The sequence below is a fragment of the Dryobates pubescens genome, chromosome 4 (genome assembly GCF_014839835.1).
Source record: "Dryobates pubescens isolate bDryPub1 chromosome 4, bDryPub1.pri, whole genome shotgun sequence".
Lineage (NCBI taxonomy): Eukaryota > Metazoa > Chordata > Aves > Piciformes > Picidae > Dryobates > Dryobates pubescens.
In genome coordinates this window covers 44,941,350-45,229,707 of record NC_071615.1, presented here as the reverse complement: position 1 = coordinate 45,229,707, position 288,358 = coordinate 44,941,350, and the positions used below count along the sequence as shown (strand labels likewise).

The 288,358-nt window shown below is 44.4% G+C and overlaps 2 protein-coding genes across 2 annotated transcripts; both read right to left on the bottom strand.

The window, feature by feature from the left end:
- Window positions 1-59,031: 59,031 nt before the first annotated feature.
- On the bottom strand, window positions 59,032-61,416 carry PRR15 (proline rich 15). The gene is made up of 2 exons (XM_054161401.1): window positions 61,318-61,416; window positions 59,032-60,762 (listed from the first exon to the last, which is right to left on the bottom strand). Exon 2 carries the CDS (start codon window positions 60,751-60,753, stop codon window positions 60,391-60,393), a length of 363 nt encoding a protein of 120 aa, XP_054017376.1. The 5' UTR covers window positions 60,754-60,762; window positions 61,318-61,416; the 3' UTR covers window positions 59,032-60,390.
- A 9,716-nt stretch (window positions 61,417-71,132) lies between these two features.
- On the bottom strand, window positions 71,133-275,286 carry CHN2 (chimerin 2). Its single transcript, XM_054161207.1, has 13 exons — window positions 274,822-275,286; window positions 186,368-186,406; window positions 174,393-174,448; window positions 155,841-155,872; window positions 152,248-152,361; window positions 148,868-149,153; window positions 99,131-99,208; window positions 92,516-92,600; window positions 87,684-87,857; window positions 85,474-85,551; window positions 76,223-76,360; window positions 75,554-75,659; window positions 71,133-71,317 (listed from the first exon to the last, which is right to left on the bottom strand). Exons 1-13 carry the CDS (start codon window positions 274,868-274,870, stop codon window positions 71,146-71,148), a joined length of 1,407 nt encoding a protein of 468 aa, XP_054017182.1. The 5' UTR covers window positions 274,871-275,286; the 3' UTR covers window positions 71,133-71,145.
- Between the last annotated feature and the right edge of the window lie 13,072 nt (window positions 275,287-288,358).

The following is a 288,358-nucleotide window of genomic DNA, read 5'->3' as shown; positions in this document are numbered from 1 at the left end:
GGAGACACAGCATCAAATAAGCATCTGCTCAACTTTCATGATCTGGAAAGTACACAATGAGCCTAATTGTGCCCTTACTTGCTGCTCAGGTGGCACACCACTGACAAACAGCTGAAATCACTGCTACAGCCACACCACAGATCTTTTAAAGACAGTGCAACACATGTAGAGACAGAGAAGAGAAAGGACAGAGAAGGGTAGCCATGTGTTGCACAGATAATTCTTTTCTGCTGTCACTACTGCACAAATGAAAATTGCTTGGAAAAAGATTCTGCTTGGGATGATTGTATTTTTAATGTGACAGAATCAAAGCATGCCATGTTAAAGCATCAGATGCTGTATTTCTTTCCACTGTCTCTCAGTGTGACTGTGTTTAGGGAACAGAACGAGGAAGAATCAAGGTAGAGCACATCTGAGTATCTTCATAGTCTTTTTTGCCTCTGCAAAATAACCCTGTCCACAAAACCCCCCTTGACAGTCTCTGCTGCCTTTAAGAGCAGTGCAGAAATGCCAAACTGTTACACTCTTATCTTACAGAACAAAGGCTAACACCTATGTACACCCCTACCTTACTACATCTATTTTAAGACAATCACAGGAATATTCCTACAACTAGGTAAGAAAACTCCAGCCTTCCATCATTTCCTGTCAGAGGGTACCTGGATTGTATGCAGCTTAAGAGAGGAATTCCTAGTTTCAGTCACTATTTAGATCACTGCAACTAAAGGCAGAATCTGACTTTTTCAATTCCATTGAAATGTACAAACCTTGAGCGTTCTTCCCCCATTTACTATCTGATTAAACACTCTTAAGCACTTTGGGTCTGTGGGATTGTCTCAGCACATAACAGTATCCTGCCTTTAAGCCAAGTTCTTCTCATCTTGGACTATTTCCACCCAGTTTGATCCAGCTAAGGGCTCCATCCCTTTTCTGCCTGAAGAAAGACTGCAACTAATTCTGAGGAGCCTGACAACACTGCAACAAACTGTCCGGGGCTGACCTAGCACGGATTACAGGCATTTGAAGACGCCCTGCTTCCATGTGTGCTGTGGGCAGACTTCTGCTGGGCTCCCCATGGTGCTGAGGCTAGAAATGAAAGTGCTGTGTCTCAACAAACCTCCCCTCAGGGGTGAAGCTGCGCAATGACTTCACATCCCTGTACATGACTATTTCAGGGTGTAGCTTCCTCTGCTCCATGGGGATCTGCCATAGAAGACTAATTGCTCTAAGGGAGCAGAGTGAGAGAATTCATTATCCTCTTAAGAGTAAAGAGCAACACATAAGAAATATATTATGCCTACTGTAAGTGTCATTGTTCACCTGAAGTTAAAGAGCCCAAAGACAAATGAGGTAAATTAGAAGCAATTAGGACTTGCACAGACATAACTTTGCAACAGAAACGATGTAGACAAAGGGTTTCCTTTAAACATACCTTAATGTCCCCGCACAGACAGACACTGCCAGAGACCTAAACAATGGGGAATTTGATATACTCATTAGCAAAGTTAATCATCAGCCTAAGCTAAATAAAGTGCTGCTCGGGGGAAGTTCAAGGTCACTGCCACATTCTGAAGACAGCTGTTTCTTCATACACTCCTCAGGAGTTTTACTGTGAACAGCACTTGAGCTCTCCATGTTTCCAGGTTAGCACTTGCAAGGTTTGTGGTCTCTGCAGAGAAGTAAATTGCATGTTTCCACATAATTGTTATTGATATATTTCTTTACAGTTATTCCTATATTTACTGTAATTCATATTATGTTTGAAAAGCATAACCTGTACACAGAATGATTTCCACCAAATAAATTCCCTTAACAGATGAAAGCTTTGCTTTCCAGGTAAGTAGCTAGTGTTCCACTGTGCTACATACACTGTTCAACAAATGTCTGTTCTCACAGGCATTTGCAAATGTGGCTATGAGAAGGCCACAGGACTTTCACCACTCATGTCTCAGCTCTAACATTTTCACTTTTAGCCAGATGATGTTTCATCAGAGATCCAATTTTTGTGGCCTTCCATCTTGAAAACATGAATTTATAGAAACCTGTCTGCCTGTCATGTAGGGCTGATACCTACCAGCTTAAGAAACATGGCCTAATACTGGTAGTAGAAGGGAAATAAATCTGGTAACTCAGTGTGAGCCATTCTTCCCTACAATAGAGTATCAGCATCATGCCCCAGCATGGGCTGTGGTCACCCTATGCTGTAAGGAGAATTGTCTTTCACAAGGGATGTAAAATGTGATGATCTGCTCACCTGCAAAAATAAGTTACTAGGGAAATCATAAAATCACAGAACATTAGAAGCTGGAAGGGACCCCTCCAGAGATCATCAAGTCCAGCCCCCTTGCCAAAGCAGGATCACCTAGGGCAGTCAATCTTCACCTCAAAGAATAGGAATCATAGAATGATCTGGGCTGGAAGGGACCTCCAAAGGTCATCCAGTCTGACCTCCCCACAGTCAGCAGGCACATTCCCAACTAGATCAGGTTGCCCAAGGCCTCACCTTGAATATCTCCAGGGGAGAGGCCTCAACCACCTCCCTAGGCAACCTGTTCCAGTGATCCACTACCCTCATAGTAAAGAGCTTCTTCCTAACATCCAATCTAAATCTGCTCTTCTCTAGTTTGAAGCCATTGCCCCTAGTCCTGTCACTGCAGGCCTTTACAATCAGTCTCTCTCCATCATTCCTGTAGGCCCCCTTCAGGTACTGGAAGGCTGCTGCTGGGTCTCCCAGGCACCTCCTCCAAGAAGCTATGATCCTGATTTTCAGTAAAGTTGTGACTACCCATTTGCCTTCCAAATCTATTTCCAATGGTAAAAAAAGCTATCCCCAAGGTCCTAGCAAATTAAACAACAACTTCTGAATGTGCTTAAGTACTACATTCATGCTCTTAACTGTCAATGCTGCTGAAATTACACTGCACATTGTACAAAAGTAGATAACTCTGCATGATGATACTAGAGGTTCAGCACAGGTTCCTAGTACTGAGGAAAACAGCAGATTCATAGAACCTGTTTGGTTGGAAAAGACCTAAGCAATGCAGAACTAGGCTCATCTGGCTCCAAAAAAAACAACCCCACAATGTGATTCTAGGAAGTATAAGCAGATATATCCTGACTACAGCTTGCAAGGAGTGGTCTGAAGAGCATTATCTGTCATCAGGAATTGGGACCCCTGTACCCCAAAGACTTGGACTGATATTCAGGCTACCATCTTAGCATGACTTTTGCAGCCTACTCCATAATAAGTTACTGGCTAAATTACTGAGCCTGTACAATGGAGTGCAGTCTCCATGGATTTACAGGTGCAGGCCCCATGGGAAGAGACCTGCCTGGTACCAATGGTCTGTACCTGCCAAGTATGATGGACAATTCCACTGTCCATGATTATTGCTTTGGAACGAGGGAATATAACTTCTGCCACAAGAGACTGACACCCTGGTGTAGCTAAGGGAACCATGAACCTTAGTGAACTCTGCTCGTTATAATGTCATTATAATATGAAAATACACCTCCTGGCCTAAGGCTACCTGCCTCTAAGGCAGACCACACCTTGGGCACGCCTCCTTGGGCCTAGACCACACCTTGGCCACTCTTCCTCAGGCACGCATGGGAGCCTTGCTCATGGGTGGCATGAGGGGCAGAGAGAGTTAGAGTTTGGACATCAGTGGGTGTGAAATTGATTACAAAAGATGTCTCCCTAGCACTGGGACAAGTAACAAAAAGCAGGTGAGAAAGTAACGTGACAAAGAAGACTTTGAAGGAAAGCTTTCCCCATAAGGATCAAGAAAAGATCAGAAGGAACAGCAGGACTGGACCTTGGACGAGAGAGATGTCTTTGGACCCTCACATCAGTAGCTGTAGACCTCTTTCTCTTTTACCTTTTCATTCCACTTTATTTTACTTTTCACCTTTCTCCTCTGACTTTTCTTTACCTCTTATGATGAACAGAAAATTCTCATTAACAGAATAACCAAGTAGATAAGAATTTTCCTCGTTAGCTGAATGCTGGAATGCAGGGAGGGGGAGAGGAGTTGGCAGACAGCCTCTGCATAGATAAGGAATAGCAGGATTTTTTTGTGATTTACTTCTGTTAGTCCTAGACAAGATGGTTTTTGTATTAGATAATGGACACCTGGATGATATGTATACTTCTGCTGTTTTTAGATAGATACCCTTTGTATAGGTAGGAAGCATCTGGACTTCTCTGCAAAATATTGACAGACCTCTGTCATGACAAATAGATAACTTTTTGTATAAAGGTTTGCCCAAAACTGTCTGAAGACACACAGGCCTTTTGAAATGATTCTACCTGTGTCCGGCGCTGAAATAGAAGCATAATACAAGAAACTTGCTGAGTCTCTTGTGTACCTTTCTCTAAGTCATTATGGGCAAACAATAAAGTTCTACTGCTGACTGAAGTGAACCCCCTGGTGCATGCACTTTGAGATCGCACTAACAAACCATCAGGAGTGCACTGTTTGGACTGTGACACAGAAGGTATTAGAGCCAACGTGCAAAGCCTCACCTGATGGACTGCATAAAAGATTGAAATACTGAAGAAAAACACCTAGGTAAAACAAGTCTGGGCTGAGGAAAGCAGCAAAGCAACCACAGTGTACACACGCTGCAGCTACAGTAGGCCTTTGCAGCTCCTGGAACAGCCTGTTCAGAGCAAGCTGAAGTATCCCCACATGGCACTGCGTCATTCATCCTACAGTTAAGTCAATGTAAACTCATGATTACTTGAGCCAATATATTTTGTACAATCGGCTTTTGCATAATTTCCTTGCTCAACAGTCATTTCAAGGCTAAAAAAAGGCTTTCATTCTGCATTAAATACCCTGTCGGGCCCTACATCTGTCATTCACACACCACACTTCACTGATAATTCTCCACTCTCTCTGTCAATTTATCAATTTAGGGACTGATCCATATTATTTCATTTTAATGCTAAATTTTCCTTGAGCAGAAGTGAGGTCACCTCTTTAGGGCTTAAGTCTGAAAATACCCAAGCAAATCACATCTGCAGAAACACAAGTAACACCACTGACGTGTTTAGTTGTTTACGCTCGCACAAATGGACAATTAAGGCAACTTTCTGTTCGAATCCTGGGCAGAATTTGACAAGATATTTTTGCAGGGATTCATGCACCCCAAGAGGAGAAAATATCCCTACTGAAAATAAGTTGCTAAAAACAACACCAGTCTGTTTTCCTTCTGTGCAAGCCTAGCGTGCTTTCTCTGCACCTCATGATTTTGTGTCTACTCAACTAGCACAGCAGATCTATGGATTTGGTACGGATAAAGTGTTGCTTCTTTTCTCCTATAGCACACAACAAAAGTGTAACTGACTTGGACAGAAGCCCAAAACCTGCCAGGACCATTTTATATGCAGTCAGCAGACTGGTGCATGTAAATTTTTCACCGCACAAATTATGCCAGTTAGGAAAGCCAGTAACATAATACCTTTCAAGCAAGAGGATAAAAAGGAGGAACAAAAGATCCCAAGACCTCCCTTGTGATCCAGTACCATATTCTGCCTCCTTTTCCCCCTTTTTTTGTTGTTAGTGTTGCTTTTAATGAATAGTAAAACATGATACAGTAACTAGAAAATGTGTAATGGTGCAGCAGTCTTACACACCTGCGTATAGATTGCATAAGGGGCCAGCACAAAGGGATTACTATCCCTAGACCATTCATTCACTTGGTCCATCTAGAAGGAAGCATTTGACTCCTATCTTGTGTCTCAGGCAGAAGCACTGTAATTTCTAGCCAACACTTTAATTTATCCAGGCAGACATTGCAGTTGCCAACAGTGTAAATGAAGGACACAGCATATCCATTACATGGAAGCTGCAGAGCAGACACAGGAGGTACTTTTCTCAGATGTGTTTAAGAGCAGTGTCAAGATTGAGCAAGTACTTTTATGGAGAATTTTCTGTTCTTCTGTTCAGTGAAATTTAGGCACAAGCCCTGTGAAGAGAGGCTGAGGGAGCTGGGGATGTTTAGCCTGGAGAAGAGGAGGCTCAGGGCAGACCTTACTGCTGTCTACAACTACCTGAAAGGAGGTTGTAGAAAGGTGGGGGTTGGTCTCTTCTCCCAGACAACCAGCACCAGAACAAGAGGACACAGTCTCAAGGTGCACCAGGGGAAGTTTAAGCTCAAGGTGAGGAGAAAGTTCTTCACAGAAGGAGTAATTGGCCATTGGAATGTGCTGCCCAGGGAGGTGGTGGAGTCACCATCCCTGGCAGTGTTCAAAAAAGGATTGGATGTGGCACTTGAAGCCATGGTTTAGTTAGTCATGAGGTGTTAGGTAATAAGTTGGACTTGATCTCTGAGAATAGAATAGAATAGACCAGACCAGGATGGAAAAGACCTTCAAGATCATCGCGTCCAACCCACCAACCAATCCAACACCACCTAAACAACTAACCCATGACACCCAGCACCCCATCAAGTCTCCTCCTGAACACCTCCAATGATGGTGACTCCACCACCTCCCCAGGCAGCCCATTCCAATGGCCAATCACTCTCTCTGTATAGAACTTCTTCCTAACATCCAACCTAAACCTCCCCTGGCGCAGCCTGAGACTGTGTCTTCTTGTTCTGTTACTGGCTGCCTGGGAGAAGAGACCAACATCCATCTGTCTACAACCTCCCTTCAGGTAGTTGTAGAGAGCAATAAGGTCACCCCTGAGTCGTCTCTTCTCCAACCTTTTCCAACCTTACTGATCCTATGATTTATCTCGTAGGGACCCTTGGTCCAATCGCCCTCTGCCTTTTACTTTGTAGTATCACTTATGCTGTAGCTACAGTATAGCTGTTACATTGCTCACCCCTGCCTGGGCTGGCTACAAAATGATACTGTTCTCACCACAAAGGGATATACAACTGCGTCTAATAGTGGTGAAAGATGACACAGGGTCAGTGCAAAGACTCAGGCTCCCCATGCATGATCTTACTTGAGAGAGAGATATTTCTGGTAGTCTAAAGGAAAACCATTTCAGCTGTTGTCTGTATTACCAAGGCATGAACACACGCCTTTCACACCTTATGAAGATTCTTTAGCTGCTTCACATACTTCCAAAGCAATCCAAAGGCAACTTTACAGCTGTCATGTATGTAATACTGCAAGAGTTTATTCAGTGATACTCAGAAATTAAGGTGGGCATGCTAAAAAAAAGGAAAACCCAATTTTGTCTAAAAACACACTCTTTTTCTCTCTAATTTGGAAACTCCATGGATGACTTTTTTTCCCCTATTTGCAAACATAGCATTGCTTACATCACTCTTCATTCTGGCTGCGATGAAGCCACTGGACAATCCTGATGCAGAATGACCACAAATGAAAAAGTAACTATGAAGTCCCATTAAGGTTTTGCTATTATAAGTCAATTTTCAGAAAGCTTCATTTCTTTTCCCCCAAAGAGAGTAAGTACTCTGGGTGAGAGCACAGACTATAAGAATATTGGCAAAGAAGGCATTTTTACCCTCCCCCCCCCAAAAGCTGTATCTCAAAACTGCAGAGTAACTTGTTTTGAGTATTGAAGACTTTTAGATAAAATAATTTATTTGCTACACTATTTGATTATTACCTTTATTTAGCTACTAATTTCACATATATTCTGAAGAAGCCTTGAATCTTTACTCTGGCACAACAGATCTGACTACCATTAAAGCAATCATCTGCTTTAGCTTTTCATCTGTGATCTCATTTATTAGACCTTAAAACGAATGGCATAAAATACCCACATAATAATGCAGCAGCCAGATCAGGAACTTACATAAGCCAAGGTTAGGAGAGCTGTGCTGTGCTAGTGCAGTCTCATCTCCTTCACAGAAGCAGCTGCTTCTGAAAAATCATGTAATTCTCATAAGTGAGTTATGACTAACAAACACACAAAGAAATGTGACACCAATCCTGTGGCTGCTCTGCATCTCTTTAGAGCTAGACTATTTTTAGATAGTGATATTAAACAATTTAATATCAGTTAATAATTTTAAGTGTAATAAAAAATGGTAAATGGTCTTACTCAACTTTGAAGCTTCTAACATTTGCCTTAAAATGTGCAAGCAGTTTTCTCTTTGTTGTGACTATGGTATTATTTTCAGTTCAAGGTCTTCTTTTCAGAGGACAACGAGCTTCCCAAAACACTGACCTCCTCAACCATTGAAGCCAAGTCTTTGTAAGTATAAAGAGTGTCTATTAGGATCCATGCTATGTTCTGTGAAGGACATTCAACAAACACTTCTGACTTTTATGGTGTGATAACTGAGATGTGACACTGCTGTGTTTGTTTTACTGAATTATGTCTGATTTACCTAAGCACTTCCTGCAAATTCAGATTTAGCAGTCGTTATGTACACAATCCTAGCATGGTCCTTCCTAATGTACTGCAGTAAGAGAAATTAAGATGTTACATGATCTTTATTTGCATTTCCTTTCAGAGCTGCCAACAGAGATAAAAATAATATGAGGAAGTTGCTTTGTATTACACTATTTGATTTGGTAAATACAGTCATGTGTTGCTCTTTCCAGTGCAGTACAATCACAGAATCAGAATCTCAAGTGCATCTCAAATCAGAAACAGATTCAAACCAGCAATGACCTGAGCACTGTAGCTAATGAATTAAGCTTTGCATCTGCCCCTAAGCAACCAAAGTCTGTATGCAAAGCTGATCAAACTATTTGTATACACCGGCCTGCACAGAAGGATGTGTATCCTTGACTGATTTTTTCAAACTGCAAACTGGTACTGGCACTTGCCCTTCTGTGTAACTTTGCACACCACTTAGCCTTACTGGGCCCTCAATCTCAATACAGTGATGTAGAAAACACTTTAAAATGTTTAATAACAACCTCACTGGAACATTGAGAGGCATTGAAGGATGGCCACTAAGCCCCATTCCTTGACCAGGATCTTCAAAAGTAAAACAACTGCCTCCCACAGAATTTCCTTGGATGCATGTTGTCATCACCTACAGCAAAGCACCCAAAGCATTCTATGGGAGAAACAAAACGCTTCATGCAATCCTCTTTAAGGGCCCAAGCTGAGCTTCTTGTATGGTATCTTGTACAGGAAGCTGGTAATGTCAAAGCAGACTCACTCCTTCCACCTCACGCTGGGCAATGTCCCTTACGAGCCGTGGGTGGCAGCAGCGTCTGCAGCGCTTGCACATTCCACAGCGGGGGCACCGTTTTGGGTCACAGGTTCACGCGGTGAATGGGAACCATCCTCACCCACACATACCTAACAAGTATCCCTGCTCCTACTGCCATCGTGGAATAAAGTTGTACTCATTTTCTTCATCATCTTCCTTGACCCACGTCTTTCAGTACAAAGGATGCAAACTGACAACATTAACACTGATTATACAAACACAAGGTGTTAAATGTACAGGAGTTTGTGCTGGATGAACAGATGGAGACACTGAACACAAGACTGTATCAGGAAGCAGTTCAACAATTGGATCCATGCAGCATGCACAGTAACAGGTATCACTGTTATCACAATTTCAGTAATGTCTCACTGTCTGAATCAGGAGAAGCACTTATAAATTCTAGCCCATAAACACAGACCGTCCCAAGACCGTTCTGTGTTGAAATCACCAACCTTTGTCTCACATCTTTGTCTTCTCTCCTAAATTAGACTTATTTCGCTACCCTTCAGAAATCTTGCTTAGTAACATTCCACTTTCAGTAATGAACACAGACACACACACAAAGGTATGCTGGCCTAATGTGCCCTTCCTATTCCTAGAACTCCTGAACTTCTTGCATGACACAAAGACACCATCCTCCACTCCTCCCCACACGGGCTGTGACATAACCCTCAGCTGCAGTGCCTTTGCAACTCCAAGCATACCCTCAGAATCATGACAACAAACTCCCTTGCTACCTTTCACCAACACATTCCCTCCCGCTCTGTATCAGTGCAGACAGGCTGATGCATGTGACAAGATTTCGGTCTCATTTTTACCCATGCTAATTATCATTAAAGCTGTTAGTGCTTCTTTCCAGCGCTTCTCCAGCATTCCTCTTGCAATAGGCACACAGGCATTCGATACATGGTAGCTTTGGCTGTTACTCATCCCCCCTTTACTCAGCTGACCTAGTCCAGTACATCTATTTCAAGGCTAAAAGCTAGGAGGGAAAAAGTTCATCCTATGCACCAGCGCCTGAAAACAGCCTGTTTTCCTTCACTTGGAAGAACAGAAGAGCAGCACCCCGCGAAGCCCGTATCTAACATGCAGCCAACGCTTACTCCACGGCGGTGAGTACCCACACCTCAGAGGCTTGGCTATCCCCGGCACCCTCCTGCCCTCCTGGGCCCAAAGACCGGACGCTGACCGGGAGGGCAGGGCCCTGCCGGTGAGGAGCGGGTGAGCGGGGCGGCGGCGGCCGGCCGCGGCAGCAAGTTTATCGGCAGAGTTGCCTCAGCCCCGGCCGCAGCCGCGGGAGCTCCGTCCCGCTTCTCCCACCGCGACCCCCGGCCCCAGCGGCGGGAGGAAGCGCGCCCACCACCCCGGCGCCTCCGGCTGACTGGGGCGGCGAGACAGGACAGAGGCACCGGGCACCTCCCAACCCCAGCCGCCGCGCCCCGTCCGTGCCCACCTGCTCGGCGGCCGGTGTCGGTGTCGCTGGGGCCGGGGCGGCGCTGCGCGCTCCTCCCCGGGCAGAGGGCGCCAGGTACGGCGGCCGCCCGCCTCCCCTCAGGGGAGTTAGCTGGGGGGGCGGGGGGAAGCAGCGGGGACAGGGGGAGGATCTTAAGATCTTGAGGGGGAAAAAGGCCGTCCCGGTCCTCGGGGAAAACAACCATTTGTTTATTTATTTATGTTTCAGTAGTAATTTAACACACGCCGCCCCGAGCAAGAGACGAACTGAAGAGGGAGCGCGGCGGCAGGTGACCGCTGGCCGGGTCCGGGCGGCTCTGGCAGCAGCAGCCCCACAGCGCCTGGTTCTGGCGCCTGCCTTGGCGAGCCTCGGCGGGAAGCGTGCCGCGGGCGTTCAGCTGGGGGCCCTGTTTCCCATCCCTGCCCGTGAAGTGCGGCAGCTTTCGGGAGGGTGAAGCTCAGCAGCAGTTCGCACTCTCTCACCCCTAGATGCCTTCCCTGTGGAAGCCAAGATGCTGCTCCGCGTCACAGAGAAAAAGATAACCACTGTACTGTCCACCTGCCAAAAGCTATCCACCTGCGACATTGCCTCGGTCTAGCCGGCTCATCAGGACCTCCACTTGGAGCCAGCTGGGTGTCCTCGTTTGTTGTGCCCCAGATTGTGCTAGTGTGGTTTGCCGATGGAAACATTATGGCCTCACCCTAGTGAGCCTTCCATGTCGCTGTCAGGGTGAGGAAGTTGCTGCTGGCCTCTGAGGCACCCCACTTACATCATACAGTGAACACCTCAGGAATGAGGATGCTGCTACTTCAAAATGGTAGCGGGTTCTTGTCTGCCCAGTGGCCTTTGGATCGTGCATGCAGGAGACCAAGAGGGTAGGTTCAGCTCTGAATTTTCCTGGAAAACCTGTTGTATTGTAGAAATGTAAAATGGAGGTTTTCATTGCCCTGACTCATTATGAAGAAGTCTGGCGAAGTCAGTATCACTGGGATTCTGACAACACCAGCCTCTGAGACTGGTGGAAAGTCATTGGTGGACTGTGGTACCTCTGCTTGTCCTGGCAGGGGCACAAAAATCCATACTCTAGATACCTCTGTCCTTTTGGTCTAGAAGTGTAAATTATTTTGAAATTATCACACAATCACAGAAAACATCTGGTTGGAAGAGACCTCAAATGTCATCCAGTCCAACCTTCAACCAGCACTGAAGGGTCAACACTAAACCATGTCCCTAAGCACCAGGTCCACACGCTGCCTCAATACCTCCAGGGACAATGACTCCACCACTGCCCTGGAGAGACCATTCTGATGTTTGATAACCCTCTCTGTGAAGAAGTATTTCTTAGCATCCAGTCTGAATCTCCCATGGTGCAGCTTTTGAAGTATTTTCCTCTGGTCCTGTGGCTTGACACCAAGGAGAAGAGGCTGGCCCTCTTCTCACTCCTGGTTGCTTGTCAGACTAAATAATTCTTAGTCCTAAGTATCTGCCCTGATTGCTTCCACAGTGGTTAGGGAGCTCTAAACCTATCTCCAGCTGGTCACTAGTTTGATCTTCAAAGCACAAAACAAAGCCAAGAGTGCCATAGGTAGTGTCCTAGAAAAAGAAACATGCAAGCATTTACTTAAAAAATCCCAAACCAAACCACCAACAAAAAGCCATATATATATATATATAACACCACACCTGGAAACAGCATTCAGTATTCATGCAAATTAATCTCAGCTGAGATTTGATTTTAGGTTGCTAACCCTGACTTAGTCCACCTTTTAGATCAAAAAAGAGGTTCAGAGGAACAAACTGCAAACATGCAGGGGGAAAAAAGTGCTCCCTTTCCACTGTTGAGCTGGAACAAAGGCATTTCTGGAGCACACAGTGGAAGAGGCTAAAGACTTCTGTACAAACTGCAAGGAGCTTTGTGAAGGCTAATGCACTGAAATCTTTATTTTTTGAATGGTTACCCACATTAAATCCTCCTCCTCACAGCAGCATCCAAGATCACAGAAAGGGCAATGCAACAGGGACAAAAGTGACCTCAGATAATTATATAGGATCTGCTTTCTCTGGGGTTTATTAGCTACCAGTTTAAAGTTATTTGAAGAACCTCAAACAGAAAACTTGCCTCAAACATATTTGTAGCTAACACTCTCATGTTTTACAAAACATAGCCATAAACACAAGTTTATTTTCCATCCATCCCATCTGTGTAACTAAAAAATTATGTTGTCTACTGAAAATTTATTTTACTTGGCAAATGCATTTAAACAGGACTCAAACAATGTGCCTGGTTCTCAGTATATCCCATGTTTCCAGAAAAGGAGAACCCAGAATCAGGCTACTGGTGCGACATTCTCCCTAGTTCCTTGGTACCATGTTGCAAGCGACTGCAAGGCTTATGTTGGCTTTTGCCACAGGTTGGGAACATGTCTCAACATGCTGATCTGGGCAGTACTTTCTGGATGGCTGTGCTGAACAGCATAACAGGCCCAGTCTGCCTTATTTTGGCACACACAGCTGCTCTACCTGGTGCTTTTCTCCTACGTTTCCTTGCCTTGCTGTGTCTTGCACAGCTGAACTCCAGCTCATACCTTCAGCCTTGACAGCTTAAACGTGAAATTTTACACCCTTCCATTTCTGGTTCTAGCCCTTCTGTAGAAAGCTCAATTCACTACAAGCCTAAAATGTCTAAGAGATTGTAAGTGTGTAGTTTCACGAGAGTGCAAGTGAATGGCAGGATCAATATAACCTAAACTAGGAAGAAGCAGTACCTCGGTCCTCTATACCAAGAAGCCATAACCATTAAAGACAGGAGAGGTGTGAATGGCCTATGGTGACCTGCTATAGTATGTAGTGGTTAAGTGTGCATTGTAGCAAAAGAAATTTCATTCTGATTGATTTGGTTTTGCTATAAACAAATTTAAATTAAAACAAATTTTAAAATTCAGTTAAGATTCCTCCCATTCATAACTTAGAATCATAGAATTGTTAGGGTTGGAAGGGGCCTCAAGGAGCATCTAGTTCCAACTCCCCTGCCATGGACAGGGATACTTAACACTGCATCAGGTTGCTCAGAGCCATATCCAGCCTGGTCTTAAAAACCTCCAGGGATGAGGCTTCCACCACCTCCCTGGGCAACCTGTTCCAGTGTCTAACCACCCTGATGGGGAAGAACACCTTCCTAACATCCAATCTGCCCATTTCTAGTTTTCATAGAATCATAGAATCAGCCAGGTTGGAAAAGACCTCAGAGATCACCAAGTCCAATCTATTACCTAATACCTCATGACAACTAAACCATGGTTTCAAGTGCCACATCCAATCTTTTTTTGAACACCTCCAGGGATGGGGACTCCACCACCTCCCTGGGCAGCACATTCCAATGGCCAGTATGTCCCATTCCCCCTAGTTCTAGCATTACCTGCACCCTAAAAAGTTCCTCAGCAGCTTTCATGTAGGCCCCCTTCAGATACTGGAAGGCCACAATTAGGTCTCCGAGGAGCCTTCTTTTCTCTGGACTGAACAGCCCCAACTCTCTCAGTCTGTCTCCATAGGAGAGGTGCTCCAGCCTTCTAACCATCCTCATGGCCCTTCTCTGGACACACTCTAGCATGTCCAGATCCTTCCTGTAACAGGAGCTCCAGAACTGGGCACAGTACTCCAGGTAGGGTCTCACCAGAGCAGAATAGAGAGGGAGAATCACCTTGTTCAATACTAAATTACAATTATCCTTAGCAAATACGTTGCCGACCATTTCTTCTTTTAAGAAGGTTGATGCTGTTCTCTTCAAGACTCCTCAAAATCCCACACAAGAAAATGAAAAATACCAGACATAAAAAAAAATTAAAAATTAAGAAGAGTTAAAGGGTGTCTGAAACAGAGGAAGCAGTACTGGATCTCCCATTTGGTGTACTATTACTGATTTGGAGTAGAAAGATCTGGGATGATTCACTGTCATGTGTCAACATAAGTGCTTGCCAAAGAAAGCACTCCTCATAAGTATTGGTACTTTTATTCCTTCCAGCAAATCTAATATAAAGGTGAAAATCTTCAGTCCCTTACATAATTTTTACCTTTGTATTTTGAATAAGAGGCTCATGTAAAGCTCTCCAATCACTACTGCACAAAAGCAAAAAATACTGAAGTTTAAAGTAAGAAAATGCTTTAAACTTTGGTCAGGGCTTAATGCATCTCTCAGAAAATATGGATTGGTTTATATTTGTCACTATTTATGCAGGTAGTTTTGAGGCATATCAAAAATGCCTACAGGTTGGGTCATTTGTGCATAATGTGAAAATTAGGTTTTGCATTGAAATGCAGGGAGCTTAGCAGGTAAGAGCAGAAAGAAATTAAGTTTCTTGCTGTTAGCATGCCATTTGTTTACACTTCTGAACAGCTTTCAGCCCTGGAAAATTCTGTCACAATAGTCTCAGCCATTGTTTGGTGACTTTGTTAGTTCTAATTCCACAATGAAAAGAGATGTTCCTATGTATGAAGAGAAATATTCCTGTGTGTTTGGATTGATCTTTTCCTTGTTAATAGTAACTCAAAACTAATTTTGCTCTAATGCATTTCAGTAAGAAATTCATTACAGTGACTGGGTTGCTTGTTGCAGAGCAGTGATGTTTACAAATGCAATCTAGAGTGCAATGCAGAGGAAAGCTGTAGACAAATAATTAGCAGAGATGATTTCCCTAGTGGGGAATATTAGTGTTTACTTTTTTCCTGTGTTTTTAATCCAAATCCTAAACCCTTACTCCTGATCTTATCGAGCAAGCTGTTTGCAGAGTTCGTTGGAAACAATGTCTAAGCATGTTCATGCTCATTGCAAATAATTAGTACCTAATGTCAATTCATTCCACTAATTCTATTTCTTTTGCTTCTGTCTGTTTTTGTTGTGAGTTGTCTTAAAAAGCTCTCCTAGCTGAAAAAAGCTTGGGATTTTCTTCAGTGCTTGGTTCTGACAACCATTTTCTGCATGACCTCTGTGAAAGTACTTAATCGCTCTTAATAGCATGAGTGGAACAAGAAAGCATTCATTAATATCTGTGAGGGTGCCAGACAGTATGCTGTTGCAGGCATTTACAGTACCTTAAAAAAATTATAATTGCAGTACCCAGCTGGTTAATGTTTATCCAGTTACTGAACAGCTAAACAAAAAAGCAGAGAGGCAGACCTACTGTTTGCTCTCCAATGGTATTGAATTCAAAAGGAATTTTTCCATGTTAAAGCCATAGAATTAGGCAGTTGACGAAATACCATTAGCAGGCCTCTGCAGAGAATAATGAGCTGAAAGCATGCCCAGTGCTGGCCTGCAATTAGGGTGAAAAGTTAAATATGGCAGGAATCAGAGCACCATTTCTGAATCTTGCATTTCAGAGTAAAATCTTTTCATCCCCACCAGGGGGAGTGTACTTGAAGATGTTAATTAGTAGGCACGAATAGTCTGTCTAAAGAGGATGGTTTCCTGTGCCATTTTCCTGAAATAGAAAGGGACTTTGTGATCTTTACTAGCAATTTTCTTCCCCCCCCCTCAGAAATTACTTTGGCTTCAGCTATCACATTACGGCAAAGAAGCAGCAGGAATGTTTTTCTGCATCCTGGGCTTTAAACAGATTTTGAACATTTCTTTTTTTAAGCATTGATGTTGGGTAAAAGATTTAGCTCTGAGTTTACCCTGAACAAGATGCTAAATGGCAAATGAAAGTCTCCTACGTCGTGGTGTACATAGCTATTAATGTTGCACATGGTATTAATTTAGTCAAAGTGAGGTACAAGGCTCTGTCTGTTCATCTTGGGTACAAGTGCCCACACAGACCCTACAGTTCCTGACTGTAACTCAGGCATCTCTGACTGTTCTCAGCACATTGTTGTACTTCCTTTATACTCTGCCTCTGGACTGCACCTCTTCTTCACCTAGGTCACCACCAGTCAAACCTGAAATACTGTTCAACTCTGCAGTCCTTGAAATCAAGTTCACATAGTGGGACCAGTCTGTGTTGGACAGGAGGAGATGGACAGGCAGCAGGTCTCATGGTTTGCTTGCATAAGCAAATTTGCAGCTTTGGCATGTGGATATATTACTGAGAGTCCTTCAGATTGTCTTGGAAGTAATCATTCGGCCTTTTGTATCTAAGGAAGGATGTAATCTCATTTGAAACCTAGTTTAAACATACTGTTGGTAAATACCTATTCAGCTTTTGAGCGCTTAACCAAACCTGAAGTAGTTCACAGATAAGTCCTGTTGGAACAATTAGACTCACTCATATTCTTTAAAAGTGGTGCTATCAACATTTTAAAAAGGTGTTTAAAGGCAATTTTCCTCTTTGAAATATGGTTGATACCTCTCCCAGCCCACAAGAGTGCTTAATGTACTTTAGACTTATTGTAGGGATCTGAAGAAGCGAATGCCCTCTGCTGCGCTATGTGCAGACCGGAGCTTAATCCACTTGCTGAAGGGGAAAGATTACATTTGAAAGACTATCATCAAATTCACCATCAATATTCTCAGCAGCACTTACTGATAATATCACTGTCTGGTTTTGTCCAAAGTGACATTATTACTTTCAGTCATTCAATAAGACAAAATTCAATAATAATTTATTATCATGGGCTACTTTTAAGTGGAGAATTTCTTCTCTCTCCATATGAAACAAATGATACAGGTTATGGTGTGACATTCAGGTATTATTACTAGTCACAATAGGGCAGGGCTGAAAAAGATTATAATGAATAATTTCAGGAGTAGTGGCTGGCAAGGGGGAAATAAATGAGAATCACTGAGAATAGAACAGATATCTTGTAAGCAGAAAAATGGTAGTCACAAACCAGAAGCAAGAGGGAGTTTTATAGCTAGGAATACAGCATCAGGAAGCTGTTGCCTCTGGCTTGGGCAGCTCATCAGGAAGGCACTTCCTCTGGGGAAGGGAGTGTGTTGCAGTGGTGAAGAAAGGCAGAAATACAAGCCTGCTGAGTGCCAGAGTGCAGAAATGCTGTTGGACTGGAGTCTCAAAGGGCTAGAACATCTCTAGATATTCCTGGGAAGAAGATGAGTGGTTTCCGTTGTGTTTATGTGGTTGGTGAAGGCACTAGGCTGGAGGCAGCTGTTGTGAGGAAGTCAGCTAAGCAGATAGAAAGAACAGCTTGTGTTTGTGATATTCATTGTTTCCTTTTCTTGCTCTGTAGTTGTATCCCTTTCAGACCAGACTGTCAAAGTACAGAGCAGAAAAATGGAAGCAGAGTGAATATCTATCAACAAAGGCATTTCTCTGCCGCACCAATCGTGAACTTCCTTGGACTGTAGAAAGTGCAGGAAGTGGGGAGACCACTATAGAATAGTGCACTGCAAGTTTGGGTCTTTTTCCAGTAAAACCCTTTAGAAAGTTTTCAGAAAAGGTGCTAAAGGCCTCAAATGTGTGGCAGAAGCAACATAAATTTTACTGAGGTTTTTAACTCACTGTTTGGTTTTTTTTTCTTGACAACATATTGGCAATAAGCATCAAAAGGAGAGGACTGGATTCTCCTCTTTTTCCCTTGGTCTTTTTTTCCTTTCCTTTCTATCTCTCTCTCTGTCTTTTTATTTTTTTTTTTTTAATTTGAATCTTGTGTTTTCTATTTATGGCAAACTGACACGGTAATTTCTGGGAGTTGGTGGTGTTCCCATAGAAACAGCCTTGATTTGATGATATCACTGCAGATTGCTGTTACTCTGCTGGGTTCTAATTAGAATAAAATCTTCCTAGATACCCTGCATTTGAATCTTGAGGCATTTTTCTAAGTAATTTTACTCATATAATCTCCATTTTTCTTTTGACTGTGTCTGTGCAGGGGCCAAAAGACTTAACGGTGATCAAGACACAATCCTTTTCAAAGCCATTTTTTTGTCTCAGTTCTCCAGCGTTCATAAAACCCAAGTGGGCTTTTATAGCTAATAATAGTAGTTATAAGTGGCTTTAAGTGATTTGTGGAATAAGAGCTGTAACTATTACGTGCCACTGAGGAGCTGGTTCTCTTGCTCAGTGTTTGATACTTTGCAATAACAACTGTTTTTGTTTCAGGATCTCAATGCACTTTCCGCTTGTAATAACTTAAAGCGCTAATGAAATCTGCATTAAAAGCCAGATGTTTAGGTATCTGGGGTAAAACTCTCCAGAGAAGGCATTCAATTACCTTGTGGTAGCTCTCTTGGAGGTGTAAAAGGCAGCATGTGTCAAAAACACTCTTTTCATCTTCTTGTTTGCATCCACTTCCCCTGTAGGACACAGAAAAGGCTTAATTGCCAGCTCTTCTTTTCTAAATACTGAGATGAAAATAAAATTGTGGGTTTCATCTAGTTGTGAAGTAAATGACTTTTAAGGATGGAAGGGAAAGCAGAATGCGATTACTGAAGCAGCAGGATTGCTTTGAGTTTGTGTGAGTTTGAGAGAACTCCAGTACAGTTCTTACTGATGCAGACAAAGATGCCTCGCCTTCATTGGCAAGCAAAAACTGCTGTTGTGAGATTTGCTGCTGCCCTGTGTAAGGAGAAAAAAAACCACAAAGCAAATAACCCAGCTCTTACCCTCTGATTTCTCCACCTGTGCTAACCCAGCCCACATGACCACAAGCATTAATAATTCTCACAGAATCACAGAATTAACCAGGTTGGAAAAGTCCAACCTATCACCCAGCACCATCTGATCAACTAAACCATGGCACTAAGTGCCTCATCCAGTCTCTTCTTAAACACCTCCAGTGATGGTGACTCCACCACCTCCCTGGGCAGCACATTCCAATGGCCAATCACTCTTTCTGTGAAGAATTTCTTCCTAACATCCAGCCCAAGCCTTCCCTGGTGCAGCTTGAGACTTTTGCAGAGGAGGTGATTATTTATAAAGATACCAAAGTCCCAGGTAGAAAATGTATGAATAGATTTCGGGACAAGATCTTTTCCCCCACTTTCTCTGTTATAAAACTTCCCATCACATTCTTTTTCATTTAGTGCTATTATTGTGCTTTGTCATTTGGTTTTGATCATATATTTATCAAGTCACTATGTTCATCCTCAGATATACTCTTATAAATAAAGAAAGTTTACCTGAACATGAGGTAAATGGGACAAAGCTGAACATATTCTCAGAAAATACTGGTAGATTAAATGTATCAAGGCAGAGATCTCCTTCTTATTCTGAGGCTGGAGTGTGCTTTACATAAGCCAATGGCATCCTGGCTTGTATTAGAAACACGGTGGCCAGCAGGAACAGGGAGATGATTATCCCCCTGTACTCAGCACCAGTGAGCCCACACACTCACAAGAGTACTGTGTTCAGTTCTGGGCCCCTGACTGCAAGAGGGACATTGAGGTGCTGGAACATGTTCAAAGAAGAGCAAGGAGGATGGTGAGGGGCCTGGAGCACATGGCCTATGAGAAGTGCCTGAGGGAGCTGGGAATGTTCAGTTCTGGGCCCCTAACTGCAAGAGGGACATTGAGGTGCTGGAACCTGTTCAAATAAGAGCAAGGAGGCTGGTGAGGGGCCTGGAGCACATGGCTTATGAGAAGCGTCTGAGGGAGCTGGGAATGTTCAGTTCTGGGCCCCTAACTGCAAGAGGGACATTGAGGTGCTGGAACCTGTTCAAATAAGAGCAAGGAGGCTGGTGAGGGGCCTGGAGCACATGGCTTATGAGAAGCGTCTGAGGGAGCTGGGGTTGTTCAGTCTGGAGAAGAGGAAGCTGAGGGAAGACTTCGTTGCTCTCTACAACTACCTGAAGGGAGGTTGGAGTGAGGAGGGGGCAGCCTCTTCTCCTTGGTGTCAAGCAACAGGACTAGAGGAAATGATTTCAAGCTTCAGCAGGGGAGGTTCAGGCTGGATGCTAGGAAATATTTCTTCCCAGAGAGGGCTATCAAACACTGGAATGATCTGCCCAGGGCAGTGATGGAACCAGTGTCCCTGCAGGTGTTCAAGCAGTGTGTGGACCCAGTGCTGGTCAAAGGTTAGACTGGATGATCTTTGATGTCTCTTCCAACCAGATGTTGTCTGTGATTATGTTAGGATCAGAGAAGGATGCTGAGGAGTGTAGATATTGCAACAGTAGAAAAAATATAAGAATAGTTGTTCCTTTAAAAAGTGTTGCAGTATCCAGAACTGCCCAGCCAGATCATCCTGTAAGCATGGTGTGCACTTTAGCCCAAAAGCTAAATGAATAAGCAAATCCAGATCAGATGAAATACTTTCTAATTGAGTTTCCAAGGTTAGCAAAGACGCTGTGCAGAGGAGCAACTCCATGCTAAGCAGGCTGATTATTCCAGTGTTTAGCACGAGAGGGCTAAGCAGGATAGTCTTCCCCTGAAGCTACCTGTGCAGCCTGTACTTCCCTTTCCCTCTAGAAAACTCTGCAGCAGGGCAGGTGCCAAACTCTGTGGGTGCTCTGCAGCAGCAAACCTCCTGCAGCACGTTTCACCAGGCTGATCAGTCTTGATACAAAAGGCAGAGTGACCCCACAGAAAACATGCTGCTGGTGCATTGCTAGCAATCAGCCAACACCTCTAGGTTGCACTGGGCTGCCAAGCCTACCCCAGCCAGCTGAAAAGTCACTAACAAAACACACTTCAAATGTTTCCAGGCAACGAGGTCACCATGTATTCACCAGTTATGCCATTTGCTTTTTACCCAGCAGGAAACTGTTTTCTCTTAGCTAATTTCTGCCTTTTCTTTGCCTTCTAGTACTCTCCAGCTTGTGAATACCATCCTCTTCTCCCCTTTGTGGGACAGTTTTGGAGTACCCACTAAAAAACAAGAGGGATTTTGGTGCAGAATTTGCTGAAGTTGGAGGTTTCACACCAAGTGGATTCTGCCACATCTTCTGCTTTTCATGTAGTTAGTTTTCTGTCTTTCACAGACAGTTGTTTCTACTCATCTCTGAGGCCATCTATGTCTCTTTTCATTCTGACTTACAATAGGTTGCACTTTCCCTTCTTTCTAAGATTTCTGAGGGTTTAGCTTGGTACTTGAAACAAAAACAGTAAAAAACCAAATCCCTTCAGTTTAACTAAAAATCTTCAATTTTTAAATGTACACTTTATAGTTATCCTATGAATGAAACAAACTTATTTTCCTTTTTGGAGGGTGATACATTTCTTTGTAAGCTGTGAGAAAAGTACATACAGTTTGGAATGAAATTAGACTTGTCAGACAACAGTGTCATGCTCATACCAGATTCAGCTTAAAGCATCTCAGCAGCATCAGCAAAACTGAGTCTTGCTGCCTGGAGAAGGTGTCTGGGTTTTTCCTAGCAGAGGAAGAGAGGAAGGGAGAGAGCTATGATGAGGATCTGAGAGGACAGTTCAGGAGAGCCAGAATTGCTGCTGCCAGAGGATGACAACTGCTGATTTTGAAATGGCTGATTCCCTGTTTAAGCAACAGCCCTTAAAGGCCTTTAAAGGTCTCTTCCAACTCAACTCATTCTGTGAGTCACACCAAAATACCCTTTTCTCCAGCCTGCTTTTCACCCAGTTCAGCACACAAATGGAATTGGCTTTACAGGTTTTACATTATTTAACTACAATGTGCAAGGTTAAGGTGTTGCAGATTTGAACTGAAGCTACAAAAGGGAGCATTTTTCTCTCTGTTTCTGAATCAAATTCAGTTTTCTTTTCCTCATGTTTAAAGTTCTGCATGTTTTTATGTAACTCAGCAAATCTGCTCTAGGGTTGTATTTCTGCAGCCGTAGGGCTCAAGCACAATTGATGTGAAGAAGGTACTTAAGAAGGTACTGCACATCAGCTAAGCCATGGCAACTGTCCTGTGTCCAGGCTCAGCCCACAGCAAATATGACATAATGTGAGTTATCTTAAGCCTGTTTCATGATGGACTTCACTCTCTCTACTTTCCTGGGAGTCTGCTGAGTGTTGTCATTCCAGTTGCACTGATTTGTCTGTTTGGACTCTCTATGCCCCTATCCTGTAAGGAATTAAATCACCTCCTGCTATGCATTTCACAGTATCACAGTATCACAGTATCACTAAGGGTGGAAGAGACCTCAAAGATCATCGAGTCCAAACTATCACCACAGACCTCACGACTAGACCATGGCACCAAGTGCCACGTCCAATCCTCTCTTGAACACCTCCAGGGACGGTGACTCCACCACCTCCCTGGGCAGCACATTCCAATGATGAATGACTCTCTTGGTGAAGAACTTTCTCCTAACCTCCAGCCTAAACTTCCCCTGGCACAGCTTGAGACTGTGTCCTCTTGTTCTGGTGCTGGTTGCCTGGGAGAAGAGACCAACCCCTTCCTGGCTACAACCACCTTTCAGGTAGAGAGCAATGAGGTCACCCCTGAGCCTCCTCTTCTCCAGGCTAAACAATCCCAGCTCCCTCAGCCTCTCCTCACAGGGCTGTGCTCAAGGCCTCTCCCCAGCCTTGTTGCCCTTCTCTGGACACGTTCAAGTGTCTCGATGTCCTTCTTAAACTGAGGGGCCCAGAACTGGACACAGCACTCAAGGTGCGTCCTAACCAATGCAGAGTACAGGGGCACAATGTTTTCCCTGCTCCTGCTGGCCATTTATACCTTATCATACTTTGCTCTTTCATGGAAGCCTGTACTAAACATTACAGGCTGGCTAGAGGCAGGTTTTCAGTACAAAGGAAAGCAAGAGCAAGAGTAGATGCAAACAAGTCTGTACACAAAGGCAGCGAACCCTTTCCCAAACAAACGCCTGCTGTATACCAGACCTCTCATCTTACCTGACTGCTGAGGCATGAGACTCCACAGGTCTGGTCAGAAGTGATGGATGAAGAGAGAAGTATAATGGGTGTACCCAAGAGCATGAGGCTGCCTGACAGATGCAAGATTGGGGTGCGTGGCTGCTGCTTGGGGGTGACCTTGGTGCAGTTCTTTGGTTACGGTGCAAGCGTTGGAGGCCCTGCTGGGGCTGCAGGCCACATCAGGTACATTTGTATTGCAAATGCTAGAGATGCAGACTCTGCAGTGAGACACAGGTTAATGCAATGCAAAAAAGGCCTGGAAAACAGCAAGTCTAATTATTGCAGTTCTGCAACTGAAGTAAAGAGGAGAGTCTGACTGCTGAGGGCTCGGATACCAGAAAAATGAGCAGAATGCCCGTAGTCCACCCAGGAACTAAGAATGATCTACAAAAGATACCTGTAGTATTGCATCTGCAAACCAGAACCTGTAGTATTACATCTGCTAAACCATAACCTGTACTATTGCATCTGCAAACCAGATCAGTGTTAAAAGAAACATAGCCTGACCTGAGTACCCATCATGACTGAGGCCTGTTGCTTGTGTGCCTCTTCAAGGCTTAAGTGTGTAACCATTTAGAAAGGGTGTGATAAAAGATAATGCCCAACAATATGCTACAAGTTATAAGAAGATAAATAAATGTATAGAAAAGAGGCTTGCAGCTTAAGGGTTGTGGAATTCAGGTAGCTGGACAACTGACCACTGCTTGATTGACAGCAAGCAACTGATGTTTGTTATCCTGCCTTAATAAAATAAGGCTAATGATAAATCTAGTGTCAGGTTGAGGTCTGTGGCTGAGCAAGTCTGTGAGTGAATTTGGTTCTTGGAAAAATAGGATTTGAAATCAATTTATTACCAGCCAGTTGTGGCTTAGCAGTTGCACAGCATCAGGAGTGGGATCTAGAGTGAGGTGTCCCTGCCCATGGCAGGGGGGTTGGAACTAGATGATCCTTGTGGTCCCTTCCAACCCTGACTGATACTATGATACTATGATACCTTGGGGGTGCAGCCAATAGAGGGGGGCAGCTCTGGGAAGTATTGGGTTGAGAGCACTTTGTTCTCATGGCATGAAACACAGCATGTCTGAAACAAATGAACAGAACTGGTTTTGAACAAATGTTTTCCTGTCCACGTTTTCAGCCTCTGGGGGCTTGTCTTACCCTGCAAACACACCAAGATGGAACTAAAGCAATCCTGAAATCCAAGTCTCACTAGAGTCCAAACTCAGCCTTCTTTCTGAAAATGAACTAAATATGGGCTGAATGTGGAGTGAATTTTTGCACCCCAGGGTCTTTCCCATAGTTGATAACTCTAGGAGTATTCTTCTTTCATCTCATTTGTGTAATGAAGTGAAGCAGTCATGTAGGTGACCACCATGAAATGAAGAATGTGACCACCTGTTGGTGGCTGGTGGAGCTGGGTGCAGCAATATCATCCTGCCAAGGCACCAGGAGGCTGCCACACATTCAGAGTAGATTAGTGTGACCATGGGACACCTAGAAAATCTGCCCTGAATGTCTGCAGTGGAGTGATTAGTTTCTGTAAGAGTTTTTATCTTTTTGACAGATTGTTCACTGTGATGTTGGGTCTGTGAAGAAAAGACAGTAGGCCTACTGCAGTAGTTCCTAACTTTCACTTGAATGAAATGGTATAAGCACATCATAGTCAAGGGAATTGCACAGATCAAATGGAGACAACCAAACATTGCCTTAGACCCCTGAGCAGATCTTTCTATTCTGAGACAGTTGCCAAAATTGTGACCACTTTCATCATCCTCTTCTACACAGAGAAATAAAATCTGCATGAGCCATATTACCATTTGTGTATAGGAGTATCTAAAAAGAAACAAGGGGTTGGCTTGCCATAAATGTGACTAATTTCTGCAGTGAGGTATGCACCCACCCAAGCACAAGAGGGTTCTGGTAAAGAAAGCTGGTCCCTGTTTTCTGCTTCAATCTCTCCCAGCGTGGCTTAAGCTGACCAACGTATTAATAACCTTGTCACATCACACAGGTTGCAAGTCACAGGCTGACACTGTAGCAGCAACTGGAAATGAGAATAAAGGCAAAGAGACTGAGAGACCATTCTGATAGCATGATTAATTCATTAAAAGAGCAGGAGCTTAAACACACCAGTTCATTGTTCAATCCCCTGGCCAAATTTCACCTGGCTTGTGGTAGCCAGATGCATCTGAACTGAAGTGCAAACCCCTTGTGGCATATGATACAGATCCCATCTGTGCTGATTCACAGCAGCACTTTACAGCTCACAGCTACACTGCTGTTAACTCTTCATCTCAAACTGCAGCAGCACATAGATCCTAGAGATTTTGGGTTTTTTCTCCCAAGGTCCATGGTTCATTTATCAATGTATCAGTAAAGGCAGCAGACTGCATGTGAACTTCAGTTGCAAAAACAAAAAAATGGCTTATGAGACCTTGGTATGATTGAGAAGATAGCCTAGGAAATATGATTGGACAACACCACAACATCAGCTGCTTTTGGTGTATAGAATCATAGAATTGTCAGGGTTGGAAGGGACCTCAAGGATCATCCAGTTCCAACCCCACTGCCATGGGCAGGGACACCTCACACTACTGCAGGTTGCTCAGAGACACATCCAGCCTGGCCTTAAAAGCCTCCAGGAATGAGGCTTCCATCACCTCCCTGGGCAACCTGTGCAAGTGTCTCACCACCCTCATAGGGAAGAACTTCTTCCTAACATCCAATCTGAATCTACCCATTTCTAGTTTGTTTTTAACATTCCCCCTAGTCCTATCACTCCCTGACACCCTAAAAAGTCTGTCCCCAGCTTTCTTGTAGGCCCCCTTCAGATACTGAAAAGCCACAAGAAGGTTTCTTCAGAGCCTTCTCTTCTCCAGGCTGAACAGCCACAGCTCCCTCAGTCTGTCCTCATAGGAGGGGTGCTCCAGCCCTCTGATCATCATGAGTTTTTCATGTCATGGACTGGGGCATTAAATTTGAATGGTGCCTTCACCAAGTCAAGCTTTACACCAATCAAGGAGTTGCAATTGTTTGATTAATTTGGAAGCATAATTATTAAAAGGTGCACAAATCAGGGAATGTAGTCCAGCAGCAGCTACATGAGTAGAGGACAGATACTGATGCACTGGTATTGAGGTGCTTTGCATCTTTATTCCCTAATGCTGCCCAATTTAACTCTAGGTTTTGTACTGTTTACACCATAGCAGCTTAAACCCCAATACAATTAACATTCTACCCATCATCCTGCTAAAGCAAGATGACTTAGTTCATTGAATTTAGAATTTGTTCCAAATTTGTCCATGTGCACCAAGGCCACTGTCATAATCTAATACAATCCTCACAGTTGGTGTGCACCCATGAGCAGTGGAGCCTTACATCTCCCACACTCTTCAGGAATACATCCTGCCCACTACAGAACAAATTTCAACTACACCCTGTTCCTTTAAGCAACAGGAAGCAGGAAAATACAGCTCTGGCATTCCTCCCAGGTCTTAAACAAACACATGCCTGGCTGCATGGTTTTATGAACATGTTGTGACTATGAGTGATGTTTGTATAACTACATGCATGACAAAGCACTGGGAATGTCAGTACTGTCACGTATCTTCAGGTGTCTTCAGGACACAAACTGTACAGCAGGACAGTGACCATGACAGGAATAGTGACCACAACCTGAGCAGTCTGCTCTGGTACCCATGGGGTGACTGGATCTGGAGTTTGCTTTCAGGTTTGACTTCCAGCACAGCTGCCAGAAGCTGGACTTAACCTGCAGTCTGTCTTGAAAGATAAAGCTGTTTTACAGGGCAGCAATCCTTATGTAACATTTTCTTTGGATCCACTCCTCAGAGGCACTGGGTCCTGTTGGTATCAGCAGTTTGGAGAATGACCTTTACTGAAACACAAGCCAGGGTTCCCAAGCCGGGACTGTCTGTGTGGGATCACTGGCTCAAAACAGGGTACAACATAGCTGCATGAGGCTCTTTGTTCCAGAGAACGAGGAGAAACTGATCTTGTGTAGGTGTGGGGTTTGCCATCCATGGAGCTGATTGCATCAGGTGAGGTCTGTGATTGGTTATATCACAATGAATTGCTATCACGAAGATCTCATGATGATAAGATTCATGGATCACTGGCAACATAAAAGACTTTCTTTGTCTAAGTGCCCAGGAAAAAGTTGCTGGTTGGCATTTTAATTTTTGTTGAATAAATCATGTGAAACTAGAGACTTGTCCCCCACATTGTGAGTGAAATTTACCGGGGATAAGCAAGTGAGCACTGCATTTCACAAGGGGCAGGATCCCTAGTACCCTTGCTTTTGGTAGGTGGCAGATCATAGCCTGCAGAATTTGTGGATGCCATGACTTCTCCTGAATTCAAGGCACATGGGGAGGATACCCTGTGTGTGTAGTGTAGTGATGGTGGGTTCTGTAGCTGCACCTAGACACAGATTGTTCTTGCTGCACAGTTGGCTTCTCTGAACAATAAGTAATGTGAAATCAGATGATGTGCCTTGTGTTTGCAGACCCCTCCAATGGTGCTTGTGGAACACAGGAGCAAACTGGTCTGAAAAGATGACTTTGTTTTAAAGGCATCTCTGGTTGCACTAAGAGAATCTAAAAATGCCAGAGAAGTGCATTAGTTTTACTGAAGAATCAGTGATGCTGAATCTGTGTGGGTTTCTGACTTCTGTCACAGAATATGGAAGATATTTTTGAAATGGCAAGCAAATAAGAATGGGTAAAGTGATTGCAAAGTCATCCCGAGTGGACTGAGCACATATGGAGTTCCTGTTCTCCAGCTTACAGCACTTTCAAGCTGACACTTTACTTTTGTAAATCAAGAACTTCACTTGTCAGCAGCAGCTTTTGGTAAGTTTGGGCTGGGAACTGGAAACAAAGCAGATGAGTACCCTACCACAGAATCACAGAACACCTGAGGCTCAAAGGCATTCCTGCAGGCCAGCTGGTCCAACCCTTCTGCTCAAGCAGGATCACCTACACCTGGTTACCTAGGACCATGCCCCAGCTGATTCTGAGTGTCTCCAAGGATGGAGACTCCACAGCCTCCCTGGGCAACCCTTACCAATGCTTGGTCAACATCACAATGATGTCTGGCCTAGATGATCTTTAAAGGCCCATTCCAACCCAAACCATTCTCTGACTCTATAGAAGTGTTCAGAGTCAAGTTTGCCAGGGCTTTGAGCAACCTTGCCTAGTGAAAGTTGTCCCTACCTATGGGAATGTTTGAGCTAGATGATCTTTAAAGGTTCCCTCCAAAACAAATCATTCTATGATACAACAAAAGGTGTTTCTTGATGTTCACAGAATCACAGATGTTAGCAGCTGGAAGGGACCTCGGAAGATCATCCAGTCCAACCTTCTGCCAGAGCAGGATCACTAAGAGCAGATCACACAGGAACACATCCAGGCAGGTCCAGAGAGGGAGACTCCACAACCCCCCTGGGCAGCCTGTTCCAGTGTTCCATCAGAGCCTGACTCCATTCTTGGCACTCACCCTTTACATCTTTATAAGCATGAATGAGGTTACCTCTCAGGCTCCTCCTCTCCCAGCTAGAGAGCCCCAACTCCTTCAGTTTCTCCTCCTAAGGAAGATGTTCCACTTCTTTAATCATCTTTGTGTCTGAGGGCTGGACTCTCTCTAGTCACTCCCTGTCCCTCTTGAGCTGAGGGACATCCAAGTAGATCCTCTTGTGCTTTGTTTTATGCCTGTTGGCCTGTCACTGAAAACAACTCCATCTTCTGTATACCCTCCATTCAGATACCTGTGTATGTTGATGACAACCACCCCCTGAGCCTTCTCTTCTGGGCTGAGCAGTGCCAGCCCTCTCAGCCTTTCCTTATATGTGAGATGCTCCGGCCCAGGATCCTGGGGAATTCTCTCTGCAAGGGCATGCTGCTGCCTTACGTCCGAGCTGCTTTCTAGGACCTCCCTACAAGTAATTCTGTTTCCACTGCAATTACACAGCTTACAAGGAACATTTCTTAGTTCAGACAAATTGTAACTAAATAATAGCAAGCTAATCTTTTAAAGAGAATTAGCTGCTTGAAACCCAGACAGCAAAGAAGCAGAGGTATTACTGCAATCACTTCCATTGAGTTTTCTGAATGATGACAAGTCATAGCTGTGCACTCCAGGTGGTCCTTGTCTTCATGATAACCATTGCCAGTAGTTCAAATAATAACTCACCCATTTAGGGCTCTGTCTTTTACAGCAGAGCATGGTAGTGAAAGCTGTGCCATCTACATTTCAAATAGAATCAGAATTGTTAGGGTTGGAAGGGACCTCAAGGATCATCCAGTTCCAACCCCCTCTGCCATGGGCAGGGACACCTCACACTACATCAGGTTGCTCAGAGCCACATCCAGCCTGGCTTTAAAAACCTCCAGGGATGAGGCTTCCACCACCTCCCTGGGCAACCTGTTCCAGTGTCTCACCACCCTCATGGGGAAGTTCTTCCTAACATCCAATCTGAATCTACCCATTGCTCCATTCCCCCTAGTCCTATCACTACCTGACACCCTAAAAAGTCCCTCAGCTGCTTTCTTGTAGCTCCCTTCAGCTACAATCAGGTCTCCTCAGAGCCTTCTCCTCTCCAGACTGAACAGCCCCACTCCCTCAGTCTGACCTCACAGGAGAAGAGCTCCAGCCCTCTGATCATCCTCGTGGTCCTTCTCTGGATGTGTTCCAAACAGTTTACCACTACCCTAAAAAAAAAAGAAAGAAAGAAAAGAAGGCTTGATTGCACGATCCTGAATACAGAATTAACCAGGTTGGAAAAGACCTTCGAGATCATCAGGTTCAACCTAATGTTTGTTTGAATGTGTTATGAGGGCGGTGTTTTACCTGCAGCGTCCTTGCTCGGCACCTCGCTGCTGCCTGCAGCCGCTCAGCACCGGCACTGATTCTCCTGTGCCACCGGGGGGCGATCGCTTAACAGTTATGGAAGCTCAAAGCAGCTTCTCATTCCGGTATAACCAAAGCAAAACTGAGTGATAAGACTTCAATTCTTCTGAACAGCAGTAGTCAAGTCAGTCTAAAGGAAAACAATATCCCTCAGTCTGCTTTCTAGGCGTGAGGCATCTCAGCAGATCAGACTACGCTGATAAAAAATGCCATCATTTTGTGTCACCTGTGCCAAAGCGTTCGAATACTGCAGGGTTTGTTGTGACTTCTCGGTAGCAGCAAAGGGCTTCCTGCACAGACAAATGTAACTCTCAGCTTTGGAGAAATCTTTTGGGTGGAAATCCTCTCTGACTGACATGCATTTTGAAGTGAATCGTAGCTGCTTTGCAATCACTGGCTCAGAGTTTGTTGATCTGGACACATTTGAACATCAGCAAACTTTCCTGCTTACAGCTTTAAGGGACTTTGTCACGTCAGTAAGCCCCAAATGTGTACCTATTTAGTATAAGAACTATTAAAGGTGACACCTAAATGAAATCAAGCTCTCTAGGACTGCAATGGCACATTAGATAATTTGTCTTTCCTTTTAAAGGGTTTCTTATAATATTGAGAGGCATTTCTGACTATTCTCTCACAACACAGTGCTGCTTCCTAAAGTCAAAGCCCTTTGGATTTTCACCATGCTTTCAATACATGTAATGTCACTGTGCTTGTCATTTGCCATCCTTCTCTACATTTGACAGAGTGGATTAGCTGCTTCAAATATATTTCCCCTGATTCTTTGGTTACTGTCCAGATTAGGAGCCAAGGGTGGTGGCATACCAAGTGCAGTTCTGCATCTGCACTCGTTCCTTTGTCATGCCCTCAGATATGAAAGTAGAGGAGACAATGTGAGCAGCCAGGTGGACAAAGGTAGTGATTTCTTTCTCAAGAAACCTAGCAAGTAAGGTTCTGAATATCCCAAGTGCATGTATGGTCCACTCATTTCTCAGTGAGTTCATAACATAGCTGTAAAATGCCACTGTCTGTACAGGAGCATCAACGAGTACTTCAAGATCTCTTCTTTTTCAAATGAGAGTTAGGTGTAGGTTAGGCACAAAACTGGCAGCCAGTCTTGCAAAACTCTCCCCGGTTGGAGAAGGCTTACAGAAGTGATACCTGGTAGATGAGTGGATTAGTGTACTGCATCCATTTGAAAAGGTACTTGAAGATTAAGGATAACTCTGACTAATGTTTGAGGAAGTCTTTTTTATATAGCTATACTTCTTTTTTCAACTGCTGTTTAAAAACTCCAGTGCTAATGGGCTCCACATTTGGCCTCAATGACACCACAGCTTTGCAGAAAGAACCTTAGATTTAGTATAAGGTGACCACTATCTTTCCCCAGCCCAATCAGGAGCTACAGGACATGCCCATTTCCTTCTCACAACAATTAAAAACAGAGATATGGTTTTCAGTGAATAAGATAAGTAAGTTGGGCCTGGACCCTGCCAACTGCAAACAAAAGCACATGAGCAAAGGTTGGCACCACACCCAGCTACCCTTAGCTCTTTTATTTTCATTTAGTCAGCTTAGTTCAGCTCAAGAGCTTGTGATATGGCTTCTTGCAGTCACATGGCATGCTGCAGAAGTCCACAAGACCAAATCGACAGGTCTTTGGATCTCCACAGTCTTTCATCTGTTGCTTATCCTAATGAGATAAGAAAGTAAGTGCTGTAATTTTTGGAATTCATCAGTGTTCAAAGTATGAAACAATAAAAATGCTGTTAAGGGACAAAAAAGTCCTTCACTTAGCTACAAGCCCAGTGGAGCATGACTCCTCTACCACAGAACTGTTTGTCCATATGTAACAAGCTATAGTAGTTACTCCTCACAGAATTAATTCTTCCTTGCTGGCTTTGGGGTTTCATCAGGAGACTTAACCCTCTGGATGCTGTGGAAATGCATAATCTCCCTTCTGAGCCATCACTTGGCTTGCAGCCAAGACATTCTTGCCTTTGCTGAGCATAACGAGAGGAATTATGACCACAATAAAGCATTCGGCTTGCTAATTGCTATTTAATTGCTGATCAGCATTTCCAATGCATTAGCTGGCAATGAGAGTGTTACATAAACACTTGAAAGCACCAGCCCAATCCTTAGGATGCAGGACAAAGCACAGTGTGTCTTGAATGTCTGTGTGTGTGTTCATGTGCATCTCTGAAGGCACTAGACATGAAAAGGCTTCTCTTCTCCACTCTCTACCACATCTAGCCATGAAGCATATGGATGTCCCCACTACAGGAATAGCCATTGAGTTACACAGAGTCACAGAATCAGCCAGGTTGGAAGAGACCTCCAAGAGACCTCCAAGATCATCAAGTCCAACCAATCACCCAACCCTAACTAATCAACTGAGTGCCTCATCCAGTCTCTTAAACACCTCCAGGGACATTGACCCCACCACTTCCCTGGGCAGCCCATTCCAAAGGCCAATCACTCTTTCTGTGAAGAACTTCTTTCTAAGGTCAAGCCTAAACTTCCCCCTCCACAGCTTGAGACTGTGTCCTGTTGTTCTGGTGCTGGGTGCCTGGGAGAAGAGACCAACCCCCACCTGGCTACAACCTCCCTTCAGGTAGTTGTAGAGAGCAATAAGGTCAGCCCTGAGCCTCCTCTTCTCCAGGCTAAGCAACTCCAGCTCCCTCAGCCTCTCCTCACAGGGCTGTGCTCCAGACCCCTCACCAGCTTTGTTGTCCCTCTCTGGACACGTTCCAGCATCTCAACATCTTTCTTGAACTGAGGGGCCCAGAACAGGACACAGGACTCAAGGTGTGGCCTAACCAGTGCTGAGTCCAGGGGCAGAATGACCTCCCTGCTGCTGCTGGCCACACTATTCCTGATACAGGGCAGGATGGGTGATTCTTCCTATGCAGTTAATGTCCCCAGAGGATGCATATACATTCCAATAGCAGCTGTAAAAGAGCTCTCAGACAATAGGCCTCCATTTTTCAAGTGAAATGCCTGGATTTTTGCTTCCTCTCCCATCCAGGAGCACTCAAACTGCTGTGATTCATTAGGAATGCAGTCGGAAAGTGCAGGATGAAAAAAGAGAATTAAAATGAAGGCAGAGAAAAATAATTTCCTCTTTTTCTGTAAATGGGGAGAAGAAGGAAGACAGGGAATAAATTTAAACCTAAAGTGATTCAATATTTTTAGCAGTAGCTGTCAACAAAAAACAGTTCCCCTTCAGTTCTTGAAGTATGCTCAGTTCTCCAAGAAAAATCCTTCCCATCACAGTACCACTGCCTGCCTGCCTTGTGCAGGGCTGCTCTGTGCCAGGCTGTCCACATGCACAGGACAAACCTGGAGCAGTTATAATCTCAGGATGAGTTAAAGTCACTTGCAAAGGTAATCCATAGTTTAGGAATGCATCCATTGTGCTGTGCTAGGGGCAAGTTGGTGCGAGCTCTTCCTGTGCACCCAGCCTCACTGCCCCATCCCATTGCACAGCTGATTAGCTCAGGGAGCAACACAGGCACAGGAAAATGGACAGAAACTAATGGCATTAGGAACACAGGGCACCCTGCACTATGCAATCATAGAATCATAGAATGGTCCAGGCCGGAAGGGACCTCCAAGAGTCATCCAGTCCGACCTCCCCGCAGTCATCAGGGACATACCCAGCTGGATCAGGCTGCTCAGGACCTTATCGAGCCTCACCTTGGGGAAGGGGCCTCAACCACCCCCCTGGGCAACCTGTTCCAGTGTTCCACCACCCTCATAGCAAAGATCTTGTTCCTGATATCCAACTTAAATCTGCCCTTCTCTAGTTTGAAGCCAGCCAGTAGCTGGGTACAAGTTTCTGATACAATGGCTTCCCACAAGCAAAGTGTGGTTGCATCCTTAGTGAGCTGAGACATAGCTGTTGGGCTTCATTTCAGATGCTTTCAGAGCAGTAACAGTCCTGAAAGCCTTCTCAGCTGTGCCCACATCAGGAACATGGACCTGCATTTGCCATGCACCCCCCTCTGTATCTCTGACACATGCAGGTTAACAGCTCGTTCACACTGTGTGATTCTTACTTCATTGCCCTCTGCAGGGCCTAATGAAAAGCGTGAACACCAATCCAGAAATCCCATCCATAGCATCCCTTCACCAACCACCAGTATGCCTTCCCTATGAACTCTGTGCATATCAATTGTCCTCATGCCTTTCCTTCTGCACTCCTCCATCATCATTTTGCAGCGCAAGGGGTGAGCCAGCAGCATGTGGGCACTGCAAAGACCTTAGGAAGGGCTATAAGTACACTCTGCAAGAACATAACATTGGCAGATGTTGGTTGAGACAGCACTAAGGACTATGTAAACTCAAATCCATCTGCTGCCACAAGCTTCCTGCCAGACTGTGGTCAAATTACTTAATGTGCAAAATAAGGCATGAAATAATTTCTTGTAGAACCCCTTTGGGGCAGAGACTTCTTGCTTGGAGATAGCTGTGCAGTATTGGCTACGAAGAAATGTGGATTTTATTGAGAGCCTCATAACATACTTGCAAATAAGCAAATAAGAATGGGTAAAGTGATTGCAAAGTCATCCCGAGTGGACTGAGCACATATGGAGTTCCTGTTCTCCAGCTTACAGCACTTTCAAGCTGACAGTTTACTTTTGTAAATCAAGAACTTCACTTGTCAGCAGCAGCTTTTGGTAAGCTTGGGCTGGGAACTGGAAACAAAGCAGATGACTACCCTACCACAAAATCACAGAACACCTGAGGCTCAAAGGCATTCCTGCAGGCCAGCTGGTCCAACCCTTCTGCTCAAGCAGGATCACCTACACTTGGTTACCTAGGACCATGCCCCAGCTGATTCTGAGTGTCTCCAAGGATGGAGACTCCACAGCCTCCCTGGGCAACCCTTACCAATGCTTGGTCAACATCACAAAGATGTCTGGCCTAGATGATCTTTAAAGGCCCATTCCAACCCAAACCATTCTCTGACTCTATAGAAGTGTTCAGAGTCAAGTTTGCCAGGGCTTTGAGCAACCTTGCCTAGTGAAAGTTGTCCCTACCTATGGGAATGTTTGAGCTAGATGATCTTTAAAGGTTCCTTCCAAAACAAATCATTCTATGATACAACAAAAGGTGTTAGAAAGGGCTTTGAGCAACCTTGCCTATCCTTCTTCTAGCACAAGCTTCCTGTCTGATTGTTGGTTAAATTACTTAATTTGTAAAATAAGACATAAAATAATATCTTTTAGAACCCCTTTGGGGCAGAGACTTTCTTGCTCAGAGATAGCTGTGTAGTATTGGCTGCAAAGAAATGTGGATTTTATTGAGAGTCTTGTGACATCCTTGTAACATTTAACAACATAATAATGTGGTAGATGTGGGAATTTTTCTTAGTGACCCCTAGTTTATGTGTCAAGGGATTTATTTTGGTTATCCAATCTGACTTTGTATGTACCATGAACAGTTTCTTGCTTGAACTAGAGCTTCTTCTCTACAAATAGTTCTATTACCAGTTTAAAATGGCAACAAGTCAATAAAAAATTAGATCTTATTTATAATCCAGCTTTGCTGCCAGCCCATGCCAGATCTTGTTATATCTTCGCCTGCTAGATCAAGGAGCCTGAGATCAAAGTTTTGTCATGCTGTGGCTCCTCTGTTGAGCTAAACAGATTGAAATCCTCTTGTCTTACACTGTGAGGTATTTTTTCCAGTGCTTTAATCATTCCTGTATGATCAGTCTTCTCTCTAATCATTCCCAAATAAATGAACTTGATGTTCTTTAAGAAATGGCTACACCAGTGGAATGATGGTGGCCATACTGCACTCATCCTTACCACTCTCCTGCTCACACAGCAAGGTTGGTAAGAGATATTTTGGCCACTGGAGGCTTGAAAAGAAGGCTTCATGGTCTGGCTGCCCTAGGATCTCTGTAAGAATTAATTTTTGTTACTACATATTGCTTGATGTGACCAAAAGACCCAGACTGGTCTCTCTCCATGACACATTGTCTTTGGTCTGTATCCACTAACTCCAGTCTCTCTCAGCTCAAGCTTTCAGTAACTGTTGAGGCTGGGAATTATATTTTATTCTCTGTCACTGCTGGAAAAAAAATTAAATGACATGAAAATAAGAGGCAAATTGATGTGAGATTTTACTGGCAACACAACCATGCTGATTTCCCACTGACAGTGAGGTTTTGTGTCTGTCAAGTTGTAACTATTAGAAATATGTTTAACATAATTTTCTAGTCTTTTGACTTACTAAAAAACTAGTCTCTTTCCATTAATAGTCCTGTGCATAAGGGCTTCTACTTTATAGTCAAGGTATTTAAGCTTTCCCCCCACCAGCCTCTGCAGTTTCTCCATATGGTGTTTAAAACTGAAATCCAAACCCCTTTGGAAGGGAAAGAATACCCTCAGTGTCCCATCTCCATTGCTGTGTGTAGAGACAGAGGGGAGTGAGGCAGGTTTATAGCTCAGCAAGCACCAGGACAATGGCCAAATCTTTCTGTTTAGGAGGAAAGCTAGGCCAGCTCCACATCAAAAACAGAGGAGCAGCTGGAAGCAGGCCTTTTTTGCAGAACCTGTGCTCCTAAAGGAGCACCCATCCATGCTTAAATCTCCCTGCCTCAGGGATGTGCTCCTCTGCAGTCTCCCTTCTGCTTGACAGTTTTGGCCTGCTCTTGGACTGGCACTGGTACTGCAGCTAGATCCTCTCCTTCACTTCTGGAAGTCTTACTTGAAGATGCTGGTATTTTGGTATTTGAACAGCATACAGGTGTACCCAGACAACTTTGTATCACAATACATTAGAGGTTGGAAGGGACCTCCAGGGATCATTGAGTCCAACCCCCCTGCCCAAGCAGGAGCACCCAGGGTAGTCTGCACAGGAATGCACCCAGAGGGGTTTTGAATGTGTCCAGAGAAGGAGACTCCACAAGCTCTCTGGGCAGCCTGTTCCAGTGCTCCATCACCCTCACTGTAAAGAAGTTTCTCCTCATGTTGAGGTGAAACCTTCTATGTTCAAGTTTGAACCTGTTGTTGCTTGGCTTATTACTGCACACCACTGAAAAGAGCTTGGCCCCCTCCACTTGACACCCAGCCCTCATATTTACAGATATTGATCAGATCTCCTCTCAGTCTTCTCAAGACTAAACAGCCCCAGGTCTCTCAGACTCTCTTCATAAGGGAGGTGCTTAAGCTCTCTAATCATCCTTGTAACCTGCTCTCCTTTTTCCCCTCATAAAGTGAGAAGTCTGTGAAACCAGTTTACAAGTGAGCAGTGAGAGCCTCTCCTCTTGCTGTGAGGAGACCCAGAGACACATTAGGTGAACAGAGGAACCTCCTGCTGAACTGAATGGGCGGCCAGCAAATGGTAGTTCCCGCTCCGTACTCTCAACCTTCTCAGCCAAAGTCTTTAGCTGCTATTTAATAATTGAAATTTTATTGCTAATTGCTAATCTGAGTTGGCAGATTGACTGCTCCAAGGCTGTGCTTGCTGCTGACAGATGTGATTGTGAATGTTTGCTGTCTCCTTGGATTTGTGCCGCTCCAGGGTGGGCACTGTGATGCCTGCCGAGCTGAGGCATTCCCTCGCGCCGATTCACGTCTGGTTTAAGGTTCTTTAGCTGCAGACCAAACTCCCTGAAAAGCGTTTTTGTTTGGTTGGAAAATGATTAGCTTCAGCTCAGACTGGGAAAGGTAAATGCTTGTGGGCACACTAGGAGAAGTGGTGGTAAAGCACACAGGCTGGTGTGAAATGTGGAATCCTCCCCTTCTGGTTTGCTCTGGAGCCTGGAAACACCTGCCCTCTCTGCTTTGTAGGGAGGTTTTATCTACAGCTTCTTTATCTGAGCTAGTAATTCCTTTTAGCATGCACTTTGCAGAAGTCATTTATGGCTTCAGCTTCCCCAAGGCCAGATGGCTGCTCTCCTCAGAGTCATTCTGGAAAGGGCTGCATTTGGCAGCTACGACCCCCTACAAATCTTACTGCTGAGAAAGATGCTCCATAATTCTCAGTAAAGGGCTTTCCTTGCTGTTCCTCTGCCTTCCCAGGTATTGTGAAGGTGGTTATGCTCTTTGCTGGTGTCAAAATTATCTCAGGTCCATACAGGGACTGCAACCATTCAGCATGTTTCCCAGGGCTAAACAAATGTTCTCAGCAAGATCAGACTAGAATAAATTTTGTTTCCTCAGTGGGACTGCTCCTCCTGTGTCCATAAAACAGCAGAGACAGCCAGCCATTATTTCTCCCTTTACAGCCAACTGCTTGGAAGGCTGGAAGGAATCTGAAGCAATCGCTGGCTCCAGCCTCGTGCCCCAAGGCAGCGTCAGCCATATTTCAGAGAGGCCCTTATTTTAAAGCCATGTATGGCAAAGGCTCAGCCTTCCAAGTTTTGCTTTTTTCAAATGTCAAATCCAGGCTTCCTCTCCCTAGTTGAGACCCATTACTCCTTGCATTCGCTACCAAGGACACAGGCAGCAGATTCTTCTCTTTTTGCAGCAATTTTATAGGTGTTCTGAGACCATTATGTCCCCTGATCTTTCTTTTCACATCTAGATTAAAACCCTCTAATTTCTTCAGTCTGTCCTCATATATCATGCTTTCTGGATGTCTGTTCATGCATATTAAGTATCTCCAGTAGCCTTTCTTTCCCTCTTTCTTAATGCTTGAAGGATGCAAATCTGGATGCCTGCTCCAATTGTAATGTCATCAATGCAGGAGAGACTCGAAGCCTTGCTTCCCAAGCCACACTACTCTTGAATTAGTACCTTTTCTGCAACAGTGTAATAGCCATGTTGATGGGTAAAACCCAAGAGACTCCAAGTGTGGCATTCCTGGTCACAAGGGTCAGAACACAACTTCAGGAAGAAAAAGACTCAAAGGCCTGGACACATAAGATTGAATCATTCATTTTCCACAAGTTTGTTGTTGTTGCTGTTTCGCTTTCAAAGAGACTTCCTGCTGTTTCTGCTATAAACCAGAGAACAGCACATCAAATGCATTGCCAGTAAAATTACAGGGTTCTTATGTTTATTAAGGATGTAGCCTCTTTGGTAAATTACTGTCATTCCTCACTTTCATTGAGTTACTTCTGTGGTGTAGTTCATCCAGACTGCAGCCATTCTCGCTGCCCAAGTTGTTCTGCTACCACAGTCTGCCGTTTTGCATGCAGTCTCTGCACTACTCTCCTGCACTAAGGCAAAGTTCTTCCTATCTACATATTCCCATGGTTCTGAATGGTGATTTCCTTCTAAATCAATGACTATCCTCCTCCCTGTCTTCCTTCAGTTCCTTAAAAAGCAGCAGGCTGCTTCATCTCAGGGGTGACCTTATTGCTCTCTACAACTACCTGAAGGGGGGTTGTAGTGAGGCAGAGGTTGGTCTCTTCTCCCAGGCAACCAGTACCAGAACAAGAGGACACAGTCTCAGGCTGCGTCAGGGGAGGTTTAGGCTGGAGGTTAGGAGGAAGTTTTACACAGAGAGAGTGATTGCCCATTGGAATGGGCTGCCTGAGGAGGTGGTGGGGTCGCCGTCGCTGGGGGTGTTCAGGGCGAGGCTTGACAGGATGCTTGGTTGCATGGTTTAGTTGATTGGGTGGTGTTGGATGATAGGTTGGACACGATGATCTCGAAGATCTCTTCCAACCTGGTTTATTCTATTCTATTCTATCTGAGGTCAGCTGGAGGGGTTAGGAACCTGGAAGGGAAATGTCAGGAATGGCTGGGGGAATTTCATGCTCCTCTTCCCCCTGGCAGGCAGCAGAAGTTGTGTGCATAACACCTACTGAAAACTTTAAAACTTAACTACATAACAATTTTGCAAAGCTCAGTGGTGAAGCACCCTTGGGCCTCTGGATTATGTAAAAAGTTTCAAGGTAAGTGGTAGGATGTTGGAAGATTTGTAGTCCTGCAGGGTGCTGTTTGCAACTCCCTGAAAATGATTCATTTCTGAGAGTTTTATATACCTGTGTGAGTAACTCCATGTTTCATTTTACAGAGAGCATAAAGCAGCCACACTGTGATAAGAGAAGGATTTTCATAGTATTGTCAGGGTTGGAAGGGACTTCAAGGATCACCTAGTTCCAACCCCCTGGAACCCATGGCAGGTACAACTCACACTGGCTCAGGTTGCTCAGAGCCACATCCAACCTGGCCTTAAAAACCTCCAGGGATGAGGCTTCTACCACCTGTCTGGGCAACCTGTTCCAGTGTCTCACCACCCTCATGGGGAAGAACTTCTTCCTAACATCCAATCTGAATCTACCCATTTCTAGTTTTGCTCCATTCCCCCCAGTCCTATCACTACCTGACATCCTCAAAAGCATAGCTAAGGATGGCAGCAGACACCAGCTTTGCTCTGTTTGAATTGCCTGCTTCCAGCTTCCCCCAAATGACTTCTTCCTCTCCTCTTTCAAAAAGGGCATGTAGGTTGATCAGTGAATCATGGCTTTGCTATTGCAAGTATGTGGAATTAACCCACAAGGAATATTCCAGAGAAAGGAGTGATTTCTAAAGTAGTGCTGATGATTTCAGAAGGTGAGTCATGAGCTTGTTGGAAATTCAATAGCAGAAATGGGGTTTGCCAACAAAAACTGGATTGTAAAGAATGAAGTTCAGCTGACCTCAACCACAACTGAAAAAAGGTGGAGTTTTCCATCAAAATACAGCATTCTGCTGGACCATCAGATAGCCCTTTAATAAATACTTGGTCTTTTCTTGATTCAAAGTGCAACATATAATTCATGAAAGGCAGGTTTTGCTTGACCAACTTGATCTTCTCCTATGACCAGGAGACCTGCTTAGTGGATGAGGGAAAGCCTGTGGATGTTGTCTACCTGGGGCTTTAGTAAAGCCTTTGATGCTGTCTGCCACTGGATTCTGCTAGAGAAGCTGTCAGCTCATGGCTTAGACAGATGTACTCTTAGCTGGGTTAAATACTGGCTGGATGCTGGCTGAGCCCAGAGAGCTGTGGTGAGCAGAGTTAAATCCAGCTGGTGGCCAGCCATGAGTGGTGGTCCTTGGGATTCAGTTTTGGAGTCAGTCTTGTTTAATATCTTTATCGATGATCTGGAAGTGGGACTTGAGTAAGCTTCCAGATGACACTAAACTGGGGGGAGAGGTGATCTGTTCAAAGGTAGGAAGGCTCTGCAGAGGGATCTGGATAGTCTGAATCAATGGGGTGACATCAATTGCGTGAGGTTTAAGAAGGTTGAATGCAGTGTCCTGCACTAAGGTCACAACAACCCCAAGCAATGCTACAGGCTTGGGGAAGAGTGGCTGGAAAGCTGCCCAGGAGAAAAGGATCTGGGAGGGACATGATCCAGCAGCGTGTTTAGGTGGCCAAGAAGGCCAATGGCATCCTGGCCTGTATCAAAACCAGTGTGTCCAGCAGGAGCAGGGAAGTGATTTGCCCTGCACTCAGCCCTGGTGAAGCCACAGCTTGAGTACTGGGTCCAGTTCTGGGTGCCACAGTATAGGAAAGACATTGAGGTCCTGGAGCATGTCCAGAGAAGGACAACAAACCTGGTGAGGGCTCTGGAGAGCAAGTCTTATAAGGAGCAGCTGAGGGAGCTTGGATTGTTCAGTCTGGAGAAGAGAAAGCTGAAGGGAGACCTTATTGCTCTCTACAACTGCCTGTAAGGAGGTAGTAGTGAGGTGGGTGTGGGTCTCTTCTTCCAAGTAACTAATGATGGGATGAGAAGAGCTGACCTCAAGTTGTTCCAGGGGAGGCTTAGATTGGATATTAGGGAAAATTTCTTTACTGAAAGAGTGGTCAGTCATTGGAACAGGTTGCCCAGGGAAATGGTGGAGTCACCATTCCTGGAGGTGTTCAAACAATATGTAGACATGGCACTTCAGTTTGGTGGCCATGTAGTGATGGATTGATGGTTGGACTTGATCTTAGGGTCTTGTAACTTTAATGACTCTATGATATTGAAATTGTGTGCAAATGTACTACAGTGGAGACACAGATAGAAGGGAAAGCTGTCTTCACAAAATTCACTCTTTTTTTGGGTGCCTTTTGCCAGGGGAAGTGACTTAAACTATGTGAATTATCTGCAGTGAAGTCTTCTCAGTATGAAAAAGAGATTGCTGTAATGTCTGCCTACTTCATAGCCCCTAGCTAATTCATATTTGTAAAGCACAGCTAGCTCTCCAGCTAATGAGTGGTACTACATGAATGGGAGAATGTGGTTGAACTCAATTAGAGATAAACCACTGCTTAGTCTGGATCTCTATAACCATGGGGAGAAAGGAACAACTCCATGCACCAGTATAGGCTGGGGACAGACCTGCTGGAGAGCAGTGAAGGCAAAAGGGACCTGGGGGTCCTGGTGGGTGGAAGAATGACCATGAGCCAGCACTGTGCTCTTGTGGCCCAGAAGGCCAATGGCATTCTGGGGTGGATTAGAAGGGCTGTGACCCAGTAGGTCAAGAGAGGTTCTCCTCTCCCTCTACTCTGCCCTGGTGAGGCTGCATCTGGAACGTTGTGTCCAGTTCTGGGCCCCTCAGTTCAAGAAAGACAGTGAGCTGCTTGAAAGAGTCCAGTGCAGAGCCATGAGGATGATTACAGGCTTGGCCTAGAAAGAGGGGCAACAGCTAAAGAAGCATTGGATGTAATAGTTGCTCTGTTGGAAGAGCATGGACAAGGTGGAAATTACTATGAGGATGGGAGTTCATGCCATACATTCCAAAGTGCATTTTTGATTGTGGACAGAAACGAAGCCTGGGTACTGGAGACTTCTGGAAAGTACTGGGCAGCAGAAAAAATCACTGGTCAGTTTATCATTCACAGCAAACCTCTTACAACCTCTTTGTAGATGAGGCACAAAAGCAGAGATTTGTTGAATGCTGAGAGCGGACTCAAGGGGCCTCCAGGTAACAAGAGTGTGATTAGCATAATATCATCTGACCAAACAGCTCCTGCTCCACCACCAGCATTTTTGTACCCATCCCAGAGCCAGGGGCAAGACCCTCAACCAGCCAAGATACCACCCAGAGGAGCTCAGCTCCAGTAAGGAGCCCCAGCCAGCACCCGTGGAGGATATTGGAGTGGTCATCAGTTGTCTTCCTAGCTAACCGGGGGGCCACCAGGCCCCCCGGCCTTTGTTGTCACCACCACCATCACCCAGTGTGCACCAGGGGCACTCACCAGAGATGAGAGGAGGACCCTCCAGCCCAGATGGGCTCAGCTTGGGGCTTCTGCCTCTCCTGGGGGGGTTTAAAAAGGGGAGTGGGCGGGGAGGGCCAAGTGGCCACACCTGGGGTGGGAGGAGACTCCAACAGAGCCCAGGTGCTCTGGGTTTGAGGGGCAAATGGGGCAGGTGAGGGACTTTGAGGGTGCCAGGTAGTGATAGGACTAGGGGGAATGACAAAAAAAAGAAATGGGTAGATTCAGTTTGGATGTTAGGAAGAAATTCTTCCCCATGGGGGTAGTGAGATGCTGGCACAGGTTGCCCAGGGAGGTGGTAGAAGCCTCATCCCTGGGAGTTTTGAAGGCCAGGCTGGATGTGGTTCTGAGCAACCTGCTGTAGTGTGAGGTGTCCCTGCCCATGGCAGGGGGGTTGGAACTGGGTGATCCTTGAGGTCCCTTCCAACCTTGACAATTTTATGATTCTAAACCAATTTTGCAGTTTAAGCTGGATGTTAGGAAGAAATTCTTCACAGAGAGAGTGATGGGCCATTGGAGTGGGCTGCCCAGGGAGGTGGTGGAGTCACCATCACTGGAGGTGTTTAAGATAAGACTGGATGAGGCACTTAGTGCCATGGTTTAGTTGATTAGATGGTGTTGGGTGATAGGTTGGGCTTGATGATCTCAAAGGTCTTTCCCAACCTGGTTAATTCTGTGATTCTGTGATGAAGGGCATGGAACATCTTCTGTATGAGGAGAGACTGAGGGAGCTCAGGCTCTTTAGCTTGGAGAAGAGGAGACTGAGAGGTGACCTCATCAATGTTTATAAAGATGTAAAGGGTGAGTCCTGAGAGGATGGAGCCAGGCTCTGCTCAGTGATGCCCAATGACAGCACAAGGGCAATGGGTGGAAGTTGAGGACTAGGAAGTTTCACATAAATATGAGGAAATTTTTTTTCCCTGTGAGGAACAGGAACAGGGAGGGTGACAGAGCACTGGAGCAGGCTGCCCAGGGAGGTTGTGGAGTCTCTCTCTCTGGAGATATTCAAAGCCTGCCTGGACGTGTTCCTGTGTGATCTGGTGTAGGTGCTCCTGCTCTGGCAGGGGGGGTTGGACTGGATGAGCTTTCGAGGTCCCTTCCAGCCGCTGAAATTCTGTGGTTCTGTGAAACAAACAGAATCCTTCTCTGCCCTCTACAAAGCATGGGCACGGAAGATTCGTTCAGGTTTGCACTGTTTTGTCAGCTCTTAGTTCTTTAAAGTCACGTTTGGTTTGCAGAGATTCATCCTGAGCTGTGAACTCCGATGCATCTCAGACCTGCAGTTTAGGCACATCCCGACTGACCGCCTGGGAGCAGGACCTTGAGCTCAGAGTAACCTTTTGACTCGAACGGAGGAATGCCCTTTTCAACTATCAGAAGCCCTGGCGCCAAGATTCTGCCATGACCTGTGTTATGAAAATAATATAATCTGTGGCAATATAACAGTGCTGAGTTAGTTCCAGCAGTCTGATAGAGCCCAGATAAGGAGCACATCAGGACAGTTTATTATAGCTCCCTGCAATGGATTTGCAAGAGAAGGGTGGGTTGCTTGTATGCGGTTTATAGGGCTCTCATAAGAGAGTGTGTGTCTTCTCCAGCACTATCTGATGCATGAACTTCATTTCAGTGTATTTGCATGTCAAGCAAGCAGATTTATGGTGCCCAAGCCCAGGCATACTGGATCTGAGCAAAGGTCTGCCCAGGCCAGTAGCCAGCTTCTGCAGCAGTCAGTAGCAGATGTTTAGGAAGGGAGTGCAGGAATAAAGTGAATGCAAAATTGCACCTCCTGCAGTGTATCTTCACATACTCTAACAGCCTGCCTGAGACAGATTAAATCCAAACCTTTGTATTTCATATTTTTTTGATGGAATTTTCTTTTTTCATCTGCAAATTTATTCTCAACAATTTTTTTCAACCTGCTTGCACTTGCTGTCTCCACAACACCTTGTGGTGAGGAGTTTCCCAGTTTAATTCACTGGCTGTGAAGAGTACTTCCTGATCACTTTAAACTAGCTGCTCACACTTTTGCATAGAGGGAGAAAACACTACTAATACCCTGCTCACCTTTCTTTGCTGCTTGTGATTTTGTATAGCTGTGTTATGCCTTGCACTTTTTCCCCCCAAGCAAATCTGTCTAATCTCATTTTGAACAAAAACCTTTCTGAACCTGTAATCATCTTTTCACCTTTCTCTATACTCTTTCTAGCCTTACCATAAGTTTGTGGATGACACCAAGCTGGGGGCAGGAGTTGATCTGCTGGAGGATAGAGAGGCTCTGCAGAGGGACCTCGACAGGCTGGGCAGATGGGCAGAGTCCAAGGGCAGGAGATTGAACACATCCAAGTGCCAGGTTCTGCACATTGGCCACAGCAACCCCATGAAGAGCTACAGGCTGGGGTCAGAGTGGCTGGAGAGCTGCCAGGCAGAGAGGGACCTGGGGGTGCTGGTTGATGGTAGGCTGAACATGAGCCTGCAGTGTGCCCAGGCAGCCAAGAGGGCCAAAGGCATCCTGGCCTGGATCAAGAACAGTGTGGCCAGCAGGAGCAGGGAGGTCATTCTGCCCCTGTACACTGCACTGGTTAGGCCACACCTTGAGTACTGTGTCCAGTTCTGGGCCCCTCAGTTTAGGAAGGAGGACTTGCTGGAATGAGTCCAGAGAAGGGCAACAAAGTTGGTGAGGGGTTTGGAACACAAGCCCTGTGAGGAGAGGCTGAGGGAGCTGGGGTTGCTTAGCCTGGAGAGGAGGAAACTCAGGGGTGACCTTATTGCTCTCTACAACTACCTGAAGGAAGGTTGTAGACAGGCAGATGTTGGTCTCTTCTCCCAGGCAGCCAGCACCAGAACAAGAGGACATAGTCTCAGGCTGCACCAGGGGAGGTTTAGGTTGGATGTTAGGAAGAAGTTCTTCACTGAGAGAGTGATTGCCCATTGGAATGGGCTGCCTGGGGAGGTGGTGGAGTCACCATCATTGGAGGTGTTCAGGAGGAGACTTGATGGGGTGCTTGGTGCCATGGGTTAGTTGATTAGGTGGGTTGGATTGGTTGGTGGGTTGGATGCAATGATCTTGAAGGTCTCTTCCAACCTATTCTACTCTATTCTATTCTATTCTATTCTATTCTATTCTATTCTATTCTATTCTATTCTATTCTGAATAGACACTTCCTTTAACAGGCAAACTGTGAAGGTTCCAGTTCTGCTTTCTGTTTCCCTACTGATAAATGTCAACATTTTATTTACCTTTCTGGACTGCCATGGAGTACTGAGCTGACATCCTTGGTGAACTAGCCAGCACAGCAGTTTCATAGCCTTTACCAAACAGTAATAACTTCTATAGATTTTATGAGTGTAAGGATTGTTTTCCCTGTCATGCTTCTGAGTTTGATCTGCCGTTTTATTTGCCAAGTCTTGAGATTGTAGTTTAAACTCTGACTCTTCTGAACAATCTCTAGTCTTGTCACCTCACTCTCTGCTGCCTGTTCACTGATAGCTGCTTCCTGTAATCAGAAAATTGATCACTTATTACCTTTTGGATGTTTGTTTGTTTCTTCATTCACAGAGAATGGGAATCAATTAACAGCAGTTATTGTCAGCACCCCTCTAATAAAGCTCATAAACTGCCTGTGTTCAAAATACCTGAGGGGTGGGTGCCAAGTGGAGGGGGCCAAGCTCTTTTCGGTGCTGCACAGTAGTAAGACAAGGAAGAACAGGTACAAGCTTGCACACAGAAGGTTTCAGCTCAAAATGAGGAGAAACTTCTTTACAGTGAGGGTGATGGAGGACTGGAACAGGCTGCCCAGAGAGGTTGTGGAGTCTCCTTCTCTGGAGGCATTCAAAACCCACCTGGACGCATTCCTGTGCAGACTACTCTAGGTGATCCTGCTTGGGCAGGGGGGTTGGACTTGATGATCTCTGAAGGTCCCTTCCAACCTCTAAGGTATTATGCTACTAGATGGTGAGGAAAAAAACACTTGTGTGAGCAGTAGGTTGAGCCTGGGATTTACAATGAATGCAAAGTGAAATCTCAGTAATTACCAAAAAAAGGGGGACTTTTGATTAGATTAGATGACATTAGGTTAGCTTTCTTATTGATTAGGTGGTGTTGGATGATAGGTTGGACACGATGATCTTGAAGGTCTCTTCCAACCTGGTTTATCCTAACGACATTATACAGAGCAGTGAGCTTTTGACCTCCTTGCCTGGGGCTGGTCATGCAAATTGCAGCACCCCCTGTTCCAGAGGAACCTGTAGTTGCCTTAAAAAAAAACCATCCTTGGGTTATTGATTTTTTTTAACTGATACTGAAGTACCTATAACAAAAGAAACATTTTACATTATGGTTCCTGGGGCTTATTCCAGTGGTGTAAAAGAAATCCTGCCTCTGGGAGACAGAGGCTGTTGCTGGAGAACACAATTTTTAAGAAGCCACTATATGCCAGTTCAGGAAAGAATCAATGTAAAGCAATTTTCTGTATACATAGAGGGACTCTGCAATACTCAGCCTTACACAGCTGAAGTATAGGTAACATTCTCACTCTTGCAGATTAAACTTTTATGAGGGCTGTCTAGACCATCTTAAGGTTATGCCATAACTGGTGTAACAATAATTCTCCTGGTAGCTAAGCTTAGAGTTTGGAGAGTCCCTAGAAAGAGCATGGAGTGCACAACCTGTTCTTTACAACAAAAAGAAAGCCCCTGGAGCTAGTGGACTCGGGTGTCTCCATTGGGAAGGAGGCTGAGGCTGTGAGCTCCTCCCAAAGGATGTGGGTGAAAAGCTTTTCACATCAGCCCCTCCCTAGAGCAGTTGTCTATTGCTGTATGATTGTGACTAGTTTATTGTTTGAACGTTGGACAGTTAAACTGCTATAAAATCCAGCATGTCATGTTACCCTGCATGCATCTGGGGCTGTGTTTTGTTTGTGGCTTGGGTTTTGTTTGTTTTAATTAAATGTTGACTATGACAAGGCATTTTAAAGAGATTTCCTGTTCTAGTGGAGGCATAGGAACTCCTGCCAAGTCCTCGTTCACCCCTAGGAGCAGAAAGACATCCTTTCTGCTCAAGCAGCTCCCATGCATTTATCAGTTATTATCTCCCTAGAAATTAGTACACGATGTGCAGAAGTACAGTCAGACTTAGATAAAACACAGCAAAGATAGAGCTTGTGGTAGAGGCAGCAAAAGGGGCCTGCTAGGTCTGAACCACAGAGAAATCAGCACTGACAAAAGCAGCCCCTACTGTTCTGTTGTGTGAAGGGTCCTTGCCCTGGTGCAAATACAGTGCATGACTTTTGGCCTGCTAGCAAAGTCCAAGTTTGCTGTGAAACTTTGGATTTTGGACTCCATTCTAGGCTGGGACTCCTCAGGTGTTGGGCTCAGGTGAAAATCCTGGAGCCAGGCACAATTTTTTTGTGTCTTCTCTTTGCACTGGGACATGCTTTCAGCAAGGCAAGCTCCAGAGCTCAGGATCCTCTGGAGCTCAAGTGCCAGCACCATTTCTTCCACAGAGCTGCACAGGGCTTGCTTTTATTTATCTTTTTATAATGAGAGAGACAGAATTTTACCAGGTCAGACCAAGTGTCTGTCTAGTCCAGCACCATCTGACAGTATCTGATAGTAAATATTCCCTTGCCTCATCTCCTGCAAGGAATGACCATGGGAAAACTGCTCTGCTCTGCTTTCTCACTTTCCCACTTACCATGAGATCAAAGCTTTTCTGTTTGAGAAATCCCCATCATGAGGCTATAACCCCAGCTTTGTGTTAATAGCTCTCCATGGACTCTTCTCACTGGAATTTACCTAATAGTTTTTGAGCCCCATCAACAGTACCAGATACCTAGTCTGACATTTAAAGCACTTCCTGATGAAGGTGGCTACCTCAACTGTGTTTCACTGACACCCGAGGGGACTCAAACCTACATCTGTCAGGAGAATTACCTGAGGCTGCAAATCTTCCTAGTCTGTTGGATGGGCAGGTTTCTCTGACTGCCTGTTAGAGCAGGGCATCTTCCCCCTCAGGCAGATTTTTAATAGCCTCTGGGCAGATTTAGAGTGGAGATTAGCAGCTGAGAGTAAGCAGCTGTCCAAAGCAGAGAGCAAGCAGCTGGCCCAGTGAGCAAACACAAACAAGACTCACCAAAATGGCACAGTGATGATACCTTGACAGCATAAAATAGGACTGTCAGATGTGCCTTTCTTAAGGCAATTAGGTGAGTGAAAAGTCTTCATTTTTCCTACACGTTGGGATCTGATCCATTAGCAAGGATAACAAGCTGCAGGTTTCAAGTCCCTCAGTGCAGGCACCGCTTGTTACTGGAGTGAAAAGGCACCCAGCTTGGTCCCTAAGGCAGCTGCCCCTTCAGATAGGATCCTGCAACTCGCTCACAGGTATTTCATGGGTGTGCTCATACACAGGTATGGACTTTAGGTTAGGCAGGGGGATCCCTCCCCACAAATGTAGCTGTATTTATCAAGTAAAAACAGCTCCTCTCCGAGTTTGTTCTTTAGTCAAGCCTCCAGTCAATCACAGCCCTTCACAAAACCTGTCAAACATATTCAAATTATAATATCACCACACTGCTTAAAGGCAGATGTAAGCAGGGGGGGGCTGTCCCAGCAATAGGTAGCAGCAGCACAGCTCCCTGTCATGGTTGAAGCCCATCCAGCTGGCACTGAACACCACACGGCTGCTTGCTCCTACCCACTCTGGTGGGATGGGGAGGAGAAAATACAACCAAAGGCTAGGGGGGTGTGACAAAGTGTATGAAAGGCTCACTCATCAGTTATGGTCATGAGCAAAAGACAGACTCAGCTTGGGGAAACAAAATGGATTTAGTTTAAACAAAATTACCAACACTTTACCAACTGAATGAGAGTAGGGCAATGATAAACACAGCTGGACCTCAGACCACCTTCCCCCCACCCCTCCCTTCTTCCCAGGCCCAGCTCTGCTCCTCATTCTGAACTTTCTCCCCCATGGCAGCACAGGGGGCAGGGAATGGGAGTTGTGGTCAGTCTTAGTCCATCCCATGCTGTTTCCTCACAGTCCTCTCTTGCTGCAACAAGGAGTTTCCCACAGGAGGCAGACATCTATGAAGCTCTCATAGCAGTGTTCTCCTTTCCATGGGCTGCAACCCTCTCACTGATGGACTGCTCCAGCATGGGCTTCCCTCACAGTCATGGCCTTCTTTGGGAGCAGTCTGCAGCAGTGTCATGTCCCCCAACAGCTGCAGATGAGATTCTGTGCCACTGTGGATCTCCAAGAGCTCAACCTGCTGTCTCACCACGGACTGCAGTGAAACAGCTGCTCTGTCCTGCCTCCCACTCCTCCTCTTCCTCAATGACTTTGGCATCCCCATGGATTTCTCTGTTACATCCCACTCCTCTCCAAACAAAAGAACTCCCAAAACAAAAGAACCAACCCCACAGGGTTTTCCCCTCTTCAATATGTTATCACACATGTGCTGATTGGCTCAGGTCTGCTTGGAGCTGGGGGAGCTTCTCCAAGCTTCTTACAAGGAGCCATGCTAGTAGCCCCCTCCCCAACTATCAAACCCCTGCCAGATACAAACCCAGCCTAAGCTAAAGCACAAGTAGATTTGGAAGTCGATTAAGTAAGGCATCCTTCTCCAGTGTCCCTGTGGAATTAACTCCTCCAGTAGTAGCTTTTGCTCTCCCTTTTTTCTAGTTGAGCAAGCCATTTCACAAGGGCACAGGAAGTTTGGTCATGGGGTTCTGTTGTTTGTTTTCATGGGTTTTTTTTTGTTTCAAGTGGAATGGTACATTATTTCTAACCCCAAAGCCCATTTACTAAACCATCTCTTGACACTGATCCTCTAGTTGGACCAAACCTGCTACCTGCAGTAGATTTGATGGTCCTGCTCTGGCAGGGGGGTTGGACTTGATGATCTCTGGAGGTCCCTTCCAACCCCTCACATCCTGTGATCCATTTTCAGTAGTTCACAGAATCATAGAATTGTTAGGGTTGGAAAGGACCTCAAGGATCATCTGGTTCCAACCTCCCTGCCACAGGCAGAGACTCCTCACACTACATCACAATGCTCATTTTCCCATCCAGCCTGGCCTTAAGAACCTCCAGGGATGAGGCTTCTACCACTTCCCTAGGCAACTTGTTCCAGTGTCTCACCACCTTCATGGTGAAGAATTTCTTCCTCACATCCAGCCTGAATCTACCCATTTCTAGTTTTGCTCCATTCCTCCCAGTCCTATCATTACCTGACACTCTAAAAAGCATAGCAAAGGATGGCAGCAGACACCAGCTTTGCTCTGTTTGAATTGCCTGCTTCCAGCTTCCCCCAAATGACTTCTGCCTCTCCTCTTTCAAAAAGGGCATGTAGGTTGATCAGTGAATCAGTGGCTGTTTCCTCTTGGGGGACTACCAAGGTGCTCTAGGAGAAGTGTGCTGGACTCAGAGCCTTCCCAGGTACAGTGGCACTGAGAAGTCACATGGGGTGAGCAGGGACACTCCAGCTGATCCTACAATCCCCAAGCAAGATGTCAAGGACATCATTTTCAGACTGCTTCCTGCAGGTAATAGCCTGTGTTGATTTGCACAGGTCCACACCTAGACGCCAGTCCTTCACACACACTGGCAGGTGGCATCTTGCATGCAGTCACCAAAGGCTGGGTGTCACATGCAGCCTGGAAATATCCCACTTGCTAGTGCACTCTGGGCATTACCAGTCTCAAGCAGATAACTTTGCACTGCTATTTTTGCCTCCCCAGGTAGCAGACCATTTCCAGAAACCACTGCAGAGCATGTAAATGGCAGGGGGGGTAGGTTATCACCTGTTCTGGGGGTGTGGCATCCTCTCTAAATCTCTTTATGTGGCTTTCTGTGCTGGCAGTTTGGGCTGTTCAGCCTGGAGAAGAGAAGGCTCCAGGGAGACCTTAGAGCAGCCCCTCAGTACCTGAAGGGGGCTACAAGAAAGCTGGGGAGGGACTTTTGACAAGGGGCTGTGGTGATAGGTCGAGAGGGAATGGACTGAAGCTTGAGGAGGGCAGATTGAGACTGGAGATTAGGAAGAAATTCTTGACAGTGAGGGTGGGGAGATGCTGGAACAGATTGCCCAGGGAGGGGTTGTGGATGCCCCCTCCCTGGTGGTGTTCAAGGCCAGGCTGGATGAGGATGAGCAACCTGGGCTAGTGTGAGGTGCCCCTGCTGCATGGCAGGGGGTTGGAACTGGATGATCTTTGAAGTGTATTCCAACCCAACTCATTCTATGACTCTGTGACCAGGGAAGCCTTGGCAAACAACCCTTCCCCAGCCTTGGGAACACACTGTGGATCTTCATGGTGACCCAAAGCCGGGCTAAAATTGTATGGCTACTTACAGGTCTGGATTGCAGGGTTTGGAAAGGTGTCCTATGACTGCTGCTTGACAGGGCCACTTGTTGAAGCAAACATTAAAGAAAAAAAGAACAAAAAGAGCTTGAATAGCTCTTAATTAAACGGGTTTGTATTGTGCTGGGTGAGGGTGTGCCCCATCCTAGCTGGCAAAGCAAAACAGGTAAAGGCCAAAGCCGTAACTGACACCAAAAAGCAGGGAGGGAGAGGGGACTCCGCACACCTTAGGATTTAAAGCTATCTTCAACCTTAGGTCTTGTTCTCAACACAGACAAAAAGCCTGAGAGGAGATGTCATTGAGATTTCTAAAGAAGCCGTTTAGCAGTAAAAGCTGATCTAGAGGTGGAGGACAAAAGAACAATGGCTCCGCAGAAATGCTACACGAGGCCGAGCTGAAACCAACTCACTGAGAGCTTCTGTAAGGAGTAGTTTCAAGTCAAGACTGGAAAAGATCAAATAGCAGTGGGAAAGCAAGAATATAGCAGGGAGGAGGAGGGAGAGGAGCTACACTGCTTCAGCACCAACAGCTGAAAATACGGAGTGAAAAAAATACAGTAGTTATTAGGCAGCTCTTTTGCAGTCTTAATTCTGTTCACCTTGGTAGATAAACCAGAAATGGACCTTTTTAACCTCCTCATCTGACAAGGATTTTGATAGTTTTGTGCAGCTATTCTCCTTCTGCTAAAAGATTTTATTGAAGCTTAGATCCACAAAGGTACTGAGACACCATTGAAGCAAGTGGAATCAGACACCTCAATGCTTTTTTCAGTGTGACCCTTTGACCACACTGGAAATCTGCAGCTGCATGAGGGGAGATCCATACTCACACAACTGTGGCAGGTGAAATGCATGCCTTAGGTTATACCTACATTGTTTTTCCTGTGCATACAAGCTGGATGCCAATGCCACAGATACAACTGTAACTCCACTTCTGCACGTCTCAGTGCTCCTCGTTGAAGTCCCAGACATAGCTCACAATGCAGAGCACCAGTAACTGTCCTGGAGGAAGCTGTGCAATCACACATCAGTGTCAGTGATGTTAAGACTCCTATGCATCCAATGGTTCCTCTTTGCTATCTACAACTTTAGAAAGCCCATCTGAACCTCTTGCCACCACTTACTACAGCTTGGTGTCCTTAGGTGGTTTTGCCATAGCCCAATTTCTAGTCTCCTGTTCTTCATTCTGTTCAGGCATCTTACATTTCCTTTCTCTAAAGCAGGGATGACTTCAGAAAGATGAAAGGATCTCTCTTGAGTGCTGAGTTCACTTCTCCAGAGTTCTGGAGGGCTAGAGGTAGGGCTAGAGTTAGGATTAGGGGTTAGGGTTAGAAGTTAGGTAATGCTAACCATTATGATTAGGGTTAAGTTAGGGTTATGGGTTAGGAGTTAGGCTTAGGGGTTAGTGTTATGGTTAGGAGTTAGTATTATGGTTAGGGGTTAGGGTTATGGTTAGGTTAAGATCAGGGTTAGGTTAGGGTTATGGTTAGAAATTAGGGCTTAGGGTTAATATTAGGTTAAGGTTAGGGTTACAGATAACATTATGGGTTAGTGTAAGTGGCAGGGTTTAGTGTTTAGGGTGTGTTTTCAGGTTTATGTTTGGTTTAGGTTTGGTGTAAGAGTTAGGTTGAGAGGTTAGGGATAAAGCAGGCTGGTTGCATGCCTTTCCTCAGAGAGATGAAATGATTGATCCATAGTGGTGAGCTCACTTCTGCAGAATTCTCCAACAGTGAGCTATTGTTGTGTTAATTTTAGGTTTAGGCATACATTCTAAAGGGCACAAGACCAGCCAAATTTGTTTTCCAGTACAAAAAAGGGAGGAGAAATTCAATAAATAGACCTAAGGAGATAATATATAGTGGATAAGATTATTCCAGCAGAGAAATAAAACCATATGAATTAAGGAAGAATAGCTGTCTGTGACCAAGCCAGGCACTATCTGAACTGCTTTCCAAAGCTTCTATGGTTCCAGTCATGGTCAGTAACATTTGCTGTTCTATTGCAATTCCTCACTTGCTCACTGTTTTTCATTTCAGATGTAATTCAGCAGATGTTAATTAACCTGTGAGCTAGCTAATATATTGCCTAGATGCATTTTCATTTCTAACTATTAGCCAGTTAATAACAGAACCAGAAACAAGCCAGAGCTTCCTAGCCTTGCAGGAAGAATTAAACTACCTTTAAAGGTCTGGTGTCATGTCTAGGGCATGGTCTGTCCTTTTCACAAGAGACTGCCAGTACAAAATGCTCTCCTTGTACATCCAGAATGTCTATTCTCCAGCTGCTTTATGGTCCAGCAAGGGCCATGCATTGGTAAGCACTGCAATGCCAAGAAAAGAACCTGAAAATAGAGGAGCCAGAAAATACTTTGGTTTGTTTTGATTCCTCCTTTTGTTGCAGAGGTCTAAGCTACAGCATTTCTAGGAAGTGCTGGTGGCAGGATTTCTCTTTTAAGGTTAGACCATGCTCCTAGTCTGGAACCCAGTGATTTTAAACAGGACAGGTAAACCACCTCTGATTTTTGGAAACTCCTGTCACTGAAAGTACATGCCAAGATAAACACAAGCCAGGATGTGCAGACTGTGAGGCTCCTGCTGTTTCCCAGGCATTTCCAGCATCAAGACTTAAGGCTCAGCTCTGCTGCTGTCCATAAAACTGGATCTATTATAACTTTTCCTTTGGCCACTGAAGTGTTGCCCACTCTCCTGTCACTGAGCAGTTCTTATGAAATCAGTGAAATCAGTTTGTCTGCTCAAACATCTACAGGCTGAGCATAAAACAAAGACATGTAAAGCAAAACAAACTTAAGTCAGCACTGAAAAGAAAAAGAAAGAACAACAAAACCCACCAACCCTGAGCCACCAAAGTTCAAGAGCTCAGCACCTCTAATGTTTTTCATTCAACAGACATGCATAGGCATGGTTCCTATTGTCAGTAATGCAGAGGGTTGTGCTTTTTCCCTCCTTAGTGTAAAAGGAGCTGCTATGATAAATGGTGACTTTGGATGAGGGGAAAACAAGCAGCAAATTCATGGCACCCACAGGCTTGAGTCTGAGAATCAAACCTACCTCATGCCCAAAACATCTGATGGGCTGGTAACTAATACTCTGGAAAAAAACCCCCCACATTCTAACTCATTTTTATTCACATGAAACGTGACATCTAGATCTGATGAGGATTACTCACCAGAGTAAATTCTTTCATTTAAAATCATGCCTTACAGCTATTGTGGAAAGCTGTTTGCTACACCCCCCCCCCCCCCCATTCCCCCCACAAACACATCTGATCTGCTGTTAAGATTTCTCTATCTGGGTAAAATGGGCAGTAAATCAAATTGGTAAGATGCAGCTGCTAATTGATATGCTTTAGTTGAAGACTACATCCAAATATTGTTTCTTGGGGCTATTTGTGAATTTCAGATGTGTCATTAAGGATAAAAGAGATAAAGAGAAATTGCCTCACTGCTTCTGGTGCCCTATAGAATCAAGCAACTTTATCACTTTTTGGTTTATTTGGAAATGAAAAAGCAAAGCCAGCAGGTCTCCCATCTTACAATAAATCAGTGATGAAGGGGAAAGGTTTGTTTCTTTAAATGTTGCAATTATGTGGTCTCAAATACCATTCCATAACCAACTCTCTCTCTCACCACAGCTTTTAGAAAACAGCTTAGAAAATGCAAGGTTTGGGTTTCTTTTGTCTGCCCTACAAGATAGGATCTCAAAACAGAGCAGAGTGAGGGTCCAGTTTGTACCTGTGCTCGAAATAGCTTTTTCTTCCAATGAGATACCAGGTGATTGAGCTAAATTAAACATGGGTTTTAATATCAAGCATCCAGCTGCACTGCCCAGGCCAAGGCTGCCGTTCTGTCCTTCAGATTTTACACCCTGTATGAGGTTATCTTCCTAATGGACAAATAACTTAGTATTTCAGATATAAAATTGTCATTGGTTGCACTACAGGGAGGACAGAGCTCAAAAAAACCAAAACCCAACAGAACAACCCCCCCAAAATCAGTCAAGACCCCTGTCCTCAAAACAGCAAAGTCCCCTCTTTCAGTTCAGCTTAAGTCATACCCTGACATAACATCTGAAGTTCAAAGTCTTGAGGCTTTCAAGGCATTTATTCCAGTGTTTCCAATTTAGGACATTTTATGCAGGTGCTCCCTTATAATCTTTGCTGAGGTCCAGACTGACCAGCCTGCAATTGCAGGGAATGATTCACCAGGCAGCTACTCAGGGATTTATTTTTAGTTTTGGCAAGAGCAGGAATAAGCAGACATATACTTAGCAAGTTTATTTGAAAAGTTAACTCTATTTACTAAATATTTATTCCCTCCCCCCAACCCCCTCCCAGACTTGTAGTTCTCAGTGGTATCTGGAGTAGTATTAAGAAAACTGCACTGCAACTGAGGCAGCTGAGGTTGAGCCTCATCTGCTTCCTTCCATTTATTTTGTCACTATGTCACTGCTTGCTTTCAAAAACAAACAGCCAACTACCTTCTCAGGAGCTCTACTTCCCAAATGTACTCTCTGATGCATGGTATTTATAGAGGAGCTGAGGAGAAGACCTATCTTAAGAATGCAAACAGCCCTTTAATAATTCAATACACAGAAATGCACTGTTGTTGTAACTGAGCACATATTCTCCCATACAAAAGAAAGGTCAAACTTTCCCCACTTCAGTGGTTAAAACAAATAATTAGCTGCTCCATAAAATGCCATCCTTTTCTCTATCAGCTTAATTCACTTGCTTATGTATAGATGACTTAAAGCTTTTACCTGGTGCTCAGGCTGAGAAACAAGAGAACCGTTTTTGTGCTACAAGTTGTTTATGGCCAAATTCTCGCTCCTCACTGCGGCACCCAGGTCAGAACTAACCTAAAGCTGCTGCTGCAGGGCCCTTGCAGAGAGGGTGGGGAAAGTGAGATGAGGCAGCCAGCCCATTTTCTCATGGATCTAGTTTTTCAGCGGCTGCTATCAAATTCATTGAAGCAAGGATTTGCCTGAACAGGAAGATAGGATTACGTCTCCTTCCCACAGCTCAAGGTCAGGCTAAAGATGGAGGAGGGCTGCAAGCGAGTCGTTTCATCTGCATTTATTGGGAACCCTTAACCAAATTTTCAGGCTGGAAGTACCACACACAAGGATTAAGAGGTGGCTGATACTTAGTCATATATTAACTACTATTGATATTGAATCATGACAGCAGCCATGTGAACAGCATACCAGACTTCTCAAACAAAACCTGAACTGCTAGGTATCTTGTGCCTAGATAAAGAATTTCAACTAATAAACCTGAGACGTGTCCAGAAATCAGAGGTTCACTGTAGAAAGAGGTAGCTTGGAGGTACAGGAGTAAAAAAGCATTTTCACAACAGGATTAAAAGTGCAGAAAAGCATCTGCATGAAATGTGTAAACCAGTAGTCTGCATGCTCAGGCCCAGGGATAGTTCTGGGGATCTGAACCTCACAGAGCTCACACTAAACCAGATGAAGCAGTGAGAGAAGTGCAGTATCTCCTTCCTTCCTTGTTCTTCCATTTTGAATGCAAACACACACACAGAGGCACACACACCAAAAAGGTTCTTTTGGCCCTATAAATATAGCCCTGGCTAACTGCAGATGATGTATAGTTGTTCTTCATCTGTCTCTCCACTCCCAGCTCTTACATTTTCCTCTTTCTCTCTCTCTCTCTCTCACACATCCCTTCATCTGGGGCGAGGTTTCAGATGCCCCCTGACCAAAAAAAGCTAACCAGAAGAAATGCATCTCCAAGGAGAAAGTTCAGAGCTTCCCCCACAACCTTCCAGCTCTTTTCTTGGTCAGCATATAATAGTGAACATAAAATGCAGTCCAAAACCAGTACCTCAGAGTTTTACTAAAGGAAATAAAAAAGCATATGCTTGCACACTGGGTATAAAAAAGCTTTTATGGAAATAGATTTGATGCTACAGTCCCCTTGTCCTTGGGTTTCAGAGTCTGAAGGAGTGGCTGAGAGAAGGGCCAGCCAGTGCCTAAGCCAGCTAGGCTGGCTGAGTTTACCACACAAGAAGTTCATTAGATATTATTATGCACAGTGAACCATGGGGCACTTGCCCAGCATCTGCTGCATCATTTCAGTGACTGGTTTCATCCATATTTTCACCTGGAACTCAGCTCTCAGCTCTTGTTTCCTTTCAGATAATTTCTTTTTGTTTTTCATTTTTAAATTGACCTTAGATGATTATTTACAACCAAACCAAATCATTATGGCGAAATACTGGACTTGAGGAAGTGATTTTTCAGTCCCCCTGACACTACGTAATACCTTATTTCACATTTAGAAAGAGTCTAACCCCATTTTAACAGTACAAAGTATATTGCAAATGCATTTCAAATAAATAAATCAGTTGCTGCTACATCACCTACTATCAAGAAATGTGTTAATTGCTGAGTTTGCTCTGTAAGGCACACCACCAGTACAAATCTGGCTTACAGTTTACTTTGTCCAAAAACCCAGGAGGTGTCAGAAGCAGCAGAGAGCTGCCTGGGTTAGAGCACATTACCTCGCTACCAAACGAAATCCTGCGACTCCCTTAACCTTGCTTCACAAGCCTTAGGCACAGCAAACAGTAAAGAACATTTCCAGTGCTGCCCAAGCCTGTTTCCACATTAGGAGTACAACCCTGTCTGTGCTCTCCAGGGCTGCTTGTCTCTCACAATTTACATTTTATCACACAATTTCTTTGCCAGAGCTTCATTATGCCAGTTACCACCAATTATGCAAAGATCACGGGTGAATCACCTGACAAAATCCAGCCTCCCTCTGTAACAGAGCTATGGGAGACCAGCCTCTGAAAACACCTGCTTGCCATTACACAGTAAGAAGAGGGAGAGAAACAGCATGGTCTTGCCTTTTGCATATTTACAAATGATGATGTGGGGCACGGGTGAATGCAAGCGTCTGCCTCTCACAATATCGCTCTTGTGACCCTTGCAGGGGAAGGAGGATGGGTTCATGCCATGCCTGCTAATGGCAGGACAGCAGCACACACGGCGCTGCTGGAGGTCCTCAGCCCTGAAATTAGATAAGAGCACTTCATTCCATGCTTCCTTCGATAAGGCAGCAAGTGAGATGCAAGCAGCAAAAAGTGCCTTCTGGGCCAGAGAGCTGAGAGGAGCTGGGTCACAGGCCTGAGAAGTCAGCACCTTGGCTCCTGGCAAGGGCTGGGGGGAAACTACAGACCCTAGCATCAGCCCTGGGATAGCACCTGAGTCCACTCATTGCAGTACAGGGATCGGGGTGTTTATTGGTGTTATTTCGGTAAGACAATCACATTGTTCTGGCGCCTAGGGGTTTGGTCTTGGCGGAGTCCATGTAACACTGCACGCTGTCCACCGGGCTGACAGAGGTGCTGGGCTCTCCGCAGGGTCCGCTCAGGGCTGGGCAGGCCGCTGCCACGCATCTCCATGTTGCCCACGGGGCTAAGCAATGCCAGCTCCAGCTGTGGGGTGGCTGCAGACTCCAGCCATCTGTCCTGCCGGTGCTCCGGCCGCCCGTCCAGTGGCGGCTTTTCACCGGACCGCTGCTCCGGGGGCGAAGCCCTCCTGGGCTACTCGGCCCCTTGGGCGGCAGTGCCCACGGCACCGCCTCCGTCGAAGACCTCGGGGCTGTCGGCCAGCAGCGAGGTGCGCACCTTCCGCCTCTCCTTGAAGCGGCCCGAATGGGAGACGCGGAGGCTCCGGCGGTTGCCGCCGCCCGTGCCCGCGGCATCACCGCTGCCCAAGAGGGGCGGCTGCTCCTCTCGGCCGCCGGGGCTAGGCGGGGCGGCGGGGGTCTCGCTGGCGGCAGCGGGTGGCGGGGCGGCCGCCGCTTCCTTGTGCTTCTTGCTGGTCAGCGACTTCCACCAGGGCCCTGCCGAGCTGCCCTTCACGCCGGTACGGGGGGCGGAGGTGGCCGCGGCGCTGTCAGCCATCTCGGGTGCCTGAGGAGGGAGAAAAGACAGCGAGAACGGGCGGGCAGCCGGGCGAGCGGGCGGGCCGCCCTCTGCTCGGGCCGACTCTGGGTGCAGCTGAAGGCGGTGAGGACCTCTCATGCCCTGCTCAGGGGCTGCGGCAGCTCAGCTAGGGGACGTCTGCCCTTCACGCCGCGAGCGGCCAGGCAGGGAGGGACAGCTCGGGACAGGTCTGGCACAAGCGGCCAGGTGGGCGCCGGGGCACAGTACTGCGCTCTGCCCCTGGTCGAGTCGCGCTGACAGGCTTTGAAACGCCGCTCCGCCTTCTCCTGCGCGGCTGACAGAGTTACAGGTAAATACGACCCGGGGCTGGGCGGGATCCGCTCCCTGCACACTCTCCCCCAGCTTCAGAAGTGGGCCCCGAGGCCTGGTACCTCAGGGCTGCCATCCCCCCACGGGACGGGGCCGGGAGCTCGCGTACCTCCTGGGGGTGCCTGCGGCGCTGGGGCGCCGCTCGCTCCCTCCCTCCCTCCCTCCTTCCCCCCGCCGGCTTCCAGAGCAACAGGTACGGGAGGCGGCACTGACCTGCGGGCGCCCACCCGCCCGCTGCGGGAGCGCTCTCCTTCTCCCACGGGGAAGTGCGGCCGCTTCTCCCTTCAGTCGCCCCTACGTCTCCTCGGCTGCAGGGAAGGAAGCAAAAAGGCAGCGAGGACCTGCTGCCAGGCGCGGCGGCAGGTGGCGGCCGGCCCCGCGGCTCGCCCCCGTGGGCGGAGCGCGGCCTGGCCGGCCCCGGGGCCGGGGCGGCTCTTGCTCACCTGCCCGGCTGCCGCCGTGTGGGGTGGCGGAGCGACCTCGGGAGGAGTGTCTGTCTTCCCTCGGGCTGGGAGGGAGGAGACCGTGGGGTGGGGGAAGGCCGGAGTCTCCGTGGAGGGACACTCGGCGTTGAGGAGGCGTGGGGAGGGAGGAGGAGGAGGATGGAAGGAAGGAAGGAGCCTTAGCGCAGGTGAGGCGGCACCCTGACGAAACCGGGGCTTGCCAGCGGTGGCTGCAGTGGGGTCAGTGTACGTGGCTGAAATGGTAACTCCTTTTGTTTGCACACATGATGGATGTGCGTAGGTGAGCGTTTTGTGGCCTCGAAGAAAATGGAATTGTCTCTAATGGTCCATCTTTAAAAAACAAATGTAGCCAAGAGGCAGTACCAGCATATATATGTATGCTCGAATGGCTTAGAATGTCTATCTGAGGACAAATAGATGGCTATACAAGTGTCTTTTTGGATTCATCCCGAAAGGTGAAAAGAGATTTTTGTACCACACTATGTGTTTAAAATGGTGATTTGTGCTTTGGACAGCAATGCTATGTCATATGCGGTTGCTTCCTAACAACCCTCCCATCAGCTACACAATTACTCAGGGATGCCTGTGCTCATGTGAAGGAGCTCCTGAAGGCAGTGGTATTTGAGCCTCATCTTTTGCAGATCAACTCCAGCTACTTGCAGCTTCCCGGAATAGCCCATAAAGATAAGAGGTATGGAAATTGGTGAATGCAGGCCACTGAGGGAGAGGAGCCCAGGGTGAGCACTTATATTACACTGTAGATTGCTCTCTTTGAACTCCAAGGCTTTTGGATAGGGAAGCATGCACGCAGACACACTTGAAGTCACTCTAAACTACCTATCGTACTACATAAAATCAGCAGCAAAAAAAGCCCCCTGTGGAATAAAACAGTAATTTCCATTGAGGAAAAAATGCTCTTTACATTCCCTCCTAACAAGTAAGCAACTAGCGTTTTCTAAGATGCATAGTACCAGGGCACCAGGCTTTGTTGGGCCAAGGAGAGAGACAGATCATAGAGTCAAATTTCCTGTAGTGAATATGACCTAGTGCTTTGCTACTCGTTTGTTTCTGTAGAGAAAGAGAAGATCGGTATCTCTCCTCATCTTGTGTCCCAGGGGTGTGCCTGGGGAGAAAAGAGTTTATGGAGGTATAAAGGTAATTAATATTTTAAAAAGCCCTTTCCCCAAAAATATTACTACTTGACATTTATAGCTTCTGTTCTGCTTATAGCCTTATACAAAACACTTGCCACTGTTTTACTGGGTTATATTATTTTGATTACCGTAGACCTGACCTCTTGGCTCACACGATGCCAAACTTAGGTCGGATCGGTGCATTTTTTTATCATAGTATCAGGCAGGGTTGGAAGGGACCACAAGGATCATCTAGTTCCAACTCCCCTGCCATGGGCAGGGACACCCCACACTAGATCAGGCTGGCCAGAGCCTCATCCAGCCTAGTCTTAAACACCTCCAGGGACGGGGCCTCAACCACCTCCCTGGACAACCCATTTCAGGGCTTCACCACTCTCATGGTGAAGAACTTCCTCCTCAGGTCCAGCCTGAATCTCCCCACCTCCAGCTTCATTCCATTCCCCCTAGTCCGATCACTACCTGATACCCTGAGAAGTCCCTCCCCAGCCTTCTTGTAGCCCCCTTCAGATACTGGAAGGCCACAATTAGGTCACCTTGGAGACTTCTCTTCTCCAGACTGAACAGCCCCAACTCCTTCAGTCTGTCCTCACAGGAGAGGTGCTCCAGCCCTCTGCTCATCCTCGTGGCCCTTCCCTGGACACCTTCCAGCACCTCCATATCCCTCTTGTAATAGGGGCTCCAGAACTGGACACAGTACTCCAGGTGGGGTCTCACCAGAGCTGAGCAGAGGGGGAGAATCACCTCCCTTGACCTGCTGGCCACAATTCTCTTGATGCAGCCCAGGATCTGATTGGTTTTTCGGGCTGCAAGTGCACACTGAGAGCTCCTGTTGAGCTTCTCCTCCACCAGCACCCCCAAGTCTCTCTCCTCAGGGCTGCTTTCCAGCCAGTCACTGCCCAGTGACTGTTAAGCCTGTTCCAAGGAGTCTTACAACAAAAGAGATTCATCCCCTTTTGACAGGTGTACTGAAAGCAGGGTATGCTGAGAAGCAGCGGGCTGGAAAGCTTTGGAAGGGAGGTGTGAGTGGGAGGGTGCTGACTGCAGTATATGCGGTGGGGGCGCAGGACGACAGCTAAACCTGCTCTGCATTTGAAAGCCACTGTTACGGATCAGTCACAACACACTGTTCTACCAGGCTGCCACCGAGGGTAGTGTTTATATAAAAACAGCTCTTGGCAGTGAAAATGTATGTTCTGCCCCTTTCTTCCTGCAACAGTGCTCCTTGCATTCCTTCAGATGCACATATTTAAAGTGCTGATATCAAAACAAAAATAAAATAACCCAGTGACTCTTTCAATTCATGGACCTCAGATACTATATTCATTATAAGACTGCTGCAGTTAAGTTCTGTCTTGTGTTGCAGGAGGACAGGATAAAAGTTAGGGAGTCTTTATAGTCCCAACTAGGTTGGATGCCCAGGATCCATCTCTGGAGAAGGCTCCGAGGCAACCTTATTGTGGCCTTCCAGTAGCTGAAGGGGGGCTACAAGCTAGCTGGTGAAGGACTGTATAGGGTGTCAGGTAGTGACAGGACTAAGGGGAATGGAGCAAAACTAGAAATGGGTAGGTTCAGATTCTTCCCCATGAGGGTGGTGAGACACTGGAACAGGTTGCCCAGGGAGGTGGTGGAAGCCTCATCCCTGGAGGTTTTTGCAGCCAGGCTGGATGTGGCTCTGAGCAACCTGATGTAGTGTGAGCTGTCCCTGCCATGGCAGTGGGGTTGGAACTGGATGATCCTTGAGGTGCCTTCCAACCCTAACAATTCTGATTCTAGCAGATGTTCCAGTACACTGCAGGGCCTTTTCTCTTACCTTGTGACATGTTCCTTTTGTGTAGAATTAAACCATCAGGCCTCTTTGTGATTCTTCAGCCTTTCCAAAATCCAGAAATACCCTGGTATTCTAAAGATTTAGATTCCCAAAGACTAATTTTCATGTCAGTTCTCAAACTAATCTTACTTCCTAATCTGTGAGAAGAAGGGGGGGAAAAAGTGCAAAACCCCCCTTCCCGTTGTCCATTTTCCAAACTTTGCAAATTCTACTGTGTTTGAGTTGTAGCTGGGTTCTGGAATCTTCAGATTACCAAACCATGCTCTCACCTAATTGTGCTGAGGTTCTGTTCTCTCAGGAGAAGAGAGGCAGGTCCACTGCCTTCCTGACTGTGCACGTCCAACTGTGCTTTGGCAACTTTTGCTTTTCAAAACACCTCAGCAACTCTAACTCTGATATTAAATACATTTATAATTATACCAGGGGGATCACGGTCTGGCTCTAGCTGTAGCATCAGCATAATTATGTGCAGAATACCTTACCCTTCAGAGAAAGGTAATGTGAAGTGTGCTGCCCATGTAAGACCTGTTCATGGACTGAATCTGCAAGGCCTAGAGCATTCAGCAATAACCATAATTCACAAGGGTTCAGATTTGCAAATCTTCACCATGATCTTTAATCAAGGAACTGATCTCTACAGCTGAAGAGCACAAAATGTATCAATGCTCTCACTCTTATCTCCAGGAGCCCTATAGTCTCTTCATTCCTTTCAGATAGCTGTAGGGGCTATAGTAATATAATTCTGCATTGAAGATCCAGTTAGATGGCATTCTTCTCCTTGTGTGTTTGGGAATTACCTACCTACCTTCATCAGTTCCTGGTTATTGGCAGAGGGGTCTGCTGGTGCTCAAATCTTCATCCTCCCTTTTCTGCCAGCTTTAGCTCTCTACTTGCCAATAAAGAAATGAGGCAGCCAGAAGGGCTCCTGCAGCTTCTGCCCTTTGAGCAAGGTTTGGGGAGAGTGTAGCATTTGAGGGAAAATGTGGGGGCCTCTTCAATTGCTGCCACTTCAGGGAGCTTGAACAGCTGGAGAAGTGCCCACGTGTAGACCGAGCCTGCCAGCCCCATCTCCTTTTTCTGCTGTCTCCAGCCTCTTCTCAGCAAGGCAGCACCTATCTGGCCATTAGCAGGATCAAGGGGAGCAAGCTGCCTTTGTGTGTGACAGCATGATACTGGCAGCAGCTGAAGGCAGAGCAGAAGAGGCTGTTGGTTGTCTCTGTCACCAAGTGGGAGGGAGCCAGGAGAGAGCATCAGCTTAGCAGCTTTAGGAAAATGCTCTCTTTCTGGGCATGTGAGTCCAGGTAGGGCCCTGTGCAAACACAGTTAATCACTTCACAGTGTCTCATTTGTACAGATCTGCACTGTGCAGTGTTTGAGCTTATCACAAAAGGCATGGTTGCTCCACGTGCTCTGCAAACTGCTCTGAGTACCTACCATCACTTTCACCTCCTTGCAATGTGACTTTAAGTCATCCTTCAGCCCAGCTATTTATTACCCCAGGCAGTCCCAGCACTAGGTCTGAGTGAGATCAGAGTTTTGCCCAGTACTACATTCACAATCCTTCCTTCCTCCTGTATCCTAAATTTGACAGTAATGCAGAGCTCAGAAGAGTTCCCAAACCTGATACATTCTTTCCCAGAGTCTCAGGCCAAGTGCCCCTGCAGCCCTGTCACCTTCATTAAACTCAAATGTTGCGTGAACTTGAAGACTTAACTATAGAGGGAAGTGTAGTCTTATACATCTTGCTTAGAAATAAAATGAGTGTGGTACCAAGTCACCCAGTTTTGTGCTCTGCTAGACCTGTTTTGTAGCTTAAACTGACATCACCTCACAGAGTTGAGAGCTAAGGTCTGGCTCACTTGTAACTTCATTGGAAGAAAGTTTTCCTGAGGAAGCATAACTGCACTTATGCTTTTGGTTTCTCTGTCTTTGCAAATTCTTTATCCTCAGTAAATTCTGCCTCCTTTCTGTCCAATTCCAATTCTATCTGGCAGCAGGAGAGACAATATAATTAAGGTTCACAACAAGTGGTCTCTGGCTAGAGGAGCCTCAAATTGGTGTCATAGTTGAGGGAGCTCTTCAAGAGTTCCCAGCCCAGTCTTGTCTGCCAGGTGCCTTCTCAGTACATGTGTGCTTTAGAGTTAGACACAGCACATGCTGCCTCCCCTCCAGTGTGTTCTCAGGAAACAATTCCTTTGCTCAGTTGCCTCTGCACACTCGAAATTGCTGACAGCAATGAGTCTTGTGAAGAGAGTGAGAGAGAGAGAAAGAAGAGATTTCAACTGTTCCACAGCACTTAGGCAGGTTACTACCTTACAAACCATTAACTTCACATAATGTTTTATTAGTCATGGCTAAGATGCTTCTGCATTGGAGGAAGCAAGAAAATCTCACCCTGGCAGCTCCAGTGACCAGCTGTGAGGGGGTACACAGTTGCAGTCATCACACCAGAAGATGGGGCTAGCTGAATGGGAGATGGGAATCATGGCTGGATGGCAGTAGTAGGGAACTGCTACTCCACACAGCACTCCACCAAAGGCCTTCTCCAGTAGCTGGAGGGGAACAAGGTTCCTGCTGAACATCTGGCTGCAGACGGGCTCCAGTAGTATCTCATCTGCTTTCAGAGGAGCACAGCTGGGTGCCACACAAGATGACGTGACCTAGCAGGGAAGTTACATTGGCTCAAACACAGCCTCCCGGGGCATATTTCAAATGATTCTCACTACTCTAGTAGTAGTGAGATAAGTCTTGCTGAATGCTTTGAAGTAAAGGGAAGAATTTGGTGTCATCCAGTTAGGCTATTTTCTGTTTTTTCTCTGTGTACTGGAATATAGACTTTTTCTTCTGCTTTAGCAGTCAGTAGTAGTGGTTTGAGCTAGTCACTAGCTTAGATACTAGTTGCAGAGAAAAGTCTTCTGCCTTTTTATTTCCATGAATGGTGAACCTGGAATAGAGACTGTGTAGCCCCAGGCATAGCAATAATGGCTGCAGTAAGTCTGACAAGAGAGGAAGTAGCACTAGTAAGGTACTGAGGGGACAGGGTTATTCTACCTCCATGCTCAGTATGCCCTGAGGATGATGGATATTGTTAAGCAGCCAAACAAACAGGAACAATTAACTAGACAGTAGAATTGTATTTCTCCCTCTGTCCAACAGATTAGAAACTTCTGTTCTCCATGGACACTAAGCATGGATATTTCACAGCATTACAGGATCACAGAATGTTAGGGGCTGGAAGGGACCTTGAAAGATCATCCAGTCCAACCCCCCTGCCAGAGCAGGATCACCTAGGCCAGGTCACACAGGAACAGATCCAGGCAGGTTTTGAGTATCTCCAGAGAGGGAGACTCCACAACCTCCCTGGGCAGCCTGGTCCAGTGCTCTGTCACCCTTGCAGTGAAAACGGTTTTCCTCGTGTTTTCATGGAACTTCTTATGCCTTAACTTTCATCCATTGCCCCTTGTGCTGTCACTATAAACACACTGCTTCACACTATCATCAAATCCTTAGGATGGGACACATGTTGAAGACCCCAGACTGTGAGACATGGTGCCATGGGTTAGTTGTTTAGGTGGTGTTGGATTGGTTGCTGGGTTGGACGCGATGATCTTGAAGGTCTCTTCCAACCTGGTTTATTCTATGTATTCTATTCTATGTCAAAGCTACTTGGATACTCATGGTAGAGGGAAAGGGAGAAGCAGAAGCAGAATGCTGCTAATATTCCTACAAAAACTTTGAAAAAAGGGGTACTGTTCCTACCTTAAAAAGATAACTCATGAATGAATGAATGAATGAATGAATGAATGAATGAATGAGACAGTGGCACGGGTTGCCCAGGGAGGTAGTAGAAGCCTCATCCCCGGAGGTTTTTAAGGCCAGGCTGGATGTGTCTCTGAGCAACCTGATCTAGTGTGAGGTGTCCCTGCCCATGGCCACGGCAAGGAGGTTGGAACTAGATGATCCTTGAGGTGCCTTCCAACCCTGACAATTCTATGATTCTGTGAATGGAGCGGAGCGAGTAGAACGGTTGATAGTCAGATGCCTGCTCCAGGCGGCATTGACTCTGGGAGGCTGAGTGCGATCCATTGCTCGCTTGGCATTTTACACAGAGGTGGCTCAGCGCGGTCACCAAAAACCAGCCTGGGCCACCCCAAGTGCCAGCCTGAAACTGCTGACGTGCAGTAAAGCTGTTGTAAGTTCTGCAAGCAGGCAGGTTCCCAGCGGTGGCAGGATGATAATTAGCAATCGATTCTCGTTTGGCAGCTTGCCGTGCGGCCGGAGTGACAGACACCGGAGCTGTTTAACACATTTAATGGGATTTTTTTCCTTCCATTTACACTATCATAAATTACAAAGCATATTTCACTTCACAAAATAAAACCATTTCCAGATCATTTTTTTGTTTTTTTTTATGACAGTATTAAGTAGTACATAACCTACAACAAAGAGTCCTGTACAAGGCAGGAGGGTCTATGGAAGTATTGGGAACTCAAAGACTATTTAGCATTTGCTCTGCAACCTGGGTTAATCTATCTAGCCCTTCGTTATTTCTCTAGAAGACGACAAATTTACAGCCAATCCCCCTCCACCTCCCTTCATGATCATAGTTACACATATTCTTCAATTTGAATAGAAACATGTGCTCCCTGAAATAATTCAGGAAACTGCATCACTGAGTTACCAAGCATATGACACAAACCATCAAGATGAGGGATTATTAGATATTGGGGGTGGGGGCCTTTTTTTGCATGGGAACTTGAGCTTGGTAGTAAAGTCTTGTCGATTTTCTACGCTGGCAGACACATGCCATGCTGAGAAACAGTTTTAACATTAGGAGTGAGTTGCAGTTAGACTATGAACTCCACAGGTCAATGGTTGTGAGTGTTGTAGGGTGCTCCAAAACCCCCTTCCCCCACCTCCCTCAGGGGAGGGTTGGATGGGGGAAGACAAAGGTGTGAAATTCCTTTCCCTTCCCCCTGCAGGCTTCAGTGAGGGGAGAAAAATACTAAAATTTGGTAAGAATTAAATTTACCAAACTCCCACATTTCCTACACTTTTCTTTCTTTTCTTTTCTTTTCCTTTTTTTTTCTTTTTTCTCTTTTCTTAAACAAACCCTCAGGAAACACATTGAAGATAAATACCTACATTTTGCTTTAGCAGATTTACTGTACGTTTATAAATACAGAAACATGACAAAAAACAGAACTCAGTTTTTACAGGAAAAAAAAAAAAAGCAAATCCTTCATAATTAAACACCCCCCCCACCCCTCCCACCCCCAAAAGTGCTAACTTTTCAACAAGGCCAGAAAATATCCAGTGTCCCAGCATCACTTAACTTACATAGTACTGAGGGAGTGGGGGCTATTCAGTCTGGAGAAGAGAAGGCTCCGAGGAGACCTTCTTGTGGCCTTCCAGTATTTGAAGGGGGCTACAAGAAAGCTGGGGAGGGACTTTTTGGTCAGGTGATGATAGGACTAGGGGAAATGGAAAAAACATAGAAATGGGTAGATTCAGATTGGATGTTAGGAAGAAATGAGACACTGGAACAGGCTGCCCAGGGAGGTGGTGGAAGCCTCATCCCTGGAGGTTATTAAGGCCAGGCTGGATGTGGCTCTGAGCAACCTGATCTAGTGTGAGGGATCCCTGCCCATGGCAGAGGGGCTGGAAGTAGATGATCCTTGAGGTCCTTTCCAACCCTAATAATTCTATGATTCTACTGTCATCCAAGAAAAATCTGGCATGTGAAATTGATACTACCACCAGGACTTCTGTAAGATTCTCAATACCTTATTTCACATGGGAGGAAAAAAGAAAACAGGATAAAAAAAGGATATAATACTTTCATATTGGGGGGGGGAAACAGCAAATGGCAAAATGTGTACAATCTGAAGATGCAAAGAAATCTAAGGAAGCTGGAATACACACAAGAAAAGAATTCTTGCAATGAAAGAGGTATGTCAGGCTAATACTGCATTTAGTGGCAACTGGTTGCAATATATCATAGCAAAAACGCAGGGCAAGGATCAGCTGGAGAACAATCAATGCACCGCATTGACTTTATAGTTTGCTAAAATAAAATGCATTCTTTCAGCTAGGTAAAGTAAAAATATCTTTATAATAGAGGTTCTGTTTCACCATTAGCGACATAGAGAATTATGTCTCCCGGGGAGGGCAATGTGGAGGCGCAGACGAGTCACACCCATTCAGTACCTTTTTGCTTCTCTAGCCCTATTAAAATATGTTTTGTGTTCCTTCATAAGTTAACAATACAACTGCTTGAGGCTTCTCAAAACAAATATACATCTGAGACAAGGCAAAAGATACAAGGTAAGAGGATCTTTTCTGACCTTTCTTCCTTCCCTTCTACAAAGAGGCCGATGTCTATGAGACACAGGCTTTCCCTCAACATTTTGGCATCCATCTGCAACGCTGCAGAAATTGAAGTGCAGTCAAGGAACCTTTTCCTTTAGGTTTAAAACAAACAAACAAAAAAAAGTCAAGAAATGTTGTGGTGGGTTTTTTTTTTTTTTATCCTTCAAATGAATGATTTTCAACCAAATGGCTGGAGGATGTGCCCCTCTCTCTCTCTCTCTGGCTAGAAGAGAACATCTTCATTTTCGATTAAAATCTGCACAATTAACTTCTGGTACCGCATGTCATTCAGCGTAGCAAGGGTACTGTCCTCTGGAGGTCTCATTAAAGTGGGCCCAAACACTATTCCCAGGTTTTCAGCGTTCATAAAATTGTCCTTTTCATGCAAGGTAACCCTAGGATAGGAACAAACAAACAAACAAATAACAAAACAAACACAAAGAAACAAGACAAAACCAACCAACCAACCACAGCCGACCAAAAACCCAACCCCAAAGCAACCAACACCAAACACACAAACAAAAAAAAAGAGTAGTTGAGTAATTGCTTATTTCCCACAAGAAAACAGCACACACTTCTTAGTCTGTCATCCTGATGCACATCAAGCACTGGCAGTGACACTTTTCAGTAGCAGTTTTTGCTTTCACTCAATGTCATAACTGTTTCCACACTAAATACAATGCAACTACAGTGGAGCTCTGGTTTCCATGCCTTTAGACATCCCTGATGTGACTCTTAAGTGATTTTTCCACGTGGTTATTCATGAGGGTATAAAGAATTAGTAGCAATTGCTTTTAGGAAAGCATAATGATGATTTAAATGATGATGTGTAAAGCAGTCCACTACGCTACGGTAATTACAGTTCTCTGGCATGTTGTGCTTGGTGTGCATCACACTGGAGGTGTAGGTGTGATTCCCAAATACAAATCCAGATTTTCTCTTGATTACTAATGACCCTCGTGGTACCAGGTATGTTTCCAGCCTGCAGGAACCCACCTCTTCACACATTTCTGCCTTGCTGGCCTCCCCAGGCTAACCAAGAGCCAAGTAATGCTGAGTACTTGTTATACTTTAAGAGTAGGCTGAATCCTGGAGCAGCCTGGAGAGGCAGCTTGATGAAGCTGAGCAGCTACAAATGGCATTGATCCTTGACAGAGAACAGAGACACTGGTAGGAAGGAGACCAGGTTGTGTTGTTTCCTGACATGAGTCATATAGCATAAATACAAGAACAAGCACACTGTGTGTGGCCGGAGCAAAGAAAGACCACCAAGAATTAGGAAGAAGTTCTTCCCCATGAGGGTGGTGAGACACTGGAACAGGTTGCCCAGGGAGGTGGTGGAAGCCTCATCCCTGGAGGTTTTTGCAGCCAGGCTGGATGTGGCTCTGAGCAACCTGATGTAGTGTGAGCTGTCCCTGCCCATGGCAGGGGGGTTGGAACTAGATGATCCTTGAGGTACCTTCCAAGCCTAACAATTCTATGATTCTATGAATTGGTCAAGCTGTAGTCAGCCCTGGCTGAAAAGTCAGTTGGGCCTGCCAGAAAATGCAAGGATCTGCTCAAGTTTTCAAGATGTTCTCCAGGTTGTTACATCAGTGTTGTCCCAGCAAGCCTTTGGCCAAATTTGGACCGGAGAGTGCCATTCACTGCAGTGTAGAGACAGCCATGATCTCTTATCTGTAATGCTCCCTCATGGACCAGACATTTGCTGTTACTAACTACAGCATGGGTGAAATTTCATGTCCATGCACAACTGCCAGGATGAAGCACATCTGGTTTTGAAGCCAGCTCTACTGGCAACAGCTGAGACTACCCTTGGCCATGGTAATTCCAAGCTGGACAGCAGTGGAATTCACTCATGCCATTGGGGAGCACCAAGAGACTGAGACCAGTTGTAATCTGTTTTCCCTTGATTGCAAGGTTACTATACAACTAGGTTTTCCCTCTACTATTTGCTCTCTGCAAAGAGTGGCTATGTTACAGAAAAGCACTGTTCCTCTGCTTTCAGGACAGATGTCCTTTAGTGCCCCTACACACATCCTCATCTTCTAGCACAGATATGCAGCTATGCTTCGCAGGGAATAAAGACAAAGCACAGCTGCCCAGCCCAAGCCACCTCTCTGCAAGTGCATGTGTAAGACTCTGCTTTCCATTCATGGGTGCATGCAGCACAGTTGTTGAACTATGCCATGCTACCCCACACACATCTCTTACTAGCACCTGTGTGCAAGAGTGTAGGCATTGCTGCATGGCCTGGGGTAAAGAGAAGATTCACAGCTTCACTGTGATGTCAGCATGGATGGAGCTGTATGTGTTTCACCGCAGAGGGGACTGCACATGCTACTGTATTGCCTCCATTTTGGAGCAAAATGTTATCAGAAAGGTAACTGAAGAAAGCAATGAATTAAGTGACTGACAGTCCCCTTTTTCACTGCTGACATTGTCCTTTGCTGTTTTTTCTGTGCTTTTAACAGCTCGGTGCAGTTACTTTTTTGTTGATCAATGGCACCGATGTAAAGGCTGTGATCCTCTAGGCACCCCCTTGACACTGCCACGTGTTTTCTTCATGCAGGAAGAGCCTTGTGGAGTTGGAGCTGGGACTTTATGTTTTATCTACAGAACAGCATAGTCTGAACCTAAAGGACCCTTCCCTGATTTGCATTCAGATCTTTCCAACAGATTCTCTATAGGAACTGACATGCAGTCGATTTCCATGCAGATGCTGAAAGCTACAATTTGGGAAGGAAATTAATTGTGTCACTTGCAGGTATTTGAGTGAGAAAGCTTAATCAACTGTTTGGACTATTTTTGTCTCATCAGTTCAGCTCAACAGCTGAACCAAGGGCTGTTCATGAAAGAGAAGGAAGGCAAGTCAATAGTGGTCTATTAAAAATTTGCTGCTGGGACATGAAATTACTGATTCTGTATGCAGGTCACTTGTCTCCAGCCTCCACAGGCCTTCCTAAAAGCCAGCGTGGTTCATCCAGAGTTGTCTGTACACAGGCACTGACAAGGGTGGGTACTTGCACACCTCATTTCTGCAGTCTGAAAACTCCTGCATGCCCACAGACTGTCTCACTGAAAGGAAGAATTACTCAGTTGTAATGGCTTGAGCCAGTTCAAAATGAGGAAGAGTCTCTGCACAATGAGGACCTGATTGAGCATGAAATGAGCTTCTCACAAGCCCTCTGACACAATTTCACATGAGGTAAGGTATTTCCAAGTTGTCATGAATAGTTCAGATCCAGGCCAGGAAACAGTAGAAATTTGCAACTCTGTTGCAAGCAGTAGGACGACCAAGCAGAGATCAGGGAATTGCTATATAAAAGGTGAGTGGTTTGATTCCTCCCTTGTCCCCTTTTCTGGTGTTACCCAACAGCGCCATAAACGTTAACGAGAGACGCGAGACATCTTGGGCAATGCCTCCTTGAATGAAGGCCTGCTTTGAGATGACAGTGCCAGTCTTCAGGCTTTAAAAACTGAACAAAGAAGCTTTCCTCAGGCATGTCAATACCCAAAGCAGCAAAGAGGAGCGAGCACGGGTTTGCGAAAGAGTTTTGCTTGGAATTAGGTGAAGGTGAGGCACCCTCTTTGAAGCATTTCTTAATGTTCCTAGCTACCTACCTACCTACCTGTAATCTTGGAAGACTTGGCAGTACACACCCAAGTCACCTTCAGAAATGAAATTTAGGGACTTTTGAAAATTTTGTAGGTCCTATGAAGCCTTTTGGGTGCCTTATGTGTTCCTAAAGTAACTGAGGCAGAGTGTGTTTAAAAGCAAGAGACATAACTGGTGAGGGCCTGTGTTGCTTTTACTAGCAGTATAAAAATAGGCCCTGCTTGCTTCTTGGCTTAACTGTGCTGTGAGCAAACAACTTGCAGGAGACAGCTCTTTCCTTTTAGGGTTATTGTTCACCAAGACAAATCAGGAGGTAAGAGGAGGCACAAGAGAGAGTGATTGCCCATTGGAATGGGCTGCCTGGGGAGGTGGTGGCGTCACCATCACTGGAGGTGTTCAGGAGGAGACTTGATAGGGTGCTTGGTTGCACGGTTTAGTTGATTAGGTGGTGTCGGATGATAGGTTGGACGTGATGATCTTGAAGGTCTCTTCCAACCTGCTCTATTCTATTCTACTCTACTCTACTTTACTCTACTCTACTCCTATTCTATTCTATTCTATTCTATTCTATTCTATTCTATTCTATTCTATTCTATTCTATTCTATTCTATTCTATTCTATTCTATTCTATTCTATTCTATCTCATCCCATCCCATCCTATCCTATCCTATTTCACAAGCAAAGCCTGATCAATGGGTATACTGCAGCACATCTTGCACATCTCTGAAGCATCTACTGCTCTACTGCTGCAGTATTTTTCAGATATTACCTGTCACAGAGAAACATGACAAATCTCATCTCTGACTCTTCAGATCTGCCAGGAAAAGGATCTACGCTATATATGTGCATAGCTTATATCCATTTATCCAAACAAAGGTTGTCTGCTGAGTTGTGACATTACTGTTTTAGTGGCTGTAATGGAAGCTTTATTGGTAATTTTGGTGATATCTTTCCTTCAAAGCAGAAAATTGTTAAGCTCTTCAAGAACTATCCTGCATGCCAATTAACTCACTTTTTGAGATGAATCATTAGGTATCTAAGTGTCTCGTAGTGAGCAGCAGGGAGTAACATCAGCACCTCGTGTATTGCTTCTAGTCGTTCATCAGGATTGGAGATTTCTGTACAAACACCAAACAAGATTAATGTTAATAGGGCTTGACATTTGTAAACAGCAATAATGCAGAGAGCTCACTTCTTATTATGGTGTCATTCACAAGCCACTGACTGTGCTTGGAGGGATAAATATTAAAGTCACGAACATGGATTGGGTAGATTCCGATTGTCAGGATGTTAGGAGGAAGTTCTTCCCCATGAGGGTGGTGAGACACTGGAAGAGATTGCCCAGGGAGGTGGTAGAAGCCTCATCCCTGGAGGTTTTTAAGGCCAGGCTGGATGTGTCTCTGAGCAACCTGATCTAGAATGAGGGGTCCCTGCCCATGGCAGGGGGGTTGAAACTGGCTGATCCTTGAAGTCCCTTCCAACCCTAGCAATTCTATGATTCCAGCTGATCAGCCATCAGACAAAAGTTTCATGTGAAAGAAGGGTCTGGCAGAGAAATAATGAAGAGAATAGCACCCTTGCTTCCAGTTTATTGTCTGTTATTTCTTTTTCTTTAACATGGACAGCCCTATAGATGGGAAAAGTAATTAAAGGTTGGTGCAGATGACAATGCAATACTTACTTGCTGCCTCTATGAACTTGGAATAGGTGTCATAGGTGATCACGGGGATTGGTAAGTCTCTGAAGTACAGCTTCAGTGCTCCAGCAATGATGTTTATGTCTGGATAAATACTGGCAGAAATATCAGCCTTGTCACCATCTAGAAGAGGAGAAGAAGTTGCTTTGAAACCAGGCTAATTTTGACTTCAGCAAAGCTAGGCTTCTAATTCAGATTCATTGTGTCTGACCTGACAAGAAAAAAACAACCTGAAAACATCTCACAGGCTTAAATGAGAAGATATTGCTAGCAACTTTTCAGTGTATGAAGAATGATAGTTCCTTTATCTTACAGTAAAATAAATTATTTATTTACATCTTTTGGAGAGGCTGTTGAGTACATCAACACCTGCAGTGTACCACCTCACACACAATGTTTTCATGTTGGATTGAAACTCAGTAATATATTTAATGAATTTGGCCTATTTATTCACTGAAAAGAAAGCTATTAACAACTTGTTCTGACCTTGCATTTTGTGACTGCAGATTAATGCACAGCAGTATGAACCATCCTTTTCACTTTCACTTGAGGAAACAGAAGCATAAAGAATTTCTAATGGGTTGGGGCAATCCCAAGCACTGATATAGGCTGGGCAGGGACTGGCTTGAGAGCAGCCCTGATGAAAAGGACTTGGGGGTGCTGGTGGGTAAGGAGCTCAACATGAGCCACCAGTGTGCACTTGCAGCCCAGAAAGCCAACCACATCCTGGGCTGCATCCAGAGAAGCACAGCCAGCAGGGTGAGGGAGGTGATTCTCCCCTTCTACTCTGCTCTGGTGAGACCCTGCCTGGAGTACTGTGTCCAGTTCTGGAGCCCCTGTTACAGGAAGGATCTGGACGTGCTGGAGTGTGTCCAGAGAAGGGCCATGAGCATAATCAGAGGGCTGGAGCTCCTCTGCTATGAGGACAGACTGAGGGAGTTGGGGGCTAGTCAGTCTGGAGAAGAGAAGGCTCTGAGGAGACCTTCTTGTGGCCTTCCAGTAACTGAAGGGGGCCTACAATAAAGCTGGGGACAGACTTTTTAGGGTGCCAGGTAATGATAGGACTAGGGGGAGTGGAAAAAAAAATAGAAATGGGTAGACTGAGATTGGATATTAGGAAGAAGTTCTTCCCCATGAGAGTGGTGAGACACTGGAACAGGTTGCCCAGGGAGGCTGTAGAAGCCTTATCCCTGAAGGTTTTTAAGGCCAGGCTGGATGTGGATCTGAGCAACCTGATCTAGTATGAGGTGTCCCTGCCCATGGCAGTGGGGTTGGAACTGGATGCTCCTTGAGGTGCCTTCCAACCCTAACAATTCTATGATTCTAATGACCCTCAGGAGAGCGGTAAGAAAAATCAGACCAAACATCCAACTTTTGCAAGCCCTGCACCAGCCTCTCTCTAGTGATTAGCTAGTGAAAAAGCTGCCTTATTTTCTGGATGTCCTCTAATGTCTTGAAGATATTTGACTGACTTATTTATAGCAAAGATCTGAATATAAATAGACACGCTGTGGCACTTAGCTGTACAATTTATTCTGAAAGGTGGATTGCAATTTGTCAAATGAATATGGATACCTGTTAATGGTAACTAGCTGAATTATGCAAGGGAAATGACATGCACTTTGTTTGCCACATATTGTAACGCAGTTAGTCAGAACTCAATTACAGAGTGCTCTTAATCACATGGGCTTAACATTTACAAGTGCTGCTCGTAAGCCCTTGACCAAGGCATGGCTTGCGAGGAGTGAAATGACAAGAGGCAGCAGTGGGGCTGGATCACTGTTATTTTCAAGTTGAAATTGCTACATCTGTTTTGTACCACCTAGTACCTTTATACCCACATTTTTCCTCAGACTGAAAAATTATGCTGTTCTCCTCACCTGGGATCTGTCCTTGGCGGCCCACCAGTAGAAACATGGGACACTGGCCAAGCAGAGGCTGAGGCTGTCTGGATTTAACCCCCAGCTCTACCTCAGGCTACTTTGAGATCAGTTGTACCTTGCTGTCCTTTCAGGTGACAATATTAGTGCTTTCCTTGATGGTGGGAGCACCAAACAGTGGAAAAGCACAAAACATGAGCTGGGGTGGTTCAGCCTGGAGAAGAGAAGGCTCTGGGGAGACCTTATTGCAGCCTTTCAGTATTTAAAGGAGGGCCATGAGAAAAGATGGGAACAATCTTTCTAGCAGGACCTGTTGTGACAGGATGGGGGGTAATGGTTTTAAACTGAAAGAGGGTAGATTTAGACCAGATATGAGGAAGAAATGATTTACAATGAGGTGATAAAACACTGGAACAGTTTGCCCACAGAGGTCATAGAAGCACCCTGTAAACATTCAAGGTCAGGTGAAGCAGACAGGGTCCACAAGGTCAGACAGGGCTCTGAGCAACCTGATCTAGCTGAAGATGTCCCTGCTCATTGCAGGGATTTGTCCAGGATGACATTTAAAGGTTCCTCCCAAACCAAAGCATTCTATGACCATATGGTGAGTGGGGTGATGTGAGGTTATGCTTGTATGAACAACAGAGAGGAGTTTGCTTGTATCTGCCAGAAGGTGCAAGCACAAGCTTGGGCTGTTACCACTGAGTCGCTGACATGCTGTAAAGCCATCGCCTTGCTTGTCTCACAATAACCAGCACTTGTAGACATACCCTGATACAGAGGAGTGGCTGTGCTTGATAGATGATGTCTAAGATGGTGATAAAGGCTTTCAAAGCAGAGTAAAAGAGTTTATATCGATTGTAGACATTTCATACAGAGCTATGCCATTAATCTGGAAGGGACACCTCTTGTCCAATGTATGCACATAATTCTCCTTAAGACTAATAGCACTTCACGTTCTCATCAAGAGGAGATTATATGCTTAAGTGTTTAAAACAAGTAGCCTTTCTTGGTGCAGCTGAGCAGTCTGAATACATCCATCAGCATTTAATTTAATACAGCATCAATAAGCCCTAGGAGGATGTTTACACTGCCCCAATCTTTTGTTTAATCCACACATTCCAGGAAGGGTAGCATTAGTCATGTAAAGCTTTGTGTGGAGAGCTCTATTTAATTGATGGACACTGAGCACTCAGAATGCTTCACTGAAAACAGATACCTCCAAGGAGCCAGGAGCTGCATCAGAACAGATAGAGCAAAGCAGAGGCTTCCATCTATTATCCAGGTCAGCAGTACACTAAAGGAAACTGTTATTTATTTAGTACTTTCACAATGCAGCCTAGCATGCTTCCTTAAAGCAATACTTCAGCTAGAGGGGCTTCCAGCTACAGTGCACTACAAATGTACTTCTTAGTCACATCATTGCTTACTGTAGGAAAAATGCTGTGATGCCCGAGTCAAAGATTTTTCTCTTCACTTCAGAGACAAATGTACATCCACTGGAAATGCACTGAAGGCAATTTAAAAGTGAATTTTAACTAGATATGTGTTGTAATGGGCTGTCTAGGGAGGTGGTGGAGTCACCATCATGGGAGGTGTTTAAGAAGAGACTGGATGAGGCGCTTGGTGCCATGGTTTAGTTGATTAGATGGTGTTGGGTGATAGGTTGGACTGGATGATCTCAAAGGTCTTTTCCAACCTGGTTAATTCAATTCAATTCAATTCAATTCAATTCAATTCTATTCTATTCTATTCTATTCTATTCTATTCTATTCTATTCTATTCTATTCCATTCCATTCCATTCCATTCCATTCCATTCCATTCCATTCCATTCCATTCCATTCCATTCCATTCCACTCCACTCCATTCCACTCCACTCCACTCCACTCCACTCCACTCCACTCCACTCCACTCCACTCCACTCCACTCCACTCCACTCCATGCCATTCCATGCCATTCTACACATTTCTGCAGTGGCTGTGTAGGGGAAGGTAGACTTTTATTTTCCTTTGGTAAATTCTGACTTGCCTTTTGTTTCCTTTTTCTTTTCTATTGTTTTATTTTGTCTGTCTTTGCAGTTTCAGCAATTGAAGGCCCGTGGCAGGCTGCAATTATGTCCTATCCTCGCCAGATTCCTGGATTTGTGTTTTTATTTAAACATCCCTTCAAAGCATTAAGAGGGAAAAGTTAATTAACTGTCAGTAAAATCATGATGCACAGTTAAGAGAGAATGCTCTGCAGCAGCAATACTATATGGACTACATCTGTTTTATGTGGTACCTTCTGCATTACCACAATCATTTTCCCCACTCTTCAATACAGTAACTTTCCTCAGGTTATAATTAGTATTTTCAGCATCACTGCAGTGGCCACATGTGAATACAACATTATTTATTTATTTATGTTAGAATTTGGATTGCAAACAAGTAGTTCATTTCAGCTTTGCAAATCTAATCCTACCCAAACCCTGTCATTTCTCTTTCCTCGCTCCTTTGGCTCTCAATGGAGTTTGTTGCATTATGTTGAAGTTCGAATTATCTCAAGACAAAGAGAGTCTTTATTCTGTTCCTTAAAGCTTTCAGCTGACTTTGGGTGCCATAGAAATGTATCAATAGTTGATCAGAGAATGAAATGGAGTAAGTATTGCATTCTTAGGGCCTCAGCTATGCTTTCTGAACACTGAATTAGATTTTTACTTAAGCTCCTTATCCCTTAACGCTTTGTTTTCATTGCATAACCTCTGCCACTCTGACATGTTTCTTTGTGGTTTTGCTTGGGTTTGGCATGTGCCAGGTTTTCAGCTACACTGGCCAAAGAGTGGGTATGAGTTAGGATGCCTCTAAGTACTCATGTAACATTTAACAGCACAATATTTTTTATCAAGTGTATTGTACCAGCCAGCCATACAAACAAGCAGGGGGGGGACAGAATGCGCTGGTGACAATGGCAGCTCTGTGGGTAAAGCGCACAATGAGAGTTCTCTGGATGCCACAACGCCACAGCTCAACAATACTGACAGGGAGCAACTGTCATTCTACAGCACCAACATTCACCAGATTAAATAAATCCACATTATTCCCCTCCTTCTTGTTACAAAGCCCTCTCAAACGGAACATTGTCAGTGCCACAGAAAGCCTAACGCTAATTTACAGTAGGAGTATTTACACTGCTTTGGCTTTGGGAGGGAGCCTTCGTTTAAATCAGATGAGGATCAGCTTCTCCCTGTTTTAAAACCATCTACTGCAGCTTCATTGGACCCAGATAATGTTCTGTGGGATACCATTCTCTTCCTGAGATGTTCACTTTCAAACCTGCCTTTACTTTTCTGTTCTTGCTATAATTCTTTGTTTAAAAAAAAGGCAAGTGAGTGTCCCTTTGGCAAGGCAGAGTTAGTCAGAGGGAGGGCTGGCTTCTCTTCCTTGCACCCCTTCAGCTGCACATGAGATCAGCAGGAGAGGTTTCTCCAGCTGAGCCAGCCCCTGTGCCTCATCCCTGTCTTCTGGCTCCTGTGGCTTGACAGAGAGCTTGGGAAAACAGAAAACCTGATGGCATTTTTTGAAGGCTGCATCCTGTGCATTAAAATCAGAAGACTCTTTGCTTGGTTGTTTTCAAACCCATTTCTTACAAGCTGTGTTTGCAGAGATGCTGAAGCCTTCTGGCGTTCTAGCCAGGTGCCTGGGAACTGACTGGGAAACCATGGGCAGGGAGGGACCTCTGTAACGCCAGAGTGCAGTGCTCTGCTAGCGCACAAACCACGCTCTATAACCCCTATAACCCCTCCACTGCCATTTTAAAACTAGTTAAGGTTTTTACTCCCACTCTTGCCAGAAGCTTATTTCAGAGACTTGCTTTCAGATGTTTAAGAAATAGTCTTTAAATTGTAAAACTCAATTTATTCCTGGTTACTGTACATCCTCTAGGAGTATTGTGCCAAGACTGCCCATTAAAGAGCCCTCTTCTCTGGTTCATACCCTCGCTCCTAGCTTCCTACTTGACAACTAACTCTTTTAAAACACATTAACCTTCTGCTATGCAGTGTGCTGCAGAGATGTCTGTGATAGTGATGTGGCCACAGATATGGCTGTTACTGCTGCAACACTTATCTGTGGAACAGAACTGCTCAGGAATTTTCCATATGTAGTATTTCAGACACGAGTTTTCCTTTTTTGTTGATTTTTGCCTCCCTCTTTTTGCTAGAATGTGGAAGTTACAGCTCTGTACAACTCCCACAGACTTCACTTTCTGGGCTGGAAATGAAATTTGAACAAAAAAACCTTCCAGGCATTGCTGGAGGTAAGACCTGCCATCTGGCTCTCAGTTCCTAGCTCTCCTAGCTCTGTCACCTGGGACAGAGATCTGGGGCATTCCACATCCTTGGGATTGTCCACTGCCTGCTGCTTTGGTTTCTAGGACTAAGCAGGGGTAACCGGACAGCAGATGTTCCTACCTGTGGGGCTGGGATGCAAAGCAAGAGGGTGGGGTCCCCATCTCAGTAAACCTGGCTTTGGCAGGGAAGCAAGCTCTGAGCTGTCATGTTGGAAATGCCTTGCCAATTCAACCTTCTGCCAGCTGACAACCACCTTGTGGCTGCACAGCCCACACGTCAGAACACAACATTTGTTTTGCCTGTGATTCCCTTCCTGCAAAAATCCCCATCTCCTTCTGCTTTTCCATCTCAATTGAGGAAGAAAACACTCAAACCTGCAAAGTTTTCCAAGTTCTTAGTTTCTAGTTTCAGCAGGACTCTAAGCATGCAGCTCTCATAACAAGGTTTTGTTCTGCTGCTTCTAGCATTCCTCACGGCAACACTCCTTTCTTAGCCCTCTTCCCTCATGAGATTGTTAAAAGCAAATGAAGACACAGCTTTTTTATCAATTTATCCTCAAAGTTTTCCTCAAAGCCTTTGTAGGCAAGCACTGTTCTTGCTTTTGCTGCTTCCACATTTATCCATGGGGTTTTGTTTTCTTTTCCTTTGGACATTTGATACTGCCTAGTGACCTTACTCTTCCTGTTCCTAGGTGCTCTTTCTTTGCCAGTACATCACCCTTTCTTACTTGCTGTGTGTCTAATTCAGGTGTGTATTGCCATGAGATTATGCCACAAATATAGACAATAATAAAAGATATGCTGTCTGTAAAACTGAACTGGCTCCTATGGTTCAAAGCATCTGCAAAGGAACTACAACTGCAGCAGTATTGCAGTCATGCACAGACATAAATTTTCATCTGCTTTTATCAAACTCTTCCCTCTTCAGCTTGTGCTTCTTCTGGGCTTCACTCAGGCTAATACACTTAGAGCAGAATTAACACACAGGCCAGATGTACCTGCAGGAAGCACTGGGACCTATGGGGACTGTGGCCCTTTCATCAGTAGTACTTCATGTGGCACATCTGCAGCATGGGTCCTCCTATGACAGTAGGCATGTCACTGTGCATCTCTTTCACCCAGATCATGGCTGATCCATGTATGCATATATTCACAACTGCCACCTCCACCACATTTTAAATGATTTATCATTTTTGAAAGGCTATTTGGTTATACCTTGAAAGCAAATTCCTAGTCAGACTTTCTTTGCCAGTGACATCTGCATGACAAACTATCTCCAAACAGAAAAGTATTCAGGCACAGTAATTGAAACCCACAGACCTTGCAGGCTCTGCCCAGCCTCCCCTGGAGCCCCAACACCTCCTGCCTGTGGGATCCTGTGGCTCTCAGTCCCTGCCTGAAAAACATCATAACTGTATCAAGCTGCATTGTGGCCATGCCTGTGTCTGGCCAGGCACCCTCCTGGTCAGTACCCTGACTTCCAGCCTGACTTTCTGACTTGACCAGGACCTGCCTCAAACCCATGGGCTATTCCCTAATATGGCAGAGGTTAACACCTGAAAAAATGAAGGAAGAAGGAAAACACTGTGGCATAGGAGAAGAACATTTATGTAACTTCTTGAATGTACTTGAGAATGAGGTTTCTGTTGATGAAGGCCACACTCTGCACCCACTTACAGATGTATTTAAAATTATTCCTGTGTGCAAAGACTCTGTGTACAACCAGAACCAAAGTAATCAGCTAAATCAGTTCAGAAGGGCTAGGGGGATGGTAATCAGGCAGCATTTTGGTTTTCCAGTCCGTTATACAACCCATCTCCTCAATGCCCTTCCCATCTGTTGTGCAGATGCAATCACTGGCACAGTTGTGCAGTGTTTTCTACAGGGCTACATGCAGAACAACTTCCCAGTTGGAGTTCCTGGTTTTTAAACTCATAAATAGGTTATTGTATTGTAAAGCACTGAGTCCACTAAAGATAGGACTGAGAACTTTTCTCTGGTGCTATCTAGGCTTGGACTTAAATGAGGAGCCTAGGCTGTGGTGCTAGGCTGAGCAATCATCCACTTAGCCTTCTGTCTACTATTACTGTACAATTATTTCTTCCAACTGTGAAATAGGATTTCTTGTGAAAAGCACAACAGATGAGCAACTCAGAAAACACTGGCTGCTTTCTGCACTTCTGCTTATATGCCAGTTTCATTACCACAGTAATACAAATATAATCACACAGAATCACAGAATCACCAAGGTTGGAAGAGACCTCAAAGATCATCACGTCCCACCCTTCACCACAGACCTCATGACTAAACCATGGCACCAAGTGCCACGTCCAATCCCCTCTTGCACACCTCCAGGGACAGTGACTCCACCACCTCCCTGGGCAGCACATTCCAATGGGCAATCTCACTTTCTCTGAAGAATTTTCTCCTCACCTCCAGCCTAAACTTCCCCTGGTGCAGCTTGAGACTCTGTCCTCTTGTTCTGGTGCTGGTGGCCTGAGAGAAAAGACCACCCTCCCTCCTGGCTACAGCCAGCCTTCAGGTAGTTGTAGACAGCAATAAGGTCTCCCCTGAGCCTCCTCTTCTCCAGGCTGAACAATCCCAGCTCCCTCAGCCTCTCCTCACAGGGCTGTGCTCAAGGCCTCTCCCCAGCCTTGTTGCCCCTCTCTGGACACCTTCAAGTATCTCGATGTCCTTCTTAAACTGTGGGGCCCAGAACTGGACACAGCACTCAAGGTGTGGCCTAACCAATGCAGAGTACAGGGGCACAATGACTTCCCTGCTCCTGCTGGCCACACTGTTCTTGATACAGGCCAGGATGCCATTGGCCTTCTTGGCCACCTGGGCACACTGCTGGCTCATGTTCAGCCAGCTGTCAATCAGCACCCCCAGGTCTCTCTCTGTTTGGCAGCACTCCAGCCACTCTGACCCCAGCCTGTAGCAATACAAACCCAAAAAGAACTGGCAGCTCCTGAACCTGAAAGCTCAGCTAAAAAGAGATTAAGAGTTGAAAAAAAAAACTTGTGTACCTCGATCAAAGGCCATTTTCACATCTTCAATGTGCTCAGTGAAGCCTGACACTCGATAGAGCCCCTCAGACTTTAAACCTGAAAGGAAAAGAAATCCTTGGTTAACTTTGCTTCAGTGACCAACAAATATTTAGGCTTAAAATCCACAAAGCAAGAGCGACAGATCTAGGAAGTGTAGCAAAATATTGCAAGGTGACATTCTGGAGCCTTTGAGGAAGGCTCAAGATAATTGGAAATTGCTTTTTAAAGGATTAAACTATTCTAGCATTTATACTTTCTGATTCTTGTTAGGTTGATTATGTTAGGGGAAACCACTGCAATTTGCTAATGGTGAGGCACGTGATTTTGTAATGATTTACTCATTTTATGTGGGAGATTTCCCTGGATTTGGCTATAATTAATAAAGCTTTAGAGGCCTCCTCTCCTTTTACCAGTTGCTTAATGATAAACAGCAATGCAAGTCAGAGATGGCCTTTCCCTATGAGCACATTTGTTCCCAGTTTTGCTGCCAGCTTTTACTTATACACAGCTGACAGATGTGATGGATGCTGTTCTTCTCCCTGTCAATACATCCCTTCCACAGTTCTTTGGCCACAACTCTCCCCACACTGCTGCACACCAGCATGAAATGTAGGGCAGCCCCAGCAGGCAGAGCTAGCCACACACAGTATTTATTTTAATTCCAGAAATGCTTATTGTGACTATGCACAGTCTAACCTCCTTGTAAGATCCAGTGCACTTTGTTTACTTAAGAATGAAATCAGTGTCTTAAATAGTTCTGTGACAACTAAGGAAAGAAAGATAAAGATGCTGAAAAAATAGAGCAGGCAGCAGATTTTATCTTAATCAATAAATGTACAAGTAAGAAATTGGATCTCAGTTGCAATGTTATCTTCCTGCTATATCATCAGCATAAAGCTCTTCTGTCTCAGGCCAAACTATTCTATCTGTCCCCGAAATGAAGATATAATCCTGGTAGAGCTTTACAGAGCAGTGTGGGGGATTTAGTTGTAAACCTTTGCTTCATTTCAGTAGATGCTACGTGTCTTTGAAATCCCTGCAGCTATAATCAGTGTGTTGCCATGCAGATTACTGGGATGCCATGAATTCAACATGATGAGATTCCTGTGTTGAAGCTATGACTAACAGGGAAATTTGGCTTTTTGGGGTGGTGTGACATACACATTGACTGTCTAATGCAAAAATGATGTGATGGTTACTTTGCTGTGTTGGAGAGGAGACTGTATTTCTTCCACCTGGCATGTGCTTGGGTACCAAAAATTGTCACAAGCTGGAGATCTGGCTGTGACACTCTGCCTGAGCCGTGGTACTCACCAGTCAGTAGCTGACCATCATAGAATCACAGAATCATAGAATCATTGAATGGTCCAGGCTGGAAGGGACCACCAAAGGTCATCCAGTCCAACCTCCCTGCACTCAGCAGGGACATCCCCAACTGGATCAGGCTGCCCAGGGCCTCATCCAGCCTCAACTCGAATATCTCCAGGGAAGGAGCCTCAACCACCTCCCTGGGCAACCTGTTCCAGTGTTCCACCACCCTCATAGTGAAGAACTTGTTCCTAACATCCAATCTAAATCTGCTCTTCTCTAGTTTGAAGCCATTGCCCCTTGTCCTGTCACTGCAGGCCTTTGTTAACAGTCTCTCTCCATCCTTCCTGTAGGCCCCCTTCAGGTACTGGCAGGCTGCTATAAGGTCTCCCTGGAGCCTCCTCTTCTTCAGGCTGAAGCTTGCATGAAAGCTTGTGTAGTTTGTGACCGGCCACAAAACACCACAGCCTGTGACCTCACTTGTCTGAGGCACTTCTGTCTTTTGCCCAAAACGTCCAGAAAGGTTATTTATTTGAGCTGATTGCTCTGAAACTGGAAGTGCCCCTTTGTACATAAAAAGCAAGTAATGAAAGAGACACATAAACATGAACTTACAGCTCACTTTAACGTTCACCCCGTTCACAAGTGTCATGTAATGCAGGCTCTGACATGCTTCCAGAAGGCATTACAGGAAATTGCATTATGAAATGCCATGATTTAATTTCACTAGCTGATGCAAAGCAATGTATCACCTACACTCAAAAAACCCTTCTCTCACCCTGTCTTCCAGGTGCACGAGCATGCCACCCTGTCCTATCTTAGCACGTAATTCAAGTCATCTTGGTTTCTGCTGCGCCTGCCGCTCTCCTAAGCGCACAAACCTCTTGCTTCGATCTCTCGGATGCAGGAGTCTACCACCATCGGCCTCTGGGTGTTGTGGGCTTTCACTAGTGTGGTGAGGTCACAGCAGTAGACTCGCTTTATCCTCTTCAGGTCTGGCTGGCAGTCGTTGGGCACGTATTTGGAGCACTGCTTATGGACGTTCAACCCGCAGTCTGTGAACAAAGTTAGCCAGGTTAAGTATCACAGTGCCACAGTGTCACAGCGCATTAGAGGTTGGAAGGAGCCCCCAGACATCCAGTGAGTCCAACCCCACTGCCAAAGCGGGGTCACCCAGGGTAGTCTGCACAGGAATGCAGCCAGGTGGGTTTTGAATGTGTCCGGAGAAGGAGACTCTACAACTCTCTGGGCAGCCTGTTCCAGTGCTCCGTCACCCTCACTGTAAAGAAGTTTCTCCTCATGTTGAGGTGAAATCTTCTATGTTCAAACTTGTACCTGTTCTTCCTTGGCTTATTACTGCACACCACCAAAAAAAGCTTGGCCCCCTCCACTTGACACCCAGCCCTCAGATATTGATAGACATTGATCAGATCCCCTCAGTCTTCTCCAGACTCAAGTCCCCTAATCATCCTTGTGGCTCTCCATTGGATTCTCTCCAGCAGGTCTCTGTCTCTCTTGAAGTGGGGAGCCCAAAACTGGACACAGTATTTAAGGTGTGGTCCCACCAGGGCAGAGTAGAGGGGGAGAAGAACCTTCCTAGCCCTGCTGGACACACTGTTCTTGATGCACCCCAGGATACCATTATGGTCTAGTCGTGAGGTCTGTTGGGACAGGTTGGACTTGATGATCCTTGGGGTCTCTTCCAACCTTAGTTATACTGTGATACTGTGATACCATTTACCTTCTTGGCCACAAGGGCACACTGCTCACATTGCTGTCCCATGAAGAACTTGCCACCCACTAGGACTCCAAGGTCTTTCTCCATGGAGCTGCCTTCCAGCAGGGCAACCCCTAACCTGGAGTACTTAATACCATTGCCAACAGGTATTTTCTAACAATGTGTTTCCTTGGGCCACATCAAGCAAGGGGTGTAACTTCCTCATCAGTCAGTCAGCAAAGAGGTAGATGAGAAGGATGGATAGAGAAATCTGTAAAAAAGTTTCCAGTGAGCCAAGTGAACTCCAGCAGAACTGTTACAAAGCTATGAAAGCTCTGCAGGGTCCTCACACCCCCCTGATCTGGAGGTGGCCAGTGTTGCAGGCCAGGTCAGTTCACTGCTAGACACATAGCTCTAGGTGTTGCATTTGAATGTGTGGGACTTAGCTTCTGGGTATTTCTGTTCAGCCTGTTATGAATTTAACACAGTAATCACAGAATCACAGTAATGTCTGTCTTCTGCTGGCTGAGCTCATGGATGAAGCACCTAAGATTCAGCTGATCACTCAAACTTGGCCAGGAGTTTGAGCTAGCATGCCTCTTCCCCTTCCACATTCCTGCAGCGTTGCATTTTGGCTTGCTCTGCCACATCAGCAGCCTCCCTGTCCCTGTCTCATCACTTCACTGGTGACTAAAGTATGCTCTTTGTTTAGTCTGTAGGTCAGTTTAGGCACATAAAATGCTGTGAAAGGCATGACATCAAAAAGTGATTCATTTTACAAACAGTTCTTGGTGGCTTACTTCACAGTCAAATCCTAGTACTTGCCTTCACAAGTGGGTTTCTATTAACACTGCTTGATTTCCCCCAAATTGAAGTTTTCTAATAGAGTCAAACATTCAGCCTCAGTAAAGCAAACACTACCATCATGAGTTACATCAGCTCACAGAACTCTGATTCCTGTTTTAATGCCTTCCCAGTAACACCCATCACGGATGGAGATAACATGGCTAATAGCATCACACTGCCAAGTCACTTAGTGCCTTTTTAACCTTGGTTTGCCACCTGAATGTGGCAGCTTCAGGCTGATGCCTAGGAATTTTCCCACAGATCTTGAGTGAAAGTGGTAGAATGTAAACAAATTACCTTTGGATGCAAGAGAAAAATAATCCCCTTGGGCTGAAAACTAACATAAAGTTAGCTGTATAAACTAACTTTTCATCTTTCTCATCTCACTGCTCTAGCAGATACCAGCTGGTAGCTTTTGCTTGGCTGTTGCTGACCTTAGCTGCGTTCTTCTTGTGGCTTAGAACTACCAAGCTACTCTCTGCTTTTCTCTTTTCCCTTGTACAGGGGGGTGGAGAAGGGGAAGCTATTGGTGGCCCCCTGCTTATGTCCAGGGGGGTTCTTGTGTTGTTTATAAATTGTAAATCCATGTAAATATTATCTACTCTGTACATATTCATTGCATTTCCTATTTCTAGGTTGCAGTTGTGCTGGTGAATACAGCTTCATTTGCTTCCAACTGAGCTGGTCTGGCAGTTTTATTTTGAGGGGGTAATCCTCTCAGATTAGTTGGGAGGCAATTTCAACCCACCACACTGGAAGCATATTTTCAGTGTTACTCTCTCTAAAATATTAATCAAGCAAAATCATATAATCAATACAAACACACCTACACATTTAGTGGGGTTGGGTGTTGTGTATTTCTCCACACAGTTATTACTGTATAATGCATTACTGTGCTGCAAAAACAAATGGGAGCAGCTGCAGTTAGGAGCCTCCCTGTATTGTTTTCAGTGCTGTTCTCTGTGCATGTGAAGTTCCATCCCCACTGCATCTGTCTAGAGTGAGATGTTGGTAATTTAATGAGGGAGAAGATTGTGTTTCATACTAAATAAATAAGCCTTTTAATAAGTTGAATATTTTATGCATGTGAACAAGTGCAGCACTATGCATTAGTGAGGTCAGGCTTTGCACACTTGTGTTTAAGATCAAATAGCTTGAAAAGCAAATTCCTGTTCATTTTCCTGGGGTTTTTTAATGTCCTTCTTACATTCTCTGTGCTTCTGTTATTTGTCTACAGGCAGACAAGCTGCAGCAGTAGCTGAAACTGCACTTACACTAAACTGGTGCATTTAGGAAAGGGATTTTCATAGGGATAGGGCTAAGGGGAATGGAGCAAAACTGTCAGTGGGTAGATTCAGATTGGATGTTAGGAAGAAATTCCTCACCATGAGGGTGGTGAGACACTGGCACAGGTTGCCCAGAGAGGTGGTGGAAGCCTCATCCCTGGAGGTTTTTAAGGCCAGGCTGGATGTGGCTCTGAGCAACCTGATATAGTGTGAGGTGTCCCTGCCCATGGCAGGGAGGTTGGAACTGGATGATCCTTGAGGTCCCTTCCAACCCTAACAATTCCACCTCGACATGAGGAGAAACTTCTTTACAGTGAGGATGACAGAGCACTGGAACAGGCTGCCCAGAGAGGTTGTGGAGTCTTCTCTGGAGACATTCAAAACTCACCAGGATGCATTCCTGTGCAGACTACCCTAAGTGATCCTGCTTGGGCAGTGGGATTGGTACTGTGATGATTGAGTCTACAGTGTCACAGTACATTAGAGGTTGGAAGGAACCCCCAGAGATCATTTGCAGTCTAAGTTGTAGGTAACAACCACCTCCTCTATCCCCCTGAAAGGCAGATATCAGGAGGTGGATGTGTTTGGTGCCACTCTAACATGAGGAATGTCTGCAGGTCAGGGCAGGGAGAAGTAAGGCAGAAGCATATTCAGGTGAGACATGGAAAGGACTGTAGAAAGAAGTTATGAAACCCCATTTGCAATGCACAAAACACTCTTCCCCCTGCTGAATCCAAAAGCTCATGGGGTGATGATTATTGCAGCTTTCCAAGATGATTATTTCCCCCAAAAGAACAAACAAATTTACAACAATTAAAGCACTATTCAAATGCTAACACAGTTATGAAGGCACCAGGAAACAAATCCTTCTAGGAAAATGAAGGTCATCTCTTTTGTATTCCCTGGAGCTGGGATCCTTGAGGCTTGCAGCAACACATGCCATTTTTATAAGGAACAGGTGACTGTTTTTGCAGACTAAAAGAACTTCTCAGCAACTGGTGTCAAAAGGATGAGTTATGAAGCCTAGCTGCTGTTTGGCTTTGCCACTTCCAGGGCTTGTTTCTTACGGTGTTCAGGGATAAGTTAACTTAGAGATCAATTCTTACAGTATACACCAAGACACACATGCAACCAAGGTACCGAAAGGACGTCACCCTCAGCAGTGAAGGAAGGGCTGGTTGCTTCATTTCTAAGCTAGCCAGTGGGTAGCAGAGAGAATACAACAATCCTATAACTTCTTGTGGTGGTTTTAGGCTATACCTTTACATTTTTTCCACAGATCTTGAACAAAATGTATTCAACAAATCACTATTGGGTGTAAAAAGGAAAAGATAGATAGTTCTAAACAATCCCATTGGAGAGTTTTCTACCATAAGAATTAGTTTGGTAAATAATCTCTCTCTCTCTCCTCGCTTCCTGGGGCTGGGAGATACTAACTTGCTTCTGCTGGACCTTGGCTGCACTGTTTTGTTGAGACTGGTATTAACTCCCCTGCTTCTGTCTCTTGTCCCTTTTGTACAGGGGTGTAAGGAGGAGGCAGGGAGGGAGAAGCTAGTAGCTTCCCCTGGTCCTTGGCCAGGCAGGTTCTTGTGCTGTTTATTCGTTGTAAATACCTGTAAATATAGTGAATCCTGTGTATTTTGTACATAGTCATTGCATTCCATGGTAGATTGTAGTCTTGCCTGTCGGTACAGCTTTCATTTGCTTCCAGCTGAGCTGGTCTGGCAAATTTAATGTTGGGGGGAGTGTGAAATTTCAACCCACCACATTACAAAATTCTTGTCTTGTTCTGTAAAGTAATCCCTAGAAGTGAGAGAGATGTCAGAGAATTTCAAGAGAAGGAGAGAAAGTGTCAAAGGGCTACCTGAACACCTCACTCCCTGAGCGATGAGACCCCACATGAAGTTGGCGCAGTATTCACACCAGTGTGGACCTCGAAACGTATGAACCTGTAATACACATTGGGGGGGGAGAAAGAAATGGGGTCATTGGGAGGCAGATGGTCTGACAGATGGAACAACTGAAATGCATGAACCACAGAAGACCCAATCTCTAGCACATAGTACCCACATATTTCCAAAGTCTAGACAAAATAAAAGCATGGGGACAGAAATGTGCTTTACCTCTTTACCTTGAAGTTTACCTTTCAGAACAAGTAATTTTTGCTAGCTGACATTTTAGCTAGAGTGGAAGAAACCAGGTTAACTAGTCAAAAAAGTAAAACCAATAATCCATGGAATTGGAGTCAGTGTTTTTATTTGACTAGGTCAACCAAATAGGAGTACTTCTGAGATTCAAATGCTCTTCAACAGATCACACGGAAGCAGGGCAAATGCACTGACAGGAAGTCCCTTCAAATGCATCCCATTTTGGCTCCCCGTGACCGTGTGTGACCCCAGATCTAGCGCAAGACCCATGTTCTATGAGCACCACTCAGGTCTGAAGGCACTACACCTCTGGTGTTATGTTGTGCATTCCTATGTGACACCACTGAACAAAACTCATGGGGACTGCTGTAAATCAAATCATCAGGGATGAGTGATTTGTGCAGGCCCCTCCAGTCAGTGCTAGGGTAATGACTGCATTTTGCCCACTGAATCCATTAGTGAAAGAAGCAAGTGAGACCCTTCACTCCAGTAAGTAAACTGAACTCACAGAGGGGAAAAATGTCACTAGGCTCTTTTTGCAGTAGACCAAACTTCATTTTGCTACAGCTCACATATCACTAAATAAGGAGGAATGAAAATAAAAGATCTGTGTGCTGACAGAGCCCACAGCTCCCTAGCCAGTGTTTTGCAAACCACTTCTTCCTCCATTACTTTTCCAAAGGCTGTGGCAGAAGACCTTACTTATTTAAGGCATATGTTTTGGTAAGGTAAGCATTTCATTTTCATTGAAAAGAAAATTAAATAGTGAGGTCTGTGCCTGTGTGAAGGGAAATGGTATGAGCCAGTTCTGGCCAGAGACTTAATTGTGGTTAAGAAAACATAAATCATGCACTCTCCAGCTACTAATGGTTCCTTTTCCTTCTCTCTACTCATTTACCCCTTGGGTGAATGGCTCAAAGGCCACTTCTACCCCCAGGGACAGGGAAAGCTGCTCTTTGCTTTTCATAAAGTGAAAACCAGTTATTGCCATTTTCAAATACAGCTGGTGATGTTTTAAGCCAAGCATTTGTCTGTAGAATCACACCTAAGCAAGCCTCTACTCTTGAAGCCATTCTCCAGGAAGATGAATTATTGTGATTTCAATATAGACTCTCTGATTTAGTGCTAAAAATTTGAGCCTGACTACAAATGACTCTTGACCAATTACCCCCAGTCAATAACTGCACCAGTAAGCTTAAAGCAATAGCAATTCCACCTCCCTGTTGATGGTAAAAGGTCAAAGCTGGACTATCTGACTGATCAGATTTATTGTTTTGAGATACTGGTTTTCCTCTCAGAAAAAAAGATATGTCTCTGGGAAACAACACTTTGCAATAAAGCTTGAGACAGATAGATGGTACAGATGCACTCTTGTTTCTCATCTCATTTGATCCTGTTTTGCAGGCTTTCTAGCATTAATGTCACACTTGGCTTTCAGTAGGGGGGGTGGAAACGGCAATATCTAGCATCACCTGATGACTTGAGTTTCAGGCCTATGTTCTGTGTGACCTTCAGTGGATTAAGAACTAGGGATGCAAATAATTATGCCTGCATCTTTACCATTTTTAGACATGATAAGCACATAATCAGTTGGTCTGCACCTGCGTTTAATTGTGGGTGAAATCATCTGCTGCAGGAAGATAGCTAACTCTGACTTCTGCTTTGCTGCAGTTTACAGAAGCTAACCTTTGAGAAGTGGCTGTGAAAGCTCATTCAGGATTTCTTTTAAAACACACCATTCTGTGTGTGAAGTCCATCACAGTTTCTAGGCTATTTGGGGCCTGCTTGCTCGCTTTACGTGAAGCTTATTTCAGCTTACCATGCTGTGGTATATTTAGAAGATAGTAGCTGACTATTCCTTGATCTCTCCTGTCATTGATGGCAAAGAGTCAGCCAGGCTGACCAAGGGCTCCATCTGAGAAGTGCTGACTGTGCACCCTTCCCTTGTTCCCTCCAGTTTAGTGGCCCTCAAAGGTTTAGCTCTTTTTATCCATTCACTTCAGTTTTCCATTCAGCTCAAATGGCAAGTTGCCAGTTGAAATGCCCTGAGAAAAGTAAGTTGTGGCAGTTTCTGCTCAAGCTGAAACAAGGAAACTTGCTATCTCTAACTGAAAAAAGGGAGATAGAATAGAATGGACCAGGTTGGAAGAGACCTTCAAGATCATCATGTCCAACCCATCAACCAATCCAACCCACCTAAACAACTAACCCATGGCACCAAGCACCCCATCAAGTCTCCAAAAGTTTTTAGATGAAGGTGGGGCAAGTCTCTTAGGATGAAGTCTGGAACTAACTCTCTTTCTACTTGCCATTAATTCTAAGGAAATAACAAAGGAAGTCTGTCCTTATGACCATAACACCTGAATATAGCCTGAAGCCTGCAAACTTTTGAGCAGTTAAAAGGAATTTTGTTGGCAAGATTTGCCTCAACTGTTTTAAACAAAGAGAGGTAACAGTGGGCCTTAGGTTTCTGAGATGAGCTTTTAGGTTTCTCTCTATCCTTTGTAAGCACACCATTACAAATGGCCTAGGCTTACATTTTTGGAAACATCATCCAGATCTATTTTTCACAGGTCCCTACTGTGTACAGACAGAAGGGATTTGGGCTGCTTGAGCTGCAGTCAACACAGTATTCCAACTTTTAAGAAGAATTTACAGGGAAAGATTTCTTCATATAAGGCAAAATCGTGATGTTTCAGACTATACACCATACTTTGTGTTTCATCTGCTTTCCACACTGTCTTAACTCCTAACTTCTTCACTCTGTTTCCTTTGCAGCTGTTGCAATGAAAAGTTGTTTCTTACATTCATCCTTTCTTCTGTGCTGGACAATCTCATCCTGTACTAGACTGAGTGTTTCTTCTTATCGCCCTCCTGTGCTCTCAGCGTTACCATTCATCCCTCTGGTGCCCTTGCTCCCAAATGGTAGAATTCTCCCTGGGGGTGTGATCTCACACAGTTTTAGTCTGCTGTCCGAGCTGTGTTCACAGAGAAAACTAAGACCAAAGATAAGGAGTGCCAATACAGTGGCAAAACAAAATAATCCCTTAAGCAATATTGCAGAAACAAACTAAAAGCTGCCTTGAGTTGAAGTGTATGGTTTTGATTTGCATTATACAGTGCTGTTTCCCAGAGAGTTTTGTTGTTTATGTGACTGGTCTGAAGACTTCTCTATTTGCATCCAACAAACCCAAGAGATTTTTCAGTCTTTTGCCTGAATACATGCACACTTGTACTCTCCTGTGGACTCCTGCTGAACCTGGGCCATTTTCAGGGCAGAAAAGCTGACTCTGCTCTTTTGTTTGAATACATAATCTTCATGATGTCTATAAAAAATGCTTCCCTCAACCCTTTTGTCTCTCAGAAGCAGTGTTTGTTTGCAGTGATTAACACAAGGGGAAATTTATCCCAGAGCCTCCTTTCTCCCAGCAGATCTTTGGTCCTGTCAGTAACCAGCTGCCTCTACTCCACTAGGTTGCCTGCAAACAGAATTTGCCCATGCTATCGAAGCAAACAGGCACAATATTGTGGTAAATGCACATTACTCAGCTGAATTCACTCACTTTTAAACAGCACAGATGCCCTCTCATGCATTCCCAGTCTAGAACAAAATGCATGGAGCATCCCCAAGCTCCTTGTGCCCTCAGGCATAAGGTGACCTCACCACAGCTGTGACCCCACTGAAGTTGGCAGGTAAAACACATCCCAAAGGGCCTGCTGGATCCTAACTGTAACAAGGTGCAAGAGAACTTTGCAATCCAGTTAGGCTGATGCCCAGATAGTTACAGAAATACCTCTGTGTTTTGCTAAAGAGGGCTTCAGAGATTTATTCTCTTTCCTGAGTTATGGTATGTCTACTCTGGCTTATGCAAAGTCGTGCCGCCAGACAGACGCCAGCTCCACAGCTAAATCCATGTGACTGCATTGTGTGCCTAGGATGAACCCAGCTTAACAAATCAGTTTGGATTCTAAGTCCTTTTTTTTTTTGGTTCATTTGCCTTGAGTGCCTTGAAGTTTGGAAGACAGGCTGCAGGGAGAAAGCACAGATGCTCGGAGTGGTGTTACACAGCACCCTCACTCTCCAAATGGCAGTGCTTCTTTTTGGTTTTTACATTAGCTTGGAAAACGTGCAAAGAGGTCCAGCCTGGCTCTGAATTTCTGCCCTGAGTCTATTTCTTCCTCTTGTTCCTTCTCTCTTCTAGGAGATCAGATCTTTGGTGTAAAAATCTCATCAACCTCCTTAAAAATGTGCCCTTCACTCTCCGTTTGTGAGATTCTTCGTGGCTAAAGAGTGTCTCCTTAGTCAGGAAGAACTGCCCGTGCCAAGATCATGACGGACACTGACACACAACTTTTGTGCCTATGGCCTGAGATGAACGATACAATACGTGCCAGTATTCACCTAAAATGGGGAAGAAAACTCTTGGAATGTCTGCAAAATAGTGTTCTCCTTCAGACAAACCCCACATCACCACAGCATGAGTTGCTGTCAAAAGCCATTTAGATTGTGGCCCTAAAAAGCCTTTCTCTGTCTCTTCAATAACTTACTCATTGTATTATGTAATGGACTATGTGAAAGTTACTGAACTTCCATTCTCTTTGCAATCTAAACATTATACCCTGTCTAGCCACATTTTTTTTGTTCCTCTAGGCATGTTTTAATACACTCCTTTGGAAAGTAACTATACTTGCATACTGGTTGTTCATTAAGTAAATACAACACTTTTGAGTGGCCTTTCTGGACAATTTGCCTTTTAGAGTGTTTCTTCCTTCAGATTGCCTTTACAAGCAGGAAACAGTAACCTTCTGCTGTCAAGCTTTTGAATACACATATATATATATTTATTAATCATGTGATGTTCCAGTCAGACTATGACTCTTGTGAAACAGAAAGGAGCAGAGGCTGTACAACAGCTAGATTGTGCAAACACAAAGTTAACTGGGCACTTGTCCAGTTATAAATCAAAGCTAAAAGCAGGGGAATTTTGAAGAGGAAAGAATGCGTGGGTCAGAGTGGAAGAGACTCTCAGGCATGAGAAAATATTTTCTAGTTAAACTAAAATAGTTTTGATATTAAAAGGATAGCAAAGGTGAAAACCTAGGAAGAATGACACTTGGTTTGCTCAAGAAGAAAGCAGAGGGTAATTCCCCTATGCCCTTTAGTGCTGATCAGCGAGATATATATTGACTCTTGTGTAGACTGGGTCAAGGAGAAGGAATGAGAAGAGTGATGCTATTATTTGCTTTCTTCACCAATATTAAATTATTGATTTACCAACTACAGCAGAAGCACTCCAGATGAGGGCATTGCTCACATGACAGATTACACAGAAAAATAAGAAGTGAAGCTTTTGGGATAAACTAGGACATAATTTTTAATCAGTGCTTCTCCTTTTTTGAAAGGCCTGAGATGAATACCAAACAACTTTCTCCTAATGAGCAGAACTATTCTGATGGTGACCCAGATCAGCATCCTCAAGGAGCAGTAAGTAAACTGCATTTTCAAAGCTGAGACACATTCCTTTCTTGTCTTGTTACTACCTCTTAGTCTCTCTGTATCTATCCTGATAACCATCAAACTGCAATTTGACAGCATTAGGTAGGGTAGCTGGCAGGCACTCTGAAACCAGCACTGGCCTCTTGGCAAAGCAGTTTAGTGCAAGCTGCCTGGAAGGTCTGTTTCCCAAGCTGAGTCACTTCCCTTGTGCTGTCAGGCACAGCACTTGGGTTAAAAACCCCTGAAGAATCTGATTTGGGATGTACAAGACAGCAAAGAGATGACCCATCTGAACATCCCTGTGTGCCAGCTCAGATCCTATAGCTCAGTGGGACTCAGAGAGCATTTCTTTAGCATATGGTGGTGGAACAAAAGCTGGGGCACAATACCACCGCTGTGCTCTGCTTTATTGTTAGGGAGCATCCAAGCTCCTCAAATCCTGAGAGCAGTAGCAGTCCAAAAAGCTTGCTGCTAAAATGCTACTGGAGTTCTGATAATAGATACATTTTGAAAAGGAGCCTTCTTCTCATTTAAAAATGGATCCACTTTAAGACAAAGATAATCAACATGAAGCACTCAGTTTCTGAACAAAACAAAAAAAGAAACCCAACAAACTGAATCTCAGTGAAAAAAAGAGCTAAAATGTCAGTCAAGCAGTGTAGTGAGCAGCAAAACTGTGGTTTGGATTAAGAAAAATGCTATTTTCAACACTTTTCTTGGAGCCAATATAGATGAGGGCATGAAAACCCCATCACAGCAAAAAACAACCAACCAACAGCATGTGAGGCACCGAACCAGAACTTTTTAGCTGAAAACAACAGGAAATTGTGCTTACCTTAAAATTGTGTGCTTTTTCATAGTTGAAGTGGTTGTCATTTTGAGTTAAGGCTGCTCTTCTGACCAAGGAGGTAATCTGTGAATAGGCAAAGAGTTTCAGAGGTTGCCACAGAAGCGCCCCTTTGACTCCCACCTTCACCCCGAGAGCCACGGCCAGGAGCTCCTGGCGCTTCCTTCCTCGCTTCGCCTTGTGAACGACAGCACAGGTTTTCTCATTTTCCAGCCACAGATCCTCCGAAAACATCGCGCTGGGCTCCCAAATCTTTTCCCTGTCTTCCTCGGCGCCCGGGAGCCTGACCGTAGGCAGCACCGTGCAGTTTGTCCAACTGCTTCTGATGTTAGACAGCAGATTTGAAGCAGCTGCAGCCCATTCTGCTGAGACCTCTGGCATGTGACTTGAATGGGCCGTCTTGTGGGACGGAAGGAGCTTCTGCATCTGAATAAGTAACGGCCTGTGCCCTGCGATTTCTTAAGGCAGATGTGTGCCTCAGACAATAGCCCGAATTTATACCACTCAACAACCTTCTCCCCTAGCCCTCCCCAAGTGGTGGTCTCCAGCCAGGTGCTGCCGAAATACCGACTGCAGACACACACACAACGTTACAGCTTCGCACTTAAAGGCTTCTCCAGGGACAGATCCCTTCAGCTCTGCAGTGTGTTAAAAATGAACAAACAAAAAGCCCCAGGGAAGCCCACACAACTGAATCCAGTGCTGCATCCAATTACACTCAGATTCGGAGACTTATCAGCCAGCAGTCTGCATGCCAGCAGATTAAGCCCTTAAAACCACAACGATTAATCTTACAGAGGAAAACCTCTTTCTGTTTTTTTCAGGCTTTTTTTTTTCTCCTCTCCCCCTCCCCATATTCTGTACAAAGGGAAAAAAATACAGCAGCACTCCAAGCATTAATAGCACTTTGCTGCCGTGCTGCTAACTAGAGCACTTTGTCAGTGTGCACTTAGTAGCACAGAACTAGCTCACTGTCAGGGAAAGCTGAAAGCCCAGCCGGGGCAATCCAGATGGGAAGCTGGCAAGCCCTGTGCAGCACATGAGGAAAGGCAGCAGGGAGCTTCACATGGATGTAGGAAAGCCATGCACACAGCTCTGTTTGCAATGCAAAGTCTGCAAGGCAGCAAGAGCAGTCGTCCTTTGCTCTGGTTACATGTGTCTATCGATTTGGGGATTAAGAACTGATTTCTGGTTAGAGCCCAAGGACAGGAGCAATCTGGACCCTGACCAGTCTACAGCTTGCAGGGTTACTCTGGGCACCTGATTCACTTCTTTAGGGGCAGGTCCTATACTTGGACATGAAAGGTGTGTGACACTGGAAACCCTTTTAGTGTTCCCTCCCCACTGACTTCCCTCCCTCCAGCTCCTGTCTCCTGCTCCCTTAGTGAGGATGTCCATTCTCCACCCACAAGAGGAGGACAGGAGCTACCAGCTCGGCAGAGGACTGTGAGATTTAATTCTCTAAGGTGCATCTAATGCTTGAGACACTGCTGCAGAACAAACTGGGGGGTTACCAGCACTACTGGGAAAACTGCCTCCGAACTAGGGACACTACAGACTGTATCAGCCTTTTACATGCTGCACCCACTTCGACTTACCCAGAAAACAGATTAAAGTGTTTAATTCACTTACTGTAACTTGTGAAATTGATCTTCCTTCTGTTTCTTTCAGTCTGCTTTCACCTCAGGCTGAAAAGTCAGAATGCTCATCTAATTTATGTAATAAACCCTCCACCATAGACTGTCTGATCTTAGTAAAAGCAATGCTCTCCTGATTTGAAAGCCCATGGGGACAGATGGTCAGCTGTCAGTAACATCAGGCCATGCCATTTCAGATAGTGCCCTACTTATGGTTTTCAAGAAGTTGTGCAACCTGCAGAATCAGCTTCTCAAAGTGCTGCATTTGTATGCACAGCATACTGGAATACTTTCTTTCCCAGGGAACTCTTTTGACGTGCTCCCATAGTCCAAAGTTTCTGCTCCCTGGTAGGAAGGATTTCCACACAACCCCATGGCTCCCCAAGCAGTTGCTGCCCTCCCAGCCTTTCCCTGGGGCTCAGCACTGTTACCTGGCCACCTGGTGACAACTGTGACGCATGTATGAACATTGATCTGCCTGCAGAAAATCCCTGCTGCTCTTCCATATGTTCTCCCCCTAGTGAGCCCTGATTTCTGCCAGCTCAGGAGCTTTATCTGCTTTCCAGTAGATGAAGACCCTAGCTCGCTCTCAAAGAATTTCCAGGTGAGAAACACTGACTTTAGGGACATCTCTGACACCATCAGTGACAATGGCTTCTCTTTGGGCCACCACAAAGGAAACTTGGCTGGCTTGAAGTTCTTACCACGCCCCAGTTCCTTTCCTCAGTACCATTTTAAATGTATTTACATTTAACAGGAACAAAATACCCAAACTAGGTCAGAGTTGTTAGACACCTCTGAAGCTTCAGCACCTAAAACTCCACATGAACATAAGCTACTGACTCTGACTTCCAGCATAACAGATTCAAAGTCAGAGCGAGGTCAGCTCCCTAATAATGCTCTCATATTCGTATTTATGTCACTAGACTGATAAAAATCCCATTATATAACCAATATATTTGTTACATAACATGGCAGACTGATGCTCAAGCTACAGGCTTATGAGGATACATCTTGAAATGGCTATTTATTAACCTGGGTTTTTTTGGAAGATCAGAGTGTCACCCAGGGACCAGACCTACAGTCCTGTATTTAATGGAAACTCTGAGTGTTCACACAGAAGCGTTGAACTTCATAGACTCAGAGGACAACTCAGTCAAACCAGTTTATATGACTAAGGCAGCTCAGTATTTACTGTTTACCATATATGAAATTTTATTTATCCCTGAGGTTGCCTTTTCTGCCTTGCTGGAGCCCTGTTTAGACAGTTGTTTAACAGGATCCCTTGCAAACACGGGATGTGTACAGAAGGCCAACAGTGACTGCGGCCTCTTAAGAAGCTTAATCATACAAAGCCCTACCAGGTTTGGTGTCTAAAACAGTGCTGTGAGTCTGAGATGAGCTGAACCACACATACAACCTCGTCTCTCTCTAAACAGAACACAAGCAGAAGCAGTTACAAATTCTCAGCAGCAGCCAGTTCCAATGTACTGATACCACTGGCAAATCCCTCTTGGCCTTTATCTTTTATCCCTTTCCCCCACCCCCAACATAAACATTTACTGCACATGGTATCAATTAATTTAAAAAGCATCTCTTGATCAAGTTAGCAACTTCGACTGCAGCTAAGGAGGAGAATGCCAGCAGCTAAAAATATTATTGCTGCTTGTCATCAAACATCTAAGCTCGTGAAGGCTGAAAGGCAAATATGCATTGCCCGTGTTTTCAGGCCAAAGCATTTCTGCATACCACATGATTTTAGTTTAGTAGTCTCTCTGTAAAACACATGTGCTGCAGAGCAACCTGGGCATGTACAGCAAGAGAAGTGTCACTGATCCACAATCAGAAGATTGAAGGGGGGGAGGGGAAAGAGGACGACTCAGCTGTTGTGCCATTTCCAGCACGCCTTTGCAGAGAGTTGAACTACACCATTGTCTCTCCCCTCCAACACTGCCTTCTTGTTTGCTAACAAAGGCCTCAGGGGTAGGAAAGAACAAACTGTGGCACGAAAAGCTTTTGGTTTTGCACATGTGGCACGATTTCTGCCATGTGGGCAGCGCTGAGAACTTGCTGGGAGCAAGTGGCAGAGGAACTTCGCAGGTTGCCTGGCTCCTGTGTCAGCTCCAGCCTGGTGGGAAGAGATGCCGTGTGAGCAATGGCTCCTCTCCCTGAGTCGCCACTGTGCCTGCCTGTGGCTGGCAGGGAGGGGGTATTGAGTGGCAGGTCCTTGGCTTGCTGCTCTGCCTGCCACAGGGCACAGCTATGGCAGGCAGAGGAATGGCACGAGCACGTCTCCTTGGCCAACACAAGCAAAAGGGAGATTGCTCCATGCTGAGGAACTGCGACACATTCATGACTGATTTCTAACTCAATACACTTAACACCACACACAGGCACAGTCATAGGGCAAAGAGGCCTGCCTCCTCGCAGGCACAGCATACTCAGTAATCTGCCAGACAGATTTTGTTTGCTCAATTGCAACCACGTCACGGAGATGACACACGGGGCAGGAATCTTGCAGCTCTTGGGCTTTTTCCTGGTTTTCTCCCACGGACCAATTCCCACAATGTGCTCAGGAGACAAGGCCAGAGAAGTGAGCAAGGTGGTCTAAGTGCACTCTTAGCCAAACACATCACACAGAGGGGAAATGATGGTGAAGGGTAGTCAGCCAAAGGCCTTTCTCATACCACAATGCCACCAGCCTGTGCCTCCCGTTATCATGGCACCAGGAGCTGCCATTAAAAGGCTTCTGTAATGCTGAAAGAGTGGGAGGAAACAAGCTCCAAGCACAAAGTGTAACAAAAACATGAGGATAGGACATGATGCCTGGAAAGTGGTGCTCACCAACCTCATCTTGCAAACCTAAGAATCCCTCCCTCTGGCAGGAAGGCTCTTGCTGTCAGTTAGGTGATAAGAGACCACACAGGTAAGCAGGGCCAGGAAGCTCCACAACACAAAGTCTGGGGTTAGGAGAGGAATCAGGCAGTGGGGCAACACAATATAATTGCTCTCAGGGAATCAAAACCAGACAAAAATAATTAACATTAATTGACTGTCACCCTCCTCTTTTCAACAGAGCTCAGCTGCAGTCGCTGAGAGCTGCCTCGGAACCCATCTGGACTCCTCAAGGCTGCCATCTTGCCCACTGACAACCCAACACTCTTACTCATTTCCAGGGACTTGATGATCTCCTGAGGTCCCTTCCAACCCCTGACATCCTGTGAGCCTGTGATCTATGCAGATTCAGGAGATACCTATCCATAACACACAAAACTTAGGTGGAAAATATGTTACTCTGCAAGGGCCAATGGGTGGAAGTTGAGGCATAGGAAGTAACACAAGGAAAAGGTTTTTCCCTGTGAGGGTGACAGAACACTGGAACAGGCTGCCCAGGGCAGTTGTGGGTTCTCCCTCTCTGGAGATACTCAAAACCTGCCTGGATGCATTCCAGTGTGATCTGGTCTTGGTGATCCTGCTCTGGCCACGGGGGTGGACTGGGTAAACTTTGAGGTCCCTTCCAGCCCCTAACATTCTGTGATTCTGTAATGTGCTAGAAGCATTTATGACACAGATTATCTACACTGCATCCCTACCCTGGAGAACCAGAGTATTTTCCCCATCACCACTAAAGCCACCTACCTTTTCAGGATGTGACACACTTCAGAGCAAAAGGTACTGCTTATTTAGGAGGTCTCCTGCAGTGAATGCTCTTAACTTAAAGTGATTAAAATGGTAGTGATAGGGCTAGGGGGAATGGAATGAAGCTGGAGGTGGGGAGATTCAGGCTGGATGTGAGGAGGAAGTTCTTCACCCTGAGAGTGGTGAAGCCCTGGAATGGATTGTCTAGGGAGGTAAGGTCTCCCCTGAGCCTCCTCAATTACCTGAAGGGAGATTGTGGACAGGCAGAGGTTGGTCTCTTCTCCCAGGCAACCAGCACCAGAACAAGAGGACACAGTCTCAAGCTGCAGCAGGGGAGGTTTGGGCTGGAGGTTAGGAAGAAATTCTACACAGAGAGAGTGATTGCCCCTTGGAGTGTGCTGCCCAGGGAGGTGGTGGAGTCACCATCGTTGGAGGTGTTCAGGAGGAGACTTGATGGGGTGCTTGGTGCCATGGGTTAGTTGATTGGGGGGGTTGGATAATAGATTGGATGCGGTGATCTTGAAGGTCTCTTCCAACCTGGTTCATTCTATTCTATTGTCCCTTCCAAGTTGGTTCATTCTATTCTCTTTCAGGGCTTCTCTCAGCCCACTCTGCACCCAGCCTGGATTTGTGCCACTACCCTTCACCTACCCCACGCAGCTCCTGCTCCTCCCTCACCATCCTCCCCCCTGCCTAAACAGCTTCTGCTCCACCAACACTATTTTTGCACCCATCCCAGAGCCTGGGGCAAGACCCTTCACCACCCAAGACACCACACAAAGAAGCTCAGCCCAAGCAAGGAGACCCAGCCAGCACCTGTGGATGATATTGGAGTGGTCATCAATCACTGCCCTGCCTAACCGGGGGGCCACCAGGCCCCCCGGCCTTTGTTGTCACCACCACCATCACCCAGTGTGCACCAGGGGCACTCACCAGAGATGAGAGGAGGATCCCTCAGCCCAGATGGGCTCAGCTTGGGGCTTCTGCCTTTCCTGAGGGGGATTAAAAAGGGGAGTGGGTGGGGAGGGCCAAGTGGCCACACCTGGGGTGGGAGGGGACTCCAACAGAGCCCAGGTGCTGTGGGCTTTTTAGACTGGCTGTTAGGAAAAAACTAATCACAGAATGTGCTGCCCAGGGAGGTGGTTGAGTCACCCACCCTGGATGTGTTTAAAGGCTGTTTAGACCTAGTGCTTGGGGATATGGTTTAGGGGTGAACCTTGTAGAGGAGGATTATCAGTTGGGCTTGGTGATCCTGAGGCTCTTCTCCAACCTGAATGTTCCTGTGAACTTCCCTAACACTTCTGCAGTTCAGGATCTTGCTGATCTCTCATTTTGCTATCATGATGTGTATTTAAAGGTTGCCTTGGGTTTTGCTCCACCTTTCTCCCAAATTGCTAGTGAAAAACAGACAGTATTTTTGTCAGCTTCTTAGAAGAAAAAAGGTGTGGGGGAAAGTAACTAAAACCACATTTGAGGATTGCCTTTTCCACAACTGAAAACTCAGCTAATTTGGGGCTTTTCATGTGTATTGAAACCTCCATCCCTAGGGGTTTTTAACGCCAGGCTGGATGTGGCTGTGAGCAACCTGCTCTAGTGTGAGGTGTCCCTGCCCATGGCAGGGGGTTGGAACTAGATGATCCTTGAGGTCCCTTCCAGCCCTGACAATTCTATGATTCTGTGGTTGAGGCCCTGTCCCTGGAGGTGTTTAAGACCAGGCTGCATGAGGCTCTGGCCAGCCTGATCTAGTGTGGGGTGTCCCTGCCTATGGCAGGGGGGTTGGAACTAGATGATCCCTGTGGTCCCTTCCAACCCTGACTGATACTATGATACTATGTTAACCTTTACACCTCTCCTAAGCTAAGGTGACAGAGTGTTTATCAGCCCTGCAGTGACCAGTTGTCATTTACATGCACTTCTTTCTGCCAGGATCCTCTCCCCTACAGATGAAAGATACAACTTACCTACAGCAGATGGAAATACCATCACCCTTAAACTTCAGATTCTCTTTCTAAATCCTTCTCAAAAGAGATTTCTCTGTGCACATCGTGTCTCCCACCGATGTAGTGAACCAAACAGTGGCGAAATGATGTAGGCTCTGGAAGGCACTAGCAAGAGCATTATTAAAATAGCAGTTGCTGTAAGCCTCTTACAGAGTATTAATATAATAAACTACTGTCTATTTTGGAACAAAAACTGGAGGCTGCATCAAGTGGTATGCAATTACACTGCCATCTCCAATTGAAGAACAAATGGGTGGACTAAAACCTTCTCTGCTGTCGGGCGATTGTATTGCTTAAATGTTTTAAGCTGTGTATTTTGTGTCTGCTGTTGCATTTAATGGGTTTGAAATAGCATTTGGGGTTCTCATTTTTGGTAAATTGCAGTAAATATGCATTGTATTCCAAACAGTTTGCTGGTGTCAGGGAAGAAATAGTCCAGAAATAAGGGAAGAACTTAGGTACAGGATGAACTAATTCAGCGATTCCCCTGAATAACCCTGCAGAGATTATCATGGTAGCGGCATGTCTAGCCTATTTATTGCCTCCACTTCCTTTCCTCCCACTCTCTCCTTTATCCTTCCCAATCTATCTCCATACTTCTCAAGGTTATTAATGACATTTTCCTGGCCAAGGTCATGAGCCTCTCCTCTGTGCTTAATATTCATGATCCAGAATTGCAGAGGCACGGAAGGGCAGAGCAGTGAGGGCTGAGCAGGGCAGATGGGAGCAGAACTGGACATCTCTGCCATTGATACTGCCATGGAAGAAGAGGAGAACCAGCTCCCCCCGTGGTGAGGCTGGCAGGAGCCACTTCATCTGCAGTTACAGCTTCCTCAGGGAACCTGCATTGAATTTAATTGTATATTGCTTCTCATTCTTTGTATGCATATACCCTGTCTGATCACTTTTGACTGACTGCAGGGGATGTGAATGAGTTCTGCTATCACAGCTATAAAGTGGCCTGTACTCAGATCTGCTATCACATCTGTAACATCTGGCCTGTAGTCAGATCAAAATGCAAAGACAGTACTTATCCTGCTAGCTGTCAGAGATCTGAAGTGATTCTGTGGTTCTCATTGATGTTGATTTTGTTGACAGTGAATAATAATGAGTACCTTTTTAACAGACATTTAAGGATAGGATGGATGGATGGATGGGGTGGATGGATGGATGGGGGGATGGATGGATGGATGGATGGATGGATGGATGGATGGGGGGATGGATGGATGGATGGATGGATGGGGGGATGGATGGATGGATGGGGGGATGGATGGATGGGTGGGGGATGGATGGATGGATGGGGGAATGGATGGATGGATGGATGGATGGATGGGTGGGGGGATGGATGGATGGATGGATGGATGGGGGGATGGATGGATGGATGGGGAGATGGATGGATGGGTGGGGGATGGATGGATGGATGGATGGGGGAATGGATGGATGGATGGATGGATGGGTGGGGGGATGGATGGATGGATGGATGGATGGATGGATGGATGGATGGGGGGATGGGGGAATGGATGGATGGGTGGGGGATGGATGGATGGATGGATGGGGGAATGGATGGATGGATGGATGGATGGATGGGTGGGGGGATGGATGGATGGATGGATGGGGGGATGGGGGAATGGATGGATGGGTGGGGGGATGGATGGATGGATGGATGGATGGATGGATGGATGGCAGGTTTCTAATCCACAACAGTAATCTCTTTCCTCTTTATAACCAAAGGAGAAAAATCTGAAACCTCCAGACAGTGATTCATCCTCTTCTATGACAAACCAAGTTTAAAATGGGCCTTTGCAGCTCATTTGTGGATCTGATAAGGAAATTAGGTGATTCAGGTACAAACAGCTTGCTTTATTAAACATGAGTTAAGATAAATCTCTCTCTGAACTCCTGTCTATTTCTATTTTTCTATTACCTATTCAACTTTAGAATAAATTAAATAAGGAATCATTAATTTTATCAGACTCAATCATATCTATAAGCAATTATAGGATAATAACTCTTCTTCAGTGTAGGTATCAATACTTTAGACCTTGTCTAAGACATCTGTTCTGAAACACTCAGTTTACTGCATGTGCTTCTCTTGGCTTGATGGACTTTGTCAAGAAGTGTAACCATAGAGGAATCAGTCTGTACTCAGTACAGATTTCTGAGGCTGATTATATAGGTAGGCAGTATTTTGACATTTCACCCACAGAGGAAATAGCCTAGCAACATAATGAACTTAATGTGACATACAATGGCCTCTCTGAATTAAGAGGGAAATGACTCATGCTCTCTGCAAGATATGAGACTCTAACTCAGGAGACAGAGATTAAAAAAATATCCTAAACATTATAGTTTTTATCTAGACCCTCGGTGGACACTGGCCCAGCACCATGCAAACTCTCTCTGAGTATGAGCTGTTCAACTTTTTACCTTCTCACTGTGAAGCTCTTGCTTTCAGAACACTGTGTTTGGGAAAGCCAGCCCTGCCACTGATTAAACCTGTCCTGATTAAACCTGTCCTTGCCATGCAAGGAGGCTGCAGAGCTTCAACTAGAGGCACAGCTGATGAGCCACCACAATGAAGTGGAGAAGTGAACACTGCTCACTTCTCGGTCTGGAGAGAGAAAGGAAGGCAAGAACATCCTGCTCTGAGAAAGGTGACGCCTGTGAGCGTGGGGCAGTGCCCTTGAAGGGATGGGTAAGGACTTTGGGACAGTTTAGGCTGGGGGCTTCCTAAACTGAAGCCACAGAGTTACACCTCCAGTGTCCAGCCTATGGGTATTGCTACCCATAAGTCCTGCACCTTTATAAACCTGGTTGCAAAGTCATTCTCTTCCTCTTTCTTCCCTCTCTCTTCCTGTGGGAGATGCTTCCCTATATGGTAACTGTGGGGGAGTATCTCTTTGGCCTGTTTAGGCCTAATGCCAGGATAAGAAGGGATGGGGAAGTGTGTGTGGGGGGTGCTCAGGCCTGGTCAGCCTGAGACCAGCCTAGCAGTGGTGGGGGGAAGGAAGAGCCCTGGAGGTTTTGGGTTCACCCTGAGGTGGGGAGAAGGGAAACGCTGGGCTTCTGGGTGTAGTGTAAGGGAACTCTGTGTGCTTTGGGATATGCTCACCACTGTGCTTTGTCATTGCTTGTAGAATATTAATTGCTTTTCCATTTAAACTTTCCCTCACTATCCAATCCATTTGTGTGAGTGTCATTCTTTTGCTCCTTTTGGGGCACACAGCATCTGTCCTGCTCGAAACTAGGACAGACTTAAAGGCATCACAGCACCCCCAGTCCTACCCATGGACATAAACCGAGTAGCCAGTGTAGGGTAAAAGGAATTATTCACACCTTCTGGGGCACAAAGGAATCAAAATGAGACAATAAGCACACAACAGGTTTGCAGGTTGAAAGAACACTTTTTAAGAAGCCTGAGCCACTGCTCTTTGTTTAAAAAAAGGGGGGAAGGGAAGGAAAAAAAGGGGGAAAAGGGGGAAAAGGGAAAAAGGGAAAAAAGGGGAAAAGGGGGAAAAGGGAAAAAGGGAAAAAAGGGGAAAAGGGGGGAAAGGGGAAAAGGGAAAAAAGGGGAAAAGGGGGGGAAAAGGGGAAAAGGGAAAAAAGGGGAAAAGGGGAAAAGGGAAAAAAGGGGGAAAAGGGGGGAAAAGGGGAAAAGGGAAAAAAGGGGAAAAGGGGGGGAAAAGGGGAAAAGGGAAAAATGGGGAAAAGGGGGGAAAGGGGAAAAGGGAAAAAAGGGGAAAAGGGGAAAAGGGAAAAATGGGGAAAAGGGGGGAAAGGGGAAAAGGGAAAAAAGGGGAAAAGGGGAAAAGGGAAAAATGGGGAAAAGGGGGGAAAGGGGAAAAGGGAAAAAAGGGGAAAAGAGGGGGGAAAGGGGAAAAGGGAAAAAAGGGGAAAAGGGGGAAAAGGGAAAAAAGGGGAAAAGGGGGGAAAAGGGAAAAGGGAAAAAAGGGGAAAAGGGGAAAAGGGAAAAATGGGGAAAAGGGGGGAAAGGGGAAAAGGGAAAAAAGGGGAAAAGGGGAAAAGGGAAAAATGGGGAAAAAGGGGGAAAGGGGAAAAGGGAAAAAAGGGGAAAAGAGGGGGGAAAGGGGAAAAGGGAAAAAAGGGGAAAAGGGGGAAAAGGGAAAAAGGGAAAAAAGGGGAAAAGGGGGGAAAGGGGAAAAGGGAAAAAAGGGGAAAAGGGGGAAAAGGGAAAAAAGGGGAAAAGGGGGGAAAGGGGAAAAGGGAAAAAAGGGGAAAAGGGAAAATGGGGAAAAGGGGGGAAAGGGGAAAAGGGAAAAAAGGGGAAAAGGGGAAAAGGGAAAAATGGGGAAAAAGGGGGAAAGGGGAAAAGGGAAAAAAGGGGAAAAGAGGGGGGAAAGGGGAAAAGGGAAAAAAGGGGAAAAGGGGGAAAAGGGAAAAAGGGAAAAAAGGGGAAAAGGGGGGAAAGGGGAAAAGGGAAAAAAGGGGAAAAGGGGAAAAGGGAAAAAAGGGGGGAAAGGAGGGGAAAAGGGAAAAAAGGGGAAAAGGGGGGAAAAGGGGAAAAGGGAAAAAAGGGGAAAAGGGGGGAAAGGGGAAAAAGGGAAAAAAGGGGGGAAGGGGGAAAAAGGGATAAAAAAGGGGATAAAAAGGGGGAAAAATCAAAATGGTAGTTTTATTAAAATGCTGTGCTTTATGGCTGGGGACTTGGATTTCAGTATTCATTACTCTCATCTCACAGAAAAAGAAATAAACAATTAGGGAACAATTTTCCATGTGCCTAAGGGGAACTGTGGCATGGAGAGGATCACTGGTGGTGGTGCTAGGCCAGCCATGCCTGTCTTCTGTTTCATCTGAGCGAAGCTGTATATCCGTGAATGCCTCCATGTCCCAGGATGTCTCCCTGAGGTGGGAGCACACAGTGTTCACAGATTCCCTGTTTGTGACATCTGTGCTTCTGTCTCATCCAGCTTCGAGGAATGTCATCTTCTTGAGACACAGGGTCAAACCCTGGACTGTCATCCCAAAAGAAGAGGTAAGGCTGTATGACCCCTGGTGTATCTCTGACTAATGGCTCCAAAAATGTATGTTTGCTTTGAAACAGCACAGGGGGCCATGCAGTCAAAAATGATGTGAGATAAGGAAAAGCTACACTCATCTGCAATCACTTATTTCATTATATGCATGAACTTTATCCTGTATTTACATTCCCCCTTGGTGTATAAGAAAGGTTCCTATAGCTTAAACCTGCACCAGCTTGTGTTCTCCCTGTGAACCTGGACAGAGAGAGAATAGCTGGGACATGGCCAGCACCACTTGGTGAAGACCTAGAAAGCCACCTGTGGGGACAAGGAATTTCATTATATGGGGTATGGAGAATCAGAGAATCATAGACTTGTTAGGGCTGGAAGGGGACCTCAAGGAGCATCTAGTTCCAACCCCCTTGCCATGGGCAGGGACACCTCACCTTGCATCAGGTTGCTCAGAGACACATCCAGCCTGGCCTTAAAAACTTCCAGGGATGAGGCTTCTACCACCTCCCTGGGCAACCTGCACTATGTCCTGCTCTGGACACAGTGTCCCCACCCTCATGGGGAAGAACTTCTTCCTAACATCCAATCTGAATCTACCCACTTCTAGTTTTTTTTCCATTCCCCCTAGTCCTATCACTCCCTGACACCCTCAAAAGTCCCTCCCCAGCTTTCTTGTAGCCCCCTTCAGATCCTGGAAGGCCACAATTAGGTCTCCTTGGAGCCTTCTCTTCTGCAGACTGAACAGCCCCAACTCCCTCAGTCTGTCCTCACAGGAGAGGTGCTCCAGCCCTCTGATCATCCTTGTGGCCCTTCTCTGGACACATTCCAAATAGTTTACCTCCTTCAGCTCCCCCTGCAGAAAAAGCAGCTCAGTACATTAACCAGCTTCTTCTGAATGTGGCTTCTGAGCAGCTTTCGGCCCTTGCTCCGCTTCCTTTTTCCCACAAGGCAGCAAGGGAATTAGTCTGCTGCAGACTGCAGATGAGAAGCATGGTTCACTGCCCCTTCACAAGGGCGTGTTACAGGATACCAAACCCACTTGAGATCACACACTTTGAACTTGCATAAAGTACCAGAATGTATCCAAGCTGGTTTATTTCCCCTTCAAAGGAATGGAATTGCCTTGTGTTTGCTTCGCCTGCTCACTGCTTGAAGCTGGTTTCGTTACCGCGTTACTCCACGGGCAAGCAACAGCGAGGCTATCCTTGAAAACACAGATGCATTCCCATGGCCATCAGAGAAAAACTCAGACAAAGACTGACCCCACTTCTCTGCTGGCAAAAGCACGCCTAAAGGCAGTATAATCCTGGCTGTATTGTTCCATACAGGTGTCATTTGACCCTGATATCCTTATAACTCCCTGTGACCTGCAGCCTGCTGCCCTCTGGTATGCAGTAGCGGCTTTTGTTCCCGATGGCACACCATGCACAGCTGCTTCCATCATTATTTGGAGGGGACAGATGGCTGCTCTTAGCACAAAGAGGAGATTAAAAAAAGAACTCGGGGAACTTACTACCTAGCCTGGGATTTAAGTCATGAGACCGTTGGGGCTACCACCAGCATGAACTCAAACTGTGGCTGTCTCTGCTCAGGGAAGGGAAAAGGTTTGTATTTTCTTTTGAAATATGTAGTTGCTATCCCTTTAATGTTTATGTTCTTCCCCAGCTGTTCAGCTAATCTGAACAGATACTCTTCCAGCAGCAGCAGCAGCACTTTCAAAGTGCTCAAAAAGCAAGATTTACACTATATCCTACCCCAGTCCTTGCCCATAATTCAACTGCAGCAACTTTGCTTACAGCTTGTTTATTTTGTTTCACTTCTGCCCAGGAGCTTTTATCAACTGATTGGGGGGAACATGAAATAGAATACATGAGTTTCACCACTAGGACCATTCCTGCTGAGCCATTTTGGAGAGAAAGGATTTCATCCATATCTCAGAGTCCTACTTCTGTCCGTGGAACTAAACAGCACAAAAACTTTAGTTCTGGAAGCAGTCAGCAGTCAGCTTTTTAGCCACTTCAAAAAACTAACAAACAAACCTTGAATTCAGCTCCATATCTATGAAATCACTTTGATTTCTCCTGTTTCTAATCACTGGATATCAAAAGATGGCAGCCACTCTGGTACTCAAGGACAGACCTGACACCTGACACCCTACAAAGTCCCTCAACAGCTTTCTTATAGCCCCACTTCAGATACTGGAAGGCCACAATCAGGTCTCCTTGGAGCTTTCTCTTCTTCAAACTGAACAGTCCCAACTCTCTCAGTCTGTCTTCATAGCAGAGGAGCTCCAGCCCTCTGATCACCCTCAGGGCTCTTCTCTGGACACGTTCCAGCATGTCCAGATCCTTCTTGTAACAGGAGCTCCAGAACTGGACACAGTACTCCAGGTGGGGTCTCACCAGAGCTGAGCAGAGGGGGAGAATCACCTCCCTCGACCTGCTGGCTGTGCTTCTCTTGCTGCAGCCCAGGATGTGGTTGGCTCTCTGGGCTGCAAGTGCACACTGGTGGCTCCTGCTGAGCTTCTCATCCATCACACACCCAAGTCCTTTTCTTCAGGGCTGCTCTCAAGCCAGTCCCTGCCCAGCCTGTATCAGGGCTTGGGATTGCCCCAACCCAGACACAGGACCTTGCACTTGGCCTTGTTGAACCTCATGAGGTTGTCATGGGCCCATCCAACAATCAGCTGTTGTAACACCGTTGACCACACAGGCTAGGATAAGTAATTGACCCTTCCACTAATCCATGTTTCCAGCTATAGAGCTGACATGATACCAGCCTGCCTATGATCCTGGGGCTTCTCTAAACAGTATTCATGAGCTGTAAGGGTGTAGAGGTAAGAGCAAGGAGGCACTCCATGCAGCCTGAGCTGGAGCTGGGACCCATCACCCACGAGGGCCCCATCACAGTTCCTGCTCCAGCCCAGAGAATGGTTTCCCTCTGAAAAGCAGATCAGCATCTGTGGGAGACATCAATGTCTGCTTGTGGTTTTGCCTTAAGAACCAAGCTGAGTCTTTTTCTTCCTGCATCTAACCACACCGGGTAAGGTTCATATTATCCCCTTGGGTACAGCTGTACAAACCAGCTCTATCTCTGAGAGTTCTGGAGCAAACCTGTGGCTTTCATCAGACTTGCACAGCCTTGGCCAGCAGATGAGAGCACAGAAAACCATGCTGATGAGACAAGACACACAGCAGCTCTCATCAAATACATTCTGAGTTTTACTGTCTCAGAAGTGCTGATGGCAGCACCAACATATACTGGAAGGGCTTGAACCTATATCATAGAATCACAGAATTATGGAGGCTGGAAAAGACCTCTGAGGTCATCAAGTCCAACCTATGACTTAACACCACCACATCAGCTAAGCCATGCCACCAAGTGCCAGACCTCCTGTGATGGTGACTCCAACACCTCCCTGGGCAGTCCATCCCAGTGCCTAATCAGCCTTTCTGTGAGGAAGTGCTTCCTAATATCCAACCTAAATCTCCCCGGGCACAGCTTCAGGCCATGCCCTCTTGTCCTGTCACAAGTTGCCTGGGAGAAGAGCCTGGCCCCTCCTGACTACAACTTCCTTTGAGGTAGATGTAGAGAGTGATAAGGTCCCCTCTAAGTCTCTTCCCCAGGCTGAACACCCCCAGCTCCCTCAGCCTTTCCTCATTGGACTTTCCCTCCAGCCCCCTCACCAGTCTGGTTGCTCTCCTCTGGACTCCCTCCAGCACCTCAATATCCTTCCTGAAGTGAGGGGCCCAGAACTGCACACAGCACTCAAGGTGAGGCCTCACCAGTGCTGAGTGCAGGGGCAGAATTCCATCCCTAGTCCTGCTGGCCACACTATTGCTGATACAGGCCAGGATGCCATTGGCCTTCCATGCCCCCTGGGTACACTGCTGGCTCGTGTTCAACCAGCACTGCCAGGTCCCTCTCTGCCTACGCATCTTCCACTGCCACTAGTTCAGACCTGAAGGCATTCAGTGCACCAGGGAGTCGGGTCAGAGGTTATTACAACAAAAGAGGAAATGCTCACTTGCTGAAGCACCCCCATTTTCCCTTTGCTCATCTGAAGAGCAGAAGAGCACGCTGGTAAGGCTGGTTGAACTTGAGGGGGATTTTTCAGAGAAGCACTTTGTGACAGAATTTGTGACTCATCAAACAGGGAACTTTTGCCCAGGGAACTTCTGCTGAAGACCCAAATTCTATTTTTTTCTCTTATTTTTTTTTTAAGTGTGAATTTTAAGTGATTTTCTGTTTCTGGTTTGAAGCACCATTTTTAAAAGAGTTAATAATGAAACAGTAAAAACAGTGGGAACTGTTTCAGACAATCTAACTCGAACGTTCTTCTGCTTTCTATCCTGCTTCCTCAATGCTCAGCCATGAGAAGTTGAATCTTAAACTTTTATCTCCATTCAGAACAAAGTGAAAACCAAAGTGCAGAAATTTCCCATTGCTATTATTGAGAGCAGCCCTGAAGAAAAGGACTTGGGGGTGCTGGTGGGTGAGAAGCTCAACATGAGCCACCAGTGTGCACTTGCAGCCCAGAGAGCCAACCACATCCTGGGCTGCATCCAGAGAAGCACAGCCAGCAGGGCCAGGGAGGTGATTCTACCCCTCTACTCAGCTCTGGTGAGACCCCACCTGGAGCATTGTGTCCAGTTCTGGAGCCCCTATTACAGGAAGGATCTGGACATGCTGGAAGGTGTCCAGAGAAGGGCCACAAGGATGATCAGAGGGCTGGAGCTCCTCTCTTGTGAGGACAGACTGAGGGAGTTGGGGCTGTTCAGTCTGCAGAAGAGAAGGCTCCAAGGAGACCTAATTGTGGCCTTCCAGGATCTGAAGGGGGCTACAAGAAAGCAGCTGAGGGACTTTTGAGGGTGTCAGGGAGTGACAGGACTAGGGGGAATGGAACAAAACTAGAAATGGGTAGATTGAGATTGGATATTAGGAAGAAGTTCTTCCCCATGAGGGTGGTGAGACACTGGAACAGGTTGCCCAGGGAGGGGGTGGAAGCCTCATCCCTGGAGGTTTTTAAGGCCAGGCTGGATGTGTCTCTGAGAAACCTGATGTAGTGTGAGGTGTTCCTGCCCATAGCAGGGGGGTTGGAACTAGATGCTCCTTGAGGTCCCTTCCAACCCTAACAATTCTATGATTATAACCCTCCACTATGGTGCTTTGATAAAATATTAGTCTCAAAGGCAGTCCTCTACCAGTGACTGCCAAGAATGTTGTGTTCTCCTGTATGGGCTCAATACAGCAGCACAAGGGCTTTGCATTCATTTTCTTTCTCCTAATCAGTTGTTCCCCAGGGCTCTTTTAAGCTGCAGTGACAGCCTCAGTCCTGACTAGAATGGCTTTTCTGCTGCTAAAACAAAAAGCACATCCTTAAATACTTTATAATTCCAAGGAGAAAGGATCTTATTCTTCTGGTTGGAGAAAGCAGTAACAAAGGAAGGGCTGATGCCTTAGCAGGCTGATGTGAATCATGGCCACCTTCTGCTTTCATTTCTGCTCTCTCAGGACTTCAATGGAGAGAGTTAATCTGGCCAGCGTGAGAAGCAGGAGCCTCAGCACAGCCATGCCCTTGCAAAGGCCGACTGCCAAGAAGCACCCCTGAAGGAATGTCACAGAAAGGCTCTCAGCCATTTGTAAAGTATCACAGTTCATCCTGGTGGAGGGGACAGCCATGCTTAATATAGGAGGGCATTAATGAAGGATTTGCTCGGCCAGGAGCAGACAATGAAGCATTTTAAAGCTCCTGTTTACACAGACTAGTCAAAGGCTCGCCAGTGCACATGACAAAAGCTAAAATGAGGCCTCACTGCATTTCACACCACACTAATTGCTTCCATTTGTATTGTTAATTTCCCAATGAGACAAAACTTTACTACTTTTTTTTCATTGCATCAACAAAAGCAATGCCTCCTTGGCTCTAACATTGTGAAAACCAGACTGAGCCCTGTACTGCCCATTCAGACAAAGTAAGTTACTTTCTCTCTTCAATGCAATTTTCACTTCATTCTAAAACATCTAATTTGCTTTAAGACGTTTAACAAGCTGGTTTATTATTGCTGCAGTACAGGGAGGTTTCATTAAGTGACCTGCCACCTCCTATCAGCATCATCACAACTACACACTGCCCTTGTTTTGTTTTAATTTATAGGAATGTTTTGCAACTTGCCAACGTGGATTCTTGGTGGTTTAACAGAAGTACCAGACTGGCATGGAAAGCAAGCCACTCACTTCCATTTCCCCTGTGCTCCACATTTCATTTTCACCCCAGTTTGACAGCCTGGTACTTGCAGAGCACCAGATCTTGACACTCTTCTGATGTGCAGCACAAGGCCTTCCCAGCTGGGAGCTTTTGCTTTCCCACAGATCTTAGAATAGAAATACATAGAATAAACCAGGTTGGAAGAGACCTTCAAGATCATCGCGTCCAACCCATCAACCAATCCAACACCGCCCAAGCAACTAACCCACAGCACCAAGTACCCCGTCAAGTCTTCTCCTAAAAACCTCCAGTGATGGCGACTCCACCACCTCCCCAGGCAGCCCATTCCAATGTGCAATCACTCTTTCTGTATAGAACTTTTTTCTAACATCCAGCCTGAATCTCCCCTGGCGCAGCCTGAGACTGTGTCCTCTTGTTCTGGTACTGGCCGCCTGGGAGAAGAGACCAACATCCGTCTGTCTACAACCTCCCTTCAGGTAGTTGTAGAGAGTAATAAGGTCACCCCTGAGTCTCCTCTTCTCCAGGCTAAGCAACCCCAGCTCCCTCAGCCTCTCCTTGTAGGGCTTATGTTCCAAACCCCTCACCAACTTTGTTGCTCTTCTCTGGACTCGTTCCAGCAAGTCAACATCCTTCCTAAACTGAGGGGCCCATCTTCTTCATTAACTTCAGCAGTGGCAAAAGGTTGCAAAAAGAAAGGCTACCTCCACGGACAAGAGTTCACAAATTTTCTTGAACTTTATAGGTCAGACCTCAGCATCCTAAATTTTTTTGCACACTAGCAGGGAAAATGTGCCTCATACCATGTGTACTGCTTGCTCCACAATGCACAAGTCCCTAAAGAGGCTGTTTGTTGCTCTAGCCTTGTTTCCAGCTTGGTGTTTAGGAGCAAGCAGCCAGTAGCAGCAATGGGACAGTTGATGGTAGCAGTGAATGCTTCTGATGAAAATCACAGAATCAGCCAGGTTGAAAGAGGCATCCAAGATCATCAAGTCCAACCAATCACCCAACCCTAACTAATCAACTAGACCATGGCACTAAGTGTTTCATCCAGTCTCTTTTTAAACACCTCCAGGGATGTCAACCCCACCACCTCCCTGGGCAGCCCATTCCAATGGCCAATCTCACTTTCTCTGAAGAACTTCTTTCTAAGATCAAGCCTAAACTTCCCCCTGCACAGTTTGAGACTGTGTCTCTCATTCTGTCACAGGTTTCTTGGGAGAAGAGACCAACCCCCACCTGACTACAACCTCCCTTCAGGTAGTTGTAGACAGCAAAAGGTCTCCCCTGAGCCTCCTCTTCTCCAGGCTAAGCAACCCCAGCTCCCTCAGCCTCTCCTCATAGGGTTTGTGCTCCAGACTCCTCACCAGCTTTGTCCTTCTCTGGACACGTTCCAGAATCTCAACACCTTTCTTGAATGGAGGAGCCAAGAACTGGGCACAGGACTCAAGGTGTGGCCTAACCAGTGCTGAGTACAGGGGCACAATGACTTCCCTAGTCACTGCAATCCCCAGGTAGATGCAGGTTATAAGAAAATGAAAAGGCATCCTTACTAGATACTACTGCTTGTAAATGCCCAAGAGCAGCTGAAGGTGTAGCAATACATCAGCTACAGTAATATGTGCCTAGAGCTCACTCTAAGTGCCAGAGACTTCCACATTGCTGCCTCTAGCCACATGATGCAAATCAGCTGGGTGTTGGAGAGATAAAGCCCTATGCCCCCATGCTCTGCAGGGCAGAGGCAAAGGGGAACATCTGTTCCAGGGAGCTCCTGGGACAAAGAACCAACATCTGGAAATGAACAAGTGGTTCAGCTAACAACAAAGCCCCTAGAAAGCAATTCCAGCTGTTCTTCCAGCTGTTTACACTGACAGTCTGATCAAAGACAGTCTCAGCAGTGTGAACACAGACGTTTACTGATAAGGGGAAGAGTAAGAAACCATCCAGGTACAAGCTCTCCATACCCATCCAAGGAGGGCAAGGTACCAGGTTTGGGTACACTGTGTGCAATGGAAACAGAGACATCAAGTCTTCATAGCAAGTGTTTAGTGAAAATGAGAAGGGCCTTGGAGTTCATTAGCTCCTGTCTCACACAGAACATAGCATCATGGGATGCTTATGCTACATGTGAAAGAGAATGGTGCAAACTGTGGCTGAGTTTTCCCTATCACAAAAACATCAGCTGGGCAACCTGAAAGATCTCCTGAGCAGCCAGAGCAATCTGTCTAAAGCACTCCTCCTCCAAAAGCAGAACATCAAAGATGACTTACAACTGCAGTGCCCTTATTTCTTATTTTTGAGTGATAGAAAAGTTCTGGTTGAGAGGAAGAATTCAGTGAATCTTCAGATGAGACTCTTCTGTTTACCACCAGCTCTAAACCAGGATCTCTGCCATGATATCAGATTTTTACTCTCTATATATTTCACCTTCTGCCTCCTGCCTTTGTGTAATTGCCTGTCTCATGTTAGAAGTCAATCACCCATTCTGCTGAACACATTTTGGCCATGATTTTCAATGCAGTTTTATTTACACTATCAGTGCTATCCATATTTCCATGACTTCCTGCTCACATTCAGTTGAGGTGACTCTGCTTTCATAACCTCATAAAGCATCAAAGGAGGAAAATACTTATTGTGCTAATGCCACTGGTAGAGTTCATTTTTATTCTCTAAGATGTCTGGAATCACTCATACACATTCACTGACTCACAGATACATTCAGGTTAGAAAAGACCACTACCTGAAGGGGGGGTGTAGCCAGGAGGGAGTTGGTCTGTTCTCTCAAGCAACCAGCACCAGAACAAGAGGACACAGTCTCAGGCTGCACCAGGGGAAGTTTAGACTCGACGTGAGGAGAAAGTTCTTCACTGAGAGAGTCGTTAGCCATTGGAATGTGCTGCCCAGGGAGGTGGTGGAGTCACCATCCCTGGAGGGGTTCAAGAGGATGTGGCACTTGGTGCCATGGTCTAGTCATGAGGTCTGTGGTGGCAGGTTGGACTTGATGATCTTTGAGGTCTCTTCCAACCTTGGTGACTGTGAGACTGTGATCACCAAGTCCAACCCAGAACCCTACTCTACAAGGGTCACCCCTAAACCATATCCCCAAGCACCACATCCAAACCACCTTCAAACACATCTAGGGTTGGTGACTCAACCACCTCCCTGGGCAGCACATTCCAATGCCTGACCACTCTTGCCATGAAAAATGTTTCCTAATGTCCAGTCTAAACCTACCCAGTTGCAGCTTGAGGCCATTCCCTCTTGTTCTATCACTAGTTACTTGTGAGAAGAGAACACCAGCAGCCTCTCCACAATGTCCTTTCAGGTAGTTGTAGACAGCAATGAGGTCTCCCTTCAGCCTCCTCTGTTTCACACTAACCATCCCCAGCTCCTTCAGTCGATCTTCATCAGATTTATTCTCCAGGCCCTTCCCCAGCTTCCTCGCCCTCCCCTGCACTGGCTCCAGCACCTCCACATCTCTCTTGTATTGAGGTGCCCAAAACTCAAGGTGTGGCCTCCCCAGAGCTGAGTACCTTAACTCATTGCCTACAGAAACATTGTTTTTTTAAAGAAAAAAAAATGACACGTCCTCTGCAGTGAGCTGTATGGTAATTCATGTCAGGAGCTGAATGATCAGACACTCTAGACCTACACAATTGCTTTGCTGTATGCTTTGGCAGTTCACAGTGATTTACATTTACAGAAATTCCTTAGGATCCAAGGGCTTTTTAAGCAGCAGCCTCACAGAGGAAGAAGAATTTTCTCCTTTGGTAACACTATTTATTGTTAACAAGAAATGTCATCACATTTATCATCAGCAAATCATCCCAAGCCTGCAAAGCATCAGCCAGCTGCATGGCTAATTTATAAAATCCATTACTCTTTGAAATCGTTACTATGTGCCAAAAAAAACCCCCCTCAAACAAACAACAAAGCAAAACACCACAAAGAGCATTGACTCTGACACCTCATTGCCCTCTGCTCATACTTGGGTAACAGTCCAACTGACCAAACAGACTCTCTGGTTTGTCAGTAGTGTTTATTATTTGCCTTGCAACAGTGTACAGGAGCTTGAGCCTTTGACCAGGTCAAGGCAATGGCAGTGCCATACAAACACGGAGTAGGAGATTGTTCCCTGCCCTGAAGAGCTTACAGTCTAGAAAGCTGCCCCACCTTTGTGGCAAGGCAAGGACCTTTGTGGGCTTTTTTCCACACAAGAAAAAAAGATGAAATGGGACATTAACCACAGCAGACACAGACATTTGTTTCTAAGCCTGTGAAGAAGAATTTGCAAGAGTTGGAGCAAAGACTCAACAGCAAATTACCCGAGGTCCTTAAAAGTGCACTATAAATAACACCCCAAAGAGAAAAGCTCCTCTCTGTCCTTTGCTTCACTGCTGAATTACTGAATAACAGGCACACAACGAGGAGGAGGCAAGTAGAAACCCTATTTTAATCTGCAGGTTTTTCTCCTTGCTGTACTATTTTTGCCCAGAGTAACCAGATCCCTTATTTCCTCAGAGAATAAACTGGCACAGGTTCTATAGAGAAATGTGTACAGCAGAGGCCAATCAATTTATTCAGTGTTTACAAAGATCTGGAGCTCTCCTTGAATGTTGTCATGGGTTGCAGGTTATTTTACAGTCTGATACTCCACTCTGCAACTCCGAACAAACACCAGTTTGCCTGAGAAACAACCCTTGCTATCGAAAAGACTGCAGCCCACAACACACACACACAACTAAAATAGTTTTAGAAGGTCTGAAAGAATCACAAGTGGTTTAGCTCAAAATGAGCCTCTCTGAAGAACTTCCATTAAAACAGATCTTTCAAATAACTTCCTTGAGTTTGTAAATAGACTGCAAAGCAAACCACTGGGGAGCCAAGAAAAAGACCGAAGCTAAGAACAATCCGAAGAATTCCAGCACTGCCCTTCTGAGCACAACATGAATCTACCTACTTATGGACCAAACAAAAATCTTTGTCTAATTTTGTGTGTGTATATAAATACACACACACACACATGTGTGTCTATATATATGTGTGTGTGTGTGTGTGTGTATTCACAGACCCTGTTATTCCGTGGACGTAATAGGCAAGGGGCAAATACTAAGCTGAAGGTGCTGTGCATTACTGTGATGATTTATCAACGAGTGTGAGTGGGCTGAAAAGGTTTGTTCTGTGTAAAATCAAATTCCTTGTCTTTTTTTCCCCCCCTCCCCCAAGATTTTCAAGTGGTGGGCATTTGGTGGAAGGGCTTTTCTGGGGAGAATGCCACTGTTTTCAGGCCTGCTGTGTGGAGGGAAGATCTGCCAGCCAGACGGGGGGCCTGCGTTTGGCCTTCCAGCTTAACGGCAGACTGCCTGAGGCCCTGGGATCATTAACTTCCACCATAATTAGCCAGTCTATCAGGCAGATTGCACTAAGGCTGAGGACACCCGAAAAGAAATCCAAGGAAGTGTCAAGGTGCGAGTGCTGAGGCTGCAGGTGTGATGTGTGAGTACATATGGTCACTTGGAACTCAGTAAAATGTGTTGTTGCCTTTTTTTTCCCCTTTTCAGTGAAAGAGTTCAGGCTCAAACATATTTTTCTGGGGAAAAAAAAAAAACACAACAAAAAGAGAAAATCTAGGTGATGCTGGAAAACCTCCAAATACCTCTCTAACCTGGACTCTTTCTGAAGCAGAGAGACTGTGCTTAATGGAAGGACCAGGACTAATTTAATGAGCCGTGGGGGTCTACTTTTTAAGCAACGAAGATAAAAATAAACACAGAGCAGCTGCCTGCTTCACTATGCAGCAGTCACAGGCTTCAATCCATTTGACAGACCACAAATCTGCATGGAAACCAAAGAAAAATGGCAGTATTTGATATTTATGACTATATTGTACTCATATAATATAACACTACACTATCTGCAGATGTACACGTCTGAGAAGCTGGATGTGAGCAGGCAGTGTGAGCTTGCAGCCCAGAAGGCAAATCACATCCTGGGTTGCATCCAAAGCAGCACTGCCAGCAGATCCAGAGAGGTGATTCTGCCATTTTACTCTGCTCTGGTGAGACCTCACCTGGAGTACTGTGTACAGGTCTGGAGCCCTCATGCAGTGTACAGGGGCAGAATGACCTCCCTGCTCCTGCTGGCCACACATTTGTTTAGGATAAAACCTGAAGCACCCACCAGAGGCTCTGCACAACACAGACTGTGGCTGCCAGCCTCCTTTGTGGGGATGGGATGCTCAGAGCACCAAATATCTGTGCCGAGCTCTCTTCAATTTAATTCTCCCCAGTGCTTCTCTGTCAGCCCGCAGTGGTTCTCCCATTTCATTCTAACACAAATTAGGCATGCTTCAAAACATCTACTTGCCTGAGTTTTCCCAGTGGTGAACAGGAAGAAAAAGAGCCAAGAAGACTGATCTGTGAACCTCTTGGGTTTTGGTGGGGTGTTTGTTTAGGTGTAAGTGTGTGTGTGTTTGGTGTTTGTTTTGTTTCCCTTGAAGTATCATTCCAGCTGTAGGCCATGCTTAGATTCTGCTGTGGATCACCTACAGCGTTTCTGCCTTTTGTAAAACAAGAACTGCCATGGCCAGGCAAGCAAGAGAAATCAGTACAGGTAATAGCTAAATAAATACAGCTCAGAGAGATTCATTCTATGCTACTTCAGGCAAACCCTGGTTGATTACAAGTTTCTAGAGAAAGTAATTTGTGTCCTTATCTGTCTACATAAAGTGCCTAGTACACATCAGTGCTTTTATACAAGTAGATACTAATAAGGAAACAAAATATTAATAGATGAGCAGAGACTTGCCTCTGAGTGATGCAAAGCCAGTGACAACTGAGGGAGTGAGCACGGTCCAGGGAGAAAGCCTGCAAAAGCTGTCTGAGTCACTTTCTTTCCTTTTTCTTACAGCATTGTTACTAAAAACGTTGCTTAGACCAACCACAAAGCTGGGAGCCTGCTGCCTTACACAAAGTGGTAAGAAATACTCCTAAAAAGCCCCAAACACATCAAACACTCCCTGTGTCATTTGATTGATTTGTTTCTTCCCATGACTTCACAGAACAAACCCGTGGCTATTTTTCCACCACGCACTCAGGGAACAGCTGATTACTCACTGTCATGCATGTAAATCTTTGAAGTGCAAAGCAAAGCAAAGAATGCCCCTGTTTACTTCTGAAGTTGAATCCCAGCATCCAACAGAATTTGAAACCCGATTTTTCTAGGGCAGCGCGCTTCTTTCATCCTCCCAACACTAAATATTGAAGAGAGATCCCCTTTAATTCAAGCTGAGTTCTGATCCTTGAAGTTTGATGCTGCTGCCTGTGTTTACAGGAGCAAACTATTTTTCTCCAAGACAGTTCACATTATGCACCTTCCTCTCAAACTCTCTTCTGAACCCTGAATGTTAATGTCCCTTCCTCCCCTCCTGGCTCACCAGGCAATCAAGCTGTGTAGTCTGGATGCTGCACAACAATTTCCAGCAAAAGGCCTGCATTAGTCCCATAGTTCCAGCTTGCACTTTCAAAAATAGCATTTAATAGGGTGTATTATTTACTATATTCAGATAACAGATCTCATTAGTTTCACCTGCCTTTACTCAATACTTTTGCAGAGCCTCATTTGTGCAGTCAGTAACCTCATTAGCCTCTGAACGTGTCTGAGCTACTCGCCAGCACGAAATGAGGGCTCTGGGCAGGGATGCAATCCGGTCCATTGTGCAACTTTCAACCAGTTTCACCACTGCAGTAGCCTTTTTTTGTTTCCTTTTTGTCACATGCCTTTCACCACCATAAATAGCAAGGCAAAACTGCTCGCCCACAGCCAGCCGTTCACACACAAACCAGGACTGAAGAGTCATCGCCAAGCGGAAACAGTGGAAATCGCAGTCAGCTACGGCTGTGGCGTTGAGAGCAAGGCAAAACCTGGAAATTCTTGGGTTTAAAACACTTGACTCCAACCTGGGGACCAAAGCTTGTTTAACTACCAAGCTGCTTTAGCTGAGCAAAGTGTTCCTAGAACACTGAGGCATGAGACCAATAGGAATGAAATGCTTAGACTTTGGAATCAGAATTTTTAAGCCCTATAAAGGAGAGTCCTGGGGTACAAACGCCACCCCCTCAGGCACCAGCCTGATCTGGCCTCTTCCACCTCAGGCTCCTTCAGGCTGCCTCAGTTCAAGTGAGTCATTTGTTGTAACCCTAACCCTCCTCCACAAGGAGTTGGCATTTTGTCAACAGACAAAAAAAAATGCTATGGAGAAAAAATTCCCAATTAATTCAATTTGTTGGAATGTTCTACCTGCTGTCAAAGCCTTGTACCTTCCCTCAACCTCATCTCAGCAGTTTTCTGCAGTCAGAGAAGAAAAGCCAGCTTTGCACAATGTGGAAACCTCCCAGCCACATGGCTGAAGCTGAGCAGAAGCAATTTTTTTTGGGGGGGTCTTTTTCAAATGGAGAAAATCAGGCCAAGACAGTAACTCAGTGAGAACAGCCTCATTAAAGAAGCAAAGGAAACTCAACCTCTCTTGCAATCAGAGCAGGCAGAAAAACAGAGAACATGGGAGATACAAACCAAATCAAAGCAGGAGACTACCTGGTGCACGTTTTTGTGAGAGAATTTTTGTGTGTTGCTGGGTGCACATAACCCTGAGCACAATCAGAGGAACTGGATATAACAAACTGGTTCAAAACAGATACAATGTCCACCCAGGTTCATGGACAAGACACTGTCTTGAGGGCACACAGTGTGTGCTCCTCAACCAGAGACCTAACTGCATCACGGAAGGGTGATGCCCCTTGTTCACTATCCAGAGCCCCTGTATTGAGGGATGGAGGTAAAACCAGGGAGTTTTTCAGGGATCTCTGCTCAAAGACAACAAGGTAATAGATGCCTTTCATTTTGTCCTCCCAAGGTAGAGATAAGGGCAATTTGCCGCGTTTAAAGCTGGTATTCTCAGGTGCTGACGACAGCAGCAAGGAAAGAGAAGGCTAGGAAGCTAGATGTCACTCAAGAGAATGTGAGATCTCTTTATTCTCCAGTCCACACAAACCCGCCAGCCACTTTCTGGAGAGCCAGGAGCCACTCACCTTGCAGTTTCAAATGAGCAGGTCTCAAACACTGTCAGTGAGATGCACAGCTCACCCATAGCTACCTCTCCTGGCAGCTGCCAAAGAGGGGAGATTGCTACAGCTGTGACTTTCAGGGAAAGGCAAACTTTGCTTATTTATTTGTTTATTCATTTATTTGTTAGTTAATGTCACCTGAAGCCTGTCAGTGGGATACAGTAAGTTGGCAAATTGCAAGGTACATTGCTAGCTTTCTGTAGAACACCTACAAGCACTCCGTGTGGCAGTGGTGGAAACCAGGCATTTTGCAGAAGAGGGATGCTTTCAAACATGGCAGAGAAGATAAATCCAAGTGGTCTTACCACTTCCTTTACACTTACAGGGAGATAAAAAACATACCTGCAAACTGTACCTATATTGCTTAACCCTAGTATTGAAAAGGTAATGTCAGTCTCGAATGAGCCTGGTTGCCTACAGAAATATAACTGCAATGTATCTCACTTTTTCTTGCCACTTGCCCCTGATTATCTTTTGAACCAGCTGACCAATTGTAGCTGATGCTGATGGAGCAACAGATGTCTTGAGATTAAAGAAATATGGTAGCTGAAACAAAGCAAGAGATGCAGCCTGCGGTCTGAGCTCCTGTGCTCTTTCTTGGCTGTCCTAGCAGCAATGCCTTCTGCCTCTGCGTGTAGTGAAGAGGAAACATCAAGGGGAGCAGAGGGCAGGAGAAGGAAGTTGAGGGGCAAAGGATGGATGTGTGAAAAGTCTAGAGGGATGGCTGGGCTTACTGAAGTGGAAGTAAGATGTGCAGAATAGGAAACCAGGCATCACCAGTTCCAGTGCTCACAAGAAATAAACACAACTATGTAACTGGCTCTGAGTGTTTTGTGGCAACCAGAAGTATCTGGTATTAGAAAGGTGGTGGTGGGTGTTTGGTTTTTTTTGGTTGTCTTTTTTTTTGGTGCATTAATGTATTCATAGATTTTAGTGCTTAAAATTTCAAGGCATTGCATATCTTTGCTATGGGACTTCCTTTAACTCCTTTGCTGCTGGTCCTTCTTGCATCTTCTGTGCTGCGGCAGAAGGTCACTGTTTTCTTTTGCCGTGCCGGTGCTCCATAGGTAGAAACCAGGGTATCTGTGTTGGGGTTTTTGAAGCATAAAGTGGGAAAAAGCCAAAAGAAAGACTTTTTCTTGTCCTGGGAAGGCAAGAGGGGAAACAATAAGGAAAAAATAAAGGTGCCATAGGGTGGTTTTTAGGATGACAGCTTAAATAAAAGTAGTCACTGAAGGAAATCCACAGATGAGGGGGAGACATCCCAGTGCTCCACACCGGAGACGATTCTGATGGCTTCTCAAGTGAGATTTTCACTTAGAAGATCCCTCTTTATAAACATTAAAGAGTGTTCAAGCAAAATCCTCACTGGGCAATGCTTTTGAGAGACAATTATTTTATTTAGCAATTGAATTTGCAACCTTTGCTGCACTTTCTCACAGCTGACTGGGGAAAAAGTTGTCTTCAGTGTGGCTTTCTCAAAGGTTTTTCAGGGGCAACGCTTGAGAACTCCCCAGTGTGGGACCCTGCCTGTGTGACCTGAAATGTTTGGGCTCAACTTATTTGGTTGCTGCCAGTGAATGTGAAGGCTGAGCTAAAAAACCCCACAAAACATCCTTTGATTCCAGTCACGCCAATCTTTTCAGCTCCCAGAGAACTGGTGCATTGATTTTTTATTTGTCATGGAACAGCTCTGAATTGTCTTTTTTTTTTTCCTGCCTGGCTCCCTGCAGTCACCAGTCCTCCTCCTCTCCTTCCAAAAAAACCTGCACACAGAAGAGCATGGAGGCAGCCAGGCACGCCTCCACTGCTTTAAGGAGGGAGAGCCACTAATGTACTGGTGTGAAGAGCTTTTCCTATAGCTTCCCTGGGCATCCTTCTCTCTGGATTCTAAGGAGAGCCCCTATCTCCACTTTGAGGCCTGAGAGAAGGCAGCATGGGCTGAGGAACCTTGGAGAGACTGTCTGTTCTGGTGTTGCTCTGATTACACGTGCTATGGCCAGCACAGTGTGATGTTCATAGCTCCCTTTGCCAACAAGGGAGCACCTGAAATTACAACACACCTGAAATACGACTGTTACCACACTTTGCAAAGCTTGGCACAGCCAGCCTGGATGCCCTTGCTGGGGAAGTTAAAAACCAAAAGGGCAATGATGACTCTTTGTGTACATGAACACACACAACAATATTTAAATGATGTTTTTGCAGGGAAGGAAAAAAAAAAAAAAGAGAAATGTTACATAATTCCTTCAAACTTAGTGTAAGAGGAAAAAAATAATAAGAGTTTACCAGCATACCACAAAAATGATGCCTGTTTTGGGCAGACAGGTGCCACATTAGCCTCCAGGCTGAGGCTAGCTGTTGGAGACCATACAATTTCCACATTCACATCTTAGCACTATTCAGTATTCACACAACAGTTATGGGGGCCCGAACTAATGAAGTTTCATTTCTTCCCAACTTTTGTTCCTTTAAATAATGGCAAGCAGAACATTTATTACCCTTCCCAGGTACTTTAAAAGGGCTGTTCCTGAAAATCAATACCACAACGGGCTGTCACCTATTTATGATATTGTTATGTCATGTTTATTATATTATTATGTACATATCCTTAAGATATGACCATTTTGTTATGAATTTGGAAGACTCCTTTCCACTTGTTGCTGTGCCTTCAATGCCAGTTAAGACTACAGAGAGATAAAAAGGCAATTTCTGTAAATCCCTCAGTACCTCACAACTCTGATCAAGGGTTGTTTAGAAATGCAAGCATGCTGTTTAAATGAGAAGTCAATGGAACTAAGTTCTGCCAATGGGCAGATCTTTATTTCATGTTTCTGATGTATACTTCCTGATGTTCTGTCACTCCTGCAGTGACAGCACAGCATCTGCATTTTCAGAAAGTCAGTGACATGAATCTAAAATGCAGAAAAACAGTGGTCACTGAGGCAGGACATGTACTTGTTTAGACAGACCACACAGTCCTATTTGGCAAATACTTCCTTGATTGGAAGTGTCTGCTTCAGAAGATGTGGGAACTAACCATGTTAGTGTTCTTGGTTTTGATCAGAGGCTGTATTTTAAAACCTCTCTTCTCAGCTTCTGGCTTGGACAGTTTCCTTTGCCAAAACAAGTTCCCTGGACGCCTTCATTACACCATCAAAACTTCTCAAGCTTGATTTTGAGAGATATAGTAAAGCTCTGTATAAGAAAAAAAATAAATTAAGACTGAATGGAAGCATCCAAAGCCAAGGAAGGTAAAGACCAAAGCACCATCACTGGAGATACACCCATGAGGGGTTAGCAAAGCCACAGATGAAAGGTACAAAGTGTTTGATTAGGAAGAGGACACCCTACTTAACAAGTCTCTCCTAAGCACACAATGTGAAATCTTACGAGTTGCAAAGCTGAGGCAGTGGCACCTTGCTCCTTTCAAACCTGGGCTTTGCCCCTATTCCACCTCTAAAGACATCTATGAAAGTGTGATTAAGGCAAAATGATTTGTCTTTGATACTGTGCCGCAGAAGAACGTTCAAGGAAAATGGGTGATGATTGAGACCAGCAAGTCATTTGAAAATGCCTTTTACGCCATTTCTGCTATTGCTTCTGCCTCTCATGGCCCTGTAATCTCTTCACAATAACTGCCTGTTTTGCATTTGCCACTGAGATCAATAAAGCTGTGTAAATTAAAGGAAAAGTCTGCTGGAGGTTCTACTTTGGGGTTAATCTTGGGCCTTGGCTGCAACACCTCACTGACCTTGATTACAGTGCCAAATTAGGCTTAGCCTACTGGACACATGCTAGGGTACAACCCTGACCTTCAGTGTCAGTTCCACTAGCACAAGTGTGCCTCCTTAATCTCCCCACACCAGACTCCCTTCCTTGACACAGTGACTTCAGGGGGCAGTTAAGTATACAAAATACCTTGTGCATCAATGTTACTATTCCAAATAAACCATCATGAGAGCACATTTACAAAACAACCCTAATTACCACAGCCACTCCACTGACACATCATTCTTGAACAAGACAGAGCTCCATTTCTGTTCTAAATTTACTCTTTATGCATCTTCACCTTCCTATCTGTAAGCTGAGGGATAAAATGATCCCTCTGTTTGTGCAACAGCAGCAGAGATAAGGACTTGGTGGAAGCCAGGGGAAGGGACTTCACCAGCTGCTGAGATACAAATGTTAATTCAGCTGGGTACCTACAGTGGTTAATGGCAGATAGTGAATAATTTCCAGTTATTTTGGCTAGCAAATGCCAAACACAACAGGTTTGCACTACACCAGGCAACACGACCACCGATGGACCAGCTGCTCTGGCGTAGAAGCGGCGAGGCAGACAATCAGCTAAACAACTTGGGTTCAACAGAGCACACGCTGCTAATGGAAGGAAAACTGAGAAGGACAAAGAGCAATGATGTGCTTTCCAGGAGAGGGGAAGAAAAAAAACCCCAGGCATCTTCTGATGCACTATGTGACACCTATTTTTCATTAGGTTCCATGAAAGCAAGCCAAAAAAAAAAAACCCCAAAAGGCACCCCAATGAAAATCAAACAGTTTGAGGCTCATTACACTGTGTTTGGCCTGCACCTATGTGTGGGCTGAGGCTCCTCTCTGACAGGTTTCTTGCTTTTAAAATACATCACAAACACTCACACACAGACCAACCATGAGGCACAGATCTGTCAGGCAGACTAATGTCAGCACTTCAGCCTTCTAGATGTCAGGTCTGAGCCCAAATAACCTTTTGTCTTCTTGTTCCAGCTACTAAATTACAGATCAAGTGAAAAATGTAATTACACCCCAAAAGGCCACCAGGAAAGCATCAAACTGTGAGCTGAACAACAACAATAATAAAAAGATAACCTAGGATTACCTGTGGTGCATAGCTAATCCAAAATGCTTCACAGTCCCAGGTGGGTTATTAGAAAACTGTTGCCTGTTTGCTGGTTTCTGGCTTGCAGGGACAAGTACCACAAAGGTAGCCACTAAAGTTTTACAGGAAGAATAAATATCAAAACCCTGAAGGAATATATTTTCCCTCAATCAGCTCCAAGTATGTTGGGTTGGAAGTGCTATCAAATACTGAATTAACATGGGTTTGTTTTGTGGGTTTTTTTCATGTGATGTTTGGAATTTAAAATATCTGAGGACTTCTCCTGGATTCTCCTGGCTGGAAAGCAGCCCTGAGGAGAGAGACTTGGGGGTGCTGGTGGAGGAGAAGCTCACCAGGAGCTCTCAGTGTGCACTTGCAGCCCAGAAAGCCAACCAGATCCTGGGCTGCATCAAGAGAAGTGTGGCCAGCAGGGCAAGGGAGGTGATTCTCCCCCTCTGCTCAGCTCTGGTGAGACCCCACCTGGAGTACTGTGTCCAGTTCTGGAGCCCCTATTACAGGAGGGATATGGAGGTGCTGGAACATGTCCAGAGAAGGGCCACGAGGATGATCAAAGGGCTGGAACACCTCTCCTGTGAGGACAGACTGAGGGAGTTGGGGCTGTTCAGTCTGGAGAAGAGAAGGCTCCGAGGTGACCTAATTGTGGCCTTCCAGTATCTGAAGGACTAGGGGGAATGGAATGAAGCTGGAGCTGGGGAGATTCAGGCTGGACCTGAAGAGGAAGTTCTGCACCATAAGAGTGGTGAAGCCCTGGAATGGGTTGTCCAGGGAGGTGGTTGGGGCCTTGTCCCTGGAGGTGTTTAAGCCCAGGCTGAATGAGGCTCTGGCCAGCCTAATCTAGTGTGTGGTATCCATGCCCATGGCAGGGGGGGTGGAACTAGATGATCCTTGTGGTCCCTTCCAACCCTGACTGATTCTATGATACTATGATTCTTACATAAGTCTACAAAAAAACCAGTTACTCAACATATTAGAGCATTCTAAGCAACACCTGACAAGATAAAATTGCTGGTGGGGTTAAGAGTGCAAACCTCCACAAATGTTAAGCCACTCTACAGACAACCAGAAAGGGTGAGGATGGCTGAAGGTTTTTATCTCCACTTCCTTACTCGTGTCATGATTCTTACCCTTATTGAAGAATTTGAAGGTACATTTTGAAAGGGGAACACTGAACACTCCCAGCTCCCTCAGCCTGTACTCAGTATCACAGTACCACTAAGGTTGGAAGAGACCCCAAGGATCATCAAGTCCAACCTGTCCCAACAGACCTCACAACTAGACCATGGCACCAAGTGCCACGTCCAATCTCCTCTTGAACACCTCCAGGGATGGTGACTCCACCACCTCCCTGGGCAGCACATTCCAATGACAAACGACTCGCTCCGTGAAGAACTTTCTCCTCACTTCGAGTCTAAACCTCCCCTGGCACAGCTTGAGACTGTGTCCCCTTGTTCTGGTGCTGGTTGCCTAGAAGAAGAGACCAACCCCTTCCTGGCTACAACCACCTTTCAGGTAGTTGTAGAGTTGTAGTTGTACTCGTAGCAAAGGGCTCCAGAGGGCTCCAGACCTGCCCACAGTACTCCAGGTGAGGTCTTACTAGAGCAAAGTGGTAGAATCACCTCTACTTGTGCTGACATATTGAACAAGCTATCTGAAATGGCTCTATGAGCTGCCTATGCTGTCCCTGTTCAGTAGACTGGCTTATCACAGCCCCAAGGCACTGGACTCTGTGGGTGCATATCACAACACACTTGTCCACATTTCTAGTTCTGGGCAGCTCTAATGGGACACCTATGTGCCTTGACCCACGGCTATGCAGACTGGCTGTAATTTCAACTGGGGCAGCATTGTGCCTTTGTTATAGAGCAAACACTGTGCTCTGCAAAGGAAGAAAAAGCACCCCAACCACTTTTGCTGTTGCTTGTCTTTTACATTTTAATTTGCAACATAACATTTGATGAGGACTAGGATGAAGGAAATTACAGGAGGTTTTGCATTTTCTCATGAACTTCAGTGGATGGTACAGAGCTTGTACCCCACTCACATGAACAATGAAACTTCAGTCACTGAGCTGCAAGGTTATTAAACCCCCCACCCCCCCACATGGAAAAATTCCCTACAAAGCATCATATGGAAGTTATATAAATTCTGCATTGTAGGCAGCATCTCCATAAGAAGCCAGTTATATCCAATGATGATGATTTAGTTCAATTGGGATTCTGCCAGTCCACAAAGAAACCACAATCCAGCCTTTTTCTCTTCAATCTTAGTCCTTTGAGGTCTACAAGAAACCAAATTATGTGAACAATGTCCTTGAAAATACACTCTCTTTAGTCCAGTCACTGCTGGTGTACTTCATTTTCAGCCATTCTGGAAGTGCCTTAAGCTTTGTCTGCAAATTCACTTGGCCTGACATTGGGCAATGCATGATGGACCAGATGGATTTAGGAAACTGCACTGATTGGATTAATCAAATTAAAGGGAGGGGAAGAAGGAAACAAAAGGAAATTATTTTTTTTCCCTCTGCTTCCAAAAAAACTATAAATAGATATAATTAATTGATTGTAAAGAGTTGTCCAGGTGTCTGTGCCCTTATATTGCAAATCACAGCTTTGTGAATGCAGCCCAGCAGCTGTTAGGGATCCAGCCACTGTGTAGGGGGAATGGAGCAAAACTAGAAGTGGGTAGATTCAGATTGGATGTTAGGAAGAAGATCTTCATCATGAGGTTGGTTAGACACTGGAACAGGTAGCCCAGGGAGGTGGTAGAAGCCTCATCCCTGGAGGTTTTTTCAAGGCCAGGCTGGATGTGGCTCTGAGCAACCTGATGCAGTGCGAGGTGTCCCTGCCCATGGCAGGGGGGTTGGAACTAGATGATCCTTGAGGTCCCTTCCAACCCTGACAATTCTATGATTCTATGAGTCTATACAGGGCAGCAGATCTCAGATGACTATCTGAATTACACACTGGTCTGCTAGTCTTGTCCTGAGAGCTGGGAAAACAACAGATACACAAAAATCGTACAGAATTTTGGCATCAAAAGATACTATTCAAAATCAAAATAGGTATAAATCCAACTCTGTAATATGAACCTGTCCAGACTTTCCTGATGCCAGAGCACAGATGCTTAGGACACATTTTAGATGTCCTAAGGCAGGCTGTAAGATGTTCAGCTTTCGCCCCATCACATTCCCTGGCATCAGATAATGCAACAGCTAGAGCTAGAGCAGAGATTGGGCTAAAGAGAGTGTATTTTCACATACACTCTCACATATGTGTATGTTCACATAATTTTGTGCCTTGTAGGCCTCAAAGCACTAAGAATTAAGAGAAAAAGGCTGGTTGTGTGTGAGGACAGGAAGAAGTAAGCAAAATGGGACTTTATCCCCTTGAAGAAGGCAGGCATGTTTGGGCATTGCCAGTGAAAGGCAAGGGAAGGATGTGGCCCCATGATAACAGCAACAGCCTAATGAGCATGCCCCAGTTCAGGCCTATATATTTAGCTTCCTTTCTGTACAGCCCACTTTGTTTGTAATGGCTTCCACACAACAGCTATAATCAGTTCTGTTGACTCAGAGTTCCATACATGAGTTACAGCAGAGCAGACTGACAGAAGATGGGATTCATCTCAGAAATCTGTCTGGTGGTGGACATGGGTCAGCAACGTACAACTCCCTTCCAGGGAGAGCTGCAACAGACACAGGATCACAGGATGTCAGGGGTTGGAAGAGACCAAAAGAGATCATCGAGTCCAAACCCCCTGCCAGGTCACAGAGGAATGCATCCAGATGGGCCTTGAAAGTCTCCAAAGAAGGAAACCCCACAACCTCTCTGGGGAGCCTGTTCCAGTGGTCTGTGTCCCTTACAGTAAAGAAGTTCCCCTTGTGTTGAGGTGGAACCTCCTGTGCTGCAGCACAGCATGGTACCTGCAGTTTCTCCAAAGTATCTGCCATCTTACCAGATCCTGGATTAAGAATTTCAGAGCAGAAGCACTAAAAACGTTATTTTGTTGGCAGAGGCTAAGTGCCCTGCCCTGGTGATGGCTGTGGCACTGCCTTTTCTGAAGCACACAACATGTGAAAAGCCATAACCTAGGTGCATTCATTCTTTCAGCAACGGAGAAGCGGCGGCACATGGAAAACTGCAGCTTGGCTGACTTAACAGATGTCATACAGAGACAGAACAAAGGCATGTTTTCTGCCTTTGAGTTCCACCACTTGATGCTATTACCTTGGAAAAGCAGCCATGAAATCAAAAGCTGTGCTTTGCCTTCACACAAGCAGAAACATTAGGCCTCCTTCGTTTCACTTGTAAAATGCAGCGCTTCAGACAAAGCACAGTATGCGAATCACACCGCGGTTTTGCAGATCGACCACTCTCCCTGTTTACACATTTCCTCTCAGAGTGGACCTTCTGTGGGACCACTGTCATGTGCACCTCCTGTCCCTTGCTGCATCAAGAGAAGTGTGGCCAGCAGGGCAAGGGAGGTGATTCTCCCCCTCTACTCAGCTCTGGTGAGACCCCACCTGGAGTACTGCATCCAGTTCTGGAGCCCCTATTACAGGAGGGATATGGAGGTGCTGGAAGGTGTCCAGAGAAGGGCCACAAGGATGATCAGAGGGCTGGAGCACCTCTCCTATGAGGACAGACAGAAAGAGTTGGGGCTGTTCAGTCTGAAGAAGGCTCCGAGGTGACCTAATTGTGGCCTTCCAGTATCTGAAGGAGGCCTACAAGAAGGCTGGGGAGGGACTTCTCAGGATCTCAGGTAGTGATAGGACTGGGGGGAATGGAATGAAGCTGGAGCTGGGGAGATTCAGGCTGGACCTGAGAAGGAAGTTCTTCACCGTCAGAGTGGTGAAGCCCTGGAATGGGTTGTCCAGGGAGGTGGTTGGGGCCCCATCCCTGGAGGTGTTTCAGACCAGGCTGGATGAGGCTCTGGCCAGCCTGATCTAGTGTGGGGTGTTCCTACCCATGGCAGAGGGGTTGGAACTAGATGATCCTTGTGGTCCCTTCCAACCCTGACTGATACTATGATACTATTTAGTAATCTGTGTATTGACACAGATGTGACTTTGAAGCTAAAGAGTAACCTTAAGGCTGAAGTAAGCGATGTATCTTTGTGTCAAGTTTGGGTTGTTTTTTCTTTAAGAGCAAGATGAATCCCAGTTCTGAAAAAAAGGCATCAGGTGGTATGTAGCCAAGAAACTAAACTCATCCCACAAGCACAAATGAGTGTCAGCAATGCAAGATGCTCAAATAGAGCACCTAGAAACTCTTACGTGAATATGCCACCTAGTGTTTAATTGGGACAAGTTCATTCATAAATCATCATCCATTCCTTCCAAGCTGTTCCCTGCAAGCCTAGGTGGCACACAGTCTGGCTGAGGTATCTGGAGACTCCTTGTCCACCCTCCTTCCCCCAAAAAACTCTTCCAACCTGGTTTATTCTATGTATTCTATGTATTCTCTCCCTCAGCAGGGACCATTTAGCTCATGATGGACCCTGCCAAATAGGCAAACGACACTCCCAGACCATCTTTCGCATTTGAAGAACCCACACCTCAGACTGCTGTAAGCAATCCAGAAAGCACTGGGAACTGGTCCTGGTGGATCACCCCCACTGTAAAGATCCCAACCAATCCAAATGGATTTCATAAAAGCTGACTTGTACAACCAGCCAGACAGCACATGGCAGGGAGTGAAGGAAGCAGAGCTTTCCACATCTTCCCACCTACAGCAGCCGGGCACAATCATTCCGAGAAGTAGAGGCACTACTCCTGGCTTACAACTTGCCAAATTACCACAGCAATAGTTATTGTTTAGATGGATGGATGAACCAATAGAAAGTCAGAGGAAGAGGCTTTGGAAATATAACAACAACTATTTGTCTGGACAAGCAGCAGAGACATAATTCCTCCTGAGGATATGGCAATGTTCTTCCTTGCCTCTAGCCTCTGGTTAACACTGGCACATCGGACTTAAATGCAGACAAGTCTCTCACTCCCAACAGAAGAGATACTCCAGGTATATGCATGGCTTGGCCCCTTTTCATGTGCTTAACACATGCCAATATTATTTTCTTACATTTTCTAATTGAGATTTTCTTGATGCTTCTGTCACAGACACTCATTATGTTCCCAAGGATTAAATTCCTACACTGAGTCACATCATAGCACAAACCATCCTGAATGTTTGGTAATGTCTTGTTTGCACATTCTCCAGATCCCTAAAAACCTTAAATGAAACTCCTGCCCTGGCAGGAGTTCATCAGCTACCTTTCCTCACATTATCAAGCTGCTGCCTATCTTTGCTCGAAATTCCTTTGGCTACTTTTGGTCCATGTGTGTTCATGTGCCAACCAACTGGAAGTAATGTCAAGAGTATGATTTCAGAAGACATTGCACTACTTTGCTAAAAATCCATTTACTCTGCATAAACTACATCCTTTTCCTGCAGCACTTTTGTAAACCTTTCAAAAAGGCAATCAAGTCTAACTGGCAGTATTCATTCCATATAACCCACACTGATGACTAGGTGCAGCCCCACTGTTCTCCAGGGCTAAGAATACATTACAAGAATGAGTCCATTGCTACACTTGTACATGTCACACCACAATGTCCTCCTTTCCAAATATTAGCAGTTATAAAATTCACAGAATACAGAATTAAACAGGGTTGGAAAAGACCTCTGAGATCACCAAGTCCAACCTATTACCCAGCACCATCTAATCAACCAAACCACGGCACCAAGTGCCTTATCCAGTCCTTTTTTAAACACTTCCAGGGACAGCAGCTCCAAAAATCCAAAATCACTAGTTCCTGACCTTTGCAGTCAAGCCTCAGCTGAGAATGCTGTCCACAGCACATGGCCAGTACTAGCTGTCATCCTGCCCAGGCTACTGCCTTCCTCTGACTGTCAGCTCCAGTGAGCTCTGCTAGCCCTGTAGATGAGAATGCAGCTGACTGATAGCTGCTGATCCCCACACCTGGATTCACACTATTCAAGCTTCATGCCGAGGGTGCTGAGCTGGCTCTTTGTGGCAACAGCCCAGATCAGACAAAGAACATTTGCTTGGGCTCCATACATAACTTGAGTGCCCACCTGTCTTAAAGGTAAGACCTTCTGCACCTTAAGTATGGAAAAAGTAGATATGACATACAGGTTTTATGCTCAGGGAGGATAACATCCAGAGTGTGATGGGACAAGTGCCAGTGAGCATGTAGGGACATAGAAAGAGGCCAGGACATTCCTTGGCAGGAGGTCTTCAAGGCATGCAGGGTATAGAAAAGGAACAACTTAGTGCATCTTGGCTAGCTTTAAGCATTTCATGGAAGCCAGGGACATAAGGATCATAGCTGCAGGTAATTTCTCACTAGTGAAGTGACAACTCAGAATTGAATCATAGAATGGTTGGATGTAATTCCATCCCTCCCCTCCCCCTGACACAGACAGGGACATCTTGGAAGTTGTAGTCAGGTGGGGGTCAGGCTCTTCTCCCAGGCAACTTGCGACAGGACAAGAGGGCACAGCCTGAAGCTGTGCCAGGGGACGTTTAGGTTGGATATTAGGAAGCACTTCCTCACAGAAGGGCTGATTAGGCACTGGGATGGACTGCCCAGGGAGATGGTGGAGCTGCCATCACTGGAGGTCTTTAAGAAAAGATTGGATGTGGCACTTGGTGGCATGGCTTAGCTGATGTGGTGGTGTGAGGTCATAGGCTGGACTTGATGATCTCAGAGGTATTTTCCAGCCTCAATAATTCTGTGATTCTACGATTCCACTAGACCAGGGTGCTCAAAGCCCTGTCCAGCCTGGCATGGAACACTTCCAGTGAGGGGGCACCTCTGGGCTACATGTCCCAGTGCTGCACCACCATTACCATAAAGAATGTTTTCCTAGTACCTGATGTAAATTTACCCTCTTTCAGTTTAAAACCATGATGTCTGTCCTATCACTACAGTTCCTGATAAAGAATCCCTCCTCATCTTTCCTGTAGGCCTCCTTTAAGTAGTGGAAAGCTGCTGTGAGGTCTCACTAGAGCCTTCTTGTCTCTAGCCTGGGATGTACTCTCCTCCCATGCTCCTTAGTTACATTAAGATGTCTTCATCTAAACAGGGTGATTCAGAGTCTAAATAGTATTTCTTTTCAGTCACAGAAAATCATGGAGAAGTAGGAATAGAAGGTACTTCAGGTTTTTTTCTCCTCCAGCCTGCCTCCAGGTATCAGTGCCTTTTCTCCCAGAGCTTTTCTAACATGTTTCTGTGACCTATAATGAGGGAGGTTTTGTCATTCTCTCAGGCACTCAACCCCGTGTTTCACTGTTCCTCCTTTACTAAATCCCTTAACAGCTAACCTGCTCTGTTCATGACTGTGTATTTCAGGCCTATCATCTCTTTTCATGCCCAGTATGAGCACAAAGGACAGGTTATTTTTTCACTTGTAATTAGTCAAGCAAAGGCCTGACCTAGACAAGTACATCACTGAAACCACTTATTTTCTAAGTGAAATCTAAAGGATAAATATTGGCTGCTTTAAACATTTACCTTGTGACAGTAATCCCAAGTCCTTCACTAACAGAAATAACTCTCTGATTCTTCAGAAGATCGAAACATGGCAGTTTAGAGGTGCTTGTAAAAGTTTAGTGCCTATCCCTACACAAGGTCTATTCCTACCTCTATGTGAGATAATCAAGTGCAGATTTCTCTTTTAAAAATGGCTTTTCATTTTCCAGTGACAATAACTTAAATGTTTATGCCCAAGGCTCCATCCCAGTCCCTATGGAACTTTGTTAGTGCTAATTTCATACAATCAAACTATGTAAAGAGTATAAAATCCAAGGCCAGGAAAAATAATAATTAAATATATAAGGCTTTTGTTTTTAATAAATCAAACTAAGCATGGTTATTATGCAACAAACATTTAGCTTTATTAGAGTTATTAATGTGTTCATAACAGGAAATTACCCAAGAGGCAAAGATTAATGTATGTATTCAGCAAAGCCTCGCTGCAGATACAGTCTTGTACCTGAAGAGCCAAGGGGAGTTTGCCTTTGGACTCCTATGAGCACTTCTGGTGTATTTAATCACTTTTAGTACCAATGTGACATTCTCACTTGAGAACATTTCAATCTGCTGTTCTGGTATTCAGGTGTGAAGTTCTTTCATCGCTCACATTTGGCAAGCTTTCTAAAAACCTGGATTGGGAAACATTTTGGTGGTACCAAATCTCATATTCACCTTTGCTCCACATGCTTAGCAGTGCCTTAAATTGCCCCAAGACTCAGTGAAATCTGTGGGGATCCTCCCATAAATTTTAGTAGCATTTGGATCAGATCACAGAATCATAGAATTGTTTGGGTTGGACAAGCCCTCTAAGATCATCAAGTCTAGCCATTGACCTAACATCCCCAAGGCCTTTAAACCATATCCCGGAGTGCCACGTCCACACGTTTCTTCAACACCTCCAGGGACAATGACTCCACCACCTCTCTGGGCAGCCTGTTGCAATACCTGACTACTCTTTCCATAAAGAGATTTTCCCTAATATCCAGTCTAAACCTCCCTGGCACAATTTCAGGCCATTTACTCCCATCCTATCACCTGACACTAGAGAGAAGAGATTGACCCCCATCATATCATATCTGTTGCATGGCATCATCTCTGTAAAACAGCATTGTCTCCAACTTACAAGCTCTCTTCAGGCATAATCATATCACTTATTCTGCTTAAGGCTAAAGTCACGATTCCTAAGCTGATGCTAATAACATAAACCATGAACCTGGAGAGATGTTAACAGCTCAGACAAGCAAGTAAGCAAACACTTTGCAATGGAACCTCTCTTTCTCTTGATACCCTCCATTTGCATTACTGCTAAAATGAATCCAAATGAACTCTCTCAAAAATCCTTGCCTAATCAGGCAAACCATTATGTGTTAGTTAGGAATGCCATGGTCACTCCTGTGTCACAGGATGCCACAAAGCAGCATCCCTTTGCTTGTGCATAAACACAGCCAGCCAGAAGGAAGGAACTGAAAAAGCTGATTTCCATGGTTTTACCTTGGTAGCATTGTTATTTTTCTTTCTTATGGATTGCCTAATTTTATATTTAAACAAACAAACAAAAAAAGAGATGCTGTGAGGAGCCACAGCTGGAAAATACAGAAGAATGCCAACACTGAAAGACAAAAGAAAATGATCAGCCAGCTATATTTGCAGTGAGATGGTGTTTGTCACTCAGAATATAAAACTGCTAAAAATACATACAGTGCATTCATGTAAACCTCTCCTCCCTGTGGTATAATACCAGATAGTACTCTGGATGAAATCACTGCTGAACTGCTAACAGTTACTTCAAGCAGACAACTGGATACGTAGTGAAGTACACATGTCAGGGCACGCTACAATTAAGCACACACCTGATAACCTGTGTGGAGCACACTACTCTTGCAGGACAAGCCTGAGTGACTAAGGAAAGGAATTAATTACTCCCAAAGTAATTTTTGTGTATGAGTTTGTTGCTCCTAGCAGTACCTTTTATCACGGCACGTGCTACTGAAATCTGCAGCTAAAGGCCACTTTGACGTGCAGGCTTTATGTTGCTGTGTCTCAGTGTGGCGTCTGAGCGCCTTGCAGGCAAGATCAGTACTGCCAGGGAGAAGTCTCTCACCAGTTCTGTGGCTGTGCATATAGGAGTATGTGATAGTTTTAGGCTATGCCTTCAACATTTTTCACAGATCTTGAACAGAAAGTAGTAAAACGTAAATAAATCACTGTTGGGTGTAAGAAGGAAAAGAAAGATAATTCTAAACAATGCCACTGGAAGAGATAAGGGACTAAAACTAGTTGTCCCCAAACAACTTCTCTCTTCTCTCATTTCTTTGCTCTGGGAGAGATACTAACTTGCTTCTGCTTGACCTTAGCTGCATTGTTTTGGTTAGTCTAACTTCTACGCTCCTTTCTCTTCTCCTTTTTGTACAGGGGGGGAAGGGGAAGGCAGGGAAGGTGAAGCTAGTAGCTTCCCCTGGTCTTTTAACAGTAAATATCTGTATATATTGTACATACTGTGTATTTTGTACATATTCATTGCATTTCACTGTAGATTGTAGTTTTGCTTGTCAATACAGCTTTCATTTGCTTCCAACTGAGCTGGTCCGGCAAATTTAATGTTGGGGGGGGGGGGGGAAATTTCAACCCACCACAGAGTAAGACTGTAACCCCTAATAAAAGAAGGTGGTGGGTTGTTAATATCCCTGCAGAACAGGGCATTTTAATTTGTTCTGACCAAGCATGCTGCAAAAAAAGCAGGGAGTTGAAGGCAACTTAAAAAACACCACATCAAATGATGAGTACAGTTACAGCCCAGGGTCTCCAGGAACAGATGCTCCTGCTCACTACCTTCTTAACCCAATGGTCTACTGCTGGGACAGCTCAATACCCTACAGGTCTCATGTAGAAGGAAATGCTCAACATCTGGGTAGACATCCCAGCAGAGAGTTAAACACTAGCTGGCAACCTGTAATAGGATCATTAGAGGAGCTGCAGAATGGGAAGAGTAATGAATAAATGAAAGACTGAAAAGATTTCGTTATCGTTAGCTAACAGCAGTACCTGTAGAAAATTCAATGAAGAGACATAAATGGAGGAGTAAGATGAGGCTAGAAGGCCTGCAGGAAGGGTTGTGGTGTGAATAACAATGCAGAAGTGTAAATATGTGAAAAAATAAACCCAAACCAGGCGTGCTCTTAAAATTGCCTGTCCCTTGTGCAGTTTTGATGTGTGGAGAACTGTGCTGCCCCTAACAAATGTAGGTCCATAACCAGATTACATCTCCAATTAAGGGATGCTAGAAAACAGCCTTTTCTGGAAGTCCTGCATTTTCTTCAGTGAGAAACTGTGAGCAGCGTGACTAATGAGGACAGTAACACCAACTACTACTCCTAGCCAAGTTACACTTCCTTTTCTGTCACCTTTGCCTTTACAGGAATAGCTTTCTTATCTGTCTATTATTCGTGGGGGATTTTCTCCTGAGGAAAATCTACAACCTTCCAGACTGCTCTGTAATATGCTTGTCATTTTCAACTCTTTAGTCCGAGCTGCAGCATTAACCACAGGGTCTGTCATTCGCACTTAAATGCTGAATTCTAGCAAAAGAGTGGCTGACATGCCAAGCAGCAGCACAGCTTTTCTGCACTGCCTTGCTGCCTAGTGAAGAGGTCACACACCCCTCGCTCTTGGTTTAGCTCAAACCGCTACAATGTTCTTTACAGACCACCATTGTTTTAAATGCTTCTGGCTGCACCTGGCAGGTACTTGCAACCAGAAAGCAGAACAAGTGCTGCAGCCCAGGCTCCACGCAAACTCGTATTTCATGTGCAACCAGTATGTTTGAACTGACTGAGCCAGATCCTACTTGCAGAGAAACTGATGGGAGCTTTGCCAGGGTCTGAGTAAGCGGAGACCTGGCACTGACAAAACCTTCCTTAATCTTTACTGCGTTTACAAACAGTTTGTCTTCTGTCAGATAGGTTAAGAACATTCTTTTGGTAAATACTTTAAGCTCAACCACTGCCAGAGCTTTTAACTCCAGCCTGCCATTGTCATCATGTCCCCTGTGCTAACATGAATACTTCAGAAGCTATAAGGCAATGCAAACCAAGGAACTGCACCTGCCTAAGGTCAACATAGCAAAGAAACAAGGTGTGGGGCAGAGCCTTTGCCTGACACAGCATCCAGGTCCCATCCAAGGCATGGGACAGCTGTGGCAATGCACAGGGCAAGTCACAGCAGTGAGAATGAAAGTGCAAGAGCAGGGAAGCGGGATGGTTTCTCATCAGCAATCACAACAGCTTTTATCTGACCAGAGCATTCATGAAAATCAAGCTTGGGTTTACTTCCAACAATTCAGGTCTTTGGCTATACTTTCCCAATTGCACTTGTCAATGTAGGACTAGAAACGAAGAAATCTTTCCCCCCCTTGCCTGAGATAGAAGGAGTGCTGATGCAGTAAGCACAGCAGTTGCAGGGTAACATGGGATGTGACAGCAATAAACGTTGCAGAACTACACTGTTTACTGACAGACTACTGCAAATTTTTCACTCCCACAAGTGAAGATTATTTGCTTACAGCAAGTGGCACTTCTCCTACATTCACCAGTAGCATGAATTACTGGTAATTAAGTACAGGACATACCAGTATCAGGTACTTATCTGCCCTACATCTTCTAGTACTTGCCCCAAGTACAACATTCCATAAGCAGAGCAAACACAAAGTAGGTGATGACAAATTGTCCAAGCTTAAATCACAACCTCAAGCAGACAACAAGCAATCTTAATGACAATTGCCTACACTCTGAAGAAAGTATTTGCAGCATGCTGTTCTCCCACAACACTTTGTTCCTAAAAATGACTGCAGTTCTTTGCAGACCAAAGCTCTGTTAAACTATTTGGACTAAAATTTGCAATCTGTGTCTACAAATCTAGCACCTCTTTAAAGTCAGACAGAAATAACTTTCAGATGAAGCACTGGCACTGTCTTAAAGTGCAAACATTTTCTTAGGCCTGCTACAAAAAACCCCCATGGATAAAAAGGCCGGAACAACAACAGCTTAATCCAGCCCATGTATCACACCCCGCTTCTGGAATGGGCACGACTCCGCTAATTATAACCTCAAAGAAATTATCATTATGGGAACAGACAGGTACCCCAGGCAGTACCAAGACATTTCATCTAAATGCAGGCTTCTCCTGCCAGCCCACGCCTTGGTGGCCCCCTTCCATCGACCTACCCCACGGGGAGCAGTGGCGCTGGAGCGACTGAGACACTGAATAATCGCCACTGCCAGTGTGGGAGGTGACAGAATGAGCAGAATCCCCAGATGGTGTTAACAAACCTGCTAAGGAGACAAATGCCTTCAGCTGCACTTTCACACTCTGGAATTGGTTTCAGTCTAAAACAAAAATCTCACTTGTAAAAAGCCTAATCTGTAGGAGTACTGATGCCTAACCTCAGAGCAGTGAATTCCCACCTTCCTCTTGAGAAATAATGGAAGCTTCATCCTGCATGTATGGCTTTCCCTCCATCATTTCTGCAACATTCAAAACACTTTACAATAAAGCAGCTTGGTTACCAAAAAAAGACATTTTACCTGTTCAGTTGGTCAGAGAAAACATACTTCATACAAAACTCTCTGATTTTTCACACATGCAGCAAAGAAATGTCACACTGAATATTCATCCACTTATTTCTAGGGGTCTGGAATGTATTGGAGTAATTGAAGTGGGTGAAGGTTTTAATTTGTGGGCAAACCATGGCCTTTGTCTAAAATGCTGTACAACATATGATAGCCTCAAGCAAAACATCTGATACAACTCACACTGAACTACCACTCCCCCATGTTATTATTACATTTTAGAAGACTTTTAAAGTTGATACAAAACCAGTCACTAAATTGCCTTTACCCTTCTTTGTCTCTGTATGCTCTTTCTGACAAACGTTTGATATTTCACCAGTTTAGGTCAAGGCCCAGGCCATACTTTATCTGAAGTTAGTGTGAGGAATAAATGGGAATCTTGATGCCTGAATCTTTGTCACAGGATCACACAGGATGTTAGAGGTTGGAAGGGACCTCAGGAGATCATTGAGTCCAACCCCCCAGCCAGAGCAGTACCATAGAATCCAGTGCAGGTCACAGAGGAATGCATCCAGATGGGTCTTGAAAGCCTCCAGAGGAGACTCCACAACCTCTCTGGGGAGCCTGTTCCAGTGCTCTGTGACCCTCATAGCAAAGAAGTTCCTCCTTCCTCACAGTGAAGAAGTTCCTCCTCATGCTGAGGTGGAACCTCCTGTGCTGCAGTTTATATCCATTACCCCTTGTCTGTTACCCAGACCTCTCATGAGCTTCCCTTAGAAACATGAATCAAAAGCAAACACGGTAGGCTTCACCATACAGACTTAAGTGATTTTCTTTCCTTGCTGATAATTTACTTGCAATGAACCTTCTTTACATGGATTTGCATGAGATGATGAAAAACTACTGGTACCAGTAGAGAAACCCATATGAGTCCTAACTATCAACAGTGAGGCTTCAGCTGCTACAGCAGATCTTCAGCCTGTGAGCCGATCACTCTGCCTTTTTAGCCTCACTCCCCTTGTAGCTGTGATTGCTCCTACTCCTCCTGGCAAGAAAAATATGGCAGAAACAGCTGCTATTCCTCCTGCTGCTTTCCCTCAGTGGGAAGAAGGCAGAGAGAGTTGCCAACAGTGTAACAGCTTAGCTGAAGCCAGCTATTTTTATACAGCAGTGCAGCCACGCAGCCCCGAAAACTAGATGAGCACCGATCCTCGTAAAGAGCCACAGTACTGCTTTTGGCATCACAAGCTGCCTCAGAGGTAAATAATACTCTGAACACTTTAACTTCATTCAGCCACAATGCAAAAGAAGACCTAACCCAATCACTAAAGAGATTCAGAGGTGTATTTTCACTATTGACAGCAAGGTACATCAAGGTCAAACATTTTCAGGCACCAGTATCTAAGGATGCAGTTCTCCACTCACTCTATGTCAGTATCATCATTTTTTAAGCTGTTGCCAGAAAAAAGACTTGCCCTCTTCTTTGTGTTGTATTTCTACTCATATGAGGTGGATCAGGTAGCAGATCTGACTGAACATTCAAAGGACTTTTCTTCTGGCTGAGTTTTCAGTCTGGAGCTGTTTTCTAGCATCACCTACCATGTAGCTGCATAAAACTGCACATCAGCAAAAAGGGAGCTGTGAAGGAGGGAGGGCAGGGATCCCTGCAGCAACAGTTTGCCTTCTTTGGTTTAAAAGAGGTTTTTTTAACAGTTCTACTCAAAACTGCCCTGGCTGAAAAAGGAGACTCCACCACCTCTGTGGGGAGCCTGTCCTCTCCCCCTTGACACCCAACCCTCAGATATTTATAAACATTTATCAAATTCCTTCTCAGTCTTCTCTTCTCCAGACTAAACAGCCCCAGGGCTCTCAGCCTCTCCTCACAGGGCACATGCTCCAGTCCCTTCATCATCCTCATAGCCCTCCATTGGACTCTTACGAGCAGATCCCTGTCCCTCCTGAACTGGGGAACCCACAACTGGACACAATCCCAGTCCCAGTTACTTGAGCAGTTATTACTACTGAGAAATCCAAACCAGTACATAATCAGACAATGCAGATATGTGAGCTTAACAGATAGCAACTATTCTAGAAATGTCCTGGAGTGATGAGGAATCATCACACAAAAAAGCTGATCTTGTTTCATGCTCAACATTACTATATGGCAGCAAATTCACTCTTTGCTTCCCAAATACAAACCAGCTCTAGCTCCCAACTAGCTGGCCAGCACACTGAACACTAAAGTAAATCACATTGCAGAACTACAATTTCAAGTGGCAGTAAAGTCAATTCAGCACAAACACCAGACTCAAAAATGAGTTGTCTTTAACAGCTCTTACTGCCTAATCACCTCGAAAATGAAAATACCCACATCACTTCTCACAAGGTTGTTTTACATCTAATTTTACATCCCTAGATGGCTACTAACTTACTAATTTATCATCATGGAAATCAGCCATCGTGCATACAATGCTATGGAATATGGGTGCATGAGAGAAGGAGATCAAGGAAAGCCCACTCCGTATGAGAAGTCTGAGAAGAAAGGGAAGCAAGCACATAATATCCCGATTTCAGACCCACAAGAAGAAAGGCAAGAAAACACACAGTATCCCAATTTGAGACCCATCCACCAAAGACTTGGCAGAAAAGAGAAGCTTTTCACAATGGAACAGAAAGGTAACAAACTTGAGCTATGGTGAAGGGTCAGCGGGAACCAGTTTCATAATCCTTCTTTGGAATATGCTTGAATATACGTGGACAAAGAACAGGAACTTGTGAATGATTTTAGATGCAGCTCCTATGTCAGACAGTGTGTGTGTGTGTATATGTCTGCAAGTATGCATTTACACAGCAAAAACATTTGCATTTGGTACTTATTAGAAAGCTTTCATCATAAGCTCCAGTCAGATATTAGTCTGGAACCAAGATCACATATAACAGGATATAAACTTTGCAGTGGGATAGTAATACTTACTGAAGCATAGAAAAATAGAAACAAGCCTTTTGTCAAAACACCACTTTTTTTCCCTCTCAGATTTGATTGAAAGACTGGCATTAATTGCCAAAATTCTAAACTGAGTGCTTACCTTTTCAACTGGAGTATTTTCTTCACTGGTTACACTTGCTTTTCTTGATTCATTTTTTGTTCTGCTCAGCCTCCGTGAGACTTTTTCTCTCAGCAAAGTAGCATATCCAATGTGTTCATAGATGGGGTTTGTTGTCATTTTGGAGATATACTCAGAAGCCTTTGTTTCTATGTACAGTGTTATCAAGCCATCTGTAACCAGGTCGTGGATCGATTCAAATCTTTTCTCCCCAACAAAGTGCTTCCCATCATAGAACAGCCTGTAGTTTAGGGTCTGATTCCCAAATCTGCACACACCAGAACAAAAGGAGGGAGAGAAGAAAGAGAGGGAAGAGTGAAAAGGGAAAATCCATACTGGCACAACACTCAGGAGGTAATTTCTCTGACAAATCTATGGAATACAGACATATATTGGCATTTAACAAATCCAAGTGCCAGGTTTTGTGCTTTGGCCACAACCACATGCAGTGCTACAGGCTGAGGTTGGAGTGGCTGGAGAGCAGCCAGGCAGGAAGGGACCTGGGGGTACTGTACTGGTTGACAGCAGCTGAAGAGGAGCCAGCAGTGAGCCCAGGTGGCCAAGAAGGCCAATGGCATCCTGGCCTGCATCAGAGATAGTGTGGCCAGCAGGAGCAGGGAGGTCATTCTGCCCTGTACTCAGCACTAGTTAGGCCACACCTTGAGTACTGTGTCCAGTTCTGGGCTCCTCAGTTTAAGAAGGACATTGAAACTCTTGAACATGTCCAGAGAAGGGCAACAAGGCTGGGGAGAGGCCTGGAGCACAGCCCTGTGAGGAGAGGCTGAGGGAGCTGGGGTTGTTTAGCCTGGAGAAGAGGAGGCTCAGGGGGAGACCCTTATTACTCTCTACAACTACCTGAAGGGTGGTTGTAGCCAGGAGGGGGTTGGTCTCTTCTTCCAGGCAACCAGCACCAGAACAAGAGGACACAGTCTCAAGGTGTGCCAGGGGAAGTTTAGGCTCAAGGTGAGGAGGAAGTTCTTCACAGAAAGAGTAACTGGCCACTGGAATGTGCTGCCCAGGGAGGTGGTGGAGTCACCATCCCTGGAGGTGTTCAAAAAAGGATTGGATGTGGCACTTGGAGCCATAGTTTAGTTGTTATGAGGTCTTAGGTATTAGGTAATAATTTTGACTTGATGATCTCTGAGGTCTTTTCCAAGCTGGTTGATTCTATGATTCTATGAATATGCATATCTGGCTGCCACCAGATCTCTGTGGATACAACTGGAGTTCAAACCTAAACTTGATGGCGTCTCAGGGACCAAGCTACAGAACTGAGGCAAATTCTCCGTAACAAGCCATGTGACCCAGATGCATGTAATTTAAATTGAAATCCACAGGATCCACTGAGGATCCACTATCACAGGAGAGGTTTGCCATTGACAAGACCTTAAATTGGGAAGCATAATTATGTGGAGAGCTTTTCCATCCCAGGGCATTTCTGAGGTGCAAAAATGGGTTGCTTATATCACCATGAATGTATTTAAGTCAGTGAAGAGAGACAGGCACCTCTACCAGATAATTCAAATCCTAAGGGTCTCAGTCATAGAATCATAGAATTGTCAGGGTTGGAAGGGACCTCAAAGATCATCTAGTTCCAATTCCCCTGCCGTGGCCTCACACTACATCAGGTTGTGCACAGCCACATCCAGCCTGGCCTTCAAAACCTCCAGGGATGAGGCTTCTACCACCCTCCTGGGCAACTTGTGCCAGTTCTCACCACCCTCATGGTGAAGAACTTCTTCCTAACATCCAAACTGAATCTACCCAGTTCAGGTTTTTTTCCATTCCCTGACCCAGCGTTCTTGAGGCCCCCTTCAGATACTGGAAGGCCACAATAAGGTCCCCTCGGAGCCTTCTCTTCTCTACCCTCTGGTAGGAAGCCAGGGAGACTGAGCTCCTAATTCAGGGACCTAAATAAACACCCAAAGTTCTGTAGGATAACTCTGGCCCTGTGAAGCTCTTTGGGGCAGATGGAACCTACAAGGGGTTTTTAAAACAGTTTTTTAAAAGCAAAGTGCTGTAGTAGCACACTGGGTATAGAACACCAGTGCTGGAATCCAATTCTTGAATACAAGACACAAAGCTAATGGGTTGGGTTAACTGGTCCTTGTGTATAGCATCAGAAGTGCAAAACTCTGCATACTTTGTGGGGCATTCAAACCCAGCTGTTTAAACCTTGTTTGTTTTCCTCCCACATTAATATATGAATATCCAATTTGCTCCTGAATTCAGTTTATGATTTTATAAGTAATTGTTCAGACAGATTCAGAAATCATGCTGTTGTGTCAAAACAACAGGCACTTTGCCACAATCCCCATCCTTTGGTAGTTCTTTTGAAATCTTGACAAAACTCTTTAAAATAAAACCCAACAAGAAGGCATTTGTTCTTTTTCAGCTGACAAAAGTTGATTTTAATTTACACCACATTTTGGTTGGCATGACTCACCAGCTTTTCCAGCTCCACCATCTGCACATCAGTACAAATTCTGAGAGTGATTTCAGCACCATATTGTAGCTACATGGGGTAACTCCTTAAAGGATTTTTCTTACTGGCTTACCAAGCAAAAGAGTAAAAATGCAGGCTGTTATTTGGTGCATATCCCACAGAAGTAATACTGCTGTAAACATTGCAAAGTATTTTCAAGGAGCTTGGTTTTGTCAGAATCCAATAGAATACCTGGTCCTCTTGTTGCTGACTCACAGCAGATATCAGACTGTCACATGGGCAAGTTTTGAATGGCACAGTTACACCAGAAAAGCCACCAGTGAGGAGCGGGGAGGTTGTCGATTGTGTTCCCACTGAATTTTGCAGTAAGCAGAGCAGCAGACTCTTACTTCTTTGAGCAGTGGCATCCCATGTTTCACACTGTATTTATACAGCAAGTTTGAATTCCAGTAAGGGAAGAAAACTGAAGTCTGGTATGCTGCCTTTGACAGCTGGTCAGCCACCAGGCTTAATGATTTTCCAGGTTTATCCAGGATTATTTTCTCCCATGGTTGCCAATGTATCTGTGTAACACTTCACTGAGCTCAGAAGACAACCTGGCTGTGTCCTCTGCTGGGACACTCCCATGTTCTGTACTCCCTCACATCTCTTACAGAGTTTTCAAGAAGTTCCATTCTTTGTAACACTCATGTACCAAGAACTTTGAGAACAGGCACAGCTTGCATCAGAAAAGAGCCAACTGCTAAAGGAGTGACAGAATTGTGCAGTACTGTGATTGTCAAGCTGCTGACAAGAGGGTATAACATCACTGTCACCATGAAGTGGACAGAGATTTCACTCAGAAGGGATTGATATATTCTCCTCCTTTAAACACATCTCCATTAGAACTATGAGCCTCTATTAAAACAGCGTTTACCTGAGAGCGAGGGTATAGCAGCCGGGTTGCCTCTGGCTTTCTCTAAGAATATATGCTCCTTCTACACCAGCAAGTATCTCATCTGCTTGCTCTCGTGAAATGATCCCATGAAACCTAAAGGAAGACATCTCAGTGACTTAAAGAACAACCTGAGCAGAAGCACCTACTTCTCCAGCCTAGAAACTGTTTGAAAACTTCTGTACTACACAGTAGCATGGTTTAAGCCATCAGGGCAGTGGCCAAGCATCTAGAAATGGAAAGACAGTCATCTAGCTTGGGAAGTCCAACACAGAGGTAAAACAAAGCTTACACAGGCAAAAGAAAAATGACACCGTAGAACAGAACAGAACAGAACAGAACAGAACAGAATGGAGTAGAGTAGAGTAGAGTAGAGTAGAATAGAATAGAATAGAATAGAATAGAATAGAATAGGACAGGACAGGACCAGGTTGGAAGAGACCTTTGAAATCATTGTGTCCAGCCTAACATCCAACCCACCTAATCAACTAAACCATGCAACCAAGCACTCCTCCTAAACACCTCCAATGATGGTGACTCCATATATGCAGTTTCACTCAGCATAAGGCTCAGCTGCACCCAGTGATTGTTTTTTTCCTGTAAATGTTCCCTTTTTACACAACTTTTCTCCTCTTTTTCATCTCAGGCTATGCCACTCTTCCTTGTTTCTCTTCTAAAGGCCTTACAACAGAATTGAAAACTAGGCACAAAGGCATTACTTTTCCCCCCCCTTTTTTTAATGGAGATGACAAAATTAGAGAGAGATCATTCTTACCATCAGTTCACTTAATTTTTTATGTTAACATTGCTTCCTCAAATGTGCAAGGGAAGCTGGGACAAGAAATGGCAAGAGGATGTAAGAAAAGTACTGCTCTCTTCCTACCAATGAGCTCCATTCAATGTTGGAGAAAAGCAATACTTCTCTGATTCCTTTGTCACTGCTATATGAAGTAAGGAAGAGGCCCTAGACTGCACAATTAACCTTACAATGATCAATATTTAGCAGCGATCTTTCCGTAAGTACCAGCGCAGTCTTTACAGCGGTTTGAGTCTTAACTCCTACACACATTTTGCCAGCTGATAAGACTCTGTGTATCCCCTTAGAGGTTTTGAAAGTTTCTATCTTTGCTGCTGTCTGAAAAAAAAAAAAAAGGAACTAAAATGTACTGGCCTTCAGCATCTTCTCTTTTCTGACAGCACATACAACGCGGCATGTTTCTAACGCTGCCTCTGGCTCAGTAGTGAAAGAGAAGCTAAAAACACATTGGCTGTAAATGCAAGCAACGTTCTGTTCCCTTCATGTTGTCTTCTCACAGCTAGTAGAGGTTGAAAATATTAGGTCTAGGTGATCTTTCAGTTCAAAAATATGTAAAGTGATTCATCTGTACTGGAGGGGGATGCACTTATTTACTGCCACATCCGACCTGAAACAAGCATCTGCTAGATGACGTAATTTAAGTGTGTCTTTACCAGTAAACTCATGACAATTCACAACTCTTGTTAAAAATAATGAGCATAAGCTATTCACCACTGCAAAATCTACATTTAACAGATACCTGATCAATCTGTTTGGTGTTCATTATAAAATACAGCAGGCTTTAGGTTAGATGTTAGGAAAAGAAGCACTCCTGTCTATTCTCAATTTGAGAGGTCACTGCTCAGGGGAGGTGGTGGAGTCACCATCCCTGGAGGTGTTCAAAAGGAGATTGGATGTGGCACTTGGTGCCATGGTCTAGTCATGAGGTCTGTGGTGACAGGTTGGACTCGATGATCCTCGAGGTCTCTTCCAACCTTAGTGACACTGTGATACTGTGACAGGATACTTGGGACGCCTGTGAAATGTCTTTTACCATGAGTGGTAAGCACTGAGTAATCTGAACTTTCCCATGGGCGTTTTTGGTACGTTTTTATAAGGGCATTAAACCAGCTTGTACATGGCACAAGATCTCCTGAACTTGGACACCTGCCTCTGACAGCAGCTGACAAGGAATGCCTACAGAAGGAGTACAGGAAGCAGTGACACATTTCTTTCACTTCACATCACTGCCTATCTATCACGGGCCGAGCTAGAAGATGTGCCTGATCAGCTGTGACCTTACCCTTCATGAATCTGAGAATCTCACTCTTAAACCCTTTAATATCTTTATGCTTTTGGCCTCTGCATGGCAATGAACTTGAGAGGAACACTGTGTATGTTCCCCTCTTGGACACCCAGTGGGGAAGACTTGTCAATTTTCCTCCTATGGTAGGAGCTGCATCTCTTTGCTCAATTATTGCTGCATTTTGCTGCACCTTTCATTTCCTCTGCATCCTTTCTAAATGGGAGGGAGAAGGAAGGGGCAGAGAGGAACCAGGACTATGTGCACTATTTAAAATGCAGTCACATCATAGATTTATATAATAATGTAGTTGTTTCCCCTCTCCCCCCCTTTTCTTTCCCTGGAAATTCCTAATTCACTTTCCAAGCACTACTGAGCACTGAGTCAACTGCTTTTATAGCATTGTCCCAGTGGTTCTGAAATCTTTCTGCATGAGAACTAATGTGATCTTGCCTGGGCAGGTTCCTGAGGTGACTTCTCACAGTTCCTGCCAGCCCTGCTGCTTCACAAACTCTGAGTACGTCAACAGCCAGGCAGGTTTTGGGATAAGAGACCGCAGTAATGGTTTTACAAGTCCTCCTGTAGGAAGTGTGGTGGGTTACTGAGGTAAGTACTGTCTTTAGCTCTGTTGTACTCTAGTGGCTAGATCTGAATTCCCTATTGTCAAAGATAATACTTAAAAATGAAACTTCAGTAATTAGGGGCAAAGCTGCTAGCTCTTGAGGGTTTTGATAGTAGAAAAGGATCATTAAACACAGATGATGTGTCTGGGGTGGAAGGAAAAAATAGAACACAGTATCTAAGTAATTTAGCTAGCAATGAGGGCTAGGGCCTCAGCAGATTACTCTAGTAAAGGTCAAATGCCAGATCTGGGTGGTTGCTGCAGTGGCTATGCCCTTCACCTTCTCCTTCCCAAATCTCTGTGCCAATGCAGGATCCAGCCCAGCAAGAAGACTGCTGAGCACAAAGGAACTATTCTCTAGTGGCCTGTTATCTTCCTCACAGCAAACACACACCTCTTTGGGCACTCCAGACCTCGTAGCTTCATCAGTTACAGTGCAGTGGTATATACACATTATTCCACAGCCATCTATGGTGGTAGAAGTGTAGGAACATACAGTGAAGGAGGCAGCTACTGCTCTCCTCCCACTGCAAGTCCATTGCAGGTCCACTGGGAGGCTTAAGTGACAACCAAAATAAAAGGAATAAGTACTCCACACAATTAAGTTTTTTTCCCCAAATGATCCTGAGAAAAACAAAGTAAGGATGCAGGCTCAGATAGCAGCACGGTCCATGGAATGTGATCAGTGCTGACTGCAACACAAGTAAATTATTAGGCTTTCAACGTATTTCACTCCCAGCTGAAGTGAAAGGTAAAATCAAGTGTTTTATGAGACCTTCACTTTTGTTTTTAAAGTTCAGAACAACAACTTTTGGATGCCCCCAAAAGACACTTAGAAGAGGAAAAATACTTACTCTCGTCCATAATACTTTGGCCTGTTCTCCACCTAAATGTTGAGAGAAACAAAAAGACCCATTAAAAACCTCAGTTTTCAATACATTAAATAAAACTCAATTGTGCATGATTGTCAACAAGGCCTGCTGCACCCATCTAAGTGACAAAAATCAGCAGATTCAAAGTGGTGACTAGCACATGACGATACCAGATGAACAGAAAAATGAAACCACCTCTTCAGGTGATTTTCCTAATGGGTTGTTGAGGAAAAATAACAGGGATCAATGGTGAAAAAAACAGAACCACACAAAAACCATAAAATCTGGTCCAATGCATAAAAAAGAGTTTACTGCAGGTTTGCCCAGCTAGCATTTATACCATAAACCAAGGCTATGGTCTAGCAGGAGATGCCACAGCTTATGACAGGGGGATTAAAACTAGATGATCTTTGAGGTCCCATCAAACTCAAGCCATTCTATGATTCTGTTTTTATTACATACCTTTTAGCTTCTTAAAACCACATTTTGCTTATATATAGCAACTGATTGGAGGTTTTAAAAAAACCAAACCACAATAAAAACAACAACAACATATTGTTGGGGGAAACAAGGTTTCTGGATTTAGGCACAGCCTTCAATGCCTTGAAGTCTCAAGCACTTGCAACCTTGATGCAAAAGTACATCAAAGTCTTGTGGGAGGCCTCCTTGTTACTTCAAAGACCAAGTTTTAGGAATATCACGCTCTTGTCGCGAAACTGGATGCACCTGGTGCTCTGAACCCTTTCCCAAGACTCAGCTTTTCATTACGGGCTCAAAGTGCAGGCCGGCTCGGCAGGGCAGCCGCGGCGCCAGCAGGGGGCGGCGCTGGGCAGGGGCCTTCGCTGTTGCTGGCACGGCCGGCCCCTGCCCAACGGCGGCCAGCAGGCGGCGCCCTGGCCCCAGCTGCGGCGCGGACCGCAACAGGGGTATAGCGGCCCGCGCACACCTCCACCCCACCCCCTATCCCCCCACCCCCCTCTACACACCTCCACGTCTCCACGCACAATCCACACACCCCCACCCACACCTCCACACCTCTCCCCACCACCCCCCACACCTCCACACAGCATCCCCTGTCGCTTGCTTCTGGCTGGCAGCAGGCACTACTGGTTCTTGTTTTGATTGCACCTCATTATTTCCCTCAGAGAAACTTTAATTTCTGAACAGCAAAGGCATAAATGTCACATTTCTGATTCAGTAACCCACACGCCAGGCACTCAAACTGCAGCAGCTGACTTTCTCCCCTGCAGTCACTGAGGCTTCGGCGCAGCGCAAGAGGAAGGAAAGGTTGTACAAGATAATGAGAATCTTCAATGGCAGCCCGATGGGAGTTCAATCAAGTCCTGACTGCACTTCTTCCCCAGCTCGGCACTTCTTTTCTAGCACAGCACTAACAATAGCAGTATCATACCCTTGGAGCTCCTGCCTAGGAATAATCTTAGAATCATAGAATTGTCAGGGTTGGAAGGGACCTCTAGGATCATCCAGTTCCAACCCCCCTGCCATGGGCAGGGACCCCTCACACTAGATCAGGTTGCTCACAGCCACATCCAGCCTGGCCTTCAAAACTTCCCGGGATGAGGCATCTGCCACCTTCCTAGGCAACCTGTGCCAGTGTCTCGCCACCCTCATGGGGAAGAACTTCTTCCTAACATCCAATCTGAATCTACCCATTTCTAGTGGTTTGGTTTTTTGTTCCATTCCCCCTAGTCCTATCACTGCCTCATGCCTTAAAAAGTCCCTCCTCAGCTTTCTTGTAGCCCCTTTCAGATACTAGAAGGCCACAATAAGGTCTCCTTGCAGCTTTCTCTTCTCCAGACTGAACAGCCCCAACTCTCTCAGTTTGTCTCCACAGGGAAGAACCTCCAGCCCTCTAGTCATCCTCATGGCCTTTCTCTGGACACATTCCAGCATGCCCAGATCCTTCCTGTAATAGGGGCTTCAGAACTGGAAGCAGTACTCCAGGTGGGGTCTAATGACTTGATACAAACATTTTTGAGCTCTGAGGGGCAGAAAGGAGAGGCAACAGCAAGCATAGAAGTGAAGGGAACAAAATCAGAGGGACTGCCAAAGTGTAGGTGCTGTTTGCCTGTGTGCAACTCAGAGAAGAAAGTATATCAATTCGATTTTTGTTGAGTTTATATTTTTTTAGGTTAAAAAAATATGAAGAAAAAGCCATATTACCTTAGAAAGGTTGTTCACAGCATCACAGGATGTTAGTGGTTGGAAGGAACCTCCAGAGATCATTGAGTCCAGTGCAGGTCACACAGGAATGCATCCAGATGGGTCTTGGAAGGCTCCAGAGAAGGAGACTCCACAACCTCTCTGGGCAGCCTGTTCCAGTGCTCTGTGACCCTCACAGTGAAGAAGTTCCTCCTCATGTTGAGGTGGAACCTCCTGTGCTGTAGTTTCTATCCCTTGCCCCTTGTCCTGCCACAGGGTGTAAGTGAGCAGAGCCTGTCCCCTCCCTCCTGACACCCAGCCCTCAGAGATTTAGAAACATTTATTACATCCCCTCTCAGTCTTCTCCAGACTGAACAGCCCCAGGGCTCTCAGCCTCTCCTCATAGGGCAGTGCCCCAGTCCCTGTGTTCATCTTTACTAACATCATGTGATGCTGCCTTGCTGTCACCCTTAGGAGCCTTAATGACCCCATAAAACTAATTTTTATATGCAAACTTAAAAAACAGGTATCAGAAGCTGGGTTAGGTAATCTCTTTCATGGAAACAAAGGCCACCGAGTACGCTGAAAACAGTGACAAGGAACTACCAGATAAAGTTTAATTCCCACAGAAAATGAAATAAAAACTTTACACCACAGAATAAAAATCATCAGGATTCAGAATTTGCTTGTTTTCAAAAAACACAGATTTGCCTTGATTGTGTGTTTAAACTGAATAAACCCCAACACTTTCAACCTCTCTCTTCAGGGAAGCCATTGTGCCCCTGCACTCTGCATTGGTTAGGCTGCACCTTGAGTACTGTGTCCAGTTCTGGGCCCCTCAGTTTAAGAAGGACATTGAGACACTTGAACATGTCCAGAGAAGGGCAACAAGGCTGGGGAGAGGCCTTTAGCACAGCCCTGTGAGGAGAGGCTGAGGGAGCTGGGATTGTTTAGCCTGGAGAAGAGGAGGCTCAGGGGTGACCTCATTGCTCTCTACAGCTACCTGAAAGGTGGTTGTTGACAGGAAAGGGTTGGTCTCTTCTCCCAGGCAACCAGCACCAGAACAAGGGGACACAGTCTCAAGCTGCCCCAGGGGAGGTTTAGACTGGAGGTGAGGAGAAAGTTCTTCACTGAGCGAGTCGTTTGCCATTGGAATGTGCTGCCCAGGGAGGTGGTGGAGTCGCCGTCCCTGGAGGTGTTCAAGAGGGGATTGGACGTGGCACTTGGTGCCATGGTTTAGTCATGAGGTCTGTGGTGACAGGTTGGACTCGATGATCTTTGAGGTCTCTTCCAACCTTGGTGATACTGTGGTACTGTGAACCTACCTCAGAAAGATAAAGGAATTAACAGTACTAGCACTCAGCCTCAAACTATATAGAAAGTATAAAACCAATCTGAAAATAACTCCCTGAGCAATTGGAGGCACATTTTGTATCCTTCTCACAAGGATTTATACATACATATTTCTATTTATATATGTATATACATATACACACACACACACATATATATTATATACACATACATATATATCTAAACCCAAACCCAACAAACAAAACAAACCCAAACCAACCAAATTTATCTGTGAAATTTTGATCACTTAAATAGCAACTGACTGAACTGCCCTAGACACAGCAATTTCCATTTCCCCCCCTGCTATTCAGGAGCTCCCTGAGAATCCATACAAAGCCCATCAAATCCTATATTCTTCTTCCCCTTCCACAAAACTGAAACCTTCCCTCCAACACCTTTTAGCAGGCAAGTCTAAAATAGCCTCAACTTCAGCACTTGGCCTTAGGCAAGAAAGATACTGTAATACTTCCTAAAATGAACCTCCAGATCTGCCAGACCATCCAGGTGCCCCAGAATCTAAAAACTCCTCTCATGCTCACTGTAACCTTTAGCCTGAAATAATCATTTCACTCCTAACCAACTTTACCACTAGAACAAACACAAGGAAACAAAGTTTCAGCAAGATAAAAGATCAAAATAACATCAGGGTCTCCAGATCAAAACCAGAATGTTAGAATGAACTTGGAAATAAACCAAAAGCCTGCACAATTGATGGAGCAGAGGCTTGAAAGTATCAAAGGAGCCAGTAGGGCTGTTTTGTGCCCACCACAGACTCTTTACAAACTTCAAGGGAAATTCTATATATCCCAGAAGGCAAAGGTGACTGAAATTCAGTTGGGATTAGCTTTCCCTCTCCTGCTCTAAATGGGCTTGCACACAGACAAAGCCAGGCAGACCTGCCAAAGAGAATTCTTAGTGGTGGAAAGAACAAAAAATCCACAGGTAGAAAAGTGACTGTTTCCTTATGGTAGGAGCCCAGAATAATCAGCTTTATTCTGAGGACACATACACTTAGATTTTTTTCATGGATAATGGCTATGAAGAACTCTCTCATCACTTTCTGTATGGCCCTCACAATTTCCCTATTCAAACCTTTCTCAGCTGACCAGATGTTTTGTCCAGCATCCTGCCCCATCTCCCTAGATGTCAAGGGGAGAGATCAGAGGGTCAGAGTAATTTAGGACTTATAGACAAAACCTAAGTACAAGCCCAAGTAAAATTATGTAAGGCAAATAATAGATTTTCTCTAGCAGAATGATATTTTGCCTTGAAGAGCTCCACTTCTTACTTTTACTACTTTCATACAGAGGATAAATCAAACAGGCCCTCTTTCTCTCCACTAAAAGTAAATGGCAGCTTTCAATTCAAATGTGAGACAGTAATTCTCTGGCTTAGGAAAAGGTATTATTGCCAATATCAAACCAAAACTGTTGTTGCAGAGCAGGCACTTTTAGCTGCTGTTCCAGAAACCATGGGGGAAACACTGACATTTACTATTTAAAATTCACAGTTGTATAAATTATGAATAAGCAGTGAATGGCCAAACTGTTTTAAACTCAAGTTATGTTGACTGGGAAATAAGATGTATGGTAAAACAGCCTCAATCACTACTAACCTAGTACTCTTACGAAGCCAGCAACATGCAGTGGCATCTAATCTTGAAGCATGCTCAGAGAGAAATCAGACTCAGCACAGCTCTCCTGGCATCCTCCAAAGGCCTTTGGAAGTTCATGTCTGAGACACGCTGCCTACTCCAGCCTTGACTCCCAGCCTGCCAAACCTGATTGCCTCTTCCCACCCTAAACCAAAAATAAATAAATCCCTGGCTGGTACACTTAGTCTAGTTTTACAAGTTTGGGTTTTGGGTTGGTTTTCCTTTTCAGTGCTACAGCATATTCTTCAAAGCGTGGAGCTAGTCGTGCCGGGGTTTGAAGCCAATACTGAGAAGGAAGTAAGCCTTAAAAAAATAAATTAAATAAATGCACTAGCTATCAAAGCTAATTCAATATCTTAAGTCTACATAATTTTAATGTTGACTGAATTTTAATGCCCTGGGATTTGTGGCTTCTCTTTTGGCCAGGATGGTTTACCCCTGACACGACACGCTCCTGCTAACGTAACAGATTATTGTGTTAAAATCCCACACCGCCCTGCAAGATAACTCATCACGAAACTGCTGGGAGTCATGGCAGGCAAGAGGTGAGCATCCCCTGATGTGCTGGATTTTCATTGCAAGCACTGACATCAAAGCCACACTGCACTTGAAGATTCAAAGATACCCTGAAGAGTTCTTTCTGCGTAAGTATAGCACAGAAATATGATAACTCTAATTTTCAGGGAAAATTACCTTCTCTTCAGCTTCATTGAACAAGACATATTTCCTTATCCAGTGGCCAAAGCTGAAATCTAAAAATGGTGGGATGAAATTTTAGAAATCCCTCTAGGACAGCAATCTGCCTGTAATTCAGAAGGGCCAACAGAGCTTAATGTTGGATAGCTCCTTATTTCAACCACTGCCTTAATACATCCATGAAAAGAATATAAAAGGGGAAGGGAAACAATAAGGTGGGGAGCTGCACCTAGTGCAGCCCTAGTGATAGGACTAGGGGGAATGGAATGAAGCTGGAGGTGGGGAGATTCAGGCTGGAGGTGAGGAGGAAGTTCTTCACCATGAGAGTGGTGAAGCCCTGGAATGGGTTGTCCAGGGAGGTGGTTGGGGCGCCGTCCCTGGAAGTGTTTAAGACCGGGCTGGATGAGGCTCTGGCCAGGCTGATCTAGTGTGGGGTGTCCCTGCCCATGGCAGGGGGGTTGGAACTAGATGACCCTTGTGGTTCTTTCCAACCCTGACTGATACTATGATACCTGGCTCTCTGTTCTTTTCTCTAGTACATAGGAAAAAAGCAGAGAAACAAGATCCAAGAGCTAACAACATCAGCTCAGGGCAGGCAGTGAGGCATGTTCCCAAAGGAAGTTCAATCTGATATGTTTTCTGTTGGGAAAAGTCCTAATTATATTTCAGCAATTCTAGCTGACTACAAATATGGTTTTTTTTTCAGGTCAGTTAGACATAGAGAAATAGAAGAGTTGGAAGAGAAGCTTTCAAGACAACCTCCCCCTCTCCCCCCCTCCCCAAATTAAACTGTACAGAAAATGAGTTTATTGTCTGAATAGTTCAGCTTCTGGCAGAACTGTCATAAGCCAACAGTACAATCAACAACAGAAAAGGATTAAGGAAGATTGGAAGCTTCTATTAAATGTAACAAGAATAGAAACAAATTCAAGAATGTTGTGTTTCATTACTTCTTGGTGGTTTTTTTTCCCCCTCCAAACTTTGCTTACAGAAATCTCTACTTAGGTCAATTAGTGTGCCTAACTTTATCTCTGAATAGGACAAGTTATTAACAGTACTGACTCTAACAATTTTAACTGGGAGAACATTCTTTTTGAAAGGAAGCATTCCTCTACCTTTTAACCACTTCCTTACTATCACCCCATCAATCTCTCTGGCACCCATATTTTCAGAGAGAAGCAACTCTTAGTTTTGCTTAGTGTATCACGAAGCCCGATGGTAATTTGGCTAGCAGGAGGAGCAGCAACAGAAGATCTATACTCCCTGGCCAAAGACAGGCCAGCTATATACTCTCACTGTGTACACACATAATGAAAAGTGGTCTTCCCCACTAAGATTTTCAGCCAATGGCATTCAGCATGAGTGATGGCACAGGCTTCATCTGACAAACCTATCGAGCACGCATAACATCATGAATATGTTCGTGTACTTTGGCTGTGTGATGAGGGAGGAGCAAAGACAATCCTCAGAGACAAACCAACAATGCACAAGACCCCAGAAGGTATTCCACCTGTGCTGCCCATATTTCAGAGGCTCTCTAGGAAGGTGATGGAAATAGTTTTGGAAGTCTGCATCTCCTTTTGGCATTCGGTCGCAGAGCCATAGGGAAGCTAGCATTATGGCCACTTGATGGATAAACATTCAGGCACGTGACGGTGAGGGACTACAGTGCCTTCTGCAAAGTAGCTGGGAGCAAGATGTCAAAATCATTCCAAATACCAGAAGGTATTAGGCACATCTCTGCAGTAAAGGATCCTGACATTGTTACAGATCATCAAACGAACACGAATCACTGAAGGTGCCTGTTGCAAAAACTGCCAAACCCAGAATGTCACACTGGGTTATAACAACAAGAGCGCAGCCAACAAACACTTCACAGTAATCCTCTACTTGCCATGTCCTCTCTCAAAGTCTCCAGCTGGAATATTCTGAGAGTGTGTTAGGGCAACACATCTCAAGCAAGCCTGGATCAAGTAACTGGAGTGAGCAGGGATTAAGCAACTGTGAAAGACATGAAAAGAGATTGGCCTAAAGAAAATAAGACAGAGAGGGGCTGTAGCAGACAGGTACTTTCCACTTTCAAGAGGAAATAAAAGAACTTGTTCTCTGTATGCTTACTACACATGAAAAGAAATAATAGGCTTAACCTAGCAAAAAATCAGATCCTTAGTGCTTAGGAAAGTGTTTAAAATAATTAAATATGAAATAAATGAGCAGAGGTGGTGATGAAATCTTCAGCTTTGAAAGGCTTTAAGAAGAGGATATGCAAACATCCCCTCCTGACGCAGGGATGACAACCTCTTGAGTTTCTTCTGGCCTCAAGATACAATGGTCCAGTCTGTTCCTCATCTCTGCCTGCACTGCTCTCAGGAGACAGGGATTAACAAGGAGCAGACTGAATAGGTTGCATAAATCACACATAAAACCACAGTAATACTATGTCTCTGCCCACCTCTGTGAGGCCCTCAGACGAGAAGACATCAGGGAGAAGGCAGTGGATTGTGAATTGTTCTAGAGGAGAAAGACCAAGCTTAAGTGATTAAACTGGTCACTGTTTGCTTAACACAACCCAGTTTAAACCTATCAGCACAGCAAAGCGCCAAACTGTATTTGAGATATTCGAACAAAACACTCTGCTGTAAAATTTACAGCACTGGGAAGAAAGCAGGAGTGAAGTTCTTCACTAATGGGAAGAATATAAAGGAAAGACAGAAGTGATGAACATAAAGAATGCTTTTACTAACTGCTGCCCATAGCTGCACAGCTTCTCTGCTCTGCTGTAACGTACATGGAAGGTAAGATGCATAATGCCCCTTTTGCAGAAGGATAATACATTACAAAGAAACACAGGAAGCTCAGCAGCTCTGACAGTTACTGTACCACTTACTGCAGGTTGATTTCCAATCAGTCAAGGTTATTTCTGTAAGTTTTAAGGAAAAGGGGTTTGTGTTTGTTTGTTTGTGGGGGTTTTGTTTGGTTTGGTTTTTAATTTGGTTTGCTTTTTTTGTTTGCTTGCTTGTACCAAACTTTCAAGAGAGCTGCTTTAAAGCACCCTTTATGAGGGCATTTTTAACTCAGGTTTGTTTCCTATCTGTGACCTTGGTCCAGCAGCCAATAATCAATATACCAGATGAGACACTATAAACTTCAGAAGGTAAGAGAAATCTTCCCCAACACAGACAGCTACTATTGTTACCAAAGGAGAATATATTTCTTTATATTTTCAGCTCTAATAGAAAAGAGCAAGATTGAACAAGAAAAGAAAGGGAAATAAAGTATTTTCTCACCTACTAAAGAAAAAAATGTGCTTCTGAACGTAAACCAAAATAAAGCTTAATCAAGAAAGCTGCTGCTAAATAGCCAGAGGACATAGGGTCAGGTTCAAACAGCTTCAATAGCAAAAGCAGGAGTCATTTGGTTTGTTATACAGCTTCCATTCACACAGTAAGGCCTTCATTAAATGTAAAGAGGAATGTCAATGTTATGTTGAAAATGAGACCAAAAAATTGGAGTATAGCATTTAAGCTGTGCTCCTTTTGTTTCAAGCGTGAAGTGTGATTTAAATGGGAGAGAAAACACCCCTGGCAGCAGCAGATAAATGCAGTAAGTCCTATCAAAGGTCTAAATGCTGCTTGGAACTCTGGAACAGCGAGAAGCACTGAAGCATTTCTGTGACACATGCCACAGCAGTTCACAGTACATCTGCACAAACTTATTGGTGTTATGTCACCTGCCCTAATGTATCTTCAAACCCCATGTTTCCTCACCAGCTCAATGGTATTTGATGTAAACATGTAGCCCTTCAGCAAGGTGCCTAGTGAATGAGCTTGCCAAGTGCCAAATGAATCTGCTAGACCAACCAATCTGCTAGGCACTGGTTATAATCTATGGTGCAGGCCGAAGCTGTGGAAGTAAAGTAAACAAACAACCCATTGGAACTGATAGTGAATGGATAGGTAGAAAAGGAGAAGACAAGCTCCTGTGCACCCCTGTGGGATGTGAGAGGCACTGCCACTTCATTACACTGGAAAAACGTCCCTACATGGGAACAAGAGAAGGATGAAAGCAGGAATAAAAATATTAATTCAGTTTATTTCCTCTTGTTGATTTTATGGCACTTCTGCTCTGTACTTGAGAACTCCAGGTGTTTCCTTTGAGTCAGGCTTAAGGAATAAAGGAGCTTGGATAGTGCTAGCCACTTTTCCTGAGTCTGGAAATGGTAGAGATTCTATTAGCTCCTCTGCAAAATACTAAGTCAGAGAATATTTATATGCCAAATGATGAACAACATAGTAACTTACAGATGCTTTCTTTTCAACAAAGCTCAATATTTTGATAACTAATGATGAGACACACACTCTTCATAAAAAGATCTCTATCACATACATGCCCTTACTAATCTGTACAGGGCAGTTAAGATGTCTCACTCATGATGGTATTTCAAACAGATAAGCAAATATTTTGGAAACAAAAGATAAACAGAAACCTACAATGCAAACCTGAATTTTCTTTCTGAATCTTGAAACTCAGAAGTCCCATGTTCATACCTGCTTCTCTTCAGACTTCCAAACAGACCTAACTGGCTGATTTGACCATTCTGTGTGTGTAGCCATATACAGAAACACAGAATACATCTGGTTAGAAGAGACCTCAAAGATCACCCAGTACAACACTGAACCATGTCCCTTACTTAAACATCTGCAGGGGCATTGGCTCCATCACTGCCCTGGGCAGACCATTTCCTAATATCCAGCCTGAACCTCCCCTAGTGCAGCTTGTAATCGTTTCCTCTAGTCCTGCTGCCTGACACCAAGGAGAAGAGGCTGGCCCCCTCTTCGATCCAGCCTCCCTTCAGGTAGTGGTAGAGAGCAATGAGGTCTCCTCTCAGCCTCCTCTTCTGCAGACTGAACAACCCCAGCTCCCTCAGATGCTCCCTGGAGGTCATGTGCTCCAGGCCCTTCATGAGCCTCATGGCCCTTCTCTGGACACACTCCAGCACCTCCATGTCTTATACACATATGTGTACAGGAAGTATGGGAAACAAGACAGGTGGATGTGTAAAGCTTCCGTATTTATTCATACTAGGAAATAAAAGTTCATCAACTACTCAATATCCTGTGTTTCTCATAATTCTTGACTCTTGAAAAAGACATCAGGCCCTTCACAAAATACCAGTGAGACAGCAGAGACAGTAAGGCTCCCTTCTACATATTATTTAACCAGACACAAGGAATAATGGTCTAAGCTGGAAGGGATAGATGATTCTATTTGAGCACAATGTTTTTTCACCCACAGGTAGGATCATTGACAAATTTTATCTAGGTTGAGATAGGAAGCAAGCTTTCATTTATTTTTGTCTTGAAACCCACCAACAGTCAACATCAAGCCCTATGAGGAGAGACTGAGGGAGCTGGGGTTCCTTAGCCTGGAGAGGAGGAGGCTCAGGGGTGACCTTATTGCTCTCTACAACTACCTGAAGGGAGGTTGTAGACAGGCAGAGGTTGGTCTCTTCTCCCAGGCAGCCAGTACCAGAACAAGAGGACACAGTCTCAGGCTGTGCCAGGGGAGGTTTAGGTTGGATGTTAGGAAGAAGTTCTACACAGAGAGAGTGATTGCCCATGGGAATGGGCTGCCCGGGGAGGTGGTGGAGTCACCATCCCTGGAGGTGTTCAGGAGGAGACTTGATGGGGTGCTTGGTGCCATGGTTTAGTTGTTCAGGTGGTGTTGGATTGGTTGATGGGTTGGACGCGATGATCTTGAAGGTCTCTTCCAACCTGGTTTATTCTATTCTATTATGCAAAAAGGAAAAGCACTAGATGAAAAGACTGACAGGTGCACAAGGATCAAAGGAAATAAAACAGTCAAAAGAATAGCAAATTCACAAGCACAGACATGCACACATCACTCACATCCAAGGAAAAATGGACAGGGGGATGAAACTTCCCAAAGAAGCTCTCAAGCAAAGCCAGTGGGATAATGAACAAGTTCACCAGTCCTTAAAGACAGCTACATACAGTTTGTGCTCATTAGTCAGAAGCTGCTGCCTTGCCTTCCAAAAAGAAGGCTTTAACTTTTCAATTTTGCAGTGATCAATAAATGCATCAATTGGTTCATACCATATTCCTCTGGTCAGGATGAACACCACTCTCATTTGAAAATCGTAACCCAGAACATGAGTAAATCAAACCTGACGACATTCAAGTGGAACAGACAAATCTCTTTTGTTTTTTTAACTGTAAGCACCTTACATGAAATATTTACTATCGTGTCTGCAGAAGAATTAGAAAGATTTCTTCATCAGTCATTAGTCAATGGAGTGTCAAAATGAGAATGATGTGGCTTCGTCTCGGTGCTCCACCACCTTACTGCATAAGGGTGAGACTTTGTGGAGTCCAGACAAGATGACATTTCCTATCAGTACTTAAAAGTGCTTTGGAAAAAGCACACTGTCAGTTTTGTCTGGCGTGATGAATACAAGGGAATTGTGGACAAGCAGTATTCCATCCTCCCTTCCTTATTTCCGTCACTGCTGCAAATCACAGGCATTCTATGAGAGAAAATCCACTATGGGGATACCACAGAAATTGGGTATAACCCCATGTGTTAAACATAGCAGGAAATCCTGCATGTGGTCTGTTTAGAGGGATGCTGGATGCAAAAAAAATATTTACATTCCACATGTCCTCTGCATTATTTCAGCCAAGGCCCTTTCTGGCTTTCAACTGTTTTCAGCCCCTTTAATACAGGCAGCCTTTCTACTTTCACTATGGATTTCAGTTTCCTCCTTCTGTTAATATCTATTCAAAATTGCTCTTCAGCTTCATTGGCAACCCACAGGCTACTGCTGTGTCCTCCTTGTTTCTTTTTGTTTCTATCATAAAGACAGGATTATAAAAGCATAATTAAAGCAGCAGCAGCAATATTATAAGAATTTGAAGATATGGGCTCTATTAAGTCTTATATGCACAAACATTTTCATTAATGAAAATAGGTTTCAGAGCAATTCTGTTCATTTTCACTTAATTGCTGGCTAATGGGGTCTCTTGGTGTGTCACCGTGTGTGTTCTGAGGTTTCTTCCTAAGGAAAAGATAATATCATATTCTGAATCAGCTTAGATAAGCTCTGAGGACTGACAGTAAGAGAGACCTCCTCATGGTAGTGTCTGACTTTTTTGCAGTGAGGTGATTTGAACAAGTGCCATGAAAATTCCCATTTACTCCCATTATTTACCACCAATTTTATGGCCAATTTCAGTGCCTATTACAGCTCTCCAGTACTTTACCACAGGACAGACATTGCCCTTAGACAGACGAGGACAGAGGGAAAGAGGAAATATTCAGCTTGCAAAGGTCACTAAGTGATCAGAACAAGGGAATTCATGGAAGACTTATTGCAATGATTAAACACTTATTATCCAGTCAGATCCACTGCACAAACATCTTACTAAGGCTTAATTTTAACAACCTTGCTCAAGCTTACCTAATCACGAGCCTTTTCTTCCATAAAACATTTCTGTACCTGAAAGAAGGGCTAACAAAAGTAGCCAGCATTTTTAAAGTGCTCTTCAATATTGCTGTTGTTTAAATGATACCCTGCTAATTGCATTGTTCTCAGCTCCAGTCGGTGCTTCAGGAGGAACTACAAGGACAAGTGAGTAAAGAATAATTTGCAGTGGTTCAGTTTTGAGGCTGTGCAATTATCCTGTATTCTCTGCTAGCAATGTAAAAGATGGCAATATCATTATTACATGTCTGCTAGTGACCATTTCAACAGCTATGCTCTATGAAATGCCACTATGTGTACACTTGTTTTGATAAATCTGGGTAATGGATACCCACAGGGTCTAAACAGTTCCTGACCCTCTGCTGGCTATAGTGAAAGACTCTCAGTAGCACAGTCTGAATGTGCCAGAATTATTTTAGTCTCTTACAATCACTTAAGCAAAATGAAAAGAGGAGAGATATCTATCTGTACATACTGTTGGGTGTTTTTTTTCCAGAGAAAAATCTCCCTTTTCTAATCATGTTTGCTTTGACTCCAGAAACCATAATTTTTATGCTTTAAAGGCAGAAAAAAAAATACTTTCCATTGCTGCTGACACAACCTATTTGGAATTCAGAACGACAAGGAAGGCAATTAACTGACATTTTTCTACATAATAATATAAGTTAGGGCTCTAAGGCTTTGTCTACACTAGGGAAATTTAGAGGAGTCTCTCATTGTTGCTGACACTGGCTTGGCCAAGGCACTGTTAGGAATATGCAAGGTCTAATGCAGATAAAATCATTAGCCTCCAAAATTGCTGTCAGCAGTTAAGACTTTCTTGGAAGGGGACAGGAATAGCACTCATAGGTATCAATATCTCTACACAAGTAAACTAAAAACTCATGGGTAATCCTCACTGCCTCGTCACAGGAAATTTAGAACAAGCCTATTGATTAACCAAAAAATTACTCTCAAATAATGTCACCCCTTGCCTTCATTCTTTTACTTTGGTAAAGTCCCCCTTTCTATAAAGGATACTTTAACTTTGAATAGCCTACTCCTGAACTATTTCTTGAACTTAAAAAGTCTTTAAAATGCTTTGAATAAGTCCAGGAAGTCGAAAGCTTGAATTGTTTTTGGAGAATTTATGATTTTTTTTTTTTTTAAATCAGCATTTCTGTAGAATAAAGCCCCAAAGATGCTTCCCAACATCGCTTCCTCACCCCACAAATCGGATTCTTTGGTGCCTATCGCCACGCTTGCACAGCACTTAAAAGCTACTCCACCACCTGAATGGCAGTTTTAAAATGAAACTTCTTCTGTTTGAAAAAAAGAATAAATCATTAAAACATGGCTGGGAGGAATATGGTTACAAATGAGGATATTGGCAGAAATCCAATGTTATTGGAAAGGAGAGGATATTCACACTCATCTTGCTGCCAGTGCTGATTAATTAAAAGCAGCCAGATACCTGAAGCCCTAAACCAGTTCATTCAATGTGATTCCCGTCGCAGGAACGACCTGCTTCTGCTGACAAGATATTTTATGCAGGCAAAATAAAAGGGGGAAATGGTGATAGCAAAGCTCAAAGACACAAAGACGTAAATGTTCATGTTTTATTTACAGCCCTGCTTTTAGTCTGGTGGTCAGCAGAGGTGATTTCTGTCTCCACAGCAGAGTTAATCAGGGAATCCGCACAGTCGGACGGTAGAACCGTGGAGACCTGAAGCTAAAAGCGCTTGTGACTAAGGAGTATCAAAGAGGTAATGGAAGAGGACATGAACGTGGAGAATATGAAAGATGGCAATGGAAAAGAGGAAGGAATGATGGAAATGCCAAGAGGTGAGAGAAAAACAAAACTCCAGCCTGTCATGAGTTTATCTGTTGGTGTTACAGATTTCGTTTGTAGCAGATGCTTCGATTTCCTCGCAAAGAGGACAGAGCTTGGCAGTTATGAATGAAAAACATCTTCCCACAAGCGTGAAGGATTTAAAACTCTCTGAATTTTTTTCTTTTGTCTGGAGTAGTTTTCACTTTGAATTATGCAAGAGAAAACACCCTCAACAAAGTACAGTTCCTATGATGTGCACGTGGACAGATAAATCTAACTTGTCAGTCACACACCCTGCTGGCACCTGCTCTCCAGATGTTGGATGAGCATCACATTGCATACTAAGTAACTATCATAGTGCCAATTAATGTAATTCTACACACATAACAGAAAATTAGGTTTTGAGATCCTTCTATGTAGCTGACAGTAATTTAGGATTAATAAGCCACCATCTTCAGTGAAGTAAGCCCATACAATCATCAGATGACACTTAAGTCAAACTAGAATCATGACGAACAACCCCAAAACACCCGCCTTACAGTCTGTGTGCTGAGGAAATGCTGAGAGGTGCTACAGGAACATAGTGCTGAACTTTATCTCTAAAACCAGTATGCAGTTCTACTCTCTATAAAGCTGATAATATGAACCACAAGGAGCAATCAGGACACCCCACTCACAGGATCACAGGATATTAGGGGTTGGAAGGAATCTCCTGAGATCATCAAGTACAACCCCCCTGCCAGAGCAGGACCATAGAATGCACAGGGATGCATCCAGATGGGTCTTCAAAGTCTCCAGAGGAGACAACTCCACAACCTCTCTGGGCAGCCTGTTACAGTGCTCTGTGACCCTCACAGTGAGGAAGTTCCACCTCATGTTGAGGTGGAACCTCCTGTGCTGTAATTTATATCCAGTGTCCCTTGTCCTATCCCAGGGTGCAACTGAGCAGAGCCTGTCCCCTCCCTCTTTACACTCAGCCCTCAGATATTTAGAAACATTTATTAAATCCCCTCTCAGTCTTCTCCAGACTAAACAGCCCCAGGTCTTTCAGCCTCTCCTCATAAGGCATGTGCTCCATGTCCCTTAGTAATCCTCATAACCCTCTGTTGGACTTTCTCCAGTAGATCCCTGTCCCTTTTGAACTGGGGAGCCCGAAACTAGATGCAATATTCCAGGTGAGGTCTCACCAGGGCAAAGTAGAGGGAGAGGAGAACCTGCCTGGATCTGCTGGACACACTCCTCTTACTGCACCCCAGGATCCCACTGTCCGTCTTGGCCACAGGGACACATTGCTGATCCATGGAGAACTTGTTACCCACTCACTCTCCCATCCCCAACTACATGTAAAAATAAAGCACATTATCGATATTGTAGTGGGTTTTTTGGCTCTTGGGTCAAAGAATCTGGTTAACATCATATGGCTTTAGCTTTTTTCCTGCGGGTTTCAGCCCAAATACACACTAAATATTTATGGGCTTTAAACATCAGGCAAAGGGAGCAAAGCATAACTTTAGTTGTACATAACATGCTCCTGAGCCTAAAGAAATATCTTCAGTACAGCACACAGCTAAAGACTTGACAGCTGTACATTTACTCAACTTACTTGTGCTGATAATCTTGCTTTTAGAACAAGAATACAATGGATACTCCACTTTAAAAGAACATTTTACCTTGATTTGGATTTTTACACACAGAGGCAATCTAACAGTGCTTTAACTGCATAAGCTTAATAAATTTTAGATTACATTTATTCAGATGAAGTCACATGTATCCCTATAAAATGAGTTCAAATTGTAGACAAGTGGTCCTAAGCATCCCATGCTTACTAGTCAGATTTTCTCAAGACAAGTTCCTCCTCAGTTTCAGTATGAAATAAATACATAAAATATTAGGTAAACTTTTCTCTCACACAATGTGAAAAAGTCCTCACTGAAAGTAAATAAATTGTTTAACTATTTACAACTCTATTACTACTAGTTTAATACCTGTTATGTGATATTCATTCAGTTAACCCCTTAATGTTCTCTCCTTTTGAGAACACTGGCTACAGAGACTTACCTGTCAATTATTAAAGAATTTTGGAGAGAAGAAGGACTTTCTAAACCCCTTCAGCACACATGCACTGGAGTCCCAAAGGGCTACAGTGTGATCCTTCTCCCCAAGCCTTGTCTTTGACAGGGAAAAAGGATGACACGAGGGCTCACCCACTCTGGTGTTTACTTGATCTTCTTAGCATTCTGCACATATGTCTTGGGATCATCCCAAACTGACAGGGCTTGAAGACTCCCAATCTGAGGCCAAGGCCCTGCTCTCCCTGCCCTGAAAGAACTGGTAGGTGGCACTTGAGAAGAAAATGCAATGGCTTTTTAGTTGTGGCTCTGTGTGGACTCAGAAAAACTGGATTAAATTCCTGGCTTTGCTATGGATATTCTCTACCATGCTGGGCAACTGCTTGTGCCTTAGGACAAAACCTTCTGCCCCACGCAGAACTGTTTTGAGACTGTATCTGTTAACATTTGACAGATGCTGTTCTAGGGCTCTGCTTCAGTGGGTGCACAGTGTGGGAAGCAGGTAGAGATCAGGATGATAGTTTCTGTCTCCTTTGATATCATCTTTTACATCTTGTGCAATCACTTCATGTGTTCAGCACTCCTGTTACTAGTATTACACGTCCAGCTGCACAAAATTTGTCCCTGCCACTGCAGAAAATAAATCTATCACAGTTTTATTGATTGAGCTGAGATATCTACACATTTCCCATTACTATTATGCCATGCAGGTTGAGGAACTGACATATTTAACTTAGTAGAAATGGAGAAATACAGAAAAATAAAACAGGGAGACAAGGTGACACAACCCTGTAGATGGCCAAATACCCTATAATCTTTAAAGTTTCTGTGACAGAGCTAAACTCTCTGGCTATCACTTCAGGATGCTAATTTGAACGTAACACTTCCCAGAATGCATTCAACAAACTGGAGCTACGTGTCTCATGTTGAGACATACCACACAGACATTAATATGCAGATAGAGGAAGAAAATACACCTTCAATTTTGATGAGGGAACACAAAACTTTAGGCAGTATACAGAGAAGCACACTAAACAATGATTAATGAGCATCTGCCTAATGAAGGTGCTTCTGGTGGCGAATGAGGTCTCTGTGCCTAATTAGAAAATATGAATCAGCTTTAATGAATCAATCTTAAGAAAAATTGTTATATAAAACAATTGCTTAGAGAAATTAAAATGAACACTATCCACAGACTGCACAAAAGATATTTTTTGGGGGGTAATCATAGGCTGCTGACAATTCATCAGCTTTAACAAGGTAGAGCGAAAGAAGAACTGACCTCCCGAGGACAGATGATTCTCTTGGGACGCGGTGCCTCTTGTTGCAATTGATACACTGTCAAACACAAAACCCAACAGATCGTTAGAAGATGGCAACACACACAAACTTTCATTCAGCTGAGGCTTCTTAGCCAGAGGCTGCTGAGAAAAATGTAAATGCAAAGAAAAAGACAGCAGCAGTGGAGGTACTTCAGAGTATCTGAATCATTCATATGAAAACTGGCTGTTGATCTGCAAGCTAAGTGAAGTGATGGCTGATTTAACTTCTAGGAGTATCATGTCCTTTTGTACTTGTTGTTACGTTTCTCTACCATGGAAGACCAGCTAGAAAGATTCATTAGGTGTGCCTGGGGATAACAATCTCACTTTTGCATACACAGTGCTGTAGCAACTCAAGGACAGATTGCTCCCAAGTAACATCCACTTTTTGGATAGGCCAAGAAGAAGTTCAGCAGGGGGTGGAAGGGTTCACCACAGTCCCAGAATTTATTTCAGGATTTGCTGGCTGCTCCTGATGAGCAGGCAAACATTGCTTTCAGAACAATTACACTATTCAAATGGCCTTGGATCAATTTTGTGAACCTTCTGAGGGCTGGAGGAGGGGGACCTGAGGCTAGGGGTAGCTGCTGAACCCTGGCCTCCACCCTCTTCACTGAATGTATTTAATGAGATCCTCTCCTTCTTTTCCACTTCGGAGTTGTGAGAAGAAGCTGACATGCCATGACAGTAATCAATTCCAGCGCAGACAGACTGTCTCTCCTTAACTCCAGTAAAAATCCCAGAGGTTTGGACTGCCTCCCTGGAGAAAGGCCTTCTGTCTGCTGACCCTCCAGTATTTGGAAACGTTGTGCCGTGCCTGTGAATTTTTTTCAGAGCTCAAGTTTCCAGACAGGGCTCTTGCTTGGGAAACTCAGAATTATGCCCCACAAGGCAGCACGTCATAGGACGAATGTAAATGCCTGAATGTTTGATAAACACAGAGGCCCTGTTGCAGACAGTGAATTGAAGTGGTAGGTGTTACTTTTCTGCACTTTCTCTTTGCATGGGACTCAGAGAAGTGAAATCAGAGAAGGGAGCACATCCGCAGCTTGCACCCAAGTTTGTCACTCAGTGGTGTGAAAGCTTTGGGGGCAAGGCCTTTGACACCGTCCCCCACAGCAAACTCCTGGCCAAGGTGGCAGCTGGTGGCTTGGACAGCAGCACTCTGTGCTGGGTTAGGAACTGGCTGGAGGGCTGAGCCCAGAGAGTGCTGGTGAATGGTGCCACATCCAGCTGGCGGCCAGTCACTAGTGGTGTGCCCCAGGGATCAGTGCTGGGCCCCATCCTGCTCAATATCTTTATTGACGATCTGGACAAGGGGATTGAGTCCATCGTCAGTAAGTTTGCAGACAACACCAAGCTGGGGGCAGGTGTTGATCTGTTAGTGGGTAGAGGAGCTCTGCAGAGAGACCTTGACAGGCTGGACAGATGGGCAGAGTCCAGTGGCATGAGACTTAACACGTCTAAGTGCCAGGTTCTACACATTGGCCACAGCAACCCCATGCAGTGCTACAGGCTGGGGTCAGAGTGTGCTGGAGAGCAGCCAGGCAGAAAGGGACCTGGGGGTACTGGTTGATAGTAAGCGGAACATGAGCCAGCAGTGTGCCCAGTTGGCCAAGAAGGCCAATGGCATCCTGGCCTGTATCAGGAATAGTCTGGCCAGCAGGAGCAGGGAGGTCATTCTGCCCCTGAACTCAGGAGTGGTTAGGCTACACCTTGAGTATTGTGTCCAGTTCTGGGCCCCTCAGTTTAGGAAAGATGCTGACTTGCTGGAATGTGTCCAGAGAAGGACAACAAAGCTGGTGAGGGGTTTGAGCACAAGCCCTATGAGGGGAGGCTGAGGGAGCTGGGATTGTTTAGCCTGGAGAAGAGGAGGCTCAGGGGAGACCTCATTGCTGTCTACAACTTCCTGAAGGGAGGCTGTAGCCACGTGGGGGTTGGTCTCTTCTCCCAGGCAACCAGCACCAGAACAAGAGGACACAGTCTCAAGCTACGCCAGGGGAGGTTTAGGCTGGATGATAGGAAGAAGTTCTTCATAGAAAGAGTGACTGGCCATTTGGAATGGGCTGCCCAAGGAGGTGGTGGCATCACCATCACTGGAGATGTTTAGGAAGAGACTGGATGGGGTGCTTGGTGCCATGGTTTAGTTGATTAGATGGTGTTGGATGATAGATTGGACTTGGTGATCTCAAAGGTCTTTTCCAACCTGGTTAATTCTATTATATTGTATTCTATTCTGTTCTGTTCTCTGCTCATGTCATGTCACATCCTTTTCCTGATCCAAACTTCAATCCTCTTCCTTGGAGGGCACAGAAATAGAGGTCACGATTTCTTATGTTCCCACTAAGTTTTTACTAAGGTTTTGGATCTAACCTGCATCACTCAGCACTGCCAGATCTCCTGCTACTTTTGCACAAGACTCATGATAACTTGTGATCTTTCTTACCTCTTGCCATCTTGTGACTAAGATCCAAAGCCTTCCTTTCACTGTTTTGTGATCAAAAGATGTGGGTATCCAAAAGTATTGTGAAGCAGAGCATGAAAATTTTACTCCAGAGTTTGTTTTTAAAAAACTCTTATTCTGGAGCCAAATATCACAATTTTAGAGTCCATTTCTGAGTGTCTGAAGTCAGTATAACCACTGATTCAGGAAGTTACAGACGCTTAATACTAAACATATCTAAGAGAAAAATAGCAACTTATTTCCTGATGAATTTCCAGCAGAGAGAAGGAACTCGAAAGGATTCAGAATATCACCAGAATATGATTGCTTCACATTTAAAGGTCTACCTCCCTAATTGATTAATTCAAATTTTAATTGACCAACCATACTTTGTAAAAATCCTGGGTTTCAACAATCAGACTTGTTAAATATTAACTGGCATAGCAAAATAAGTCAGTGGAGCTGTTTCTGAGATAAGCTTGATAGCTGTGGTGCACAACAAGCTGGTCTGACAAGCACATAGGAAGCCTGTCCTGTGATGTGCTGCATTTGTGAGAGATGGGAAAAGCAAAGAAATGAAATGACTGAAAGGATCTCTGAGGCTGATAATGCTGGAGAAATAAGGGTGGGGGAAAAAAGAGTCAGCAGGAAGAAATGATCATCAGGAGAGAGTAAACACATGAAGGACTTGAAGGAAGACACAAACCCGCGGATGCGATAGGATGCAGTGGGGGATTCAGGATGCATGCAAGGAAGACAAATCCTCTTAACTGTATTTTTAATAGGCTGGAAAATGCTGCTGCCAGTCTCAGAGAGGCACAGGTAATTAATCTGCACAGTCATCTGAACTGAGAAAGATATCTTATTTAGAAATACATATTGAAGGAAAATGTAGTAAGATTATTACTATACAAATAAATAATTATTAATACCACCACCACCAAAAATAACAACACCACTATCATTATATGCTGCCTTAAAGGTACAAGATGAGAAAATGGCCCCAAGTAACAAGAGTGATTAAGATCACGAATGGTGGTAATCACAGAAAACATAATGAATGGGAAATGGTTTCCTGGGAAAGATAAAGAATTCAGATTTGGTCATATTAGCTTTAAATGGAAGGATATTAAACTGGCAACTCAGTGGAATGACTGGAGAGGGATTAGAACCATCAGATGAAGGGAGAAAAGATAGATCTGGAAAATAAAGAACGTGTCATCATGGTATGGGATGTCAAGCAATTAAACAGGACACAAAAAACCAGAGGGAAGACAGATGCCAAGGATACTCACAAAAGGCACACAGCAAGGCAAGGACAGAGGAGGTGAAACAATAGTGAAAGTGCAGTTAAGTGAAAAATGAGGTAAAAGCAGTATCTCACAGACTAAGGTATTAAGGAGCAAAGTATGTCCTACCAAAACCTGAGTTCTTTTCTGGGAAGGTTCTCTGCTGTTCCTGCTTCAAATGCTTGCTACGTGGAAGTCTGCAAACGGGCTATGAATATGAGTGCAATATTATGTCTAAGGTGACTTGAGAAAAATGTGCCCTAGAGCTAAGTTCCAATGAGCACAGACACCTCATTAAGTGACCTCATTTTCAGAAGTGCTGAACATCCTACAGCTCTGCCCTACTTCATCACGCACTTCTTTCAAAGCGCTGGGTGCTGATACTCTGCCTTACACTGCTGAGACCCCAGCAGAGTCCAGGGGAAGGTCAGGAGTTCAGAAAACCCATGCCCCTCACTTGCTTGCTCAAATGACAAGCCAGCCCTGCCTTTCTGCTTCATTTTGCTCCCTACACCGCTGAGAATCTTAGAATCCAATATATAAAGATATGGTTAACTGAAATAACAGAAAATCGTTCCCTTTTTTAACACAGTGAAAAGTAATGATTGTCATCTGACCCAGTCTATTGTAGCATTTAGAGCTGACAGGCAGGTTAGAGATATACCCACTGTGATCATAAAAAGGTGACACTTGAACATAATGATGCATTACTATTTTAGACCTGAGAAAATTAACCCTATGAAAAATCAACTGCACTAAAAAAAAAAGAAAGAGTATTATTACTGCTTAGAGAACAGCATCAGACTGGGAGTAGGCCTCTGTTGATCATCAGGTACAGATGAAATGCACAGGAACAATACACACTATGAGGACAGACTGAGTTGAAGCTGTTCAGTCTGGAGAAGAGAAGGCTCCAAGGAAACCTAATTGTGGCTTTCCAGTAGCTGAAGGGGGCTACACGAAAGCTGGGGAGGGACTTTCTAGGGCATGAGGCAGTGATAGGACTAGGGGGAATGGAGCAAAACTAGAAATGGGTAGATTGGATGTTAGGAAGAAGTTCTTCACCATGAGGGTGGTGAGACACTGGAACAGGTTGCCCAGGGAGGTGGTGGAAGCCTCATCCCTGGAGGTTTTTAAGGCCAGGCTGGATGTGGCTCTGAGCAGCCTGATCTAGTGTGAGGTGTCCCGGCCCGTGGCAGGGGGTTTGGAACTAGATGATCCTTGAGGTCCCCTCCAACCCTAACAATTTTATAGTTCAATTAGACCAAAATGCATCACTGCAATAGAAAAATGCAGGAGCTTTTTTTTTTTGGCCTTTGATATCTTCATTGGTTCATAATTCAGATAGTTTGTCAGTATTCCTGGTATCATAATCACTTGGGAGCTTAGAAAGCTAAAAAAACCCATAAATGTATTATTGGATTTCTATGGGAACATTTCTTTGAGATGTGAAGTATCTAGTTAGACTATATCTCCCTCTTTTGTTCCTGCTGGAGGACTAGTCATGTCACACAAGATGAATAAGATGAATATCTACACTATGTTTTATATAGGACTGTCTAATTCCAAAATCTGATCTAAGAATCAAAGGGATGACATGCAGAAATCAGCACTTACTCCTTTTCTGCCAGGGAAGAAGAACTACCATCAATTTCTTCACACTTTTTCATTCTTCAGTGTGTCAGGAGCTGAAGAGTTCTTCTTTAACTCCCCTATGACTAGTGTTCACTGATGCTCCAGCAGAGAAGTTAAAGTTCCTATCACTGTTTTTATAAAGCAGCAAGGAAACACACTGCCTTCTCTCTGAGATGTTTCATAGAGTTCCTTGGGTTTACCTCCTTAGCCTCGTCTCAGTCAGGCATTTATTTACATGCCAAGCTTGAACAATATAAGCTGTCCTATTTCTGCAGGATTACTCCCAGGCTTAATTAGGAACCTAAGTGTTTGGCTGAAATAAAGCCTTAATTTCCAACAAAACTGAGTCTCAGACACTGTGCTTATTATCTGATGGAGAGCAGAAGGTAGGGAAACTTTGGGAGGAGCTGAAGGGAGGCATCAGCTGATGCTCTCCTCCTCACACTGCTTCACACCAGCATAATGATCTGAAGTAATGCAAATAAACTTTGAAGTGACATTGACACTAGGCTTGCTTAGATCAAGCCAATCTCAACAGTGGTGAAAGAAGAAAAAAGTGCCTTTTACAGCTCTTCAAAACTCAAGCATATCTGTGCTGTAGCTGTAAATCAAAAATGACTGTGCTGCTTCAGCAGTCAAATTGCCTACTCATCACACAGAGCAGGTAAGATCATTGGTTCTGCTGTAAGATTTATAGAAAGGTTTGATTTGGAAGGGACTTTAAAGATCATCTGGTTCCAATCCTGCTGCCATGGGCAGGGACACCTTCCACTAGACCAGGCTGCTCAAGGCCTCACCCAACCTGACCTTGAACACCTCCAGGGCAGGGGAATCAATGACCTCCCTGGGCAACCTGTTCCAGTGTCTCACTCTGTAAAGCATTAAGAGGGAAGTGCAGCACTGAAGCAGGTTCCCTATAAAGGTGGCAGAGGCTCCATCCCTGAAGGTTTCCAGGCCTTGGGTAGGTAAAGCCATGGTTGTTATGCTCCAAAGCTGACAATAATCATGCCTCAAGTGAGAAGCAGGATCAGCTGATCTTCAGCATCCCTGCAAATCCACATCTGTGATTCTTATTTTCCCTTCTTTCCTACTTCACTGATGATAAGAAGGCAAAATGCCACTTCATATAGTATTCCTAACACACAGCAGACTACAGAAAGAAATGTGTTATTGGCTATGTATTTGTTGATCTGTAACTTGGATATAAATGCAATCAAATCCTTTGCCTAGAGCCTGCTGGCTGCTGGTAACGTTACAGATTGTTTCTCCCTAAGTCGCTTCCTGGTAGTACAAAATTCTTCTTGCCTTTTTTTTATCCTCTGTGTGCCAGGGCTATTAGAAAAAGTCTGAGAAATCTGGTAATAGGTGAAACCTCTGTACCTTCTAACAACTCTTCATAAGCAAGAGAGGATCTGTATTAGAAGTGTTCTTCTTTCAAATACAGCTGAATCAAGCCTGTACATTATACCAATGAGCAAAGTTTGGATTCTGAAAGTTGTTCCACTTTGATCATCATGCTGTTTATTTGAAGGCTTTGCCCTCATAAACAGGAAAACCTGCCTTTGTTGAGAAGCTAGAAGGATTGAAGCCTGGATGCCAATAAAAGGCAATACACTGAGCCTAAACATATCCAAGACTTAGAAATCATAGAATCATAGAATTGTCAGGGTTGGGAAGGAACTCAAGGATCATCAAGTTCCAACCCCCCTGCCACAGGCAGGGACCCCTCACATAGATCAGGTTGCTCACAACCACATCCAGCCTGGCCTTAAAAACCTCCAGGGATGAGGCATCTGCCACCTCCCTGGGTAACCTGTTCCAGTGTCTCACCACCCTCATGGGGAAGAACTTCTTCCTAACATCCAATCTGAATCTACCCACTTCTAGTTTTGTTCCATTCCCCCTAGTCCTATCACTCCCTGACACCCTAAAAAGTCCCTCCACAGCTTTCCTGTAGTCCCCTTCAGATACTGGAAGGCCACAAGAAGGTCACCTCAGAGCCTTCTCTTCTCCAGACTGAACAGCCCCAACTCCCTCAGTGTGTCTTCATAGGAGAGGAGCTCCAGCCCTCTGATCACCCTCGTGGCCCTTCTCTGGACACCTTCCAGCATGTCCAGATCCTTCTTGTAGTAGAAGCTCAAGAACTGGATGCAGTACTCCAGGTGGGGTCTCACCAGAGCGGAGTAGAGGGGGAGAATCACCTCTCTTGACCTGCTGGCTATGCTTCTCTTGATGCAGCCCAGGATGTGGCTGGCTTTCTGGGCCTCAAGTGCACACTGGTGGCTCATGTTGAGCTTCTCATCCACCAGCAACCCTACGTCCTTTTCTTCAGGGCTGCTCTCAAGCCAGTCCCTGCCCAGCTTATATTGGTGCTTGGGATTGCCCCAACCTAGATGCAGGACCTTGCACTTGGTCTTCTTGAACCTCACAAGGTAGTCATGGGCCCACCTCTCCAGCCTGTCAAGGTCCCTCTGGATGGCCTCCCTTCCCTCCAAAAACTTTATACGATGTATCTTAACAGTACCTGAGCAAGCTTCAGAAGTTACTAGATAAAATACACTGAAAATGATTGTTGAATAGTCAGTAAACACAGACCAGCAAAACTGAAATACACAGACTGATTAAAATTGTGATGAGGCAGGACAGACTATTGCATTGTGGACTAATGCTGTGGGACATCACCTCGGTGATTCATTTACCAGATGGAGATTTTTTAGCCGAGGAAAGAAGCGTACAGTACTTAACGCCGCAATGAAAAACAACTGTCTGTGGCTGAGCAGTCTCAGCAGTAAATGTCTGTAACCTTAAACTATTTTCTGCGTTTTAGAGCTGCAGAACTATTGCCAAGGTCATTCATGCATGGGGCTCAGATGCTGAGGCCACGATTTCGTCTTTACCGCAGCACTGGCGTCGTACATATATCTGAACAGGAAGTTATAGATTCATCCTCTACTAGTTCATTCCTGGGGTTTTTTGTGTTTCTTGGTGGTTTGGAGGTTTTTTGGGGGGTTTATTTTGTTGGGTTTTGGTTGCTTTGTTTAATATTAAAATAAAGTTTCCTTGGACCATGTGCACGCAGAAGCAAGCAAGCATTTTTACGCTGCATGCAGCAATCTGTCTGCTGCACCACCAGGGCAACTCAAGAGAAGATAAGAAAGGCATGTGCTTATTTTCTCTGACTTCTTAATGAAAACTTCCTGCAAAAAAGGAAACATCTGTCATTTCAAATTCTGGTCTCATCAGAGTCAATGGCAGTTTTTCCACTGGTTTTGAGTAAGCCAAGTTCCTCTTCTAAATAAAAAGTAATCCACTCAAGTGCCTGCTTCTTTCCAAGGGCCCAGCAACGTCTGCTGGAATGGTTCATCTCAAATCAGGATACTCCTGCTGACTTCTGAGCAGATTCTTTACTTACACGTTTGAAATACTGCAACAACAACCTGTGTGGTAGTTTTTTTGGCTGATGCCTAGGAAATTTTCCACAGATTTTGAGCAGAAAGTGATAGAAGGTAAATAAATTACCATTGGATGTAAAGGGAAAGTAATTATAAGGTCTAAGTAGAATAGAATAGACCAGGTTGGAGGAGACCTTTGAGATCGAGTCCAACCTATCATCCAACACAATCTAATCAACTAAACCATGGCACCAAGCACCCCATCCAGGCTCTTCCTAAACACCTCCAGTGATGGTGACTCCACCACCTCCCTGGGCAGCACACTCCAATGGCTAATCACTCTTTCTATGAAGAACTTCTTCCTAACATCCAGCCTAAACTTCCCCTGACACAGCTTAAGACTGTGTCCTCTTGTTCTGGTTGCCTGGGAGAAGAGACCAACCCCCACCTGGCTACAATCTCACTTCAGGTAGTTGTAGACAGCAATAAGGTCTCCCCTAAGCCTCCTCTTCTCTAGGCTCAGCAACCCCAGCTCCCTCAGCCTCTCCTCATAGGGTGTTTGTGCTCCAAACCCCTCACTGTTTTTTCTGTCCTTCTCTGGACATGTTCCAGCACGTCAACATCTTTCTTAAACTGAGGGGCCCAGAACTGGACACAGCCCTCAAGGTGTGGCCTAAGCAGTGCTGAGCACAGGGGCAGAATGACCTTCCTTATGCTTATTCCTGAAATTTTTGAAGGCTGTTCTACTCTTTCATGTTCTTGGACTTCCTTAGCTAGATACTATTTTGAAAAAGAAGGGGACTGAAAACCCAAAATCTAAAGGCCCATATGATTCCATTGGTCTGGTAACTAACATAAATTTAGTTGTATAAACTAATCTTTTATCTTCAGAGTATCACAGTATAACTAAGGTTGGAAGAGACCCCAAGGATCATCAAGTCCAACCTGTCCCAACAGACCTCATGACTAGACCATGGCACCAAGTGCCACGTCCAATCTCCCCTTGAACACCTCCAGGGACGGCGACTCCACCACCTCCCTGGGCAGCCCATTCCAGTGACCTGAACTGGCATTCTTGACTGTAATTGTTATATCTGTGGGCTGGGAGATGTTCAGGGCAATTGCTGCTCTATTTCTGGATGAAGGAGTCGGGATTGATATACACAGTAGACTTTTTGGTGAGACGGGATGGTTTTCCTGCTTCAGGGTGTAAACATCATCTGAGCACAAACTGAAGCACCCAGTGCTTGACGGCGATTCCTTGGTGTCTCTTTTCACATACTACTCAAAGAATTGTAAGAGAAGATTGTTTGAATTCACTGATACTGATGTGCTGGTCTTGATGTTCACATATCCATTGGTGGGGCTTAGAGCCACTTTGCTTATTGAGCTTGCTTTCTTGGCTCTTTGCTCTCCTGGATACTTGCTGGTTGCTTCTGCTGGCTTGCTGACCTTGGCTGTGTTTCTTTGTTGTGGCTAAGTACTACCAAGCTACTCTCTACTTTTCTCCTCCTTTCTCTTTCCCTTGTCCAGGGGGAGAAGAGAGGGATGCTATTGGTAGCCCCCTGGTTTTGTCCAGGGGGGTTCTTGTGTTGTTTATAAACTGTAAATACATGTAAATGTTGCATATTTTGTACATATTCATTGCATTTCATATTTCTAGATTTAACTTCTTGTAAATATAGCTTCACTTGCTTCCGTTGGCCTAGTCTGGCAATTTTATTTTGGGGGGGTAATTCTCTCAAATTAGTTGGGGGGTAGTTTCAACCCACCACAACCTTTAACACACCAGAAAACACTGTTCTGAGGAGCAATATTTTTCTGGTAATTTAAGGGCATACTCAAACTGCCTTTGAAAAAATGCCAGCCATTCTGAGGCAGAATGTCATTCTCAGGGAAATACAGAGATGATGTCTTTGAAGTCAGCAAGATAGCTAAATGTGTGCAGAAGTGAAGTCAACAAGTTGATTCCAGTCTTTAAACTTAGACGTGCACACACACGTACCTACTATGATCCTTGCCTTTTGGTAATGGCACTGTACTGAATTAGAAGTTGCCACAATACAAGAGACAACTTTTGCTTAGGATAGTTCTGTATCTGGGGGGGGAAGCAAACACCCCCTTCTCCTGCCAAACCTCCATACCCAAAGCTACAGTTTCATTTAAGTTCCAGTAAAGGTTTAAAACAAAAGGGCTATGATGATCTTTTGAAGTCCCTTCCAATCCCTACCATTCTGTGATTCTGTGAAAGGCTATCTTTAAGGTTTGAAAAGCTAATATTTTGACTTAGATCTATGCCACTGTATTAGAAAATACATCTGGAACAAAGCAAAAAGATCTTTAAACGTGCGCTTCTGCACGGCACTCTACGTAAATTGTTTTTCTAAAGGCAGAGAGGAAGGCTCAAAGACCTGGTAATGGTGTCTCCAACTTCTAAGCCACCACTTCAAAAATCAGCTTCTATTGCTAAAGATCAAAAATGCTATTATCTTAAAGTGATTTGGTGGCTCATATAAAAAGACAAGTATACTCAAATCTGACCGTTAGTAAACATAAGAAGCATTAATCTCTACCTCTACCAGGAATCCTTCTTGAAAAACCTCAGCAGAGAAACCATGAAACCCAGGATCTACACACTTGTAAGGCAAAGCAGAGAGTCTAGCACTCATAATGCTGCTGGACTTGCTCCATGGGGAAAAAAGAAGAGTTCAAATTTCTTTGCTGTCTTTGCAGTGATTTCTACAAGCACCCAGTACACAAAATCACAGAATTGTTAAGAGCTGGAAAGGACCTAAAGGATCATCTAGTTCCAACCACTTGTGATGGGCAGGGACACCTCACACTCAGAGACACATTCAGCCTGGCCTTAAAAACCTCCAGGGATGAGGCTTCCACCACCTCCCTGGGCAACCTGTGCCAGTGTCTCACCACCCTCATGGGGAAGAACTTCTTCCTAACATCCAATCTCAATCTACCCATTTCTAGTTTTGTTCCATTCCCCCTAGTCCTATCATTACCTGACACCCTAAAAAGTCCCTCCCCAGCTTTCTTGTAGCCCCCTCAAGATATTGGAAGGCCACAATACATGTAAGTCTCTTTTTCTAAACAAGGAGAAAAGGCCTAACAGTGGCATCTTGGTAAGATACTAAAATTATTCCAATGTCTCATATACTTACAGTATGATTTCCATATTGGAGGTTGGTATTCTTCAGCATCTAAAACAGAAGTAAAAAGAAGACAAGATATCACTCAATTGGACAGTGAGTCAGGCAAGCTCTCAGCATGCACTTTTCTGCTCAGAAACCTCAGCTTGTCAGTAAGACTCCTCTTTCTTTCCCGAGAGAGAAGCTAGCTCATTTACACCACAGTATCTCCTGTGAGAGAAGAATATAAATCTCAGCTGCTTGTGGATCCAGTGTGCTTTCCCCAAATCATTCAAATGTAGCAGGAATTAATTCCTTATCAATTTGCACATAGATGCCTGACCCAACAGTGTTTTTAAAACAATAATAAACTAGACTGTTAACTACATTACTTACTCACTTGGCATGCTAAATTGACAAATCACTACTGGTTTTCAGTAAGGCTTCTAACCTCACTGTTAAGATTTCAGAACGAGCATCAATGAATACCACACATCTTAACTAAGAAGATACACAGCTCAGGCTGGACTCCAATGCACAGATCCAGCAGTTCCAAAACCAAGATTCAGTTACACTTAGAATAGAATAGAATAGAATAGAATAGAATAGAATAGAATAGAATAGAATAGAATAGAATAGAACAGAACAGACCAGGTTGGAAGAGACCTTCAAGATCACCGTGTCCAACCTATCATCCAACACCACCTAATCAACTAAACCATGCAACCAAGCACCCTATCAAGTCTCCTCCTGAACACCCCCAGTGATGGTGACTCCACCACCTTGACCACTTCTTGAGTCCAGTAGAATATGCAATTGGCATCTTTTCCAGAAGCTATATCAGCAATAATAAACAACTTAGAAAAAGAAGGCTGCAAAACCTACAATTGGGCGCATACAATGACTGCCCTTATTGACTGCAGGGGCACAAAACAGAGCTGGTAGCTTTTGTTAGCAAGAGAGTTACACAATGCTGCAGAGCTTTTTGTTTTAAAATTTTTATAGAGTCATAGAATTGTCAGGGTTGGAAGGGACCTCAAGAATCATCTAGTTCCATACCCCCTGCCATGGCCAGTGACACCTCACACTGCATCATGTTGCTCAGAGCCACTTCCAGCCTGGCCTTAAAAACCTCCAGGGATGAGGCTTCTACTACCTCCCTGGGCAACCTGTTCCAGTGTCTCACCATCCTCATGGGGAAGAACTTCCTAATATCCAATCTGAATCTACCCATTTCTAGTTTTGCTCCATTCCCCCTAGTCCTATCATTACCTGACACCCCAGCTTCCTTGCAGGCCCCCTTAAGATATGGGAAGGCCACAATAAGGTCTCCTTGAAGCCTTCTCTTTTTCAGACTGATTTTTGCAGAAGGAGCAGAATGTCTTTAAACATATAACCTTGAAGAGCCTGAGCTACACCTCCATACCACCCTGTGTTAATAGAGCCCAGGAGGCAAAGGGTTTTCCAGGCTGGGAGGCAAACAGGCACAACTGGAGGGCACAGTCCTACTCCACAGCAAGGTGTTCAGCTTTCTGCAAAGAAAGTCTGTTGCTTCAACATCCAGAAATCCCAGCAGAGGCCAAGCTTGAACAGCAGGAGTTAAAAAAGTTACCATACACCAGCCACAAGGGGTGGGTGGGGTACAGGGTACCAGAGTTTGGCTCTGAGCTGCCATGTTGCCAAATGCTTTGAAGAGTCATTTACAGGAGGCATGTCATTATCCTCCTAATACTGTGCAAGTTAATTAAGGTGTTTGGTATTTACCAAACTTCTTCTTAAGTTATGCTAATATAATTCAATTGTAGTTGCATAGCTCATGCTCCTTGTCTATTTATATACACACAGACACTTTAAATATATCTCTGCAAAAGTTTGTTTACTAGGAATGTTAATCATTAACTACCATCTGCTGCTTTTAACTCTATTGTTTCACAAAAGGATAATACTGGCAATGAGTACAGTTAGTGACTCTGTGGAATAATGCCCTCAGCCAGCTTGCAGATACATTGATCAGGAAACCCATTCAATTTTACTTTCAACTGTATCTACTTTGCAATTTTGGCAAGATTCAAAACACTCCCAGACTGACAGAGTACTACCATGCTGTGGCAATTCAAGAGTAATTAGCCTGCAAGTTCATTATACAGAAGGATTATTTTAAATTATATGAAGCTATTCAGGAGACCAGAGAAATTTATTCATGCAAGAGCTGACTAATTTATTTTCTCCTCTCACATTATAATGGTAATGTATTACTCTTTTCTCCTATACATCTGCTCTTCCACATATAGTTTACCATAACACCATAATATTGTGTATTAAACTCCTCTATCACACTAGTGCAAGAGGATTTCTGAACTTGCTTGTTCACTAAATGTGTTTTTCCAATAGGAGGAATGCTGAGGTGATGCAAATCACTGATTATCTACACTTCTGACTTCAGAAAAGGAAATCAAGTGTGAGAAACAGTAAAACCCAAGAGAGTATCAGATGTTGCTTTAGTCTTCCAAATTAAGAGGACAGTGCAAGTTGATCTACAAGAGGGCATAAAGTGCTTCCTTAGCTTCAGGCAGGCTGTTAGTGTGGAAAGCCTGCACTCTAGGTGGAGAACAATCATGCAGAAGACAGTCATAAACCAAAACTCTCAATGATAATGTTTGATTTGTCACAGTTATGAACCTTTCAGCCCAGGAAAGAGCAGACAGAACTATTCTGCAATGGCTAAAATAATTCCTAAGGGCAGCACAATCATAGGAAAACCAGCTCCTCATTGACCCTCATGAGGTACCACATCCTCTGTGATCCCATCAGCTGATAACATGCCCCTAAGGCCTCCATATAGGTGATAATACTTATACAAGCTCTCCTGCATGACATTTGATGTCATCCACTTGTAGGGAAATAAAGAACAATTAATTTAAATACAACCTCAAGACAGAGAGGATTAGGAAGATGTTTAATGAATATAGACCTCTTGCTCCCTTTGTGGAAGGAGGCCACTTCTCCCTGTCTAGATATGGGCCACACACAACCATTCTACACAGCTGTGGGCACGGAACAACACAGAACAACAATTACCACATTTGAGTCACCAGAGGAATACACTGACTCTCCTCCATGTATGATAAGGCCTTAGGACTCCCATCCTGGATTATTAAACTAAACTTCAACAGGGGTCAAATGAGACAAATGAGTGCTGAGAGGCTGGAGCCTGGCTCTGCTCGGTTATTCCAAAAGACAGAACAAGGGGCAACGGGTGGAAGTTGAGGCATAGGAAGTTCCACAGAAACAGGAGGAAGAATTTTTTTCACTGTGAGGGTGACAGAACACTGGAACAGGCTGCCCAGAGGGGTTGTGGACTCTCCCTCTCAGGAGATATTCAAGACCTACCTGGATGTGTTCCTGTGTGACCTGGTCTAGGTGATCCTGCTCTGTCACTGTTCCAGTGTCTCACCACCCTCATGGGGAAGAATTTCTTCCTAACATACGGTCTGAATCTACCCATTTCTAGTTATGCTCCATTCCCCTCAGTCCTATCACTACCTGACATCCTAAAAAGTCCCTCCCCAGCTTTCTTGCAATGGTCTCAGGAAGGACAACAGACCTTGGATTTGAGCCACTCAACAAAAAAAATCACTGAGTCCGAACTGGCACAAATGATGAGCACTCTGCACTGATCTCTCATTAAATGCTATTTCTAATATGAACTTTGATCATAATGCTTATCACAACTGTGCTTGGCAGCGTGTGAAAAAGGTTTCACTGAGGTGTTCCTAGGTGGTAAGACAGGGTCAGCCCTCTTGCTGTTTTCTTGAAGGCTTCACCCTTTCAGCAACGACTTCTTGTTTAAATTCAGAAACTGAGCCAGCTAAGGCTGAAAGCAGTTGTCACAGGAGAAACTCAGAGCACGAGATGAAAATCAGTTCTAGAAAAACAAAAAAATCAACAAAAAGTCTCAGGGCCAGCTCTGACACACCTTTCTGAACCCAGAGAGACTTGCTGCAATTCCTTTAGAAACACAGAATGTCCAGGTTAGGTGGGTTTTGCTATTTTGAAGCTTACCAACACTGCATTAGAAATTGCCTTAGCAAAGCCAGAAAACCCAAGGAATACTGACTGAACAGAGTGAAACTGGCAAAAAAGCCTGAGAGACTTTCACAAGCAATATCACAGGCAATACTCTTACCTCTAAGCTTTGAAATGGAATGGTTGAGAAGGTTAATATTTATTAGATCTAAAACAGTAACTAGAAGTTAGTTGTATGCTAAGCAGAAAGGCAAGAATAATGTGAATGTTGACTCCTGGGGAGCATTACAGTCACCAGAAGGTTTCACACTGCAGGCAGAACTGACATGAGAGGATACTGCAGAAAACTGTCAAACCAAAAATGATAGAGTGGAATTGGAAAGTGGGAGTAAGGAAAAGCAGGTTAGTTCTGGATTTGCTTCACTCTTCACAGAGTAGAGAGGATGGACAGCATTTCAGGAATAAACTGTTTTCAGACAGCTGATGCAGGTGTGTAAAGCTGACTAAGTAGGAAAAGATTACAGAAAAGGGAGTTCTGAGAAGTTGGCAAAGCTTCCAGCAGCCAGATAAAAAGTTGGGTGGGTTGTTTTTTTATGTAGTTTTAAAGAAAGATGAAGGCAGAAGACAGTATTTCTGTAAATAATGGGTGGTAAATTGTTAATACATTAGTCAGGGTCATTCTTAAGCAATTTCTGAGACATGGGCTCATGTTAATTATACAGCAAGTGGAGTTACCCATGGACTTTAAACCTTGTTTTTTACCTAGCCTGGCTCTGTACCAAAGGTGACACCTTCCTCAATGGAGTTGTGAAAGACACTGGAATGACTGATTTGGTTTTTAGTACTTCCTTGTACTTTGTAAAGATGATCACACTGCTATGCCAACGCTTGTGGATGTGTACTGCCACCACTGGGACTGACCTAACTGAAGCAGGTCTAATAAAATAGTAACTAAGCTAAAACTTTGATTCTTCTGACTACCAAGACTAATAATGCACTGGAAAGAAGAAACTGTTTTACAGGAAGGATGACAGATATGCCACATGAACAAAATATTCTTGACTTAGAAGGGGAATAGTGACAAATACCCATCCTGTAGCTATACACCATCCCCAGTTCTTCCTCACATCCAACCTAAACCTCTCAGGCTGCGCCAGGGGAGGTTTAGGTTGGATGTGAGGAAGAAGTTCTATACAGAGAGAGTGATTGCCCATTGGAATGGGCTGCCTGGGGAGGTGGTGGAGTCGCCATCATTGAAGGTGTTCAGGAGGAGACTTGATGGGGTGCTTGGTGCCATGGGTTAGTTGTTCAGGTGGGTTGGATTGGTTGATGGCTTGGATGTGATGATCTTGAAGGTCTCTTCCAACCTGGTTCATTCTATTCTATTCTGTTCTATTCTATTCTATTAGTGAATAGAATAGAATAGAATAGAACAAAACCAGGTTGGAAGAGACCTTCAAGATCATCGTGTCCAACCTATCATCCAACACCACCTAATCAACTAAATCATGCAACCAAGCATCCTGTCAAGCCTCGCCCTGAACACCCCCAGTGACGGCGACCCCACCACCTCCCCAGGCAGCCCATTCCAATGGGCAATCACTCTCTCTGTGTAAAACTTCCTCCTAACCTCCAGCCTAAACCTCCCCTGACGCAGCATGAGACTGTGTCCTCTTGTTCTGGTACTGGTTGCCTGGGAGAAGAGACCAACCTCTGCCTCACTACAACCTCCCTTCAGGTAGTTGTAGAGAGCAAGAAGGTCACCCCTGAGTCTCCTCCTCTCCAGGCTAAGCAACCCCAGCTCCCTCAGCCTCTCCTCATAGGGCTTATGCTCCAAGCCCCTCACCAACCTTGTTGCAATGATTCCTATGACACTAAAGCGTTACACAGAGTAGTAGCAGGACAGCTACCAAAGGAGGGATCATTGCTCTTTGCTCATTTCTTCACAGCCACTAAGAAAGTGGAAAAAAGCTTGCTTTCTTTTTTCTCCCTCTCATTTGTCCTTACTGAAGGATTACAAAAAGCACTCTGCAGTTGCCCTTGGAATAATTGTCTTAGCCTGAATTCTCTGCCACCATTGTCTGAAGTTCAGACTTCCTTTCCAGTAACAACTCATTTTAAAACTACGACCTGTGTGTGCAAGAAAAGGGACTCGTGTGTGAGGACGAGCCAATTTGGATGCTGCTGGCACACTGGCAGTGTGCAGATAAATGATTCAGCAGATGAATAAGTTTATTCACTATTTATTTTTTTTTTCTTCTTTTTATCTTCTATTATTATTTTCAGGACCCAGCCTAATAATTATTAATCTTTTAATTCCTTTTGCGTATTTCCATTAAAGATACATTTCACAGTTTCACCATAGAGACTTTCATCTTTATAGCTTTGCTTCCAAAACATTAAGTTAGCATATATTATTAAATTCCTTTGTATTATTTTAATATGTGTAATTATATATCTAATAATAGCATGCAACTATTCAGCAAAGGGCTGTGTGAAAGAGGAGCAGTGTTTGTACTCTTTAGGCATGTATTTTTTTCCCATCTATTTTTCTTATGTTTTCTCTCATCACACAATCAGAATTATATTACACACTCTAATGGGGTATGGGTATCACAGACTCCCAGAATGGTTGAGTTTGGAATGGACTTCTGAAGGTCATCCCCTGCTCAAGCACGGCCACCTGCAGCCAGTTGCCCAGGGCAATCTCTCTATGGGAGAGATGCTCCAATCTCTGCATCACTTTAGTGGCCCTTTGTTGGACTCTATCCAGCATGTCCATGTGTCTCTTGTACTAGGGAGCCCAGAAAAAGACACAGCATTCCAGGTGTGGCCTCACCAGTACTGAGGAGAAGGATACAGCCCAGGGTACCAGCACATGATTCTCTCATTTTCAGCTTAGCATCCACCACGAGCCCCAGGTCCTTCTCTGCAAGACTGTTTCCCATCTGAGTAGACCCAGCATATATTGGTGGATGAAGCAAAAAAGTGAGAGATGATTAAGGGTGCTTCTTTGAAAGGACAGTCCTTTTTCATCACGTAAAACATGACTGCATTATTTGATTTGCACTCTGTGCTCCAAAGTTACCAATTACAGAAGCTCACTTTCGTCTTATCCAAACTACCAATGGCTAATCTTGAGGATGGCAAAGGGCTACTTTAATTTATTTTGCCCTCTCACCCATTGAAATGTATGCACACACAACAATCTCACATTGCAGGCATTGTGCAGACTATTTTAAACAGGCACTTTTTCCCCCACCCCTCTCTTTTGATTGTCATTTGGCACATACCTTTGGGTGTTTTGATTACTTGTATGACACGCCGTAACTGCCCTTGCAGGCACATCTGACTACACTTTGAGAAAGAACATTCTTACTTTTTTTTTTTTAAAGCTGGAAATAATCATACTGTCAAATGAGCACCTCTCTAACTCCTGAGAAGTCACTGTTCCTTTGAAGAGCAAAATTAATTCTCTTGCAGTTAATAATTAGCCATAGAGCTGTTGAAACATTTCAGCGCGTCAAAAGCTCCGTTTAATGTTTCATTCAGAACACAGAAGTTGCCTGTGGAGGAGCCAATAGTTGCCAGCTTTATGGCTGAACTTTCCTGTCACCAGTACATGGGCAGCTAAAATGTGGAATGAGACTTCCAGCTTCTGTTTTCATCAGACACTTGAACTTCCAGCATAAGGCACGGCAACGGGAACGGCCAAAGCGTTTCTTTGCACCGCAGCCTGTAATTGGTGTCTTAATTCAGACGATGGGAGCTTCACGCTGCACTACCCTGAAAATAAAGAAGTAACTACAAATCTGCAATAGCATGCCATTTAAAATGTCAAAAAAAAAATGCTCACAAAAGGGGTGGAGTTCTCCCCTCTCTCACAGCAATTACACTGAGACAGCAAAGCTTTTAATAACCACAATACAAATTGACAGCTATTTTGGATCTTTTGCTTTTACCTAGCCTAAACGTGCTATTACAAGCCACCGCTGTAAAAGGAGCTCATTTAGTCCATTCTATCAGCCACTCCTTCCAAATTGGGCCCTCTCCTCCTTTTTGCTTAAAATGGCAAAACAGTGTCTCTCTCCACTGAGAGACAGATGGTCAGCCCATGGATAATTTTGTTTAAAGCACATGTCTGTTTTACTAAAGTGAAGCATAAGAATTGGGCAAACAGGTAAATTTAATCATTCAGATGCGATATCAAGGAGCAAATAAAACACAACTGTGAAATAAGCTAATGAATTACTAGTGACCTACTCAAAAGGACCACAGGGCATCTGAATTATTTGAATCCACAGCTAAATGTGCAGAACAAAAGCTTAAGAAGTCATGTTCTGCATTTAGTGAGTGGTGGTTAGTGAGCTATGACCATCCAATGGGAGCAATCATAGAATTGTTAGGGTTGGAAGGGACCTCAAGGATGATCTAGTTCCACCCCCCCTGCCATGGGCAGGGACACCTCACACTACATCAGGTTGCTCAGAGACACATCCAGCCTGGCCTCAAAAACCTCCAAGGATGAGGCTTCCACCACCTCCCTGGGCAACCTTCCAGTGTCTCACCAGCCTCATGGTGAAGAACTTCTTTCTAACATCCAATCTGAATCAATATCCCATTTAAGTAATAATCTGCCTTTCTATTCTGCACTTTCTATTCTGAATTCTCTAAAGAGAATTCAAAGTGCTGAAAACATAGCTCAAAATGTGGAAATGGAAAGAAGGAGTAAGCAGAGCTCTCAATAGCTAGAGGAGACGTGGGAAATGGAAGGGTATTTGTACAATTCTACTTTTAGAAGTCTCTTTTGGAGACTAATCTTTCTTAGGGCTCCTGTGTGGGGCTCAAAAAAACACTAGCAAACAGGCTCTTCCAGAGCAAATCAAAGAACCCAAATGAGGCTTAATTATGTTGATGCAAATATGTCCAAAGCTTTATAAATATTTCCTGTAACATCTGTAAAACCAAAGAGTGCAGAGTATGTTGAGATGCTGGAATGTGTCCAGAGAAGGGCAACAAAGTTGATGAGGGGTTTGGAGCACAAGCCCTATGAGGAGAGACTGAGGGAGCTGGGGTTGTTTAGTCTGGAGAAGAGGAGGCTCAGGGGAGACCTTACTGCTCTCTACAACTACCTGAAGGGAGGTTGTAGCGAGGTGGGGGCTGGTCTCTTCTCCCAGGAAACCTGTGAGAGAACAAGACACAGTCTCAAGCTGTGCCAGGGGAGGTTTAGGCTGGGAGCTAGGAAGAAATTATTCTCAGAGAGAGTGATTGGCCATTGGAATGGGCTGCCCAGGGAGGTGGTGGAGTCACCATCCCTGGAAGTGTTTAAAATAAGACTGGATGAGGCACTTAGTGCCATGGTTTAGTTGATTAGATGGTGTTGGGTGACAGGTTGGACTTGATGATCTCAAAGGTCTTTTCCAACCTGGTTTATTCTGTATTCACACTGCCTAGTACTAGGCAGGTAGATCCTTTTTAATACTGAATCACACTGAATTTATTTGACCTTTGATGGCATCTGTGACCATCTATGACTTAGATGCTTTGAAACATTTTGTTCACAGAGCAAAATAGAATCATTTCCTCATATAAGTAATTAATCTTTGTCTAAAATCCAGAAAGGCAGAAAATGAAAAGAAACTAATCACAAAATTTCTTCTTCATGCTTGATTGCCAAAAAAATTATATCTGTATAAATTAATAGCTGCCATTAAATTTAACCTGGTCACTAAGAATTATACCACAATACTTATTACCATTCTCTATTTTAACACTGAATCCAATGCAATTAATAGAATAGAATAGAATAGAATAGAATAGAATAGAATAGAATAGACCAGGTTGGAAGAGACCTTCAAGATCATTGAGACTAATCTATCATCCAACACCACCTAATCAACTAAACCATGCAACCAAGCATCCTGTCAAGCCTCATCCTGAACACCTCCAGTGATGGTGACTCCACCACCTCCTTGGGCAGCCCATTCCAATGGGCAATGACTCTCTCTGTGTAAAACTTCCTCCTAATCTCCAGCCTAAACCTCCCCTGGCACAGCCTGAGACTGTGTCCTCTTGTTCTGGTACTGGTTGCCTGGGAGAAGAGACCAACCTCTGCCTAACTACAACCCCCTTCAGGCAGTTGTAGAGGGCAAGAAGGCCAACCTCTTCTCCAGGCTAATCAACCCCAGCTCCCTCAGTCTCTCCTCACAGGGCTTGTGTTCCAAGCCTCTCACCAACTTTGTTGCCCTTCTCTGGACTCGCTCCAGCAAGTCAACCTCCTTCCTAAACTGAGGAGCCCAGAACTGGACACAGGACTCGAGGTGTGGCCTAACCAGTGCAGTGTACAGGGGCAGAATGACCTCTCATTTTCACCTTTTCATGGTTTTAATCTATAAACCAAAGGTATGAAGACATTAAAATGGCACAACCAGGACTTTGCCTGACTGGGAGATTAACATTTCTTTGGTAGGAATAATCCCATGACATAAATTAACTTACATCACATTAGCAGACCTCCTATCTTACACAGATATACTTTAGCTTCTAATGACCATTTAGTTCCTGGCTAAAAATCAAGACCAGATAATCAGTTGGCATATATGAGGACAGCCCCACTGAAGTAATTTTCTCACTCTGCCAATGCATTTCCAGACATTTGCTTACTGCATATTAAAAAAACCCCAAACACCCCTCAAGCCACTAGCCAGTGATCCCTAGACTCATCAAAGCAGTACAGGCATTGTAGGAGAAAGCACGTGACTGGAATAACTGCAATAATGCCAAAAGATGGCATTAAAAGGGTAACCATGAAGCAGTTCAATTAGAGCATTTATGTTGAAGTAGTGTCAGCACATTCCTTGTTCCAGAAATGCAGTCATACGTTGACATGATGCCCATTTATCTGGCTTGTCAGAGGAGCCAGCACATTCCCTGAAAACTTATTAACCTCTAGGAAAGCCCAAATCATTGCTTTGGGTAAGTCAGTTATTTCTGACACGTGTAATTTTATCATCTCTCTAAGCAAAGACACAAGGGTTTGCTCTTGACTGCTCAAATGGTGTGATGCAGTCCTGGTCCTGCAGCTGACTCTGGAGGCTGCTGGACAGCTTTTCAGGAATCATCTTGATCTTCCCCATCTAGCCTTACACTGGCCCTTCTCTAGATATAGAAATATGTTTAAAGGCTGAAACTGCAGACTTGGAATCAAGTTGAATTCAAATAATTCCTCTCACTCAGCAAAGCCATGTGATTCAGAGAATTTACACTGGTAACACTCAGAGAATTTACATTGTTCCTGCTCTGGCAGGGAGGGTTGGACTCAATGATCTCCAGACGTCCCTCCCAACCCCTAACATCCCGTGGCAGCTCTCCAGCCACTCCGACCCCAGCCTGCAGGTCTGCATGGGGTGGCCACAACAACCCCATGCAGAGCTACAGGCTGGGGTCAGAGTGGCTGGAGAGCTGCCAAACAGAAAGGGACCTAGGGGGTGCTGATTGACAGCTGCCTAAACATGAGCCAGCAGTGCGCCCAGGTGGCCCAGAAGGCCAATGGCATCCTGGCATGCATGAAGAATAGTGTGGCCAGCAGGAGCCGGGAAGTCATTGTGCTCCTGCACTCAGCACTGGTTAGGCTACACCTTGAGTACTGTGTCCAGTTCTGGGCCCCTCAGTTTAAGAAGGACATCGAGACACTTGAACGTGTCCAGAGAAGGGCAACAAGGCTGGTGAGAGGCCTTGAGCACAGCCCTGTGAGGAGAGGCTGAGGGAGCTGGGATTGTTTAGCCTGGAGAAGAGGAGGCTCAGGGGGAGGCCTTATTGCTCTCTACAACTACCTGAAGGGTGGTTGTAGACAGGAAGGGGTTGGTCTCTTCTCCCAGGCAACCAGCACCAGAACGAGAGGACACAGTCTCAAGCTGCACCAGGGGAAGTTTAGGCTCGGGGTGAGGAGAAAGTTCTTCACCGAGCGAGTCGTTAGCCATTGGAATGTGCTGCCCAGGGAGGTGGTGAAGTCACCATCCCTGGAGGTGTTCAAGAGGGGACTGGATGTGGCACTTGGTGCCATGGTCTAGTCATGAGGTCTGTGGTGACAGGTTGGACTTGATGATCTTTGAGGTCTCTTCCAACCTTAGTGATACTGTGATCCTGTGAAACTTACAGAATGACAGACTGTGTTGTGCTTAGTAAATAATTTGATCTTTCTTTGGCTTCCTTTAGCATTGCCTTGTAGTATTGCAGCAATATTTGAAACCTTGAAAAACAGGAAGGACACCACCCACCTGCAAAGCTTATTAATCATTCACACAGCTCTGATAAACTCTGAATAATCAGGGCTTCTAACAGCAGCAGCAGTAAGTACTCTACCTGTGTACTTCCCCTGCCAATAAATATGCAGTATTTTTCTTTTCATTACATTTGTAACAGTTTCATCTAAGTGTGTCAGCTGCATTCAAAGCCAATTGAATTATTATGTGAAGTGAGGTTTAGGATATTCAGTTCTCCTCTTTCTTAAAGATACTTTTGGTTGATCAGTGTCAGCTACTTCTGAGGCACCCACCTTCTCCCAGCTCCCTCAGCCTGTCCTTGTAGCAGAAGTGCTCCAGCCCCTTGATCATTCTCATGGCCCTCCTCTGGACCCTCTCCATCAGGTCCATGTCCTTCCTATATTGAGGGCTCCAGACACAGTAATATGTTGTACAAATGGACAAACACTTCCTATTTATTGTGCTGCCACCCATCACTTAACTGCTCCCCCAGTACAGCTGTTCCTGCAGTTATCAACTTGGATCTAAACAACAGAGAAATGTTTATCTTCTTACAACTCAGTTCTGTAATAATATGTTTATGATGCCAAGATTCTCGTGTATTAGTAAGGTCTATGTAACTACAACTTCTTCCCTGCATTCTTAGCAATAAAAGAGTTACTACCAGTATTTAAAATCACTAGAAAACTATCATGGACTATTTCCCCCGAGAAGAATATGGTTTATGTATTCTTTCCTTACTCAGGAGGAATTTTAATTGCCTTGTGGAAGTCTGCAATTCTATCAGAAGCGTTTTACTACAGCCTGGCATGTTTACAGTTGATAATGAGTTCTCACAGTATCATATACTGGCAAAACACCTTGTATGAAACACTATCACATTTAAAATACATTTAGGTCTTTCCACAAGTTTTATCAGACTAACCAACAGGGCTGTGCACAGGCACAGCTCAGTGTTTTGCTTTGCAGCCTGCATTTTCCCTAGGGCTGCATGTGCCTGCAGCCTGCATTTTCCCTTGAGAAACACTCATTGATGGCATGTCACATGAGGCTAACCCCACCTGAGTATCACAGAACATTAGAGGTTGGAAGGGATCCCCAGAGATCCATTGAGTCCAACCACCCTGCCAAAGCAGGATCACCCAGGGTAGTCTGCACAAGAACGCATCCAGGTAGGTCTTGAAAGTCTCCAGAGGTTGAGACTCTACAACCTCTCTGGGCAGCCTGCTCTAGTGCTCCATCACCCTCACTGTAAGAAATTTCTCCTCATGTTGACGTGAAATCTTCTGTGTTCAAGCTTGTACCTGTTCTTCCTTGTCTGAAAAGAGCTTGTCCCCCTCCACTTGACACCCACCCCTCAGATATTTATAGACATTGATCAGATCCCCTCTCAGTCTTCTCCAGACTAAACAGCCCCAGGGCTCTCAGTCTCTCTTCACAGGGGAGATGCTCAAGTCCCCTGATCATCCTTGTGGCTCTCCCTTGGATTCTCTCCAGCCGGTCTCTGTCTCTCTTGAACTGGGGAGCCCAAAACTGGATGCAGTATTCCAGGTTTGGACTCACCAGGGCAGAGCAGAGGGGGAGAGGAACCTCCCTAGACCCCCCCTAAACCACAAATCTCCAAAAGTTCTCTCATGTCAGTGGCACTGAGTGGGAGGACAGAATTTAGCCATCTGAAATACACAAAGGCAAATGTGCCTGCAGCCTGGCTAACAGCCCCATTACCTACTTTGAAAATGTTAAAGAGGTATATAACACAAAAATAACTGTAGTTAAGTATATCTTTTATGTATTATTTATATAAAATACATTTTTTTAAAATGAAGGCAGCAATTCCCATGCATAAAATGGATTTTGCTTCTGTAGAATCATAGAATTGTCAGGGTTGGAATGGACCTCAAGGATCATCCAGTTCCAACCCCCCTGCCATGGGCAGGGACACCTCACACTACATCAGGTTGCTCACAGCCACAGCCAGCCTGGCCTTAAAAACCTCCAGGGATGATCTTACCGGGCACAGAGGTGAGACTGACTGGCCTATAGTTCCCTGGATCATCTTTCTTTCCCTTTCTGAAAATGGGGGTTATGTTTCCCTTTTTCCAGTCAGTGGGGACTTCCCTGGGCTGCCATGACTTTCGGAATAGAATAGAGAGGTTCAGTGACTTTGTCTGCCAGTACACCCCTGGGTGTATCCCATCAGGTCCCATGGACTTGTACACTTTCAGGTTCTTCAGATGGCCAGGCAGCTGATCTTCACTCACCAAGGGCAGTTCCTTCTTCCAGCCCCTGCCATTACCCTCCGTGACTCCGGGAGTGTGGCTGGAGCCCTTGCTAGTGAAGACTGAGGTAAAGAAGTCATTAATCAGCAATAGGCTGCTGATCTTTTACATCAATAAATTATAAAGGAAGGAGAAAGCACCATTTTTTTCTCAGTAACTTTTCAGGAGCTGTTTTTCACCCTTGCAGAAATCACAGAGAAAATTTGTTTGGTACCCTAGTATAGGCCCACTTATCTTGCAGATACACTCATGAAACATTCAGGTCTCTACTTAAAACTTCATCCATCAGATCTTTGATAATAAAAACAGTACAGTAAGGAAAAGAAAAATCCTCTTCCTTGGAGTTATTTTTAAAGGCATACACCAATGCCCCAATTTTGAACAAACCTCTGACTAAAATGTTTTGTGTAAATCAATCAGTTAGGAAGAAGGCACAACAATATTTAATGTATTTCATGGTGCAGGAAAAAGATGAACTAGTCATAAAAAATTCAGCAAATGTGCTTGCTGTAAGCTTCCAGCAATGAACTAATAACCAACATTCAATACAATATCAGCAAGCAAGTATACTTTCTAATAGCAGCCTTCCAGCACCTGAAGGGGGCCTACAGAAAGGCTGGAGAGAGACTGTTTACAAAGGCCTGCAATGACAGCACAAGGGACAATGGCTTCAAACTAGAGAGCAGCAGATTTAGGTTGGATGTTGGGAAAGAAGTTCTTTACCATGAAGGTAGTGAAATACCGGAGCAGGTTGCCTGGGAACATGGAGATACCCCAGAGATATTCAAGGTGAGACTTGACAAGGCTCTGATCTAGTTGAGGATGCCCCTGCTTACAGCAGAGAGGGGTGGACTAGATGACCTTTGCAGGTCCCTTCCAACCCAGACCATTCTATGATTCTATTCTGTTCTAAAGGAAGTTGAGTTTTTGCCCAGTTCTTGCTTCATTTTTTCAGTGTGTTTTGATGGCTAAAGAGAGCTAGTGAGCAACTGGGTCAGCTTCATGCACTAGGAGCTACAGAACTATTCAGCAATCATAAAATGTGCATTTATTTGCAACTTTTACACCTTGTGCTTGCTACTTTCAAGAATAGTTAAAGGCTAACCAGGCTGAGAGAGTAAATTTGCCTGCTTATGACAGCAGAAAATAGATGTGAATATTAAAAAGAACCACATCTCAAAAGCCAAGCACAGTAAGCCTTAAATTCAATTTGTAAGATAAAAGGCTAACTAGACCATTTACAGTTACCATCTGATAGCATTCAGTGTTGCCTGAAATTCATTAATATGCTAGGTGATGTTAAGTACAGTGCATGTATACAAAATTAATTCCATTAATTTCTACATTAGAAAAATCTACTGAAAGAGGAGAAGAATAATTATAAGGCAGTCTTACCTATCTGTGCAAAAGGCATAGCAAACTCAATCTAAACCTCGGAAGAACAATTATCCCATGAGACTCCCACCTCCTGGGAGTGCCCATTATTGTGTTAGGAGAACATAAAACTGACAGCTATTCAGAAAGACCTTCACAGCAATTTCAGCTTAGCTCTACTGCTTATCTTACCTTGTCATCTTTTTAGAATATCTACAGGCTTCCAGCTAACTTACCAATAGGATATTTTATTGTTACAAGCAAGGAATAAATGCTCCTTTTACAGCATATACTTTTGCCTAACAGACCAAATGTTGGGAAATTGCTTATGCACCTTAAATAAAAGGCTATTCGAATTTAAATGGGTTTATAGGGTAATAATTTCATTTAGATCTGCCTACTAACTGCTGATTGCCCAGTCAGATTAGGTGGAACTCCAAATGAGAGAGAAGCCAGGCATTTTATTATCATTAAATATTCCCATTAGGGCAGCATTTGGAACCCCAAATAAGGTTTGGTGTTATGTCCAACTGCTAACAAGTACCATTTAAAATAAAACACAGCAGTTGCTGACCTATAAGTGCTTGTGATTATAGTGTGTGCCAAGCATCCAACAGATAAAAGCAAAAGGGATGGAAAAGCAAAAGGGTAACAGGAGGGTTCTCTGTGTCAGTCCTAAGTACCAGTCACAGCTTCCTCCCCTAACTACTAAGAGAATAATTTCATCTAAATGCAATGCAAAGACAGCTATAAACCAAAAGGAGATGGTCTTAGAAGCAAACACAAAAATTGAAGCAGCACAGAGCATCACACAAATGCACTAGGGATAGCTTTGGCTGATTTATTACTACATTAGGAAGCTTTGCTTATAAAAGTTAAGAAAAACGGTGGAGATTTAGTTCCCTCTGAAAGCAGGAGAAAAAAAAAACCAACCTCAGTACATTTCTGTCACATTTTTATTGAGGTGACACATAAATAATAAGATTATCCTGTATCAGGGGTTTGTAATAACTTATTTCTACCGAAGAATGAATTATTCAAAAGCAAACTCCAGCTCACCCTGAGCATCCCCTTCCCTGCATAAGGTGCACCAGAGAACACCACCTGATGAATTCCCTGGATTTCCAAAGCCATGCCCATACAATATTGCTTGGCAGTTTGGTTTCAGTGCCTCACTTTATCTGATGCCAGTCAATTTACTTACACTGCTGCTGCGCAGAGTCTGCTCCAGAGTCCTCAAATGGTAAACATTTTCAATACAGAGATGCCTCTTCTCTAAACTAATTTGTGGTGTAGAAAAATGACATTTCTTCTTAGCTTCTTACTCAACAGGGTCCAAAACTCAGTCCCCAGAGGAGCGAGGAGGCCAGATTTCAGAGCAACCATGTATATCTGATGAGGTCCGTGGGCATGCAATTAGTGCCATTAAACAGTGACATTCGGGAGAACGCCAAGTTCTGCTGCAGACAATTTATGATGACATAACCCTTGGCTACAAGGAGCAGTGAAATGTGAGCTTCTGTCTAACCACCCAGCAGTCCTGGGCAATGTCACTAAGAAAAAAACCCACAGCATGAGGTGTGCTTCACGACCATTAGCTGCGAATCACACCTCCCCAAGAAACGCATTGCAGGAGAGCCTCCTACCACCTCAAAACACCCACTTGAAAATACTCCAAAGACTTTACAACAATGGAAGAGATGACTGATTAGGTGCCAAGGTGGTTTGATGCCAGCTCTGATGAAAGCCTTTGCAGCTCTTAGGATTTCCTCTCTTAGAACAGAGTCAACTTGAAATCTCAGTGTCCTTCAAAGTGCAGGTGTCTTTCTGCACCAGTTAGACCTAGGATTCCAGAGCTGTGCCCTGACTCTCCTGCTGCTGTACAGAAGTGTTAGCCTAGCAGGCATACCACATTTTGCATACCCTGTATGAGTTGTATTCCATTCCTACACCACTTATCCTGCATCTAAATGACTACCTCTATTGTCTTCCGAACAACAGATGATAAATACTTGCAGGATTTACTTTAAAAGTGATACAAAATCTGTATCAGCTTTAAATTCATCAAGCAGTGAATGCAAGTGAGAATAAAGTAGCATAATCAATACTAAAGAAACATCTGCAGGGAGGTTAAAAAAAACCAAAAAGAATGCAGCCTACAGCTCCATAAGACCCCCATGATATTCCAAGTCAATAGAAAAATTAATATCAGAGTGTGCCAAACTTTGATTTATAAAACTTACAATTCCTCCATTGATTTCAGTACAGCAGGAGTGATTTATTTCAGCCAAAGAGCTGTCCAGAATTATATATAAGCGCCGTGAGCTCAGAAATCCCAGTGGCCATGGTGTTGAACAGCAGATGGTTCTCATGCTCCTCATGGTAAGCTCAGTGCCAGGGACTGCAATATACTCTACTTCACAAAGAAGTATCAAGCCCTGACCACACGCCATGACTATACAATCAGATTAAAAAATGGCTGAGTTACAGTGGCTCTCTCATGATTTATCAGGAAAAGTTCATCTGGGTCCCTCTTTTTTTCTGAATATGCTTCTATACATTTAGCAGCACAAACAGATGATTAGGGAACTGGAACATCTTTCTTATGGGGAGAGACTGAGGGAGCTGGGGCTCTTTTGCTTGGAGAGGAGGACACTGAGAGGTGACCTCATGTATGTTTATAAAAATATAAAGGGTGAGTGCTGAGGGGATGGAGCCAGGCTCTGCTGGGTGATGACCAGCAGCACAAGGGGCAATGGCTGGAAGTTGAGGCACAGGAAGTTCCATGGAAACAGGAGGGAAAGGTTTTTCACTGTGAGGGTGATGGAACACTGGAACAGGCTGCCCAGGGGCATTGTGGAGTCTCCCTCTCTGGAAATATTCAAGACTTGCCTGGATGCATTCTTGTGTGATCTTCTCTAGGTGATCCTCCTCTGGCAGGGGGGGTGGACTGGATGACCTTTTGAGGTCCCTTCCAGCCCCTACCATTCTATGATCTCTATATACTCAGAAGACTCAGACTTCATTTTTGCAAGTGTGATCTGTGTATTCCATCTCACACTTACTACAACTCTTTCAATAATTTCAGGTTTCAGTGGATTTTTCATAAGGCAGTATATGGAACAGTCAGCAAGTTTTCTTCCCTCTTTGGACTGACTTCCAAAATAAATGCTGTGTGTTTACTTGGTTTTTTATTTATTCAGAGTTTCACAGGTCCAGCTAGGCAAAAGATAAACCACTGGCCCAGCTCAGGAATGTATCAGGAGTGAACACTGTGATGTTTGGGAATGACAAAGGATGGGTTTGTAATGCAAGGACAACACTGAAACTTCAGACATTGAGTGTAATTTCTAACTCTTCCAAATGCTCCCTGTGTTACTCTCCATCCCTATAAACCAGAAAACACATAGTTGTTCTCTCAGCCTCTCTTGAGCTTTCCTCAGGATGGAGCCTTGCACAGCATCAGAGTTCCAGTTCAAATCTGGCCTTTAGACATCACTGTAAAATGAGCCACAAATACTTCTGCTCCCTCAACAGAACATGTCTCAAGAGTAAGTGACTCTCTACACTAGCACAAAGCAAAAGCAAGGCAGAAAGAGAAGGCAACAGAAGTAAACAAATCCAATCTTCAGCACCATGTTCAGTGGAGTAAATGCTCCTAAGCCAATAAAAATAGTCCTGTAGTGCTGCACTGCTCCACCTGAGGCACAGCAATCAATGGTAGCTGTGGAAAGCATCACTGAAGAGCAGAATGGGAAAGAAAACTCCTGTCGCATTAGGAGTCAAAATGAGTTCCAGATCTCCTTTAACAGGAGGCTGGTGAGAGGTCTGCAGTGTTAGCCCTGTGAGGAGAGGCTGAGGGAGCTGGAGCCATTTAGCCTGGAGAAGAGGAGGTTCAGGGGAGACCTTATTGCTCTCTACAGCTTAATGAAAGGAAGTTGTAGCCAGGAGGGGGTTGGTCTCTTCTCCCAGGCAGCCAGCACCAGAACAAGAGGACACAGTCTCAAGCTGCGCCAGGGGACGTTTAGGCTCAAGGTGAGGAGAAAGTTCTTCACAGAAAGTAATTTGCTGCTGGAATGTGCTGCCCAGGGAGGTGGTGGAGTCACTGTCCCTGGAGGTGTTCAAAAAAGGACTGGATGTGGCACTTGGACACATGGTATAGTTGTCAGGAGGTGGTAGGTTGGACTTGATGATCTCTGAGGTCTTTTCCAACCTGGTTGATTTCCAGAGACCTCTGTAGCTGGCAGCAGGACCTCAATTCTCTCACTCCATTCTGATTTGAACTGCAGCTCCTCTATGGAGGAGGAACTAACAACCTGTAGGGTGTGGATGCAGAAGGAAATCAAGCAGCAGCTTGAGTGGCTGTACACACACCTAGTGACATGACCCCGAAAGCAATGGCTCCACACCTGCCCCACACGTGGGGGCTAAGGAAGAAAGTAAGAAAGGAGGCTGCCTTGGCCAGAAGAATGTGCTTAGGCTCAGCAGCAGCACAATGCTAGAGAACCAGCGGGATCATACCTGCATCTACAGCTACCCTCTAACACAGCTCTTTGATGTGGCTTCTACTCTCTCACACTGCTTGTTCCAGGCAAAAAGCACAGGTCATGTCAGCCAAACCTGCTGCTCAGTGTTTATCTTGGTGGCTGCTTACTTACTTATTTACTCTTGTTTACTTTTAGCAGCACAGCGGGGCCTTGGTGGGCACTGCTGCCTCTTGGGCTCATTCTGTAAAGTGCTGGTACAGGCTCTCACCACCTGCTTCTGAGGGCCTTCAGTTCTGGCCACTGAGGTGAGTATTCTCAGCTGGCATCTTCACTACATCAAACAGTTATTATCACTGTGAGCACTCTTTTCATTAGCCAAATATTTCTCTACACTCTTTTAAGCTGAAACCACCATTTCTACTTAATGGAATAGCAATTAACTTGAAATACTTTGCCTTTCTTACTGCAATGCATCACTCTTTCACAGCCTGATATGCTAATAAAAATTGTATGCTAACACAATGTATAAAATATAACCTCTGATTTTGAACTAAACCAAAATTTATTGGCTCCAGCACTGCAATGCTGATCCATGCAATGAATATTCATGTGTTCACTTAGGCAGCATAGTCTTAGATGCTGTTGGGGAAGTAAATCAGAGCAGAGCAGATCATACGGTGAGCTGGAGGCTTCTGTTTCAATAGCATTTCAATTATACTCAAACCTGAATGCAGCTCCAGACTGAGAAGTTTAAAATGAGAAGGTACCTTTTCCTGTGTGGCAGCTCTCATACTCCATAAGGTATTCCTTCAACCCTCCAGTAAACAAATTCATTGGCAATCTTGAAAATACAAATCCCAAGTTCTTCTACTACTTCTACGGCATCATTAGCAATCAAAGCATGCTAGCAGGACAAATTATGCTCTCATGTCTATCTCTACAACCCACCTCTCTCCTGCTTATGCTCTTATTCCTCACACAGCTCCACTGAAAACACAAAGCTTTGCAATTATGACTGTAGGGATAATGGTACGACACCAGCGCGGGGAAAATGCCCATTTGCCTCAACAGTGCTTAAACTCCATGCCTTGCACTGGCATGGATAAACATAAATTAACTGCTATGTTTAAATCTTTAAGCTACTATTGAGCAACCACCACCCAAACCCAAGCCAGCAAACAGCACTGCCAGACTCCATAGAGAGCTACACCCATCCATTTCATCCGAAAAAGGAAGCTGATGCAATGCAAGATGACATGAGAGCGATGATTGATTGAGTTCCTCATGAATAACAAAGTACTACCTAACTCCACAAAGGAACAGATAAGTGCAGGAAGTAACTGAAGCACTGGGGGGGGGGGGGGGGGGGGGGGTGGGGGGGAGTTACCAAACAAACCAAAACCAAACAAAAAAATAAATCCAAGTATAGTAGGACAGAAAATTATCCAGGAAAGAATAAAATCTGAAACAGCTGTACAGTTCAGGTGTCTCCTCTGACTTCCTATCAGGTACATTTTTTTTCTCCTGTTCCAATTGAACAAGGCACAGACACTTCTAAAAGTCATTGTGATATATCCAATTCCAGCTCTATTCATTATTCATTTACTGATTTGGAATTTCATCTTGCAAGCAAGTTGCTATTGAAAATCTTTTGAGAAGTGTCTCTTGTGACCTTTGGAGAGGTCTCCTTAAAAGAAACACGATTCTGAAATAAAATTGTGCAGCAGACCCTGCACACTGATGCCTCACTGAGTAAACTGAATTATGGTAAAAGTCAACTGCTTTGTTTTTTTCCATTACTCTCACTCTAGAAACTAACCCAGGAATAAGCCATATTGAAAAGGAATTACAGCTAATGAAGTAACAGACCTTTGTGCTGCCATTGAGGCATCAGAAAACAAGCAGATAAGCCCAAAGTTTGACTTGACAAAGCTTTCACAACATTATTTATCCATCCTATTGACAAATTCTAGTTACTAATAAAGTGTAGAAAACACATTCACTTGAACTAAATATATATAAGTTAAAAATATCAAGGTATGAAACTCAAGAGAAGGCTGAGAGGGGATCTAATCAATGTCTATCAATATCTGGTGGGTGGGTGCCAAGTGGAGGGGGCCAAGCTCTTTTGGGTGGTGCACAGTAATAAGACAAGGAACAAAAAGTACAAGCTTGAACACAGAAGATTTCACCTCAACCTGAGGAGAAACTTCTGTACAGTGAGGTTGACAGAGCACTGGAACAGGCTGCCCAGAGAGGCTGTGGAGTCTCAACCTCTGGAGACTTTCAAGACCTATCTGGATGTGTTCCTGTATGACCCACACTAGATTCTATGGTCCTGCTGTGGCAGAGGGCTGGACTCAATGATCTTCGTAGGTTCCTTCCAACCCTTAACATGCTGTGATCCTGTGACAGTGAAACGGTGCAAGTTTTCAGATAAAGGCAGAAAACATCCCCTTCCAACCTCTAATCTACTGTGGTAACAGCAAAAAGGCAGCAATAGCACCAAAAGAAGAGCACCAAATGCACACCTTGCCCAACACACCATTTCCAACAAGGTCCAGCACCATTGGCTCAGGGGAAGAGTCTGAGCACAGGACAACCAAGCCGAAGGAGGCTCTGTCCACATGACACCATCAGAGCTACACCATACCCACCCACTCTGGAGTGCTTTGGACTTAAACAATCCTGTGGCATGCTTGAGTACTGGCATGGAATAGGCATGGGAAAAGTTTTGTGAACGCATTGCCTTTTGGGTTTTTTTCAATCTTTAAAGCACAGAATGTAGCCAGCTGCCATGATTTGGTCTCTGAAGTAGAAAAAAATACCTAAACTGCAGAGAGGTCCACTTCCATATTTCATTTTTATGACATTTTAACTGCACTGAATTCAAAAGCAGTAACATTATAGTGCAACTTTAAAAGTATTACGTTGCAGCAGAGCAGTTCTTCTGAACAACACAGTGATTCACACCAGCAGCCTCATATAATACATATGTATAATACAGTGCTGGGTGAGATAAATCAGTTGCACAGTAAATAGCCATCAGGGATATGGAAAGTAATAGTTTCTCATGACCTGCTCCATGTGTACAAAAGTAGGTGACTGAAATGATGTAAATATTAAGATGGTATCTTTAGCAGGCACTCCTCTGCCCTGGAGGGAGAGTGACGGGAACACTGTCTGTGCACTTCCAGCTTCCCTGGGCTTTAATGAACACCAAAGCTGCAGACACACATCCTCTCCAAGAAGCAGTTCTGTTTGGCTAAAAAGGCAACAAAGGAGGAGTATAAACACATTGCTTGATCACTAGGGGTTAACATCAGGAAGGTTAAAGGCCAGCTACAGCTGAATTAGCCAGCTAGGCAACAGGAAACATGAAGAGCTTGTGCAAGCCATGCCAGCAGCAAAAGGAAATTCAGAGAAAATGTAGGTCCAGAGATGAATGAAGTGGAGAGCCCACTGCTGCCAGTTGTCAACTGCTGTCACAAGATGGAAAAGTTTGCTTCCAGACCTTTGCATGCAGTTTGGGAAAGAGATGGGCAGCTGGCAGTGGAGAATTAGCTGGTTAGGGACTTGTCAGCAAAACTGGATGCATTTGTTCAAATACATTTGGGAGATATGGGGGTATCCATCTGGGGCTGGACAGGATTCACCCAAGAGTGCCACAAGTTGGCTGATGTGATTGTGTGGTCATTATGTGTGGAAAAAATGCACACAATCAGAGTAGGTCCCCAGCAGCTGGAAAAATGCTGATATTGTGCTTATCTTAAGAAAGGCAAGGAGGAGGACAAAGAGAACCACAGGCTAGTCCCAATCCAACAGCCTGCTTTCCTCACAAACCATACAAACACCATGCAGAAGGCACTTTCTCAACAGCGAGTATGGGGCCTAGGCTTTGTTAGTGTGGCAAAGAGGAGGCCAAAAGGCAATCTAATAATAGTCTACAATTGCTTAAAGAGCAGCTGGACTTGAAAATCATAGAATGGTATGGGTTGGAAGGTCATCTAGTCCAAAGCCCCTGATAATGCAGGTACACCTAGATCAGCCGGAGTGGTGAAGGGCCCAGAGTCTCCTCAGTCATAGCAGACAATGCAACAAGTGGCAAACATCTACAGCTTGAATGGTTCAGAATGGACAAACACTGTGAAACAAAATCCTGGGCAGCAGTGGATCAGGCTGCCCAGAGTGATGGTGCAGTATCTGTTCTGGGAGGTTTTTCAAGTCTCAATTGGACAAAGCCACAGTTCACCAGGTACAGTGCTGGAAATGGTTTTGATTTGAGACTTGCAAATGCCCCCTTCCAACCAACTTTTTCTATGATTCAAAGATTATTGCTCAGCTCCCTTGCACCCAGTGTCTCAGATCACAAAAAGTGCAGCAGGTAGGGTCTAAGCAAAGCCCTATTTTTCAGTCTGCGTAAACCAAGCTTGCAATGGATGCAACAAGGTCGGGAAACATCTTAAACAAGCATATCTGTGGGAAAATCTCAGAAAATAGTTACTTCCAGCAAGAGAGCCATGATAAGCAATTGAGGATGGGCTGGAAGGAAAAAAAGCTTCAACATGTTTCAGTGCTGGCAATAGCTGCACTCTCCTTAGCTTCTGCCAAGACTCCTCCCTGAACACATCAAGAACTCCATACCTTCTCCTCACCTTCCAACAGTGGCTCTACAACAGCTGCAAGAAGTTTAATGTCTTGTCCTAATTTTTCCTGATTTGCAGCCAAACAGGCAGATCCAGCTCACTTGACACACATTATATTTCTCAAACATATCTGGGAGCTCAAAATTAATCTTGCTACATCCAAACAGAAATGCCAAACATGCTGAACACTGTCTTAACATCTCAGCCAAAAGTCTCATAAAAGCATTTTAGAAGATGATTGACAAGATCCAATTAGCTGACTAGCCAAGATCACACAGGTATACAGAGTGTGAAGCTAATAAAATGGTGTCATGATGGCGGATGAAGAGGTAAAAAACAGCCTAAACTTTAGCTAATACCTTCTGATGGTATGGCACTGGCAGAGATAAATCAGTAGCTGAAAGCCTGTCAAAAGCTACAACAAATGTCAGGCATAACACAGGATTCAGTTCCTGGCATAATCTTCCCTCAGAAGATAGAATCCACATTATCTTCCTCTGCCAGAATATACCAAAGCAGTGATGGGTCAAGACTGGCATGTCATTTATACTTATTTAAAACAGATTAATCTTATCCAGTCTCCACCACACTTAAGACATAACTCTGCATTAAGGACTTTTGGAGACAAACCCACTAGCTACTGGTAAGTTGCCAAGACAAACTGGTTTGGTCCCTCCATCAGGCCTTGGATTATCCAAAGACTAGGTGTGGACAGGGGAAGCATAATGAAATATTTATAGGGATTTGTCTCATCTCAGCTATTTGGAAGTTGTGCATCTAATCTCAGATAGTTATTTAGGCTACTTTAATCATCAGTCTAGAGAGAGGCTTCCAGATGTGTCAGAATACAGAATTAACCAGGTTAGAAAAGACCTTCAAGATCCTCAAGTCCAACCTATCACCCAACACCATCTAATCAACTAAACCATGGCACTAAGTGCCTCATACAGTCTTATTTTAAACGCTTCCAGGGATGATGACTCCACCACCTCCCTGGGCAGCACATTTCAATGGCCAATTACTCTTTATGTGAAGAATTTCTTCCTAGCTCCCAGCCTAAACCTCCCCTGGCACAGCTTGAAACTGTGTCCTCTTGTTCTGTCACAGGTTTCTTGGGAGAAGAGACCAACCCCCATGTGGCTACAACCTCCCTTCAGGTAGTTGTAGACAGCAATAAGGTCTCCCCTGAGCCTCCTCTTCTCCAGGCTAAGCAACCCCAGCTCCCTCAGCCTCTCCTCATAGGGCTTGTGCTCCAAACCCCTCCCCTGCTTTGTTGCCCTTCTCTGGACACTTTCCAGCAAGTCAACATCTTTCTTAAACTGAGGGGCCCAGAACTGGACACAGGACTCAAGGTGTGGCCTAACCAATGCTGAATACAGGGGCAGAATGACTTCCCTGCTCCTGCTGGTCATGCTATTCCTGATAGTGGCCAGGATGCCATTGGCCCTCTTAGCCACCTAGGCACACTGCTGAGTCCTTTGTAAGACAGATGGAATAAATCCCTCCTTCTCTCCTGCCTTCCCACCAATGCAGCTACGTATCTCCGCTCCTCCCATAGGGGAAAAGCCATCTCAGAACAGTATGATCCATCTTGGGTGAGGTTTAGAAAGGATTTTCTCTACAGCACAGAATGTGCTATGCTTCAGACTTTTGGGAGGGCAATTATTCTGAAGCCAAGTATTTCTCAGTCAGGGTTACGAAGAGGACCTGAACGTGTCCATGCAAAAAGGAAAAGCACAACACATATATGCATATGCATGACTCTTATCTATATAGCTCACAGCAAGGTTGCTCTTCCAATTGTCTACAACTGAGATCCTTTTGCTCACAGGAATTAAGAGAATGCTGATAAAGATCTCATGGGATCAATGGCAATCCCTGGATGAATACACACATATAAAACTGCTTTCGAGAGTGCAGAAATTTGCCCCTCAAGAATTTTAATTTATGTGAAATCACCACCAGAAAATTATTTTCCAACCCACAATATGCAATTTTGGTACATATTCAGCTATTCCTACATACCTGAGGCTCCTACTAACATCAGAACCTCTCCAAAACGTGCCATGGTCTTCCAGTATCTGAAGGGAGCCTACAAGAAAGCTGGGGAGGGACTTTTCAGGGTGTCAGGTAATGATAGGACTAGGGGGAATGGAACAACAGTAGAAATGGGTAGATTCAGATTGGATGTTAGGAAGAAGTTCTTCCCCATGAGGGTGGTGACACATTGGAACAAATTGCCCAGGAGGTAGTGGAAGCCTCATCCCTGGAGTTTTTTAAGGCCAGGCTGGATGTGACTCTGAGCACCCTGACGTAGTGTGAGGTATCCCCGCTCATGGCAGGGGGGTTGGAACTAGATGCTCCTTAACGTCCCTTCCAACCCTAACAATTCTATGATTCAATTCTATGATTCAAAGGAATTTAACATACCTAAGGTAAAGAAACACCCCCCCAAAGTTTCCTGCAACTCAACCCCACTGTTTTATCCATTAGATGCTGGCTGTCGTGTAGCTCTGCTCAAAAATCATCTACATCTGTATTTATTTAAACTAAGAATTCTTTCAACCATTTTTAAAACAAAGGTAGGAAATGGCAGCAGAATTGTAAATAATTAAAATGATTTCTTTTGACAGAGAGACAGGAAATTGCTGTTCGAGTTTCTAAAGGCTGAGTTTAAGTTCTCTTCATGTGAAAAATTTGCTTGGTTTTAGTGCTTTGACAAAGAAAAAGGAAAAGAGTGAGAATAAATGACAATTAGCAATACCCAATTTGATATCAGAGCACATTTTCTCCTCACATGAACAAAACAGTAACAGTAATGAAGTTTTACTTTTTCCTTTCATCTGATACGCCTCTCCTCTCTGTTCCCAGGTCTGCAGATCAGACTACCCCCACAAAGGTGGCTCTAGTGAATGGGAACAGCCATAGCACTCATTAGATCCCATAAGTGCAATATCAAACGTGGGACTGGATACTTGAGGCTGGATTTTTGTCACAGCTTGCATTTTATTTCCCAAGAGGAAAGTTTCCATGAAATAAAATTCACCAGCCTATACCTTATTCCACTCTGTCAGAGAGGAAAACAAAAGGAAATGCAGAATTCTTCTGAAAAGCCCTTCAGTGCTCAGCCTCACTAATGACAGGGAAGGAATCAGAAGATTATTCTCATTCCTGACTCAAATGTATCTTTAAATGGTTAGGATGGCAAAACTAAGAACAATGGTGTGCTGCTTCACTTGGCACTTAGTAGAACATCTGGAGCAAGAATGAATGAAAGAAAGAAAATACTAAAGCACTGTACCTGATCTTCAATCAAATCCCAGATATTATCGACAGCTCTTTTCTTTTAGACTCATCTAATGTTTCTTGCCATGTCCTTTCTTTTAGTCCTTTCTGAAGAGCTCAGTGTGCAAGAGGTTAAGATGCAGAGCAGATATTGTTAAAAGACTGACAAGGTACAGAGTCCAGAACATCTAAGACTGTGAATTGCTACCATAACTGATCATTTTCAGATCTGAGCAGAGTTAAAATTGAGAGCACTTAGCACTTACCAGAGCTGATGCTGCATACAAGAAAAGCAGCCCTGCTTTCAGTTACAGCACTCAAACCCTTCTGCAAAGGGTCGAGAGACTGAGAGCTGGGGTTGCTTAGCCTGGAGAAGAGGAGACTCAGGGGTGGCCTTATTGCTATCTACAACTACCTGAAGGGAGGTTGTAGTCAGGCAGAGGTTAGTCTCTTCTCCCAGGCAACCAGTACCAGAACAAGAGGACACAGTCTCAGGCTGTGCCAGGGGAGGTTTAGGCTGGAGGTTAGGAGGAAGTTTTACACAGAGAGAGTGATTGCCCACTGGAATGGGCTGCCCGAGGAGGTGGTGGGGTCGCTGTCACTGGGGGTGTTCAGGACAAGGCTTGACAGGATGCTTGGTTGCATGGTTTAGTTGATTAGGTGGTGTTGGATGATAGATTAGTCTCAATGATCTTGAAGGTCTCTTCCAACCTGGTTTATTCTATTCTATTCTAATGACCAGGTATTTTGCATGCCAAGCTATGTCCCCCTCCCAGCAGGCATCAACTGTACTCCCTCAGTTAGCCTGTCTTTAAGGCTGCTTTCAAAGACAGGAAAAGGCCATACAGCTAAGCGAAACCAGACAAACAAACAAACAAACCCCTACTAATAACAGAAAGTTAGATTATGTCTTAAAAGAATCACTCTGACCTCTGCACTGCTACCAAAGTGGCTTTTTCAGTCCTGAAAACAGCACAGTAAACTTTCATCAATTTGTACCTCATAGTCCTATAAACTTTCCTGAAAGCCTGCTCCAGAAGCAAACTAAGTCACAATAAATAGTACTTTTGTAAAGTTCTTGCAGTTGCTCTAGCAGTTACCAGTATTAATAATGTAATCATCTAACCCTAAAATACATTTGGTATGTTTTTGCCTAATGTTTGTGAAAAGCCCATCGTAGAATCACAGAATTGTTAGGGTTGGAAAGGACCTCAAGGATCATCCAGTTCCAACCCCCCTGCCATAGGCAGGGATACCTCGCACTAGATCAGGCTGCTCACAGCCACATCCAGCCTGGCCTTAAAAACCTCCAAGGATCTTCCTCCTGCATCCCCTTCCTCACTCCCAAGATACTCCTAAAGCCAGGAACTTTTAGGAGAAATGACATCACACACTTTGCTCTGCACCCACAAGGCCACTCTCAGTTCTTCAGCTCAAGAAAAGCAACTAGTAATTGTGAATCACAAATAAACCAGACTTTTACTGTTCCTCTTTTGGCTCTTCAGCACTGTTTGCCTACCAGTGTTCTCAGTATCATGTGCATACTAATTAGTAGTGCTGCTCTACAAACAAAAGTGTTGTGAGATGATAAGACAAACAGAATTGTTACAGTGAAATATGTTTGCAACTAATTCTCACTAGGAGCTTAACCACTGAAGCACTTCAACACTGACAGTACAACACAGTACTTACATACAGGCTTCTTGGGGATTCATTGCTGTTTTAGTGGCCTTAGCCACAGTGATCTGGTCATTTTATTCAGTTTCACAGGACACCTGCCCTGAGATTCTATAATGCACCAGTATAGGTTAGGGGCTGCCCTGCTGGAAAGCAGCTCCATGGAGAAAGACCTTGGGAGTCCTAGTGGTCAGCAAGTTGTTCATGTGACAGCAATGTGCCCTTGTGGCCAAGAGAGCCAATGGAATCCTGGTATGCATCAAGAAAAGTGTATAGGGAGAGTCTTCTCCCCCTCTACTCTGCCCTGCTGACACCACACCTGGAATATTGTGCCCAGTTCTTGGCTCCCCAGTTCAAGAGAGACAGAGATATGCTGGAGAAAGTCCAACAGAGAGCCATGAGGATCATTAGGGGACTTGAGCATCTCCCCTATGAAGAGAGACTGAAAGCCCAGAAGCTGTTTAGTCTTGAGAAGACTGAGAGGGGATCTGATCAATGTCTATCAAGATCTGAGGGGTGGGTGTCAAGTGGCAGGGCCAAGCTCTTTTTGGTGGTGCTGGTCTTGATGACCTGTGGAGGTCCCTTCCAACCTCTAATGCACTGTGATAAATATCACACCCTTAGTGCTTTATGAAAATGCACCTTTTTGAAAAGCATTCAGTATTGACTGGAAGAAATTGATGGGTAGAGGCTGCACTTCTCCCTTGCTCATTCATCCTTTTTCACGTGCAATTGAAGACCTAATTTTTACCTTGACTTTATCTGGTTTCTGATTCTGACTATTACTCATTTTCCACTAAATTAAAAAAAGCTTTTAGCACTCCCTGTCTCTTCTCTGTGGAGGAACTTGAATGCTCTAATCAATTTACTCCTTTTTGGCAAAATCAGCCTGAATAATATTTTATGTTTTCTGTAGAATAGAATAGAATAGAATAGAATAGAATAGAATAGAATAGAATAGAATAGACCAGGTTGGAAGAGACCTTCAAGATCATCACATCCAACCTACCCTCCAACCCACCTAATCAACTAAACCATGCAACCAAGCACCCTATCAAGTCTTCTCCTGAACACCTCCAATAATGGTGACTCAGGATGCAGACCTTGTACCATTCATTTGCTATTACCTTTTACAACTTCCTTTTTGAGGGAGATGAGGAGAACTGACTCAGAACTCTAGCGCCAGTTCCACCAGTGACACACGTACTGTAAGTCACCGGCCTGCTCCTGATGGTTACTGCCCTAATGTGTTCTCAGAGTTTATGAGCTCATTTTGTCAAAGTCTCTCTCAAGATGTGTTTTCTCTGTCACACTTCCAAAAAAAAATACCAGTTGCTGCTTGCTGGGACACAGTAATCCCACAACTAGTCAGAGATCACCCTTTAAAGCAGACACTGCTTCTGGGTTTTGTATTCTTATCACAGACTCACCAAGGTTGGAAGACACCTCAAAGATCATCAAGTCCAACCTGTCACCACAGACCTCATGACTAAACCATGGCACCAAGTGCCACGTCCAATCCCCTCTTGAACACCTCCAGGGACGGTGACTCCACCACCTCCCTGGGCAGCACATTCCAATGGCTAACAACTCTGTGAAGAACTTTCTCCTCACCTCCAGCCCAAACTTCCCCTGGTGCAGCTTGAAACCATGTCCTCTTGTTCTGGTGCTGGTTGCCCGGGAGAAGAGATCAACCTCCACCTGGCTACAACCACCCTTCAGGTAGTTGTAGACAGCAATGAGGTCACCCCTGAGCCTCCTCTTCTCCAGGCTAAACAACCCCAGCTCCCTCAGCCTCTCCTCGCAGGGCTTGTGCTCGAGGCCTCTCCCCAGCCTTATCCAGCAGATGAGCCTGTTCTGCACAACTGCCTTGTCTTCCTCATTATGCACATCCACTAAAGACGTCAGCGGCAATTTTGTGTGCTCCAAGATTATTGACCAAAGCTTCATTTCTCTGCAACCTAAACATCTATAAACCCTTTCCAGTCTTTACCCCACGTCACACTACTTTTCAAACCCATCTGAATCACCACGCTATAATCTGTATCACATTGAAATGCCATGGAAAAAAGTAAATCTGCAGGCAATTAGCAGAGCAGCAGAACTGGGGCTGCTGTCTTGTTTTATTCCAGCTCTTTTCATCGCTTGGGCTATTTGAAAAACCACACACACTAAAAAAAAAAAAAAAGGAAAGAAAAAAAAGCAGAGCTCATCAACACTCATCAAGTGATTCAGCTGTCAGGGAGCATAAAGCAAAACCAAGGAAAAAGAAAAATGCAACTGCAGTGCACTGAAACACTAGTCAAATACTGCCAGTGCCACGGCTTTCATGACAGATTTACTGAGAAGTGCTACTGCAGCTAAAAGCATATTGTGTAGGAAGCCTGTCCAGATTCATCTTAGCACTTGGTCACCTTGCAAATGTGCATTCTGCAAATCCTTATGGTCAGAAAAGCAGAGAAGTGCACCACTCACATTAGCTACCACAGGCACATTCAAAGAACTTCCCAAATCCATTATGCAGTGAAGAAAACAAGTTACCAAAGACGTGGCAAAACTTAAATGCCTGCCAATAAATATACAATTAATAGAAAGAAGAACTCTTCACTTTTCCCCTAAGTTGGTGAGAGTCAGGCAGGAGTTAGTCAAGGGCTTCTCTGTATCACAGTATCACAGTATCACCAAGGTTGGAAGAGACCTGAGAGTCCAACTTGTCACTACAGACCTCATGACTAGAGCATGGCACCCAGTGCCACGTCCAATCCCCTCTTGAACACCTCCAGGGATGGTGACTCCACCACCTCCCTGAGCAGCACATTCCAATGGCTAACAACTCTCTCTGTGAAGAACTTTCTCCTCACCTCGAGCCTAAACTTCCCCTGGCACAGCTTGAGACTGAAAAAGACGCTCTGATCCTGCAGTTCATTAGATACAAATTGAAGTTTAAAGCTGCAACATTTCAGTCTGAATTCACACTCTGAAGACCTCAATTATTTTTCTCAATTCAATAGTGTCTTAAGGTTACTTTTACATTTTATCAGCTGCATTCTCACGAACTAAAGTAGAATTTGTGACTTAGCAATGTGAGAAAGGCCACATCAGGGATCTGAGAGTTTAGCTTGCTAAACTTAAGGGCAATGCATACTGCCTTCAGCCCAGCTGACAGTTAAAGGAGCGTGAGAGGAGAAGGAAATAATACTGCGGGGAGAGCCCCGGGCATTGCTTTGAGGCAAGGGAGCACTGAAAACCATGGCAACTACAGGTGCAGATCCTGGGCTGAAGCACATGGTGAGGAGCAAAAGTCATTTCCACAGGAAACCAGGTTTCAGCGCAGTTTTGCTTACAGAACAACTTGTTCTTGATCATGACGATTGCCCAATCAAGGAAGTATTATAATCATCCTCTCTGGTGCCAGGCCTCACTGGCGTAACTGTACATCCAGCCAAAGACTTCATTCATTGTTTTTTTATTCCTGCAATTGTGAATCATCTCCACCTTTGCATATTCATGCCTGGGCCTGCAATTAACCTGCCAGCCACGTTACTCATGGTTAGAAATTGCCAGGTTGGTTTCTTATTATTTATTTTTCTTTGGGCAATGAAGATACAGTAAAGATGTGTACATTTCAATGGCATTCTGTGTACTCTCTAGCCTGCACCTGATGATTAAGAGCAAGTGACTCTGCTTATCACTCTAAGATATAAAGTCAACATCCTATGACAAAACAGCCTGAATCAGATACTAAGTGACATTTAAGAAGTAATTAAAACTTGGAATCAAATAAAAGGTAAAGCAACATGCAAACCTTTCACCAAAAAGCTTGTGTTATAAAGAATGAGCATTTACCTAGCAAAACACATGTAAATTCAGGTGTTCAGGTAGCAAGTATTAAAATGAGGTCTTCTCCAAGTTCTGTCTTCCTATCAACACTGGTACAATGCTATGCACACTTCCCAAATACTAAGGACCCTGTTAATGTTTATAAAGATGTAAAGGGTGAGTGTCCAAAGGCTGGAGTCAGGCTCTGCTTGGAGGACAGAACAAGGGGCAATGAGTGGAAGTTAAGGCATAGGAAGTCCCATGGAAACAGGAGGAAAACTTTTTTCACTGTGAGGGCTATGGAACGCTGGAACAGGCTGCCCAGGGGGGTTGTGGAGTCTCCCTTTCTGGAGATATTCAACACCCACCTGGATGAGTTCCTGTGTGCTCTGCTCTAGGTGATCTTGCTCTGGCAGGGGGGTTGGACTGGATGATCTCTCGAGGTCCCTTCCAGCCCCTAACATTCTGTGACTCTGTGACTTAGCACTGTCAATTTGAGGTTAGCTGGGACTTTGGCCCTGTTTCCAAAAGAGATTCTGAGTCCTAACATTTCAACTTTAGAAACTTCCAAGCAGCTTCTCTCAAGAGTACCAAGCTGCTCACCTAAAATTAGGATACATGAAGCGGCAGTTGTTTCTGAAGTCACTGCTTTATGTCAAATGTTCCTCTCATCAAGGGAAAAAAATCTCCATACACATCCAGTGAGTAGCACTGAAGTTCCCTGTTGCATGCTGATGGACCCCAAAAGTTCAATTCCATAGTTACTCAAAATACCCAAGCAACCAAATCACTGCCAGCTCACCAACTGCCTCACCTTGGATGATCCATTACAGTCTTTAACATTATTCTGTATTTGGCTTCAGTTCTTTTCAACCTTGTATTTCAGGTGTTTTTAACTACTGGGGACACCACCATTCAAGTCCCTTGAAGAGAGGCAATTTGAAGGCAGTAAGGTAACAACATTCCCTTGTGCTATCAATGAGCACCTTACAATCCTAACAACACTCTTGTAAATGTGATTACTACATAGAGCTAAAAGAACTTGCATGGCTATGTTATATGAAGATTAACATTATAATGTTACAGAGTGAAAACAAAGAGCAGCTTCAAACAACCACACTGCCAAAGGAAAAAAGGCAGAGGGAGGTTCCTCTTGTACCTAAGAAGCTTTGAAGCATTAGAGACAGGTCTAGACTAGCATCAAGCCCATAAAGTAAATAAAACATATGTAGGTAAAATTCAGAGCTATCAGCCTTTACAGTGCCTCTTAAAACACTCCATTGTTCTTATGCTCCACTGCTTTCAATCAAGCTTCCTGTTAAAAATCCTCATGTAGCATAAACAAAATACATAGAAAGAATGATATCAAGAAATGCAATTAATAGATCTGGGTTGGTTATTTCACAACACTTCACACTTCTGATCTCTAAAGTCATATAGTCACATCTTGCCTCCTTTTAATAGACATTACAGAAGAAATTATAAACAAAAGTGTAAGAATAGTAGCACAGGGACATGGAGCTAGAAGTAAATCTATTACAAAAATGTTCTCCTGGCTCCATTGCAAGTAGGGTGGGAAACAAAAACTTCTCTCCCTCAGTAACACCATGGAAAGGAGTAAACCAGAATCTGTGTGACCAACTTTTGGTAAATTATTCTAATGCAGATTACCCTGATTTAAAACCAAGAATGAGGCATTTATTTCCACTTCACAGAATCACAGGAAAGGTCAGGTTGAAAAAGACCTCAGGATCACCAAGTCCAACCCAGAACTCTACAAGGGTCACCCCTAAACCATATCCCCAAGCACCACATCCAAACAACCTTTAAACACATCCAGGGTTGGTGACTCCACCACTTCCCTGGGCAGCACATTCCAATCCCTGACCACTCTTGCCCTGAAAAAAATGCTTCCTAACATGCAGACTAAACCTACCCAATTTCAGCTTGGGGCTGTTCCCTCTTGTTATATCACTAATTACCTTTGAGAAGCAACCTCTCCACAATGTCCTTTCAGGTAGCTGTAGACAGCAATGAGGTCTCCCCTCAGCCTCCTCTTTTCCAAACTAACCATCCCCAGCTCCTTCAGTCACTCTTCATCAGATTTATTCTTCAGGTCCTTCCCCAGTTTCCTTGCCCTCCTCTGCACTTGCTCCAGCACCTCCACATCTCTCTTGTATTGAGGTGCCCCAAACTGAATGCAATACTCAAGGTGTGGTCTCAACAGAACTGAGTACAAGGGCACAATCACCTCCCTACTCCTGCTGGACACAGCATTTCTAATCCCAGCCAGGATGCCATTGGCTTCCTTGGCCACCTGAGCACACTTCTGGCCCCTATTCAGCTGCTTGTCCGTTAGAACCTCCAGGTCCCTTACTGCCAGAGCTTTTCACCCACACTGCCCCAAGCCTGTAGCGTTGTTTGGGGTTACTGTGACCCAAGTGTAGGACCTGGCATTTGGCCCTGTTGAGGCTCATCCTGTTAAGGTTGGCCATGGATCCAATCTATCCAAGCCCTTCTGTAGCACCTCCATGCCCTCCTGCAGACCAATTCTCCACCTAACGTGGTGTCATCTGAGAACTTTCTGCTGATACACTCTATGTCATCATCAAGGTCATCAATAAAGATGTTAAACAGAAGTCTTCCCAACACAGCCCTGAGGAACACCACTTGTGACCAGCTGCCAGCTGGATTTAACTCCATGGAGCACCACTCTTTGGGCCCATTCATCCAGCCAGTGCTTTACCCAGCAGAATGTTGCTCATCAAAACCATCAGCAGCCAGTTTGTCCATGAGAATTCTGTGGGAAAGTGTCAAAGGCTTTTCTGAAGTCCAGTCAGACAATATCCACAGCCTTTCCCTCATCCAACAGTCAGTCATCTTGACATAGAAGGAGATCAGGTTGGTCAGGCAGGACCTGCCCTTCACAAACCCATGCTGATCCCCTGGTTGTTCACTATATGGCATGTAATAGCACTTGTTATGACCTGCTCCATGACCTTCCCTGGTACTGAGGTCAGACTGACAGGTCTAAGGTTTCCCAGATCCTCCTTTCTTTCTTTCCTGTAAATAAGTGTTACTTTTGCTACCCTCCAGTCCATTGGGATGTCCCCAGCTCAACAGGACTTCAGGTAAATAATGGAAAGTGGCTTGGCAAGCACATCTGCCAACTCCCTCAGCACCCTTGGGTGTAGCCCATCCAGCCCCATAGACTTGTGTGTGTTTGAGTGGCATAGGAGATCACTGACCACTTCCTTATTTATTGTGATGACCTCATTCTGATTCCCCTCCCTGACTCCTAGCTCATGAGGCTGTGTGTCTGGGGAGCTGCTGGTTCCAGTGCTACAGACAGAGGCAAAGCAGGCACTGAGCACCTCAGCCTTCTCCTCATCCTTAGCCACTATGTTTCCCTCTGCATCCAATAAAGGATGGAGATTTTCCCTAGTCCTCCTTTTGTTGTTAATGAATTTATAGATCTATTTTTTATTATCCTTAGTGATTGTAGCTAGGTCGAGCTCTTTTGGCTCTCTTAATTTGCTCTCTGCAGAGCTTTACTACATCTTTACAGTCCTGGTGAGAGATCTGCCCCCGCTTCCAAAGGCTAGAGACTCTCTAGTTCTTGAGGTTCAGCCAAAGGTCCCTGTTCAGCCAGGCCAGACACCTTCCCCACTGACTCATTTTTTTTGGCACAGAGGGACAGCCTGTTCCTGTGCCCCTAAGACTTCCCTCCTGAACTATGCCCAGCCTTCCTGGACTCCTACATCCTTCAGGGTGGACACCCAAGGGACTTTGTGAGTCTCCTGAACAGGCCAAAGTTTGCCCTCTAGAAGTTCAAGCTGGCAGTTTTACTAACCCCTCTCCTAGTTTCCCCATGGATAGAAAACTCAATCATCTTGTGATTGCTGAGCCCCAGACACTCTCCAACCTTTACTTCCCCCACAAGTTCTTCCCTGTTCACAAGAAGCAGGTCCAGAAGGGCACCTTCCCTGGTTGTGTCAGGAAGTTATCCTCCACACACGCCAGGAACCTCCAGGACTGTTGTCTCCCTGCTGTATTGTATTTCCAGCAGACATCCAGGATATTGAAGTCTCCCACAAGAACAAGGGGTAGTGATTGTGAAACCTCTCTCAACTGCTTATGAAAAAATTTCATCTACCTCTTCATCCTGGTTGGGTGGTCTATAGCAGACTCCCACCATGGTATCACTCTTGCTGGCTTTACTCCTGATTCTTACCCATAACGACTCAGCCCTATCATCACCTTCATTAGTTTGCATGGTTTCCTATGTCTCCCTAAGATAGAGGGCCCTTCCATCACCTCCTCTTCCTTGCCTATCCCTTCTGAAAAGTTGGTACCCACTGACTGCAGCACTCCTCTTGTGGGAGTCGTCTCACCAGGTCTGGGGCATGGCTGCTATATCATAGTTCCCCTCTAGCACAATGGCCTCCAGCTCCTCCTGTTTACTGCCCATGCTGTGTGCATTGGTGTAGAAACATTTCAGGATGGGAGCTGAGCACAAAAACCTTTACCTGCACTCTGAAGAAACTGCTGACCTCCTGGTCTGCCCCTGGGACAAGGCTGGTACAGTGATTTCTCAGCTGTTCTTGAGTGATGAATAAAGTAAAGAAAATTACTTACAGCAGCTGCACATTTGGCACGTTCTTGGCACATGGCACGAGACCCATGGTAGCTATACTGTTATGGCCTCATACACCCCAAAATAGTAAGCAAATCCACCAGTAAATAATCCCTGAACTGAGGCTTTGCCAAACTTTTCAGTTAGGTTATTGAATCTGGAATGCTTGATCTAGTTGGGAGTGGTGCTGAGGCATCTGCCTGGAGATGGGCAACAACGGATTTCTTTCTGCCTGGTTTTTAAGTGCAGCAGTACACAGTGAAGTATCTTTCTAGCAACACAGACTGGATATGTGATGAATTCTGACTTCTTACTATTAAAAAACCAAAGTTCTAAGCTGTCACTGTAAGCCTGTATTAGCAGCTCCTCCTTCCTGAAAATGTTGTTAATATTGAAGTTGGTTATACCAGCCTCATTCCTTAAGGCATTTGTCTAAACTTATGCAATAAATGCATGTAACATAAAAATCACTTTCCACAGCATGCAAATCTGTATTATTGTATAAAACATTCAGGTCTTATTTCATTAAAAGAAAGTCTCTTTAACACACCCACTTTTAATAGGTCCTGAAACACAATCTACAGAAAAGATCTTTCTATTTTGAAATGTAAAACCCCTTGTCTCTTAAAGTCTCTCTGTACTTTTTGCTGCTTCCTGGTGTCACCCACCACTCTATCAATCAAGTTCAAAAGGCTTGAGGCACTTTCTGTTTCTTCCTCTGTCCAAGCTGCATTCATGTAGTTCTACTTCTCTTTGCAAATCAAGGGGAAAAAAAATTGTTCTTCACATCCCACAAACTCCCCATTTCTATTGCTGATGTATTCAACAACCGTAGGTCTGGCTAGACTATATTAGGGCATGCTACTATATTAGAGCATGCATGGTGGACAAGAAGCTCAACAGGAGCTCTCAATGTGCACTTGCAGCCCGGAAAGCCAATCAGATCCTGGGCTGCATCAGGAGAAGTGTGGCCAGCAGAGCAAGGGAGGTGATTCTCCCCCTCTATTCCATTCTGGTTAGACCCCACCTGGAGTACTGCATCCACTTCTGGAGCCCCTATTACAAGAGGGATATGGAGGTGCTGGAACGTGTCCAGAGAAGGGCCACGAGGATGAGCAGAGGGCTGGAGCACCTCTCCTGTGAGGACAGACTGAGGGAGTTGGGGCTGTTCAGTCTGGAGAAGAGAAGGCTCTGAGGTGACCTAATTGTGGCCTTCCAGTATCTGAAGAGGGCTACAAGAAGGCTGGGGAAGGACTTCTCAGGATCTCAGGTAGTGATAGGACTAGGGGGAATAGAATGAAGCTGGAGATGGGGAGATTCAGGCTGGAGGTGAGGAGGAAGTTCTTCCCCATGAGAGTGGTGAAGCCCTGGAATGGGTTGTCCAGGGAGGTGGTTGGGGCCCTGTCCCTGGAGGTGTTTAAGACCAGACTGGATGAGGCTCTGGCCAGCCTGATCTAGTGTGGGGTGTTCCTACCCATGGCAGAGGGGTTGGAACTAGATGATCCTTGTGGTCCCTTCCAACCCTGACTGATTCTATGATACTATACTATGATACTTCAGCATAAAGATTTCTGAAGTGCTCTGGGGTCTGCAATGCTCTGACAACCTCTGGCTGGACAACTGTAACGACTTCTCTTGTCCTTTTGTCCTCTAAGGGCATTTAAACTTACAATTGGATAAACCTTCTCAGAAATGACTGTGTCATTTTATACAGACGTTACCTAATGACGTTAATGCCGACTAACATTTTCCCCAAGACTCAATTTGCCAAAAATTGATAAGGCAAAGACCTACATACCATCCATCTTGGAGAAGAGAAGGCTCAGGGGTGACCTCATTGCCCTCTACAACTACCTGAAAGGTGGTTGTAGACAGGAAGGGGTTGGTCTCTTCTCCCAGGCAACCAGCACCAGAACAAGGGGACACAGTCTCAAGCTGTGCCAGGGGAGGTTTAGACTCGAAGTGAGGAGAAAGTTCTTCACCAAGTGAGTCGTTCGTCATTGGAATGTGCTGCCCACGAAGGTGGTGGAGTCACTGTCCCTGGAGGTGTTCAAGAGGGGATTGGACGTGGCACTTGGTGCCATGGTCTAGTCGTGAGGTCTACCGAGACAGGTTGGACTTGATGATCCATGTGGACCAGAGAGCTTGCCTAAGGCAGCAGATCTTCAACCACATTCTAATTCTGAGGACACCAATGATGACCACAGTTTTCCAAAGACCATCCAAAGTCACTCCAGTGGTCCAGGAATAGGATCTTAACAAAGGGAAAGTCACATTTTCCACAGGGGAATAATATAGAGCTTGTGCACGTGAACAGAAAGCTCAACAGATTCTTTGGTTTCAGTCACAGTTGGTAAGTAATCTCTTTCCACAGAAGAATTATGACTGACTGAAGCCACACTGTGCAGTTCACACCCAGGTGGTTCTGCTGAGCAGAGAGCAAATGGGAACAAGAAATTGCATTAAAAAAGGGCAATCTTTAAAGATGGAATTTTAATGTCTTGAAGTCTGGTGATTGCTTCTGCCAAAAAATGTATTCTGCACTACAAAGTACATAAACTAAGAATGAATAAAGCTTTCCAGAGTGGTAAAAGGTGGTGTGTGCAGTGATTAGACCTAATAGCAGCCTTCCAGGACCTGGAGGGGGCCTACAGGAAGGATCATAGTATCAGTCAGGGCTGGAAGGGACCACAAGGAGCATCTAGTTCCAACCCCTCTGCCATGGGCAGGGACAACCCACACTAGATCAGGCTGGCCAGAGCCTCATCCAGCCTGGGCTTAAACACCTCCAGGGACAGCACCCCAACCACCTCCCTGGACAACCCATTCCAGGGCTTCACCACTCTCATGGGGAAGAACTTCCTCCTCACATCCAGCCTGAATCTCCCCACCTCCAGCTTCATTCCACTAAGGATGAAGAGAAACTGTTTACAAAGGTCTGCAGTGATGGGACAAGGGGCAATGACTACAAATTAGGGGAGAGCAGATTTAGATTGGATGTTAGGAACAAGTTCTGTGAGGGTCGTGGATCACTGGAACAGGTTGCTGAGGGAGGGGGTTGAGGCCTCTTCCCTGGAGATATTGAGGGTGAGGCTGGATATGGCCCTGGGCAGCTGGATCTAGTTGGGGATGTCCCTGCTGAGCGTGGGGAGGTTGGACTGAATGACCTTTGGAGGTCCCTCTTGGCTCAGCCCATTCTACGACTATCTCACAAGTTTCCAAATCCCAGCTGAAACACTATGGGCTGTATGGCAAAAAACCATGCAAGACTTGGCTAGCCAAACCCCTTGCCATTCCCAGATTGAAATACTTCTAAGCAAAACTACAATGCCACACCTTCAAAGTTCTGGGTTTTTTTTTCTGCAAGACATTTAATCATTACCTGTTTGAAAAACAGGATGCAAACCAAATTTATTAGGGGAGCGAAAGCATGCAGGGCTGCACACGATCATTTCCTGTTGGGCTTCACCAGCTACTTCTGGGAATCAGAAGTAGGAAATGCTGAAAAATGTTCCACTACACAGAATTCAAAGCAGATTTTTTAATAATAGATACCAAACCCAAGGCACTTATCTGTGATTCCAGTGTTTTGAAGTTGCCCTCAATATTATAGAAAACTTACACTTTTCTACTACAAGAGATTTCTGGGTTCATCCAATTTCTATACTTGCTGAAGTCTTTCTTTAAAATAAATTTGACTTTGGAACATTTGAGTCCTCTGGAATTTAAAAAGACATTAATCTGATAATTAAATTTAAGTAAAGCAAATACATCACAGTATCACAGTATCACCAAGGTTGGAAGAGACCTCAAAGATCATCGAGTCCAACCTGTCACCACAGACCTTCTGAAGATTGTCACTACTTTCACCTTTCAAAATGTAATCTGCAGTGCACATTGTGCAATTACTACTTTGTATACTGTGGTAGTTTAAGGTTATGCCTTTAAAATTTTTCACAGATCTTGAGCAGAAAAGTAGGAAAATAGTATTAATGCTCTTATATATTCTACAAAACAAGTGGGAGAGATACATGGGGATTATCACAGAATCACCAAGGTTGGAAGAGACCTCAAAGATCATCAAGTCCAACCTGTCACCACAGACTCATGACTAAACCATGGCACCACGTCCAATCCCCTCTTGAACACCTCCAGGGATGCTGACTCCACCACCTCCTTGGGCAGTCCATTCCAATACCTAACAACTCTATCATTGAAGAACTTTCTCCTCACCTTGAGCCTAAACATCCCCTGGTGCAGCTTGAGACTCTGTCCTCTTGTTCTGGTGCTGGATGCCTGGGAGAAGAGACCAACCCCCTCCTGGCTACAACCTCCCTTCAGGTAGTTGTAGACAGCAACAAGCTCTCCCCTGAGCCTCCTCTTCTCCAGGCTAAACAACCCCAGCTCCCTCAGCCTCTCCTCTTGGGGCTTGTGTGCTCAAGGCCTCTGCCCAGCCTCGTTGCCCTTCTCTGGACACATTCAAGTGTCTCTATGTATAACCTAACCCATGCTTCAATTTTTTTGTATGTTTTTTTTTTTTAGCAAGAAAAGATGCAGAAAGAGTAAACATCCCATCCCTATCACTGCAGTCAGCTGCTGCCTTCAAAATCTGTCACAACTCCACCAGTGGTGTACAGGTCACTGCAGTAAGGAAATCTAAAATGGTTTGTCAGTGTTCAAGCACCTACCCTGACCCAATCTGGTACCACTTTCATGGTGTTCCTTTATACACATCCTTATAGGTATAGTCGAATGCTGCAGGAGCAGCACATGTGAACATTACCAGTACTGAGTTTGCATACTACAAACACTGTTTTTCCAGAATAACTTCTCTCATCTTCCAGACAGCGAGCAGTGAACTCTATCCCACATTACAGAGTATTCAGCTTCAATTATTTAAGAGAGCAAAGCAACTCTTGCAGTCTGTTCTCTACAATTTCAGAACTGCACTCAAGGAAGCACACAAATGTCCAGCTGAAGAAAAATTTCCCTTCTTGCCCTGCGATTTGCCCCTCTTCTATACTCTATTGTTATTTTCTTCTACAAACAGTTCTTTCAATCCACAAGTAATTTTTTCCAGTTTCCATATAATTCAAACTACATGTGTTCATCTTTCACTTTTCACAGAATCACAGAAAACATTCAGGTTGGAAAAGACCCTCAGGATCACCAAGTCCAACCCAGAACCCTAGTCTGCAAGGGTCACCCCTAAACCATATCCCCAAGCATCACATCCAAATGACCATTAAACACATCCAGGGTTGGCAACTCAACCCCCTCCCTGGGCAGCACATTCCAATGCCTGACCACTCTTTCCATGAAAAAATGTTTCCTACTGTCCAGTCTAAACCTACTCAGTCACAGCTTGAGGCCATTCCCTCTTGTTCTATCTCCAATTACACGTGAGAAGAGACCAGCATCACACTTGCAGGTCTGTATCAGCCTTTCCCTTTAAATTCCTCTTAAAGCAGCTGAGTATATCAGCTCAACGCTGCTGCTGGAAAGAGGCTTAGAGAAATTAAGGTGCAAAATTACCTAAGACTGAGCATTCTAAAGAATGCTGTGCTTGTTAAGATCTAAGTAATGCAAAGGTAAATGCAAAGGTCTTATTTACGTAAAGAGCAGGAAGAACGTAGGAACAATAACATGCAAAGCATTTATCCACGAACAGCACCAGCTTACAGTATCATTTATCAACTGAGAAGGCAATTAAAAGCATGAAAAAGTATTTGGGACATGATGATAGACTTGAAAAAAAATAAACCAGTAGATTCCACTTGGAAAGTGGGCTGCAATCACACAACTTTTCTGCACCCTCAGTATTTCTTCTGCTTACTTAATTGCATTCCAAACTCCAAATTTTGGCTAGCACATTTGCATATGCTTTGTACTTCAAAGGCTGACTTGCTTATTAGCATAGCCTAGTTCCTGTTACTTGTATAAATAACTAGCAACAGGATTCAGATTGATCTAGCTGCACTTGATTTCCCTCCTCTGTATTGGGAATTCATCCGATTCAAGCTCCCATGGAAAATTTTCTTTGTCAGTTTAGCAGAAACAATTTTTGATTATGTGCTTCTACAGCAGAAAAAAAAAGAGTTTTGCATTGATAGGAGAAATTAATTTTGTTAGGGAAGTTAGAAATGTTTGCAGGTTCAGTGGTAGTAAAACGCTGACGTCAGAACAAACTCATGTACAAAATGTGAAATACAAAGTGGAAAAGACAAGGATGAGGAAAAGGCAGAATTTCACCACATTTGCTAATACTTTGGAAAATGGACTCAGCAGACCATAAAAGTTTATCTAAAAAGCCTCTGATTTTGACAGAGTATCCAAAAATGCACTTTATTTAGCAATATTTTATTTGCAAGTAAAATAAAACTGTAACAGTATGACCTATGGTCCCTGGGTCAGGTAAAGTGCCTACACAGGCTTGCTCAGTTAAAACTCAAGGCAATACTTAAGGCCCCAAAGCTAAATTTCAGCTGGCCACTGAGAAGCTGCTGAATTGGACCAGGTAAAATGTCCTTTACAAAACACAGCAAGGATTTTTTTCAGGATTATTCCATCCACAGCCACTCCTTCCTCTCTCTTGGCAAGGAATCTTTCTTCTGAGAAATTAAAGTTGTGTTTTTTCCTGACAGAGCACATACTAATCACTTTCTGATGGCATCACCACTTCCTGCTATTGACCATTGCTCTTTAAAAGAGAGATTTATCACCTTTTGCAGAGTGATCAGCACATCTCATGCTGGCAAGCAAGACAGAAAAGGAGCTAGAACATTTTCTGCTGAGGAGGACAGCCTGACTTTAATTTCCTGGGGTTCAGAATTTTCTCTCTGACATGCATTTACATACACTTCAGGAATCCTTTCAGAACCTGCCTGGAACTGTCACCCAGTCAAGGCTTACTTGGAACCATCATTCAATCACTAGAGGTCTTTAAGAAAAGATTGGATGTGGCATTTGGCAGCATGGCTTAGCTGATGTCGTGGTGTTAGGTCACAGGCTGGACTTGATGATCTCAGAGGTCTTTTCCAGCCTCAATAATTCTGTGATGACAGTTCACTGACACTGCCCTTCTTCAACAGGAGATCCCTAAGGTTAGTGGACAGATATGCCAGGGCCCATGCCATTTACAAGGGCCCAGTACATCTTCAGCATCCCAGTTTCCTCAGTCTGCTCTGACCTGCTGTGTCCCCAGAAAGTCCATTTGGATGTTGAACCACTGAACAAATCGGGACATGTTCTTCTTGGTTATGTACCCAACAAAGCCTGGGCAAAGCTGGCTGTTTTGAAAAGCATTCTTTTAACTTTCTTCTAGCCAGAAAGTAATGTACAATCATTAATCTTAATATCACAGAGCCTAGTTTGTATAAATCATATATGCTGCGTCAAAAGGAGTACAAAGAGGAAGCTGCAGCTTCTTCATAGCTTCTGCTGAGCATGCAGTCACCACCAGCATGGTTATACAAACAAATAATGCATCCTTTTGGCAATGCATTGACAAGCATCACTTTGAACTGAACTCCAAACTCAGAATGACTAATGGCAATATGCCAAACATGTTTGTGCACTAAGCCAGTAAATAAGCCTGTCAACCTTGCAGTTTCTTCTGTGCCACTGTACCCTGTGCCCTGGCTTAAAAGTGATTTATTACTAATCAGACGAGAAGACAGAGCAAGGAGGAAAAAGGAATAAACTTCAAGCATTCAGAAATTAGCATACACATTCTGCTAATCCTACTACAGGTTTTAACAGGCAAAAAGCCTTGTCTGACATATGCTTGATATTAAAAACCCACCCAAAGCTCTTTGCTTTTTTAAGTGCACTGTGGTATCTTATCATTCATTCCTTAGCCCTTTTGAGCCCTGCTTTAATTTGCTAAGCTTTTTATCTTTATGTGAATTTTTATATGTCAGATATTGCCTTCAGCATACATTAGTGTTCAAGGCCAGGATGAATGGGGCTTTGAGCATCCTGGTTCTAGTGGATGGTTTCCCTACCCATGGCAGGGGAGGTGGGACCCAGATGATCTTTAAGGTTTCTTCCAACCCAAACCATTCTAAGTTCTTATTGCTCTCAGAGAAGAAATGACCTGTTAGTGAGGAAAATGATATCTGAAAGACAACAAATGACTAAAGATCCAAACACAAGAACTAGCAGAAGTACTGCTGAGGGCAAAGCTGCTTTAGGTATAAAAAACCCAAGAAAAAAAACAAACAAGTGTGCAGTTCTTCACTTGATATGAGTTACTCTGGAAACTATAGCAAAAACATACCAAGAGGAGCAATTGTTTGTTCCTTGGCTAGTTTGCTGCTGACTGCAGTCTGTTGGCATACATTGCTAACTCAAATCAATCTTAAGATATATGAATTCTTCTTGTATTAGTATTTCCTGCATTATAATTTAGTCATCACTGCCTGCTAGGCAACTTCTAATTTATTAAATACATGTTTACAAAAAGATCAAGTCCATGGACTATTCCCATCAAAAAGTTAATCTGACAAAAATGAATAGAATAGAATTAACCAGGTTGGAAAAGACCTTTGAGATCGAGTCCAACCTATCCCCCAACACTGTCTAATCAACTAAACCATGGCACCAAGCACCCCATCTAGTCTCTTCTTAAACACTTCCAGTGATAGTGGCTCTACCACCTCCCTGGGCAGCCTATTCCAATGGCCAATCACTCTTTCCATGAAGAACTTCTTCCTGACATCCAGCCTAAACCTCCCCTGGTGCAGCCTGAGACTGTGTCCTCTTGTTCTGAGTATGGAAAATAGCTGCTACAGCTATCACATCAGAAATACCAGGGGGAAGACTGCATTCTGCTGCATTTTGAAGATAAAAATGCAGTATAGAATTTATTACTACACTACCAGGTGCTCAGATTTCCTTTACTGGAGTTAAGCAGAATAAGCTTCTCAAAAAATAGTTTTCTGTCTGCTGAATCAAGCATTTCATAAAACACTGCATTGTCTAACAAGTTAGAATCAGCTTTTTTCCCCCTCAAATAAACAAATCACAGATCAAAGGTTTGGGGGGTTTTGTTTGTTTTGTTTAAAATACATAAGATATAATAAACAGGATGATATTTGTAAACAGAGATTTTAGTTCACAGGCTACCTGTTCAACCCCTTTGTCTTGGAAATGCCTACATATAGACCTGAATTAACAAAACTGAATTTGGACTTTTAATTCCTCCTGCAGCACCAACACTCCTTTCCTTCAAAACAACATCATCTACATTTATGTCCCTCAGCAGCTCAGCAAAGCAGGGTTATCTGTAGCAACCTCACAGATTTCACAGGTCACTTAAAATGCTGTATTTGCAAAGGCTTTCATAGCCCTCACAGAAATCCATGTGAAAAATAGTTCTATTTAAATTGTTAATTTGTATTGATGCTGAAATGAGAAACTTTCTGGGGTCAGGCCCTGTTGTCAGCACCCAGCCTGGACAGAAAGTTGAACTGCTCCAGGTAGCTGGCTCCTCAACCACCACTGCTGTATGCCAAAATCCTGGCAATGTTTCCAGCCTTCCCTTTCTCACAGAGTTTTTGGCTAAATATACATGCAGACATTTATCCACCCTTCAAGCACTTCCTCTTCAGATCAGTGCTTCACTGCACACAAGGAAATGCTTCCAGTTACATCCTGCCCCTCTGTGAACTTAACTAGCCTTTACCATTCAAGTCTCTTCCAACCTAAAAACAGATGACAGAAGCAACTTTACTTTCTGCAATTACCTGTTTGCCTAAGATTTAATCCACAACCTAATTTATTTCTTGAAATCAAATGTAAGATGGTAATAAGACAGGCTCAGTCTAAAACCACAACTCCACCTACAGAACCTGAGCACCACACTTGCTTGATCTTGTTTAGGTTTGCCTGCTTTTTACATGTAATACATTTTCCACCACAAGTGTGTTCTCAGCAACCCCTCTGAAGACTTCCTTTATGTAATCTGTGAAGCATGACTTCCATAGCCCCACTTGCTCCTGGATCCATGGACCATAGTTTATTCATCCTGCTGCAGATAACACTTTTATCTCAATAGGTCCTGCTTCTTGCTCACTTCCTGGGATTCTCCCATAAGAGACTGACATCATTGCACAGTAAGTACCTCCCTGTGAATATTTCCTTAGAGGTGTTTCTGTATTCCAAGTGGATGCCTGTTGTTTCTCTGAAGGACAACAAATGCCTTCTTCACACAGGCTTGGACCTTCTTATGCTGGATAAATTTCACATTTTCACCTGTTGTGAAGGCCAGCTTCAAGCAAGGCAGGCTAGGCTTTGACACTACTGCACAGAGCCTCGGGTCTGAATGTAGGTCCACAAGCCCAGGTGGGATCCCAGCACTCTGAAAAATCGGTTACAAGGGATGTTGTAACTCCAGAAAAGCACTGCAACTTGCAGCTGGAAACTCAGCTTCAAGGCTGGAAGGCAGGAAAGAGTTCAAAGCAGGTAAGTTGGGGAACTGCTGACACAGAAGATGTATCAGCATGAACAGGCACTAATAAAAGAAGGTCATGAAAACTACAAATACAGTCTTAGCATTTTTCAAAGATACTCCTCTATAGTTCTATTTCTAAAAGTGACACATCAGACATGAAAGAGACCTGCCTGCATTACAGAAGACATTGCATCATGCTCAAATAACCTCAGCACAGTCAGAAAACCCAATTATAGGAAAGAAATTTAAGTATCAGCTCTTCCTCTTATGCCACTTAGTTTGTGAAAAGAACAGCAAATGCTGATTATGCTTATATATCTCAAAGCTCATAGATGAGTTTAAATGTGTAAATTTCACACCCCAGCACACCTTCAACAACTGAAATTATGCCAATGAAATTACTTTTGATCCTTTCTTTTCATTTCTTTAATGTCAGGGTACATGTAGAATTTGGGAGTTACAGCTGTATAATAGGCTTATATACAAAAAAAGTGGAGTCCTCTTAACCTGAGCCCCAGCTCTTCGGCAAGACTGGGTGAATACTTTACATATGGGACCTGGCCCTCAATGGCAGTACTCTCTGTTTGGAAAACAGTGGTCACAACTCACAGAATCACAGAAATGTTAGAGCTTGGAAGGGACCTCCAGAGACCATCAAGTCCAAGCAAAGCAGGCTCACCTAGGGTAGTCTGCACAGGAATGCAGCCAGGTGGGGGTTGAAAGTCTCCAGAGTAGGAGACTCCACAACCTCTCCAGGCAGCCTGTTCCAGGGCTCTGCCACCCTCACTGTAAAGAAGTTTCCCTCATGTTGAGGTGAAATCTTCTATGATCAAGCTTATAATCTATTGTTCCTGGTCTTATTAGCGTGCACCACCAAAAAGAGCTTGGCCCCACCACTTGACACCCACCCCTCAGATATTGATAGACATTGATCAGATCCCCTCTCAGTCTTCTCCAGACTAAACAGCCCCAGGGCTCTCAGTCTCTCTTCATGCTCAAGTCCCCTAATCATCCTCATGGTTCTCCGTTGGTTTCTTACCAGCAGATTCCTGTCTCTTGAACTGGGGAGCCCAAAACTGGGCACAATATTTCACTAGGGCAGAGCAGAGGGAGAGAAGACCCTCGCTAGACCTGCTGGACACACTTCTCTTGATGCACCCCAGGATACCGTTGGCCAAAAAGGCATATTGCTATCCCCAGGAGAATTTCTGTCCACCAGGACTCCAAGGTCTTTCCTCCATGGAGCTGCTTTCCAGCAGGGCAGCCCCTAACCCGTCCTGGTGCCTGCTATTATTCCTCCCCAGATGCAGGACACTGCACTCATCCTTATTGAACTTCACGAGGTTTGCCTTCCCCCAGCTCTCAGCCTGTCCAGATCTACTTGGATGGCAGCACAGCCTGACAGCTATCAGTCACTCCCCAGTTTTTCCATCATCAGTGAACCTCCTTAGGGTATTCTCAATCCCCTCAACCAGGCTGTTAATAAAGACATTGAACAAAACTGGGGATTGAACTGCTTTGGGGATTGTTACTTTTCCCTTGCATCATTTCTACTGAAGATTCAGTCAATGCCTCTGAGCCAGAGACCTCAGCAGAAAGAAACCTGGCTGGGATTCAGTAATGGATGATTTGTGGAAAAGAAAGCATTTTATAAGCATACAGATACAAAATGCATATACTGTGCAATAGTGCCAAGAAGCAGATCTAATCCTGAAGCCCTTAAGATGCCAGAGCTCAATGATGTGGAATTCTGTGGTCCCAATTAGTAAAAATACTTATGCTTAAGCTTTGTATTAAGTACCAGTGTAATCCACTGAAGTTTATGGCAAGCATGTTGCCTCAAACAAGCAAAACTTGTGTTGAATACAATAGGAATTCTGTTTGTGTAAGTTGGAGAGGAAAGGCTACCCTGAACAAAAATCCAGTATGCGCCAGTAACACTGAAGCTAAAAGACTAATCTCTCTTATTCACACAAACCTTATTCCCCTGCTCAGAAAATTGTGTCCCACCATTTAAGGTGTTTTCAGTCTGGTGGATATAATAAAGTTAATATTCCATCCATAAGATTTCAGGAGATGAGATGTAGAGCATTTAATTCTATTAGAGTTTTATCAAAAGGAGCTCCTTTCATTCAGTTAAGGATCAAAAAGGAAGCACTTCTAATCCAATGACTCTTCTAATTTTAGTAATGGAGACCTAATTTAATTTTAGACATGCAGATAAAAGGATAGTAAAAAATGAAGGTGTTGTCAAAAGTACTGTGAACAGCTGTCTATTTTTTCTCACCCACCTTAAAGCCCTGTGTGAAAATGCCTTTACTGAAACCGATTCCTTCATGAGGAAGCAAATCATGTAAAGTACAACAAAGCTCATAAAGACATATTAATGATCCACTTTTATGCTTATAATTTCAAAGAGTTTCAGGAGCAATTATGTAATTCATACTAAAATCTTCAGAAGTGACTCCTTTCAAAAGGAGAGAAAAAATCATAGTGCTGTCTAGAGGGTGAAATCTAGTGCCCATTTTCCTTCTATGCACGTCTCACTTGCAAGAGACCACCTACCAGTACCATCCCAAGCTTACAGAAGTTTTGATGCCAGCTGACATCCCACATGACACACCAGAGGAAAGTCTTGCCAGCAGCTTGGGAGACACCACCCGTCACAGAATGGCAGCACTAGAGCTATCCGTGGTGGTAACACAACACCCCAGCTCTTGCACTCGCTGCTCAGCACAGCAGGCTTGCACGAGTAGCTGCTGCTTCGGGTGCCAAAGTCCTACTGCAATGACACTGATGGAACCGCAAGCACACAGCACTTCAATGAAGTTGCACAATTGCTTTGCTAATCTAATGGGCAGGACAAACAGAGGGATTGTGGTCAGAAGACATTCCCATCCCTTCACATGCTTTTGGGCTTGGCACCCTGTGTAAGAGCATGTGGGCATGGTGAAGAGCTAAGGGAAGAACAGCTGTTAGTAACAGATCACACTGGTTGCTAAACCACTTGCATTTATCAAATATGTCCATGTGCTAAGAATGCACTAACTACTGATTTCCCAATATAGTTTTCCTGTTAATATCTTGTTTGCAGTGCTCCTTGTAGCAGCAGTAATCAATTTTTAAGCTACTTATATATTTGTTTCCTGCATTTATCTGAAAACTTAAACCATTTCACTGTCACAGGCTCACAGGACATTAGGGGTTGGAAAGGACCTCCAGAGACCATAGAGTCCAACCTCCCTGCCAGAGCAGGACCATAGAATCTAGCACAGGTCATACAGGAATGCATCCAGATGGGTCTGGAAAGTTTCCTGAGAAAGAGACTCCACAACCTCTTCGGGGAGCCTGTTCCAGTGCTCTGTGACCCTCACAGTGAAGAACTTCCTCCTCATGTTGAGGTGGAACTTCCTGTGCTGTACTTTCTATCCATTGCCCTTTGTCCTATAACAGGGTGCAAATGAGCAGAGCCTGTCCCCTCCCTCTTAACACCCAACCCTCAGATATTTAGAACCATTTATTAAATCCCCTCTCAGTATTCTCTATTCTATTCTAAAATTCTCCAGACTAAACAGCCCCAGGTCTCCCAGCCACTCCTCACAGGGCAATATTCCAGTCCCTTAGTCATCCTCGTAGCCCTCTGTTGGACTCTCTCCAGCAGATCCCTGTCCCTCCTAAACTGGGGAGCCCAAAACTGGATGCAATATTCCAGGCATGGACTCACCAGGGCAGAGTAGAGGGGGAAGAGAACCTCCATGGGTTGGCTTAATGCACCCCGGGATCCCATTGGCCCTCCTGGCCACAAGGGCACATTGCCAAATGCTGCCTCTTTGGTACACAAAAAATATCCTAATGAATTAGTCAATATTGTGTGTTTAGACATTCTGTATCATAAAGAATATGTTAACTAGGCACCCTCAGCACCCAGCCCATTTCTAAGTATGATCTACCCAGGAACCTGCCAACAGGAATTCCCTTTCTATGATTAAAATCAAGGAACCATTTCAAAGTCAGGGCTGCTGACACAGGATCAGGTCTGTTTTCTAGCACAGCACTGGCCAAAGATAAAGCCAGGAGCAGGAAAACAGCAGCTTGTGTCCCAAATAAAACAACATCCTCCTAAAACACAAATAGCTATTTGAGAATGTTCATGTACTTTAGATATACTTCAAAGCACTTACACGAAGTAACAAATTGGCTCTTAAAAATCATACAGCAATACACCATGCAAGCCTGCCACATGTACTGCAGAGCCAAGCCAAGCCTGAATCAAAATTCTTCTTTCCAAAGTGCTCAGGTTCTTTTGACAATCAGTAAGAGGGAAACAAGCAACTGGTGATGCAATTAATTGTTCATGTGTCAGATTTTAAGGTTGACACTCTGAGGGCAGATCATCTCTTGCCAGTATGTTTCAAATTTGCAGAAGAGAAAAATGGACTTTCACTTTTCCCTTAAGTGCTGCTAGTGAATGATTTCACACTGCTTTGCAAGCCTCCATTGACTCAAGCTTGCTCCCTACAATCAGTGGCGACTAATAAGGAAGGACTAATGAGCTTAATTCCCTCTTTTCTTTTATGCTTTTAAACAAACAGAAGCCCACACTTTCTTCCTTCTTTTCAGCAGCAGAAAAGGAGGGGAGCACTGGCAGCCAAGGACCAGGGTAAGGACAGATGAGAGAGTGGCAGATGGAAACCTAATCCCTAGCAACCTTCTCCCATCCTAGCCCCCTTCCCCTCCCCAACTCCCCATCCCTTTCCTATTAATACCTGACGAAGCTGACAACCTGCCTCAAACATCTCCTCCCCTTCCATCCACAAAGGCCAGACAATTCTTGGACCTCAAGAAAGGAGGGCGGAAACAGAGGGACCTCATAGTTGAACACAGCAATTTCAGAGATAAGGGAGAGAGGAGAAGAGATGTCCTGGTGAGAAGAATAAAATGAAAGCAGCAGGAAAGGAAGGTGAAGATGGATTCTTAGTGATTTATGAGCAGACCAGGAGACTAGTGACAAAACTTCTGACAGAAGAAGGGAGCAAAAATGCACTGAACAGTGAAGTTGGTGAAATTATCTGGACACTAGAAACAATCTACCATAGAGTTAAGAAACAAAAGGTGATAAAGGGGAAAAGGCAGCAAAAAGATCTGCAGGTCTGCCAATCATTTTTCCTCCTTTCAAAACACTGGCAATTATCTATTGCACTTCATACCTTTTCATGGTATGGGAAGAAAGTTCTCAGGATCCTGAAACATACATCCTTGGGGAGGATGAGGACTAATTCCTGAAACTTTCTCCTAGGCAAACCTCTCTTCAAATGGCCCTAATTTGCATAGACTTTTGTCAATGTACGTAAGGAATAATAGGAGGGAATAGCCAGAAAGCAAGTCCGCTCCCCCTTTGTGAGCCATGGCTTCACTCTGCTTGTGTCTGTCAATACATGGGGCCTCATTTTCATCTAAAATTGGTGTCATGCTGCAAAATGTAGTCATTCATTTTGAGAACTGCAATTATTGCTGTGCTCACATGCAGCAAAGCACCATCTGGCCTGTTCACAATGCAGGCACAATGCAAGAAGAGCGAGAGCTGATGTAAAAGGTTTTCCAGTAATACTGAATTCCTCCATGAAAAGCAAGTACACTTAGATTTCAATAATTACTGACAGGATCAAGCACTCTTAGGCTTAAATGAATACTCAAAAATTTTTGAATTAACCCTACTATCATCTTATGTTATGTATCAGTCAATATTTCAGAGAGCTGAAGAAACACTGAATATTAGATCTATCTGAATGCATCTCCAAAATTTCTGGAGGAATACATGACTGGCATTCCCCTAGGCATACCTGGGGTACAAACATACATTCCCACTCTTTAGCTGAAGCAGCTTATGGATTATTCAAACACATAAGGAAATAACACCAATCTATCCAATCCTTCCAGTAAAAATTACACAGCTCATAAGTGCTTACCCTTTTTTGCAACTATTAGCATTTAAATATACATGAGCCAGTGCTCAAACTAGTATTTCAGCTATGCCTCCATGAAGAGCAATAATATTTAAAAAACAAATAGCCCACTACAGTCACAGGATGCATTACTGAGCATATACTGAATGAAGCTGGTCACACAGGTGGCGGCTCCTCTTCTGTCCTTTCCTCCTCTCAACTTTGGAAGCATGAGATCAGTAGTGATGTGATAACACAGGCAAGGGTACACTGCAAAGCACTAGTTTGGATACAGAATTTAGCAGTTTTAGACTAGAATTTAGGTGTAGATCAAGCAGTTTCAGACTAGAATTTAGGTGTAGATCAAGCAACTGCTTTGGCAGCAAGAGCAATCCAAGGTGCTAGCAAAGGCGGAAACTCTGAAAAACAGCTGCCGCCACTGTGGCAGAAATCTCACAGAGTTGTTTGTTCCAAAGACATTGCTCTTCTTGCACTGAAACCTGGTAAAAATCACTCCTCTTGGCAAAGCCTAGAGTCTTCCCAACCAGAACCAAACACTCTCTGGATTTGGGATTTGTTCCAGACCAAAAAACGCAGGAGTGCTTGGGAACAAAGTCTCAGTCTGGGGCCAAAATGATGATAACGTTCAGTGGAAAGCAAGCAGCAATTCACGAAGCAAACTGCCACATTTTAACATTATAAAGAATTAAACTTGCAAATTTCAGCATAAATTTGCTGCACACATGTGAAACAAAACGATAAGGTCTACCAAACATGAAAAGAAGAGTGTTTTATGCAAGAAAATTTGTGTTCAGGATTGGATTCAGCTCACTTACCCCAAGCCATCTGACACTGTTACAGCCACTGAACACAGGTTTGGAAGAAATGAGCACCACCTTTTACTGAGTGATGAACTCTCACATCAAATACCAGGGAACACAGATGAGACCCCAGCTGTTAAAAATCCAGAGCTCAAGGGGAGAGGAGACAGGAGAGAGGAACTCTGGGATTTCTGGCTATGCCAGTCTTTGTCCACAGAGAGCACCCAGTTAATGACTATTTAATCACAATACATGCCATGGTGCTCCAAAAGATCTCATTTGATAGAGGAAAGAAGCCAGCACTAAACTGAAAACAACTACAAGGAACAGACTAGGAGAATGAATAGGAAATTTTAAAAGATAGCATATTATCTGTTTCCAGAAGCAGAGTGTAAGAAGTTGGATGCAGCAGGCATGTTCACCATTGTTCAGATGATGTCTTTGTTACAGAAGTAATTTAAGGGGGTTTTGTGTGTGTAGAATACAATATACAACCAGGACAGATAAAGGAATTCCACATCGCCCAACTGAATTGTCACCAACTGGCAGCAACCCAACAATTAAGCTTGTACAGACTACTCCCAAACACATCAACAAATATTTACACGTATCAGAATGCATCTATTAAGTTGTAACAGCTTAGAGCAAGGGCTAAACCGCCTGCTCCCCAACACAGAAGTAAGGGGAAGAGTAACACACAAAACTCAGAGCTGAGAAAAAGACATGAGAGATTAATGTAACAGAAGATATCCTAAGCACAATGCACAATTACCTTAGCTAATAATCTCATTAATCTAATAGTACATGGACAAGTCCATGGTCCTGCATCTGGAGAGGAATAACTGGAGGCAGCATTTCACCTTAGGGGCTGCCCTGCTGGAAAGCATCTCCATGGAGAAAAACCTTGGAGTCCTGAAGGACAGCAAGTTCTCCTGGGGACAGCAATGTGCCCTTGTGGCCAAGAGAGCCAATGGGATCCTGGGGTGCATCAAGAGAAGTGTGTCCAGCAGGGCTAGGAAGGGTCTTCTTCCGCTCTGCTCTGCCCTGCTGAGACCACACCTGCAATACTGTGTCCAGTTTTGGGCTCCCCAGTTCAAGAGAGACAGAGACCTGCTGGAGAGAGTCCAAAAGAGAGCCATGAAGATAATTAGGGGACTTGAGCATCAACCTTATGACAAGAGACTGAGAGCCCTGGGGCTGTTTAGTCTGGATAAGAGAAGATTAAGACGATCTGATCAATGTCTATCAATATCTGAGGGGTAGGTGTAAAGCAGAGGGGGCCAATCTCTTTTGGGTGGTGTGCAATAATAAGCCAAGGAAGAACAGGTTCAAGCTTGAACATAGAATATTTCACCTCAACATGTGGAAAAACTTCTTCACAGAGAGGGTGAAGGAGCACTGGAACAGGGTGCCCAGAGAGGTTGTGAAGTCTCCTTTTCTGTAGACCTTCAAGACTCACCTGGATGCATTCCTGTGTGGACTACCCTGGGCCATCCTGCTTTCGCATGGGGGCTGGACTCAACGATCTCTTGAGGTGCCTTCCTCTAACATACTCTGATAGCTTAGCTTAGCCTATTTGCAGAAGTACAGTGAAATACACCGGGGAGGGGGGAACAAACCAGCATAAAATAGAAATCCAAACCCAGCAGCCACCTGACTCCCATGCTTTTTGCCACCATGCCTCCAGAAAGAAGACCCCACCCCAGAACCTGGAACCCAGAAGCAGTAACCAGAACAGGAAGCCTACCATGTTGCAATTCTGAACTTCAAGCCCCATACTACTTTGCTCCAGTTAGCACTTCATTTTTGAAGCTGAGATGACTGCAGCATGGTATGAAAAACAGCAGCAGGCTCAACTCAATCCAAGACTTAGGATTGTGAAGAGACACCAAAGACTAGTAAGAATCAGGGGTGACCTCATTGCCCTCTACAACTACCTGAAAGGTGGTTGTAGACAGGAAGGGGTTGGTCTCTTCTCCCAGGCAACCAGCACCAGAACAAGGGGACACAGTCTTAAGCTGTGCCAGGGGAGGTTTAGACTTGAAGTGAGGAGAAAGTTCTTCACCGAGCGAGTCATTCGCCATTGGAATGTGCTGCCCAGGGAGGTGGTGGAGTCGCCGTCCCTGGAGGTGTTCAAGGGGAGATTGGATGTGGCACTTGGTGCCATGGTCTAGTTGCGAGGTCTGTTGGGACAGGTTGGACTTGATGATCCTTGGGGTCTCTTCCAACCTTAGTTATACTGTGATACTGTGATTATTTAAAAACTATTTTCAAATGTTAAGAAAACAGTGCTTCTCAAACAAAGCCACAAAAATGATTAGGGGAGTGGAACATCTCCCTCATGAGGAGAGACTGAGGGAGCTGGGGCTCTTTAGCTTGGAGAGGAGGAACCTGAGGAGTGACCTCATTCATGTTTATAAAGATGTGCAGGGTGAGTGCCCAGAGGATGGAGCCAGGCTCTGCTTAGTGATGCCCAATGACAGCACAAGGGGTAATGGGTGGAAGTTGAGGCATAGGAAGTTTCATGTGAACATGAGGAAGAATTTTTTTCACTGTGAGGGTGGCAGAACACTGGAACAGCCTGCACAATGGTGTATGGAGTCTGCCTCTCTGGAGATATTCAAGACCTGCCTGGATGCATTCCTATGTGATGTGGTCTAGGTGATCCTGCTCTGGCAGGGGGGTTGGACTGGATGATCTTTTGAGGTCCCTTCCAGCCCCTAACTTTCTGTGATCCTGTGAATGGCAATGCATCTGCTAAATGTCAGTGCATAATACTGACAAGGTGGAGCTGCTCACGTTTTGCAGCAAGACGACAGCCAGTGCATGCAGTCTGAAGGATGATTTACAAGCATGCTCTGTTATAACCATAAAAGGAGAAGAGGAAATCTGATGGCCAGAAATAGAACCACTGAAAATTAACCAGAGGAAAACAAAGAAAAGGCTGGAGAAGCACATGATAAATGAAATGTTCAGTAAAAGGATAACCAAGTAAAACTAAGGCCAAATAATGGCATACCAAATTAACACGCAGGGATGTCATAAAAATAAGCTCTGTGGAAGATGGTGTCAGGCACAAACTGACTACTGAGATCAAGGAAACCCTGAATTACTGTTGTAGCACTAACTGACTCTCTGTGAAGGAAGGACCAAGCCATTTCATCTTGCTATCTTGGTCTGCAAATTAAAATCAATGATACCAAGCCACCTCTTGGGCAGGACAATGGAGAATCATTCCATGTCCTGATAGTGCTTTGAACACTACATGCAAAATTCTGGCTCTGTTCAAGACAGCAGGGCTTTTAATGCTGGCTTCAGCAGTGCCAGGATTTTATCTGCAATTTGCTATTAAAAAATGTTGGCTGTTAATATTTAAAAGAACTTTGAAGTCTTTCTACTGACTCTCATTTACTTCCCAAATCAAATTTGATCAGCCCACAAGTCAGGAAACAAGAGGGGATGTGGAAACCCCACTCCCTTCTTCCTGCCCTGCCTACTGCTGCCATGAGCAATGAATAAGGATTTTACCTGAACTGACAGTTTTGCCCTAGAATATCTATTCTTCAATATCTGCCACAGAGAACTTATTAAAAACACATAAAGGAAACTAAATTTTCAAATAAATCATCAAGAGATATTTTATGTTATCACTATTGCTTTTACTGGACATTTCCAGATGCAACAGAAATTGGCAATATTAACATTAGGAATCACAGAACAGTAGGGGTTGGTAGGGGTCTCTGGAGATCATCTAGTCCAACCTCCCTGCTAAATCAGTTTCACCTGGAGCAGGTTCCACAGGACTGCATCCAGGCAGGTTTTGAAAGTCTCCAGAAAAGGAAACTCCACAACCTCTCTGTGCAACCTCATCCAGTGCTCTGTCACCCTCAAAGTAAAGAAGTTTTCCCTTGTGTTCATATGGAACTTCCTGTGTTCCAGCTTGTGCACATTGCCTCTCGTCCTGCCACTGGGCACCACTGAAAAGAGTCTGGCCCCATCCTCTTAACACCTGCCCTTTAGGTAATTACAAGGATTGATAAGATCCCCTCCTCTCAGGATTCTCTCCTCCAGGCTAGGTAGTACTGACCCCTGGGGCACACCACTAGCTACAGGATTCTAACTAGACTCTGCAACACTGATCACAACCCTCTGAGCTCTGTCCTTCAGGCAGTTCTCAATCTACCTCATTGTCTACTCATCTAACTTCCTAAGCTCATCTCTGAGGATGAAATTGGAGACAGTGTCAAAAGCCTTGCTGAAGGTGAGGTAGACAACATCCACTGCTCTCTCCTCATTTACCAAGGCAGTCATGCTATCACAGAATGCAATCAGATTGGTTAAGCGTGACTTCCCCTTCATGAATCCAAATTGACCACTCCTGATAGCTTTCTTTTTCTCCAGATGCTTAGAGATGACATCCAGAATTATCTGCTCCATCACCTTTCCAAAAATGGATGTGAGACTGGCTGGTTTGTAGTCTCCTAGATCCTCAGACTTGTCCTTTTTGAAGACTGGAGTGGCACTGGCTTTCCTTCAGCCCTCAGGCACCCTTCCTGTTCTCCACAGACTTTCAAAGATGATGGAGAGTGGCTTAGCAATAACATCTGCAAGCTTCCTCAGCACTCATGGGTGCCTCCCATCAGGATCCATGGATTTGTGGGTGTCCAGCTTGCATAAATGATCTCTAACTCAATCTTCCTTAACCAAGGGAGAGTCTTCATTTTTCTATACATTTTCTTTTGGCTTTTGGGATTCCTGAGGGACAGCCTAGCAGTAAAGACTGAAGCAAAGAAAGCATTCAGTAACTCTACCTTCTCTGTATCCTGTCATTAGGGCACCCAAACCCTTCTTGTCGTCTTTGACATCCTCTGCCAGATTTAATTCCAGGTGGGCCTTAGCCTTTCTCATTGCAAACACTCATAAAAGCTGAAATTACAGACAAAATGCAAAGCAGTTTTCTGTATTAAACAATACTGCAAAATAACACTGTGCTGGCATTATTACTGGGAGATAACTTGATGCCAACATCGTGGCTTCTCCATATGTCACTTCAGAAGACAGAAGCTGTTAGTGAAAACTTGCAGAGTGCATTACAGAAACTACAAAGAGGGGGTTTAAAAAAGAGGTAGGAAGAATCTTAAGTAATGTAAGCCAAATTCTTTTAAGAACAAATACTAGCTCTCTGGAATATTTTAAATCATACTTTGAATGTATTTGCAAAGTATTAAGAGCACAGAAATTCAGGTAAGAAACAGTAACAGAGAGCTTCAGGGCCTGTGTTACCGTTCAAATGTACATTGCAAGCAAAAGGCAAAAGCACACACTGTGGGGGAAAGAGGTGTTAGTCTGCATTAGCATCAGCCACCAGGTTCTGGTTTCATGTCTCCCTGTCTAAATCAAGTAGTTATACAGTCCCTTCCCACCACAATATCAAGACATTGTCTGCTGCATTTCAGTTTTTAATGCTCTATGTTCTGGTATTTCAAGACGCTGCAGCTAAAAGCATGTCTAGACAGAAAAATGTGGCAGGTTCTGCCTCCACTGCTTAAATCAATGCATTCTCAAGTCTTAAAATATAGCTCCCATGTGATACACTTTGATGATAATCACTGCCACTCACTAAACATCTGGAGTCAGCAGTGCCAAGTCAGAATTCAGCCTACCTTTTCTGTTTGAAGTTGACAATAATGACATCCTTTGCGTTTGCACTGACCTGATCCCCCACTACAATGTGCAAAGTCCACGCTGTCTGCAGTTGCAGTTTTTAAAGCAAGCCATAAAGCAGCACACTGAATCGTTCATTTCATGACTTATTTTATACCAGAAGTAGCAATGGCTTCGGTACTGCTGCCAAGTTCCCCTTGAGGTGCTTGCAGACCGCTCACCTACAAACTCCTCTGCAACAGCAGATGCTTCCTAACTTCCTCCCTGTTGACCTTTCTCTGTGCTGCAAAGCTGTGGCAGCAGTCAACTCCAAAATTCTTCTTTCTGTCCAAGGTAGTGTTAATTTCCTGACTGGTGAAATGCCTTCCAGGAACATGCAGTTTCTGTATCATCAGTCAAACCATCTGGTAGTGTCTGACCTGGCCTCAAAACTGGCACTTCAGAAATGTATGGACAGCTCTAACAACCAATCACTTTAGTAAGCAGATACAATTTAAAGATGCCTTCAATCACAAATACTTTAATTTAAATCTATCTAAAAATGTAGATAATTTATTATTGCTGAAGTAAGTCTCAAGTGGAAAGGGAAAAACTCTGACTTGAATTCACAGGAAGCTGAAGTCTCTTTGCTTTTAAAGTTAATCACAAAGTTTGTTAATGCTGATATTGTTTTATCCACAAATGCACTTCAAATTCTAACAAATACCTTTTCTCACCCTTTTTAAAATGCATGTAACTAATGAGACTGAAGGGGATCACATTCACAATAAGCCATATGTCTAGAAGGCTAAGTTTCAGCTTACTATCAGCTCCACAAGGACAGCCCCCTCTTTTCTCACAGGCAGATGAGACTTAGCGTAAGTTGTCACCCAGTTATGACTCAATTTAACAAAGACCTCAAAAATCATGAAATTCCTGTAGCTTTAGTGAAATTCTACACCTGCACAAAGTCTCAGCAGAAGACAGGGAGAACCCAAAAAAGCTAAGGCCATTAACAAAGGGAAACACCCCACTCATCATTCTGCTCTCCTGATGGGTAAGCACACACTTCCTGACCAGTAAGTGCATAGAAACGAAGAAAAGAATAGCATCACTTTTGCCCAACCATGTCCAAAAAGAGAGGGTACTGTAACAGGGAGAATACAGATTTGGGAGGATGTAGAAGAAACCAAAGAGGGCTGCAGTTAGTTGGATAGAGGGGAAAATATGAGCATATGTGGGGGTAAAGCAGATAGGGACAGTTTCTTGAGCATTACAGCTGAAGTCTCACAGAGGATGTAACTGAGACCTGCTGTCACGTCAGTGGGTAGTTTAGAGATCTTGTGATAAAGAAGGTTAAGATGCTCATCTGTTCACAGAATCCCCTATTTTAATCCCCATTCCCCAAGTCATCCACCAGAAATGCCCCAAAAACTGCTGTTAGGACTAAGCAGCTTCAATCCAAATCCAGGCCTATGCCTATGTTATCCCAGACAGTAAATAAAGACTGTAAGAATAGCTGAGCGAAACACACAACTGAAACAGCTAATGGAAACAAGATTACCACAGACTTTACACTCACAATCAAAAGTATCACACAACATTTAGTCAACCAGTTGACACATGCTTCATTTTGATGATGCAATCAGGTCTACACAGTTGATCCATTATTATGTAGGGACCTGCTGATAAAAGAGATGTTCTGGAAAGGCAGAATGTCTATCCATATGGAGCTCATTGCTAGAACAAGCCCCTCTTTACACTCCTGGCTGGATTTCTCACTTATCCTTATTATCTGCTATTGAGCATTTGCAGAGACCTAATATCCTGAACCACAGAGCCAATTCCATTTTTACTGCTCTCCAAAGCATTTCTACTGTTCCACTGAAATGATTCCAGAGATTTAAGTATAAGGGGGGGGGGGGGGGGGGGGGGAGGGGATTTACTCCCTGTTGAAAATATTTTGAAGTTTGTGTTCCAAATTAGTTTCCCCAAAAGGTTTAAATGAGCATCTGTGTCATCTCTGAAATTCCCTGCATGGATATTTGATGTACAACGTGTTCTTTCCCAAGATTCAACGGGACCAAAGCTCTCCATGTAGTAAAAACATAAAATATTTGCTTATCATGGCACTTAAGATCAACATGCATCTGAAAATTGAAACTTATCAAGTTACTGAGAGATCAAGAAACATTTGTAGAATGCTTTTAAATTCAAAGAAGCTGTTTCCTACAATGACTTGACCAACACTCTTCCTGCTTTTGAAGTTCACAGAATCACAGAGTGTTAGGGGCTGGAAGGGACCTCAAAAGATCATCCAGTCCATACCCTCTGCCAGAGCAAGATCACCTAGACCAGACCACACAGGAACTCATCCAGGTGGGTCTTGAATATCTCCAGAGAGGGAGACTCCACAACCCCCCTGGGCAGCCTGTTCCAGTGTTCTGTTATCCTCGCAGTGAAATCATTCTTCGGCCTGTGTCCATGGAACTTCCTATACCCCAACTTCCACCCATTGCCCCTTGTGCATTGCCAAGAAGAGCCTGGCTCCATCCTCTGGGCACTCATCCTTTACATATTTATAAACATTAATGAGGTCAGCCCTCAGGCTCCTCTTCTCCAAGCTGAAGTGATCTTAACCTCAGCTGTAAAATAGTTAATATATTAAAGGAGCTATTCAATCAGCATTTGAAAGCTGCTGTTCAAAATTTCTCATGATGGAATATACCCTCCTGTGTGTGTTAGTTATCTAGAGCTGCTCAAGATGACAGTTTAGGTTTAAAAAAATAAAAAAAGAAGAAAGCAAGCAAAACCTTCAGAAAACTTTGAATCCAAGGATTAACCAATTTTTTTGTAACAGCTTTGTGAATTGGAAAGGCAAACTGTCAGATGCACAGAAATTCATGATTTCATAAGCCAAGTAGCATGAAATACTGTACCTGAAAATTTGCACTAGTTTTCCAGGCCGAAAGATTTTCTTGGCACTAGGCTGTGGTGGGTTGAAACTCCTCCCCGCCCCAGCACGAACTTTGCCAGCCCAGCCAGAGCAAATGAAAGCTGTATTTACAGGCAAAACTACAATCTATGATGGAATGCAACAATTATGTACAAAATACTCAGGATTTACAATCTTTACAGATATTTACAATTAATAAACAGCACAAGAACCCCCCTAGCTACTAACCTCTCCTTCCCTGCCTCCCCCTGAGCCCCCTGTACAAAAGGGAGAAGAGACAGAAGCAGAAAAGTTAATACCAAAACAACACAACCAAGGTCAAGCAGAAGCAAGTTAGTATCTCCCCAGAGCGAAGAATCCAGAAGAGAAGTGAGATTATTTTGGTACAACCAGTTTAAGTTCTTTATCTCTTTGTTTAGAATTACCTTGATTTTCCTTTTTTACACCCAATAGTGACTCATTAACATTTTACTACTTTTTGTTCAAGATCTGTGAAAAAAATTTAAAGGCACAGCCTACAACTACCACATAGACCCAAATTAATACAATAGGCCACAGAGCATCACCTTTTCCAGGTCACTGTTTCAAAGGAATAGTGAAAAAAACAGGATAGAAACAAGACTGCATCCTTAAAAGAAAGTCTTTGCATACAGATAGCAGAGCAGGACTCTACAATGTTCATGTTAGAAAAAGGGAAGTGTAGTCTTTTAATCCTTTGTTGTTGTAGGGGTGTTGCTATCTGTTGAATAAGTACATTTCCCCTAAACAGTTTTCTTGAGTTCCAGCTCACACATCTAATGAAACAGGCAGTGTTTGGGAGACCAGCCAACACTGTAAGCACAAACTGTATGCTATGTTTTTCTGGTTTTAAACCTAGCATTTCATCATATGGCTGACAATTAAGTATTTTAACGCTGATGTTGAGAGCGGCCCACGAAAACGTGCACCCTGACTTTCCACTTTGGAATTTTATGGCCTCTCATCACTTGGTAATAGATTCTCCTTAGCAACCTTTTTGCTTTGTTTGTAACACAGAGTACTGCCCTCTTGGGTTTTTTTTTGCAGAAAGTTCCCACTATGGTCAGCTGTCCTAAACATAAAACATTCATAGATGCTCTGTCAAAACCTAAGAATGGATCAGATACTAAGGAATTAGCAAAAGCCATGCACAAACAATACAATTGAACATCACTTCCCACATGAAAAGAAGGATACAGACACCAAAAGATTTTACAGTTCTAAATGAAAGGGGCCAGGGAGCTCAAAAAGAAGCTGAAGAGAAAGGCATGGAAACTGAAAAGCCACTAAACATCAAAGCTGTAAGAAGTGATTGCCATGCCACATACCTTCAGAGAGAGAAAAAAGGGAAAAAAACCCCAGATTTTGGGTGATAAGATGCTGGGACATGGAGAGGAGAACGTTGCTAAGCAAATGCTAGCATGAGATTTCTGCTTTTCACTGTCAACCCTCTTTCTCAAGCAGCACCAGCTGCCAGCTCACAGAAGGCTGAGATGAGTGCCAGAGCTAAGCACGGCAGCAGCACAAGTGGGAACCTGGAGCAGGCTGGGACACCCCCTCTCTCCAGCAGCAACAAGCTGTTCAGTCTGTTCAAGCTGCCTCCTGGATCTTCACCCTGTGACTGCTCGAAGTCAGGCTTAATAAACCCTTCCTCTGCTTTCCTATACATTGTCTTTAGTGCTGGGGATTCCCATGAGCAAAGTGAAAATGGTGAGCAAGTGTGCAGGGCTTAGCGAGGTGGTGGGGAGCCACACAGAGAAAGGCAGGTGCACTGCAGAGGAGCATTAATTCCCAAGGGTGATGCCTCAGGAAAGAGAGAGGTGGGAACACATCATCCCAGTCAGGCTAAAGCCTCTGCCATGTCTGCAACAGACCTCCCTAGCCATTAACAGGAATACATTTCAGTATGAGCTTTTCCTTACTCAATTAATACAGAGCTGCTCATCTTAAAATTGTATTAGAAATATTAATAAACTATAAATAACCATCCTGAAACCAAGCAAGGACTCTGACACACACTCAGTGCACATTCACATCTGGGGCAAACCGAAAGCAGGCGTGACTAGCCAAGAAGAGATGCTTCTCAGAGAAGGGTATTTCCAGGCTGTTTGGTCTCTGCATCTTACTCATGCAGCTGAATTATTCTCTTGCAAGCTCTAAAAGTGAATTAACTTTCAGATAAAGCTCAGTGTTGTAAATTTCAAACACACAGAGGAAGGTTCAGAATGACAGCATGGAAAACATATTATCATAAGGAGAGCTCATGTTTGAAGTTTAAAGAAGAAAGTTCACAGAGCATGTGCTTCTTGCCTGGAACAGGTCAGATCAAGATTAATGGCTGGGTAATGTGACAGCTTTTGAGTACATGCATATGTATGGTGACTCTACTGTTCAATTCAAACAAACTGCAGCATTTTGGTTTAAAGAAAGAATGTCTGCTCTCTGTTTCATCTTTTCTGAAAGTCTTTTACCTTTCTCTATTACAATATTTAGAAATTACTGATCTTGCTCAGTTTTAATTCCCTTTGAGCAGCAGAATGCCAGTGATGTCTTACTACACAATCCAATTACTATTACACTTTGACTCCTTAAGAAGCCTTCTCATTAAAAACAATGCCACAGCTCAGTAACAGGACTTCACTAAGCTTGTTTAGACCACACCAGTCCACACTTATTAAGGCCCTTCTCTAACATTTCATGACTCCTCAACAGTATCCACCACACTCAGCTGTGACAAAGACATGCAATTTTAGGGGAGTGCTCCAGATTGTTCCAGGAATAAAGGTTGCCTACTTTGACTCCAAAAAGTGTGTCTAACTGTACAAGTTGTCTTGCTAAACCATCTTGATCCAAATTCCAATTTGCAGTACCTCAAAACCGAGACCTTACTTCCCAGACTCCTTGGGAGCAAAGGCAGCTTGGCCCTCAAGCAGCCACAGGTGCCAGAGATGGCAGCATTATATCTGAAGGGACAGTTTCTGCTTAGAGCCTGATATAAACAAACAAAACCCAGCTTTGACTGCCTGGGTTCTGCATTTAAAATTATTCTTCCTGTCAAGAATGATTATCTGTTCCCCTTCTACGAGGAGCAGACACACGTGCTTACACATTCACACAGCATTTCACAGTTTGGACATTTTTTAATGGGTTTGTAACTGTAGGTAGTGTTGATACACACACTAGGAAATTTTGACAGGGCTGATAAAGCCTCTAAAACCAGATTTTTAAGTTACCCTCGAGGATATATTAGATTTTGCTGAAAGGAAGCTAGCTAAATGGAGAAGAAGCTACCAGTTAAACCTTTCCAGGTAGCACAGCAGAGATACCACACTGGAGGCTGACAGCAAATACATGCCACACAGCAAAAAGAAGAACCAAAACAATTGACAAAGCAGCACAAGAAGGCAGTGCAGCTTAACAGGAAGGTATGAGGGGGTTATCAGAAGTGAGAAAATATCCTTCTGAAAGCTGGAGTCATGGACAAATGAAGGAAACAGACTCATAAGCTACTGCAGGTGAAATGGGAAAATAAATTAAATAAATAAATGAATTCCAAAGCAAAGTCAAACCACAATATGGCAATCCAAAAGACAGCCTAAGAAATTACCAGCAGAAGATGCAGGAATTAGGAACAACCTCTTTCTCATATTTTAATGCAAATCCTGTCAGTCTGGCTACTAGATGATCAGGGGATAAAAGCAGCACTTACAGCAGAAAATAATCAAGTATTTTGAGCGCTGCATATAGACACCCCAAAGGTTGGCAAAGCTGCCACATCAAAACGTTTCTTTATGAGGGACCAGTTGGATCATCCATTTCAAATGGAGAAGGATACAGAATGAGCATATGAACAGTAACAATTTGTACAGATCAGATGCTATTAAGAGAGCCTTCTTAAGGAACTCATGGATAACACGAGTAACGTGCATAAGGAAACTCAAACTCCAGAGCTCTCCAACACAGGATGTTCCATGTTTACACTTCCACAGAACAGCCACCTAAATTCATGAAATGAAACACAAGAATAAAGTAGATCTATTAAACTTAACAATCCAGCTCTTTGTCTCGGGAAGCTGCCAAGCCACAAATTTCTGGATGCCCAGAGAGGATGCTACAGAAGTTTACTCTGTGCATTTGTCCTGTTCTTACGCTCTCTTCTCAGTATTTCCTGGTAGCCAAAGGTGGGACTAAAATGGGACTTAGCAGAGCTTGTAGCCAAAATTGTACAGCTCTTCTTCATGCTCTAGCCACTGCTTCAAGTCCTGCACTTTAGTAAGCTGCCCAGCATAACCAAGTATCTTGCAATTGACTGAGAATGGGGGAAATATAATGGCTCCAAAGTCATCTTACACAGCTACCTTCTGCTGTGTTTATTCTACTGTTTCTAAATGCAGGGAAAGAAGGACCAGCATGAGTGAAGCACCTTGAATGGTTGCTAAGGTTTGCATATTGTACTATTGGCTGATTTTTATTTTCCTTTACTAAGCATCCTGGTTTAAGGTCAGACAGATCTTCTGTTGCCCCGAGAGGAACAGAAGAATGACACTCACACAAATGGATCGGAGAGTGATGGAAAGTTTAAACAGACAAGCAATTAGTGTTCTACAGAAGCTACAAAGCATAGTGTCAAAGATATCCCAAAGCATACAGAGTCCCTTACACCACACCCAAAGGCCTGCCAACACTTCCCTTCTCCCCACCTGGTAGTGTACCCAACCCCCCCAGGGCTCTTTCTTGCCTCCACCCCCCCACCCTCTGACACAGCTAGGATGGTCCAAGATTGCCCCCCCTGACCCCTTCTCCTCCTGGCATTAGGTCTAGACAGGCCTAAGAGGCTTTGAGATACTCCCCCACCATCACCCAATAGGGAGCATCTCCCACAGGAGCAGAGAGGGAAGAGAGAGGAAGAGAATTACTTTGCAGGCAAATGTATAGGGCGCAGGATTTATAGGTAGAAATACGCTGTTTCCTGTGTCCACCTTACTGGGTTGGATACTCAGGACACTGGAGGTGTAACTGATGTGGCAGTAACAGGAGGCACCCAGCCTAAACTGCCACACTAAGGCTGTCCAAAGAAAAATTATCCCTGACAACACACGTGAAAGAGGACAACTACTTGGCAGCACTTCTGTTTTGATTCCCATTTGCACTGACGGGAACCTTACACCACTCTGATAGGTCCAGCTAGTCCTGGAACTTAACTTCCTTACAAAACTTAAGGCCAGATTCTCCAGTGGTGTGCAACCTGGCTTGATTTCCCCAAGGTTTGGTTCCTTAGGATTATACACTATAGAGGCTGGTGTGTTTACTGAGCAGAAGGACTGTTTTGAGAGGCACAGCGGGAATGAGATGAAGAAAGACTGGCTTAAAATTTGGTTTGATTTCAAGTAATAACCTTCACTACAAGACTCTTTTTTTTCCTCAGTATTTCAAAGAGCTGGTCCTGGCCTGAAGATGAGTTTCTCATTATTTCTTAGAGCTGCCTCAAATGAGAGCTGGCATCTCCCATTACATGAACTGCAGGCTCCAATAAATCACAGGATACAGTAAACTGAACTGACTACCAAGTCTTACCCATAAGATCCTATTTCCTTAAGTTTATCACAACCTGGCAGGTAATCAGAAAGAAAACGTCCGTGCTCATGCGGTTACAGAAGCCTTAGATACAGAAAAAATGCTTAAGTCATTCCTGCTTGACATCACACAACCAGACTCAGTATCTGAAAGCAAGATAAACATATTCATGGCATGAAAAAAAATCTGTTAAAACACAATATGCAAATGCTTTCAGGCTTGCATGTCGTTGGAAAGGTTCTAGGCGCCCACGATGTTTCTCCTTTCAAGGGTAGCAGGGGACACGTCCAAATCATTACCTCAGCAGCTGCTGTTCCAAATGGTACTCAACAGCCTCCGAAATGAACAGCATCAACTTCTTTAAGTATGTATCAGTGAATAAATCTGTTCTGAAATGTTTACCAGGGAACAGTCTGACCATCGAGGTTGGAGAAAGTCAGGATCAGACTAAGTGACTGTCAGGATATAAAGCCACTGTCATTACGTGCAGGTTAACTGGTCTAAACATAAGTCCACTTAACCCCGAGAGCAAGTGTAGCAAAGCTTTACATGTGGAGGGAGAGAATACATACAACAAAGGAGGAAAAAACAGATCACAGTATCACAGTATAACTAAGGTTGGAAGAGACCCCAAGGATCATCAAGTCCAACCTGTCCCAACAGACCTCACAACTAGACCATGGCACCAAGTGCCACGTCCAATCTCCCCTTGAACACCTCCAGGGACAGTGACTCCACCACCTCCCTGGGCAGCACATTCCAATGACGAACGACTCGCTCAGTGAAGAACTTTTTCCTCACTTTGAGTCTAAACCTCCCCTGGGGCAGCTTGAGATTGTGTCCCCTTGTTCTGGTGCTGGTTGCCTGGGAGAAGAGACCAACCCCCTCCTGTCTACAACCACCTTTCAGGTAGTTGTAGAGGGCAATGAGGTCACCCCTGAGCCTTCTCTTCTTCAGACTAAACAACCCCAGCTCCCTCAGCCTCTCCTCATAGGCCTTGTGCTCAAGGCCTCTCAGATGCTACAGAGACAAAGCATGTCCTAAACTGATTTTATAATAGGAAGCAAAAAGGTGTAAGAAGATTTTGTGACACAATTATATAAACAAAAATAAGATAGCCTATACTACAGGGAGGGGAATGCATCACTTGTATATGGACCAAAGGTCCCAGTGAGGTCCAAGAGAGGACCTCAGTTTGTTCTCTCATGAAATAAGAATGCTTCCTGAAAAGTCAGGGTTTACTCCACACTGATTTTAACTTTAGTTCCTGGTAGTAGAAGAGTGGTTCCATTTTTCTGCCTAGTTATGAAACACATGCTGTGAGGATTAGTGAAGTATTCACAGAATGGTGGGAAGATATTATTTTTTTCATTAAAATCCTGCTATTATTAACCTCTTTATTACAGATTATGGCGTGGCCAGTACTTTTGAAGTTAACATACTTACAAACCCTAGACAATAATGGAGTTTCTTTCCATAAAACTTCTCTTTTCTAGACATTTTGGATGCTTTCAAGCAATGCATTACTGCCAGGAGTCAGTCTGTAGTTTTCTAAAGTGGCTTAAGAGGTGAAGCTGAAAGCCTTTTCCTGTAAAGTGAAATTACATTATTCAATTACACTTACCATCATCATTTTTATTCTTCAGGAGTCTGTTTTGATCAGCTTCCTATGCATATTGATAGGACAGAACAATTATTTTGAAAAAATCAATCTGAACCAGACTCCCCCTCATTTTCACCATTTACTGGGAAAATATGGATTTTAAATTATATTCTGGTGTTCCCCAGGGATCAGTTCTGGGTCCAATTTTATTCGCTGTCTTTATCAATGACCTGGACGAGGGGATTGAGTGTACCCTCAGGAGGTTTGCTGATGATACAAAACTGGGGGGGAGTGGGGTGGCTGATACCTGTCAGGCTGTGCTGCCATCTGACATGATCTGAACAGGCTGAGAGCTGAGGGAAGGCAAACCTCAAGAAATTCAATAAGGACAAGTGCAGGGTCCTGCATCTGGGGGGGAATAATAGCAATCACCAGTACAGGTTAGGGACTGCCCTGCTGGAAAGCAGCTCCATGGAGAAAGACCTTGGAGGCCTGGTGGACAGCAGCTTCTCCAAGGGACAGCAATGTGCCCTTGTGGCCAAGAGAGCCAATGGGATCCTGGGGTGCATCAAGAAAAGTGTGGCCAGCAGGTCCAGGGACATTCTTCTCCCCCTCTACTGTGCAGTGGTGAGACCACACCCAGAATACTGTGTCCAGTTTTGGACTCCCCAGGTCAAGAGAGACAGGGATCTGCTGGGGAGAGTTGAACAGAGAGCCACAGGCATAATCAGGGGACAAGCATCTCCCCTATGAAGAGAGACTGAGATCACACACAGACGATGTTAGGGGTTGGAAGGGAACACCAGAGATCAACAAGTCCAACCCCCTGCCAGAGCAGGACCATAGAATCTAGGACAGGTCACACAGGAATACATCCAGATGGGTCTTGAAAGTCTCCAGAGAATGAAATTCCACAACCTCTCTGGGCAGCCTCTTCCAGTGCTCTGTGACCCTCACAGTGAGGAAGTTCCTCCTCGTGTTGAGGTGGAACCTCCTGTGCTGGAGTTCCTATCCACTGCCCCTTGTCCTATCCCTGGGGCTGTTTAGTCTGGAGAAGACTTGAGAGGGGATCTCATCAATGTCTATCAATATCTGAGGGGTGAGCATCAAGTGGTGGGGGCCAAACTTTTTTCAGTGGTGCACAATAATAAGCCAAGGAACAACAGGTACAAGCTTGAACGTAGAAGATTTCACCTCAACATGAGAAGAAACTTCTGTACAGTGAGGGTGAGGGAGCACTGGAACAGGCTGTCCAGAGAGGCTGTAGAGTCTCCTTCTCTGGACACATTCAAAACCTGCCTGGATGCATCCTGTGCAGACTACCCTGAGTGATCCTGCTTTGGCAGGGGGGTTGGACTTGATGGTCTCTGGAGGTCCCTTCCAGCCTCTAATGTTCTGTGATTCTGTGATTTGTCAGTGAATGTATTTACTACTGTCATATCTGAGGAAGAGGAAGCAATTGCAGTACCAAGTGAAGACACACACTCATCAAACCAAAAGAGATCAAAGAATCTGAAACAAACACAAGACAGAAAAGGCTTTCACGAGCCAAAGCCCTCTGCAGCAACTCTTTGAAGACAATGTGTCTCCTCCTTCTTAGTTAACAGAATTAAAGAAACAGCTTATGGGACACAGGGGGTAATTTCCTGCTGTTTTCCTAAACATTCTTGTTCCTGCTATTTTCTTACACATGCATTTTGATACATGTAATTAATGACAGTGTGGCAGTTCCCCACCACTCTGACTGCAGTTTATAGCCACTATCCTCTCACTTCCAGCATTCTTCACGTTACAAGATTTTGAGGCCCCAAACTGTCCTTTATTCTATACTTATACAGCTAGCAATCTTCCTGGGGCCTAGTCATGCAATCTCTCTATAAATGTATGTCAGCATAAATGAAAACCCAGTAATTATGATATCCCGTTCAACAACATTCAGCAAAGCAGACCTCTGATCCCAACTGCACCTCTTATGTGCACAATATGAACACTTCTAATTAACCATGAGCTGTTCTGTTCAGCACAGTTTTACTCTGAAATGAGTATTTATCTGCACATCCATTTATCCTTTTAAAGTTTAATAATCGTATGCTAGGCTCCTGTGCTAAGCAACACTAAATAAAAGAAGTAAAAACCCCAAATCCTTGAAAAATGCCATGTTCAAGTTGCTGATGACAAGAAATGCATTATGCCTCTGAAACCAGGGAGCAACAACCTTTCAGGAACACATCAAGTAGACAGAAAAAAACAGAAAAGAGAATCATAGCAATACTTGACAAATTAGTCTAATTAATGGCACGTTTCTGTATCTTCCAAGTCAATGATCTCCGTTACTACAACTTAACTAAATAATGCTTGGGAATAGCTGTTCCAAAATCTGTAGTACTTCCATGTCTGAATATTTTTCTCATTATCACAGAATCACAGAAACATTCAGGTTGGAAAAGACCCTCAGGATCACCAAGTCCAACCAATGACCCCATTCTACAAGGTTCACCCCCCTAAACCATATCCCCAAGCACCACATCCAAACCACCTTTAAACACATCCAGGGCTGGTGACTCAACCACCTCCCTGGGCAGCACATTCCAATGCCTGACCACTCTTGCTGGGAAAATTTGTTTCCTAATGCCCAGTCTAAACCTATCCAGTCATAGCTTGAGGCCACTCCCCCTTGCTCTATCACGTGTCTGGAACGTGCCCAGAGAAGGGCAACGAAGTTGGTGAGGGGTTTGGAACACAAGCCCTATGAAGAGAGGCTGAGGGAGCTGGGGTTGCTTAGCCTGGAGATGAGGAGGCTCAGGGGAGACCTTATTGCTCTCTACAACTACCTGAAGGGAGGTTGTAGACAAGTGGGGGTTGGTCTCTTCTCCCAGGCAAGCAGCACAATAACAAGAGGACACAGTCTCAAACTGCACCAGGGGAGGTTTAGGCTGGAGGTTAGGAAGAAATTCTTCACAGAGAGAGTGATTGCCCACTGGAATGTGCTGCCCAGGGAGGTGGTGGAGTCACCATCATTGGAGGTGTTTAGGAGGAAACTTGATGGGGTGCTTGGTGCCATGGGTTACTTGTTTAGGTGGGTTGGATTGGTTGATGGGTTGGACGTGATGATCTTGAAGGTCTCTTCCAACCTGGTCTATTCTATTCTATTCTATTCTAACACTAATTACCTGAGAGAAGAGACCAGCACCAGCCTCTCTACAACATCCTTTCAGGTAGCTGTTAAGATCTTGTTTTGAAATAATTTTTATGCACAAACAAGCCTACATATAAAACCTGTATGCACCTGCCCAATTTTGTTATTCTGGAAGAAATCACACAACTGTACGTTCATTTATTAAGCTGCCAGCGCTTAAAGATTTACTGTTACCTTAATGATTAAAAAAAATACACTTAACTCCTTGGGTTGGCACTTACACTTCTTTTTTTTCAGCACTGCCTGGCAATGCTCCCAACAGCATGCCCAGGAAACCTTTCAGAGTTACGTTCCTGGTACTTATCAAATTGCAGCAGAAATCCCTCCCACTGCAGTATGGAAAGCCAGCAGAGTGGTCACTCCAGGCGCTGCAGCGATGCAAACGCAGCTCCTGGAGAGCTCCACAAAAACCTGAAACCCCTTATCCTATATCCTTATCATACTGTATCCTGTGTGCATCTTATGCTACTGCAGCATAAGATGCTTCTTCACTTTGACAGTCAACTGTTGGTTCATTTGGAAGAAAAAAGGTTATTACCTAGTTTTTCACAGCCAGCGACTGATGCTTTCGGCGATGCCTTAGAGCTCCCCTGCTTGTGCGCTCACTCAGAAACACCAGATAAGGCCTGCACCCACCACTCAACATTCTATATCAGACCTAAGGCTCTCTCATATGCTTAGGTATATTAATGTACTACCAAAATAACCAGGGGTTCTACATTAAAACCCTATAAAACTCTCTTAGAATCAATAAGGTTGGAAAGAACCTCAAAGATCATCAAGTCCAACCTGTCACCCAAGACCTCATGACTACTAAACCATGGCACCAAGTGCCACGTCCAATCCCCTCCTGAACACCTCCCTCTGTTAAATAAGTCTGATACAGCAACTTGTTTTGTGAAGAGAGTTCACCATCCCATATTCTTCTCTCTATACAACCTAAATACCACCTTTTTCTTTGCTACACAACTTCACCTGACATCTGCTTGCCTCCATCCTCAGTTCACCTATTTCTCAATAGTTTACTGATTTAACACTAAGTTTAGTGTCACAGTGGAAGAGGAGAAAAAAGCACATCTGTCAAGCACTATTTCCATAGCTTTAATTTGTCTCCCAGCGTCAAGTGTTCACTCAGGAGCACTGACATCTCATCCATAACAGCCAGCTCTATTTAACTAATCATTTACTGTTGTTCTCTAAACTTAAGCAGAATTTCCAACATACACAAGCATGTTAGATTCAAATGAACATGAGGAAACTTAGAATTGGAATGTGTCTTTCCATTTTTAAGACACAAAAGAGTTCAGTATCCTTAAAGCAAATAAATTTGTCAACATGAAACAATCTAACCACATGCTTCAGGCTGCAACATAAAACAAATACAGAGCTATCACAGCATGATGTTGAAAGCTGTCCATCATCTTGGTTTGTCTGGCAGGAGATCAGGAGTTATGGAGAGTATGCTCTCTCAAGAAGCAGGTATTTATACAAATCATAGGTAATTCAAGTCTTGTACATAATTCTTGGAATATTTCTCATATATAGAGATAGATGAATGATGTAAATGCACTGAATATTAAATATGTTGTGCACCAATACTTGGAGGAAGGGAGGTTTACTACGTAGCCTGTAATAATTTGTCCCATCCTAACAGCAGATACTCATAGAATCAATAAGGTTGGAAGAGACCTCAAAGATCATCAAGTCCAACCTGTCACCCAAGACCTCATGACTACTAAACCATGGCACCAAGTGCCACGTCCAATCCCCTCCTGAACACCTCCCTCTGTTAAATAAGTCTGATACAGCAACTTGTTTTGTGAAGAGAGTTCACCATCCCATATTCTTCTCTCTATACAACCTAAATACCACCTTTTTCTTTGCTACACAACTTCACCTGACATCTGCTTGCCTCCATCCTCAGTTCACCTATTTCTCAATAGTTTACTGATTTAACACTAAGTTTAGTGTCACAGTGGAAGAGGAGAAAAAAGCACATCTGTCAAGCACTATTTCCATAGCTTTAATTTGTCTCCCAGCGTCAAGTGTTCACTCAGGAGCACTGACATCTCATCCATAACAGCCAGCTCTATTTAACTAATCATTTACTGTTGTTCTCTAAACTTAAGCAGAATTTCCAACATACACAAGCATGTTAGATTCAAATGAACATGAGGAAACTTAGAATTGGAATGTGTCTTTCCATTTTTAAGACACAAAAGAGTTCAGTATCCTTAAAGCAAATAAATTTGTCAACATGAAACAATCTAACCACATGCTTCAGGCTGCAACATAAAACAAATACAGAGCTATCACAGCATGATGTTGAAAGCTGTCCATCATCTTGGTTTGTCTGGCAGGAGATCAGGAGTTATGGAGAGTATGCTCTCTCAAGAAGCAGGTATTTATACAAATCATAGGTAATTCAAGTCTTGTACATAATTCTTGGAATATTTCTCATATATAGAGATAGATGAATGATGTAAATGCACTGAATATTAAATATGTTGTGCACCAATACTTGGAGGAAGGGAGGTTTACTACGTAGCCTGTAATAATTTGTCCCATCCTAACAGCAGATACTCATAGAATCAATAAGGTTGGAAGAGACCTCAAAGATCATCAAGTCCAACCTGTCACCCAAGACCTCATGACTATTAGACCATGGCATCAAGTGCCACATCCAATCCCCTCCTGAACACCTAATACTGCTTTAGTGGAAACTGCATAAAAATACTCAGTTGAGCACCTAACCAGTCCTTCAAGTTGCTGATTTACTTCCTCAATGCAGTGGGAACAGAAAGTACCAATGAGGTTGATGGGTCAAGACTTAATGCCTTCTGTTCATCAAGGGGTTTTCATTTAAAAAACAGAATAGTTTGCAAATTATGAATTCAGCTTTATGACAGAGAAATTTGATTGCAACATTCACTGTTTTTGTAAAGCCCTAAATCTTGGAACTATGAGGGACTTTATATGAGAAACTCTGCTCCAGCTCTTAAAAGTTCATTAATTGCTAGCCTTAATATTGGAACCAAAAGAATGAAATATGATCCAGCTGTAGCTAGACCATAAATCCAGCTGAATCATACATTCATAAAGCAAAGGAGAAGAAGAAAAAAGCTTTTCTATAAAAGGAAGAAGAGTGTTTGAGATGAATCTATATATACTGTTCCATACAGGATGCTATTAATAAGATTCTCCTATCAGGTCTCCTCACAACACAGGCACAGGTTTTGTTCTTAACCTGCAACACAAAATGTCAACATCCCATATTTCAGACCAACCCCAAATTTTTTTCTGCTGTTTCAGGAGCTCTTGGCTACAGAAAGCAGGACTTAGAGGTCATGGCATGCTGAGTCAGCAGTAACTCTACCAGCTATATACTTACGAAGAGCAATAACGGCTTAGTTTGGTGGATTATCTCCCACAGTGACTATCAGTGAATGCTTAAGTGTAAAAGGATACAGCAAGTGTATAGCACATATATATTCCACCAGTTCTCTAGCCTACACACAGGCTAGGGTCTTTAGAGAGAGGTGGTATCATTGTGTTTAAAAGCAGTGGTTGGATCTTCCTCCTGTAAAGTTATCTAAACATGGCAACAGCCCACATCAGCCATTACCATCCTTAATTTCCCATGCCACAGAGGTCCAGAGTTTATGTTTATACACACACACACATATACACAGACGTATAGATACATATATCTATCTATGTGTAATAGGAAGCACCAAACACTGAACTCCTAAACAAGATTGGTTGTGGATCACTACTAAGCTACTCATGCTCACACAAAAGAACTGCTTCAAAATGGGAGCTAGAAGGGCTGGCACCATCTGCAGGGCCACAACACTGTACAGGATGCAGAAACAGTAGGGTATTACACACACACACAAAGGGAAGGTTCAGCCATACAACTGTCTTTAACAGCAGTACATGCCTTGGAAAAAGCTGAAAACAGAGGACCTGTCTGGGTCTCCCATGATCCCCTGATGCTCTCCTCATTCCTTTAGGCACTCTAAACTAGTTTGTTAGGGAGTTAAGATAGAATCAGTGCAGCTCATGCAGCAGAAAAATATTACAATGGATACTCTACATTTTGATGGCCAACTTAATGTTGAAAGAGATATCAGATTTCTTCTGTTTTTCAATATAGTAGAGGCCCTCTGGCATGTTGTACATTGCTGGAGCAGAAGAACCACCTTCCCTCAGAAACTTCTGCAGTGGCTACACCCAGTATGTCTGTACATGCTGTGCATTTGTTATTTTTCTTCTTTGCCACAAAGTCAAACATTCCCAGGCAAGATTATGGAACAGGTCATCTTGAGTGCAATCACACAGCACTTCCAGGATGGCCAAGGGATCAGGCCCAGCCAGTATGGATTTAGGAAGGGCAGGTCCTGTCTGACCAACCTGATCTCCTTCTATGACCAGGTGACTGCCTGGTGGATGTGGGGAAGGCTGTGGATGTAGTCTACCTGGACTTCAGCAAGGCCTTTGATACCATCCCCCATAGCAAACTCCTGGTCAAGCTGGCAGCCTGTGGTTTGGACAGCAGCTCTCTGTGCTGGGTTAGGAACTGGCTGGAGGGCTGAGCCCAGAGAGTGCTGGTGAATGGTGCCACATCCAGCTGGCAGCCAGTCACTAGTGGTGTGCCCCAGGGATCAGTGTTGGGCCCCATCCTGTTCAATATCTTTACTGAAGATCTGGATGAGGGGATTGAGTCCATCATCAGTAAATTTGCAGATGACACCAAGCTGGGGGCAGGTGTTGATCTCTTAGAGAGTAGGAGAGCTCTGCACAGGGACCTTGACAGGCTGGACAGATGGGCAGAGTCCAAGGGCATGAGATTTAACACATCTAAGTGCTGGGTTCTGCACTTTGGTCACAACAACCCCATGCAGTGATACAGGCTGGGGTCAGAGTGGCTGGAGAGCAGCCAGGCAGAAAGGGACCTGGGGGTACTGGTTGATAGTAGGCTCAACATGAGCCAGCAGTGTGCCCAGTTGGCCAAGAAGGCCAATGGCATCCTGGCCTGCATCAGGAACAGTGTGGCCAGCAGGAGCAGGGAGGTCATTCTGCCCTGTACTCAGCACTGGTTAGGCCACACCTTGAGTCCTGTGTCCAGTTCTGGGCCCCTCAGTTTAGGAAAGATGTTGACTTGCTGGAAGGTGTTCAGAGAAGGGCAACAAAGCTGGGGAGGAGTTTGGAGCACAAGCCCTATGAGGAGAGGCTGAGGGAGCTGGGGTTGCTTAGCCTGGAGAAGAGGAGGCTCAGGGGAGACCTTATTGCTGTCTACAACTACCTGAAGGGAGGTTGTAGACAGGTGGGGCTTGGTCTCTTCTCCCAGGCAACCTGTGACAGAAGGACACAGTCTCAAGCTGCGCCAGGGGAGGTTTAGGATGGGTGTTAGGAAGAAATTCTTCCCAGAAAGAGTGATTGGCCATTGGGATGTGCTGCCCAGGGAGGTGGTAGAGTCACCATCACTGGAGGTGTTTAGGAAGAGACTGGATGGGGCGCTTGGTGCCATGGGTTAGTTGATTAGATGGTGTTGGGTGATAGGTCGGACTCCATGATCTCAAAGGTCTTTTCCAACCTGGTTAATTCTATTCTGTTTAACCAACAGATCTGTCAAGATGAGACAACTTCTTAAAACTGAAACATCTGCTCAACAAGCTGAACCTCATTTACAAACTAAGGTCTCCATCTCTTGTAACACTCAATTTTCATCTTTAATGAAATAAAAGTGTAACACCACAAACCCTTCATAATGTGTTGGGTTTCTTAAAAAGCTACAAGCGAGCAACTTTAAAACAGACAACAGGAAGGTGAAAAGGAAGCAGAGAAATAGCTACGTGACAAGCTTCTAAGAAGAAACTGAGAAACTGACACCCAGGTTGCAGCAGGTGGCACATGATTTACTAATGATAAGAAAGGGCCCACCTAGCGTTTTCTACACTGTCAGTAACAATACCATACTGGGAGACACTTTGTCTCAGGGGAATTGGACTGCCTAATGAAGATATTCTCAGAACAGATGTCTTATTTACTGAACTAACTCTTTTGTCATGACCTTGATCAATAATAGCTGAAGTGAGGAGTGTGACACTTGCACATTCTTCTGAATTTTAAAATCCCTTTAGCTGCTCCTTACCTTACAAAACACATGAGCTTGTGCTGTCAAGTTTCAGCCTATCCAGCCTGTTCATCTTACAAAGACCATATTGCAACATCATTTTCCTTCCACAAGGATACACTCACCCTCCAGCCCTAGGATTTGGATTACTGCTGAGTAAAACAGGGTGATGAAACTACTATTGCTGAATTGCATATGATTCATAGCTGGTAATAACCACCTCTAAATGTAAAAATTCATATCTACATTCTCATAATCAATGGTCAGGGAAAAAGGCAGCAAGAATGAGTCATTATTCATAGCAGTTAAAGCTATAGGTTTACATTAGCTACTGTATATAATTCTTAGACAAACTGTGAGTACACCTGTAAAGAATGTGATAGATAGAATTAGGGATTTATATCTCCTTGTGTAAATCCTGCTACACCTCCCTGCCACAAAAGCTTTTTCATGCAATTCTAATGTGCCATTCCTTAACACACAGTCCTGCAAATATTTCATCTCCTAAGTAGCTCTTCCTTTTGTAGAGGAGAAGAATGTGCGACAACAGCCTGGCTCCTCAGCATGGGAACACCTTCTGCCAGTACCCAATGCTGCAAGCAAGGCAAACCCACCCACCGTTGCCCTTTAGCCAAAGATATGTATATAAACAAAGGAAGTTAATGAAAAACCCCAACAAAAATATATTTCTTTGTCTGAAACAGTATAATAGCCACTTATGGGTTTAAACACCATAATAGCCAAATTATTATCATCTGAAACATGTCAAATGCAATGGACGCAGGCCCACGAGAAGACTGTGTATAATACTCAGTGATCTAAAATATTCCTGCCTACAATCTCTCAGCATTTGGCACGTCTGAGCCTCCCAGAACCATCAAACAGAAGGCAAGAACTTGTCAATTGAACTGGTATCCAAAAAGGTCATCATCCTGACAGCATGAAAGACTGTTCGTCTGATCCTCCACATATGTCTTTGAGACAAGTAGATCTGTAAGAAGAATAAGACTTTTGATTCACAGAGTACAAATGCAAGCTAAATTGTGAAGCAGACACGCATTGTACCCATTTCCAGGCTTTATTATTCTCCCTAATCACAGCCTGCACGTTCAGTAACTAACTGTTGAATCAACTGCGACATCAGAAAGGGGCACTTTGGCATTTTTCCCTTTGGAATTGTTATTATTTTTAATAAGAACAGCGAGTTCCTTCTAATCATCAAATACAAAAGACTTCGGCTTTCATTCAGAACGCCCTGGCCGGCAGAAGCTTGGCATGAGGAGGAGAAATAAAAAGAGCTCTTCTTGCCCTTTTGAAAAACCAAAATCAAAAGTAGCACCTTATCAGCATAATGGCAGCGTTGCTTAAATAGCTTTCCATGTGCCGTTTTCACAGCACTAATTCTACGAAATCACTGAAAATAAACATCTATTTTCATCATCTTTTTTTCTCAATTAGAATCTCTCTCAATCTGTGTACTGGAGTAATTTAATTTCTTATTTGCTTGCATCTTAATTAAAATCAGCCTATGTTGACTTTCATTTTTACAATACATCTGCCTATTTCACATCCTAGCACCTTCATGACCCCCAGAGAGTCATGAGTGAGCCTTTAATATTTTATTTTGACCTTGTTTGGTTACCAGAACCATCAAAGATTTTTCTCCTTCCCCCCCCCCAAGCTTTTTTCCTCCTTCTCAAAATACATTGTGTGTGAAAACACACAGATGCTGCCTTTAAACAACATCTCCTTGTTCATTTATTCAGATAAAAACAATTTGTTGCTTTTCAATTTGTTCTAAGAATTAGTTTCTGAAGTGTAAACTTCATTATTAATTAAATGAAGATCGCTAAGTGATACTTCAAGGCCTTTTTCTGTCCTGAAGCTCAGGGGAAAACACTTTCTGATTTTCAGTTAAAGAAATGAATTCATAAATAGTCAGTGATTTTAAAAGAACTTACAGCAGTTGCTTTCCATACAGGTACCCAAGTTTACAAAAACGGGGAACTGGGTGGGAGAGAAGCAGCATCTTTTACTAGAGCAGCAGTAAACCTACCCAGACAAGACACACAAGCCCTTCTCCAGGCCTGTAGCAGAAAGCCTGCACACATTTCAACTCCATCATTTGGTCTAATAACAGGTATTACTTGAAATGTGCACGGCACACGAAGAAGCATCCATATGGATGCGAAGCAGAAAGGAGCAGAGCTATCTCTTCAGCCTAACAACTGCAAATTTACCTTTGGAGCTCACAGAAAACACAAAATACTGGATAAACTGACACATACATTTACATATTTGCCTTGGGTCTTCATCTACATTTTCCCAGTGTTACCACTCTCACAGCACAGGCTCAGGCAAAGGTTTTGGCACAGTTTGAGTCCTGCTGGTAGAGAAGGCCTGATCATACGCTGTCATTTAGCAGATACCTTCAGTGTGGACTCTTACCTGATAGTGCAAGATACCTAACCCACCCACTTGTTACAGGGAGGTTACCTGGAAGAAGGCTCTTCAGTCAGAACTCAAAGCCTTAAAGACAGCTGGGATTTCCAGCCAGTTCATAGCAGTTTTGGATGGCAAAACCATGCAGAGGACAAGGCATCCAACTTCACGGAGCCTAGCTGAGAAGCATGCTGGATTTTTTGCTCCTCAGATAAGCAGAACAGCCACAGCCACAAAGGTCTCTTCACTCAGGACTGTGTTTACATTACAGCAAACAGAGCTCCAAGTTCATCAGCTGTGTACAATCACTATTTGGCTACTGGGTGGAGGAAACTGGAGGCAGCTGGCAACAGTGGGAGAAGTAATTTTTGCACCAGAAGAAAGCTGAAAAGTTTCAACAGTAACAACAACAACAAAAAAAAAGATTTAAAAAGGAAAGATCAGAATGAGTGAGAATAAGAGCCAATACTAAGATGGAGAGTGGCAAGGGAATGTGCATATTTTAAGGAAAAAGTAGCAGGAAGGAAAGCATAAAAATATGTATAGTCCTCTTCGGAGGACAGGAGAGAAATAAAAGATGCTGTTTGTGGTTGAATCAGCACTTCATCTAGGGAGAACAATAAAATTTAGGGGCTTGCAAAGACTACAACTAATAGATCACCTGGGCATATGCTATAGATGAGATTACAGGAAAGTAAAGTAGAATTCCTCGTGGAAGTAATTATAATTCAAGGACTTCCTGTGCTGTGCAAATTTACCCAAGGCCCAAAGAAGAATATTTTATTTAAGTGCTTGTCATGCCCACCTTCAGCACAGTATACCTCCTCCTCCCCCAGACACCTTCAAACATGACTGTTGGTAGTCAGAGCAACTGAAGTTCTGTCACCAAAAGCAGAGAGCTGCATTTTAAGAAATGCAGTGCAGATCCTCACAATTCTCCTGTAGATACTGTTACCAGCAAATGCTAACTTACTGACAAAGCTCCATAAGCTCCTGTCACACGGGGTCTGTGATGAATACCTAGTATTACTGAACCTATAATTAGCAGCCTCACAGTGGCTGTTGAGATGAGTACACAGACCACAGACAAGTTTTGAAGGATGAACACATTCTCTAGCTCTGAAAGCAAATTAACTACAGAGCCTTAAGTGCAAACACTTGCTTTACTGTTATCTGATATCTGGAGTCATAGCTGTCTATGCATGTTAGGTCCTCATCTGTACAAGAGCTATAGCTAACCACCCTGTCACGTCACCAAACTCTGGTCTTTAACACAGACATAAGTTCAAGGCAATACTCTAAGTCTTGCCTTTCCACATAGGCAACAGAGAGTAATCAAACTCTTGAAGTGAGTAGAAGGAACCTGAAGATGCTCTGCACCATACTGCTCGCAAGAGCCAGAATCTGGTTATCAAGAAATCCAACTCGTGCTCATGCATATGCAGGTCAGCTATTACCCCCAGAAGTTCTTAAACCAAGCAAATCCCCTATGATTTCTCAAGTATCATGTCCTAACTCTCAAATGTAACCACATATTTGGATGTTACAGACACTAATTTAAGGACAGAAGCAAGGCAGGTCTTCTGTTGGTGCCTCAAAACAACAGCAAACCCTAAGTGCTCTCAAACTTGAATTATTTATATGGTCTTGAGGTGAACCTTTAAATTTCTTCTCAGACTGTTTGTACATCAGTACACTTTAAAAAAACAAAACCAGACCCTAAAATGAAAAAAATATGTTTTGATGAAGCTAAAAAGGCTGGAGAGTGGCCAGGCAGAGAGGGACCTGGGGATACTGGTCGATGGTAGGCTGAACATGAGCCTGCAGTGAGCCCAGGCAGCCAGGAGGGCCAATGGCATCCTGGCCTGCATCAGGAACAGTGTGGCCAGCAGGAGCAGGGAGGTCATTCTGCCCCTGTACACTGCACTGGTTAGGCCACACCTTGAGTACTGTGTCCAGTTCTGGGCCCCTCAGTTTAAGAAAGATGTTGACTTGCTGGAGCGTGTCCAGAGAAGGGCAAGGAAGTTGGTGAGGGGGTTGGAACACAAGCCCTATGAGGAGAGGCTGAGGGAGCTGGGGTTGCTTAGCCTGGAGAAGAGGAGACTCAGGGGTGACCTTATTACTCTCTACAACTACCTGAAGGGAGGTTGTAGACAGGCAGATGTTGGTCTCTTCTCCCAGGCAAGCAGCACCAGAACAAGAGGACACAGTCTCAGGCTGCACCAGGGGAGGTTTAGGCTGGAGGTTAGGAAGAAGTTCTACACAGAGGGAGTGATTGCCCATTGGAATGGGCTGCCTGGGGAGGTGGTGGAGTCGCCATCATTGGAGGTTTTCAGAAGCCTTGATGGGGTGCTTAGAATACATACATAGAATAAACCAGGTTGGAAGAGACCTTCAAGATCATCGCGTCCAACCCATCAACCAATCCAACACCACCCAAACAACTAACCCACGGCATGGGTTAGTTGTTTGGGCGGTGTTGGATTGGTTGATGGGTTGGACGCGATGATCTTGAAGGTCTCTTCCAACCTGGTCTATTCTATTCTAAATACAGTAATTGTTGCTAGATTACTTCAAGATCTAAAAGGATTATATGAGCAATGCTTTAGTTTGGCTTCAGAAATACCCTATAAGATAAAAAAAAAAAAAGTTAAACTGTGCCTAAAGATGGCAAAAAGATCCAGCATCACACTATACAGCTTGGTCAAGTCAGTGGTAGAGCCAAGTCTTGCTGCATGGTATTCTGCTATCAGCCACAGACTTGACTTCCTTTTTCCATTAATAAAGCTTATCGTGCCACTCTAACCTTCATCATTCTGTGGAACAGAAGTAATTATGCTATTTGGAAGTCTTCATTTGGGCAAGTTGAACCTCCATATAAATTCCACCAAAATGAAATTTAAAAGCAAGGCTGTTTATTCGGTGAGATTATGTAAACAATATGCTCTAAGACTTGCTGAGTTCTGAGAACTGAAACCACAGACAGCCAAAATACAGCTGCACGCAGTCAGATATGACGTCTGCTAATATTGGAAACTTTATCATGCTGCAGCAAATTTGGCTTCTGATTAGTTTGTGCATAGAAGAAATATAGACTGAATGCACCCAAAAAACACTCCAAAGTTGTAAGTTACAAAAGCCAAGAACACTCATTTTATGAAGCATTTGACAGTATTTATTAGTTGTACTACTGTGGCACCTAAGAGACAAAAGCATGGGCCAAGGCTCAGTTGTGCTCCTCCTTGTGAAAAAACAAACCAAGAGATAAATAGTAAACTGCTGTAAGCTACAGCTAAAGGCTTCACACAAAGCAGGGTACAGTCAAGTGCCAAACCCCCTGACTTCTCAGTATGTACATCTAAAGCCCAGAGCTCAGTTCCTTCGCTAAATGTTAAGTTTGGTGCTAGATTCACCTGCTGAGCAGGAGGCCATCTGGAGTTAGTGATTATCAACTGCTCAGACCAAAGATGTGCCTGAACTCCACTCTTCCCTGCAGTTCAGGCATTTGAACTAAGATGACAAGGGAGATGCCATCTGTCATTTTTTTGAGACAGGTACTGGAGTCTAGATTCAGTAAAGCTAAAGGGAATTCAGAGGTATACACTCAGCATCCTTTCTCAGAATCTGGAACAACATGCAAGGAAGACCTTGAGATTCATGGGGCATGGAAGGTACACATGTAGGGGACATGCTTCTGTAGCTAGTGGTTGAAGCACTGAGGAAGAGAGTCCCAGGTTCCAGTCCAGTTCCTAGTTCTATCACATAACTTAAATGTAAAAACATACAAATGATCCAGAATATAAAAATGGCATTGCCCAAACATGTACCTCAACTAACAAGCTATTGAGTTGGGTTGACCCTTGCTTGCTTTCATTTTGGTCTTGTGACTCTTGCACTACAAACATATTGAGAAGGCATCATTTCTCCTGCCTGCTTCTTTCAGGCACTTTCTAGTTAAGGCAATCAGGGCTCACAATGTTTGTGTTTTATATTGAAAGAGCTGCAATAAATATGTTCAAGATACAGTTCTTTCTTCGCCATGACTGTTGTCGCACATTGGAACACTTACATAGAATAAGCTGTTGAAGTCACATACGCTATCATTAAAAAACATCACTGCTCATTGCCTTTTAAATTTATCATTTTCTACAATTGTATTTATAGACAAAGGAGCTTGTCTGCTTTCGCAGCACATATTGCTATGTTTAAGAAGCACTCTTGTAAACTTTGAATCTGGCAATTTAAAATACTGAGTCACAAGTCTCTAAAGTTGTTCATCCTTCTATTTACTCCTTCAGCCCACTAAAATGCCATGATATTACTCTCTGCCGATTCCTCATAACTTCAACATGATCTAGGCAGCAGGCGGTGGTACTATTACATCACTGCTTTCAATTTCAGGCTGCCTCGCTCAGAAACGCACCGTAACTTTTCTGTCTTCCTGAGGCTCTGCAGCAGAGCCAGACCTTCCCTCCCCGCACCACACCGCCTCCCAGCCCAGCACCCCTAAAACCCAGTGCAAGCACCGGCTCCTAACAGGGGCGCACGGCCCCCGCGGCCGCCCCTGGAACTGTTTTTCACCTAGAGCGGTTTTTTATCTGGATCGGGAATTTAATCGTTCCCAGTATTGCAAAGTACTCAGAACGCCCTGGGTACCACGACGCCCACGAAGGGGCAGGTCTGGCAGTCCTCGACCGGCAGGGCATCCGCACAGCACACCGCGCCGAGGTTCCGTGCGGGGTTGGTCCTGTCCCGCGGGAACGGAGGCAGAGGACGCCCATCAGCAGGGCGAGGTGGTCTCCGAGTACACTCGGCCATCCAAACCCTTGCCCGGGGCTCCCAGCAAAGTGTCGGACGCGGAGACGCGGGGAACCGCTGGTGCCTCTTCCCGAATCCGAGTGGGATGCTGCTCACAGGCGAAGCTGCTGAGCGCGGAGCTCCCCTCGCCCCCACCCCACACAAAGGCATAGCCAGGAAGGCAATTCGGGCCCCGCCGCTCGCCCTCCTCAGCGCCGCCTGAGGGACAGCTGGCCCCGGGCAGGGGCATCGCTGCCCACCCCAGGCAAATCCCCCACGGGGCTCGGGCACCAGTGCTGCGGCTGCCGGCGGCGCCGGGGGCGGTCGGGACGGCGAGGTGCTCTGCAGGCAGGTAGCTCCCCGCTAAAATGGAGGGAAAGGGAAATGCGGAGCTCGGCGGAGAAACTTACCGGAGGAAACCGATGAGCCGGACAAACTGGAGTTGCTGGATGCGGCCATGGTCCCTCCTCCTCGCCCTTTAGCTGCGATCCTCGCGTCGGCCCCCGCTGCTGTCCGGCCGCCGCTGCCGCCAGCCCATCGCAAAGTGCCGGAGCTGCGCCGCGCCGAGCCGCCGCAGCCCGCGCTCGGCTCCCCGCACTGCCGGGGAGCGGGTGGCGGCGGTGCCCCGCCGAGGCGCTGACGGCCGCTCTCCGGAGCTGGGCGAAGCCGCTCAGCAGGTCGGGGAAGAGGCCCCGCGGCGCTTCCAGTGCCTCTCTCCGCCTGAGAAGCAGGGGTTACCTTGTGACGGGAATGGGAGAGCCGCCCTGCCAGCGCCTTCCCTCGCCTCCTCCCTTCCCTTCCCGTCCCCTTCCCTTCCCCGCCTCCTCGCGGGCAGCGCTGACAGCCCGCCGGGGAGACTCGCCGCCGCAGCTTCCCTCACGCACACAAAGGAAGCGGCGGCGCTGCCGACCGGGCTACCGACCCCAGCTGAGCGGGCTGGGTGGGTCCCGCGCCAGCGAACCCCAGCGGCGCGGCAGCCCTGCCGGGGGGCGGCCAAACCCCTTCCCGGCTGCCGCCGCCTGAGACGGGGCTGGCGGCGTGCGCGGCTCCTGCCATGTGCCGGCGCCCGTCCCGCCTGGCCCGGAGGGGCGGCAGCGCCTGTTGAGCGCCCCGGCCCGCCGTCCCCCTTAGCAGTGCCGCAGCGTGGGCTCTGTTGCACTTCCACTCCGCAACCCCGTCCCTGCTGGGCTCACCCCTCGGGAGACCTCAGCTTCCACGCAACTGCGGCGTGAGTAGAGCTGCGCACCTGGGGCAGGGCGTCGCCCCCCACCGCCCTTTGTCCGCCTCCTCCGTGGGCCGCCCCGCGTTCCCGCGGCACTCCTCCTGCCCCCGGCACGCTCCCACCCTTACTTTTCTTCCCTTTCATTCGTATTTATGTTTGTTTGTTTGTTTAGAGATTGTTTGTTTGCTTTTCCTCTCTCCTGCATCTGTTTTCTTAGAAAAACAGCCCAACACCAACCTTGGCTCTCCCTGACAGGCGCTTCGGGGCCTCGGCCTGGCCAAAGTTGGGGCCTCTCCCCTCCTTTCCCCGGCAGCCCCCCCGGCGGCTCTGGGGGCACACGGAGGGTACCCTCCGTGCCGCCTGACACCCACGCTAAGGGGGCACGATGGGGCTGTGGCAGACCAGCCTGGCCGCTGCCCTCTGTCTTCGTGGACAAGTGGGAAAGAGGAAAAGCCAAGAAAGCATCACGTGGAGGCTTCCTTTTATTGACTGCCCTTCGTGTTTCCTTTGCAGCGCTTTATCAGCAGCCAAAGCTTCCATCTTCTCTCATAAAATGAGGGCGACAAAGCTGCAGGAAGGTGACCAGCTGTCATACAGTTGTTAACAGCCAAGTGGCATGGCAAAGTCTTGCTAGCACGGCATCTGTAAGAAGCTAGAACAGCTTTGCCTTGACGGTGATTTATGAAAGCCTTCCATGTTTCGTAACAGTCTGTAACAAAAAGTTACTTCGGCACGAAAGAAAGCGCATTCAAGTGGCTCTGTCAAACTCTTCATTACCCGTACAGCTACAGAGCATCTTAAACCAGCCAGCGAGCTGCCTGCCCGCACTGTCACCGGCACCCAGCCGCTTCCTCTTCTCCCAGAACCGAGTTACAGCCCGGGCTCCCCAGACCATGCAGTAGGTTCCCATTTTTCCTTCGGAAAACAGGTATTGAGACCCCCTCTAGCGGCAGCGAGGCCTGTGGCAGCTATCCCATCCCTGCCGCCGGTACCGGCCGTCCCATCCCATCCCATCCCCACCGCGGCTAGCAGGGCCGCCGGTCCCTAGCTCCCCGGGGCGCGACTGAGGCCAGCTTGCTTTTCCAGGTTTTATTTTGTAATGGCAGCTTGCTCCACATAGGAAGAAACGAGCTTTAAACCAAGCTTTAGCACTAACGCTCGTCAATCCATAAATAGCCAAGTAAGGGACATATAAACAGGGCAGATGTGTCACTGCTTTTGACCTTTGGCCAAAGAGTTTCTGTAATACATTTTACAGATTGAATGCTGAAGACAAAAATGAAGAAAGCAGAAAGTTCATTTATCTTCTGGATTAGGTCATAAAACCAGGCTGATACTTGGAATGTGAGGAAATACTAGAGTAAGAGGTAAATGCCGGGATTGAACAAGCGAATTTTCCACTTGCAGAATACGTAGCGTGCTCAAGAGGTATTTGCTTTTCTCCTACATGTTTTTTTCTCTGCTCCTCCTGCTGTATCTTTCTAGTATTGATGTCCTTGTAGACGGTCTTCATTTTTCCCCTCTATAATCTATCACTGTCTTGCCCTCATGTCTCTCCAGCAACTGTCAGAAGGGTGTCTCGAGTGATCAGTGAAATAAGGAGATGTTAATAACACTGGCAGAATCCGCATAGACAGAGGTAAATAACTTGCAAGAGAAGAAAACTCCTCACTCTGCTGTGACTTTGCAGGCAGAAGAGAATTTTTGTAAGAAATTGTCAATTACCTTTCCAGCTATATAGGATCTGAATAAAGCAAGAGGACTTTCTTCAGAGAATGACTGCTTCAGGTGCTCCAACACTTGCTAATGAAGTATCTTCTGTCCAAAGCCAGTGTAGGACAGGCAACTGTTATAATCTTTGTGATGATAGTAGGTATGAGGTTGTGTAATCTCAATTTCCACCACACTGAAAGGTACATTAATAAAGTTGTTAAGGGTGCTGGAGTTTAAAAGAAACTCAGGTTTCGGGGCAGAACAGCCTTTTTCTTTTTAGTAGCAGAGAACGTAAAAGCCATGAAATTAGAGAGGGAATTACTAGATCAAAGGAGAAGGAAATTAAAAAGAAACAAAAGTAGCTCTGTTATGTAAAAAACAAAAAAGAAGAAAAAAGTGCTAAGTGAGGACAATGCAATCAAATATCAGTTCTGTTCTTTAAAAACTGTGAACAGATTCTGTCCTCCTCTAACTTGTGCGAAGCCCAGAGTTATCCACTGCTAACAGGGGAAATGACAAAAATAAACAAGAATAACATTCCCTGTGGAGCTAAATGTGGTGCCTGCTGGCATGATAGCTGCACTTTCCTGAGAAGGCTCCGTTTCCAAAAGTATCGAGGAGCTCAGAAAAATCACATTTCCTGTGTCTGACCTCAGCACACCCCCATGGATGGACACCACCACCGACACTGAACTGCCGTGGACATTAACAGTGACTTGCGAAGAGAAAATACCAACCTGCACGCTGGGCTCTACGCACGAGAAAGATCTGAAAACTCTTCTGGTTTTCTTTCCTGGGGAAGATTTCTTAAAGACTTCATTGCTTCCACGTTGGCTCAATGCAGGTTTCAATGTCTGTGGTTTTTTTGAGCTGTAGTTTTGCTGTTTGGTTGTTGGGGTTTTTAACAAAGAGATTAAGGAGGTTGTCAAAGAACAAAGATTTAACAAACTGGTTCTGCAGTCTATTCCTAAAAGTGCCTGCCTGCCTCATGCTAAATCACAGCTAGCAACATGATATTAGAAATACCATTAAACTCACTGAGGAAGAGGCCTTTGTATCCCAAAAGCTAATCATTGTGGGAAGCCCAGAGTAAAAGTTGTAAGAATAAAGGAACCCAAAAGCATCGCTGCTTATTTCCAAAGAAATCTATGAAAACATCTAAACAATGTCTCCAAACTTTCATTGTATCAGGTTATTTCTGTATCCACTCCCATACTTCTGCATGGGAGGTTTCATTTTCAAGCTACAGCTTACACACATTTTGTTCTCCTGTAACCAAAAAGGAGTAGATACTGTGGAACAGCAGCAAATAATAAATGTTACAACCTACGATCAGTTAGACCCAATGGAAGGCTAAAAGCAGTTACATTTGGAGGTAACTTTCTTTCACAGTAGAATTCTGAATGAGTTGATCTGTAGCTGCATGCACAATTTCATTGTTGCCTGAACTCAGGTGGAAAGATGAATTTTGGTAAATTACAGGTATGAGAAGGATGAGGAGAAGCCATCAGTGCAACTCATAGTGCCTTTGACAACAGAGGACTTGTCTATGCTGCTTTTATGCTACAGTGGCTTTTAGAGTGACCTTGGCTTGCCAACCAAGTGGTGTGTACTGGTTTGTGTCCCTGCTTCAAAACCAAGTCTCTGCAGAGCAGACAAGCCGCCTGCCTACTACACAGTTAGTAATATTCTAGTTGTAATGGCTTTGTGAAGACAAGGCAGATCCTAGCCGATAAATAGGTTTTTATGTTCCCATGCAATAAAAAAGCAAGGAGGAAGTCACCCTTCCTCCAGACAGCAGGATAAACCCCAGAAATAACAAATAATGTGGGCAGAACTGCATTGCTTTCCTTCAAGAAGCCAGATTTTTGCCTTTTGACCAAATTGTTTGTTGCATATCTAAGCATCCACACATATTTAACATCCTGGTTTCCTCTCATTCAACTTCAGGCATTTCAACTATGGAGGCAAAGGCCTCTGCTTAGAACTTCTTTCATTTTATTAACTTGGCAGAATGCTTCCTGCTGCAGAAAAAGACATCTGAAGTACAAGTAGAGATGAAAAAAAAAGGGTAGCTCACTAGATAGGACCTTTAGTGACATGAATCTCTACATCAGCATGGCTTACTCAGTCTGAAATAAATTGATTTAAGACAGATAATTATTTCTATCACTATCTTCCACCTGTTGAAGTCTCCATTTCATAAGAGCCCTCCAAAAAAAAAAAGAATCCTTTCTGAAATCAGTGCATCTTCAGTCTCCTCAGCTGTAAGGCTTCCCCATGCAATATCAGAGCCAAGCTTCCTGTTGATTCCTAGCAGCCAAGCCTCTTCAGGCCCTTCTGGTTTTGCAGTCATGGCACCTCAGAGTCTGTTTATGGAATCTGATATAATCCACTATATCTGACTGCTGGGTTGTCACAGCAAAGTGGCTTACTAGGTGTCATAGACTTCTGCCTATCAGGGAGGACAGGAGTTTGAAAGCTAATTTGGGGGGTGGTGGTGTTAATTAATTATGCAAATTAGAGGAAAGCAAAGACTTCTGTCCCACTGCTTTGATTATGTAAGAGGTATAGAACTATACATGTTCTGCACAAGGCAGCAAGACATATGACACAGAGATTTAGTGTTGTCAAAGACCTAAAACACTAATCCTTCATTTGATGTTTATGTTGCTTAGCTGGAAAGGAAGGAAATGCATTATTCATTCTTTAATATTATGAAAGGGAATGGCCTTTATAAGCAATATATAATTCATATCTATATACTCTCCACCATACCTGGAAATTTTACTCAACATAAGTACAAGCTATAAAAAGAAGAATAAACCAAAATATCAATAAATAGCAGATGGACACTGAATTTGGGTATGAATAAATCATGTGAGTCATAATGGTTGCAACAGCAGGTGGTGGTGTAGTTCAAGACTCTCTCTGATTTCTCACTTTTTTTTCCTCAACCTCCAAAGAGGAAGATTTGAGGCCCAATAGCTGGCACAATTTTTAGCTCTGCACCTTTAGTTGGTAACTGAACTAGAGACATCTACTGAATTTTATTAGCACTGTTAAAAAGCATACAGCAAATAAGCTGGTCATCACTTGTGAGTGCTAAATCTGCTACTATAAGTAATTTATGAACATTCACTCTATTTGTCCTTTCATCTTTCTTCCTGTCTCATACATCCTATTTTAATTAAATCTCAGATTGAGAGTTCATTTGGGCAGAGAATTTCCTCATTATGTTGTTTTCAGAGCTTCTTACACCGTGGAGCTCTAACCTGTAATTGGAAGCTGATAAAGATTTTGAAATTACTGGAGTCAACTATGTAGCTGCCATTCAACCTGATGAAAAAGAAAAACTGCACAGAAAAATTAGTGGTGAAATTTGGCCTCAGTGTGTTTTTCCTTTTGTAGTAATAAGCAGCAACTTTGCATGAGAGAACAGAATTTAGAAGTCAGAACTACTTGCAGTATTAGTTCTCCTTTACATTGTGATCAAGCTGTTACTTTGGAACATGATAGCATTTCATTTACATTTTTCCAGGAATGGAATCCAAGACTACTAAATACTTAAGCAGATATCTTATTTTTTTTCTATCAGCCATAAAAACTTAACGTTTTGGACAGTGAAGCTTTTTGTTGGTCCAGGCAGCAAGCATCAGGCAAGTCCAACATAAGTAGAAAAAGAGGCATTTTCTCCGTGTTTCTGTTACGGCTTTCATAGAAAAAGAGCCATTTTCTCTGTGTTTCTGGATTGCCTTTGTCCAAACAGAATGGATCACATTTTAGTGTGAAGGTCATGTTTATATGAAAACTACTCTCAGTCTCTCTTCTGTAATTATTGGAAATAGTAGCACTACCACATCATTTAATGTAGGGGAAGAGGTGAAAAACCCAACCAAATAAGTAAAGCCCAAAGAATAGAAACAAGAACTTAACAAGAATCAGTCTCCTCTTCTGATTCTCATGTTACTATATGTTAACAAACCCATATGAAATATGTAACCTACTGGTACTAAACTGAGATTTTCTTGTAGCTTTTTTTTTTTTCCTCAGTAGCTCATACTTTAAAAAAAAAAGCTCTATGACATACAATGCATAACTTTTATTAACCTTTGGCCTTTTATCTAGACTGACATTTAAATAAGTACTTTTCCTCATAGTTCAACATCTCCTCTTTCTTGAACCTACAGTAAAGTCATCATGTTGAATTCATAGCTTCCCAATTACCATGACAATGCAGTGATATCAAAGCCTCAGCTTTACTCTTTCATTAAGATGGAAGAAAGAACAGGCTTAGAGCAGAGCTGCTTTAACTCTTCTGTAATTTCTTTCCCCCCTTGTATGTGACTTGCACGCAAGCCTACAGAGATTTATTAATGAGTTTACTTGTTATTCCAGCAGCCTTGCTGCGTTTCCTGGTACTGACAAAGTTTGGCCAATAGATTTCTCTGACAACTGCTCAATGCAAAAATATGTTGAGATACTCAACATCCAGAAATAGTGGTGGAGCTGCATGATTTGTTATCTAAGCCACACGTTGTGAGCCTTTAGAAATCAGCAGTTGTCCAAAATAAATTTCATTTCAGCTACAGAACTGAAGATTGCATACATCAGACTCTTGCAAAAACAAAGCTTTGCTCATTTATTTGTATAAAGTAAATTAGCCAAAATATCTATTTAGAAGTTATTTACTTCAGATGTTCATGAATTATTTATCTCAGTATTTCCCCTGTTTACTGTGACACCAGATTCTCTTAATTGGCTACAAGTATTTTAAATTATAAAGGACCATCAACTAGAGGAGAATTCCCATCTTAATGTGGTTTATATTTATACATGCTTCCTGTCCCTTCATCAAATTTGGTCTGAATGTAGTGTTGTGTGCTTAGCAATTTAATAATATAGACTGGACTAGCCTTAAGATTGGCTGTTTTAATCTTGCATGTGTTCAGATATGGATGTTCTGCATTACATATACAAACAGAAATCTTACAGGCAGAGTATAATAGTTTTGCAGTTGGATTCTTTTTTCCTCATCTATAGACACAGAGGTCAAATGGATGTTTCATTGAACCAACATACCATTCAGCTGTGTGCTGCAATTTCCTAAAGGCCTACTGATAATAAGCATCCTAGATTCCAGATGAAGGGCATTTCTCTTCTCTAAGGTTTTACCTAAAAGATAAAATCAATATGTAGTTCCACATTTGTCCTACTGACTTCGAAGTGACCAGTGTTTCACCCTTCATTTCCCTGCTGGATACCACTTTTCCCCTCTAAGCTACCATGTGTCATAAAAAGTGATGTGCTTTGGAAACTGTAATGCACCACAGTGAAAATTATAATGCCACAAGGCAATGTCAATATATATTTTTATGTAATAGTGGGAGGAGGAGATAAACCAGGAGAGACAAATGTTCCTCCTCACAAAGCTTGTAGTATTTGTTGTATTTCTAAATGCAACTACATCCTTTCAAGCAATAAAACATCCATACACCTGAGTAACTATCTAAGACTGAAAATGGAAAAAGCTGATAAAGTAAACCAAGCCGAAGTCTCCAGTTTAAAATTAGCATAAGAGGTAAGCCCACCAAGGGCAGCAGTCAGGTAAGGGCAGGTTTGCCAACAAAACTGTGCTTATCATTTCTCAGCCACAAAGAAGGTTAGAAATGGGATTTTGAGTGCTAAAGGGTTTGTGAGAAGGGGCCAGTATCCAAGATGTTCTGTTAGATGTTGAAGCACAATCCTGGAGGATCCTAGGTTTGGGTAAGTTTGACTTGATTCCAAGATACAGCATCATAGATAACTTTGCTTGTTTAGTTCAGTTTTTCCAAGCACGTGCCTTCTGCCTGAGATCATTTGCTGTAGTTTTAAGCATCAAGTCCAAAATATGTAAGTGATGACATGATGAAACTCTACCAAGAAGTTAAAAATAAAAATGCCTCTTGTCCTACAACCAATTGATGCCTAAATTTGCAGAAGAAAAAAATAAAAGAAAAACTTTGTCTAACATTCAGAACTTAAATTTTACACAGGGAGGAGGGTTGGGAAGCTCTGGAGCAGGTGTTAAAAGCCCCATCTCTGGAAACATTCAAGGTCAGGTTAGATGGGGATCTGAGCAAGATGACCCTGTTTACTGCAGAGAGGTTGAACTAGATGACTTTTAAAGGTCCCTTCCAACCCAAACCATTCCATGTTTCTGTGATCTTATATGCAGAGAGTACAGGTCTGTAGAGACACTGAGTAAGAGGGATGCTAACTGTCCCAGTTTGGGCTGTTGGCCTCTTTTCATTTCATAAGAGAGGTCCATCTCAAGTACATGACAGCACTAACCCTGAAGCACTAACCCTGACCAGGTCTTGATCCCAGTACAGTTGAAACCAAACCTCCAACAAATTCACTGCCATCAAAACCTCCCCTTGTGAAACTCGGAGTAATACTTAGTGAAATCTCTATGTCTGAATGTGTTATTGGTAGTTTTGCAGGGCATATTTGGCCTGCAAAGATAAAAGCACAACTGAGGGAACATTTCAATCAGAAGGTAGCAAAGAATACACAATAACTAGCTTGCTAGATATATATATGTATATATATATACACATACATATATAGTCTGTACCATAAGTAGAATTTTGTTGAGTAACTATCTAAGACTGACAATGGGAAAAGCTGATAAAGTAAGGCAATGTGAAGTCTCTAGTTTAGCATAAGAGGTAAACAACTATACTAGGAAAAGAATTAATGTCCCCTGATATTTAATCCAGGAGCCTATTTGCAACACCTGTCATAGCTCTTCTCTGGTTTGTTTCTGGTTGAGTTGGTTTGTGGACTTTTCTTAAGGAAAGAAAGAATGCTTGATTAAGCTAATTCTTTGGCTTACTCCCTTTGGTGCATAATTAAGTGCACATTATATAAAAACAACTTAAGTGGGCAGGAAGACATTCAGAGTACAAATGAGCTTTCATCAGGGACTGAAGATCCTATTGTCTATGACTCAAAAGGAACATAAACAGAGGTGCCGGTGCCCAACATACCTTTCATTCCACGCATATAAAAGGGAAACAAAACCTAGTAGTCCTGCTCTCATCATTATGCTGACATTTGGAAACATGCAAAAACATTGAATGAAATGCAAATTCCAGTGAATTTATCAGGGGCAGGTGCCTCAGATGATATGATTCTAAAATTGCACATTAAAGATAGCATTGCATGAAAGTTATGAGATAGAGCCATAAACAAGTATCTACGTGTAAATAGCATTAATACATTATGAGCTTAGCTGGACAGAATGGGGGCTGTAAATGTGTTGAGGATAATGTGGTACAAGACTCCAAGTTCTTGGTTACATATATACAGTGCAGGATTTCAAGGCCTGGGCCATTCCCCAGGGAATGCTGTAAAAAGAAAGTTGGATGTCATTCAGTTAAGCTCCTGCTGTGAACGCCAATAAAGGGATGACCTTTTCAGGCTCTGCAGAGGTCCCGTTTAGCAACGGTAGTTTTGCCCAAGAGCATTAGGAGCATTGTGCTCTCAAAACCTTCAGAAAATGAAAGAGGAGAGCTCTGCCACAGAAACAGCAAAGTATTCATAGGTTTTCAGAAGAAAATGCCTCAGAAGAATGAAGAATTAGGTGGAAAGACTTGCTAATGACCGACAACTTATATCAAAGTTCGTGATGAAAAGAAAATAGAAATGCCTGGTACAAATGTTAAAGATGAAGGGAGTGCACTGGCCAGCTGAGGACATTTGCTGGTCACTAATCAAGATTAACCCTCCACATTCACCAAAGTTAGTGCAATTAAGGCAAAATGTGTCACAAGGCAAATAAAGAAAGATGAAGTCTTTCTTGGTCCTGTCAGCTACCTCTTACAAGCACATTAACCACTCAGATTCAAAGGATACATGATGTAATCAAAAATTATCTTCTTTTATCCCTAATTGGGAAGTGGCAGCAACTGAAAAGGATGTGCCTGTGTGTGAGGCACCACCCTTACACCTATCTGAGAGCACAGGTACACCACTGCATATAGGCTTGAGGAAGCCAGAAACAATTCATGACTGGCTGGACATGAAGTCCTTTTTCTTTCTCCACCAGTATAGAAAAGAAATAATTTCTGTGGTCATTAGAAAGCTGCAGATAATTTTCTTAAAACATTTTGCCATACCTGGGGTCCTATTTTCCTCTCCATAGGCTGCTTAGCTCTTATTAGTATCAATGGGGGTTATGCGTGCATGTGGAGAATAAATTGGATTCTTCATCGTTTCCTTCTGATAAAATTAAATGTTCTTACCATGTGTTAAAATTAGCTCACATACTGCTGTCCTCGTGGTATTGGAAACAGAGAACATTAGTCACTAAATGGATCTTAAATTATTTTGTTTCTTAACACAAGACATGATCCTACTACTTCTAGAATCGGAAACTGGTTGTCAAAAGCCTCAGAACTTGAGTGGGAGAGCTGAGCTTCAGTTTTGGTATGCTTTTGTGACTATTGATTTCATCCTCAGGATGGATGGAAAACCTTTTTTTCTCAGCATGGTGCAGACTAGTTCTGTAAGTAGCAGTTGCCTCAAATAAATCTTATCCAGTCAAAATTTCATAAAGCATTATTTCCTTTCTTCCCCCTGCCCTTATTTCTTATTTGCAACCATTAAAATACAAATGTTTCTGTCACAGCTTGTGTCAGAATTATCTTAATTCATTTTCCTCATACTAAATGAATTTTCAGTGACATGAATTTGAGTTACAATTTAATACCATTGTTATGCAGGGAGTCATTATTGTGCATGATTTGGTGTATATAAGATGCTGGGATTTCATACTCTTTAAAGTGCTTTTTGTAGGGCAAATGCTTGTATTTATAGCAGACCTATGAATATTTATTCCTTTCATTGCATCCAAGCAATAGTTACAGAAATTATTCCATAGACCTTCTGACATTTTTAGAATACAGAAGGCTGTACTTTAACATTGGGGTGCATTAAGAGGAGTGTGTCCAGCAGATCCAGGGAGGCTCTTCTCCCACTCTGCTCCGCCCTGGTGAGACCTCACCTAGAATATTGTGTCCAGTTTCTGGCTCCCCAGTTCAGGAGGGACAGGGATCTACTCGAGAGAGTCCAACAGAGGGCTATGGAGAGCACTGCCTTGTGAGGAGAGGCTGAGTGTCCTGTGGCTTTTTAGCCTGGAGAAGAGAAGACTGAGAGGAGATTTAATCAATGTTTATAAATCTCTGAGGGCTGGGTGTCAAGAGGGAGAGGACAGGCTCTGCACACTTGCACCCTGGGATAGGAAAAGGGGAAATGGACATAAACTCCAACACAGGAGGTTCCACCTCAACATGAGGAGGCGCTTCTTCACTGTTATGGTCACAGAGCACTGGAACAGGTTCCCCAGGGAGGTTGTAGAGTCTCCTCTGGAGACCCATCTGGATGTGTTCCTGTGCTACCTGTGCTAGATTCTATGGTCCTGCCCTGGCAGGGGGATTGGACTCGATGTTCACTTTTGGTCCCTTCCAACCCCTAACATCCTGTGATCCTGAACATTCAATTCAGTCATAAACACAATTCCCTGTGCAATGATGGCATGAAACAGATTGGACCGTTGGACTATCTTCTAGACAGATTCTCTGCTCAGTAGCAGAGAATGATTAAGTATTATAACTACCTAGGACATTATTGCAGGTGCAGCTTGCATTGGCAAATGGAAGAGGAATAGTGTGTCAATAACATCTGCCTACCTGCCCCAGAAATGGTGAAAGATGGATTTGGTAATGTTAGAAACCACTTGTTGTAGATATGCTCTTGGAAAATAATTTGCCAGGACTCTATTGCATAAAACCTCTGTGAACTGAAGTTTAAATAACAGCTAAGAAAAGTGAAGAAGCCAAAAGAAGTTAGGAAAGTGACTTGATCCAGGAATGAAGCCAGCCTTGCCAGAGAAAATGTGCTAATCAAATTACCAGAGAAGAAATTGTGTATGAAACAGATTTCTCAAAATCCAGAATCAGCATGATTTTTTCAGCATTATTCCTTTTAGAACTTAGTAACACAAACAGTAGTTTTTCAGTACAATTCTTAAACCATTTAGACTTTCTCTTTACAAACTTGAAACAAAAGAAGATCTTGTGATGTTTAGTTATACTTTTCAGATTTTCTTTGTTGGTTTTTTTTTGGTTGGTTGGGTTTTGGTTTTGGTTGTTTTGTTTTTTCTTTCTAATTGCAATGATACATCACCTTTTGTAGAAAGAGGGCAGTTTCAAAATAACTATGGCTTGATAAGCCCTTTCCTGTTAAAGTCTCCACTACATGGAATGACTTCTGAAGTGAGCACAAGCTCAGAGTAGGGAGCGAGAGCTTTGCACAGGAGTCAGTGTAGACCAGAAAGCAAATCACATCCTGGGCTGCATCAAGAGAAGCACAGTCAGCAGGTCAAGGGAGGTGATTCTCTGCCTCTACTCGGCTCTGCTGAGACACCACCTGTAGTACTGTGTCCAGTTCTGGAGCCCCTATTACAGGAAGGATCTGGACATGCTGGAGCATGTCCAGAGAAGGGCACCGAGGATGATTAGAGGGCTGGAGCTCCTCTGCTATGGAGACAGACTGAGGGAGTTTGGGCTATTCAGTCTGGAGAACAGAAAGCTCCAAGGAGACCTAATTGTGGCCTTCCAGTATCTGAAGGGGGCCTACAAGAAAGCTGGGGAGGGACTTTTTAGGGTGTCAGCTAATGATAGGACTGGGGGGAATGGAAACACAGTAGAAATGGGTAGATTCAGATTGGATGTTAGGAAGAAGTTCTTCCCCAAGAGGGTGGTGAGACACTGGAACAGGTTGCCCAGGGAGGTATTGGAAGCCTCCTCCCTGGAGGTTTATAAGGCCAGGCTGGATGTGGCTCTGAGCAACCTGATGTAGTGTGAGATGTCCCTGCCCATGGCAGGGGGGTTGGAACTGGATGATCCTCGAGGTCCTTTCCAACCTTAACAACTCCATGATTCTATGATTCCAAAATCCAAGAG

What these genes read in the sequence shown, in the direction of transcription:
- PRR15 (XM_054161401.1), bottom strand. Translation starts at nt 60,753, where the DNA reads ATGGCTGACAGCGCCGCGGCCACCTCCGCCCCCCGTACCGGCGTGAAG.
- CHN2 (XM_054161207.1), bottom strand. Translation starts at nt 274,870, where the DNA reads ATGGCCGCATCCAGCAACTCCAGTTTGTCCGGCTCATCGGTTTCCTCC. An exon ending in GAATCATCTGTCCTCGGGAG is followed by an intron (nt 155,873 to 174,392) that starts GTCAGTTCTTCT and finishes CTCAACATTTAG; the next exon opens with GTGGAGAACAGGCCAAAGTA. An exon ending in CTAATGATTCATCTCAAAAA is followed by an intron (nt 71,318 to 75,553) that starts GTGAGTTAATTG and finishes TTCCTATCCTAG; the next exon opens with GGTTACCTTGCATGAAAAGG.